The sequence below is a fragment of the Centroberyx affinis genome, unplaced genomic scaffold (genome assembly GCF_046629955.1).
Source record: "Centroberyx affinis isolate AG114_WGS23_722 - 3 ecotype Tasmania unplaced genomic scaffold, CSIRO-AGI_Caff_v1 ptg003390l_1, whole genome shotgun sequence".
In the NCBI taxonomy this organism is placed as follows: domain Eukaryota; kingdom Metazoa; phylum Chordata; class Actinopteri; order Beryciformes; family Berycidae; genus Centroberyx; species Centroberyx affinis.
This window is the reverse complement of record NW_027281375.1, coordinates 200,194-410,239: the sequence shown is the minus strand read 5'-3', so window position 1 is coordinate 410,239 and position 210,046 is coordinate 200,194. Positions and strand designations below refer to the sequence as shown.

General features: G+C 43.7%; 8 protein-coding genes across 14 annotated transcripts; 4 read left to right on the top strand and 4 right to left on the bottom strand.

The window, feature by feature from the left end:
• The first annotated feature begins 1,810 nt into the window (after window positions 1-1,810).
• On the top strand, window positions 1,811-8,472 carry dcun1d4 (DCN1, defective in cullin neddylation 1, domain containing 4 (S. cerevisiae)). 4 transcript variants are annotated; one of them, XM_071539029.1, is made up of 11 exons: window positions 1,811-1,859; window positions 3,246-3,316; window positions 3,458-3,497; window positions 3,726-3,813; window positions 4,104-4,192; window positions 4,607-4,677; window positions 4,952-5,043; window positions 5,201-5,309; window positions 5,767-5,871; window positions 6,051-6,153; window positions 6,251-8,472. In XM_071539029.1, the coding sequence occupies exons 1-11, from the start codon at window positions 1,841-1,843 to the stop codon at window positions 6,304-6,306; spliced, it is 843 nt and encodes a 280-aa protein (XP_071395130.1). In that variant the 5' UTR covers window positions 1,811-1,840; the 3' UTR covers window positions 6,307-8,472. The 4 variants fall into 4 exon arrangements, with proteins under 4 accessions (XP_071395130.1, XP_071395129.1, XP_071395132.1 ...); XM_071539028.1 differs by having other exon boundaries at window positions 3,458-3,518; XM_071539032.1 differs by lacking the exon at window positions 1,811-1,859 and adding an exon at window positions 2,540-2,837.
• A 9,135-nt stretch (window positions 8,473-17,607) lies between these two features.
• On the bottom strand, window positions 17,608-22,272 carry sgcb (sarcoglycan, beta (dystrophin-associated glycoprotein)). Its single transcript, XM_071539070.1, has 6 exons — window positions 22,243-22,272; window positions 20,945-21,154; window positions 20,643-20,828; window positions 19,508-19,699; window positions 19,232-19,363; window positions 17,608-18,983 (listed from the first exon to the last, which is right to left on the bottom strand). Exons 1-6 carry the CDS (start codon window positions 22,255-22,257, stop codon window positions 18,783-18,785), a joined length of 936 nt encoding a protein of 311 aa, XP_071395171.1. The 5' UTR covers window positions 22,258-22,272; the 3' UTR covers window positions 17,608-18,782.
• A 1,358-nt stretch (window positions 22,273-23,630) lies between these two features.
• On the top strand, window positions 23,631-28,733 carry spata18 (spermatogenesis associated 18). Its single transcript, XM_071539076.1, has 12 exons — window positions 23,631-23,717; window positions 24,955-25,060; window positions 25,175-25,290; window positions 25,616-25,734; window positions 26,144-26,239; window positions 26,334-26,468; window positions 26,691-26,922; window positions 27,089-27,247; window positions 27,396-27,571; window positions 28,027-28,150; window positions 28,263-28,334; window positions 28,677-28,733. The coding sequence occupies exons 1-12, from the start codon at window positions 23,631-23,633 to the stop codon at window positions 28,731-28,733; spliced, it is 1,479 nt and encodes a 492-aa protein (XP_071395177.1).
• Window positions 28,734-42,009: 13,276 nt separating this feature from the next.
• On the bottom strand, window positions 42,010-52,021 carry usp46 (ubiquitin specific peptidase 46). 2 transcript variants are annotated; one of them, XM_071539033.1, is made up of 9 exons: window positions 51,732-52,021; window positions 49,353-49,433; window positions 48,553-48,766; window positions 47,740-47,978; window positions 46,652-46,728; window positions 46,450-46,533; window positions 46,105-46,302; window positions 45,544-45,622; window positions 42,010-45,434 (listed from the first exon to the last, which is right to left on the bottom strand). In XM_071539033.1, exons 1-9 carry the CDS (start codon window positions 51,765-51,767, stop codon window positions 45,333-45,335), a joined length of 1,110 nt encoding a protein of 369 aa, XP_071395134.1. In that variant the 5' UTR covers window positions 51,768-52,021; the 3' UTR covers window positions 42,010-45,332. The 2 variants fall into 2 exon arrangements, with proteins under 2 accessions (XP_071395134.1, XP_071395135.1); XM_071539034.1 differs by having other exon boundaries at window positions 48,553-48,730.
• Window positions 52,022-65,600: 13,579 nt separating this feature from the next.
• On the top strand, window positions 65,601-67,945 carry rasl11b (RAS-like, family 11, member B). Its single transcript, XM_071539061.1, has 4 exons — window positions 65,601-65,907; window positions 66,051-66,107; window positions 66,220-66,296; window positions 66,889-67,945. The coding sequence occupies exons 1-4, from the start codon at window positions 65,793-65,795 to the stop codon at window positions 67,384-67,386; spliced, it is 747 nt and encodes a 248-aa protein (XP_071395162.1). The 5' UTR covers window positions 65,601-65,792; the 3' UTR covers window positions 67,387-67,945.
• A 1,730-nt stretch (window positions 67,946-69,675) lies between these two features.
• Window positions 69,676-146,836, bottom strand: scfd2 (sec1 family domain containing 2). Its single transcript, XM_071539064.1, has 9 exons — window positions 145,944-146,836; window positions 145,506-145,674; window positions 137,534-137,661; window positions 131,699-131,874; window positions 109,997-110,291; window positions 81,379-81,524; window positions 75,805-75,939; window positions 71,695-71,814; window positions 69,676-70,043 (listed from the first exon to the last, which is right to left on the bottom strand). The coding sequence occupies exons 1-9, from the start codon at window positions 146,755-146,757 to the stop codon at window positions 69,951-69,953; spliced, it is 2,076 nt and encodes a 691-aa protein (XP_071395165.1). The 5' UTR covers window positions 146,758-146,836; the 3' UTR covers window positions 69,676-69,950.
• Window positions 146,837-148,959: 2,123 nt separating this feature from the next.
• fip1l1a (FIP1 like 1a (S. cerevisiae)) lies at window positions 148,960-171,149 on the top strand. The gene is made up of 9 exons (XM_071539023.1): window positions 148,960-149,004; window positions 149,225-149,328; window positions 149,643-149,701; window positions 149,944-150,048; window positions 150,190-150,326; window positions 152,875-153,015; window positions 153,103-153,229; window positions 157,305-157,359; window positions 171,020-171,149. Exons 1-9 carry the CDS (start codon window positions 148,960-148,962, stop codon window positions 171,147-171,149), a joined length of 903 nt encoding a protein of 300 aa, XP_071395124.1.
• A 349-nt stretch (window positions 171,150-171,498) lies between these two features.
• Window positions 171,499-206,727, bottom strand: lnx1 (ligand of numb-protein X 1). 3 transcript variants are annotated; one of them, XM_071539045.1, is made up of 12 exons: window positions 195,409-195,500; window positions 184,328-184,575; window positions 182,665-182,820; window positions 179,816-180,024; window positions 179,300-179,728; window positions 177,107-177,217; window positions 176,203-176,204; window positions 176,118-176,160; window positions 175,372-175,534; window positions 173,944-174,190; window positions 172,774-172,932; window positions 171,499-172,539 (listed from the first exon to the last, which is right to left on the bottom strand). In XM_071539045.1, exons 1-12 carry the CDS (start codon window positions 195,498-195,500, stop codon window positions 172,404-172,406), a joined length of 1,995 nt encoding a protein of 664 aa, XP_071395146.1. In that variant the 3' UTR covers window positions 171,499-172,403. The 3 variants fall into 3 exon arrangements, with proteins under 3 accessions (XP_071395146.1, XP_071395144.1, XP_071395145.1); XM_071539043.1 differs by lacking the exons at window positions 176,118-176,160; window positions 176,203-176,204; window positions 195,409-195,500 and adding exons at window positions 201,472-201,998; window positions 206,475-206,727 and having other exon boundaries at window positions 175,372-175,549; window positions 177,083-177,217; window positions 184,322-184,575; XM_071539044.1 differs by lacking the exons at window positions 176,118-176,160; window positions 176,203-176,204; window positions 195,409-195,500 and adding exons at window positions 201,472-201,998; window positions 206,475-206,727 and having other exon boundaries at window positions 175,372-175,549; window positions 177,083-177,217.
• Between the last annotated feature and the right edge of the window lie 3,319 nt (window positions 206,728-210,046).

Here is a 210,046-nt window from a genome sequence, read left to right as displayed (position 1 = left end):
TATGGGTAGACTTTAGTGTGGCTTCTTTCATGTCTTTCTTTTATATCCTTGTTTAGCAGAAACAACTTTGAGTGATAAGGAATCTAGATCTGGATCAATCATTATCATTTGCAATTATCCATGGGATATAATGATAAAACATGATCATAAATCCATAAATCAGTGAGTTGGTCCAAAGTCTCTTCCAAAGTCTTGCCATGATCTTAACATTAGGTCTACTGTAAAATAGAAGCAATCAATGTTTCATGTTGAAACGGTTTCAAAATAATCTTGTGTTTCTCATGCTGATAAGCAGGTGAATGGGTTGTTTTTTCATACATGAAATACACAATTTAGTGGACAGTACAATTATGAACAAACAAAATACGTTACATAAAGGTGAGATCCTACTTTGCAGCAGAGAAAAGAGTACTGAAATATTTTACTTACTGTAATTAAAGGTAGCCTCCTGCTTCTAGTCCAAGGTCTGACTGGGGCTGATTCCTTTTCAGCTCATATCAGATTACACTACAGTTGTGAGAAGTTGAGTCCTTAATGAATGGTTTAATAAGAATGTGATACTCAATTGATAGGGAAATCACTTTGTCCCTCTCCACAGGGAATCAGTATCCATGACAGCACAACTTCCCTGGTGCTTCGGTGTCTTGCTCAAGGACACTTCAGTAGGCTTGGCTGGAGGCTTGAACCCAAGCTCTCCATTTGAGGAGCAGTCTCCCTATTCACTATGCCACCCTGCCACCCTATTGATCGACTATAAATGGCAGATATCATATGTGGTAACTACTCTTAGGTCTAAAAAATACTCTAGTACAAATCCTGAAAATATACTCATGCACAAGTAAAATATACATACATACTTTGAAGTATGCATGCAACTTGAAGGTAGAAAGAATGGAGATTGGAAAGGGTGAGGGATTCAGGGGGCTCCATGCTTGCCTTTACCTACAGGGCCCCCAAATCACCAAGTCCGCTCCTAACTCTAAAAATCACTAACCAGAGTACATTAGGCTAGTGGTAGTTACTCGCTGTATAACTCTGCTTTGCTCACAGTGCCATGTAATTCACTTTACAGCAATTCAAAAACAACTAAGGGGGCCAACAACAGAAAATCACACCCTTCGCGGTCCAAACCAATCATACTTCACAACCAACGTAACTGCGTTTGAGTGAAAGCATCGGGGTCGTTCGTTTTCATCACATGCAGGATTTCCAATCATCTGACCAAGTTGACCAGAGCAGTGCTGTTCGTCGGTGTTGTTCCGGACTGCGTGAACTTCAAGAGTTGCACCGTAACCGATGCTCTGGGACGAAGCATCAGCAGACACCTCGGGTCTCTACCGTGGACCGTCAGAACGGTCTCTACCAAGTGCTGCCCAGGCGGAGGGCAGGCAAGGTAGGCGTTGACCGACAAAACTCCCACTGACCGACGCACCAATCTCAACCCGGTTGCCTTTACGAACGAACCCAAAGAGCGGGTTACAAGGGGAGGTTCGTTATTACTGAATTGACCAATAAAATTCCATCGTGGGCTGGTTTTCATTCTTGCACGAGGAAATTCTGGTGATTGACGTGTGCATATAGATTCACCAACCAATGAATGGCTGCGCTAGCACAGCCTGTTTGGGAACTCTGACCAGTCATATTTGTTCATGGGAGGGATGTATTTCTTTGTCTACCTCCTCGTGACATGACACCTCGATCAGCCAATCGACGGCGAACAAAGGCGCGGCCAACAGGCTCCTTTCTAATCTAAATCACCAGTGGGCGTGGTTTACGTTGACAAGTCCCGCCTATTGGCCGGTCTGCGGACTTCCCACAGACAGTTGTATGTTTCATAAAAATGCACTCTGATGCGGCAAGTAAGTAGTAACGTTACAGAGGCTTTTGTCGATCATTTAATACACATCGATGATACAGCGTTTGTCGGAGACAAGCAGCCAGATGCTTTGTGTTTCTACGCCCGCTTTTGGCCCGTGGTTCTGTACAAGCTGATAACGCATGAATTCCGTGCTATTGCTGGTCTCTTTGTATTTTCCAGTGCTGTCTTGGGGCGACAACAAAGGAGGAATAGTGTAATTTCAGTTGCTGTGGACATGCAGTGGGCTACTTTTGACACGGCAGTTGTCCTTAAGTCCGTTTTCGTGTAACGTTAGCATTGTTCAGTTGAATGCAGCCTACGTGAGTTAAAATTAACAAGATTTTCGGCCATAATTGATGCGTTGGAGTCTCTATATGGATTATTACTGAGGTTGCGCTATGCGTGTCAACTCAAACTTGGGAACAACATAATGCAATTGTAAATCGGTCATTTTTCCAGTCAACTGCGGACAATTACAGAGAATGAAAATTGTGACGCAGTTGTGTAAAACATCTTTCATTGCCTGCTGCAGTAGTGCTGTCGGGCTCTGCGGCACCTACATCAGCTGCTGCAAAAGATCTGCGCAATGCTTATGTGCTAGTAGACATTTAATGTTACATTTTTCGGAACAATGTAAAATGCATTCAATCAGTTGGGGTGAATGTTGGGGGGAGAGGGGTCTGAATGAAATAATTGTTTTTTAAGGCTTGGGAATTGTAGTTTGATTTCCCAAGCAGAGCCGAGGTTTCTATGGCCCCTTTTACGGAAATGGACTACAACGCCCATGTACCCAACTCTCTAGATACTTTGTAAACTCTGTGCAAGTTGTGCGTCTGCACTGCTATTTTAGGTATGCAGCTAGTGCTATCTACTCGGCACTGTTGATTTGTCTCGTTTTGGCCTCTGGACACATATCGAAAGCAACTGTACTGGATGACAGCTTTTGAACACAAATGACTAGATGACATTTGGCGACAAGGTAGCTTGCACGACAAAAAATACTTTAGTGTTTGCATGTATGTCGAGGAGAGCAGGCAGAGACTCCCTCATGCGTGCATGATCATTTTTCGTTTTATACTTTTTAAACCTGTAATCATAGGAATTGAGACGAGAAGAGAGTAATCTGAGCATTGTAAGATCTATGTTGATTATTGAAGAAAACAGCTCGAGTTCAGATTTATACGTTTAGTGCCATAATGATGTCACCGTCCAGTCATCACAACTGTTTTGATACAGTTAAAAATGAACTGGTCTCAATATGCAGGATAGTGTGAACTATGCTCATTTACTTGTAGCTTGCTCTTGAGTTTTATTAAGAGCTGAAGCTTATGTACACTGGTATGGTATTAATTTTCATAAAGTTGTCTTTTTTTTTTTGTGGGAATAGATTTTCAGCTGAATTCCCACTTGACTACACTGGCCAGCATCCACAAGATCTACCACACCCTGCACAGGCTGGTAAATACATATTGGCAACTTGTATATTTTAGCTGTGTGTGTGAGTGTGAGTGAGTGCAGTGCATGTGTGAGCGTGCACTGTGTACACGTGTGTCTGCCCACAAGTATGTGGCTAACATTTTTGTGTATCTCTCTTGACAGAACCTGACGGAAGACGTTGGACAGGATAGTCACCCCTCAGGTACTAACACAGCTGGTCCTTGTGTGCATTTGCTATAGCTTGCAACTTCAAACACTGTCACTACTACTGGGACATAGTCGTGTAAAAACTCCTACCATGTTGGGGTTTTGCTGCTCTGAGTTTTACTGCCAACATGTTAGAGAACATGCACATGTTGGAGTAAATATGCATTATCTATGAATTGCTTATAATATGCTCTTTCATTTTGTCTTCCCCTTCCATCCCCAGCTTGTTGCTCTAGAGCCATGCCTCCTAGGAAAAAGAGGAGACCCTCTGCTGGAGATGACATGTCAGCTAAGAAAAGTCGTCAGGACAGGTATGCCATCCCTATTGTTCATAACTCTCATTAAAATGTTACAAAAGATTCAAAGACTGCCTGTCTAATAGCATAATCTTCTCTAGTCATGTAGAAGCATTGAGTGTTGAGGAGGCCTATTATAGCACAATGTGTGTACATACCCTGCAGAGATTTGTTAGAATTTTTTTTTTTTAAAGCTTTTTTTTTAAATCACATTGTCTAGTTTTAATATTCTGAAGTTAGGGAAGTGTTATGCTTGCTGTAATACTGCTCAGCATGTGACTAAAATTGTCTTCTTTTATATGCAGTGTTTTCAGAAAACATGAGACATCACAAATCCGTGAGGAGGAGACATTTTCCAGTAAAAGATGCTTGGAGTGGTTCTATGAGTATGCAGGTGAGGTATTGGCGTATTTGTTAATATCAGCTATCAGCCGCTCCGTTCAGAACATCATGCATTCTTTCAAATCTTAAGTCGTCCACCACACTCAAGGAGAAGCCAGGCCAACCATAATTTATACCATTACTTTATTAGACAGGTTAAGATGGCGAACAACGCATTTCGCCAAAGCTTCATCAGGTTCGCATGTTTCTTGCCGCTACCAGCACCCTGGAGTGTTTAAGCCTATAGTGCTGTGCGCATACATTCTTTGTTTATTCTTTACAACTATGCTGTAGAAAGTGTATTGCTGTATCGTATGCACAGTGTCATATAAAACCACTGGTCAATACAATCGGTGTTTAGTCTCAGGTGTTTAGATTGATGCTGTACACGGTGGATAATGGCTTCATGCTTGTCTGTCTAAAACAGGCTGTGATGATGTGGTGGGTCCAGAGGGCATGGAGAAGTTCTGTGAGGACATTGGAGTGGAACCAGAGAATGTAAGGAGCTTATTTGCCTTTTTAGAGTTTCTCAATTTTTTGACTAGTTATACAGTTTTTGTTACAGCTGCATAGTTTAAATTTCTTTAGCCCTCTATTTTTTTTACATTGATTCGTTGACAAAACAAAGTATCAAACACGCATCTGGACATCTGTTCTCTGTTTGACGTCTAATGGACTTTGCCAGTTCACTTGTTGGATGAATAATGTAGATTGATAGCATCATCTCACACGAAAGGATATCTGTGGACATAAAGGGTGTTTTTGTGCCCAGGTGGTGATGCTGGTTCTGGCCTGGAAGCTGGATGCCCAGAGTATGGGGTATTTCACTCTGCAGGAGTGGCTGAGAGGCATGGGCTCGCTGCAGTAAGTCGGTGTCCTACCATTTGTTTTGTAGATGTTGTATTCAAGTTTGATTCTTGCCTTGCTGTTTTTCTCTGTCTCTCATGTCTTGTAATGGTGCTTCAGTGGTCACTAGAGTAGCTGGTGGAGTGTGGCTAAGGTGGTTTTCTGCTGTTGTCAGGTGTGACTCCACGGAGAGGCTGAGGAACTCCCTTGACTACCTGAGATCTGTCCTAAATGACACCACCAGTTTTAAGCTCATTTACAGATATGCCTTTGATTTTGCTCGGGTGAGTCCAGCAAAGCCTAAAATGCTCACATACTTCTTTGCTAGGTAGTACTTAAAACTTCCTTCAGGACCTATCCAAACCAGTGTTTGGAACACTCTTGATGTTTTAGTATGCCAAGATCATTTTCCAGTTTGACTTGCAGTGAGAAAGCTCTTATCAAACGTGTAGCTTGATCTGTTTACATATCCTGACATTTGGCTGAAGTAGACATGCTTTCAGGAAAGCAACTCACTCAGAGGTTATAGTGCATGAAAGCATACATAATAGTGAATGAAAACATGCAGTGACTGCGACAATAATGCCATATTTGATTAACACAATCATTAAGCAATGGGTTTGAGAATTTGATCTGTTTTGTGTATGGGGTGATGTTACTGGAGTGTCCCTCTGTTTGAACTATGGTTGATAGACATTACACCTTGACCTCATGAACCCCTGGGTGTTTTTGGTTGGACAGGAAAAGGATCAGAGGAGTTTGGACTTGAACACGGCCAAGTGTATGCTGGGACTTCTTCTTGGGAAGACGTGGCCTCTGTTTCCTGTGTTTAATCAGTTTCTAGAGGTAAGAGCCTTGTCCAGAAATTACTGCCATCCCCAGCAGCCATTACAATAGTGTAGATCAGACCATATCTCATAGGTATATCTAACACTGTTACAGCTCCAGTTTGACCTTGGATAGAGTTGCTGTAACTAAAAAGGTTGTTGTGCTGTGTTGACCCAAGGCATTTATGTGTTCTTCAGCAATCCAAGTACAAAGTCATCAACAAAGACCAATGGTGCAATGTTTTAGAGTTCAGCAGGACAATCAACCTGGACCTCAGTAACTATGATGAGGATGGTGCCTGTAAGTGAACACACTGTGAACGCCATACATATATTTGACAGTAGCATTTCAGGAGAGTGTTGTGCAAATAACCATTCTTATCTCCTTCTTTTGTCAGGGCCAGTTTTGTTGGATGAGTTTGTGGAATGGTACAAGGAAAGAGAGATGTCATAGCTGCAGAGCAAAAACAGAAGACTTGTAAAAAAAAAAGATGACTATGACAACAACGGCTTTGAGAATCAACAACTAATAAGTAAACAATACAAAAATGGTAAAGGTGAATGTCAGCAATGACAGTGGGTGCTTCCTGGTAACGGAGGGGTTTGGGCTGTGGGTGGGTGAGGGTCGGGGGGCCGTGTTTCAGCCTGGGTGCATGCTGCCCAGAGTGGTAAGGCTGAGGGCTGTCATTGTGGAGTCATGTTCCCTACCAATGTTGCATAGTGGGTAAGCTTGCAGCAAGCCCCAGTGGCATTGCTCTCCCTCACTGTGACATGTCATATTGCTGTCTGTGTTAGGATAACATGGTATCATAAATGGATGATGTAAGCAAAATGGTATTGTGTGGGAGAACCACTCCTCACCCCTTGTCTCCAGCACAGAGAAACCAACAGAAGTGACCATTCATGCATTTTGTCTGAGTCTTAAATAGGGTCACTTTGGCCTGGGCACATTTGAATATTGTATATCTGTGAATTGAACTTGAACTTGTGCTTGTCTGGACAGATGACAATAACCATCAGTGACAGATGACAGCGACCATAGTTTCTCCTATTTTGAGTTGGATTGGAATTCTTTAAGAAGCACACTGTGTCAAATGGTTGAATGCAGGCTTCTGATGCCTGGACAGTTTACTATTGATTTGTGCCAGTGAGTTTTTTTTTTTTCTCTTTCAGTTTTTCTCCCCTCTTACTCTGTTGCTCCAGCGTATGCTACAGTTTGCTAACCCCCTGCAAAGGCTTCAGACCTCATAACACTAAACAAATCAGCATTGCTGCTTACTAACTCTTATTACAGTACAGCGATCAGTCACTGGCGCTCTGATCAGCATTTATTGGTCTAAGGGCCAATTTATGTATCTATGCTGTGTTGGTAAGAGTATTTTTGTGCCTCAAAACATGGAAGTCACTTTGTGTGTCTCACACACATACCAACAAACCCACATGTATATACACACGCACGCACACACACACACACACACACACACACACACACACACACACACAAACACACCGAGTGGTCAGGGATTATTTCAGGATGAATTCAGACTGTTGGGGCTGTGTTTTGAGTTGAAATAGAGCTAGTTGGTGTCCATTTTGTCTTGATATGTGGCATCTGTTGTGTCTTCCTTAGTCCATTGATAGTTTCAGGTCTCCAATTACTAGTAGCATCTCTCCCCAACACTGACAGTGTTAATAGAACTACAGTGGAAGACCAGTGACCCTCTCAGGATGAGGTCCTTTAGGCTCAAGTAGAAAGGTAGGTTTGCTGAATGCGTTGCTTTGTATCACCCCTAGGGTCTAATCAAAACGATGGACACTGACAGTTTGGAACTGTGTAATGATGCTATGCTGTTCTTTTCGCCTAGTATAATGTTCTTGTAACACATGTATAAACTTTTGTCTCTGGCTGTGGTGTGATGCAGAATCGTCAGAAGATTTAATATTTGCATGCATGCTCCATCAGAGCCTTTTGTGAATGGATGAGTTTTTTGAAAATGTTTTTTTGTTTGTTTTGTTTTGTACAGGAATTTTGTGCAAGTGTTTTGTGCTTCATTTGATATTCACGATCATGTTATCTTAACTCTTATGAAAGTCATGATCGTGTCTGTTAAGACCTGGAACACACCTGTAACCTCACGGTGGAACAGGAGTTCCCTCCTGCATTTACCCCATATTACACATCCTCACACATGCTGTAAAGCTCTAGGAAGGGGCCTCTAGTGTACAGGGTCTAATTTTATTTATTGGAAGTGCTTAACCTTTGTTACAACTTTTCAACCACACACATAAAAAAATTGACATTGAAATTAGTTTTGAAAGTAATATCAAACATTACTATCAGCTTTCATGTCAGTGCATTCCATTGCAGTCTAAACTGTGTAAAAGCTTCTATTGCCATAATGTTGCAATGCATCGATCATCAGCATATAAAAATTTAAGATGGACCTAGTTGATAGATTGCTCACTAAATCCTTGTATAAGAGCTAATTCATTTAGTATCCTTCCATGATAATGCAGGAGGATGAACAACCTAGTCCTAACTGTATATATGTATGTAAACTATGTATGTACGTGTCTATATGTCTGTTTTCACTATAACCTATGTCTATATACAAAAATAAAGGGGTTTATTAACTTAATGTCTGATATTTGGCCTCTTCAATTAATACAGGTTATCCATAACTATGCAACACATGTTCCTTGCTATACCGTCACTGCCGTTGTCATGTTCAAATGTGATGATTATTAGATGAACATTATTTTTCGCATAGATGAACAGACTGGAGTTTAAGATCTTATAGTTAATTTATTAATGACACATGATTAAGAGAACATGATGGATTTTCTTTGCAAAATTGATTCGAGGTAGACACCAAATAGATGAGTTTAAAAACAATTTATAGAAATAAAAAATCAAGAGGTGAAACATATAAGGTACCATCTCACAATAATCCCTTGGATTTAAATTATTTAACATTTAGTTGCTGTTACAATTCAATTCAAGGTTAGAACTTACAAAAATATAACATATTTCACAACATTTGTCAGCGTGAGTGGATGAGTATCATTCAGTGACCAAATTAAGATCAACAAACAATGCTGATAATTTGTGCAAATTATTTTGTCAGTGTTAAGGATGCAACGGCTGCTTTTTTAAACATCACTAATCATGTTTGAGGAGTCAAAATGGAGTGTGAAGTTTTCTGAGCTGCTGGGGGAAGTCATATTGCTCTCCTTGTAGTCAAAGCTGACTTTTTGTGTGCTAGTGGGAGACACACTCTGATACCGCCTTGCTGTGTGATATGGAGTTGCACCCAGCAGTCCTACATGGGCTGCACCCCTTTCTCCCTCATCTCCCTGAGAGATGGAGGATGGTGAAGAAGGGGCAAATCCCTCCATGCCTCTCTCCCGTTGCTGATAGGAACTCATGCTTTTCCACTCTTGTCTCCCACTGCTCTGTGGAGACCTCCATGTGGGTGTCGCTGCCCCCTTCTCCTCTGGTGGTGGTGTTGCTGGGATAGGAGGTGGAGCCTCCTGGGGTGGCTGAATACCTCCAACTACATGCCTCCTGTGGTTGGGGAAACCCCCAGCTCTTCTCTCGTCTAATGAGGTAGAGGCGAGGTGTAGTTCTGGTAGAGACAGTTTGGCAAGGGGCTTGATGTCCTTTTCAGAGCTGTGATAGTTAAAACCCTGGTCATCTATCTCTATCTCTTGATGTCCTGTGTCCCACTTTTGTCTCTGTGATGACAAGGCTTTCAGAGCACTCAGGCCCTTCCTCTCCCTCCTGTCCTCTAATGTCCCGTCTGTGCTGCTAGATGAGTTGTCAAACTTGTTGTCAAGAGCTCCGCTAGGTGCAAGAGAAGCACTAACAGGAGTGAGAGACGAGTATTTAGGCAACTGTGTGATCTCTGCTTTCTCTCTCTCTGGTTTCATCTCATCTCCACTCTCACTGCTGGAGGAGTAGTAGTTAGGTGGGGGGCTTCCTGGCACTGCAGGTGGAGCTTCCTGGGGAGGCTGAATACCTACATCCAGACGTCTCCTCTGGCTAGCGATCGGGAGGTCAGACAATTGACGACTAACGCCAGTCCACCTTAACTCAGATGGCAGGTCCACATCTGGGATACGCCTGGTCTGCTCAATCCTTCTCCTTACAACATCATTAAAATTGCTATTGAGATCTCTCCGCGCAAGAGCAGCATTTATTCCTCCCACACTACGGGATGAATCTTCTTGTATGACGGTTAACTTTTCAGCCTTTTTCCTTTGTTTTGCATGGTCTGTGGTCTCATCCTCGCTACTGGATGAGGAAGAATCACCAGTTGGTGATGGTGCCTTGATATTCAGATACCTCTTAACACGAGGGACACCCAGACTCAAGTCAGGGAACTTTGTCTCATCCTCACTGTTGCTGCTGGAAGAGGATTCACTCAGTGATGGTGATAGTGCTTTGATATCCAGATCCGTCTTGGTGTAGGGGACATTGCTGAGATAACGACACGTTGACTCAGGCTCCATAGATGGCAGCTGAGACCTTTCCCTCCATCCTTTACCTGCATGGCCTGTTGACTTATCTCCGTTCTCACTGCTGGAGAAAGAATCACGTGGTTGTGGTGATGATGCCTTGATATTCAGATACCTCTTAATACGAGGGACACCCAGACTCAGGTCAGACAACTTTTTCTCATGTTCATGACGTGTGACTTGCCCCATATCAACACTGTCACTCTCCATTTCCACACTGTGGTGTACTGTCTCATTCTCACTGTTGCTGCTGGATGAAGATTCACTCAGTGATGGTGCTTTGATATCCAGATCCCTCTTGACATGGGGGACATTGCTAAGATAACGACACATTGACTCAGGCTCCATAGATGGTGGTATTTCCCTCCATCCTTTACCTGCATGGCCTGTTGACTCATCTTCGTTCTCACTGCTGGAGGAGGAATCACGCGGTTGTTGTAATGGTGGCGTAGGTGGAGCATTCTCAGTGATCTTGATATCCAGGTACCTCTTAATACGGGGAACACTGAGACCAGCCAACATAGCTTCTGGATCTGACTTCTCTTCGGTTGCGGGGAAGCTGTAGTTACTCAGTTTACTCAGCCTCTCCTTCACCTCTACCGAGCTGTCAGAATTAATATTGTCAGCATTCTTCAAACTGAGAGAAACGTTCCCTGGTTTATTCTCGGAGGTCAGACATGATTCCTTATATATGGTTCCTTGCATCCCAGCCCCTTTGTTTTGTCTCACTCTGCTGCTTTTACTTTCATCCCCACTTTCACTGCTGGAAGAGGAGGACTTAGGTGGAGGTGATGATGGCACCTTGGGTGGTGCATCTTCATGCAATGTGATGTTCAGACGCTTCTTGAAGCGGGACATACCGAGATTCATGCCTGCCCACCGTGACTCCAGCTCTGGGTTTACCTTTGGTGCTGGGCTGATGTTCTCAGCTGTGGTTTTGTCCTCCAACTCATCTGTAATATTTGCATACTTTTCTAATTTGATGTTGTGAGCTCTCTTAGGAGTGGGAGGAATGCTTATCAGTGTGGCTTTCGGACGCCTAATGGGCTCATTTTCTGTGGCCATTGATACAACAGGTACTTCCATTTCTAGTTTAGCTGTGTGGTTTCTGTTCTCATCCTCACTTTCACTACTAGAAGAGTGTGATTCAACTGATGGGTATGGAGGCACACGGCTGAGAACTAGATCTGGTTGTGGTGGTGGTGCTTTGATATCCAGACGCCTCTTGATGTGGGGGACACCCAGACTCAGGTCAGGCAACTTTGCCTCTGGCTCATTACTTGTGATCATACCCACGTCAGCTCTGTCTCTTTCTTGTTTCACCGTGTGGCTTGTCATCTTGTTTTCATTGTCACTACAGGAAGAGTAGGAATCATCTGGTTGTGATGGTGCTTTGATATCCAGACGCCTACTGATGTAGGGGACACCTAGACTCAGGTCGGGCTTTTTTGACTCTGGCTCATGATTTGTGATTCCACAATCATTTCTGTCTCTCTCCAGTTTCACCATGGGGTCTGTAGTCCCATCTTCACTCTCACTACTACTGGAGGACGACTCAGGTGGAGGTGAAGGTGCCTTGATATCCAGATGCCTCTTGATATGGAAAGCGCTAGTGAGACCCAGATCAGGCCTCTTGATGTGAGTGATATGGCTCAGACCCAGGTCAGGCAACCTTATCTCTGGCTCCTGATTCACAATTTGAGATTCTTTAAATGAGAGCCCTGCAATGTCCATTTCCCCTTGCTCCTGCTTCACAATGTGGTCTGTTGTTTCATCCGCACTCTCACTACTTGAAGATGAATGAAGTGGTGGTGATGGTGCTTTGATATCCAAACGCCTCTTGATGTGAGTGATATGGCTCAGATCCAGGTCAGGCCACTGTGTTTCTAGCTCACGGCTTGTGATCCCCACCTCCATTCTGTCTTTATTTTGGTCAGGCCACTTTGCTACAGGCTGTAGATCTGTCCATGGCATGGGGTTGACTTCCTCAGTTCTGTCCCTCTCTACTGTAACTATGCCGCTGGCTGGCTTATCAGACTTACTGACCTTCTCTTCCCTCTCCTTTTCCTCATCTGTTTCTTGTTGGACTGTGTACTCTGTGGGCTCGTCATCACTGACACTGGAATCGGAGGAATCAAAGTGCTGTGGTCCCACTGAAAGCCCTTGTGTGTCATGTCTGTAGTCACCCTGATTAAATCCCTCCCCCTGCCCCTGAGAAGATTTGAATGGGTCTACACCTTGAATCTGCTGTTCAAAAGTAACATCTTGTTTAAGGCAAGTGTTAGCAATCTTGGGTTTAGTATCATTAGTAAGCAGGTCATTTTGGGTCATTTCTACATCCTCATCTTCCCCTCTCTCTGGGTTCACTGTGTATTGTGTAGGCTCATCACCACTGACACATGAGCTGGAGCTGGAGCTATCAGACCTCTTCCTATTATCTGAAGGTAGAAATGCAATCTGATTTGAATCATCAAAAGAACCAAAGAGAACGCTGGACCTTGCCGAAGGACTTCCAACAGAATCACTGAACTCAAACTTTTCTCCATTCTCTTGCCACACATCAGGGTCTGTTAGGTTGGCGCTATTTATGTTTGGTGACCAATCTGAAAAGGGCTCACAGGAAAATCCAGGGATTTCACTTCTGCCATCTATAGAAATTTGTGGCACCTCTACTGGTGTGACTGTAGGCGATTTGGACCTCTGCTGAAGAGGGTCCTCCAACAGCTGAGGAGACTGAGATGTCCAGCGGTCTCTCTGGGTCATTTGCTCCTGTTTTTGCACCTTGTCAGATAGAGAAGTATCTGAGTGTGAAGACAAGCTTATCCTCTCATCCAGCTCACTCGGGTCTGGGATGTGTTCAAACTCCATGCTGTGGGTGGGGCCTGGATCGCTGACACCTGAAACGTCTCTGCGTCCACTCTGGTTATCCTCTGGTTCTAAGCTGCTGTCATTTCCTGAAGACCGGTGGTTAGCCTCAACTGTTTCACATTCTATCACTGCAGCTTCATTGATGTTTTCCTGATTGCCACTGGCCACAGTATCATAATATGGCACATTTCTGTTTTCCCTAAACTCTACAGTGTTAAATGTCACTCTCCTTTCCCTGTGATTCCCTATTTCCTCTGGCTCCTCACCACTAGAGTAGGCATCATTGTCATACGGTATTTGTCCTGCAGATGAGACAGAATGGGTTGGAGAGGAGCGTTTCTTGTTGCAGACCCTTCTCCAGAGAACATCAATAAAAGGTCTGACTAGGACTCCGAGGATAAAGGCTACCAGGAAAGTGATGAAAACAGACAGACACACAGCCAGAGTCAAGTCAGATTGCGTAGCATTCTGTTTCCTTCCTTGACCCATCATACGAGGGATGTCCTGAGGGATTATCAATTGGCTACTCTTGGGTAAAGTTCTGGGGCTTCTGGTTTTCCTCTTTGTTTCTCCTGTTTTCTTGATTTGCAGGTTAAAAACAGACACAATTTCTTGTTCTGATTCAGACACACACACATATAGTCCTGCATCTTTCTCTGTGATCTCACTGATCAGCAGGCCAGCCTGAGTCTGGCTCACAGACACTTGACCATTGGGCGTCCACCATGTTGAATCTACAACAAACACAACAACATTGAAGCGCAGTTAGAGTGGCCTACATTGATATTTAGTTTTTATATGTGTCATATTTTATGTTTTCTGCACATTAGCAACCTCTAGCATTAGCAGCCATTATTGTGGAGTGCTGGAAAAACGATATTACATATTGTCTGACTAGGTTACCTTGTTGTGTAGAGCAAGACAGCAGTATCTCAGAGCCGCTGTCGACTGTCACATCTTGGTGAAGCCCTGGCCTGTTCTGAGCATTAAAACAGATAAGGTCATCCTCCTCCAAATGTAGCAGGTCTCTGCCTGAGAGGGTGGAGGGGGAAGCACACTGCATGCTCCAGGCCTGCTGGCCTCTGTTGCTGTCATAGGCCATCCATCTTCTTAGACTGCTCATACTGCAGTCACACTGCCACCTGTTCCCACTCAGCCTAACATCCGCCCCAATGTTACGCAGGGAGAGGTAGATCAAGGGATGGACGCTGGTCAACAAGTTGAAGCTCAAATCAAGGACCTTGGAGGAGGACACAATATGGACATTGGTGTTAAAATATGTAATTCCAACATACGACTTTATGTCAATACATAAATTAAACTACATTCTCTTTTGTTTGGGAAATACTTTTCTGCAAATGACCAATGAGCAAAGCATTTTTGTACAAAGTTACTGAGTTTGTTGAAATACTAAGTTTAGTGTCATTGTTTTCTATGGGTTAACCAATGAAGTGACAAAACTGACAGATAGCGGAAATATAATAAACTGCTTATGATACATCAAATCCTAAAGAACAAATTGGTATAATCTTGATCCCAAGATATTAGCATTGTTACCCTGAGCTGGGATAAACCCCTGAGCGTCTGTGAATGGAGGCTGGTGATGCGGTTATGTTGTAGGTGAAGCTCTTTCAGCTGCCCAAGATGGCTCAGGTCTTCTGGTCGCAGAGTTGAGATCCTGTTGAAGGAGAGCTGCAGAACCTGTAAAGACTCACTACCTCCTAGCCCTGGTTGACAGAAAACAAGAGCTTTGATGAGAACTCGACAGTAAAGATGACGGGGTGGCTCCTGTAAAGGGAGCAAGGGATGTAAGTTGCAGGTTTGTGACGATGATGACAGAGGTCTCCTACCCACCTTTGTCCTGTCCTGCCTGACATTCCTCACTGAGTTTTACAAGATGAAATGGCTGTGCATTTCCGAATGTGTAGCTATAAAGCCACACACTACTGTAATAATTGTTTCCAAGATCTTGACAATGTAATAAGTCTGCAATGGATGCTGAACATCACGGAGTAGTGATTTCAATGCTGAGATTAAACAAAGTAAACTACAGGCCCCTCTCCCCTTTATAGATAATATAGATTGGGTTTATTTATTAAATATATATATATATATTTTCCAAATCAATGAACATTCCATCCCTGGAATATTAATCCACATTTTGCCTAGGTTATTTTCAATATAATAATAACTTTATTTGCCTACTGTATTACTAATTAAGGACTAAGAATTTTTCCACGCTCAGCCTCTCCTGCTGTCTGCTCCTTTTCACTAGCCTGAGACAATCTCACTAAGACTGCTGGGCTGAAGTAAGGCACTGTGGGTCTGTGCTTCATTAGAGAGGCGCTGAGGGCTCTGTGAGCTGAATACCAAACAGGAAAGAAGTCTATGACTGTCAACAGAACTCTTGCTAAGCAAATGGGCTGTCCACACATGCCTCTAAAAGAACCGGGCACATACATCTCTTTGAAACACCCATATGTTCAATCCATTACAGGGAATTCTATTAACTAAGACGATGCAGGAGGAAAAACTCCTTAAAAGTACAATCATTGCATGTCTACGCCTTCTTATGGCCCATTGGAATGTCAATAAAAACTCTCTGTGACTGGCTGAAGGTTGTACGGTAATTTGTTGAATGCATTGTGTCATTATCTGGGGAGGTTTAATCATTTCCAAATAGTGCAAAGTACCAAAGATAAAGCATATTAATTGCTGAGCATGTTTGTTTATTTGTTGAGTTGGAGATGGAAGTACTGAAATACACACAGCCCACAGACTTATTCTGCTATCATAGAAGAATTAGTACGTTTCAAGCCATATTTATCTCTTTTTAGAGGGTAGGCTTAGAGGGAGGAGTAATGTGCTGACTTCTGGGAGTCAGCATTTGGGAAACACCCATGAAGCCCATGAAGTGGACCTATACTTGTTCAGGACGGACTGTTGGAGATACAAACAACTGCTCTGGAAGGGTTTGAGTGTGAGCTGACAGCTAATGTGAATGTGTGAGGATGCTACAGTACTGCAGTGTGCTCTTGTGCAGGGATAACAGTAGCACTTGATCTATATTGTGTATATGTGGCAACAAAATTACAAAATTCACCACGTCGAGTCCACCGGCCAATGAGAAGACTGTTTGACTGTGCTGTACATGTGTATGTGCTGAGACAGTGTTTTATCTGCGGGTGTGTGACCAACTCACCCTCTGGGAGTTGAACTAGCTGATTCCTCTCAACAGATAGCAGCTGCAGGGCGGGGGCCCAAGATACACATCCATGTCTGCTCCATGGTCTCGAGCGATGTGGATGTTTACCTCCGACATATTGGTTTCCCATGGTTCTCTCTATGCAGAGAGACAAGTGTGTGATACTGTTGTTTCCCAGCCATAGGCTCCTGAGGTTGTGATGTGGCCGGTGGAGCGTCATAGAGTTTAGGAGGTTATGAGACAAGTCCAGCTCAGTGGCAGTGGCTTGGATGCGTTGCGGCGCCAAGGAAAGGCCAGAGGAGGAACAGTTCAACAGGGGAGCTCTCTGACAGAGGCAGGGTGCAGGACAGCCAGGCAGGGGAGGGGAGCACTGGAGCCCATGGGAGACAAGGAGCAGCACAGCGGCCAAGAATGGCCCCTGTGTCACTGCCATCACAACCTGCCCAGTGAGCACAGATACATCATGAATGAGAGTTAAGAGCTCTGAGGAACAAGCCACAGTTAAGATACATGTTTCCCATTGAGATACGGTACATGCAAGACAGACTTTGAACACTCTACACTGAAACTACCAAACTGAACTGACAAAACACATCACTCTTAACTACACGACACTCTATTTAAAGTCAAAACTAAACTATCACAATAGTACAAAGAATTCATTTACTAAAAACCTCAAACTTACCCGTGTGTCCCTTTAATCGAGCTGAAAGGAAAACTTGTGACTCGCTCTTCTCAAACCCTGGTACACTCACAGTGAATCAACTTTGACTTTGTCTCCTTCTTCTGATCAAAGTCTGGAGTGAGTGCATGGAGTTATGTCCAGTCACACATGCACATACCCAAAGATGTCATTAAATGTTATGGTGATTCCTTCAATCATTCACATGGCTAGTTAATGTCTTACTGTTATTGTTTTGCTCATACTTGCTAGATAACTGGAATCCTGGAAAAGATTATGAGAAAGAGAACCATGCCCCAGCTGCACTTTATATTAGATGATAAAACAGCAGATAAGAAGCATGCTATTCAATATATTTAGGATTTAAAATTGCTGTGTAAACACTAGACCGTTATGGATACCTATGATCTAACCCTAAGTCTCATATAGTAGTAGTCTAACTTTTGACCATAACACAGACATTCAAACATATATTTCTTTATTGAAACAAACATAGCAATGAAATCCCAGACAGGTTTTTAAATAAGGCCCATTGCCATTTTTTCTTTTAGAGAATAAAATTTCTGCTTAGTTGATCAAACAGCTTAGTCTGTTCCTTCACAACAGGCATCAAGTCTGTAATGCTTTGAGAATGATTCCTTCATTTCAGGACACTGTTTGCAACCTTTCAACGTAAGTACCTGATGTTATGAAACAGACAACACAATCCAAGGCAAAATAAGTCAAATTTCAAACTTCTATACTATATTGCACAAAACTCATACCACTCAATAATATAGGCTTCGAACCAGGTTAACGATATGATTGAAACTGACACATTACCTTCATGAACGTCAACATTTAAAAAGAGAATTGCATTAATCTGTAGTGTAACTTAGTGCAAGCACCCTCATTCTGATTTTCAAATAATGTTATAATTCAATGTAAAAAAAAAAGTATTTTTTTGCAACAAAATTTGAATATTTCAATATCATCCCTTGTAAATCCATTGGCACGTGCATGATGGAAAGTCCAAGATACGTGGAAACTTAGAGATCTACTCTAGACATGCCATTCGTAATACCGATTGGCTTAAAATATTTGCTTTCAATTACAATTTGTCCCAAATTCTGTGCATTTCAGCAACTATTATTAAATAATAATCATTATAGTGCCTCACACTTGTATCAGTGCCTGATAATGGAGAAAAATATCAAACACAGCTGCCAGAAACAACGAACAACAGTAAATAAAATTCTAGACCACTTCCCCTACAGGGTTTATGTATTAATAATACTGGACGGTAAGGCAAAAAAGTAACTACTGTAGCTAGTAATCTCTACCAATAGGCGGTGTAAAGCACAGTAAAATAAGAAATATAGGAGTGTAAAGTGCTGCTATGGTGATATCATGTATTTGAGATGCAGTCAGCAAAACCTATTGAACACTGAAAATACTTAAGCACTTTATAAATCTTTGGCCAAGTGGAAATGATTCATAACACAATCCTTGTTTGGCAAACAACTGACAAAAAAAAAAGAAATTTGATTTGCAAGGGTTATTGCAGAGGCATCGTTATGTGTGAGTCATGAAGGACGTCCGATGGTTTTAATTTGCAAGTGGTTCGTCTGACTTCAGTGGAGGCTGATTTAACAGCCGATCCCATTCCAGTCTCTCAGTGAGCTGCTCCACATGGGTTGTCTGACGTCTGGCAGCCCATGTTGGGATACTTCACCTGGACGCGGAACAGAGTGCCGTCTGCACACATGCACAGCTTGTACCTCTCCAGACCCTCGTCGAAATACACGTCGCCTGAGGAGTTGGGGATGCGTGTGGCATTGAACATGACCGACCCATTGAGGACAATGCTGTTCTCCTGCAGAGAAAAAAACACTTAATCCATCAATCCTGCCATGTTTGTCATCTTCATCGGCTTTATGTTGTAATCAGTTTTCACAGCCATAATTTGATAAGACAACAACTGTGGTGTCCCAATTTTGTACCAAAGTGACAAGACATGTCACTTATTCATTTAGTTCCCCAAATAGCCCATCCCACTGTGAACCCAGTACCATACATCAAATCATACAGTCAACTGGGCATGTTGCTACATCCAATACTTACAGCCCTAAGCTCAATGTCTCCACCCATTTTGAACTCCACAGTCCGGCCCATGATATTGACCCCCTCGTTGCCGCGAATGATGGCCTTGCTGTCCCCTTTAATGGTCAGGTCCGATGAGGCATTACTGGTGATCTGAAAACGGACAGAAATATTAGATTTTCCAACTCCCTGAATAGCATATATGCCAGTTTAGTGCATGGGTTGTATAACACAGACAATTCATGAGTGGCTTTTGTTTTGCCACGGTCATAATACAGTTATGAGCAAGACACATACCCTTTCTGTGGAAGCCTTTTTAACGCTGAGCACTTTGACTCCTTTGGGCAAATGGAACTCGTGATTTTCGAAGTCTGTGCTGAAGAACGTGGTCTGCGTGCGCGGGTCGGTGAAGGATATGCCGACATCACTGACGATCGAGGTTTTGTCCTTCTCTACACTCAGCTTGGTGGTGCCTTGCTGGAACACGACCTGGAACAAGTTGAGTTGAGAAGTTTGGCTGTTATCTTTGATTCCAACTTTTCTTTTGATAGCCAAGTGTCATTCAGTCATGCTTCCTCCAACTTAGGGCCATTGCCAAAATGAAGTCCTTTTTACCCACTGCTGATCTCGAAAAAGTCAATTTATGCTTTTATTCCATCTCATTTGGACTACTGTAATTCTCTGTATTCAGGGCTGAGCCAGAAGACAATCTCCCGCCTCCAGTTAATTCAAAACGCTGCTGCTAGGCTCTTGACTAATTCCAGAAGACAGGAACATATTTCACCCATCCTCTCTTCTCCTGTGAGTTTTAGAATTGATTTTAAGGTTTTACTGATAACATTTAAGGCTTTAAAGGGTGAGGCTCCTAGCTACATTTTAGATATGCTGGTCCCTTATGAGTCACAACAAAGCCTGAGATATTCAGGCAAGAGTGTCCTGGTCGTTCCTACTACTCTTCTCATTACCAAAGGTGACCGGGCCTTTTCCGTCCGGGCCCCTCAGCTGTGGAACTCAAAATCAGTTTTGTCCTTTAAATCACTTCTCAAAACTCACTTTTATGAGAAGGCCTTCTCATAGTTTTACTTATTTACTCTTTAATCTACTTCCTTTTATCTATGTTTTATCTTTGCTTTATCTTTTATCTTTGTTTTTATGATTTTATTTGTTTTATGGTTTTATTGGTTTTAACTATTATTTGTATCTTTTATGTGACATATTTTTGCTTTGCTTTTTCCTTGTTGTGTTTTATATGTAAAGCACTGTGTAACTTTGTTTAGAAAAGTGCTATATAAATAAAGTTATTATTATTATTATTATTAAGTTCTGATCAGTGTGTGTTATCCAATCAACGTGTCATTTTTGATAGATAGGTTTCCAGGTTTTGAGTTTGCCTGGTAAGTGTTTACTGTAAGTGTGTTCTGCTGTTTCTCACTGGGTTGTTGTTGCCGGTGATGATCAGGTCCTGGTCCTTCCGGCCTCCCACTGTGCTCTTATGCAGCGGGTGAACGATGCCCATGTCCGCCTTCTGCTTGAAGCGCAGCAGCCCGGTCTCATGGAACTCTATACTGTCGCAGCCATTCGGCCCGATTCGGATCACCGTCCATATCACCAGAGTGATCTGAGAGATGGCAAAGCTGTTACTGACTTTTAGAGACAAATCCGATTCGCGATTCATAAAACAATACAATGTGATCATCCCTTATGGACAAGTGCATTCAGGCTTGTAGTACTCACAATGAGGTTAATGAGGGCGAGGAGGAAGAGGACGACGATGATACACACAGCCATGTTTCCCTTGCGTCCTCTCAGCCCTGTCTTGTGAAGGCGTTCTTCTTCTATGGGTACATAACCTGCTTTGAAGTTGCTGTTGTGTTCCTTGTTGATGCTGCGCCTTTCTATAGCCTTCTCCCGCATGGACTTCTTCACCGGCCCATTGGAACTCTCCTACAAGGCAAAACAATCTCTCAAGTACACCCAACAAGACCAGTGTTAGGGCCTACTCACTGGTGTGTTACAGTAATATCACTGCTTTCCCCAGTAACAAGTACATACAACTTCAATTTCAGTCATTACCACTATTGAATTTCAGTCATTATCATTATTGACATTATCTTTACCAAAAAAAAATAGCTAATTTCTTATGTAATCACCCATATATCAGACTGAAGTTGAATTTTCCAAAATCTATATTCCACCACTATACCCAGATTCATTTTCCTCAAAATTAGACGTTGTCTTTTCACACTAAGCTCGCTCAGATAAGAAATAGCAGTGAAGTTTACTTTCTCTGGATGGTAGTATCCCCACCGCTATGATGTTATTGAACACAAGGATGACAGGAGCATTGAACATTAATGCTGTTTGGTTTCTCTGATCATTCACATGAGAGGGAACTGAGTTATTTTGATTTTTGAAGGTAAGAGAGAGGGGATACAACCGCCAAGTTTGGAGCGTAACGGAAAAGTAAAGTATGGCTGTGGTGTAACGAATCACTGCTCCCGGTAAGTAATAAGTCATACATTTTGAAGTGATTAATGCGTAATAATTACTTTTGAGGAACGAGCCCACCACTTTACCAATCATATCTCCAAATAGTTTTCAACATAACATCCAGGCTCGTTTGTAGTTATATCCAACGTCTCTTGCGCCTCCGCGGAGGAATATGCACCCAGTTAAATGCCCGCGTCTGCCTGTCTGTGGCCATAACTAAAAATAAATGGCACTCATTTCAGAAGCAAAATAAAAAATATCCAACTCGACTACGGCTCTATTTTACCGTTTATATACTATTTGTACCAAATGATTGTGTTGTCAGATAGCCAACTCGCTGAAATTACTGTATCTTTTCCATGAAATTGGAGCAAGCGAAGGCCAGCATCGCATTTATTACCCTACGGCCAACAACAGAGCCCAATACTTTCCTTTTTGTTATTACAAGTCAGTCTGGGGAATACAGCAAGCCCTCTTATGAGACACTCGAGAACAAAAGCAGTAAAATGTAAGAATAACAACAAATATTGTGCATAACGGACCTGCTCCGACGCCATGTTGACCCTCCCTCTCCTGCTTGCGTTTCACTGCCTGGGGGAATGACAGCGGGAGAAACCACTTCACACTGCCGCAGAGGAAAGAGCTTATGTGATGAGCTAGAGAGTGGACGATACTTTATTGTGGAAACAAATACAAGAAATATTGAGAAGAATTGTCCTGTGGGACTTTTTCTTCACACTAAGCCTGTTCAAACAAGCTGCACTCACACGAAAATACATGGTGGTCCATTCCAAATTCAGCCAGCCAATGGCAGAAAGATCCCAAAATAGAAAAACATGCATGTCCATTCATATTTTCCATAGATAAACTTTCAGGCGGGGCGTATAAAGCGTGCTTTATCCATATGCTTGATTCCTGGTTGTTTGTCAATACAGCCATAATTGATTTTGGTTAAAAAAATAGACTGGCAATGCATTCACAGTATTAGCACAAGCCTATAAGAGCAGAAATTTGATAGGTCATTGTTAATTCCCTCTGAAGTTTAATTTGGGATTTTATTTAAACACTCTGGCAGTACACACCGGCGCGTGAACATGCACATGCGCACACGCACAAGCGCGCACAAACAAACACGTAAAAAAACAACAACAACATAGGTCTGTGGCTACTGCAGATCTACACAATGTGTGGATTGGAATTTAGGAAATTATTTTAATAGTCCTATAATCGCCTATTCCTGTGTTTGTCTGTGGTTCTCAGTAGTGATTTTATAGTGAGCTATTCATGGTATTTTCTTTTTAAATCTCTGGTATCATTTCCCATTATAGTTCTATAGGAATTTATAGTTTTGCTGTGATATTTGTATAGGCACATCCTTCCAAATTTTCTTATAGGATTACTGTTTAGTCTTTTTGGTTGGGAATTCTTTTTAAAAAAAAGAGTTGCTGTTTTTTGTAATTTGCTTATCACTATTCAGACTTATTATTTGACCATATAGTAGGCTACTAGTAGGCTCTAGTCTGATAGGATTTACTGCTTTACTGCCAACAGCTACTCGGCTGGAAACGACATGAACCTAGTTGCTGGCCCACTCAGGTTGACGCTGCGGGCCCGGTGTCGTTTGACGGTATGACATTACAATCGCATTTACATCATAGCTGTGGGAGCCTGCAGAAGACGGACTGACTGAATTGTGTTCCTAGTTTATCCATCACGGATTATTTGAAGCAGTGTGATTTGGTTGTCACTCAGCTCGCCTCCTAACTTGGTTGCCACAACTAAGGCGGTGCTTGGCATCTGCGTCGAAGGTGGAGGAAGACGTCAAGGACAGGAATTTTTACTGCACGCTCTCCTACCAGATTAAAACCCCCACAGTTGTACTGGAGCATTTTAACCCTCCGAGGGTTAGCTTAGTTAGACGGGGAAGGACATGGCCGACACTTTAAGGAGACTGGTGAATACATCGTCCTTCAGCGTTTTACAGGACAAACTTGAGAGCTGGCACAAAGACTATCATGTAAGTTCATCAATAAATAATCACTGACCTAAATCTGACCAAACCACTTAACGCTAATTATCGGCCTTGACCAACATATTTTTTTCCATGAAAATTAGTGTCTGAAATAGTAGCCTAAATTGTATTTGCATCTACACTGGAAATCTGAGTATCAGTCAGATACCTCCCTAAAATTAGAAATTATTTTGTTTACTCTAACTGACTCGAGAAAATGTGTCACTGCCTCTCCTAAAAGTGGGTATTTTGACTCGTTATTATTTGAATTATGGCTACAAGCAACTGCGGTGGTTTGGAAATGCCTGAAATAATGGAAATACAATTTAAAAAATGACAGCAAAGGAATGCACTTGTTTAGATTTCATTGATTTCCCGGCTGAGTTTGGTTGCTATGGACGCCGGTCGCCATGGCTACGGTAAGACTATTCCAAAGATTCAGCACTGAACTATCAAGATAGTTCACATCCTCTTCCAGCGTATGGAAACTCTTGTCCGCTACACCGGAACAAGTCTGTCTAAGTAGAATAATGCTAGCAGGTTAGCTAGCAAACACATACAGCAGACAATTTATGCAAGAATCTTCATGAATACTCATGATTGACATCAGACATCACTATACTACGCATGCACGAAACAAGTGCCCATTTGTTTTTACTAATTCCCATACATGTGTACGTCTCACGACGCTATTAAACATTACGCTGTGTCGCTAAATTGTAGTCTCTCGCGAAAAAAACCCCCAGGTAGGATTTGAGGTAGGATTTAATGGAAGACGAAAGTAAGCAGAAGGGAAACCTCTTGCTTCGCTCGGACACTCTCTGACTCTTCTACTCTGCCGCCACCTGTCTGCTAAAACTGATTCTTGTCAAGAACACACGATTTTGAAGATTTTGATAGAAAACATGCACTTTGGACCGTCCTTAACCCTTCCTTAAACTGGGCTACCACAACAGCCTCAAAATGTCTTAAATCAAATAAACTGTCAACAAATATCAACAAAGACAGTACTAGGGTAAAAGAGTTTGAAACAGAGTGCACCACATGGTGATTGGGGGTGTTAATGTTAATGCCTGTAATTAGCATGACTTGCACACACACACACACACACACACACACACACACACACACACACACACACACACACACACACATGCACACACACACACATGCACACATACACACACACACACACACACTAATTTTGCTTGTTCATTATTGCTTTTGATGCTCTCCCTCCCAGGTGATGTCCTGTGACCAGAATCTGAATAGATGTTGTGAGTTGATTGAGCTCACTGCCAAGATCCAGGGCCAACTGTTCACCATCCTCAACCTCACGGCTGCTGAAGGTATACTTTTACAATACAGCACTTTTTTTTTCTTTTACAAAGCTACTTACAAGCAAGCAGAATCATCACTCACAGGAACTATTCACTGCAAACTGTGTTTTAATATCTGGTCAGGTGGACACTATGCTGGAGTGGACACTCTCAAAACACGCCTGCTGCCATGGCTGGGAACCTGCTTCTCAATGTCAAGGCCCTCGGTCACTGATGACACCAGTCTGCAACTCATCCAGGTGACATCATCTGTTGTTAGGCTTATAGTTATTTTAAGGTTATTCTGTAGCAAGTGTTGTTAGACATGGATTAATAACATTACATGTTCCATGAATATATACAGTAAATATATGTAAGACTTGTCTTAGGCCTAATCCACACCCAAATAACCCCAAATGTTCATACTAAACAATTCAATTCAAGTTCTATTCTATTCTATTCTATTCTATTCTATTCTATTCTGTTCTGTTCTATTCTATTCTATTCTATTCTATCCCTCGTGGTCACATGGTGTCATAGCAATCTGACTGTGCTGAAAATGTGACTGAAACATTTTGTTACCAGGATTCGGTGGAAAAGGACAGGAAGATCAGGGAGCTTTCTGTCTCCCATGACAGTGACATGCAGAAGATGGAGACTCAGTTGTGCTCCACTCGCCTGCAGCTGGACTCCGTCAAAGCAGAGTGAGTCTGCTGCAGATGAGTCAACATGTCTAACACTCAGATAGACTAACAAAAACCCCAAACTGTTCAGTCAGGACAACTCACAAGTTCAGTTTGAACAATTTATGAAATTAGAATGACACGGCAATACACATTTTGGTAAAAAACTTGAAGAAAAAAACACGGCAAGTCATCTTTGAAGTATCAAAAGGCTAAATACTTTATTACACCATAGAAGCATTAAAAACACCAACATGTTTTGGCCATAGGGCCTTCTTCAGGGTGGTAAGCATTATTTCCCCATTTAAACCATTTCCTCTGTATCTATAATGCTTGAATAGATTTTTTCCATTCTGTTCATCAGCAGTCTCAGTTTGAAGTACTTCAAACATGCTATGAGAAGCTATTTTTTTTATCTTTGTCATAACAGATTGGTTGATGCTCAGATAGAACTGGATGACACAAAGAACAAGTCAGCAACCACCCTGCTGGCCACGGAAGATGAAATATTACAGCTAAAAGCAGAGTGAGTGATATAGTGAAATACTGCTATAATATATTCATTTTAAGTAGCAATATATATCCTCTTCTGTTAATAAGTGTGTGAGTGTGTGTTTCAGTTTGCGTGCCACACATGAGCAGGTGGAGATTTATAAGAGGAAGCTGGATACTCTTGACGACTACGAGCGGCAGATTCGCTTGCTGAGAGATGAAGTGTCCTTCCTGACCACAGAGAAGGCCATGCTGCAGGAGAGGTGAGCGTGTGCACCCTTACACACACACACACCACACACACACACACCACACACACACACACACACACACACATACTACAGAAAAGGTAAGCGTGCACACACCATACACACACACCTTCACATGTACATACACATACAAACGCATAAACACCACAATACAGAATGATGTCTCAGAATCGATGAATTCATGTGTTTTTTGTGATTTCCTTCCCCCTCCCTCAGATTGGTGAGAAGTCGTTCTCCGAGCCCCTTGCCCAGGCGCAGCCGCCCTTCCAGCCCCCTCAGGAGTGAATCCCCCACCAGAGCCCAGCTGACCAACTCCTCCCGCCACGCACGCCTTGTATCTCGCTTCAGTGACCTGTATGCTGTGGAGCGTCTGGAGGCCCAGAGCCTGCTGCGACGCTACATTGACGAGCTAGAGATGGTCCAGAAAATCATCTTCATCGCTGTCATGGTATGACTGTTGTTATTCTACTGCAAACTGTAGAGATGTACACATTATGGGATGATCGAAGTGTAACTATCTATTGCATTACATGGCTTAGCCTCAGCTTTCCTCCAAAACAATGAAGAGCGTTTGTCATGGCTCCACCGCTTGTAACAATGTTTTCATTCCTCAGGAAGCCTTTCAGGCAGCGAAGCTAGCTTACCGTCAGTTCAAGCTGCGCGTGAGGAAGACGTTGTCCCCATCCCACCTTGGACCTGAAAGTCTGGAGGAGGCGGCTGTGGACTACATCGTCAGAAACCTGGACCTCTATGACGTTCAGGCCAGCGTCAATGTAGGGCTCATATCCGTTCTGATGTGTCCTCTTTAGCAAATACAGGGACTTATTGAGTGTAGCAACATTTATGGCCAAATTTATGTAGCTTGACTTGTAGTGTTGAACAACGGAATACGTCTAACCATGCATTATGATATCTCCTCAGGATGTGATCAATGTCATGAATGTGAACCCGCGGATCTCATTCCCGCCGGAGGTGGACTTTGTCCTCATCAGCACCTTGATCAGGGAGACATGCAGGGTGGCCTTCGCTATGCAGACACTGGACCCCCCTCTTGACCTCGCCTTCGCCAGTGATGGAGAACTCTACAATGACAGCAAGTCAGTCCTGTGTACCTGTGTCCCAATCCTATATAAGGGTTGCCCAAAGTACGGCGCAGGGGCAAAATTTACCCTGTTTTGTCCCTCCTAAGAGGTTCCAGAGAGTAATGCTGTGATGTTCTATTTGGTCAATTTTGCAACTTTATTATATCTGAAGAGTGATTTTGAGATATTGCTTATCACAAGTCATATTGAAAAACATCATGATGACATAAGACCTAAGAAGATAATCCTTACGTGCTACATTTCCAAACAATCAACGTACAACAGCATGTTATGAACTGTGGCCTATCACTCAGGTTACATTTCAGAAAAAACATACTCCTGCTTTAGATATGCATTTACTATCCCTGCCACTGGATGTCACCCTCAACACATGGATAACACTCACACACTCACATACCCAAACACACTTTCTCTCCCTCATCATCTTCCCCTCCCTTCCTGTCTGGCAGGTATCGTCGTAGCTATGACTCTGAGTTCACTGCTCCTCTGGTGGTGCACCATGTGTGGCCCGCACTGGTAGAAGGAGACGGTGTGATAGTGAAGGGCGAGGCTGTGACCCGAAGAGGTGCTCTGGTACAGACAATCCCGCCTTTTCGTAAAATACGATCATTAATTTAAGTGTTGCTATAGAGAACAATGAATGTTAGATGGAGAGGTTCATGCGGTTATGTGTCTGTTTCCCCAGTGGAGGAGTAGAAGCCGGAGCAGGAGCACCAGCCCACTGCGTTCCCGCTCTGTCAGCCCGACTCGCACTCTTGTAAGTCTCTATGATTTTTGACATTCAAACCAACCACACAGCAAGATAGATGCCAATTGGGGTTTTGGTAGCAGAAGGGATTACATCCTTTTGTTGGGTTGAACATGGCTCAGCTGTACTACTCATGAAATACAGAGTTAAGAATAATATAATTTAGAGTTAAGAATCTTATCACTCTTTGCAACCAAATAACATGCATTCACGCCCCATGGCCCTAAGGGTAAGTACTACAAAACCTCAGCTTTATTTCATTGCAAGCGTGTTTACTTTTAATTTAGTTTCTGGAAATATTCCAACATTTTTTTCCTGTCTTCTGCTCTTTTCTCTGTGTCATGTTTTCAGGCATTTAACAGCACCAGAAGCCTGTCTCCCGGACGTCTCACAGCGAGCCGGTTGTAAACCCAGGCCACCCAGCTATGGCACAACAGGACAACGATCTACACCTCTATTTCATGTTAGCGAAACAAAGTCTTAATTTCATGTCTGATTTCATCTACTGGATTACATCTTTGCTTGTCTGTTCCCACTAAATAAAGCATTTAAGATCCCAGCAGCACCAAAGGCTGTTCAGAGTTTACATTGTGGCAGGGCAGTTTGATGGGATCCTGACAGTAGTAGAAGAGGTCAGTCCATCATGGATGAAGCATAGTAGTCTGGCAGCTAACTAAACAGTTCTCTTAGTTTACTATATTTAGTGTATATTTAGTTTTTAATACCTGATACATAAAGTATTTCAGTGATCAACAGAGATTTCAAGTAATTTGTCAGAGGAAAACTAGACCTGCACAGTAGCACTTTCTTAGTCTGATAGGTATCACTGTAGCTAATTATAGGAACCATATTGAGTCTTTATCCCCTATAGGTCTTCCTCTCTCTCTCTTTACATGTCACCAAAAGTAATGTCCACTTGTCCTTTGTCGACTTGCTGTAGAACATAATGGTGCTAATGATCAGCGACAACTTCAACTCCACAAATACTTGAGTGACTGATATTGGCCACAGCAATTTTTAATGTGATCGGTTGCTGTGATTTTTTTTATGTGATTTTATTTGGTGCTGTGGTTTTATATTTTGAGAATTGTTTTGAGATGCAAGTAAGACCCAGTGTGCTTTCAGAAATTATACTGTTAACATAGTAGCCAGTTTATTAAATGATTATGCCTTTTATGACTGAAGTTTGTGTTTAGTTAATTCATAGTTTTCCAAATAGTAGCGTAGGCTACATGATAGTGTACAAGAGTAGGATCAATAGCTACTTATTTTGCACCAAAGTCTGGATGCATTCAATATAATGCAATGTATGATGTTATGTTTTTCTAATGTAAAATTTTGTTTTCAATTACATGTACTGTAGCCTCACTGTAGCATCACAACTGAAATCATTATATACACTGCAGTACTTAATTTAGCCTTGACTGGCTTGAATTTACTAATTTAGTGAAGAAGATAAATCCATGTTGATTTAACTATGATTTGAACTGCATTTGTGTTACTGAGTGATGAATACATTTTTTGACTGTGCCTTTTATGCTGAGTTTTTTAAAGAATAAAAAATGGCAAATATTTATTTATTTTTGTTAAATGTTGCATTAAACACTGTTTAGAAAGACTGTTCTGCAGACCAAAAAAGTATGTTTTGAATTTGTTAATCAATTGAATCAGCCATGTTGTAGTCTAAACAACTACTCAAACATTTTGGCATTGCTTGGGACTCTGGCTCTGGGCTGACAGGGAAGTGCTTGCTTGGTAATGCATGCAGGGTTGCTATAAATTCCTAGCAAACCCTTTGTTCCACCATGAATGCTGCATTCTGTTTTAATCAATTTGTATTTTGTGCTGTCAAAGAACCCCACTGTAGTTATTCTTTCTGCAGAATGAATGTAAAGCCTCAGTAGCTCCTCCAAGTTAGACTTCCCTTCAATCACAGCAATACCATTATCATGTGATATAAATACCAAAGAGGATGTGTCAGTCAGTTTCCAGTGTTTACATTAGTATAGTTATGTGCCATAGGATTGAACGCACATTTTGAGGTTGAGTATTTTACCATGCTCTCTGCCCAATACCCAATGCCAGTCCCGCATTCATTTCTCTTTGTACTCTATTTGAACAATAGATGGCGCTGATGCTCCATCATAAAGGTGCACCCAAGCGGTGAAATTGCTGCAGTGGTTGCAGCAAAGTTTCCCTGCAACCAAAGTTTATGAACAAGCAAAGTTTGGAGTTGTCCTTGGATTCCCAAAGTCACTGCTGATCAGCATATTTTAGCTAATCTGTGTAAAAGTGTTAATTAGGACCTTGAAGTGACCTCATCAAGAGAAAAAGAGAAGAGAAATAGTTGGCAAAAGTTGAGCAAAAGAAGTGTGTGTGTGTGTGTGTGTGTGTGTGTGTGTGTGGGAGGGGGGTATATGAGTGTGTCTTTACATTTGAATGAACTTGCTTAAGAAAAGCCAGCAGCATCCCAGTGGTGATGCCTTCACACAGTGATCTAACATTCTCAGCCTAGTAATTGACACAGTCTAATTGGCCCTCCTCCTCTCCAGGCCATGCCCAGTCCTGCACCAGCTTCCTCACAGGCAAACCCATGACACTGTTGGCTCTTCAAGCCCTATCTAACATCCAAAATAAGGCGTTCGCTCTGCAGAGCAGAAACTGAGCTGTAACATGCCTCCCAACCTCCAGGGCCTATGGTTGATTAAAAACATTCTTAATGGGCGCGCTCACTGACCACTGCTCTAGTTTGTAGATGAGGTACAGTATTGTTCGTTTGTTAAGTGGCTGCTATCCTGGATTGTTGATTAGAACAAAAGAGTTCCTTTGTTTTGTTGATTGGATGAAATCTTGTTCGTCCAGTAGTGATTGCAATTCGTGGAACAGTATTTGTCTGTGTAGATACTGATTATAGATTACATGGTGGGTTTGGAGCCGCAGTGATTAGCATCCCACATCAGAGGATGTTGGTTGCACTATGATTTTGCGTCATGAGTATAACACAAATATCCTTGAACAAAAACCATTCACTGAAAGCTAAGAATAGCATATCCTACATAATATCAGCTTATGGTTTCAACCTCACAGAGTGGGCAAAATGTATGTTGTGGTTCCAATGTCATTCCAATGTAAACATGAATCCACTAATTTATATTTCACTGCTCTGGAGGCAATCATCTAAATTCAAGCATATCCATGCAAAAATACAATGTATCCTTAGTTAACCCTTGCATTAGTGAGCTAATGGATGCTGAGAGACTTGGGGAATATGTATGGAAAAAAAAAATGTGTCGACTATGCAGAAACCCATGTCATGGAAACTTCCGCCACGCCTCCTCATCGCATTCCCACATGAAGAGTGTCTTGTCTGATCCACAGCAGATCAGAAGGGTCCCGGCTCCGGGGACCAGGTCCGGTCCTACTACCATGATATAAATGGGAGTGAGGCTGTAGAGCCATGTCCCGGCCCAGTTGTCCCGGCCCAGTTGTCCCTCTGCGAGCCAGTGGAATGTTTACTCAGGTGTGCTGTGGTCAGCTGCGGTCACCGAGTGCGTAACCACAGACCCTGGAAGTCCTGGACGGATGGAGATGGGAAAGAAGTTCTAAATTGGTTCTGCTTGGTCTCTACTGGGGACAATAATGCCACAAAGCACCCCAAGCAAAGGAAAGCCATCAGGATACTATATGGCATTGCCACTCACCAAGGGCAAATCAATAGATGTAACTCCCAAAGTATCCCCAAAGTCTACTGTTTTTTAAGGGCCACATTCTTGTGGACTTTTTGAAAGTTGTGTTGGCTTTAGATGCTTCCGTTTTTTTGGGAAGACAAATTGTGGGGGATGTGTCCGAGTATTTGTTTTAGTGCAACTGTGCATGATCACAGGCACACAGATACACAGAAACACATTTTATTTTTTGTTGTCTCTTCTTTCTCTCACGCATACAGAGAGCGTGAGTGAGAGAGAGAGAGAGAGAGAGAGAGAGAGAGGGAGAGAGAGAGAGAGAGAGAAGCGAGAAAGTGTGAGAGAGAGTGCATTTAGCTTCTATATCTGGATTTAGCTACATTCTGGTAGCAAAAACGATGAAACTACTCTTTCCCCTGTGGCCTGGGTGACAACAGCTCAGCAGGGGCTAGAAGTGAGATATTAATCCATGGCTCAAATTGGAGAGACAGTTGTAGTTGGAGCTCACCCCACACAGACTCTGATCCACAAGTCCAACTAAACTTTCCAGTTTCCAGTCTCAGAACCCTGATTTAACACTGTTGGGCCATGCGATGTTTCCTCTCAAACGCTTGGAGGCTTTCTTAATGCGCTCAGTTCTGGACAGCCTTGAGTTTCTGGAACTTGAGCGTGAGCACCCACCCTGATCCCAGAGCCAGACCAGAGGGGGGACATTAACAGGGTTGTATATCACAGCACATGATGACATGGTTATGGGTGATGACCAGACTGCAGTGCATAAATCAAAGACAATATAAAAATGGACAGAGGATAGAAGGAAGGAGCAACATAAAGAGAGGGGAGATACAAAAACACAGAAGGAGCAAGTGAAGAACAGTAGTCAGGGAAAAAACAGCTCATGCTTTTGCTAACAACCAGTAAACATAAATAATATATTTGTGTTGTTGGTATTTTATCAGTCTATCACCTTACTACGCAGAAACTCTGGTTAGAGTGCTCTGCTCTTCTCTCTGATGGAGTCACCCTTCAATGGAGGAGTCACTGAGCTGCTGTTGGTCTTCAGGCCCCTGTATCTCCAAGACAGGCAGGCTCTCTGCGGCCCCGAAGGCCGTTAAACACATCTGGAACGGAGCAGGACGCAGACTAACTGCTGCACAGGAGGACCACACAATTTATGACCGGAGGAACGAGGCAGAGCTAGAGAGAAAGACAGAAAAAACAGGACTGTGGCTTCATACATCAGCGCATTGTTGTGTTTAAATATTGTAAGTGCACCACATTGACAACTCAACCCCACCCTCCTCGTTCTCGTAATCATCCGTGATGGAACACCCAAGGGCCCTCCCTTGGCACTGCCTAGTCTGTGAGGTCATAGCGGGGGCTGGCCGGAGCCCTCAGCCCCATCGGCCCTATTGACGGCCTGATGGACCCAAACAGGCGTGACTGTACAACATCAGTCCCACTGAGGTCAGACATCAAGTGTCCATACTCTGCCAGAGATACCATGGCTAAACACTTCCTCTCTGTCCCTCCGATGACTATCACATCCTTTCTTCATCTTTGGACACTCTATTTCCCAATACAGACATTTGTCCAAGCTGTTTCCCCTTCCTGTTCTCTCATCGATCATACATCTGGACTCTCACAAGCAATGGTCGATTAACAATGTTTGGAAGTCAAATGATTTTCTGAGCTCTCTTCAAAAAAATTAAATGTCTTATTCACAAAGGTTGATGCCTGTGTTGATGAAATTCAGATGTCATGGTACGCTGTCATCAGCAGAGTAACGCATCACTGCTTAGTAGCATCTGGGCAGCTGTCAAATGTCTCAGTTTTCATGAATTTGAAACAATCGGTTTTGGATGAATTCAGAGGTGAAGAAAACGGAGAGCTCTGTGGCCCTACTAGCTTGTTCAAACAGTAAGATTTTCATCATGAAAATCAGTACAGCCGGTCTCCAGCGAGCTGTCTGGACCTGGTCCTGCTAATCGTTCGTCCTGCCTCTCATGATCTTGAAAGAGCAACAACACACAAGGGGGGCCCAGGGTGAGGTGATTTGGCTCATGTTTTTCCACAAAATAGTTTTTAACACATCGTTAAAGCCTCAGAGGCTGTCATGACCTTTTCTCTTTCTTGAGGGAGGGGGAGATCAACTGAATGTCGATGGATTTTGAATTTTTTGCTCTGTCTGGCAATGGAAAACCCTTATACATCACTGACGGGAAAGCAGCTCATACCTCACAGCTGCTAAGTGGAGATGTCAACCTTATGAATGAAGACGCAGGCGTGGTTTACTTTCACCTCGCTCAACAATCCGACTTCCTGTCACATTATTACATTTGCTTAGTCTGCAGGTACACCGGAGAACTTAAACTGCCTCTTATAACTGGCTGTGTCCATCACCAGAGCAATGAGCTCTGTTGTGCTTTAGACCAGGGAGTCCTGCCTGGACGCTGGAATGCTCTATATAAAAACACATCTGGGCGATTTGTTTAATGAGAATAGCAGCCATCCATTACATTACAGACCAGCGCTGGCAGGGCAGACTGCTGCTGATGCAGGTGTGAGTTTCGCAAGGTTACGGCTCCACAGGGACTTGTTACACTAAGCATGATTTGATACTCTCACGGAAACAGGCGATCAAACCCGGCGCCAATCTCGTGTCCGACTGGCCTCAATGCTGAACACGCCCACCCTGTAGAGGGATGGAGGAAAAAGAGAATTAAAGAGAGAGAGAAACAAAGAAAGAAAGAAACAAAGAAAGAAAGAAAGGCTCGGCTGGACGTAATCAAATGTTTGACAGTCGGAGGCACACTGGCCTCACAGGGGGCAAGTATTACAGGCCATGTCATATTAAATATATAGAAACTTTTTCATGGCTGTGGCTTGACCTCCTAGGGCCCGGAGTCTTCAAAGCTGCACTGAGCAGCTGCTAAATGTCTTACACCAACTCAAACATACGACTCTGTCTCTTGATCTGTGTCTGTCTGTCTCTCTCTTTCGTCTATTTCTGTCTCTCACATGCAGACTTGAGGTGAGACAGTCATTGGAGGAAAGTGGAAAGAAATTAAAAACCTTTTTTCCCACAGTCACAGTTTTTCAAAGGAGAGAAGACATGAAGGAGCTGTTCCAGAAGGGAGAGCACATGGCGAACATTACTATGAGACTTTCAATATGACATTTTTCTATTGACCTTATTTGATATTCAACTTCTGTATTATTTTGATGACACAAAAGTAACACTCTGGCCTCAGGAGCAAATTTGGAAGTTTGTGTTTGATTCTGGATGATGAATTTAGAAAGGGAACTGGCCAAGGAGCTTGGAGTTTGTGGGGGTGGGGTTGAGTTTTACACTTCTGCACTAGTCTGTAGGACTCGCAGGTCTTGCTTGTCTCATGAATGACTAAATGTAACCACTAGATGGCAGTTTGACCCAACAAATCAGCTTATTTTACTCCAGTGTTTTGTACACACAATGTAATTCTGTGCATACAGTGCGCACCGCCTGATGAATGGCCTTGTCCACTCAGTTATGGTGAACCTCTCAGTTGAACTTGAACTTGCTAATGGCAGGACTGGGACAAGAGTGTTCCAGCTGATCTCCGATGATGTATGAATGTCTGTCTGCCTGGGGCCCCTGAACCAACACAGGGCAGTGTGGGGACATTCTGGACTTGTGTCCTACCAGCTGCCCCCCCACCCTCCCCCCGTCCTTTGCCCTGCCGTCCATCCCCAGAAGGGACAGGAAGATAAATATTTCTTCTGGGAAGGAGAGATGAAACATAGGGGAGGTGGAGGGGTGGGGAGTATGAATGGCAGGAGGGTTGAGGCTGCTTCTACTGACCCAGGCAAATGTCATGGTCACTAGTCATGACTCTGACCAACGGGCTGAGCTGATTTGGTGGTGTGGAAAAAGTCATAGCGAGTCGGGGAAAACAGAGCCCTGGTCTTTCTTGGGTGGAAACTTTCCAGGAGGCGATCTAAGGAAGGGTATATGTCAAGAGGCTACAGGGCATTCACTCTTCCTGTGTATAAGGAAGTGAATGAAGATGAGGCCTATAAAAGATTATTTGATTTCTGTATATTGTCGTCAGGTTACTGAATCTAAAATGCCAGAGCTTAAGATGTAGGAGAGTGTTACAGTGGACGATTGGGATAGAGACAATCTTTATTTGCTTAGCTGCAGCCCCTAATCCACTGTCTGTGTACTGATGTGTCTCCAAGACAAATCTGTCTCCAAGACTTGGTGGTCTTAGTACTCAGCTGTAAAACATGTTTCCAGACGTGACAATATGTGACTGTTTTGTGCATGTGTGGAGTGCTACTATTTGTTTGTTCAAGTGTCTGAACTTGAACTTTTTTTTAAACTCTGTGTTTATGTATGTGTGTGTCTGTGTGTGTTTTTAACTCTGTGTGCACACGCATGTCATATGTGTGTGTGTATGTATGTTGTGTGCGTGTGTTTGTGCATACACATGTATAACGTTAATGCTCATATTAATCATTTTCAATGTTTCTTGGTTTAATATGGTTTCCAGTCTTATTGTGCAATTAATTTCTTACTTATTCTTTTATTGATTCCCATTTACTCTTGACACCAATCTATTTCTTGATGATGAAAGATGAAACTGACCCCATGGTCTGTTATTACAGTGTGAATTTTCAGACATGGGGCTGTATTTACAGTATTTAGCCCAATTGTCCTTAATCACCATTTTTACACTTAGATGCTTGTATCACTTTTAGAATTGCATCTCTATTAGTATATTCATCAAATCAATACTACAGTGTGTTCTTGTTCTCTGTGGAGTCTCTACCTTCTTTTTTCTGTGGCATTGGATCAGCGATGCACAGTGTTGCTGGAACACAGTTTCTAGCTCCACCAGGACATCATGAAACTGGCTGTCCATCAGATGGCAGTCAATCCTAGAAAATAGGCTTCAGCAATGCTTCCACATATTACACATTAAATATTTTGAATTCAAGCAAATGATCAATGCCAAAAACATTTACTTTTACCTCATACAGATGATGAATTTATATCTTTATTTTTTTATTTTTTTATTTTAAACCACACACACATAACAAAAAAAAAACAGAGACAGAGAAAAACAAAAAAGGGGAAAAGGGGGGGGGGGGGGGGGGGTATCAAGAAGGGGCACTACCCTGGGGATCCCACACAAGGTCAGTTGTCAGCGCCACCGTCCCTAAAATACCCCAGGGCAGAGAGTGCAGAGCAAACCTGGTTACAACCGACAGTTTAACTTATATTACCGACTGACAACAGTCGCACATAAATATCAATTCCATGTGTATCTAAATGGGATGTGGTGTGTTCAAGAATGACCTAATTGAAGTCCAAAGACCTTCAAGTCCACTGTCCAACTTTTGTAGGGTATGGCCGCTTGTTCCATTGAGACCAAGTCCAGATATTCCTTGAGCCAGTTCTCCAAACTGAAACAGCTGGGTTTCCTCACTTTCCAGTGGATTCACCGAGAGACATGCTAGTCTAATCAGCCGTTGTATCATTTGAGAATTGATTCCAACTACCTTACTGCCCAGTAAACACACTGTAGGGCATATTGGAATATTTACACATAAAATAGAATTTAAGAAATTTATAACATCAACCCAAAATCTTTTTATTGCTGGGCAGTGCCACAACTGATGCATTAGTGTACCTGTCCTACCACAGCCATGCCAACATAAATCCAGAACATTTTGATGTATTTTCTTTAATCTTTGTGGCGTTATATATGACCTAAATAAAAATTTTAACTGGATAACTTTGTACCTCACACAATCTGATAAATAATTTGAACGTTGCAAAATCTTTTCCCATTGATCTGTGGTGAGAGATACCTCTAGATCTTTCTCCCACTGTGAATTAATGGTTGTACAACAGTCATAAGTGGTGTGGGATAATAACCGTTCCTTTACCATTGACTGCCTCCATCAATTCCTTATCAACAGAACCTTTATGATTTAGGATAATGCCCTTAGTCATGTAATTCTTTAATATGATTTTAAGCTGTATATATTGAAAAAAATTTGAGTTGTTTAATTTGTGTTGCCTTTTCAGTACATTGAAATCTACAATATTTCCATCAACTATCAATTGGCTCAGAGTATTAATATTATTTTGCTGCCATACTTTGTTAACAATAGGTTTCTCTCCAGCAGTAAATAAGGGGTTCATCCAAATTGGACATGGGGGGAGGGATAGGCCAGAAATACTAAGACGTCTGTGAAGTTCTTTAGTTTACTCACATGAATGGAGGATCAAGGGATTATCAATAATTGTATTACATTTCGGGTAATACCAGAGGGAGGCTAGAGAGATATGCTTATTACTTTCAGCTATGATTTTTTTGTACTAACCACCTCCAACTACCTTCTTCACAATGTCTTGTGTATGCCCATGATAGTGCGTATCTGCCATCATCGGATAGATAATATGAATAAACATCAGGTATACCTAAGCCACCCATATTTCTAGGGATGGTACGTTTTTTCAGTCTTATTCTAGGTTTTCTATCTTTCCACACAAACTTAGTAAATAATTTATTTATTTCCTAAAACTAGAGCATTGGACAATAGAGACAAGTACTGGAAAAGAGACAATGGTGAATGACTGAGTCACTGTGTGTAGGTAAGGAGGATGCCCATATTAATCAGAGGCTTATGTGAATGCCCTGGTTAAGACTGCACAATAGTTATGCACTCTATGCACTGCCTCATAGCACTGCCTTGTAGCACTGCCTCGTAGCACCTATGTCCTGTTGGACCAGAACTTAGCTTTATAGCACTTACTCTCGTTGCTCTCTCCTAACTAGAACCTTGCTTGTGTCGTATGAAAATCTCATGTGTAGGTCGCTTTGGATAAAAACGTCTGCCAAATGTGAAATTGTAATTGTAGTCCTGCAATTCACCATTTAAATTGTTGTAAAGATGTAGTTTTGCCATCATATATGTACATGCTGTACATTGCAGTTTTCTGGTCTCAAACTATACTTTCAGAAAGCTAAGGACTGTCATTGCTTGTCACATATTTCAGCTTGGCATCCTCATATTGATGTCCTTAAATTGTGCTATCGTAGTATGTGGTACAGGCTCTGCATACATCATGTCAGCGTGCCATTTTGAGTCGCACTGTGTGAAATATTGTAGCAGGTTATGAGAGGTAACTAAGGGCCTGTGGTCAGGAGAAGAGTTCCTAGTGACAACAGGAAAGCTGGTGGTCTGCTTGGACTAACTGGAAGTTACTAACCCTCTGTCTCTCCTCTCTCTGGGGGCTTGGCACAGGAATTTACATCTAACCTCTATTTTTAGAGCTCTATTCCAAGACTTAGTAAGAAACAGTGGGTTTGTTTTGGCCTCTTCCGACATGACTGTCACCAAAATAGCCCTGACTAAGGTCTCAAGATTGTGTTGCATGGTTAAATATAACATGATGAGAAAGGATTAGCATTTCATGCAGGCTCACCATTTCTTTGGAACAAAAGTGCAAATAAGGACGGATACTGCAATTTTCTTGAAAATGGGGAACAAACATTTTCTTTCTTGCCAGTCCATCACACCGGACTGTTCATAATTCTTGAGAAAGCTTTGTGATTCATCATGAATAGAGAATCCATCCAAGACGTTTTAGCACCAGAGGGTGACATTAATTAACACTGGTGTTTACCGGAAGCCCTTCTCCATAGTAAACTGTGTTATGAAACTCATTTATTAGAGTAATGTTTTTGCCCCTATTCACTTGGACTGCTATTGCTGACAAAGGCTACAGCATCTGCCTCCAGTATAAAAAAAAACCAAGCAAAAAAAAAAAAACACTGAGGCAAAGGCTTTTTGGATTAACTAAAATGGCTTCCGGTCCATGATGAATTAAATAAGCTTCTTAAAAACCTGAACTATCTGAGTGATATTTGGTCTGGAACACATTCTCCTGAATAGAAAGAAAAAGAAACAGAAACACTTCTTATCCTCTGAGAAAGTAATAAAGAAGTTGCACTGTTTAGAAAGTCTGATGGTTACTTTGTTTTTGAAAAACATTCTTGTATAAAAATAGGACTGACATTTTACATAATGATGCTTTGTGTCATTATTACTCAGAAAGAGGAAAGTCTTTTCTGCATTTAGTGACATTTATTGTATCTTTTGTTTCTGGGAAGAAGCTGAAGGTCTTCCAGGATGGGCTGATTACCACAGAACTGTAACTTTTTGGTTCAAATTGCGTCTGTATGTGCCCATGTGTGGGTTTATCCTTTTATACAACCCTCTGTGGGAGGTGGAGTGTTTCTGAGAAGAGTCCGGGGTCTTTTCATAGAATCATAATGAGGAGTCAGCATCATGTCCAGGACCACCTGCTGTTTTCAGTGTGGCTTCATGTTTTAATTCCAACAGCGTTGTATCAGAGGACACAAAACACTAGCCTCAGTCACCCCTTGTCTTGTTGAATCTCAGGTCATACTAAAGATCTGTGACAGCACCGGCAAAGCATACCGGGAGAACCACAATCCACACGGCAGAGATCTGATTGTATAATGAGGGTGATGGAGACGTGGCTGTGCATGTTAATGGCCCGCGGAAACCTGACCCAATGAGGGTAGTTAATGTAATTTATCATTTAATCTGAGGTGCAGTAATTCCCAGTCTACCTACGGCCACTGACAACTCATTGTTAATGCCGGTGAGCTAATTATGCAGATAATTGTTATAATTATGTGTAATTATAATAATTTCTGAATCAGGGGTGTCGTTTGAAGCTCAATGTAGTAGAAATGCTGCAGGAGAACATACTACACGTTCTGTGACTCACATCTCAAATCAGATGTAGTATGAAATCAACCCATTTCACCCATTAGATCAGTGAATGCTATGAATTCTTGCATACATCCTTCAAGACACAATGAAAGATACAATTAGATAGATACAAGATACAATGTACACAATATGTTACTATGACTTTGAGATACTGTTCAATTACAGTATAAAGTTGTGATTCTGAATTATTACTCATATCATTAGTTCACATGTTAAATTATGTAGTCTGGTAGTGGATTCTACAGAGAAAGGTTGGTGACCCCAGCTCTACATGCTGCAACGCTCCCCTGCGCTGCATTGCTGCATGCAGTCTGTAGAGAAGTATTAGTGGTGATAGTAGTGAGAGAGTGAGAGCAGGTAGAGCCAAAGGAGGAAGGAGGAGAGAGGAAATAGGCAGAGGTATCAACACAGAGGGGGAAAAAAAAGAGTGTGGCAGACTCTTGGCAGTTACAGTATTTTCCTCCTGGGGATTAGCTGAGGTTTAAGGGTGACTGGGAGGACAAGAAGTCCAGAGCAGTAAAGATGGACACGTTGTCTAATTTATAGTGAAAATCAAAACAAACAGCCAATGGACTAACACATCATCTGCACCGACTTGGACGCTATTCCAAAATGTAGGCAGGAAGAGGAGAGGTGAGCGGTGGGAGGCAAAACAAATTGTCTGATAATGTCGGTGTTACTCATCTTTAATGTTTTCCGTTCCTCATTGCCCTCTTTCTGAGACGACTGTAAGGCCTTAGAGATGTTTAGAGAACAGCTTTGTTTTTCCTCACAGGTTGTTATCGCCCCATGACAGCATGTTCTCCTAGGTGAGGATACCTAATAAAAAATGAAGTGAGAGAGGAGGCTATTGTCTCAAGACATAGGAAATAAGTCTGGAAGCAACAGTTGGGAGAGAAGAGCAACAATTGTGTTTGGCATTTATGCTTCCATTCTCGTGATTCATGTGAATAACAGAGAATGTGAATAACAGGATGTGAATAGAGATGCATGAACAGAGAACAAGGAGGACGAACAGAGATGCAAGAAAAGAGTTTCTGTAAACAAGAGACAGACATTCAATGGAAACTAGGAAGACAAAGACAGATGTGAAAAATACTGTGAAATTCAACAATGACTGACAAAAAACAAAATCCAGCAACATAGTTGATAAAGTCATTTTATTGAACAGAAGAAAAACTCAAAATTACTGTGTTAGACTGTGGTTCTTCATGTTAAAGCATATAAGCTCATCACTAGTAAAGTGCACTTTCAGTTTACACAACGCAGCGAAATGGAGAGTTCCTGTGATCTCCCTTTCTCTCCCACCACCTCCGTCAGATTGAACCTGGTACAGTGCTTCGCCACACAAGACACCTGAGGTCTCCTAGGTAGAACACTATCACAGTAAGATATATAAGACCACGTCAGAAGTGCAATGACTGAGCATCTCAGTGAGGGCATGTGCATAAGTGTTAATGGAAGATCAGCACATAAAGAGAGTCTCTCTTTCCACCCAGGTCTAAAATGTCTCAGACTATTCTGGCTACTGTTTTCTACCATGGCTCAGTTCGACCTGACATGAATAGCATCCCAATATGACAGATTGTGACTTCTGGACAATTCTGTGATTGATTATGTAATTAACTGATTGTAAAACAGCACAGTATTTCTTACAGGGTTTCGTTGATGGTCAAGATTAAGCTAAAATCTTTGCCATGAGCGTCTTCGTCTTTACATTTTAAGCTCTTAGCTTTAAAAAAATATTTTTCCTATTTTCAGGAGTGCTTTCTACATAATATATATGTACACTTGTATCTTTACAAAGAAAATAATGTTCTGTTAAAGACTGTTCCAGTTTTGCAAGGTCATTAGCGACTCCAGTTTGGCACATTACCCAGATACATAAACTAGACAGAAGAGACAGCAGAAAGTTCACTCAACATCCAGAGGTTACTGCTCACTTTTTTCCTCCAAGTCTGTCTCTCATATACACACAGACACTACGCTAGCAAATCAATCCTATCTCTACCCCTTATTTATAATGAGATGCATTTGAAATGGTAATTTCCTCTGATGCGCAACAAACCGGAATGTCATTCACATGAAAACCAGCTGTTTGATGTCGCTCTGCTCCACAGTACACAGCGACAAACCCTGGGGACTCAAATCATCTAGTTGGGAGTACACAACATCACAACGGGATATTGTGATACTTTAACATGGAAACTGGACTTTTACTACGGGAATTAGGATTCCAATGTACTACATATGGGACACACAATTCATGTCATCCGAGTCAGTTGTCAAATGGAGACAAACAAACCAAGAGAAAAACGACTGACACATATAAACACATCTAACTTGTAGGAATGAAAAATATCAATTATCAAAAAGGGACACCACTGTGTAGATTTAAGAAAAAGATGGGCGATGGAACGTTGTAAGCAACATCCAACCAGCTGATGTTGTGAGCTGATACTGTATTGCATGTGGTGAAGCGGGACCGTTTACTTTGATCTCATGAGCACAAACACAGCACCGGGAGGAGACCAGCTGCTAAGAAAACACATGTAACACATCTACCACTAACACCGATATATATACTAGTTTCACTGGGAAATTCCACATTGGATAACTTCACGTCCTATTGCACCATCTTCACTTCATCATGTCAATCAAAAGCTTAGGCAGTTTTGGGTTTTGTTTCTCTTACTCCATGTCAATCGGTCAATTCTTTTCACAACACGCACGATCGCGCACGTGCACACAAACATACACACTATGACGCCGTATTAGGGCCATTAGGTGAATTTTGTTTTTTATTGCAGTCGGGGGCAGGGGGATAATATTTCAAGGAAAAACTCAAAATTTCTGAGATTAAAATGAGAAATTTGCGAGAAAAAAAAACGTTTCAAGGTAGGATCAACCAAGTGAACACTTCAGTCGTCCCAATACCACCATGCCACAGACACAGCTGAACATGAATGCCACATGTCAGTGAGGAGGTGCAGCAAACATGGCATCAAGTTTACTGATCTAAATAGTGAAATTAATGAACTTGGTAGGTTATGATTCAGACATTTCTGATTTTTTTTCTTGTAAATTTCTAATGCCAGAAATTGTCAGTTTTGTTCTTGGAATATTACCCGCTGCTCCCGGCTGCGGTAAAAAGAGTATTCCCCTACAATGGCCCTAATATGGCGTTGTATATACACACAAAATCAAACTGATAAAACCAAACCTTTTTTTGCAGCCCTAGACAAATCTGTCCTATAAACCTGTGTATTACATACACCTTGCCCTTCACATTGAGAGAGCTTAGACACAAGACAGGAGTCTTAACATACAAAGCTTCCAACAGAGCCATACTACACACATACCTCCCTTAACCAGCAGTCAACATTACGAATACCAAACAGTAATAAATAAGTTCAATAAATAGGGATTTTATATTATAATAAAAGGTCTATAAGGATTTAACTGGTCTGACTGGTGATCCATACCGGATGTGACAGAGAAAGTCAGCTTCTATTAAAAACAGCAGGATTTCCTTACTTGTCTAGTGTAAGAGCATGTGGTTCAGATGGATAAAGTGTTAAGTACATAAGGAGACCTAAGAGTACTGGATCACATCTGCTTAGACCAGAAGAAGTTGTCAGAGCAGACAGACAGCAACACAGAGTGATTCTCTATGGGGTTTAAGACAATCTCTATACCGTCATCAAGCAACTTCACTCGTAGTCCAAGATCAGATAGCTTTAAGCTTGTGAGACATCTCAAATTAATGCTCAGATATTGCTTCAAAGCCATTGGAAATGCATGAAACCTTTCTATGCGTATTATACAGTGTTTGTCTCCAACATCATTCGCTTCAACCTCATGCATCCACCAGGGATTAAGACATAAACATATCAACGGGCTAGACAGTGTTAGGAAAAAAAGTCATGGGATAGCCCTAATGAAAGGAATTGTGAGTGTGACACATTGTAGAAGAAGACCGTATATACATATAAATGACACAATACCATTTGTGACAACAGTCTGTATGTGTACCAGTCCCTTCATCCCAGTGTGTTCCTGGTATCCCAGAACAGACCGATCTCCTCTGCAGACTTTCCCCACCAGCCTGTGTCAGGGGGGCTTGTTGCGGACGTAGACTCCTTTTTGTTTCTTTCTCATTGCTGTTGTGTGAGCATTTGTTGCTTTTGTTCTAAAGTGCAGTCCAGATGCAGGTGACTGAAGGGCAAGAAGCAAATTACACACTTCCCTGCAGGCCGAGGGAGGGCCGGGGAGGAAAAGGATCATGGGGGGTGATGAAGTGCAGGTAAACCCAGGGGGCTGGCTGTGGGACAGAGGATGGTATTGGCACGTGTCTCAGAGAGGTCCCGACTTTGGGAGGAGGGCAGCAGGATGGGTTGGGATGGGATGGTGGTGGCGAGAGTCCGGGTCAGTTAGGCTAAAGGTAAAAAGGTCTCATCCTGTTCTGTCCTCTCCCGCATCACTGATCCAGGTCCAGTCACTCCCTGGACTGGTAGAAGAGGATGTATCCAGACTCAGAGTTCTTTGAGATGTCTGAGGTAAGACCATAAAACTCCTCAATGGCCTGGGCATCAATTTTCTGCACAAAGAGGAACAGAGAGACACTACTTAGCAATTAAACAGACAACAGCAGATGTACAAACAGATGAGTCAAGGAACATGAACCAGACCATTACAGTGTGACGCACCTCCACAATGTCATCATCAAACAGCAGCCAGAAGCCGTGACTCTTCACTATGGTGATGTAATGTCCTCTGTTCGGGCCACTGAGGAAACAGAGACAAGCAGTGAATCTCTAGTATACTGATGTTACAACTCACACATTATACCGCTACTTTGTTGCTTCCCTGCTGTACTATTTCAACCCAAAGAGTAATATTTGGTAAAGAAACAACAAATTTTGTGAGGAATGGTCCAACAACCAGATGTGTGGTTGGGTTTTGTGTTACAAAATGCTAATATAGTTCATGTATAAAATTTAAGAGATTTCTTTTCTGCAGTATCATTCATGCAGCAAAGATACAGGATGGGAGGGTGGGGGTCTGTGATAGTTACCATTCTATGCAGAATGACTTCTGTTTTGACATGCTTATAATATGCAGTAACTGTTTACAACAAAGAATTCATCAGATATCGCAGAATTCTTCCATATTTTTATTTTTGTGACACAACAGAAAACATGTTTTAGCATCTAATCATGTTTGGTCTTTTATTTTGGACTGGTAATCAAAACTAAAAGGTACTCTACCTGCCACAGTGAACGACCACAGCCACTAGATCATACATGCGATCCAGGTTGACTGCATCCCCGGACGTGTTGAACAGACGGAGCTCTAAGGGGAAGACCACGCGATACGACAGCTTGGTGTAGCGGTGCAGCTGCTCCATGTACTTAAACCTCTTCAGATGCAGGGCCAGGATCATAGGCAGCTTCTTCACACGCATCCTGCTGACACACACATTCTCAGGAAATGGTGCCTACAAGTAGTTTTTGCACAATGCCACATCACACTGGTATTAAAGCATTGTGCGAGTAGGGAGGTGATTGCTTCTACAATCTGTATATTATTCAGTAGCTCCGTGTTGTACTGACCGTTTCTGTGCTTCCTGCTTGCTGCAGCATGTTTCACAGTAGTATTTGTATTCACTGCACAAAGTCTCTGTGTTACTGAAGTCCCTGGAGAGGACAGCAAGCCGACAGGAGTATTGGTTAGCTTATCTCACTCAGGCCAGGGGGAATAGAGCCTGCTGTCAGACTGCAAGGTGTGGCTGGTTGTATAATGAGTCAATACTACCTGAGACAGTGCGTTATTGATGTATTCTGCTCCACATCCACTGAAAGATCCAGAAAATCCTCATCTTTGCTGCTTACCTGTCAAAGAGAATGTGCAACATCAAGGTAAGTAAGCTGTCATTTTCTTTGACTGTGTCAGTGAGGATAAGCCTGCTGTGGTGTGACAGAGCACCCACCCACGCCTATACACACACACACACACACACACACACACAGAGAAGACATGGTGAGTCTTTGATGTGCTGATGATGCTGGGTGGCTTTGTCTCTACACAGCACAGCGCCTTGGTGTTTTGCAGGGGTTGTTCAGGGCTACCCTTCCCTTGGCTCTCCCTTTCCTCACCCTCGCCATTTTGAGGACAAAGCCTCTGGTGTCACTGAGGTAAAGTGGGTGGCTACAGCCCACCAGGCCTGCTCATGGCATCTCTCAGCATCAACCTCTCTGCAAAAGGGCTAATCCCTTTTCCAGACTTATTGCCACACAGGGACCAGAGGAGGCCTTAGAGAAAGGAGGAACCCAAAAGATCATTTGTTGAACTGTACTTGCAGAAGTAAAATAGTACAGAAAGAAGTACAACTTTTTTACTTTGCTAGTTCATTTCAATGAAAATAATCAAATAACAGTGTATCTGCAAGTTTCATGGCTTTTTAAAAGAATGATACTGATTTTCGGACCATTTTAAAAAACATAATAAAGAAACAAAGCTGCCAAAAACAGACTATTTCTGACTGAAAATAGCTAATGAAAGTTCTGAAACTAAAAATGTTAGGTATAAGAAAAAGGACAACAGGAAATGAATTGGTAAAGAAGTCCAACTTCAGATATAATGCATATTGTATGAATAACACTGTTCTGTATTCATCTGAAAGTGAACATGTAGTGCAAAGAAATGTCTCATTGCATGGTGCAAAAATAAGACGTCAAATAACTGTACAAGATATTTTAATATTTTTTCAGACCTTAAATTGAGAATTTAAGACTTTTCCAGACTTTTTAAGGACCCACGGAGACCCTGAATGAGAGAACTGAACATAAAATTCACTACACCGCCAAGAGTACTCAACAGACCAATAAAGGAGAGCCACACACCGTCTCACAGTTGAGGCAGCGTGTCTCATTGGTCAGTGTGCCTTGGAAGATGTCATGAACCCAGGTGGGCTCCGTCTTGTTCTCCGTCTCGCTCTCCGTGGTGACGGCAGTGCCGTTGTTCTTGAGGCGTCCATTCTGCTTCTCCTGCTTCTTCTCCTCCTGCAGGATGTCGGCCACCGTGTTCAGCAGGTAGTTGAGGAATTCGTGGGCATCCTGCTGCATGTAGTTGTCAAACAGGTCTGGAGGGGGATGCAGAGATCACAGTGGTAAAGCTTAGGTAAAGGGAGATAACACTAGGGGAATTGTTAGTCAGGTAAATCAAATATATAAAACCAGTGGCCTACGCCGATAGTGCCAGCGTCCATACACACTCCTATTTAGACAGTAATGTATGTAAAAAGTGAAACTTGAGGAGGGGAGAGTGAGGGAGGGAGGGAAAGCGGGGAAGAGAGCAAGAGCGGAGGCAGCTGACCAGAGCCCGGTCCAAACAGAGATTGTATTGTTCATTCACATAAAGAGCTTCCTCAAGTTGGACAACAGAGAACAATCTGCCTCTCTTTCAGTTCCACGCTCTGAATGACCTTACCACCAACATGCACCTGCCCTTCACCTCAAACATTCACCAGACTACATTAAGGCCGACATTGCTACCACTACACAATACAAAACCACACGATTGAATCTCTGATGATTTATAACAATGATTTTATCACTGGAAAACATATCCTGTCTCAGTCCATGGTGCTGAGCCAGTATAAGCAGGCTAAAACTACTGTAAGGCTTTCAGCAGGCAGAAGGGGCATGGGCGCTCACCATTCTCCTTCCGTAGACGGGAGATGAACTTCTTGGGCGGGATGACGCCCACCTTCTTCTTCTGTGTGGCGATGCTGTGGAAGAGGTCAGCCAGACATGTGAGCAGGTTCTCCTTCTTCTTCTGCTGGGCCTTGTAGGCCAGCACGTTCTCCCGGAAAGGCCGGCAGAAGTACAGGGCCTGGAGCACCGAGTTACAGTAACAAGTGTTTCCAAACTGAGGGGGATCAGGAAGGAACAGGGACGCACAAACAAAGAGGAGGACAAAAGCGTGTTATCATCTCAGCTGGGAAACAGACTGTAACTCTGTAAACATGTAACAAGGACTCGTGGTGTTCGCCTAAACAAAGACTGTGAGGGATTTCTGAACAAGGCGAGACACTCAGGAGCTTCACAGCTAAATAGAGAGATCTAGTCACCTATCAAAATCTATCAGGTAGATGGATGAACATTAACTCTAACATTTTATCAGCATTCTCAATCTGATTAATTATCTGTCTCCAACAAAGGTTTCCACAGACACACACATGCACACCACGCTTGTTTTCATCCATTTGGCAGAGACTGCAACCGGGGGCGAGACTTGAGAGTAAATTCCATATTCATGAAACAGAACCTAAGTGGATTGGCTGTCAGTCCCACAAACAACAAAACCTGTTACCTTCAACAATACCAGCTGTCCGGTAGAGGACATGACTCACTCTTCCCTGTGGGCCCCAGTCTAGCGGTTTGTTTTGAAAAAAGACACCAGTGTTTATGCTCCTGACCTTTGTTAATGTAAGAGGGGATTTAGTGACACTTACATTGACCAATCCAAAGTAGTGTTCATTGATTGGGAATTGCTCCGGACCGATGTCTTTCTCCAGAGCAGAGGCATTGGTGCCCTGAAAAGACCAGAGACAAAACATGAAACACTTTGCTTTGTCAAAACATGATGCACATTAACAACACCAGTATTTAGTTGTTATCATGATGATCCAGAGTCGCCCATATACTGTTGACTCATTCATTCTTATGGAGAATGAGTTACAATGCTGAGATGAAAGCCTAATCTGTTTTGTTTACTCTATGTACATATAACCAAATTAATATGGAAATATTGTGCAGTCAACAAGCACCAACAGGCTGCTGAAGCTTTAAAGCCACACTTAAGAGATTAACCGAGTTTATAGGCCTTTCTCAGACAGTACAATTGATAACATTAGTCCTATTTCAGCAAATTACTGAAAAGACATTCCTGTCTGTCACATTTTCAAGGTCTCAGTTTCCCATAGAATGATTTACTGTAGCTCATTTCTTGATTCCTTTGGATAATCCTCCCTGTCAACTTGGAAACAGGAGATCGCCTAAATAGCACACAGCAATGTTTAAAGTCAGGAGTATTTTACAGCTGCGACTGCCGAGGAAGACCACTTATCTCCTGACAGAGCCTTTTCACTTTTCAGAGCTCAAAGATTTTCCAAATGAACCATGGCTTTGTTGAGAGAACACAGAAGACACTTTAGTAGGGGGATGGACTTGACTTTCAATGACTGTCATTTCTCTCAGTCAAAGCAGACTGTGAATACCTCTTTGTCCGATTTCCGCTTTGAGTCTGAGAAAACTGCTACACATATGCAGGCACAAGTTCATGTGCAAACACACATACACACACACATCAATTCTTTCTTCGTAGGAGATGGATTGTTTCATAATGCAAACACTGGCCAAAAGCCTTTTATCTCACTAAATCATAGCTCATCAAAATCCTCAGTGACACTGTACCATTACAGCGGATTTGAAAATACAAAAAAATCTACTCAAAACAATAGTGCCAAAAGGCAGAAACATCAATGCTCCACTTAATGGCCGAACTGTCAAATGAAACCATGGCCTCTTTCAAATGTTTTATATTAGAGCAACCCATTACCTTATTATAAACAGTGGGCATCATTTCTAAAGCCTATGACATTAGTTTTAGCTTTTGACATAAAACTAGAGAAAATCAATGTAATCCACTGCTTTTAACATGAGGTCAATTTTGCTAAATCACAATTTTGGCTTGGATTTGGCTGTAAGCACAATATTTATGCATAAGAACTTTTTCTAGATGACACACAATGTATGAAGGCATTGCTTTCTTCACTTGCCCCCGAAGACACATAAGCTTATTGTCTGGCTCAAGGACACTCCGGCAGAGATGGACACTGTCTCTCACAGGGGGATTGAAGCCGTTTCCTGTCCTGTCAGATACAGGACAGTCTAACTGCCATGCCATCCTGCCACTGAATCCCAATCAAATGCTTGTCCATACTATTAACGTCAACAGAGCCTCACCTTGGGCTAGTCCAGCCCAACTTGTCCCTGTCATCACCCCCACATGGCTTTAGCAGTGTTGTCTGGGAAATAACTATCTCAAGGACTGGATGTCACCTTGTCTGTTTTGCTGAAGCTTGGACTCAATATCAGTGTAAATGTCTTCATCAATGCCTTTGTAAAGGTCATCACATCTATAACTTGTTATGCAAGGGGACAGTGTAATACATCAGGGTTAGTGTGACTCTATCAGTTGTGCAGGCCTGGGTCAGTAAAGGGAGAATGGTATAACAGCCACACATCATGTCAGAGGATGTTGGATGGTCTATAGTATTAACCAGAGCCATTTAAGTCTGTTCTTAACCACTCTTAACTGTCCCTGAGAGCATGTAAACACAGATTAGTCCAGTTCCTGCTCAATGCAATGAGGATGTAACATCCCTCATCGGATTATGCAATCAAAACAAGCTGTCAAAGGCAATCGTTGGTTTAATTCACCTGTCAATCATCGGTGACTGCCAACTTACACAACTTGCACGCTGTGTCGTCGCCAGCAACAGACAGCAGACAACAGTAACGCAGCAACAGCAAGCAGCAATGTGTCAAGGTCTACGACAAGTATCACGGTTTCAGACGCAGGCCTCATGCTCACTGGCCTGCCGGAGCACCGAGCCTGCTGGACAGACAAACCCCAAAACAGTGACCCCGTCCTGCTTTACCTTGCATCCTTTATACAGAGCTTCACCCAGACAGACTGTGCAGGAGGAGGAGGAAGAGGAGGAGGAGGAGGGGGGGGCGACTCAACCATGAACATCATTACATACAAGGTCCATCACAGTGGCTGCAGGCAATCGATAGTAAAAATGGCTAGCCAGCAAGCTACTTACCATATTACAAATGGAGGCGATATTTCTGACAGTCATTTAGTTTACAGTGTCCCCCTCACCGCCATCTTTATAAAATAAACATGATTTCAGAGCAAGGCAGTGTTGAGAGATGAAGTTAATTCGCAGCCGCGGCTAGAGGCCAGACTGCAACCCCAAGCGTCAAAAAGCAGGCAATGTCTCGACAGGAGAGACCAAGCACCATGCAGCCAGCACGGAGGCAGAATCAAACGGCACTCAGCATCGGGACGACTTCATTCTCGCAGACATACACAATACTCTACAACTGGAAACAAAATATGCATGAGTGGATAGTGGACACACGAAGTTGCAGCAGGTTGTTAGCAACGATTACAAAACAAGCGTGCTACGTGAGGAAGCGTAGTAGCCCGCCCACCTGAGCGAAACAGCACAGCTGATTGGCTGAGCGTTCCTCCCTTTGATTGACTGAATCGAAAGGCCATACGTAGACTTGAACGGTAAAGCTTAGCTGAGGTGCAGCCAATCATCATCAAGTATCTGAAGCAATGGTTTTAGGGAGTTGTAGTTTCATTTTAGGGTTGAATTTAAAGAGATATTGTATGTGCAAGGTTCATCAAGGATAAGAGTTGAACTTATACCAAGATCCTAGGTTTATTTTCTGTGATAGCTCTCATGTGGCTCAGTTGACTTTGGATAAAATTGGTATTCTCTATAGTCTAATAATTTGTAAACCATAATAAATGGCACAGTCCTGGCTGCTCAAAAAAAGCTTATCGCTTGCTAAAAATGTTTTTTCAAAAGGTTGCAATACTTGAACAGAGCAGCCTTGCTCCAACTGATGCAGACATTACAGTGACTTTAACAACAAAAACCCGCAGCTGCTTTGTTTATGGTCAACAACAGAGAAAACACCCTTCCAGTGCCACCTGTGCTCAGGATGAACTAATGTCAGCAACAGGCTGTTCCTTTGTCTAGTGTGACTACAACACAGCTTGAAGCTTATATATTCAAATGTCTTGAAATATTATTTAGAAATTGCAGTATCCCCTCCTTATCTAACTCCATTGAAACTGAGCTATTGTTTCCTTTACTCAGAGCTGAGGTGCTGCACCCACTGTATGCACCCATCTCACCTGACTGGTGGTTATAACAACAAAGTAAACAGAGGCAGGGGCAGATTAAATTACTGTTTCTGTAGTTTGTTTAGATAGGAGTGTGCAGAAAAATACGTCAACACTAAAATAGTAACTTCTCAGCTGTTACAATTAAGTGAATACATTATTGTGAGATAAAGTGAATTTAATAAGCACAGTTTGGTGCTCATACACAAAAAATGTATGTTGTATGTTTAAATTCTGTCAGAATATGTTGTTGAAAGATCATGACAGAAACAAATAGGCCTACAATGAAAATAATATTCATAGAGAGTAGTTTAAATGTGAGGGAGATTGTTTTAAGGGCAGGGTCAAACAAGATTGACCAGATGGCTGCTGTTTCAGGTGGAGATAAGATCTGAAGCCGACTTTGAAGCCTCAGCGAAGAAGAAGAGATCGCCCATTTTCCCCGTCCTGGCACTGTCACTACAAACAGGCACAGCAGAGCTGAACTCTGAAAGGTAAGGGGGGGGGGGGGGGGGGGGCAGTTAGCCTGCACTCTAAACACCAATTAGACGGCCATAACGAAGAGGGAGGGGAATGAAAGGTAAGGCTGCTCTCTTAGGCTCTGCAGGAGTCCCGGGACCCCAGGACGCACTCATTCAGCACTGGCTCTGTTTGTGCTTTCATAACACTCCCCTAGCAATTATCTCCTTAGCATTTACATCTGAACAAAAGGAAAGGAAAAGAACAAATAAGAATGCATAACATACTTCAAAAGAAATGGGAAAGAGAGAGAGAGAGAGAGAAACAGAGAAGAAAAAACAGCATCAGAGTTGCCAGTTTGTGCTGTAGAGGGTGGGAGAGATGAAGATTAAATAGAGTCGTCAAGCCTCATTGTTGACCTGGGTTCTGGAATGTTCTGTGGGTTTATTTGGGGAATTTGTTGATTGATTGTTGATCATATATACCGTGGTTTATTTATGAATACCTGTGACTGACAGGGACACAATTACATGCCGTGGTAGCTTGTGTGCTCCTGTGGTCTGATAGTTCTAGACAAAATGTTATCAGGCATACTTTCTATTTCATTTGAGCCAGTGTTAATAGGATTGAGGGGCGCTGTGGATGTGGCTGCCTTCTTCCTCACTTTTACTGCAGTCATTACTGCTGTTGTCCAGACATTTATCCATGCATATCCAAATAAATGTGCTCATTGTACAAACTGCATTTCATACGCTTTCATTTGACAGTCACAAACGCAGGATAGGCGTTGAAAACAGCTCCAATTTTGGACATGTTTTTATGCTCTTTTCCCAGCTTCTCCTTGTTATTGAGACGCTCAGAGATAAAAATCGCCGTTTGTTTTATCTTCCTTTTCAGGCTGTGCAGGATATGTGTTGACATGAAGCCTGTGTGTCAGATGAACAGCGAAGGTGGGCAAATCCAATCTCTGCCTTTGTGTTTGTTTGGGGCTTTAATCTCCCTCAGATGTGGTGGCCTTCTCATGTTTGGATGGGTTTGACAGGACTATTGTACCCTCAACACGTTTTTTGGCCAGCAAACAGGTGTACCTCCGGGGACGGCCTGCCTCTGCTGAGATCAGAAGTGGAGCGAGGCACAATGTTTGGATTTACATGTGTGTGCACGTGTGCACACACACACACATACACACACACACACCCTATTCCTGAGCCCACGGAGGGTTTCCAGTCAATGAGGCCTGCAGTACAACCAAAGGCACTGATGACCTTCCTGTTGTTCAGCTGCTACAAAGAGAGGGAAATTATGCATTATTTCCGTCATGCTGAGAAAATAATCCTTCAATTTAGAATCTGTGACCCACTGCAGCCTGTTTATACTTGGCACAGGCTTCTGAAACACAAGGCAGAGAGACTGTGTTGAAATAGTTCCATAGGACTTTGCTTGCAACAGAGAAGCTATTCTTTTTCACTGTATCAAAGTGGGTCTGCTTGCCTGGCACTATAGGTGTATGTTAATAGCTGTAGGCATATAAATACACACGTAACAGCAAATAAAATGTTTCGATTCATGACCCAAAACTAAGCACTTCCATAACCCTTCTGAAATGCTTTAATCTTTAAAGATAAACACTTGAGTATGCTTATTTGCTGTGACAAAATGTATTAGAGTAAGGTTGTTAAATTGTTATTTGAAGTTCTTAATTTATAGAACAAATGCAGCATTTCAGCTTTTTTTTTTTTTTACTATGCTTTCTATCCTTTTGTCTATAACTGTGCTAATTTTCAATGCTGTGTAATACAAACTCTAAATGTTTTTATTTCAAAACAAGTAAATTAATTAACTTCCCGCCTTTGTGCATAACTCAATTTTATGTTTTGGTCTGAGTAAAGAAAAATACTGATCCACCACTCCACATTGTCATAATGTATTATCCACAGCATTCATATGTTAAGTACAAATACACTTGCTGGTCCATTTGGTGTTCCACTGAAAGACGCTGGTGTTTATATTGGTGATCTGACTGTAAGGTTGCCAATGTCTCTGTGTGTGTGATGCTATGATCAGTTGTTGTTAGCAACAGAATTAAGCAGGTTAGTGTGTTTCCTCATCTACAGAGGCGGGGAGATAGAGGGAGAGGTAGGTGTGGTGTGTGTGCCTGATTTGGTCTCATGTGATTTGGATCATATGTCCCGTTCCAATAGAATGGGGAAGCCTTTTTTTTTTTTTTTATAAGTTATTGTCTAGTTAAGTTTCTTTTCACAAAGTTGTCTTTGTGGATGGAAAGACAGTCGATATATTGAGTGAGTTGAAATGTTTACAAAGTCTTGGGTAGAAACATATACTGCTGGTAAAATCCCATTACATAACAAAAATGTAGATGTGGCCTTTACAGTAAATTTTTTAATGTACAAAAAGTTCACTCTCCTTTAAAGGCCCTCAGAAAAGGCTGTTCTTCAGAGTAATAACCACATACCTAAAGCACATGGATGCTCAGCATCATTAAAGTTTATTGGCCTACCAGTGTCTTCATCTAGTGTCATGATTAACTTGTCCAATCAAACGAGACCTCCTATTAGACATTAGTATCTTGGTCAAGTTACATTCCTCTTCCGCACTCATGGGGTTCATAGAACACTGAAACCCAATGAAAAACTACTGTCTTTGTTATATTATGACCATCAGCCACAGAAAGGTGAGGAGAACTTGGCCTGAGCAGAGAGGACAGCGGAGCGGGGAGAGGTGGTTGTGAGTTATTAGCTGAAAACATAAGCTTTGGCACGCTTATTGCCTTTGGTACACTCTGTTCCAAGCAGGCTCATCTGGAATCTAGTTTACCATGTACCTTTCAATCGCTTCTATAAACAGAGGAGGGCATGTTGGGTAGTAAAACCCCCTGCACTGTCTGGATGTGCACAGGCTCACTGCTCTGTTGACACAGTGTTAACTCTCTTAGCATATCGCATGTCTGTCTGAGACAATATCTTTTTTCCGTGTCATCAGTGGCTTAACAGCGAACATAGAGAAATAGTATGAGCCACACATTGCATAATAATGCGGCAGTCCAAGAATATTCATGCAGGCACACATACAAACACACAAAGGAAAGCAGAGGAGGAAAGACCCTTTTCACAACTGCCTCCACGGATGCCCAAGTCAGACTCAGCTACCCCACAATGCACCTGTACTGCTACACAGTCACATTCAGTCAGTGAGATACCATTTACGCTACCATAGCAACGACAGAACAATAGCTGCACTGTGCTCACTACACACCGAGCAGGGAGCAGAAGAGTTCACTGTGACCATCTAATACAAGGATCCCTAGAGACTGTGTGTGTGTACAGTATGTGTTTGAGTAAGTGCAAATTACCATGTGGGTGCCTCAGTGGCTTAATGCAATCAAATTGATATACAGCACCAAATTGCATAGGGTCAGAAGTGATGTTTATGTAACATCTACTCAACCGTTATGATTTAAACAGGCGAGTTTATGACGAGAGGTCAGAGTGATACTGGGTAATAGTGCCGAGCAAGGCTATATAAAGCGTTGGCCTAGATTTTATGAACTTGCCGCTTCACAGAAGGACAGTGATATTCAAAGACTTCTTCAGCTGCTGCCGATCAGGTCATGAGTCACTCTGTGTGCCTGTGTCAAACACTGTTATGGATGAATTTATGTGACTGTGTGTCATAGTTGTAAAATGAAACGAGAATGGACAGTGACTCCTGATTTACAATTAAGACAATCCCATGAAACTTGGACAAAATAGTACCTTCTCATGTCATAGAAGTATTATTACCATGCTTATTATATGTGGGTCTCTATTCATATAGTATGAGTTAACTGACTATTGTAAGTAAATTCTAAAAAGGGTAGTGTGTAGGAAATCTGCATGTAGGAACCCCCACACCCCACCCCCACACCCCCCTCCCTCCACACACACACACACACACACACACACACACACACACACACACACATACACACGCTCATATTCTATGTCTCGTGCATATTTTCTAATTTCTTCAGGAATTCCAAATTCCTGGGCTGCCCTTCAACTCTGGAGGCTCAGGAGTATCTTGTCCTGATTATGGTCAATAACAATAGATCTGCTTGTATAACTGAATGTCTAGAGTGAGCTGAGATCCCTGCAGAACGCACCGGAGCTTGACCCACTTTCCAGTCCTGTGAACCGCATTAATTCACTCTGCCAGGTGCTCGGGAGACTGGAGGTGTATTAAGTGAATATAGACCTTATCTGTCTTTATGTAGCACAGGCTTGTGGATGGAGATTGGGGGAGAAGTGGCTAAACAACCTTGAGACAGGGTTTGTTGCACCGGCTATGTCTCGACAGACACACACTTATACACATACACATACAGCAATAATACAGTACTAAAACACATACGTACCAGGGTTGGGGCCATTCATGAATTGAATTGAGAATGCATGGTAAATTCCAATTCAGTTCCTGGTATTGGAATTGGAACTGCACCCAGCTCTAATGAAACAGAATTTGAATTGAATTGGAATGACAGGAAATAGAATTGAATTCCATGAAATTCCACTTCTAAGAGAGTTTGTCTTGACTTGCTAAACATTATAAATCAAACATTATGAATCAAATAAAAGACAGTAAAACAAATCAAATACATTTAATTGTGTATGCATGTATGTATGTATTAAAATTACATGTTATGCATCAAATGAAAGTTGAAATTGAAATGACGAAATGAAGAATTTCATTGAATTAAATTCAACTTCCTGAAATCAATTCCAATTCCTTACAGTTTCTGTAAGTTTTTTTTTCAAATTCCAATTCCTCAGTTAAATTGGAATTGATAAGTAGGCTACATTCATGAATTGACCCCAACCCTGATACATACATTGTATTGAAAGCATTCCTGCAGACACTGTACTGCACCATGTGAATTACATGCATGAATTCTATAATTGAGTAGGTTTTACCACCCATGCCACTAAAACACGTGATGCTGCAGTCTACTACTACTTCCTTCAAGATGTCTGACGCACATGTTTTCTCTTTTCACTAGTCCTTAGTGCCAATCCTCTGCTAGAGTACAGTGTGTATCCTTAGAGAACACTGACGCGGATCCTGCATTATTGCCCAGAGCGGTTTGGCCAGGCTGTTTTCCTCTTCTCACTCTGTGGTGTCCTAATGGCCCCACTACACCGCGCCTCCTCTCTGCAGCAGACATAATTGGTGTTGCTGAGAATGTGTTTCTGAGAGCCGGGACGGGAGGAAAGAGTGTGTACTTACTGGTGTGCCGCCTATGGTGGGCTAAAGAGGCCGGAGGGAGGCAGAGGCATGAAGAGGAAATGGAATAATCAACAACACAACACATACACACACTAAACAAAAGATGCTGACTGCTTAACACACATTGTAACATAACAAAACTTAAATATCAAGGACATGTTGAAAAACATTGATAATTGTTGAACAACACCCACAAACTCAGGATGAACGTCATGTGATTCTGTGCAAAGCATTGCCTTTTGACATCTCCTTATTCTGTGCTCAGCAACACCTTTTGGCAAGATAAGTAGCAAATTACGCAAGTGAATTGTGAAATTTTGAAATGAGCCACAGCCGCACTTTAAGATTTTCATTTGCTGCCTCCTACTTGCAGTACACTTTGCACTTCCGCTGACACACGCGTAGATAGAAACAGCCAACCTCTGTTTCTCATGCGCTCTCTCTTCCTCTCATGCGCACTCACAAAGGAGAGAAGCTGTCAGAGAGGATGACCTTGAGAATCTAGACAGAGACTCATCTCAGATTGCCTCTGAATCAGCCACTCATTCAGTGGAAAATGTTTTAGTTCTTTGTGTATATAATGCCTGTGTGCATGCTGTATAATCACTGTACGCCTAAGCATGAGTGTTTGAGTGGGAGTGTATGTGTATGTAAATGAGTGTGTAGCACTCAGTCATCAGTGTATATTCCCATAAACAACATGTTGGAGGATTTCTTTCTATCCACCCACTTTTCCACAGAATGTCTGTATGTGGAGAGGCTGAAGTGGCTGAGATAATTTTGCTAAAATGATCTCACACTTGGCAGCAGAATGGTGTTGTTTAATATAGGGACAGTTCTCATCGTAACTTCATCTTGTCATACCTAAACAGTTATAAATGGGATAAGGAAAGGAGAATGAATATTTTGTAAACTACCTCTTCATGAGGTCCTATTGAATACCATTACCTGCATTACGGAGCATTCATATGCATAAAATACAACCAATTGAGTCATGAAAAGGTACGGGTCAATTATGGGTCATCAGACGACAGATTGGCCTTTAGTATCAGTGATTCAGTGTGAATCTCAGGAACACGGTGCAGATACTCTCTCTCCTCAATAAGGGCAGCGCCTCTCAGCACGGGCAATTACTTCCCTGCTCTCCACAGTGATTGCTGTAATTTGGAGGCTCCTCTGAGTCAGACCGCTCACCCGAGGAGGAGAGAAGAGAAGCAATTCATCAAAGGACTGACGAGCCCCAAGCATCTGAAAATGAGCCATGCATCCTGCTTTGTCTAATATGCATGATAGAATACAGAACATTTTGTAAGCTAGACAAATGAAAACGTACCAAAAGAGCAAGCAGTTATTGTTATTTCGCGGCAGAGCTGCTCACTGTAGAAAGGGTTCCCTCATTGGTCTGTTCAGTTATCTTTGGGATGATCTAGCCTCCATGTATCATTTTCCAACTCCGTTTAGCTTAAAAAGTGTCAGATCATAGAACCCCAAAACACCTGTATGTTGTGTCTGTAAACATGCTCCTCTCATCTCTCTGTCTACAGTATGTTGATGGAAGGGCTTTCATGTGATGTCTGGAGGCACTCAGATACACACACACACACACACACTCACACACACACACCGCTAATATCTTCAGCGTTCTAATGTTTTTGCCACAGACACGCTGAATGTATTTGTGTATTTGTTTAGGTGCGTATGTGCTGGCATATTTATGCAGGTGCCTAATCCACATGAATTCAGGTCCATTCTTCCTGTGACAGGTACTGACAGGACTAAGCCTGTCTGTCAGTTTGCACACAAAGCGTTATTTAGTTTTTGAGACAATGGACAGACAGAAAAGCTGGCTCAGGATGGCAAAGGTAACTGCTTAGGATAATGTGAGCAAAGTGACAAAATAATCAGGTAACTTGTGAGTGAGCCATTTGAAGGTTATCTATATACTGTAATTCAGGAGACCTTATGGTACTCATCATGAGGCTCTGGTTGCTTGTGTGCTGAGGAGTTGTCACTGCATTGTGAGGAAGATTGTCGACAGGGGCGAGTTGTGATGACAGTCACACCAGGGCTGCAAGAGCCACACACCAGAATCACCTGAGTAGCTGTGATTCAAATCTGAACACCCAATCACACCCAACTCTCTTTCGCCTTTACCTGGATATAAAGACTAAAATTCCACTCTATACCTGACACATTCAGTATTACTGTGTTTAAGGATGAAACTCGGGGCGTCCTGGTGGCTCGGTGGGCTATAGGATGCGTGCCATGTGGATGTCCTGGGTTCGGGTCCAACTCCGGACCTTTGTTGCATATTATCCCCCTCTCTCTCCCAACTGTCTAATAAAGGCGAAAATGCCAAAAAAAGAAATCTTAAAAAACAAAAACAAAGGATGAAACTCATTGTACTCTTGGCACTGGTGTTACATAACATAATGTGAAGCAGGACTCAGCCTTGGCCTCCAAAGGCCTGATTCAAGAGTTTCCCTCTTCTATTGGCCGATCAGTAACCACTGCCGCTATATTGAGTACAGGCTTGGCCCAGAACCAGCCCCTAAGGAAACTGTCTGTCTATATTAAACAACAGAGGTCCTAGTATGAAACTCGCTGTGCCTCCAGCAGCAGCTCCAGCTCCAGCTCCGCTCTGGCTGGGCAGTAAAGCCGGCTAGACAGACAGGGCCCCAGGGAAGGGCTGAATTACCAGCTAAACGAGGCCCGCCGACAGAAGCCCGAACCCATAAATCTCAAGCGCTGAACCCCATGTCCTAACATGATCTGTGCGGAGCAGTGTGTCCAAGTGTGTGTGCCTCTGTCGGACTCCCTCACACTCCCAGTGGTGTTATCTCCTTACGACCAAGCTCCCTCGATGTTTGATATCAAAGCTAGATTCTTGTTGAATGCACGTGTTTGTGTGAATGTGCATGTGTTCATCGCTACGGCTGTCTGACCAGTCATGCAGGACCGTATAAGGATCCGTAAAAACCAAGGCTGGAGCTGAAATTGTTTGTTTTAAAGATATTTGGCAATCCAGCTATCCACCTCTCACTCTTACATCACAGCAATTATGTGAACATCTTACTAAGTATTCTTTGATTCTTTTCTTACGAAAATCTGCAGATGCAAAGAGACACTGATTCCTGGAGCCATTGAAACTATATGTTTGTGTACTATCACTCACAAGTTTTGCACGTGAGCAGAAAAAACAACTTCTCAATCAGTGAAAACAGGATAATCCTGGTGTTTAAAGTCTTACTCTAAATACACATATGGTCACACGCACACCATGCAAAAACACCCCTACCTTCTGTTATTACTGCAACGCCCTGTGCTTTTTTTCTGTCTGCCTCTCCTACATGCACCACATACACCCACATGCATTCATGCACCGATGTACACATGTACACACACACACAAACTGTTTATGGATTGACACACGTGTGTCAGTCCTCAAACATCCCAGAAGTGAGAGTGGAAACCAATTATCCAATCTTACGCTAGAGATCAGCTATGGAATGTAAACAGGAGAACAGGAGCATGAATGAGCGATGGAGAATCATGATATAAATATTTTCCATCACGTTTCTGAAGAAGTCAGTGATGGCTAACTTCACAGTGTAAAAGCTGTGGGCTGGCATTCCTGAGAGGGGGGGTGCACTATTGTCATTCAGACCCAGTGCCACAGCACATAGCACAACCCCCCCCCACCCCCACCAAAGACCACCATTGCAACCCCCCTGCTACTGTTGACATGCAGAGGTATGCAAATGGCCGAACATGTTAGAATGTTTACATTTCAATAAGAAAAAACAACCTCTCTTCCTTTGTGTGGGTCAAGAGCTGCTTGTGCCAGCAGGCCAACAGAATTTCCATTGGTCATTGGAAATGCAAATGCACTTGGAGATATAAACAAATAAGTGAATAGATACATCTCTGCTTTTCAGAGTTATCCCTCTTTTTTCCATTCACACAGAAATCCTGCAAGAAAAAGCTTATGTGAACAACATCCAGGTATTACCTTCCATGACTAACTATTCTGAATACCCATATCATAAATATGACCCTGCCTCTATTTTAAAACTCTTGTTTGTTGTAAACTCAACTTTTGTAGAGCATTCTCATAGCTTTGAATTAACTGACAGAGATAAGTAAAATAAAAGGCTCATAATAATCACCACTGCAAACAATGAAAGCCAATGAGAATGATAAACATCTATCATGGTGCTGATAAACATATGACCAAAGCTCAAGAGGTACGCCCCGAGGGAAGCTTGAAACTACCCCAGTTTCTCTCTTATCCCAAATAACTGTCCTTTGTGGGCTCAGGCCCCGGGGGCGAGTGATGTCCATATGCCTCTCCTCAGCTGCACTGTAAAAGGCGGGGCACTTCCATTGCCCACCTCGGGAAATCAGTCTACACTTCAGTGTCAACAAGGACATCCTTCTGAGAAACCCCCCCAGAATCCCCCCGCCCCTCGTCCCCTCAGCCAACCCCCAATTAACTTGACATTCCGCTGTTCTCGCTGAATACCCAGAATTCTCCCCCACAATTGTCCACACCCCCAACTAAAGATTACCCCCTGTTTTACCCTCTCTAACCATCTATTGTCACCCTTGTGTAAGTGACACTCTGATCCCCAGCTCAGCCTCTGTTGTCAGCCTTCTATGTTGATTCTTCAGCTATAATTGTCTGCCTTCACTCAAAGGTATTTTAATTTGCCTCCAACCCTCCCTCAGGGAAAGTGAAGGCCGCATTGCCTCGATGCATGACTGCAGAGACAGTGGTTGACAGAGTTCATTCATTCCAAGGACTTCAGCAGAGTTAAGCTACAGCGCTCTAATACAAAGCTTTTAGCGCAGTTAAGATAATGCACTGCGGTGTGAAATTAACGTTGTATCTCAGATATAAAACCCGTGAAGTGAAAATAAGTGAACCTGCCTATCATGATCAATTTACACTCCATATGTGGACGATCTGACACTCTAACCTGTGGTGTGACTGACTCAGCATTTCAGACATTTGGATCTATTATATAGCTAATGAGTGAACACGTCTAACCCTCCATTAGGCTAATAAGCTACTGGCGCTAACACAACACCTCATACACCACCACAGGCGTCCTCCCATCATTATCTGTCATCATTAGCCATCTCGCCCGGTTGCTGGTGGAGGGATGAGCTGTGAGGCCTTGTCACTTTCTATGTTACAAATACAGCGCAGGCTTAGATTATGAAACACCTCACTAACACCATTCATTGAAAAGGAAAAGGTCTTGAAATATGCATGCCCTAATTTGTACTCAAGAACTCAGCTGCGGGTCACCCACAGTGAATCCTATTTAAATGTTACCATGATGAAGATGAACGTTTCTTTACTGTCTATTACCTAGGAAGCAGGCATATAAATCCCTCACTCATACCAGGGTACAACATGCTGCTGGGGTGGAGTTACTGTGCTTGGCTGTGATGTGGTGAGGCAGCTGTGTGTGTACGTGTGTGTGTGTGTGTGTGTCGGTGTGTGTGGCAGTGGGTGGGGGCACACACCTCGCAGCGATGTCTGCTCACGAATCCTAGGCATTAATTTCATATTTCAGCGCAGCCGCCTGTCATCAGCGCTCTTATCAAAAATACATACCAGACCGTAATCACACAAGGACTCGCTGCCAAAATACCTCAGGAGGCAGACACATGAGCGCAGATGAAAGATGGGAGAGAGGGAGAGGGAGAGCGAGGCCCGTGGGGGATGGGACAGGGAGAGCAAAAGAAAGTGGGACAAAGAAATGATACAGGTTAAATCAGAGAAGAGCAGTTGCTGAACCTATTTGGCACATGGAAGATCAACAAATATTTTAATCCTCTGCAGTCCTCTTCTTCCAACTGTACAGGAACTTGCACAGCGTTGAGACAGAACAGACGTCCACACACGCTTATGACAGGTGCTCCTTGACATTTACAACAGGGGAAACTGGTTTACTGCTATGTTGCCATTTAGGTGTCACTGACTGCTCAAATATTGTGCCAGTCCATTTATTTCAAAGGGTTAGATGAGGTCTCTGGTCAGAATAAGGTGGGTGTCAATAATTTGGTGTGTTGAGGACTGGAGCTCTCACATAGTATGGATGCTTGCAGGAGTCCTGGTGAGCTGTATATGTGTGTGTGTGTGTGTGTATGTGTTTGGGAGGGGGGGCTGGATTGGTCCAACATCAGGGAGCATTAACCCCCTGTGTGGAAGATTCACAACTTTAGGGGCATGCCTCAACAGCTCCCCAGCTGTAACCCAACACTAGGCCCAGACTACATGAGCAGGATCTGGCTGCATCCTGTCCACAAAAAAAAAAACAGTCAGTATGCCTATGGTGCATGCACAACTACACAAGCAGAACATGCAGTATGAACACAAACACCAAAAAGTTGTTGACTGAATTTTGAGGATGACCAACATGGACCTCATTTATGACTTATGATCCATAGGTAGGCAGGCTATTAGTGGTTTATTTAAGGGGAAATAGTTTGATAGAAACATTGGTTTTGTCTGTGCTATCTCTAAGGAAAAAATGTGCCTAATTAAATATTCCTATAAAATTCCTATAGGGATTTATATTGTTTACTCATATGTAGTGACCTTATCTTACATATTTCATGGCATTTTTTTTTTAATCTCCTGTGGTATCACTATAATATTCCAATAGGGGATAAGAATATAGTTTTGCTGTGATATTTGTGTTGTATCCTTCAACATTATTCTTATCATAACCTTGGGTCAATCCACTGTATAGCAGGAATTTATTTTTTTCCCCCCTTCTTCTTCTAAAAGAAAGGGTGTTTTGTCAGTTCATCCAGCCTGAGGACCCACCTGTTGCAGGAGTATTTCTTACTTGTGTTGAGCTTGCCTTATCCACGTGTAGGGGGGCCAGGAGCCGAGGGGACACAGCAGCAGCCAATCAGATGTGAACAGCGCTGCAGCGCTATAAAAGCCCCAGTGCGCTCCTCCTCAGCAGCATTCACAGTCTGCCGCTGCCAGCTCCCACTCCTGTCTACACCGTCTTTTTTTTTACCTCCATCAAACCACTTCGGGAGTGATACAGGAATAACTTTGCTTCATCGAAGGCTTTATCCGAGAACTCTACCAGATCTGGACAAGACTTTTAGACTTTACGCAAGGGCTATAAGAAAATAGTTTTTTCCTCCTGTCCTTGTTTTTGACGGAAATTGAAAACCGGGAAAAATGCGTCTGATCCAAAACATGACAACCATCGCGGAGTACCCAACACCCGAGTACTCGGTGCCCAACCGGGTTATCAAAATAGCTGTGATTGGAGGCAGCGGAGTCGGGAAAACAGGTAAGATGATGAACAAAATCACTGCGTCTTAAACGCAGCGTATCCGTAGCACTGTGGGGCTGTATAGGACATTCGCGCAGTTGGAGAGTCTTTTATATGCTTTATTTTCTCTAATATTCTGTTACCGCTTTTCTTTATTTCAGCGCTGGTGGTGCGATTCCTAACGAGACGCTTCATCGGAGACTATGAGAGGAATGCTGGTGAGCAATTAGAGCAATATAATCCTTGGGGATAAAGTAAATGTCTTTGTTTTCCAAGATGGTGAAACATGGACCTCGGTGTTTAAATCATTTTGCTTTGCCCTGTCTACAGGTAATCTGTATTCAAGAGAAGTCCAGGTGGATGGAGAGCAAGTGGCCATCCAAGTTCAGGATACTCCCGGTGTGGAGGTAAGCTCTCGCCAAACCCCGGTCTTTTTCCCAGGCTGTTAGAGCATATTATCGATAATGTTAATAGAAAGCTGTTTGAGAGCAGTTTACAATCTAATACAAAGAGAGAATTGCCAGTTCAGGCACAGCATAAGGATACATATGGTATCTGGGCAGAGGTCCACTCTGCCTGTTAGACTCATCCAAGCTTCCTTTGGTTGGGCACCGGTCCAAAGCTGAAGAGATTTTTTTCTCTCTAAAGTAGAGTCCTTCAGTCTGGCTGTCTAATTTCCCATTTAGACTAATGGATGTCTGAGGCCAGAGTAAATGATACCCCAATCCAGACTCCTCAATCACCCACACCTCACTGTTCTCACTCACTCAGCAGTGGAGGAGTAACCCTATAGCTCTCGTCTGCCTCAGAGAGCATTCCATCCATTACAAAAGACCAATTGCATAATGTTAGGAAATGTTTAATCTGGTTCGAATTCAGTTCACTGAGTATGGTTTTTAGATTAGGGCAGAATTTGTGGGTTATAATTGTTAAAATGTATATTTCTAAGGAAGTCTACTGGACTGTGCTTTAATCAATCTCCCTCTTTCTTCCCCCAAGATGACAGATAATGGCGTCAGTCTCCCTGACCATGTGACCTGCTCCATCCAGTGGGCTGATGCCGTGGTGCTGGTCTACTCTGTGACAGACCGCCGCAGCTTCGACCTGATCGACCAGTTGCACCAGCTGATCGTTCGCACCGGTGGTGCCAATATGCCCCCCGTCATCCTGCTGGCCAACAAGGCGGACCTGCTGCACCTGAGGCGTGTGGACTCCCAGCAGGGCCCCTTGCTGGCGGGAACACTGGGCTGCTTGTTCTACGAGGTGTCCGCCAGTGAGGACTACAACCAGGTGCACGGGGCTTTCCACAGGCTGTGCTGCCAGCTCGCCAAGCAGCAGCCCCCTGCCTCCATCCCCTCCCACAACCCAGCTGGCGCCGCCACAGAGAAGAGGCGCTCACCGCTCATCCCCAGGCCCAAGTCTCCCAACATGCAAGACCTGAAGAGGCGCTTCAAGCAAGCGCTGTCGGCCAAGGTCAGGACTGTCACCTCCGTGTGAGGAGGGCAGGTCGATTGAAAGTGGTCCAGAGTGGACACAGAACAAAGGAAAGCGTTGGAGGCGGAAAAGAAAAGAGGACAGAGAAGATTCACGCTTCTCCATTGGAGTCCCCTTCCACTGTGGCTGCAGAGGGCAGGTGGTAGATTCCATATAGTGTGACACATGGGGGGCAGATGAACCTTGACAGAGGTAATGATCTCTAACGGGGCTGTCCTGAGACACTCTGACAGGTACTTTGTGAGGAGCAGCAGTATTGAGGTGCTCATCATCTGTTCAGGAGTGGATAGACACACAGAGGCAGCTCTGAGGCTGAATGAAGCCCAGACACGCTGCATATAAACTGAGAACTGTTTATTTTTAGCCGTTGCCTATTGTGACAGTTTCTATGTTTATTCAGACTGCCACTACACAGCAGCGCTAAATGCTGGTATTGTCTGACATACCAGCCACTTGAGCCAGGACCCTGTGCAGCAGTATGCGTGTTCAGTGTCTCATCTGTCAATATCTGCAGTGCATTCCTTGTACAGCATCCAAAACCATCATTGTGCATGACAGAGTGATGAGTGGGGGGGGGGGGGGGGCTTCTAGCGGGGCAGCAGACACAGTATGTAGCGTGTGGTGGTTTTTACTGATGCACTTTAAAAGGAATTGTCCAAAGGGCCCATTGTTATTTATTTGTTGTGAATTCACTTTTTGTTCAAAATAAAAAAATAATTATTGAATTTTATGTCTCTGGTATTTTGACTATTTTGCTAAGTTTTCCATATGTGTGCACTTGACTGCAGATATAGAGCTACCATCACATATAAACCAAAGGTGAATGTTGTGGATTGACGACACACTGCCAAGTCATGGATCTATATAAGACCTGTATAAATATTTTCTATCTGCAATACAGTATATTACAAACACAGCACATTCTATAACTCCCAGTTTTTTGGAAACACTCAAGCAATTACACAACAGTCTGTATGATGACCATGGCTCCAGAAGACTGATAAATATCACTACTACTGTGGAGGAGATGACGCAAACAGCAAAAGCTAGTCTGACCCATGTATATATCAATTCTAATTAAATGCTGTGGAAATAGCGAAGCAGCAACGAATGGTAAGATACTGATGAATAACTGTACAGTCCCTTCTCAGGACTTGTGATCCCTCCATGTCCAAACTAAAGATAAGAACCTGGGGCATAATAATTGGATTTTATCAAGTAAATAATCCATTTGCTCAACATATGTGCCATGCAATAATGGAAATTGACCTTCAGATCTAGTGTTAATTAAAGAAAACAAATGCATAATGTAAGAACATTTTTGAGGAATATTTTAAACCAACAAGTTGATGAAAAAGTCTTAGTTGACTAAACTGCTACAAACCCTTTGCTGACTAAGAGGGGACAGCGCTAGAAGAGTCCATGTAGTTTTCTCTCTCAGATCTGACCCCTCTATGATCGGGGAACCTTATGAGAATAGCGAGCTCCAAGTGGATAAGGAACATCCAATGATATTAAACACTTTTCCAACAAAACTTTAATTTGTGTGTGTTATTGTGTGGGCTCTGCCATAGTAGAAAGACATCGCTGTTTATTTACAATCCATAATTTCATTAGTGAATTCTGGATATCCTGTTCCAATCTGTCTGGCAGGCTAGCTAGCCACAAACCACAGGATCCTTTCACTGCTAGTCTTATGTACTCCTCTCTACTCCTCCCCCTCTCTCTCACTCTCTCAGGCAGCTGAATTGGATCACACATGAAGTTGAAAAGGGGTGAGAGGGCGAACTGCAACGCTGAGCCTCGGCTACCTCTTGTTATTCAGAACAGATTCAGGTATGTGGGTGTAAGTGCTGAGCTCCAGCCAAGCTGCTCCAAGCTGGAGAGGAGCAGAGCATGTGGAGTGTGGAGTGTGGGGGGCCTGGAGGTTGCGGCTGAGCTCAAGGTGTGACTGAATTACTGGCCTCAGCAGACTGCGTGAAATGACTTGTTAATTATTCTGCTCTCATTTGTCTCCATATGATGTGGTAAGGTGTGAATGGACCCTAGCAGAGAGTGTGTATTCTCTACACTCCAAGTGCGCTCGAGACTGCGCTTCAACAACAGCAGGCCTTCCTCTCTTCACACCTTCACTTGTAATGAGTTCACACATATGACAGACCATTAGCACATCCCAGCCAAAACAGCCTAACAACTCAGTCTGACATTTCTGCTCAGAAAAAAACATACTGGCTCACATGAATGTGTCTGAAAAGTTTATTTTTTGTATTAACATTTGATGTAAACAGCACCTAAAACATTTTCTTGACTGTTTCCAAGGAAAATATCCCTTTTATACATTTACTTTACACTTTAGTTTAGAGGAAAACAATCAATCAATCCCACAAAACAAAAAACAAAGTACACACATAGGAATGCTTCTAAAGCGTTAAGTGTATCTTAATTTGTAAATGATTTCCCGAACCTCCCACCACCAGAGCATGTCATTACCCACACCCTAAGAGGTTATGAGATGTGTGATGAGCGTGTGCGCTCGCACGTGTGCATGTGCGTTTCCAGTGTTGCGCTCACACACCGATATCAGGCACCAGTCGTTGGGTGGTGAAGAGCAGCTCGGGAATATCTGTTGGTCTCAGCAATCTGGTGGAGAGAACCAGAACCTGGGGCAGAGCAAAACAGCATCATAACAGTTAAATTAGGTCATTCTGTGCAAGGCAACACTGATAAACGAAGCACACATAAATGTCAGGGTGAGTAATGGAAATTAAGAGTGGACAAAATGTGCCTGAATCAGATGCTAATAAACAACAGTAATCTGCCTTCATTTGAATGAGGACTACAGTAATCTAATAATGCTGTACAATAGAGAAGTTCTCTGTTCCTCTGTAGCAGTGTTTCCTTAATGCTGGGTCAGGCCATCGACCTGTTTGTAGTGGTAAGGCAAGTATGGTTCAGTGAAACTTGGTCCAAGTGCAAGACTAAAATGTAGCAATTTTCGTTCAGACTGTCAAAGTTTATGAACATCTGCTTTACAGGTCAGAGCAGATAGCCTCAGCCACCAACACATACACACACACGCATACAGATAGGCGAGTATGTAGGCCGTGTGTACTTGTGAGTAGTGTGTCTGTGTGTGTGTGTGTGGGCTGAGGTCAGAGTGTGTGTGCCGAGGTCAGTTTGTGTGTGGGCCGGCAGGATATTACACAAGCTTGTCTTTATTCTTGTTTTTCTGATTACAGATGGTAGGCTTTGATCCCGGCCAGGCCTTTCATTGCCTCTGGCTTCCATCTCTATGCCTTTTTATTAACACAGCCTCAGATTATACAGTACCCAGTCTGATCTCTCTCTTCCCCCTTCTCGCACTCCCTCTCTCTTTCTCTCTCTCTCGCACACACAGCACATACACATTCATCTGCATGTTTTGCATCTGACTGTGGACTGCATATGTAATCAGCACTCACACCACAGAAAACACAGGCAGACAGACACAACAGCACATGTATGCAATTACTGTGTAAACGTGTGGCAGAGATCAGATGACGCTCTCACCTCTACACCTGATCTGCGCCAACTCAGTATGTAGGTCAGTGTATACGTTTGATCAGTCAGTTGTTACGTTCTCTGCCAGGCTATAAGGGACCCAGGGCCCAGTTTGACATTTTCCCCATGGTGGACGGCTAAGTCCAAGAAAGAGCCGAGGGTTGTATTTTAATAGACCATAGAAACACCTAGCCTCTCCTCTCCTTTGATCCATTAACATCTGATTCTTAATGGATAGAGAGAGTTTTTACAGTTATGCACTGTCAGGGAAAAATGAATGTTTTTTTTTTTTATATTTTCACTGTTTTTGTACTGTACTGCATTGTAATTTTAACCTGAAGAAGGCCTTTGTACCGAAACATTCCGAATAAAATCAATATAATTACAAGTGAAGTAGACAGTGTGCCGGTGCTTAATAGATCATCATAGTCATAATTCCTTGTGATTCTCAATTATGATGATGACTATCTATTGTCTATGATTATCTATTGGCTCCCTGACACATTTAGCAATAATCCTTGTGTTTAGGATTTGCAGGTTTTTTTTAATGTATATTTTGTATTGGAGGAATGAGAGGCATGTGTGAGGGTGGCTGAAGTGGAGCTGAACATGATAGAAAACATAGAAAACCTGGACAAAGTTGAATCAGGCTTCAAACTCTTGATGAGGGAATGCAACTGCAAGTAGGGAATGCAACCATGATTGTGCAAATACTTACATACTCCATTCCCCTGGTAGGTTTTAGCTGCTTCGTGACTATCAACTACTCACCTGGGTTCCTGGTTTGTGGGCGGAGACGATCTCTTTGACGAGTCGCAGCTCTGAGGGCGTGACCCCGCCGACCAGGAAGAGGAAGAGCAGAGGGTTGTCGCTGGGGTGCGGGCGACTCACCTGGAATTAAGATGGGGCACTGTGATTGGTTAATGTATTTTTAGGCCGTCTGAATCAGATTCCTGTTATAGAATGGTACATGGGAAACAACTGCGCTTCATCTTTCCCCCTTTATGTGATCATCTGTCGCTCTCTCTGTGTCTCTTGTTGTTGAATCACCGCCCAGCTGGACACCTGCGATACTGCAGTGATACTGATGAGAGTCGACTCTACCACAACACAGGTCGCTTCCACTGAAAACAAAACTCCCAGGAGGATGTCTTCTCACTCTGGCGTTATGATAGCCGACACGTGGACATGTACATATGCACGCGTGTATGCGCACACTCACACAAAAACACACACATACACACACTCACACAAACATGCATCCCACATCACCTGCATAGGAGGCACTCACAGACACAGACACAGACACAGACACAAACGCGCGCCGTTAATGCAAAAACCACTACGTGATCATTACTATGACATTCACAGATGTATTCTAACATGAGGATGAGCAGGAGGTCTGGTGTGCCTGCTGTGTGTGATTGGCTGTTGGGGAGTAATGGCTGTGTGCTATTGGCTGGGCAGCAGCGGTCAGCACACATCTGCAGGCTGTGAATGCTAACCAAGCAATCAGAGCTGCAGGGGGCGGAACTGAAACAGGGTGGCTGAACACGTGAAGTGGCAGCAGGCAGAGGTGGCGTGTGTCAGGCATGACTCAACGTGTGGTTCTCTGAAAGTGAGTGTTCCTCACTGTATACTGCTCGATATTTTTTGTGTATGCCGGTTTGTTTCTGTGTAGAGTTTACATGTACATACGAATACGTTTAGTAAATGTATGAGAGTGCATTAATCGAGTGAGTGGATTTGTGGTTGGGAACATGATGGGGTAAAATGGGTAGGTCTGTTCATCCCTTGTCTACATGCTATGTGTGTCTCTGTGGGTGTGTGCGTCTGAGTGCAGGGCCCACCTGCTGCACTCACACCCCAAGACTAAGTGGCACCTCACGGCATCGCAGACACAGCATCGCCATGTGCAAGCAGCTTCCTGCCTGCAAACACGCAGCATCCCTCAGTGTCTGAATCATGTGCATTGCCATGGGATAGCCAGGGAGGGAGGGGTCAGTGGGAGAGATGTAGTGAGGAGATGTGGAATAAAACATCAAGAGAAGAGAGGAGAACATTATTTGATTTCCTGACGGCACAGAGGACAAGCACAGACTTAGCGACACCACCCACTCATTTCCTCTGCGTATGTTCTAAAAAAGCAAGGCGCTGGCAGAGAGTTGCCTTTGTCAGACTGCAGCTGAATGAGGTTTTGAAGGAGCCGGGGGAGCCTGTACAACGGGAGGTCTGTCTCAACAAAGACTGAACATGGGACACCAGGCACACACACACACACACACAAACACACAATTTGGTTACAGACAGTTCAAGTTGACCAAGGAACAGCGGTAGAGGCTCTTGGTGGGTCTTAACCCAGACTGTAGGCTACAGAAAGTTTTATGATACAAACTCTGGGGTACACTGGAGGTTCTGTGGTTAAAAATAGAACTTTTACTGGGGTGTTTTTATTGCATATAGGGTGTGCACTACGCTACTATAGAAATATCCAGTGTCAGGTTTATAGTAAAGGCCTAGCCTGTCTGAGTTGGTGGTTTGTGGGCCAAGATTCTTAATTTGTGTAAAACCAGGCCATGGTTACACAACCAGTGTAATTCTTCCTCCAGGGTAATCATCACTTTAAGCAGACCCAGATGTGGGATAATCAGACCGCTGATAGTGATCTGCTCTGTGGTGGATATACATTACCCACAAGCCCAGAACTCCATTTCTGTCGGACAAAAATGTCTGGCCAAAATCGCAATATCCCTCAGCTTCAAGTCCCTCTCTCTCCAGTTACAGAAACTCACTGGATACAAAAGATACTTCATAAAAATTTTCTATGCACTAAGTTAAGTCGATACAAGACAAATTCATAGTGAAAAATAATAATATGTTATGAATAGTGTAATAGTTAAATATTATTTCTGAGGTCATAAGAAGATTAAATGAATTTGGCAACAAGTACTAATGTTTGCTCCTCTCATCTCTATCTATCTATCTATCTATCTATCTATCTATCTATCTATCTATCTATCTATCTATCTATCTATCTGTTTTGACCTGTCCATCTCCATATGCATGACTGTATGCATAAAAACTATGAGAGTGAAGTTGCTCATGTTGTGAAGACTGATGCCTTCATTCATCCAGGGAAAATTGCTGCTCATGTTCAGCAACACCCTGCTTCACATTCATACAGTAACACACACTCACAACTCCTAGGGTCACAATGCCGCCTCTCTAACCTTTAGGCCATCGCTGCCCACACAGCTTCATCTTAACTAATAATCCTTTGAGATGATAAATTATAAAAGGTCATCCCTGTGCAAAGGGTGCATTTATCTATTTTAGAAATCAGTAATTTCTCTCTGACAATATACTCCCTGATGTAAGCTCTCCACGACATGAAAGCCTATTTTGTTTATGAAGATGTTTAATCTGTTGTCTATCAGCTCCTGGCTGCAGAATCAGTACTTGTGCTGCCTGATGACTTTCCAATTAAGTGTGCGCTGATGCTCACAGTACAGACTGACTGGAATGTTAAGACTGTTGCTCATTTGTTGATCATAATAAGCAGGGATGTTCATCAGAATCAAACATCTCTGTCTCTGAGGGAGGAACTCTGGCTGGAGAAGAGAAAATAGAACTTAACCATTGCTGCCTTTGATGTTTGTAAAATATTCCTGACAGCCGCATGACAGGACTTCCAATTTTCCAATTAGCCTACTTATGGTAAACCTAGAATATGTGCAGATGTGGGAAGCATACTCAGCAAATTGCCAAATCAGGTCAGGTTCAAGATTTGGAAGCAGGCACTTCATTTCCCACAGTGGGTAGTTGGCAAAAGTGAGGTTAGGTGGATGTGACAGAGCAGACGATATCACTTGGGTGGGTGTGTGTGTGTGTGTGTGTGTGTGTGTGTGTGTGTAATGTGTATGTGTGTGTATCAGTGTTGTAGCTAGAGACCAGCATCACTTGATCTCAGTCTTGGACCTAATTTGTCTTGGTCTCAGGCACTGGTCTCAAATTTCTCTAATTTGTATTTAGTGAAATTAAGTTGATAATAAATAAACAACACTCATTTTATATGCAGACAGTAGACCATTACAGATTTCCTTTTTCCCCCAATGAGTGCATTATTTATAGAACAAAACAACAAAACCCCCATCAGCTCCTCATCAGTTGTGTTCTGACTGCCGCTGCTGCCTTCAGTGAGAACTGTGTGCGAAGCTGATCAGCAACATGTTGGCTGCATCGGCAATCATCCAATTCAGATATTTAAACCACAGAGAGTTTATTCATGGCGTGAAGAAAAAACACACGGCCGTGTGCTGGTTATGCAAGCAATCCCAGAAACTGCCAGGACATAATCTAGTTTCTCCCGGCACATTGAAAGGGACCACAAATATGGTTAACAAATGTCTAACGTTAGCTGCTTGGCCATAAATTTCTCTCTGAGGAACAAACATCAAACATCATCCATCATGACAAGCATATGCACACACACACACACACACACACACACACACACACACACACACACACACACACACACACACAAACACTAGCCATATTTATGGCTACATTGCATTTTAGACACTTCTATTATCAGCTGCCCTCTTTTATATGGTAAATAGATGATGTAAGTAATTAGAAAAACTCAATGAGCAAAAATTATTTCCCTTTAGTCACTGTGGATGTTCTATACTAAGGCCTCATGTTGAGTTGAAAATAGATGAATGTTATTGTATTTAATTACTGATATAGCTACATCAAAAGGTCTGCATAATGTTACTTGTCTTAAACTTAGTCTCAACCACTTTTGCTCTCGGTCTTGTCTTGGTCTCGACTAAGATGGTCTTGACAACACTGGTGTGTACGTGAGCAGGGTCTGACCTTCATGAACATGCTGAAGCCAGTCTTCAGCAGGTCTGTGAGGCCTCCAGACATGTGCTCTATGTCGGGACATTCAAGTCTGTCGGGGTGGAAGACTTCCTCCAGGATCTGCCGCAGGAAAGGACGGTATGTCGCCTGGAAAACACAAAAACACAACACCGAACAACACACACACAAACAGGACAGGTAAGACACAACATGCCAGCAAGGCCACCATTGTTTTATTTATATACCAACGTGTAGGGATGCATAATGTGTGAAAATGATATGGTGAATGAGGGAATCAGTAGAGTTTGTGAGTACCCTCCATTAAGCCTCTCCATGTGTTTGTGAATGGCTGCTGGTGTGGGAGACAGAAGAGTTATAAATGGACCGCTGATACATTCCTGTCAAAAAACACTCTACACTGCTGAACATGGCTGAAAATAGCACTTCGGCCTATTTTATACAAGTGTTTTGTTTACTGCCAAAAGGGGAAAACCGCTCAATTCAGGAATCAACATATGCCGGTTTTATGGTCTTGGGTAGTCCTATCAGTATTTGTGAACACATCTTTCCCTCAAATAATTAGCTAGAAATAATTCTAGCTAATGTCACAGTCATCTTTTCCTTGTTGAATTTAATTCTGGCAATGGCACTGTACAGAGAGAAAATTCAGTGATATTCTAACTTGTTTTTGGGCTAGTTGAAGTGGTTGAGTGTTTGTGTTTGATGCGCTGATGAGAAACTTATTTTTCCTATGACTAATTCATGGTGCACAGTATTGCAAGGTCCATTCAGGACTGTGTGATGAACATGAACACATTGTCACCATGATATGACCTGACCTGCCTCTCCAAAACACTCAAACGCTCCAAGATGACTTCTCCATAGGAACGAGCTGCCTCGCTTTCACAAGCACAACATTTCATTAGTTTTTACAGTGAAAAGCTTGGCCTGCCTCGTCAGAGCAGGTTAAGACGTTTCAATGAGATGTCCTTGAAGGAAATCAAACTCCAGAATCTCAACTAAAGCCTCACAAATATCTTGATATTCTTAAAGGGTATTTCATGAAAAACATAGCTCTATAACAGTAACAGGGAGGCAGCTTTTTCTGCCCAGCTACCCAGTACACAGCGTACCATTTATAGACCTCAACGCAACCAGATCAAGAATTCAAGGCAGATTTTTTCACAGGAGTGAAGTTTGATGTCTGAGAGAATAATAAAGACCCAGATAAGACTTGGCAGAACTTTATGTGAATACCTTGAACTCTCAAAATAGAGAGGCTGAATATTTTCCAATACTTGAATGCTGGATATTTTCTTTAATGAATTTAACCTCCGCACTCACGCACACACACCAACATCCCCTTCACATAAAATACAAAGACGAAAGAGAAAGTCAATTCAAATCAAGTCAAGTCAAACTTTATTTATGAAACATAAATGAAAAAAAAAAAGTGAAACGTCACATACACACACCTCTCTTTTGAATATTGCCAAAGTAACATCCACATACTCAAAAACCCCACCTACCCAACCTATTTTCAAGTGTGAAACACACCTACACTAACACACACACACACACACACACACACACACACACATGCCCACCCACACACTTCAACTAAAAGCCTCATCGACACTGTATGACATGAACATTGACGAACATTGACTGTCTTGGCTTCTCCTGTTCTCTCCTCCTGTACGAAGGGAGAATAGACTGTTGGTCATGAGTTACTTAGGTATTTAACACATTATGCACCATTTGTGTGTGTGCGTGACACACACACACCAGAGACTCCCACATACCACTGTCCAAATGATCACGCATCCAGGTATTCCTGCCTACAGGCATCCATCCTCTCACCCCTGACATGATCAGTGAGGACCATCCCGATCTGGAGGGCCCCTCAGCCTCCTACCCCTCTAGTCTCCCACCCCTCTAGTCTCCCACCCCTCTGGTCTCCCACCCCTCTAGTCTCCCACCCCTCTAGTCTCCCACCCCTCTAGTCTTCCACCCCTCTAGTCTCCGAGCAGCAGCCAAATTAGGCCCGGGGGAAGCCTGCCTCCCATGTTATATAAGTGATGAATTATATAAACTAACATTCAGCACAGCCACCATGCCTCTGCAGCATGGGTCAGCTCGCACAAACTAAGCTGGGAGTAAACACTTTAATGATTCACCTCCGGCTAAAAACACGCACACACACACACGCACACACACACACACACACACACACACATACACACACACACACAGAGCAGTCCTACTCACAAGCACGCACACTCCATTTTCATCTGTTTTAAATGCACTCAAAGCTAAAAGCAACCTTATTAAATCAACACCACAAACACCCACATCAGCGTCAGAATTAGTCATATGATTATGCCGGCACGCTTCCATATTCCTCTGCATACACAAACATGTGCACACACACGCTCATACACAGGTATCAATTTCCCCCCGGGTTTTTCAATCAAGAGACGCTAAGCTCAATAGATACCAGGGGATTCCTGCAGTCGCCTTGTCTCTCTTCTGGGGAAGACTCAAGTCTGTCAGCGTGATTTCATTGATCTGCCCATTCCAGGAAATGCAGCAGCCCTCAGTTAATTCACAGCATGAAATGTGCTCATGAAATGTCCATGCAGATACAAGCAGTATTCATATGATACTGAAGGCATACAAGCGCTGCTGTCTGTTCTTCTGATTAATTCTGATCACAGTAAATTATAAATGATATCCCCTGGAGCCAAAAAACACATGATATATTCTGATTTGATATTCTGATTTCATAATATACTGCTAACTGCCCACACTTGATGATAATGGTACACAGTGCTCAGTGGTACTCATACAAACATGCAGGGATGAAAACATATGGTCATGCTTTGTCTCCCTCACTCTCTGTTACTCACACAGGCATGGATGTGTGCACACACACACACACACACACACACACACACACACACACACACAACCATGCACCAAGGCACAGAGTGTCACACAGCGTGACACTGTGTTCTGCTGAAGGAGACAATTCTGAGCTTAAAGTCACGCAATGTTCTCCTCTCTCTCTAACACACACACATACACACACACACACACACACACACACACTTCCAAGGACCTGGGCCTCCCAATGCATAGTCAGGCATGGCCTATCTGTTTAGTATCCAGTGTTGTGTGTTAGTGTGTGTGTCAGAGAGAGAGAGAGAGAGAAACTGTTATTGTTAAGTTGCTGTTATTACCACTCTCTTTCTGTATTATCCCCTCTGTATGCTTTGGCAACACAAATGTGTTTACATTTCACTCCAATAAAGCAAGCTGAAATTGAAATTGAGAGAGAGAGAGAGAGAGAGAGAGAGAGAAAGAGAGAAAGAGAGAGAGAATGTTGTGACTGTTGATGCTTAAGACAAACTCGTTGTGCGTATGAATCTGTGTCAGTCTGGGTCAACATGCCTTTTGTATTGGATGTGCTTGTGTGTGTGTGTGTGTAACCAAGCAGTGTGCCAAAGTGCTGGAAAACCAGAGACTGGCAATGCTTATAGTGTTTGACAGGGTCTTGTTTCATGCTGTGTGAGAGAAAACACCAGCATCTTAAATGACTAGGAGTAAAAAAACACCCAAGTCAAAACCTCTCGCTTATTCACTTCGGCTGAACCTGAGGAGGTCTTCAGGGAAAGCTTCAATGAACGGAAGACACCTTGACCCCACAGATATCAGCTTCATTTGTGAAAGTGACGCATGCTGAGAAAGGCTGAGGGCGAAGTGTTTCTCTCAAGAACAGACAGTAGCTGGCAGATATCATGCTGTTCTCCTTTTACATGAAACCATATTCATAACTCAACAGGAACAGAGACAGAAAGTTCTGTCCTGACTGAAATGCAATGCTACACACACGCACACGCACACACACACACACACACACACACACACAGTCACGGTCACAGACATACACACATTCTGACAAGTAAAGGGCAATACCTGGTACTTTGCCATTCAATTAATATTCAACTCAACATTTTCAAGCTTGTTTGCTTGATATCATGTAGGTAAATCTAATGCGAACATGCAAACACATGACATGGTAAAAGCAGGCAGATTGAGCTAAGAATCTTCTTAGACACTTAGCACTTAAGCTCTAACCTCAACTTGCTTAGTCCACTCACATTTCCTGGCCTTGTTTATGCGACCCCAGTTCATAGAGTATTTGTTTTTTTGGTGAACATGTACTTAATCTGCATTTATGATGAATCTCACAGCTGCACAGAGTTAAGAATTATATTGCTGAATGCGAAGTGGCTGAATGTGATCACTCAATAGTATTTTACCGTTCCGGCTACACTTCATGTCTTGATTATTTAACATGTATGAAGTGGAATCGGTAAAGAGAGGCTCACTGAAGGGGATTTGTTCACTTTTTCTGCTGCTGCTGCAACAACTTAATACATTTTCAAATAAGTTTTCTCTTTCTCTGGGTCAATACTTGATCTCTTATTGACGACGGGGCCTTGCACCTCATGACGATGAATGAATAACTGAATTATATAAGAACTGGAGAAAAAAAAAACATTCAACATTCATTTTGTTCCCTCTCAAGTCCTGCTGCTCAAAAATATCACATCACATCTATGCATGTGTCCTTGGCTGATTGTTTTTTTTTTTGTTGACATGAGAAGTGTCATCGATGATCTCTGACCGGGCGCCTCTAGACTGTTTACACTCACTAAACTTTCTCTTCCTGCCACTGCATTATCTTCATCCTCTCATCAGCCATCCAATCAGCCTGAAGGACAGCGTCGGCGAAGCTGTTCCACCACTGATGAATGTGCCGGAGAGAAGCTGAGAGCCTTTCATGAGGACAAAGTAATCAAATGCACAGAAAGGACCGCCCGCGTTACATAAGCTCAGAGGCTTGGGAATGTTATGAGGTGGCTCTGACGGTGATGCGGACGGCTCCTTGCCTGCACTGTATGACTGTGTGACACAACGGCAATGGAGGACAAAAGGAGTGTGGGATCAAGGTTGCCTGCTCTGAGCCTCTCCCTGTGTTAGCACCGCATGAGCAGCATGATAAAATGTTATGCTTTTCTCATGGGAAATACTGACATTAGGGCTGAATGATACTGACAAAAAAATCTAATTGTGATTATTTGTGTGAAAGAATATTGCAATTGCGATTTAAACTACAATTCACATCATCAGGTATATATATATGTCAGTGTGCAGGATTTACTGAGTTTGAATATGATGAAAGGTTTTCACCAATATTGTACTTTATTCATGAACCAAAGATTACCTGCAGCTCTAAAACACCAATTTGGACGCCCCTCTCTCTTAAGCAATTAATTGCAGCCTCTGCAATGTGGAAATTGCATAAATTCATATTGCGATTTAGACCTTTCTTCAATTAATTGTTCAGCTCTAACTGACATGTTGTGGTGATCACAGCCAATGTGTGTGTCTCTGCTAACAGGATTGAGGAGATCAAACAGCGGACATTGTGGACTTGCCAGAGGAAAAGTGTGTCTTGGTGATGACAGCCTGTGTGTGTGTGTGTTTGTGTGTGTGTGTGTGTGTGTGTTAGACCTGGTGAACTCCATCACTGGCGGTGTAGACGGAGCGCAGTTGCTTGAGGTGCTCTCTGGCGTGGCTCAAGCCTCGGAGGGTCTCGAACACCTCCTCCACAGCAGAGTGGGCTCGCTCAGTGCTCAGCTCCTCAGGGCTTGTACAACCTAACACACACACACACGCACACACACAGGGACAAGGATTACACTCAGTACATACACAGCACAGGAGGTCATACTGACCTCCTGTGCTGTGCTCATACTATCGTAGAGCGGCAGAACAGTGAAGAGAGCAGAGCAGAGAGGTCTTATGTGTCTTCACTATTGATAACTAAAGAAATGCCAAATAAATGCCAAATACAAAAAAAGGTTATATAACAATATGCTGTATGTATAATGTCAAGTGTGTTGTAGTGGAGAACCTGTAAGAGCAATTGCAGGCACTTGTGAAAAGGCATTGCTACAATTATGCTTCTCTTTGTGTGCAGCAAATCAAAAACACCCATTGACGAAAATATGACCTGAGATGATAGCTAACACATGCAAAAAAATATTCATGTCTGCAAAAAAAAAGGGCTGTAAGACAAAACATGTGTTGTTGTTTGCAACTACTTTTCTCAGCTGGGTGTATATTTGACCCAATTATCGCTGGTAGAGGCATGGGAGGAAGAGGACAAGAGCTCCTTTATTCGAGGAGAAAGCGCTGCTGTCTAATCAAAAGCTAATGTTCCCTCCTTTCTTAAGAAGTGCCTAGGGTGGCAAAGACTTGCTGTGAAATAAACCCAAAATGACGCAGCATGAGAGAGAGAGAGAGGGAGAGAGAGAGAGAGAGAGAGAGAGAGAGAGAGAGAGAGAGAGAGAGAGAGAGAGAGAGAGAGAGAGAGAGAGAGAGAGAGAAGCAGGGATAGAGGATGTTAGCCGGGCCCAGCTTACAGTACTGCTGGTGAAGTAGGTCGGTTGGCACCTGCATCTCCCTCCCGCTCCGCTGAGGAATGCAGTTGCCATTGGTTAATGAGAAGGTCAGCAGTATTAAAGAACATATAAAAGCAAACCTGAAAACCATATCAGCACAGCTGTCTCTGAGAGGCCAACACCTGGCAATGGGAACACTGATGACTCCACCATCAACGCTGCCAAAAAAGCAGACTTGCATAACAGGGCACTTTTTTTTACATAAGGAGCAAGTACTGTATATATGTATTGCAAAGGAATAGCTCCATATTCCTGGCCAATGACTGACTAGGTCTTTAAGCCGCCACTTCCTCCCAATGAGGAACCTGATAAGCAGATTAAGCTACAGGAGCCACTTGCTGTCTGCTCCCTCGCATCGTTCTGTTGTCCCATGCTGTGATATAACTGCTGTATAATACTACTACCATACACTGGCTATGGCCACAGCTACAGAACAAACTAATACATATACAGCTCACACAGAATACTGTATGTCCTCCTCTTAGTAAAAGGCAATTAGAAATGCCAGGGACCTAATCTTCAACTAGATTGATTAGACTAGATTGACCACATTATGCATGACTTCTGCTACCATGGGTAAGAACATGATAGCTCCCATATAGCCACTTTGGGGAGAAAGCAAAGACAGAGACATATGCCTATGTGTGTGTTCAAGATAAAACCTAATATTCACAAGAGATGTAATAAAAATCTCCCTTCATGCACACTGAGAGCAAACACAGATTTTGCCCATAACATAAATTAATGGATTGTTAAGGGGAGACATGTTACTCCTAACTTGGAAATTGAACTGCATTTATATTTATTTATTCTACTTGGCACTTTGCCGATGAATACTTCAGCGTCAACCCAGTGAGATAACATACACATTTGTCAGGCCTTAATCTCTGTTATATGATGTTTTTTTCTTAGTTCCTTTTCTCTCCCCTATAGACAATATCAAATTTAGCCTGGCGGGTATTTGTCTTCAGGAATGTAAGCCTAAGTGTCTGGCCCAGTGGTCTGCTCTCCTGTACTTCCCCGGCTCAGAGGTAAACTCTTAACAAAAACAGCAGGGCTATTTGATGGAGTTGAGCGTGAAGACTCAGTCGGATGTGGGCCTTATCTTTCCAGACAATGAGGCCCGCAGAGGAGAGAGGCATCCTAAAAAACAAACTAAAACTAGTTTGTCCCTAAGCATTTGTGCTGTCAGAGAAGCCTACAGTCTATAAATGGGAAAAACAAACAAGCAAATATGCAGTACGACTAGATACAGGACAGTTGAAACACACTCTACTCTGTATGATGCATGTGCATGTGACTATGAAGACAGGAGTGTGTATGGTGGTGGTGTACCATGAGGAGAATCAAGGCTGGGGCTAGGTAGGAAGAGAGACGTAATGCTGTTTGAGTGTGTGTGTAGCGTGAGAGAGCTGGTTGACTTGTTGCCAAAGCATACAGTGCAGGCCTTAAGGCTCGGTCTGGGGCAGTGGCAGGCAGCTGGTTGCAGGCCCTGAGGCGATCTGTGGTTTAGATGTTGATCGTGGTATCACAGAGCCGGAGCAGGAGCGGGACCAGGTGCCGGTCTGGGAACATCCAGCCTGGTGAGGCGGAACACCTCAGTCTGGGCTCTGTCTCACGCGACACAACGACACTACAGAGCATGCAGAGTGCACACACTGATGTCTTTCACATAGATATGTTGGCTGTATTCACGTGTGTTCAAAAATATGTACATACTGAACTCTCTTGCAATAATGCACATGACTAAGTGTCTTCCTGTATATCTACCTGTCTTCATATGATTGTATCTACTGTCAAGTAGATGATGCACATAATGGGAAGTGACTAATGTGTACATGCTGTTCTAACAGCTCTGCCTGTGTGAGCACAAATGTCTTTTGCTGCTGCGAAAAACATGATTAATAAAAGGCTGACTTCCCGAAACGACTCTCTTTAACAGCTGCCAGCTCACTTATAAAATTAAAGGGTAATATGTGGGCCTGACTCAGTCAACAGCACTACAGATTGAATCCCGTCACCCTTCGCGACAGAAAGGGAGAGAGAGAGAGAAAGAGAGAGAGAGAGAGAGAGAGCGAGAGAGAAAGAGAGAGCGAGAGAGAGAGAGAGAGAGAGAGAGAGAGAGAGAGAGAGAAAGAGACGGCGATCAATGAGAGGCCAGGCAGGAAACGGTTGATTGAGAGATTTCTTAACGATGTCTAACGGAGCCGGAGGTGAGCATTAGCTACCTGGGAAGTCCTGGTAGAGAGGGGTGTGCACGTAATCTGTGACGTTAAAAGGTGGAACTAACCAACCAGAGAACCAACAAGGAATGTATCACTAATGAGTGGAGCTGGACAAGGATTAAAAAAAAAAGACCTGCAGAGGGAGAAGTGATGAAATCAAAGACAAGTTGAAGACTTAATGCTGTCAGTCAAGACCTGTACAAGGACGATCAAAGACGAAACTCACAGCAAGCTTCATAATTATAAGAATATCCAGCCAATGACATTGTGACAGTTACAACCAACAGTATATGTGTCCACCTTTGTATTAACATTACTGTAGGGCTAAAATGATTTTCGAATCATTGGTTAGTATTGTTCTAGGCGATTTGTCATTACAGCCTGCACTACTACAAAGTACAGTACTATCTTTTTATTCTGTCTGTCTTTTAATGTAGCCGATTGGGGTCATACTGCATAAGAACCCTGGATGCCATCCACTATCATAATGAAAAATATATTGCCTCTAGCATGTAGCATTACATGACAACTGAACAACTATTTGTTTTTTTGAAAACAGAACAAGAAAGCCTGAAAACACAGGGAAACAATGTGTCTTAGCTTCCTTCTCTCTGCTACAGCAGTCAAAATCAAAAGAAATGTGGAAGCAACAATAAGCATTCCTGTCCATTACCACCACCACAATGCTCTGCTTACAGGAAATATTATGGTCTCTTCTAAGGAACACAAGGAACATTAAATTGGAGAAACACAGTCCGTTTCCTCAACAACCCCGAAAAACACTGCAACAGCTACTTAGACCTCACCCCGCAATCAAGATGAATTGCTTCGTGCTTATCACTGGAATGTAGACAAGGAGACTGCTTATAAATATCCAGGCTTACTTTGTAACCTGATCAAAAATTCTATTTTGGTGCGAGAAAGAGGAATGGGGGGTGCATGATTTGGAGAGGGATAGAGGGAGGGAGGGAGAGAGAGAGAGAGAGAGAGAGAGAGAGAGAGAGAGAGAGAGAGAGAGAGGGAGAGAGAGAGAGAGAGAGAGAGAGAGAGAGAGAAGCATTGATCTTTACAGAGGGGGAATAATCAGAGTTTAAATTAGCCCTGGTAATCCTGTGTGGAATGCTGGGTGGGAACTCTCTCTGCTACTGTATCCCATTCCTGTCCTCTGAAAATCGACCTCTTCCTCCTCTCCTCACTCTTCTGAGCAGAGATGCTTGTCATGTCCTTGCAACCTAGCATCATGCCAATCGTCTCCATGACAACGATGTGATCTGCAGGTCAGGAGGACAAGTTCCCATTCGCTCTAAAAATGAGAAATGTGTCTTCTGGAAGGTGCATAAATGTACAGGATCATAAGAAGCTAAAATGCATATAATGTTGTAACAATTCTACTTAGTCTTAGTCTTAAGAGCAAAACCTGTGAAATGGAAAACATTAAAAACAATCCATTGTAAGTCATACATAAGCCTGACATGGATTTTGATAAGAATAAATCATAGATTAGAATGAAGATTAGAAGTTTTTTCACTGGTGGCAACAGATAATTCGGTGGCACCAACATTTTGGTCACTGCTTCACATACAGTAATTATTATCTCCTCTATAGATATATTGTCTGTGAAATTAATATTGGGAAAAGAATGTTTTACTGCGCTGTATCAATTAGAGAAATGTAAAGAAACATAATGAAGTAGGCTATATCAGGCAGCTCCATTCACATCCTCCTTACAGCAGATTTTGATTTGCTATTCATCAGTGCTGAAGAGTTTAAAGCTATCAAATAATGTGAATCAAGTGAATTCTCATTTGTTTTTGACAGTTGCTCTGCCTTATGACAGACCTGAAGGTCAACCAGACCACATGACAGTAGCTAATGTAGGCCAAATTGTTGCAATAATGTGATTAATAGGGAAGCAACGTAGCTTAACTGGTCTCACTCTGATGCTGTGCTAAGTGTGAGTAGTACTAAGTATGTGCTAAGTATGAGTTCAGTACTATGCAAACTATGAAAATGAAATTATTAAGCATATACCATTTTGTGAGGCAAGTTTATATAAATAACTTGGCACATGATGAGTGTCTGAGAACAATAGCCCGTACACACATTGTCTATGCTATTGTTTCTGTTGGTCATTGTTGAGATGTGGCAGGGTTGAATGAACAATTGTCCCATTAATAAGAACCTAATGACTTCCCTAAGACAAAAAGTTGGGCCTGTAGTTGGCTGGATTCCGGTGTTAAGCCTTAATCCTCCCTGGAGTGGCCCACTTGACAGAGAACACAAGACCTGTTAATCTGGGCTGGATCACAGGCTCTCTGGGATGTGCAGAACAATGCTTCTCCTACTGACTTCCCCACACACACACATGCGCACACACACACAAAACCTCAGCCCCACTAACAGTCATTTTAAATTCAAACCTCCCTCAGTGTTACGTAACCTCCCTGTGCCCCCTGGAACACATCAACACTTAGTGTGGGGCCGAGTGTGGATGTAGGAGTGGGTTTCGTCTGAGAATGGAGACAAGAGGAAATGTAAAGCAAGAAGAACACACACACACACACACACGCTACAGACACAGAGTGCCAGTAGCCTGAGCGTCAGTCTGAGCCTGTGTGTCATTCGGCTGTGGATGAGATCAAATCACATGCTGGATGTGGGCGTTGTCTCAAGTAGACCACAGATAGAAAGAGAGAATGCTTTTCATGGTTAGAGCAAGCCACTGGCAGCATGACTCTGGAGAGCAGAGATAACAGAACTAAATCTGCATGTTAAACATTGTCTCATTCTGTCACATTCTATCTCCCTATCCCGACAGCTGAGTGGTTGTGTTAGTGGATGAGCATGTAGGCCACAGACTGGCCTGGCAACAAGTCCGTCAGATGTTCTGCTGTCAGGCATGAGGAGATCAAACAGCAGGCGTGTAGGATTCACCCACTGAGGGGGAAACACCTTGCAGCCACCAAAGGGAGAACGTATGAGTAACAAGGGTGAGGGTACGAGCGAATGTAGCTATAAAGAGATCAGAGAGAAAGGGGGTTGTACATGTGTGTGTGTGTGTGTGTGTGTGTATGCAGAAAAAAAAGAAAAAGAGAGATAAATGTGGAGACAGTGGTTTAAATCACAGGGTAATGATCTGCTCAATTAGAGAGCGACAGCCATAATTTCCCTGTCTGAGTTAAGGTCTTTGGAGTAGATTAGGCTGTAGAGCAAGTTAATCTAACAGCCTCTGCCACTTCACACACACACACACACACACACACACACACACGCACGCACACACACACACACGCACACACACACACACACACACACACACACACACACACACACACACACACACACACACACACACACACACACCCACACACACACACACACACACTTTGTGCGCACACACACCAAATCCAAAACTTTGGATATGAGGGACACCTGGGCAGATGTAGGTGAAGTACACAAGTCTTTCAGAAGATTTCACATTTCACTTAAGACTAGAGATTCTTAAAAAAGTTGTGTGAATGAGGCAAACTAACCTTCAACTACTTTACCATGGCGACAGTGCTTTCACACAGCGCCTGACAAGGATGCTATTTCTATTCAAATAAAAAAAATGTTAGTCACAAAGGAGTCAATATTTTCCCTCTCTTTCATTTCAAATACTTTGATTCTATCAGACACACAAACAGCAGTTTATTCATGACAGCAGTAATTACTGCATAGAGACAAGAACTTCTCTTTTCGATCGCGAGTGAAACCTGTCTCCTTATGCTAACCAGGGTTCACTCTTTGATATCGTTCCTCATGATTAGTGTTTCACCTCGCTGTCGTCTACCATTAGCTGGACTACCAGACTCACTGAATTTCACTTTGATCTCTCATAATTACAGTGCTGTGTGTTTGTGAGTATGTGTATATGTGGGTGATTGTGTAAAAGCCCCGTGTGTGAATGAGAGTGTGTATCATAATCTCGGTGGTTACAGTGTTTCAAGATACATCAGCAAAAACTGGCAAGGCGCAGAGAATGCCATTGACTCCAGACAAAGACAAAATTACAACTCTGCACGCAATGCAACACGAGTCCTCTCCCTCACATGGGACAAAGAGGTGGGGGCTGGGGGGTGAAGGGGGGTGGGGGTGAGGGCAAGGAAAAGTGGAGTGTGTGTGTACGAGTGTGCATTACGTTGCCGGGATGTTAAAACAAACCCCCCTCTTCCACAGCAGTCCCACTGTACACTGTGTGGTTGGCTGGATATACAGTATGTCAGCTCTCCTGTCTCATAAATTTCCCAGCAGTTACATAATCACATCCCAATGGAACTCTAAAAAAATAGATGCTTGGGCACGTTTAGGACAGTATATTCTTACGTGGATCAACTGAATGCACATATACAAGGCGTGTATATGAAAGTAGCGTAGGAAGCGTTCACTGATATGTGTGTAAACTGACAGAATATGATGGTGTTGATGCTGACAGTCAACATGCAGATTCCTGTGCTAGATGCCTTTAGTAAAACTATATATGTGCTCTTGGGTACTGTGGGTATGAGAATTCACAAAGTGTGTCACAAGATGCTTGTCTTTTCTATGGCTGAGAACCTCGTTGACATGGCAACCCAATACCCTCACAAAGGCTGAGAAGGCCACTAGCACTGAATGAACAGATAAAGCTTATACAATATCAGGGTCTCTGCATGTGTGTGTATTCATATGTGTGTGTGTGCATGTGCATACACACCCATGCATGGTGTGCCATGTCGCGTCTGCCATGTTTTGAATTTCCAAAAGTGTCTCTTCCTGCTTTGTGAATGTGAGAGTCCTTTAATTAATAGTGCAGATTCAGAGGGACTTGAGTAAAATTTAGAGGCCAAAGTTATTTTATCTTTCAACAGGCCGGCCATGGAAATGTTATGTAAGGGAGAAAAAAGGTAATAGTCCTTTATACAATAATTCAGACGGAAGTATGAAAGAATCCATTGGAGCCACTGAATGCAACCTTGTCTGTGTAGAATTCAAGAGTTCAGATTGAACAAATGAAAACTAATTTTAAGTAAGGTCAGACATTTACAATTTTATTTTTAACAATTTAGCTGATGCCATTATCCAAACAACCTACAATGAGTTAACAGTAGAATAAGCTTCAATTCCTGGATTACCAACAATACAAGCAACCACTGGTAAGAGCCACAGAGCCCTATCAACACTCATGTGACACTAGAATGATCATGTAAGAGAAAACTGCAAAAAAATGAAATAAAAAGACCAACAGAAAGAGGTAAAAAGGATTTTTTTAACATAGCATTTGAATCTACCTATAACCTCAACATACGCATCCTTTTGTTTATGCATACTGTGAAGATGCATGAACAAAATGACCTGGCATTCAGCAAAAACGTCTATCTCCTTTCAGCATGTAGGTCACTAAACCCAGCTGAACCTGGAGGGTTACGTTGCTATGCAATTGTGTGCGTATGTGTGTAAAAGAATGTCATTAGCGCTGCGATCACTGAATGTGTGTATGTGCCTGCCCAGGACTGAGAAAGAGTGTTTTTTAATAGGGCAAAGCATGCTGTGGATGTGTGCACATGCGCAATGAAAGTGTGTGCACATTGGAACACGAGTGAATGTGTGTGTCTGTGTGTGTCCTGACCAGTAGGGGACAGTTTTCATCACTCCTCAATTCAAGACCATTCCTGAGGCCCGGCGTCACCGGTTGCGGACATCAGGCCATTCCACAGGGAAAAGCAGTCACAGTGTTTCCATTCCTAATCTCCCAGCAGGAGTTGGCATCATTTGAGCACCTCTTACCACTAGCAAAGCCCTTGACTGTGGGACTCTGTGAGACGAGACAACTCGTCTATACAGGTTACAGTGTACAGACATACCATGGGACAATCATGCTGTGTTAACCAGCTCCTTTTCTATTCAAAGGCCATCCAGTACTTTTGGCAAACTTGTAGGAGAAAGACTCCATTAGCAAAAGTAGGGTTATTCTGCCCCCTAAAGGACAATAGTGACAGTGTGCAAAGTTAACTAAAGTGCAGCATAGGTGGGAGTTCGTTTTCCATTAACAGAATACAGTTGAATGGATAATGCCTAGTATAGCTGGAGGACTGTTGACCTATACAGTAAATCCTCTGACAGTCTCAAACAGTGTAAATGTTTATGACAGTGTGTCCGTAATGGCCAAACTTTTATAAGGGTAGTGGGTATTCCTCTGAGAGCATTAAACATTTTTTTTTCCACTGAGAACAAGAGCCCCCTGCTGGTTAAAGGTAGCAAGTGACACTGTTTCAAAGGCCTTGTCTGATCTGCCCAAACTGTTCGATATCCACACAAACTAATGTGGGAGCTGACATGCCCAGCCAAGTCAATCCCTCATGCGTTTGTAGAGTGGCTTCTCATGGGATAGAGAGTTGAAATCAGATTAATTAAATACATACTGACACAACCACAGAAAAATCTCATCAATATTAAGATGAAACGATCTTAAACAAACTTCAGCAGTCTTGAACATTCTAATGCCACCTATGACATCATGGGATCAAATGCTGCTTTGAGAGAAAAGGTGCAGAACCTATTTTCATGATTGATATGAATTATTAAATCAAATCTTTTTCTTTTCTTGAAGACTTGTAAACAATAATAAGAACCAAATATTCATGAATCACTATTATTTTTTTTCTTCATAACTCCTAGTCCCAAGCATAACCACATGTATGTTTTTTTAAACCATGTCTTTACTTTTTATGTATTTTTCTTTTTCTTCCAATCTTTTTTATTTTCTTCTCTTTAACATGATGTTCATCTGCATACACATCTAAAAATGAACATTCCTTACATGTATTCCTTACCAGATGTAATAAATGATGTTACTTAAATACTACTACTACTACTAATCATCACCATCATTATCATAAAAAAGTGCAGAAACACCTGCATCATGATGGTGCAGTTATGTTTTGTGTTCTGTGCTATACTGGAGTGAAATTGTGACTTGAAGTTTTCTATGGGCCCCGTCAGCTCACCGATATTTCATTTTGAGAGTCTGACATGGGGTTAAAAATGTATTTTGAATACCTGGTTTACAATGTTAGTTGTTGTAAGCCTATAATATCAAAGTCAACATGGCAAAAACCAGTTGAGTATCTAAACAGTTTCTAAACCAATTTGACTTCAATGGCACAATGTCTATGGGGTCAAATAGCCTATAGGAATCGGAGGTCAAAAACGAGGTTAAATATGAGTAAACAAGGACTTCCTCCCTGCGGGTAAAATCTGCACCTGGGCTTCTCATTACTGCTGCACTCTGAGCTGCTCGGCACCACAGAGCACATGTGGCCCAGAGGAAACAAGCGTATCTAGCACTGCTAGCCTCTGACTCTCTCTCTCGATCAAACTCAAACACACACACACACGCACGCCCGCGCGCCCGCCCACCCACCCGCCCGCACGCACGCACGCACGCACGCACGCACGCACGCACGCACACACGCACAAAGAATTCTGGGAAAACGTACTGGCCAATAGGGGTTGGATGGATCATCTCCCCAGTTTTCATGAGTAAGTGCACCGGCATTGCCTCCTCTAAAATACAGAGGGTGTTAACAAAAATCAACACACAGCTGCATGTGCTCACACACACACACACACACACACACACACACACACACACACACACACACACACACACACACACACACACACACACACACACACACACACACACACACACACACCACACACACACACACACACACACACACACACACACACACACACACACACACACACACACACACACACACACACACACACACACACACACACACACACACTCAGCTAAGAGAGAGCTGGCTGCACGGTGTGTTCCTGATGCTCACAGCGCTGTCGCACTGCTGCTAGAAGCTGAGAAATACAACGTCCGCTCCACCTATCCACAGGGAGGGACCAGGACTCTGCTTATTTATGATACACTGACACTTTGATCCTCTTCGATTTCACAGCTCAAACAGCTTGTTTTCTCCCCCCCTCCTCTCGCTCTGTCACATTCATCTCTTACTATCAGCGCCAATACAAATTGCCTGCCTCTCTGTGCCAGTATGTGCTCTGGCTTTCATTTCTTGCCTTATGTTCATCCCACGTTTTTATGTGCAAGACTGATGCATCTGTCAGGTTAAAATAACCCATGTTATCAACATTATAAAAGCAAAAGACAAATGTTACGCTTATAGCGTGCAAGAGAGCAAACAGGCCAGCACTCTCTCCCGCTCTCTATCTCTCTTCCTTCACTTGTTTCTCGTTTTCTCCATTCCTGTCCCTGAGGTCTTCACCTGGGGCCCTGGGCCCTGCAAGGCCTGTGGAGCGCAGCCATACACTGTGGGGAGCAAGACATTAATCATGGGGAGAAAAGGAGGAGGAAGGCAGGAGGAGGAAAGGGCGGCAGGGTTGTTCTGCTCTCCCACCATGTTTTCTCCAATCCCTCCCTCCCTCTCAGGAGTCTAAATCTCTCACAGTCTGAAGAGTCATCACCCTCAAGCCCCTCCAAGCCACCCATGTCCCGTAGAAGTAATGGAAGGGCCAGACGCACGTAAACACACACGTACATAAACACACACAAGTAAACAAAGACAAACACACAAACAACTCCCACATATATTAAGCAAAAGTAGGTAGAACATATCCAAACCCAGCTGAAAACATCTTTCAACAAACTTGCACTGAGTGCAGGGAAGTGTGTGAAGCAGAGAAAGCATTTCTCCACGCTGCCTATGAAGCAGCATGTTGCTGCAGGAGGAGGGGTCCAGGGGGGCTGCTCTTATTTTGACAGTCCCCCTGTCCTGGAGAAAATGGCCTCTGTTCTGTTTGTTTTCCAAGGAGAAACATCTGTGGTGCTCCTGAGAGCAACACACTGGGCTAGAGTTACACGCTGCACTAATGCATGAGAACGCATAAACACATGTGCATGTGAAGACGCGCACACAGGTTGTACATACACAAATAGAAGGAAAATGTTAAACTGAAGATAATGTATCTATACTGTATCGTACAGCTGTTATTATTCCGCAGCAGTGTAAGTCCACATGTTTTAGTGTCAGATAGTGCAGAAATACCACAGAACTTCAAAGGCACCCTTAGGAATGTCGCCTAAAGCCTGGGTTGTTGGGGCCCTCTGACTGCTGTGAATGTATCTCTCAGTGTAAGTGAAGGCTGAGGGTGAGGTAAGGTTGTCTGAAGCCTATAGCAACAGTTGGACGGACAACTTCATTGTCTGCCGGAGTTTCTGCTGTATTACTACCTATTGAACCAAGAAATCCACGGCTCAAAAGCAACTCTTGAGAAAATATTGTGTAAGCGCTAACATATTGCACTTGGCAAGAGCATCTGGCCTTTGTCACAGGCTTCTTTTTTCAATTAGAAAAAAAAAAAAAAAAGTCTGTCCTCAGGCCATTTCCAGTATGAGAAGTGGTGCAGTTGCTACCGATCCTGGTATTCTGAAGACAAGGGAAAAATCACACTTTTTTACTTGGAAACACACAGATAAATGTGTTCAGAGAAATAGCTTCATCACAGAGAAGGGATCTGATTTTATTTAGAGCCTGTTCCTTTTGGTTTCTACACAATCTTGAGAATCTCTTCTAATGCAGTTCTCAACATGATCACTAGGGTGCACTGTTACACTGCCGACCAGCCAGCTCCGGACCCCCTGGCCTCTCTCTCACACACACACACACACACACACACACACACACACACACACACACACACACACACACACACACACACACACACACACACACACACACACACACACACACACACACACACACACACACACACACACACACGCACACACAGACCCCACTCCAAAACACTGTTGCCACGACTGAGCTGTTTTCTCTCTCTCTCTCCTGTGGGAGATCCGCGTCATTTTTTTTACTGTGTCCAACTTACAACTGGGGGGTTGTGGCCCAGATGTGAGAGCCCAATACTAAACCTGCTGAAACAGACTCACTTTCTCTCCCCCTCCACTCCTTATGCATTTTCCTTTCTATTTTTACTCTATACTTCTCTTCATTGTTAGGTATTCCTCGTGTAGAGAGAGAGAAAAAAAAAACGGTTAAGTACCAACACACACACACAAAAGAAAATGTTGTGTTTTGAAGCTCTTCACATATTGGATGGGCCCCAACAACTTTGACAGTGCTTAGGATAGAAAGCTTTCTGTGGAGCTAAAGTATGTTTCATATTTATGCAGTTTAAAAACTAAACCATATGTACGCACATAGTAAGCACATCAGTATAAATTACTGTAATATAGGTTGAAATGGATGAAACACGCAACAAATAGACAGATATATTTGATTAAAATAAGGAGGATTTTGGCTATTGCACCTTTGTGGTTAACACAGTTGCTGCTCTAATCAACCGAACAAGCTGATAAGGCTCATATCATTTCACAGGCAGTGGGGAGGCTTTGTTCTACTTTACAAATGCCAATAGCCAGACAAAATTCCAGTTAAATTTAAAGTATAGTGACACTACATCAAAATGTGTACTGTGATGGCTTCAACTCCCTGAATTTTCTCTTTTACTGTACCTGCCCTTTGCACATTTTCTTTCAAAATCAATAGAGGAACAATTTACACTGGTCCAATGCCTGGGTCAGACATGTAGGATCATTAAAATGGGTCATTTTTCAAACCACGGGTGGGAGGTGCTGCAGCTCACACAGAACTTGTGACCTGTAAACTGGCGAGGCTGCTTGACCTGCTTTGCAATAGCACATAATAGCAGATTGTCACACTGGACACAGATACACATTTGAGGGAGACACTAAAACATAACTACAGCACCCCACCCTATGAAAAAAAAGAAAAGGTAAATATGAATTCTTGGAAAAATAACCTGTTGGATAGTTGTATGAAAATCCAAATGCCACGTTTTTATACTGGCTCATAATTTGACACCAAATATTTCTTACGTAGGCTAACTGTACAGACAATAATCTGTTTTATATTATGTTTCTATTGAACAACTAAAACTGAATAAATTCAAGTATAAGGACTTCATGTGTCCATTTCTATAAAATATTGCATATATTTAATATACTTAGTAGTTACAAGATGAGGTGTATTGCTGTGTATAACTGAGAGACAACTGACAGGTCAGTTAGACTGGAAGCAGCTTCAGAAACAAAGAAATAGAGGAAGAAGTATTTTGTCCTTCATGGGATGGAGAGTGGGGAAGAAGAATGCTCTCCTGGCTCCACCAGATTGCCACAAAAATGACGACTCAGGGATGAGACGCTCCCTCTGCCAGATGCAGACGAATAATAAAAAACTCATGAAGAAGAGAAACAGAAATCGCTCTAAAAATTACATTTAGTGAGTTACTTACTGCAATGTAATGTATTCATCTTCCCATTATGTCCATTTTTTAATTTGCAGTTTGCTTGACATACATTAAATCTATCATTTTAAACATTTTGTCATGTAAATTAGGTGACAACATATAAAGAATTTGGACAGTGAATGGTGATTTTTTGTATATCCAAACACATAGCACATACAGTATATACCATAATATGCCAAACACACTGCAATGGAAGAGATACACTGTTTGAATTACAAAACATAATTCAAACATTGTGAATTACAATTTCGAAAGATATCAAAAGTGCTATACGTGCATGTCAGTTGTTGTGTCAGTTGTTGTCAGTGGGTGAAAGTGCTTGGTAGCCTGATGGCAAATGTTCATACCCACCCACCAGGAAGCATGATAATGTGCATCGCAGCCCTGAGAGTCGCCCGGCTGCTCCAAACCACAGCACCATGCTAATGAAGAGCTGGAGGAGAAGCAAAGCCCCAGGCCAACCTCATTACTGGGGTCATCATTAATGAAATACGGAGCAAGGGTGTTGTAAGACATGCTGGAATATCATTTCTTCTTCCAAGGCTGCTTGATCACCCAATGAAACTGACACACTGAGGACCAGCCATACAACAAATGTGGGTGGAACCCCTTGTGGTTTGTGCAAGAAATATGGAATGAACACTGGACAGTAATATCTACAATTTGAGCACAGACGCCCATGATTACATAAATAAATGGCTGCTGTATCTATGGGATAAAAATGCAGTTGATCTTTATACTGAGCTTCAATCTTTAATATAAAATGAAAGGTTAGACTCTTTAATAATTAAGCCATATAAGTCTCTCAATAAGAACTAAATGCCTAAAATGGAAATTTTACTGTACTTGTATACATACTCTGAACTCCTTCCCAGATAATGCATAATTTATTAAAATTTGTTTTACAAGCATACTGCCTGAAGTGCTAAACACACTCTCAGAGGGAAATCTCTAAATATCAACTTATGAATTGAGATGAGGACGGAGGTTTGTGAACTACTGCGGTGAGAGAAGTTCAGAGAGATAACAGGACAAAAAACAAGCGATAAGTAAGAGTGACAAAGATTAAAGAATGAGAGAGGATTTAGATGCTTTTCACCTGGACCCTCAACACAACCTTTGGGCCTGTGTTCATATAGTTTGTAAGAAAAGGAGGACCTCTCTCGGTCCACAGGTCAGCTACTGGATCACATAAATTTCAACAAGAGAAAAACAGGTCTCAGATCAGCCCTCATAGTCTTATACTTTAAGCATATGGGCCTTGAACACCACACACTAGCTTATATTTTCGCAGAACCCTTTAGCACTTCACAGCCCATTTTGTGCCCCTGACCTATTTCAAAAAGCTCCATTTGAGCGTGCAGAGGGCGTTCTGTAAATGTACACCTCCTGAATGAATAAGCACTTCCTGTTTCAGCTGGGTTTGGGGGTTCAAGCAGGGGGGCTTAGAATCTGAAATGTCCCATTCCTGCTTGCTCTTTCTCTCTCAACTCGAACAAAACTACTCCGAAAACAAAGAACAGGATTTTGATTTCAGTTCACTTGCAAAGCCTTAAACAATCCAGCTAAACGTCTCACATGCTTATTAAATTATTGAAGGCTCTATTGCACATAGGCTTTATTGGAGCGTATATCAAATTAATGGTCAATTGTACATCTGCAACAGAAACACTCTGTTTCCATTAAATCACGTAAAGTAAACAGAGAGATTTGTTTTCAGAGGAAAAAAAACGTCCTGGAGATGATGAGGGGGAGAAAGAAGAGAAAAAGAAGGAAAGACAAAGAAAGCGAGAGGAGGAGAGGATTGTTTATTTACTGTGTGCAAGAAAAAGTGCTTCCAAAACGTTCACTAGCGCCACTAGTGAGGACAGACAAGCTCCCACAATCACAGATACATGTATGCTTACACACACACACACACACACGCACTCGCGTGCACACACACACATATAAACACATCCATTAGACAGGAGGAGGACAGATAGAGAGGAGGGTGGCGTAACTGATGAAAAGACATGATTAACCTTTGATCTCTCTATACTGTGTGTGTGTGTGTGTGTGTGTGCACGCATGCTCACGTCTGGGAGAGTACGAGTAAGAGTGAGTGTGTGTGAAGAGTGAGTGTGCGTGTGTGTGTGCTGAATGATAGCTGTGATATGTGGCTGGCTGCTCTCTTGGGAGACAGAGATAGATAATGTTGAGGCTGTTCAGATCCTCTGATAATGGCTGCAGGGATGGAGCGAGGAGGTGGTGGTGGTGTGTGTGTATGTGTGTGTGTGTGTGAGATTGGGGGGGGGGGGGGGGTTGTAGGGGTGGTTGGATAGCCTCTCCCCTCTGGTGGTCCCTGGGTGCTGCTGGTCTGAATTACGCGGGACAGTTGAGGGGACCAAGGGGTGGACAGGAGAATGTTTGTTTGTGTCTGTGTGATCTCTGAAACCACACTGACCTGGGACAAAGCTTGGGAACACAGTCGCCTTGTATGTGTTTGTGTGTGTGTGTGTGAGAGAGAGAGAGAGAGAGAGAGAGATGGGGGATAAAGATAGAGAGCGATGGAATAAGAGAAGAGAGAGAAAATATGAGCATATGTGGGAAAGCATAAAAGAAAGATTAGATCATTCTTTGTGTGTGTGACGATGAATGTGTATTTGTGTGAGCAAGTTCATGCATGAGTGTTTATTGATTCTACACAGCCATTACTGCGATGTCAGACAGAGTGAATGCACATGTGATTATGAGAGAGACTTGTGGGTTTCATTTGATACCTGAAAGCCAAATAAACAATTCAGACCTGCCAGATCTGAGCTCGGAGCAAGCAATAAACTCTACTGATATCTGAGATGCCCGCTCTGTTTACCGGCTCATCAGTCAACACACCACAAGCACATATACACACATTATACGCACACAATATCTTTCCTATAGAACAATATCTCATAAAATTAGATTCCTATGGCATATAGATATTCAAAATATGAACCGTGGTGGCATAAAACAGAGAAGGACAAATGCTGTGTGAAATCCAGTACGAAATGACTTGTTTTCAGCCATGAAGACAGTCTTCAATGGTCATAAGTCTCTGTGCAGGGTAGAGAGGGGTGGGACCAAACAGAAAGCAGAGATTGAAGCCACATGTTGAGGCAAAGCGAAGATCACGCACACACACAGTGATTGATTGATTAATCCAGAGCGTTTCGTTTTTTTTTTCTCTCTCTCCCTAAAAGCACCAAGTTCCACAGCAAAGCCAGAGCAGATGACAATGTATTGCTCATACTGTATACTGCAGCACAGTTAAGGGATAATGTACTTCATTCTTTCCTCTTTGTATCTCAGACGCACACGCACGCACGCACACGCACACACACACACACACACACACACATGCACACACAATCTTTACCATGACTCACTTTCATCCAGTCATTCAGACACACTTTAATCTGCTGTGGGATGACTCACATCTTCTCCACAAGGGAGAGTGATGAGGTGTTGCTCACAACGGCAGACTGCAGCTACAGAGAACAGAGAAAAAGGGACAAAGCCTACATCACTAACTATACTCCCAGTTCTACAAGTACATTGTAGCACCAAGCGGAAAGCTCAGTAGCAGAAAGAGAATCTCACTGTCTCACCAGCAGCTAGCAGGATGGAGGGGTTGTATCGTTGTTATGTAGTCTGTTAGCGAGGAGGGGGGTGAGGCTGGGGAGGGATGAGAAGAAGTCCTATGTGAGGTGAAAGGGCTTCACCCTTCTGACGATGCTGTGAGGGGCATCATGGGAACCAAACATGCATAGAGGCATGAAAAAACACAAAGGCACACACTAAGAACACAAAATCTGTGGAAAAAATACTGTGGTAACCCTAAGTAGAGTATGTCTAGCATGCATACACAGTCTGTGTGCTCGGTGAATCAGTGAATCGGAGGAGGGAGCGAAGCATCTGTAGGACTGTAAGAGGAGGTAGTCATTGCCAGATAGAGGGAAGGGGAGATAAGGTGGTGAGTCCCACAGACACAGAGGAAGCCCCCTATCACAGGAAGCTCTTCTTGGTAATGTCAGATCCTCCTAATCGCCACTCTACTTCCTGTTTCAGTCCCCTGAGCTGGACGACATCACACAAGCACGGATGCATGCACAAACGCACACACACACATACACACACATACAGAAAGATGCCCACAAGCAAACACAATCATACGCGCATATACTGTATACTTACCCATCCAGGCAGGCATCCTACACAAACATCACATTCTGGTGGGGTTGAGGTCCACATCAAAGTGGATTACAGGGTGGATGAGGCCAGTGCTACGGTGACCGCTAGCAGACATACCACTTATTATTTCTGACCTCAATATGTTGACCCCACCCATGGGTTAAGGAAATACAAGATGAAACTTTACAAGGCACTTCTCATTCTCATTTCTCTCTATCTCTGTTTGTCTTTCACTCACACACAAAACAATCACACACACACACACACACACACACAAATCGTGCATAATCTGTTAAATATCTATGTAACTCATGACCACACAGTCTATTGTCGTACCCCTTCACACAGGAGGTAGGGATATGAAGACAGATTCGTCAGAGTTCATTTCATACAGTGTCTATGACGCTTTTAATAATTGAAATGTGTGTGTGTGTGTGTGCGCACATGCATGCGTGCCATGTTCCATGCCTGAGGGCTGAGAGGGTACCGTAATAAACTACAATAATCTCTGCTGTAGAGATGTATTCGCTTATAGAAAGGGGTTAGAATAACACAACACGCCTCGACTTATAAACACGCACACTCTTCGCACACATCGGCCCTATAGAAACACACAAACTTTCTAATCCTGTCATTCAAAATACACAACGGGCTAATCCACTCCCACACAACACTGCGGCAGAGCAACAGAGGGCTGTCACGGATGGGTCAAGCCGCTTCAGGAACAGCAGAACAGTATATCACCACCGAAAACATTTGGACTACAAGGCTTGCTAGTTTTAGAATTATTCAGATCAAGTTCAAGTGCTGCCGCCGATCGAAAGTGGGGAGCAAGACAGTAAGCGTGGGACAAAGTGTGAGGCAACTGTTGAAGTTTAGTGTGTGTTCAGCCTCTTGACTGGAGCAGTGATGCAAGGAGGCCTACCAGAGAGCCCCACCTGAGAGACAGATGTTTTGTGTGTGTGCATGCTTGTGTGTGTGTGTGCTTGTGTGTGTGTGTGTGCAGACAGTGTGGAGGCTAGACCAGCCGGCTTAATGCTATAAAATGCACATTAGTGTGTCTACTAGCACTTCAGCATGCAATAACATTCTGTGAACACTTACATATTCTGGTTACATGACTATTTAAAAGACTCCATTCATAATTCAACAGGTTGTGTTGTGTCTCATCCTTATTTCTCAATGTGATTTTTATATAATCCTTTTCCAACATTTGGATCAGCCATCAGAGGACTAGTGTCACTTTGTCAACACTCGGTGATGAGTGAGTGTTTCATCAAAGGCGAGCGGTTGACGCTCTGACGTTGTGTACCACTGAGCAGTGATGAGATGTGTTACTCAGGCACTATGAACACTTCCAGCGGCAATATGTGAGGAGAGAGTCCAAGAGGGGCGGGAGGTATGGAGGACAGAACAGGAAAAGCAGAAAATTAAAACCATATATCCCACCAGGCAATAACACATCCCCTCCAGTGGATATTCTTAGGATTTGCTATCACTACAGTATGGAGGGGGAAATTAAAACAGAGCCAGAATTAGTGAGTGTTTTCATGTAGTTTGTGTGTTCTGGGTCAGGGAGGGTAGAGGAGGACCTAGTGTACAGGGAGCTGTATACAAGGGGGGGTGGGGGTGGTGGGGGTTGTACTCTGCCCTTAGGGCTAGGGGCGCCAGTTATAGGGGAGGTGTGTGTGTGTATGTGTATGTGTGTGTTCTAATGTGTTTATTTTCCGGGGGCTGAGTTTACACTGGCCTCACTGCAGCAATCCTTGTTGCAGACACTCATTATCACCATGCATGCATGCATAGACACACACACACACACTCTATGTGGATGGCAGAGATAAGGACAGTGACAGTCCTCTCTAAATTGGGTCACAGCCTATAAAGCATAGCAGCAGAGAAAACGTTACTAGCACCAATTCATCCACACCTCCATCTCTCCCCCCATCTCTGTTCAGACAGAGAGAGCCATCCACCTGGACAGAAACCGGGCCGAGCCGGAACGTGATAGAGCTGAGCTCATCGACACAGTGCAGACGGCAAGCAGCTGTCAGCATCAAAGGACAGGGCTAGCCTTGTGTGTATATATGAGAGGGAGAGGGAGAGAGAGAGAGAGAGATGGACAGACAGCCGGAGAGGACCAAGATGCAGACAAGACTGAGAGAAGATAAGATGGAATGACGGAGAGGCAGAGAGAAAATGTGATGGGGAGGGGGAGGGGATTTTTTTGATAGCACGATCTAAATGATAGTGACCATCTTACGCAACAGTCTATACTTTATCAAACCCCCTGAGGTTACTCAACACAGCAGGACATGAATGGAGAAGACTCTGGCTACGTCTCCGCACTCTGCTTACAGTCTTCTTCAAGGCTGTTTACATGAACCTTTGATAGCCTGGGATTGAGTCTCCCTCTTGCTATGAATAAACAAACAGCAACAGCTGAGCAATAGTGGGTTACTTCTAATACAGGGGAAAGAAATTATCCCAATAGCAAGTCTGAGTTTGCGCAGACAGTGAAAACCAAAAGTCAAGGGAGTATGATGTTTACATGCCACAGTAACCCGCTTAATATCAGAGTAAGCCAGGTATCTTAACTGGATTTCTCATAATCAGAGTGTGAGTTTCTAACTGGATTATGACATTTATATGTGTCGACCTAAAACCAGGTTACATGAGCATCCAGGTTAGGAACAGGATTCTCGGTGCATGTAAATGTTCCCACTGAAGCCACAGCTGAGGCGATGTTTCGACATTGAACACCGCAGACAAGGCACGTAGACCATTAAGTGCTTAAGTAAGAAGATAGAATAAGTACTGGGCAGGAGGGACAGAGTGTGAACATTCCTCCTCTCACAGCCCCCCCCAGTTTGTGTGTCTGTGTCTGGTCAGTCTTGAGGTCAGCTGAGAGGGAGGAGCTAGGAGATAAGCCAGGAGATAAGTCTGTCTCTGACTGTCCACCGCAATGCTGAAGACACAGACAGACAGAGCAGAAAGTGGACCAGACACCAGGTCGCATGTAAAGAAAAACTCATTCTTCTTCTCTTCATTCCTCACTATCTCCTTCTATCTATTGGCCTGGGCCTGAGGCTCTCCACAGGGACATGAGGATAACAGAGACCATTACCTCCTCATGACTTATGAGCACCTAAAGACGCTCAGAGTGGAGTATAACATCTACTAAAAAAGGGGGGTATGATAGGGTATCATGGAGGACAAAAGAGTAGAAATCTAAGGGGGGGAAAAGGGGGAGGAAAGAAAAATGTGTATTTTCTTCGCCTCTCTGCTGGATGACGGGGGTGGAAGAGGAGAGGAGCAGTAAAAGAGGAGGAGGTGGAGGTAGGGGAGTAGGGGGGGCGTTCCCGCTGGCTCAGGCCTTGATTAACACCAGGCCTCCTGACAGGAAATGACCCGGCCAGCTCAGAGCGCCGGGAGAGCTTCCATCTGGTGTCGAGGCCGCGGAGGAACGCTCCGCCCAGGAGAACTCAGAACCGGAGCAGGAGAACCTTTAGAGCTGAATGAGCATGTTTCATCTCCAGGACCGCTAGATTAGTCCCTCTGTCTGCCTCCCTACAGCCCGCTAACACAGGAACCACCGCTCTGTCGCAGTTGTTGCTTGATAAGATAAAAGCCAAATGCAGCATTGAGCTACATTCTTTCACTCTAGGCCTCAGAATTGATAACCGACAAGTGAATTGATACGTCAAAACCACATCACAGCACAAGAGACGATCAATAAGCGACACCGCAAAGGTTAGAGTCGGACGTCCAGAGAAGAGAATGAGGCGAAAGTAGGTTAGAGAGTTCTTCAGATTAAAAAAAACAGGAGGAAGTTGCATGGGGGTTGGAGAGACAGAGAGGGTGAAGGGACAGTTTGGGGAGGAAAGCGGGTACATAAGGACAGGTCATCTTTCACTGCTGACTGGAATCCTAAACATAAACAAGTCCTTCCGCACCCACAGATAAAACGCAGATATACCGATATAACCAAGTGGCTCTGTTAAACACACACACACACACACACACACACACACACACACACACACAGACACACACACACACACACAGACACACACACACGCACACACACGCTACACTCTACTACACTTACACACTTACAGATGAATAGTTCTCCAGCAAAGAGATTTGTTACTATTGGCCATCTGGCTATAGAAAACACACATACAGCGACAAACACACACACATACTTTACATACACACAAACTCACAAAGACATTTGTTTCTATTGGCACTCTTGTTTCTATTGGGGCTCTCTTTAAATCCTTTTCTCTGTCTCTCTGCAGTATAAATGCTGCGTAGCGCCAACTGTAGAGCAGAGTTATGAATGTAGCGCAGAGAGCGGGACCTCCTCCCACATGAGCCGAGGGGTGTCCAGGGCAGAAGAGGAGTGAGGCAAGGGGGTAGAGTGGGTTGTCTGGACCCCTCCACTGACCCTCTGTCGGAGGGTGACAGGCTGACCCCGGCCTGCACTGATGCGTGTGCAGGGGCCAGGGGCCACTGTCTCAGTAAGAGTCCCACTGGAGCCTGCCTGTATGTGTGTGTATGTATTTCTGGTTTTGCTTTTGTGAGCCCGTGTGTGTGTGTGTAGGATTGTGATAGTGTCCTTTTTCATCCTTCGAGCCCAATTCCCATTGGAGTTATAAGTACTTACGAGCCTTTTATGATGTGCATTTCCTGTCATAAATAAGCAGCAGAGGAATTCTCCGCTGAGCGTTAACACACTCCATAAAGAAAACAGAGGTGTAAACTACACATTGGGCCAGCTCTGTGAAATCCACCCGGCAGCAGGGTTACTCCTGACTGCGCCAGATCGACAGTTGAGGGTTTACTCCTGCGTGACCCACTGTTTATTGCATACAGTGCATGACACAAGAGTCAGAAATGAATGGGGGCTCAGGGCAAAAATGGCTGTGAGATTAAAAATGGGGGGCAAAAAAAATCCCTCCGATAATTAGGGGTACCTGGTTTTGAATTGTACGCTGATTACATTTTTTTCAATGAGTTGTCACAGATTCACGTGTGAATGTGACTACTGTCCCCAATGGGCCACTGTAGGTGATTTGTTGCAGGCCTGGCGAGAAAAATAGAGAGAAATAGAGCAGTTTTCGAGCATACAGCCTGAAGCAGTAGAATAATGTCTCTGATTCTTACTTTGTTTATCCATCCACCCATCCATTTTTTAGCCGCTTAACCGGGTCAGGGTCGCCGTGGCAAAAGGGCAAACAGAGCAGCCCAGATGTCCTTTTCTACTATTACTACTACTAAACTGACTGTTTATTTGCCAATACGGAATGAAAATGTATTATTTCATTGTTCAATAAAAGTCCCCCCAAAAGGACCATAATTCAGCCCTCCTTAAAAAAAACATAATTGCTGCTTTGATTTTGTTCCCTCTTCAGTAGTCAGACGCTGATCAGAATGATCCAACAGCCATCTGATAGACAGAAATTAATTTTGTGTAACAATATACTCACCCACTTCTGCTTTACAACATTAGAGGAATAGTAGGCTTTTGAGGCTGCTGCAATTCTAATAAGTAATAAATGCAAGGTAGATGCGGGATAGAAACTTTTACAGTGTGCTATCCATAGGTCAAAGGTTCAACCTGTTTTTACAGCGGACTAGAGGAAGACAGTAGCTACTGGGCAAATTTCTGAGGTCTGCCCTTGTGTCCTAGTCACTACAACCCAGTGGAGAAGAAAGTGGGGATGTGGGAAGGATACAAGGAAACAAGGAGGCGAGTAAAGTAGACTGAGACTCAACCACTGTGTCGACTGCTGACTTGGGAGGAGACGGGGTGGGGTGTGTGTGTGTGTGTGTGGGGGGGGGGGGGCTGTGTGCGACTCTGTGTGTGGCCTTGCCTGTTAACCAGTCCTGTCTAGCCCTGCAGTGAGGAGCTGATGAGTTTCTGCTAATTAAAGCCTGAGCTCTATGTCATCATGTTATCTGATGAACTGAAATACAGAGAGAGCAACGCCACCAGCTCCTCTGTTCACCTCTCAGCGGGGTCTAAGGTCTTCAGAGCGTGCATGTGTGTGTGTGTGTGTGTGTATATGTGTGTGTCACAGAGGAGGAAGTAAAGAAACACTACCAATTAAAAATAATTGAGACTAATTTCATAAACACAGTGCAACAAGGGAAATATTCTTAATCAGGCACGATCATTAGCTCAACTTATGCTTCACTTCCTTCTGCAACCAGCTCGCTGCTTTAGGGCCTGAGAGAGGGGGAAGGAGGGTGAAAAGGAGGGAGGTAAAGAGAGAGAGAGTCAGAGAGAGATGTGGAAATGGAAAAGGAAATGGAGAATGAAAAACAAAGCGCAGAAATGTTAAAAAAGTAGGCAGCCTGAGAGTTGGTGGCCAGAGTATGTGTGATCCCTTTCATGTGCCACGACTGGCCCATGTTGCTGTGCCAACCCAAACAGCCGCGTTGGGGAGGTCCGACTCTCCCACTGCTCCCCTCTTCCCTGCCCCGCACACACCCCACCGACAGGATGAATAACAAACCCAATGTGTGTCTGAGAGAGAGAGAGAGAGAGAGGAACATGACATGAAACGATTGCAAGTCCAGTTAAATTCTCGTCTTGCTCTAAAAGTTATTTTGCAACCATCTTCCCTTTGCCTGTCACGGCTTCCAGTAAATCATTATCATCACCATCTGGGGACTGGGATTTCACACACACGCACACACACACACGCACACACAAACACACACACATACTCTCTCACTGAAAAAAAAAGGACAAACTATGGACAAACTATGATCCCTAGCTACCTCCCAGGGTGAGGACAGAGGAGTTAGGAACATTTGGGTTGGTCTGCTCTCTGTCTCGGGTCCAACCTGCCCCAGTGATGAGAGGAGAGAAGAAGAAAATGAGAGAGGAGAGGTAGGAGGTTTGACTCTGCACCAAAGAAAACCCAGGTCCACCGGGGCCGACAGGAAACATGAAAATCCATAAAGCAGTCTGAGGAACGCCATGGAGGGAGTGCTTATGTGGAGCCGTTTGTCTGCCTGCGTATTGCCTTTGTTCCCTCAACAGGTTGAACTGATGAGAATCCTGTGTAATATAACCATAGGAAGCTGGCATCCCACAATGTTAACTCCACAGTCACACGTTAAAGTATGGCTCATTGAACTAAACTTGCCTACTTTGTTCCCTTTCCAGCCCGAGGAGACCCCAAACAGTCTCTCTCTTTCTCTTTATCTCTCTCACCAACATCAGTGTAGTTTTTGCCACAACTGAACAGGGGATTAACAGTAACTGCCTGGAGCTATTTACAACCTGCACACATCACACACACCGCCTGTGTATACCACAGACTGTCTGGCAGCAGCCAATCACACTCTAGGTTTCAGAAGAACAATGAGTTCCCTATCCAATCACGGCGTCCGTCTTCTCTCCGCAGCGTTGGCCGCGACCAATCCCACTCTTTCCACATGTGGTGTTGGCTGTGCAGCATTTGGTTTAAGAGCTCATTTCCTAGCCTGCAATAAGCAGAGCCATTTTCTTGGACAAACACTGTTTCTCCCTTTAATCAAACCCATACCATAGAGACAATAATACACAGACATATAGTATGGAATCACCACTCAGTCATGTTCGCTTCACACACACTCACACAAATGCAAACACACAGACATGCAGACACCAAACACTTATCTTTGACTTGAACCCAGACACTTGACACTTAATAAAATGGACATTTTGACCAGACTGTCTTGGCAGTTCTCTCTCCTCTCGTCCTGTTAAGACAATTCACTGTTGATGAAGAGGTGGATATTTAACTGATTACGCAACAAAAGATGTCTTACCGCTTACTGTATGTTGCTGGAAAACAGCCTCTTCACCACACTCTCTACCTGAGACACACACCAGCTGTTTGTGTTGTTAAGAACAACGTGTGTGTGTGTGTGCATGTGCGTGTGTATGAGAAGACTTTAGCTGTAACATCATGCTTTTCCGGAGATGCTCTTTAATTTAGTTCCCAGAAGGAGGTAGTTAGGAGGGTCGGGGTGTGAGTTGGACTGCTGGCCTCGCATTACCCTGCTCTCTCCTGCTTGTTGTTCTGCACTCACTGCTTCTTTTATTTCATCTATTTGTTTCTGGGTGGATGCTTTCTTGCACGTGTGTATTTGTGTTTCTGTGTGTGCACTGTTTGTGTATGTGCTGTGTGTGTGTGTGTATGTGTGTGTGTGTGTGTATGCGTCTGTGTAGCTGCACACTGTGTGTTAGCTAAGCTCTGGCTGCTTACCGTAGCCAAGGGGAACAGAAAAGAAGAATTTGTAACAACATTGTTCTCATGGCGACCAGGTTTCACTCAACGTCTGGTTTCCATTTGAGTCCTTTAATTGAGGGAGAATGTCACAATCGATGTTTTGCTCTGGATGCAGACAAAGACGGCCTCCCGCCTCATGTTACCCCCGCCAAGCAATTCATCGGCTGCCATAAAAACTCTACTTCTCTTACTTCTCACACAGACACACTTGCATGAGCATGCGCGCACACACACACACACACACACACACACACACAAAATTAAGATAAATGTGCACACACTTTTGCATTCCTGCAAATGGGCACACATGAAGCTACATGCACACGTGCATGTGAACACACACGCACACACACATTGTTTTTCTTTCTAAGACACACCTGGCGCACCATGACAGGGTAATTTCCAATGAAGTGTTTATAACAGAGAGTCAGGTTTTTAACATGAGCCACATCTCTGGGCTTGTGCCTGCCAAGAGGCCCCTCGCCTCCAAGCTCCATACTTTGCCAAGTAGAACAGGAAGAGAGAGAGACATAATAAGAAAAAAAGAGAGGGAGAGAGAGAGAGAGGGAGAGAGAGAAAGAGAAAGAGAGAGAGAGAAAGAGAGTGAGAGTGAAAGAGACCAAGGGGGGATCAACAATCTTTATTAACTGCTTTACATAGAGTGAAAGAGGGCGAGACTAACCAACCCTATATATACTATATATGAGTCTACGTGTGATATGAGATGAAAACCCTAACATTGTGCGGTGTATTATTTCAGGGTGTGTGCTAAGGTAAGGAGCAGGCTGAAACTAAAAGTAGCTCTAATTATGAACTGTGTGGCTGGGGAGGAGACTGTGCATGTACAGGCTCAAGGCTAAAGACGCTATTACTATGGGAGGTACAGTGGGCTGTGGTCTGGAGGTAGACTGTTAATTCATCATCAAGTGGCCTTGAGCCACTCTGACCAGCTCAGCTAAACCAGCAAAGACTAGAACCACACAGAGAGACCAGGGAAACCAGTACACAGACACCGGTGACTGGTAGAAAGCCGGCAAGGCTAAACGGGCCATGAACAAAAGGTATTGCTATTTGTGTTGACGCTATACAGGTAAATATCATCATTGGAGGGAAGCGAAGGGGCTGCAGAGGTTAGTGCAGGGCATGGTGTTCTAATTTATCTCTCTCTCTCTCACTCTCTTTCTCTCTCACACTCATACACACACACACAAAGTTCAGACATTCCCACAGTCGACTGTTTGTGTAGCTACTTACCACGTGACCTGACGGTGTGTGTGTGTGTGTGTGTGTGTGTGTGAGAGAGAGAGAGAGAGAGAGAGGGTGTGATACAAGGAGAGCAGGAGAGGGATGGGGTGTGAGATCTCTGACAAAATCCTCCCATTAACAGGACAGGAGGCTGAGAGAGGAGATAAACAACCAGCCCTTCCCACTCTCTAACTCATTCTCTCCTCTTAGAGCATCAGTGACCCTGAGGAACTAAGCACATTACTGAAGGTAATCATGATTTAGTCTCTCTCACCGGTCAGTTTCTGGAGCAGGGGGCTGAGCTCCGTCTCTCGGGTGATGACCAGGGTGAGCACCCCTATCAGCTCCCTCTCCAGCTTCTCCAGCTCCTCCTCCTCATCATCCTGGTCTGCGGGCTGCGCCTCCTCAGCCAGGGAGTACAGGTAGACCAGGAGGAGGATCAGCTCGTCGGGACCACACTCCTCCTCCCCCGACCTGGACCCCGAGCCTGTATCATCCTTGCCTCCACGAGGCTTCATCAAGGGCAGCAGCTGCCTCAGCACAGCAGGGAAATCAGAGTCTCCAAGAGCCTGTGACGCACACACACACACACACACACACACACACACACAAAACAAGTGGTTAGTCGCAAGACAGCAATTACAGTACTTTGCAGAAACAGAACATTTGTGCAACAAGTTACGTTTACTGTCCCATGACACAAAATGACCACAGCATATCTGCTAGGGCTTGATGAGGTTGTTGATAAATACTAATCACTCAACAGTTACTACTAGCATTTTCAACTGGTCAGTGATGCTATGAGCGAGCAACCAGTGTTGCAAGACATTTGTTTCTCAAGCCAAATAAGCAAATGACAAAGCAGTACAATTGTTACAGTAATTTGCATCATGATATATTACCTCTTCACTAGACATTTCTTTTGGGTCTCTGCTGTTACTCATTTCTATTGTGAAAATGTGATTTTATTATTCATGTCAATTACAGGCCATCGTAAGCTGTGCCAGAAACTGGTCGATGTTGTTGCATTTCCTTGGTAGCCAATAGAAGTCCATAAAAGTCACAGATTTCTTAAGGCCCCTTCAAACCAAAATTAAAATATTCTTGGTAATACACTACCTCAGTAATACTGTAGGTGTTTAAATTACAAGTGCAGTGTGAGTGAGCTCATCGTTCCATTCGCTAATTTTTACAACTCCAAAAGTGGGTGAGGTAACATTCATTTTTGTTTCATTCTTTGGTTGGATTTGCATGTTTGTTACATGGGTACTGAACTGTTTTCTCTCTCTCTCTCTCTGCCTCTGTCTCTCTCTCACACACACACACACACAGGCAGCATTTTGGGCAGTGTTTAGGCGCAGTGACCTGTTTATGTGAGCCTGTCTGAGTGGGTCTGAATGGTCCCTCATGATGGTTGTGCTCTAGTCCAAAGGATGTAGATCACAGGACCTTTTACAGAGCACTGGCCACTCTCAACCAGGGTGAGCTCATAGACCTATAAAACAAGGGTGTGGAGCTAATCTGTTCTCTGCTGTACTGCTGGGCTGATGAACAGCAGGCGAGACAAATGAAAAATGGGGGATTGAAAGGCGGAAAAAGAGAGACAATGGGGTCATGGAGTGGAGAGAGAGAAAGTGAGAGTTAGAAAGTGGGAAAGAGGAGGCAAGAAATGTACTGAACTATTAGTTGAAAAGAGGGAGCCTCAGACGATAGAAAAGGGGGAATGGTTGTTGACAGAGAGATGGCATGTTTGTGTCAGATCAGGCTACAGATGCGTCTGTGGATAGATTTCACTTTAATGAGGGATTTCTCTGTTAGGAGCTTTGTGTTCCTCTCTCTCTGCTCGGAGACTGAGGGCTTGTGGACCCTGTGGTGGGCCCACTGGGGGGATCTGGTGTCTGACCCAGAAGAACCCTTCACCGAGCCAAAGACGCAATACAATCAGACCTCTGGATCAGACCTTGAGATAGAGGGCCAAAGCCACAGAACTGACTGAGCGTCCCTCACAGAGTAGCGGCTGTGGAGAAGTCTATCTGGGAAATGTCCCTCACGGAGTGTGTACATGCCAAAAGTTCAACTTCAGTGACTCTGTTGATGTTAATGATTTCCTGGATCAAAAATACAATGTACAGCTGAAGACAGATATCATTGCAGTGAAAGATGTTGCTATGGCATCAACAGTGAAAGATGTTGCTATGGCATCAACAGACACCGTTGAATGTGACATCTGCGTCAGACGTTGCATCAGTCACATCCGCCCAATATGCAAGGTATCAGGGGTGTCTCTGTGTCGTTCCAGGCTGAATGAGCTCTTGGTCGTCACTTGGTGTTCACTCCAACAAGACCTCCTCCCTGCCTCAGCCCCAGCCAACCGCTCGCCCCTAGGGACCGTTCAAACACACACACACAATCTCACCACACATTTTTCTTCTTAAACATTGTGAAATCAAATACCTCTCCAAGCTGCACACATTCTGTCTGCCAAACAATGTTTTGGGATATTTCCCTTGCTCTGTTTGCCGGTGGAACTGAGTGAGGAGAAAAAGACAAAAGAAGCAAGGGTTTCATGGTGAAGCGAACAGCGTAAGCACTTTCTCTTTCATCTCTCACTTCACAAAGGAGCAACCACGGATCTCCTGCATTTCTGTCCATGCATGTCCAGGAGCACATTCATACGATCCTCCAGGCTCTCAGCAAAGCGTGCCCACTGTCAACAAAATAAATAGCAGCCTTCTAATGGCTTTGCATTTTAGTTTTGACCAGAGCAGAGACGTACCTGCCACCATGTAATTTTGGCGTAGGAAGCTCTTAGTATGGGTCAGTGGAGAGAAGGGAGAAGAGCGGAGAGAGGAGCTGTGAGGGACTCTGGGCCCCACATCATTTGTCAAGAATACTCAAACTTGACCCAGTGTTACCTCCTGGGCCTCTAGGCACCCCAACAAAATATTTTCCCTCTGACTGATGCCCCCTTGTAGGCACCCCACGTTCTTCTATTGCGCTATAACAACCTGTAGCTTTCACAACTGGGTGACAGGGTTGCCGGCTGGTTAGTGTGGCTGCCTAGTACTGGAATCGTTATTGGTTCAATCTGAGGTACCAATACTATCCAGTACTGCTGAAGTGCCCCTAAGCAAGGGCTACTACCCTCCATGTATATGTGTGCTGGCCATCTCCATGTACAGATATTGGAAACTAGATAATATAAGTTAACAATATCTGTCCTTGTGAAAATAAATCATACAGATACCTATACTACTCTCTATTGAAGAATCTTCACCTTTCTTGTGCAGCAAAACTAGTTTTTATGTACCTGATTATTCATGTAAACAATACTAGCTGTCTGCAAGATAGCAAACTGATGCATTCATTTGAATTCATTCATTCAAGAAATACATTTTTTGAGTTCAACATTCAATATGAGCATGACAAATTAAAATCTATGCAATTCAAACACAATTTCTGCTGTCACTCATCTCTTTCCACATCCGTCTCTTATCTCCAAAGTTCCTCTTTGTCCTTTTGATTCATGGTCCCTTGTCTCTGTATATCTGCACCCTATACCTCACCTAATCCTGTGTGTGTATGCGTGTATGTCATGTGCACATATGTACTGTACAGTATATGTATGTGTTCATGTGTGAGAGGGAGCATGTGACTGGGTCCCTTCAGGAGATCTATAAAAGCTGCTGTCAGCTGCATGCCATGGCGCCAGAGCAGGAAATGGAGGTCTTTGGTACAGAACTGAGTGAAGCTGAGCGGGAAGACTGACTCTTTCCAGCACTGCAGCTAAACTCTACAATGCCTGGCTCAAAGCCCTGGCACTAGGCTCACTGGAGAGGTAGTGTGCTGCACACCTCTAGGAACAGAACACAGCAGAACACAGAATGCTTACTGTAGCACTCTGGATCGTACTATCTGAACATTACAGTGGCTTCTGAACTGCAACATTCAAACATTCAGCATTCATCTAATGCTAAGTGCAGTGACAATCTGAACCTCATGAACTCAACTCAATCAATTAAGACCTCCGTGATTCTATAAACCCCCTTCCGCTTTCCGTCAAACTTTGTCCTTAGCATAACCTGTAAAAGTCCTCTGAATGACAGCTTCTAAAAGTATGCTGCTAAATTCATGTGGAGTTTAAGGTCCACTCTTTAAAAACAGGCTAGATTTAGGGAAAGTGCCCATGGCCTGTACTACACTATAACTGCAGAAATAACAGGAAGCCTACGTTATTATTACACACCATTACTGAATCCACTGGTCCCGTTGCCATGCGCTAATGTGACCATTACACACAATTATAGAATAACGATGGCATTACTCTGTCAAAACAATGCTAATGTTGGGGCATGCAATTACTGAAATAAAGTCATTACTTTAAATTACTACGACTGAGTTTCTTATCATGACACAATGTTTTCCAAAGAAAGACTGACTTTAGATAAAAAATAGAACAGAAAACTTCTTTGTTCTATGAATAGGCTTAGCAGATTGGCTGATACTAAACTAGCCACTGGATTGCTGATGGAGGACTGGGGCATCACTGACGTCCTGGTTAGGCCTCTGCACCAATCATAATGTCTCTTGCATTAAGCTCTGGTTTGAATCTGTATGCCATTGATTGACAGATTACTGTTTGGCAATCCTAACCATCCTGGGGTCCATAAAGCCTCGATCTCGCCCAATCACGGAGCCGGGCCAAACTCCGCCCCTGCCCGGCACAGCCTGAACAGGAAACCAGCTCCAGATGCAACCCCTGGAGGAAGGTGAGTGTTTCAGATGCAGCACAGCGCGCTAACCAGAACCAGGCCTCGTTTTGCCTCGCTCCCTGCCTGCACAATGAACCTTTTTCTAGGCCTGAGGGCAGGGGGGGAGGGGTGGGGGATGGAGGTGGGGGGCCTTATGAGAGCAAGAACAAAGTTGGCTACAGGTCAGTTGTTCTGGTCAAGGAAAGATGCCCTGGCCAGGAGTCACCTTACATTGATGTCACAGTTTACCATTACCATAGCAACCAGAATAATAAACTAATTTGCATGCCTTTGGAAAGGCACACATGCGTCCTATTTGCAAACACATAATCACATCCAATTTGCATTCACAAATAACAACAACACGCAAAGCTGGAAGGAATATAAGCAAGCCTCTAAAAAACAAGAGGCATAAATCTTGAGGTGAGGAGACAGCAACTAAACTTTGACTCTAAATTATGTACAGCAAGCACACTCTTTATTGATTTGTAGCGGAAGAGCTGGAATACATAAACAAGAACGGCTTCTCTCTGAGAAAGACTGGCAGGCTTTCGAACATGTAAACAAGGGGAAAAACCCAGACCAAACTCACAAAGGCCTTGACATTTTGTAGACGATTGTGCCTTATCTGAGCCTGCCAGCACACTCACACTTGTGCAGTATCTAGGTAGGGACACATGCTCATTGTAACCTGCGGTGATGACACTGATGAATCCTAGAATAGGTACACCGGAATATTTCTGTTTATCAAAAGACGGAAATTTGCCTTAAGTCCAGTCGGAACGGAAAAATAAAGTTTATCTCTGGCTCTCTTTTTACAGCCATTATTCTGTCTTGTGTGAAAGGTGTGGACAACTCACCAAGTCTTTAAAAAGGAGAGCGGAAACATGACTCTAAACACAAGGAAGAGCAAGTCTGCACAGCTGAACTGTCTGCACACAGGATCATATATACTGAACAGCGGAATATAACCAATCAATGTAATCACTCACTCACTTTGTTCAAAACGACCTTACAACATGTCATTCCCATTTAAAAATAATATAAATATTAATGTTTAAGAAATTAACATTGGATAAAAGTGAGAAAACCATTGATAGTGACAGTTGTTTTTCTCTCTCTCTCTCTCTCTCTCTCTCTCCCTGTGTGTGTGTGTGTGTGTTTATATATCTGCTGTAATGTGTGACACTGGTTTCACCTCCAGACTCATTATCATCCACAAGATGATCCTGCTGACTAAACAAAACACTGAGAAAAAAGGGATTTGCATTACAATGAGTCTATTCATACTTACATACTAAATTACAGAATGTACTGAAGGTGCAATATCATTCAATCTCTCCAGTCAGATGTCAGATGTTTGATGCTCATAAATAAGACCTTAGTGAAGTGGGCTTCTGGTATGCCAATAAACCTTCTTGGGAGTCTGTTTTTAAAAATCCCCTTCTCTACATCAGCCCTCTCAGCCAGACCATTAAACTGCGGCTTGTCCATCAGTCATAACTCCTGCATGTATCAGTTCAGAAAATAAAACAAAAAAAACAATAGACAAGCACAGACTTACACATAAAGGGTTAGGATTATGGTTAGCTGAGGAGCAAATTTAGAAAAAAGAACAAAGAGGAAAAGGGACATAGAGAAACAGAAATGGCGAAAGATAAGACTACTTGATGGGACAGATTGTTGGACTTAGAACAAGTGAGCGATGGGATGATAGGCAGCACTGTGGATGGAAAAGCTCTTAAAGGTAAGGTGACCCCTGGCCTGGCTCCATCAGCCTGATGCCCGTTATGTTTATAGAAACACAGACATAAATCTCCTGAGATAAATGAGGCCTGCATTACCACACATAGCCTAAGCGTGTGAGGCCGGCCTGTTTTGTTTCTGGTCATGGACCCACACACTGGGCTGGTGGGACAGAAACCAATGGAGTCGTGGACCCAGAGACACACAGCTGCAGGTCAGCTCACTGGAGGAGGGATGGACAGCTGCCTCACTGTCAACACAGGGTTGTGGCAAAATCTTTCTATACCTATTACATCAGCCCCTCTTCCTTTCACCTTTTATCTCTTTTAGTCAACTCTCACATAGTAGTCTCTACTCTCTCTGCAACATTCTCTCTCTGTGTGTGTGTGTGTGTGTGTGTCAAAGGTTGGCCTGGCTCAGGGCTGGAGGGCTGTAATTTAGAGGAGACTGTATACACAGGACCCAAACACAGACACAAACACACAACACACACACAGTCCCCACGCTCCACCCTGTCACCGCCAGTCAGCCACACGCTGGTCACTGTGGCTGGACTCTGTCCGCCAGGCACACGACACCCCGCCTGCTTATCACACACAGCTTCAAATGTATCACTGAAAACCACAGCTCCTTCGGTATGCTGCTAGTTGGCAAAAAAAGCAAGACAGAAACTGTACAAGTACGCTTAATATGAACATGTGTATTAAAGCCGTACAACTCCAAGTGTTTGGAAACATGGGGGAATTAGTGAGGCTGTTTTTTGCCACATAGGCTGCAACAGATTATGGCGTAATTCACCAGATGAGAGTTGCTTTGCAGCCACAAACCCCTGGGCCATGTAAAACCTCCCGCACTTTTCTCACACTGAGAGAAACTGAATCATGCTCATTCATGAGTTAACACACGCACACACACACACACACACACACACACACACACACACACACACACACAACCCTCTAATACTGCCAAGGACAGTACATTACATCCACTACTAATTGACTCTGGAGGTTCCAGCAGGGAGAAAACTTCCTGAGGTAAACAGACAGTTTCTAGACAGAGCGGAGTGAAACAACCACAGTTTATTTTATGATATTCACAGCAAAACAAGTGACTTCAACATTCCATATTCGTTCAGTTTCATTTTTCATCGCAGCCAATCAGAAACATGATACGGACACGGTACAAGATATTCATCACTCTTCTCCTCGCCTCATGTTTTTTTTTTTTTTTTTTAATGAGGAGATGTGTAGCGAGAAGGATTAAAGCAGCCCATCTGATTCCAGTTTCTGTCTCACACATGGGGAGGAGGGAGCGGAGGGAGGGTGAATGAGTGTAACCAGTACAAAGAAAAAGAGGGGGGCTATTTCAAAATAAGAGTTTGGATTGACTGGCAGGGTCAAGTACGATGAATACAAATTTGTAAATGTGTAATAGCAAATAATTACGATCCTATGCTTTTCTGAGAATAATTTAACTGAAGAATAATATATTTATAGGTATGTAGAATCAGAAAAAGAGGGAGGTAATATTTTTGCATGTGAGGGTTGTTGGCTCTTGTGGAGCTTGTGGACACTTGTAGACATTGGGGGGCACTGTTGTACCATGCTGAGCCCGGGACGCCTACGTCCTGGCCTCCACAGATTGAACCATGTCTGTCTCCCTCGTTCCCTCCAACACTCCGTCCCTCCATCCAAGAGAAGGCTTCAATACACAGGAAATGGCTTGGAGTTGAAGTGTTAGATATTTTTAAGCTATTAGCTGTATGTGTTAGGTGGATCGTGGCTGTGCGACAGTGAATTCTGCGGCGTTGACCTCAGCGTTATCCCTGCCATCATTACGAACCAGGCGGTCTGACAGAGGCTGTAGTGGATGCAGGACTTTGTGAGGGTGTGGTTTTCTCTAGTGAAGTTTGAATAAAACATGGAATTGATCATGAATAACCATAGAGCCGTGTCATTGGCTGGAGTACTCTGAAGTGAGTCATTACTCTGAGGTACAGCTGTTTTGCTCTCTGTCCCTCATGGGAGGAGGGTTGTGTTTGTGTGTGTGTGTGTGTGTTGAGAAGGTGGCCTGACACTCTGGTGCCGCACATGGGGAGAAGCAGTGCCTCTCCTCTAATCCCCACATTAATACCGAGGTCACAGAGGTAACTCAGTGTGTTTGTGTGTGTGTTTGTGTGTGTGTGATGTGTCTGTGTGTGTGTGTGGTATGTGTAACAGAAAAAGAGGCCCTACATGTGCACATCTGTTTCAAGGGAAGGGGGTGCTAAGCCTTACGGAGGGAGGCGAAGGAGGAGCATTTGGACGTGCATGTGTGTTTGTGTGTGTGTAAATATAGTCAAAATCATAGTCTCGACATTTCTGCCAACTTGTGTCTTTATCATAGACACTGATAAACACACCTACACACGGCTGCTCTTCTCCAAACATTTACAGTACACTCATTAGAGATACAGGAAACAACTACGTACATTTCCCTCCCTCTCCCTTGCTCTCTCTCTTTAAAACTCGCCCTCATACACACACCTGGGTGGACGTACACATGAATTACGCTCAAAATAAACTTGCAACTAAAGAAACCCTCAATCCCGTCAAGGGAAAAATACCTTGGCTAAGAGTACTTGAACATGTTAACTAAGACCTTTTTTTGCTACAAAACTGTGAAAGACAGACAATAACAAAAAGAGAGGGAGGAGAGAGGAGAGATAGAAATGTAGATAAAGAGAGTGAGACCTCCACTGAGAGATGATATCGCCTTGGTGACGGTGGTGTGAGTGTGTTGGGCCACATGATGCTCTCTGGTGACCGCACTTGTGATGTGACTCAGCCTAATTTTCTATTTACCAGTCAATTATGAATGATCATCACGATTACTCTCTGGGCATGGGGCTAACAAGAGAGGTCTCTATTTCAATAAGCAGACAAAGGGGATGGTGACCTGCGGGATCTACACACACACACACGCACACACGCACACATACACGCAGGCACACACAATGCAATAAAGGCATTAATCGGGTGGGACCGCATGATAAACAGTTACAGACATATTCTGCCAGTTATTCATCCTTTTTTACTGGAAACCCACGGTTCACACAAAAGAAAGAAAGAAAAAAGAGCAACGAAATAGAAGCCACAGTGAGGGGTAGCGGTGGAGGGGGTGGGAGGGGTATTTTCAAAATAAAAGTCCAGAGACAAAACAGGCAAAGAAAAAACATGAGGTTAGATTGAAAAAAACAAAAACAAACTATTTACATTTTCATTGTTCAAATGTTTCAGTACAACTATTCTTTATGACATTTTTTTGCCAAATCAATGGCACAACCCATACTTTTTCAACACCTATCCTTTTAATCTCTTGCCACATGTACTGACTTATGCTCACAGAGGTTGCCTTGCCGTAAGCATAAAGGTGTCATTTTAACACGGTGACTAGTCACTCGGTGCTACGTTCAGTGTATCAGAGCAGTGGGGCATGAAGAGAAAGCTCTTTCTGTGAGTAATCTAAGAGCTGAGAGAGAGTGGCATTCTGCACACACAGCAGTCCTCTGTCAGCGTACATGCAAGCGTGCCACCGTTAACACAGGTTGTATGGAACCACACTCGACCCCACCAAAACACTGCTGACCCTCGCCTGACTGACACACACGCAGGCAACAGAAGGTGAATGTGTTAAGCTTGTGTTTATGGGAGCGGTGCAGGGTTAGACACAACATGCAAGCAGCAGCTAGAGTGAGAAAGAGTGCAAACACACAGTGATCCCTCTACAAACACACTAACGCCCATTTCCCCCCCTAATTCCATCCGTAATAACACCGAGGATATTGGAGGTTTTAGAGGACTGTGTGCACCCCGATCAATATTTTACACAACACACACCCGAGCCCTTTCTTTTCAGCTTTCATTTGAACATTGACCCACATTGACTGCATGAAAAGGCCAAAGAAAAATACTCTGACCCGCAGACAAGGATGGGGCTGAAGGCAGGAGGTGTTGGAGTCAGGATGGAGACAGACAGGGTGATGAGTGCACGGCTGATTGCTCTTTATATGTGTGTGTGTGTTTGTGTATGTGTGTGAAAAGAAAACACAGTGCCGGGTCTGCTGACATTGGTTCTACACGCAGGCTGAAATAGAACAATACAAACAACAACAGCCAGGGTTTCTACTGCACAAACATTCCCAGAGTCTTTAGCCCGCAGCTCAGCTAAAAACACTGGCAGAGAGAGGGGGAGAGAGAAGCTCAAACCACTAATATACCTCTATTTTACTTGGTGTGGGACTCAATTCATCTTCTGTCTTCCTCTGTCTTCTCTCTATCCCTCTTTCTCAATGCCTTAACCAACTCCACAATGCTTCCCTGTCTCTCTCCCCCTCATCTTCCTGTCTGCGAAGGCATGAAATCTGGTCCGTCCAAATCACACTGACCCTTAGACTGTCCTGGCGTGATGAGAATTCCTCCATGGCTACCATAACTCTGAGAAATCATAACTTATATCTTCAATAAACTCAGAGCTGCAGTAACTCACAAGTACAATAACACAGCTCTAATCAAATAAGGCCCCACTGAGGTTTTGCAAGAAAGCCCATGTGTGTGATTGGGGGCTGAGATAGAGCTGGAGGAGCTGGAGGAGAGGAGGGGGGGAGGTGTGGTTGGATTGCTACACCATACTAAGGCCAGGCTAAACGGCACCCCCCACCCCCAAACGCCATTCCTCTACCTCATTCTATCCTGTGTCGGACCTTTACCATCTCTCCCCAGGGTCTAATGGATCACCTTCATTTCACAGAATTCTTGGGTCACAAACTGTGATCCCGTCACACGTCAAGCATCCTCCTCAGCAACTGAAGGCAACAGCTTGCCGGTGTTTCTCACACTTTCTGACTAGCCGCGTGCGTCATTTCTCTTAGGCTGCGCCCAATGTGACAGGACAAAAATTCTCTCGAGTTCTTTCTGGGTGTTCAGAGTTTAGGACAGCAGAGGTTTCAGAACGTCTGCAGCTGTTTCCTACATGGCTTTCTCCCCCTTTGCAGTTCATGTTCAAGGTGGGTCTCTCACTTTAACATGACAGCATCGTCGACAACTTCTTTCAAAAATCCCAGGCCTTTATTCCGAGTTAAGGATGACAGTCTGCCACAGAGGGTATAGCACCGTTTGACTGACCTCTCTGATAAGTAACGGTTGATGTCTGGCAGTAAATCTTCAGACAACCCCCTCCAGTTTCCCTTCCTACACCGTGAAAATGTCTTTCTTCCTCATCCTTTCTCATCATGTCTGCCTTCCTGGACAGATGGTAAACACATCACTAATGCCTTGTATCTGTCTGTCTTTCCTCTGATGCAGTGCAGAGCCAAGCTGCTAAACAAGGTCTAAACACATCACACTGGCAGAGAGGCACCTCTTCTCCAAACACCGCTAAGACCATCAGAGTTACAATGTCAGTGTGCAGCCACTCAGTGCTCTCAATGGTAGAATCGCCAAAGCCCACGCCTTTAGCTATCTATTAATTTTTCATCTTCAGCTCAGCCACAAGTTGTTTTGGCAGTAATATTCCCATAACCATACACTTTCTAATCTAATAGTTTCTGAAATCTATCTAGATTTGAGAGACAGTGAGAGAGATTCTGGGTTAAAAAAAAAAAAACGAATTGAAAGATTATTGATGGAGTGACATGAACAGTGTGATAAAGATACACCTGTGGATAGAAATGTAACAAAAGTTGAAATAAGTAATGGCAAATTTTGTATATTGAAACATTTTATGAAAAACATAATGAAAAACAGTGAATTTGAATGGTTATGAATGTAATTATATGGGTTAGGGTTAGGGTTAGGGTTTGGGTTAGGGTTAGGGTCTATAAACATTTTACATGTTTATAGACTTTTACATAAAAAAACTATGTGGAAAGAACTATCAGACACCTACAGTTTATAAGAGTTGATATTCTATGCAAAAAGTCTATATTTTAGTTAAAACATTCAAACAAACATATTCAAATACTTCAAGTATGATTACAAAATGAATAAAAACTAGATGTCTGGTCAAGTAGCTTAGGGAATCTGCATTCATTATCATCAGTTACCTGATTTCATGCTGCAAATATGTATAAAACATTTTTATTTTCTGTATATGATATAGAATTTGAATTCTGAACAAATGGTTCTTGCTGAAGTTTTGTCCATACAAAGAAATGAAAAAGACACAACAAACTATGAGTAGAGTCAGCCAACTTCAAGAATTTAATGCAAACTTGCAGAAATAAAATTTGGATTCTGCAGTTTAACATCTGTATTATTATGTTTTGTACAGGATGTGGAGTGGTGGTTAGTTAAAGAACCCACTAAAAGGTAGTGTTCTGCACATTGTAGTACGTGGACATCTGAACTTCTGACCCCCTCAGTCAGAGCTATATGTTAAACCTATCATTTGAATAACTACAGCATTTTATCTACAATGAAATACTAATAACCACAATAAACAAGTGCAAAGCAGTTGAAAGCTCATGACAATTCAAACACAAACATGGCCACCCAAACTGAACACACACACACTCATCAGATGTAAATTTATGCCTCTCAGATTCACTCACAAACACACAAAGCAGCACGTCATGTATACGGCCGTAAACCTTGTCTCTGTCAATATCTATCCTCCCTCCTGCCATGATGAGAGGGGATAAGAGGAGAGGAGCAGACATCTCTGCTGTTGGCCTACGATGTTTAGACAAACAGCGCTCATAACACAGAGACATCACAACTGCAGACATGAAAGGGGGAGCGCTCAGCATCTTAAATAACTCACAACAGAGGGGAGAGGGAGAGGGGTGGAGAGGGAGGAGAGTTGGAGGGCGGGAGTTGGGGGGGTGAGGGGGCACATGGCAGGCGTATGAGAAACCCGTCTGCTCCTCCTCCAGCCCCTCCATCCCTCCTCCCACTCATAATTAGCGGTTCGGCGTCAGTGCTCGTTTTCTCCTTTTCCCCATTTCCATGAAAACAACAGTGGGACAAACAGGCGCACATGTGTCTCCCAGTATCCCTCGCTTAGAACAATAGCAGAAGAGAACTGGGGCATATGAGTTCACTCCAGATGAAAGCTGGAGGGGGAAAACACAGGAATTAGTGAGGTTTTCCCTCACATGTTTTCAAATCAAGTTTTCCAATTGGATAAAAAGTAGTGTAGCTTTGGCTGGAACATCTTAGTTTTGGCTTAAGCTGGTATCCGCCATGGCAGGCAGTGGAAAAATTTCATCAAAACTGTAGGCCTATCAAAATGTCTTATACTCTCGTACAACCACCTCACAGTACAACAATGTTCTAGTTATTTCGACATATTCTATTTATAGTACGTGTAGCTAATTGAAAATAACTGTTTCTGTGTGCTATCTCTGTACCAGGGGGCTATTGTCATGATTGTCCAAACATGTCCAGTATTTTGGCGATTGTTCTGAGGCATTTTTGAACAAATCCATTTACAAACATTTTATTGATACATATGTATTGCTGAAGGCCTCTCTGGTTTCATTTTGAGTCAGTCTCTCAAAGGATGTTCCAGCATGTGGTTATGGTCCTCCTTCACGCTGCTGTGCCAGATTCACCCCTCTGCTCCAGATATAGACCAGAGATATAATGAGACACATTTCTACAAATCAGCACATGAGACCAATCACACTAATGACAAAAGAAAGAAAGCGTATGGGAAGGAGAAAGAGAAGCAGAGTTAGCGGAGGAAAAGCTGCAAGAAAAAAAGAAAGACATTCGAAACCAAGAGAGAAAATAATAGATATACGGAATGAGGGCGCGATAGAAGAATATTTAAGCACTTCCAGACCCCAGCAGAGAGCCTAGAGCATCTCCCTCCTCTTTGTGCCCAGCTGTCAGTCAAGTTATGGGGGGAGCGGAGTGGTCCGTTCCCTAAAAATCCTTCCACAGATGAGTTTCATTTCTAGCTCATACAAGATGATTCCAAGAACAACAAAAGTCAACCTTGCCAAACAAAAAAAAAAAAGAAAAGAGAAGCTGAATGCATTTTTTCATCCACATAGTTCCTAACAAATGCAAATACCAGCCCCAGTTAAAAGCTGAGCAGAAAACCAGATACAGCTAATGTTGTCAAAACCCATAAACATTTAAACATTTACAGTTAGGCAGGACTGGGATCTGTATGCTGTGGTTGCTCAAATCAAACACAGTGCCCTCTGCCAACCGACTGGCTCCCATGTCACTAAGATGCTGCTGGAGTTGTCTTGCATTGCTCTACCATGAACTTTCCAAACATTCAATCACATAAAGCCTTCTTTTAGAGTCAAAGGTCTCCCTTAACATCACACAGGTCAAAGAATAAGTTTGGGTTATTATGGCTAACATGACATACCCATTTGACACACTAGTTCCCAAACACTGTCAGAGGTGGCACACTTACTTAGCTGGTGGAAAACATGACACTGACCCTGTTGCAGGTATAGATATCAAACAAATGGCTTTGATTGTGATGACTTCACCTGATCATACACACGCCACTCGGGTCTGGCCCATCGGGCTACGTGGGTTACACATGGAGCAGTGCCCCAGGGAGCTATGGGTAATTAATGACAGAGAGAGGGTGGCAAGAGTCTGTCTCTGATTGACCCAGTCTGACCCTGACTGCTTAGTTACCATAGTGACGGGCGAGTCCCGTTCCCTCCGGCTGACTGGTCGAATCCCTGGAGCGACAAGGTGGTCTGCAGGGTGGGCATGAGTGAGCAGAGAGGTGGGGGGTTGTGTGTTTGCTGTGGATTGTGGATTGGGGTTTCAGATGGGTATAATTACAGGCTGTTGCAGAGAGGGCTCCTTGTCCCCCTTTGCTCCACGACCTAAGGGGATCACTCCTACTTCCCCCTTACCTCCCTCTGTCCCATTCATCTCTGTCTACGGGACAGCAGGTCCTTGCCCACCCTTGGCAGTAGGGGGCACTGCCAATCTACTGTGTGCCCAGATGTGTAGGCCCGCAGGAAACTGCCCACATCAATTCTGAGGGTTCACTGTCCAGCCGCTCACAAGGCTGAGCATTCATCATCAGTCTAGCGAGCACACAAAAACCGGACTGTCATGTTTCCATCTGTAACGCATGAGACTACTGGGGCTAGCTCTCCATGAGCCTGGAATAGTTGAGTTTCTCATCCATTACTGGTCACCCCCGACTGATCTACCCTTCACCCTTGACTGTTCAATCACAATGAAAACTTCAATCGACTCCCATGCTCTGAGGAAGACACAAAGAATCCTGGAATGTTTCTCTGTCTCCCCTTTAGCACAGACATGCATACCGACAGACACAAAGACACACACACATGTCCTGTGGCCTGTGACCTCCTCTGGCCTGTGCTCAGCAGGTAGTGACAAATGACCTGATAGCTAATCTGTCCTGAGGTGGAGCTTTTCTACAGGGAACAGAGAGCCTGTGTGTGACACAACAGGAAGCTGAGACACTGTTACCAGCATAAGCCCATTAAAGGGTGCTAGTGCATGCACGTGCACCCTTTAATGGATATGGGATAGACACACACGCACACACACACACATACACACCTGCAGGCGCATGGATCTCAACCATCACAGAAAACAAAAACTGCAGTATAAACAGTGAGCAGTGACTGGCTATTAAAACAGAACTGATGGAAGGGGTTGTGTGTAGATGCCATGGTGAGAGTCAACTGGAGGAGTAGAAAGATGTGAAGCTGGTTCGGTGGCCTGCTCTGTCTGGGACACTGGGTCACTGTTAGGTCTCCTACACCCCCCCTCCACCACCCCTAACGGTCAGCTTTTTCTAGGACCTTCCTTGTTATAATCCAAGGGTGAATGCTGGGCACTGTGGGGGATTTTCCCCAGTCTGTGGTGTCCTGCTGGAGCACGCTCAAAATGAAGTCTGACGCCAGGAGGCCAGCTCAGCAGACCACACTGACCTGATTCACCAGGGATAGAGTGTTATAGGGAGCTCCAAGAGCCCCTCTGATCATGTTCCCTACACCACCTCACCCAAACACTGGAAGATGACCGTGCAGCTCGGCACAACATAGTGCTGAAGTACCAAAAGTGTGTTTAAGTGGAGAGAGCAGTATGGATGTTAGCTTTCTGCACCTGGGAAGGATCAGACATTGTATTCCAAGTGTGAGAAAAACAAGCTTCTTTCTGTCGTGGCTGTGAAAAATATTCAGCCACTGCACAACACTCAAAAACACACATTCGTGCAGAAAAAAATCCAGGCCACATGAAAAATCCTCCTGACATGAAGGCTTTTGACTCCGCAGTGAAACAGCCACAGTAAACAATAGAGACCAGTACAAAAATGTGCCACAGATGCACTGACGTGGTGAACAAAACTCTGACTCGATACAGGACCATGGCAAAAGAAAAAGACCTCTTAAATTAAGAGAAAATGTTGAGAGTATTAAACCCTTATGAGCCCATCTTACTCCCTCAGCCTTAACATTCAGAGTAGCTCTATAACTCTATAGCCATTAACACCAAAGCAATTCCTATAAAGTTTCAGTTCAGTGGTCTGAGATATAGATTGAGTGGAAAGATGCTTAGCAGAACATTTAAAATGCAGCACATGCAAATTACTATTGAGCTGAGAAGTGGAGCCATTGAGCCAATGCAGTTTAATATGAAACAACTTCATCGGCTCTTCTTGTGTTCCTCTATTTTGCAGGGGAGACAGATTGAGCATCATCATAGCCAGCGGGATGGCAAGTCGATTAAGGATGAGTAAAGCTGGAAGCACAGCGAGCCAAGCACCTATCTGTCTGAGAGAAGAGAGGTAATGATAACAGGAAGTGAGATGAGTTGGTGTTGCCCTCTGGCCTACCAGCCCATCACCTCTGTTAAAAAGGTCCCTCACTATAAACAGGCCTCTCTCTGCCTATTAAACAGATAGTACATTAGGCCCGGGCTGCGCAGACCAATGTAAACACAGCCGTCTCAGGGTGCTGAGGGGGGAGGAGAGAGGAGGAGAGCGGGAGACGGGGGCTATTCCTGGGTCTTCCTGGGAGTGAACTCCATCACGGCTCTCCTATCCCGCTGTAATCCTTCCCAACTAAACACAGGAAGGAAGAGATAGGTAAATAACTCACTCTTTTGATAAACTTTTTTCATCTCAGCATTTTCCTCTACTGTTAGATGGCTTGTTATTCTTCAAAATATAGTGGAGTGGACATTAGTGGAGCAGAGGAGTATATGTTTTGTACATGCATGTGTGTGTTATTGTGTGGCATGTGTTTAGAGAACATCATGACATGGATACAGGGTAAACACAACATGTTTATAGGGGATGGCAGGATAAAGTCTAGTTTGGGAAAAGGGGTGGACAGAGGAGGATATGAGAGAGACGGAGAGACCTCTTTGTCAAGAGACAGGGAGGAGGTGATTCTGAGTGGGCCCTCTGTGTTTTCACCAGGCTTATCATTCCCAGTGTTTCCACTGTTGCTTTAGGGTGGAGGAGGCTACAGAGAAGATACACAGGAGCTGGATGAGGGGAGAACGTGGTATGGGAAGTGGATGGATGGGGAGACGGTCAGTCCAGGTCAGTCCAGTTGTAAGGCTATTAAACGGTGGGGAGTTGGAGGGGTCAGCGCTGGACATCTCAGGCCAGCGCCTTGCAGTCATTCACACTCCTTTGTTACAATCTCCAGCAAAACACAGCAAAACCCCCTGTGGGGGCAGGAGGGGGGTAGCAGAGACAGAGAATAGGGGGAATGTCTGGGCTGTGGGGACAGGCTCCATACCCTGGGGAAAGGCCAATTACAGGCTTAGAGCCCCCTGTCTGTCTGTGGCATGCAGCTCAGATAAGATGAAAGTTACATGGGACCAATATCAACATTTTTCCCTCTGTCGCCATACGAAATGATAAAATCCAGATGTTACATATATAACTGCTAGTTAAGTATTCTGAGGGTCGGCTTGCCTTCATATGGCTTTACATAACAGAGAAATGACACGGGTTTTGTTGTCAGGCTACCGACATTCTGCAGACCTGTGAGTTTGAGGCTCTACAGGTCTGTGTCTGTCCAGGAGGGGTCAAGGGGTAGAGGCGAAGGGTCATGAGTCTCTAGGGCAGCACACAGACACTGTACTGGGGTGCTGACCTGGAGTATCTGGGTCAACAGGCTCCAGCCTGGTGTACGTTAACGCTACACACAACACACATATACTTATACAAGCACATCAAATAGAGCATAGTCAGGTAAATATACAGCAATATATTCAGTCTGAGAGAGACACAGCTTGAAGAATTAAATATAACACAACAGCATGTACGGTCGGTTTGTAGCGTTACCTGTAGGACTATTGTAGATGTGGGGTTGGAAGGTAATACTGGTTCTGAGACTGAGGTTCATACCTGGGTCTTTCCAGGATCACTGCCAGCAGGTGTTGCAATTTTCAAAATGGCTCTTATTTGGATATTTATGTTAAGATATAAGGGGATTAATCCTGTAATTACAATATTAATTGATATTAATTGCTATTTTTTTGGGAGGCAGGCTGAACAACAAGGCCAGATGATGAATTTTCAGTGTATTTACATTTTTCCAGCTGTGGGGCGCCACCGCAACTAAATGAATGTAAGGGACACCGGGTTAGGGTTCATAGCTCCATTTTAACAAATATTTTAGTCTAAAACACAAACATGCAGCATACACAGAAAGAAAATCTGAGTCAGGCAGGCGGTTTGTGTGACCCATGGGAGTAGGGGACATATTGCACAGCCTAGTGTAGACTTGCGTCTGAGCAGCGTCTGACCAGTAATAACTCGGAGCTGGAATGTTTGCAGAGGCAGGCCCTGGTAATCCCAGCAGAGTAAAGCAACAGGCCGGGGTGAGAGGGGTTAGCTCCCCTCCGCTGCGCTGCTGTCACTACCATATTCAATGATGTGACAGACCGCCTTCTAATCAACAGCAGACTGCATGGTATACATAAAGACAATACAACTCTAGCCTTAAAAAAATAGATCCTTACAGAAAAATCTAGCCTCGACCTCAGTCTGTCTAAAATGCGGAGTAACTCCTCCAGCATCAAGTCTGCTCTCTATGGGAGGGATGTCGTACATGTTTAGTTTAGTTTGGTAGAGGCTCTGGCTGGGCCGTTGATGGGAAGGTAGTGTAGTGTGCCTGTGATGTTCTGGGAAGTGGTGAAAGAGAGTCTGTTGAGTTTCTCCTTGGCCACACCACCCCTGTCCAGCACTGAAGACATCTAGCACACACATTCTGTAACTGCGGGCTGGACCCGACCCAAGCCTGCTCAATCTGACCCATTCAGACCAAGCCCCAGTCATATGCCAGACAGCCAGGGTCCGGAGCATAGTTTACAGCAGGGGGGTAGATGCAGGCAGGGTGGCAGTGCCAGCCAAGTGGATATCTAGCCATCTCATGCAAATATAAGGCTATACTGAGGGGTAATAAGTCCACTGGCCTCCATCAAGGCAATATAAACAGCACCTATCACACTAACCACATTTATATCACAGTCTAACTAATGTGTCAGCTTCCATAACCACATCTGTCTCCCTAACTTGCAACCTGTCAGCTCCTTTAACCACACAGGAATATTGTTTTACAATCAAAGTTTACCATTAAAAATTACTAGTGGCACAGTATCCTCGGGAGAGCTTTTATTGTGAAAGAGCATACGCTATACAGTACTATCTGACAAGCAAAACACTACCTTGCTGCTCAGGGAAAGTTGTCTAGTTCACCAAGTAACTATTCCATGGCTTTTTATGTAGTCGAGGGATTTGCATAAGGAAAGGTATAAACTAGGGTAGGCCCTGAACTCACTGGCCCTTTGCTTCCACACAGTCACTGCCCACTCCAAGGCCCCAGGACACCACAGTGGAATTGGCCCGAGTGAACTCACACTGTCCACCAGCATGGTGTGGCCGGCTCTGCCCAGTCATACCCACAGCAGCCCTCACACACTCAGGCAGAGTAAACACAGTCCAACCGCCAGGCAGAGCTAAAAGGCATTTCATCCCAGCATTTTCTAATGCAATTAACTTCTCTATGTCCATCTTGAGCCAAAGCAAAAACCTCACATGGGAATTAAATAAACACAGGGGGCATAGAGGACACACAAGTCATTTCACTTAATACCTCAATAAAACTCAAGCTCGTTTTGATTGCAAACACCAACTCTCACATGAGGCTCAAGGCTTGATTGTGAGATTTGATTTCTGAAGAATGTATTTTTGAACACAGGCCAAGTGCTATATATACTATGCTGTGGCTAAATACAACAAAAACAACAGTCTGTTCTTAACATAGTCACCATCAACTTGATGGTATCCAATCCCACCTGAGGACACAGCCCCCACAAGAGCCTGGCAGTTATGAGACTGAAACAGAGAAGAGCTGGGGTCTCAAGTATCCAGGTATAGTAAACAACCATGGGGATGGGAGTGGATCAAAGTGGAGTCATGGAGGAACATGGATACTGGAACTATAAGCCCTAGAATCATCTTCCTTTCTTTAATAAACCAGCGACGGCCCCAGCTGAGGACCAAGGTTTACAAGGTTGTTTTCAAATTCCAATTTGGCATGGGGCACTGGGGCGAGCTTGTTTTGTTTTTCCGTGATTTACTTTAATAAGTTCCTAAATACTCTGCTGTCCCGCTGCTTGCTTTACAGCTTCAGGAGTATAAAGAGACTCCATGAAAATAGCAAGGTAAGAGAAGGAGGAAATGGTTTTAGTATTAGTTAGCTTAAGACAGACTATAGCATGGCGCCTTTCAGCTCTGTGCTCCGAGTGGGTGAGAGAGAGTTTCCAAAATATCTGCAGATCGCTGCTAAAGACCTGAAGTGTGAGGAGAACAAGTGATGACTGAAGCTGGTCTGGTTTTTGACTTACTTTTAAACTCTATCTCTCTCTCATCCCGTCTCTCCCTCTCTCTCTGTCATGCTTGCCCTCTGACCCTGCCACTGCCTGACACACGTGTACATCCGCCTCTGTTCGCCCCCATAAACCAGACCCCTTCCTCCTCTGAACTCGAAAGCCTCTAAACAGCATACTGGAAATCTGCCTCTTTTTTTGCAATGTTTACTGGATCCAAATGTTTTCCCTACAAACACAACTGACCTTGTTTATGAACTAGAGGAGTCTGTGTTTTTTCCTCTCTGTCTAAAACTCTGTTTCCTCTCTGTCTTCTCATAAAATTCTATTGGTGTGAAATAATTTAGGGGTTTCACTCAAAGGCAGCATTCATGCATTTAATAACATTCCATGTTATTAAAAAAACACAGTTGATTGCATCATCTAAAATGTTAATATTTCGTAAGTAAAGGGTTAAAAAACGTGAATACCTTCACTTTCAGGCCAGCATTCATTCTGTCATTGCAGGTATCACATTCTCTAAATGGTGGATATCCCATTTTGGATGGAGCCTTTTCAAGGAGTTTTCATCGCCTGTAACACATATGGATAAGTGGTTTGCGTAAGACGTGTGCGTACCTGCAGCAGCAGCCTCTCGAAGGCCAGACAGGCGTCCCAGCGGGGCAGGCCGGGGTGGCGGAGGGTCTGGGCTGTGGCCAGGCCCAGCTGGAGAACCCCGCAGTGACTCTCTAGCGCCCCCCAACTGCTCCGGAACAGCTGCGTGTACGAGCACAGCTGCTCGGGGGTCACACGGCCTGGGAGCAGGGAAGAAGATACAGTTATCAGCTGGGGCGAAATCTGGAGCCGTCACAAATTCATTAATCACTGCTGGTTAAAGCACAGCGCTTATACATTCCACAACTGTATTCTGACTGTCCGCCTAATAGTGTTTTGTAGCGAAGTCTACTGCCACTCATTACTAACCAATAAAAATCTACAAGGATGGAACACACACACACACTCACACTCACACACACACACACACACACACATACACACAGATACACACAGTTATTCATCCTGATGGGAAGAGCACAGTGTGGAAACAGAATAAATAGACAACCTATTCCCAAGCATAACAGCCTCTTTAATAACTATCATACACTCAGTGTAGGGCAGAGGGGAGTGAGTGATACCATAGCAGACCATAATATTATCTTAATGAGCAAACTCCACAGGCTGGAAGAAAGCAGAGAGCCATGCAGAAGTTTGTGTAAGAGAGAGAGTATCTGGGACTGAGAGTGCCAGTCAGGAAGGAATACTCTCTATACGTGCAATCTTCAGATGGAGTGTTACTGTCAAAGTTTTTAGCCAAATGTTTATATGAGTCACTGAATGTGTGACTGAATGCCACTGAGAGTGTCTGAGAGTGTGTGCGTGTGTGTGTATTTGAGCATGCATGTGCGTGTAGCAGCGTGGCAGCACCAGTGATAAGAGTCCCTGAGAGCCTGTCTTGAGTGTGACTAATACGTGTGAATCAGAGGTTTTCTCTGATTATTTACAGAGGCAGCAGAGAGAAGCAGGGCTGCTCACACTCTGTTAAAGACCCTCTGCTCCCCCTGCCCCCCCCCAGGAAGATTCACAGAGACACAGGAAGAGCGGGGTAAGGGGGTGTGCAGGGTGGCCTGGAGGTACGAGGGGCTGTGTCAACCCGAGGGCTGGGGGAGAGAGGGGCACACATTAACTCCCCATAAAGCCTACTTCTTCATGTTGATGTTCTGAACCAGCACCAGATGTGGGAGTATTTCCTGTTGGACTACATGGCCAATGTTTTCTTTAGCGGGGCCAAACAGATGACTAGAGGAGAAACAGACAGGCAGAAGAAACTCCAGAATACTAAATACAATATGGTGTCATGGCACATACAGACGTAAAGACAACACCTTTTTAACAACTTTGTTAAATCTGGATTGTAAAATGTGCGGATGTGAAATGTTTTCAGGGAGAATATTGGAAGGAATCAACCTGGGAACGTTAACCCAGTAAGGAAGAAGCAACTGATAAGTAAACTTGACAGCACAAAGGACTTTTGCAAGTCCGCCTGTTGGGGAAAGATGCTTTTCAAACCAAACTAAAAGAGTCTGTGTGCTGTGTGGCACTCGTGGGCAAAATGTGTCTACAAAAGCGAATCAAGTTTCTTGCTGAAATTAAAGCATTATTGAGGAATAAACCTCTGTCCAGAAATATTCTAGATGCTGAAAAGCCCTATTGTGAACATATCCAGCCGTAAAAAGCCTGGCAGCATAACCAAGGTTCACTAAGCTTGATGTGCCAAACATAATTCAGCCCAGAACCAGGAAATACGTCCAAAGCAAGGGCCAAACATAATTTTACCCTAGAATAGGCAACCAAGAATGGTTCACTGTTGGCCAAACATAATCAGACCTTAAAGTTAGGGTAGAGCACATGAGACAGAGAGAGAAAATGCAAGATATAGGGAAAAAGAGAAAAAAGGACTAAGAAAAGAAAGCTACACAACAGCCTGTTTTCCATTACACAATCAAACAATCCTGGCAAAGCCTTAGTCCTTATCTATGGCACTAAACTTCCCCCAAAACAATTCTGCGATTCCTTAGGCATCTTGTTGCCAGATGCAAAGAGAATCTGAGAGAGATGATCTGTCTAATTGAGCTATCATTTCAAACTAGGGTGTTTCTACAGTACAATCATTACTGGAAAGGCTCAAATTTTCCATTTCTAATAACTAGATCTGAGAAGACACAAGTCCCTCAACTTGACTCAACTTGACTTTTCCATGTCAGCTTTATGATTTCATATGAACAACTCATTTAATCCTCCTGGGCAAATAATATGTTGCAAGCCTATTTGTAAAACATTTTTTTAGCACATTTCAACTTCAATTTCATTTGTGTTTGAAAATGTAGAGGATATTATTGAAATATTTTAATTTGTTGATGTTATGTTTGAACAACCAGTACACCAAATTTCCAAAAGCCCACAGCTGCTGTTACGTCACTGTGTCAAGAATAACATAACGTCTATTATGTTCTTCTGCCAATTTAGATCAGGTCTGCATGAAATATGGATTGAATTCAATTAAATGTAATTTGACATATGAACTAGGTATGTCCGTCTTTGGTTTATTACTCTGTCACTATCAAACAGGAGGAGGAGGAGAAACTCTGTTACTTTTTCAAAGGGCTAGACTTTGGAAACAGTTGTCACAGTAAAAGAAAACAATATAGAGGTGAGATGGTAAAGGAACTTGAACATTTTGAATGTTTTAATGTTCTTCTGGGTACATTTATTGCAGAAACAGCCATAAAACAAATCACACTTTCAGTCTCACGCTATAAACATTTTGAGCTGCTGCCCATTTTGGCCTGATGTGGAGAAGTGGCAACTGAGGCTCAGCCATGATGAAAGTCCTGAACAATGCAACAAGGGCAGGGGCCAGGCATGATTTAGTCCTGTTACTGGACAGGGAAGATGACTTGCAATCTAGGTGCATGGGGTGACTCAGAGGCTAAGTGATGTCTGATGTCAGCATGGAGCTGAGTGCTGGCCTGCCTCAGCAGCTGGATGGCCTCATAAGTAATTCTACATGTATGGGGGACACAGGAAGGCGCAGAGACTTTTATTTATGCACTCTAAGTAGAGGAAAGTCCTGGAACCTTTATTTATGGACGCATCACAGGGGCCTCTTCCAGGACTCTACTGTAAAAGAGAGGAGAGCGAACAGGAGGACACAACAGTGCAGCACACAGCTACACTGACACACTGTCCAGCCTCTGTTTTGTGTCTTTGTCACAAAGAAAATGAGAAAGAGAGAGTGTGCTGATGTTTCCTCTTTGAGATTGTGTCATTTATTACCTGTGTCATTTATTACCTGTGCTTCCTCTTCAGTTTATAATGCGTGTATTTTGAATGGTTTGTCTGGCATAACCGAGACACTTCTGGCTAGGAGAGCACGAAAGAGCTGTTATTTGATTTGTGTGTGTGTGTATGTGTGTCTACAAATCTGTGTGTGTACAAACATGTGTGTATATGCATGATGATTAGGGAATCATACTGTATCATACCGTATGCTAATATCATATTCCGTTCCAGTGAATATTGTGGTTTGATACTGAAATAAATTGCAATATATCATGATTTATGTTTCCATTTTCATTTCATTTGCTTGCAGTACAAAGCTGAGATAATTCTACTAAATTATACTTATGGATAGAAAAAACAAAACAAAAACAATTACTAGATTAAATTCAAGGGGTTTCAAGCACATTTTTAGGACATTTTTTGTTTTAAAAAATATGTGGGTGGAACTGAAATGGAGATAAAAAAAATATCAATCAGAGTATTGTGATAATATACTATTTCATTTCCCCCCCCACCTCTTGAAATGATGAATCCAATCGAGTGCCTGCTGGAGTCCCATTTCTCTGTTTTGTTAAAAGCCCAGAAAGCACCAAGGGAATGAAGGCCATAAGCAACAGAGCCAGTGCAGACCCTGTCAACACATCTCACTTCCACTGCAGTATGGACGCACATAACACATACACATACTGTATATCCTTGTGAAACACACACAGACACATACACCTTCATACGCACACACACACACGGACAGATGGGCAGATAAACACACGTTTACTGGTGCTGAAACCAAAGCTGTCCAAATAATTCCCTGCTAAGAGTTAAAACACCCCCAAAAAAACACTGGTCTCTCTCCCTCTCTCCCTCTCTCTCTCTCTCTCTCTCTCACACACATACACACGCAGGGAATTTCATCATCCTATTGTGCTATGGGAAACCTGATGGGTCATACTCAGGCTCTGAGAAATGGATTATTTTCTTTCTCTCTCTCTGGATGATCTTATCCTCTTGAGATGAAAGGCAGCCAGTTGGATCAGACTATATGTGAAAGTGTAAGCCCTGCAATATATTGACACCGTTTTTTTCCCTTGTGATCTGCATAACCCTATGAGAGTGATAATGTGCTGTGAGTGGAAAAGTCTACTTTACTTGCGTGTGATTGGGCGCTGAGAGGAGAGATAGGTATTAATTGTAAGCTCTTTGTGTTATAGGGTTTAGCTTCATATGATATTAGCGATGCATGATGGATGGGGAACTCGGCTGGTGGTGCTGGTGGGGAGGGTGGGAACTGTGCAGGGGGTGGGCTGGGCGCTCTGAGGGCTACCAGGGGGGTTTGGTCGTCTGCCAGCGGGGTATAAAGGTCCAGTGTGTGAGGCGTTTGGCAGTGCCCCCTCTCTCCCTCCTTTTCTCTTTCTCTCCCTCTCTCTCTCTCTCTCCTGCGGCAGGGACACTAAGTCAACAGGCTGTCAGTCAGCAGGCAGGAACAGCTTACTGCTATACCTACTTCACACTTTCTCCCTTTTACTCCCCCCCTCACCAATCTCTTTTGTTCTCTTACTCTGAATCCTTCTCCCAAAATCTCCTTCATACGCTCTCTCTCTCTTTCACCAGCTCTACCTCTTGTTGAGGTGGTGCATTTGTCTAAATAGATCCACAAAATAGCAGCCACCCAGGAATAGAAGGAGCGAAGCACTGCTCTTTGACACAGATGTGTGAAAGGAAACCACCATGGCAGCGTATGTGTGCGTACGCAGATGCCTGACAGAGTGTGTGTGCATGCGTGTTTGTGTGTGTTTGTGTGTGTGACCCCCACCAACATATTACAACCTGCTTGTTACGAGAGACAAGACCTTCCTTACCTCTAAGATTATAGGAGCTAAGGGACCACACGGCCCCGCCCTATGCACCTCCCCTCCTGCCAGATGCTAACCTGCATATTAGCTCAGTGTGTGTGTGTGTGTGTGTGTGTGTGTGTGTGTGTGTGTGTAGTATAAGCAACATATCAGTCATCCATAGACCTATATGAGTCAGAAGGTACTGTAAAGGTGAAGGTGTATGACTGTACTGTGTGCTTGTGCACGCAATGTCTTTATCTCTGCGTGCCAACACATATTTTTATCCTTCGCTTAAGCCCCCTTTGTTTCATTAACAAACAAAAAAAGTTTTCAATAGCAGTGTGCGTGTGTGTGTGTGTGTGTGTGTGTGTGTGTGAGAGTGTGTGTCAGAGAGCCAACATGTGGTTCACATTTCCTTTGTGGCCACATGGGCAAATACACAGCGAGGCACAGACGATGAATCTCAGTAGGAGGCGCTATGGTTCTTCACTACAACACTAGGGCAGCACCACACTATTCTCACACAATCCTGTCTAAATATAACTCTAAATAATATTCAGTTATGTTATATTGTTATGCATATTTACTTGACATGATTATTCATCAGCGTGTCTATTCTTCTTTCATATATTCAGTGTTTTGCAGGAATATGTGTTTTCTATGACAGTGGGAGGCAAGTCACATGCGTACATTGTGTATGTAAGAGGTTGGATAAAATGCAGGTACCATGGGCGGCTCTTACCCATGCTCATCTTGATTGGCAGGTTCTCCTTGCTGGCTGCTTCCACCAGTTGCCTACGAACCTCCATCACCCCCTCCTTCTGCTTACTGGTCAGCATGGCCTCCCACAGTGACCGGGCTGTGGACGACCTGGTAGGCAGAGTGATTGAGAAGGTCCGTCAGGACACAAGGGGAAAAAAACACTGTAGTATTCGTACTACAGTGACTTGAAGTACAAGCAAGCAAAGCGACTGTTGTCATTCTTGTTGTTAGTGTTTGTTCAGTGTGTGTGTGTGCCTCTGAGTCTAAACGCAAAAGGATAACATGGACGTGATTGAGTGCTCCTCTTGGGGGCAAGGGGCCTGCTGGGTAGGGAGGGTCGACTCCCCTATGGGACCTCTCACAGGAAAAAGCAGAAATTAGCGCGGGGGAACATCATGAACTTTCTCAATCTACCTTAAATGCCTGTGTTAACATTCCTCTGGACTGATCAGTGTTTTCCTTACATCAGCGGCACAGCAATAGAGTCTGGAGACCTAGGCAACAAAAGTCTCCTCTCGATAGCATCTCAGGGCCCAGAATAACAGTCTCAGTCCCTCTCCTCATTATCCACTAGGTTATGAAACACACTGATCCACATCTCTAATGGGAGACTGAGGACGAGGCATGTGTGTAAGACTATAACCATCTGCCATGAGCAGTGAAAACAGCTTAAAGTCTTTCCCCCAAAGAATCAAAGAGTGTCTCTGAGGCGGTTCATCATCGTTAGCCTCTCAGAGAGTGACACGCTGTCTTATAAAAAGGCCTCTGCATCTGAACTCAAACAACGATCATATTTCATATCTCCGTCTCCCTCTATCTCTCAGATATCTCGTCCTGTTAAAGGCACCGACGCTTTGATGTTTGGATAAAGCAGTATCAAAAGCCTGCGTCTCTGTCTGCGCATCGGACCGCCAGACAGACATGCAGACTGACAAACTCCTGATCTTCTCCATACTGTCAGGATAGAGGAGGATCCGGGGAGAGAAAGAGACAAAGAAAGAAAAGGGGCAAAAGACAGAGAGCAGGAGAAAGAGAGGGAAGGGAGGAGGGGGCTCGTTGACAAATCCACTCTGTTTTTCTTTTTTGTCTTTTTTTCCTTCTCTCGCCTTTTCTCTCTCTCCCTCTCTTTCTAACTGCTGCCATGTGTTTAATATCAGATGTAATCTGTTCCAGACCTTGGGCCTGGGCTAGATGGGGAGGAGAGGGGCTCACATTGGGACGCCCGCCATCCTCACACTAGAACCAGACACAAAGACCAGCAAACACGACTCAGCCCAGGACAATGGTCTAATCTAAGGACTGGTACATGAAACATTTTACCAGTCCTTAGATTTTAAAATTGAAAATTATAAAAAATGTTTACATTTATAAGCTACACTTCCAGAGAATTTGTTTATTTAATTTGTGTTTAAAATGTGAACGGGAACTACTGGATTGCAACAACTGGGCAAGATGTATCACAGCATAATTGGTGTCATTTATGGAAAACACTTCTCTTAATCTGTCAGGAAGATACCCGACATGGATTTTGCAATACGATAGAGCAGTGGGTCTGCAATGATTATGTGAGTTGTAAAGTCACACATAGTTGACATGGTTAAAATACCAATAGTGTGACTTGACCAGGCCATATGTGTGTATGAGCAACCCTGTCAGTGTGCATGGGCTCAAATGTCTACTGAGTGTGTGTGTATCTGTGTACGTGCATCTGTATGTGTATATGTTTGCACAAGCCCATAAGCCTGTACATCCGTGTGTATTCCAGGAAGATGGAGGGCCTTGGTAGAGTGCGGGTGAAATATGGTTCTAATTTGGCCCCTTGCCCGCCCGGCCCCCCCCTCTGGCCCTCTCCCCTGATGCTTTCCCTGGGCCATTTGGTCAGACGGAGGCGGGGGTTAGAGCTGGGCTGAGGGGTGAGGGGTGAGGTTTATACTGGCAGGGTGTGAGACAGGCTCCATAACCAGCCAGGAGCCTTGTTGAGTAACTACTCTACTATGAAGTGGGGGCTGGGACTATGGGGGCGCGTGTGTTTGGCCATCTGCAGGTTTGTGCGCGAGTGTGTGCAAACTCCAGTGTGGCTGCTCATCTAGAGACTGAAGGGGGCACTCTTGCACTTGACTTGTGTGGACCGTATAGTGAATGCCCTCTCTGGCTTGCTTGGACAGGCTGCGTGGGGATGTTTTTACGAGTGTGGGCGTGTGTGCTTATGTGCCCCGGCTAAATTCCGCCAGATGTGTAATGAGAGTTATACCATTAAAAGGTAGTTAAGCATCAAATGCTTCAACATGAAGAAAGATGTCCGCACTTGTGAAAGAATGAACACGTACGCACCTATTAAGACTGCTGAAATACCTCTGACTCCCATTCGTTAATGACTGTGGGGGTGGGAGTGAGGAGGGGGGTGTTATTCCTGGAAGTGTGTGATGCAGCAGAAAAGAATGGGTCTGATGGTTCTGACTCAGGATTCCTTCAACTTAAGCCCTCATCCTGTGGCACCCTCATCATTTTGGTCAAACTACACACACATACGGTAATTTATTTCAGTGCTTATTTCTTCACACTCAAAGGAGGTGGCATGCACTCCAGAATTCAATTCATGCCATGATTCAGAAGTGAGTCATACTGTAGATTACAGATCATAATTATTTGACAGCACTTCTTGGAGTTTGTCAGTACTTCTACAAGCTATGTTACTCTCCGGTGGACATGTGTTTGTTCCTGATGCGATCAAGAAGATAGTTTCATACTCAACAGACTCCAAGACCAGACTCTAATCTATTCCCCAATGCAGATGATTCAGATGATTCAGATGATCTTCTATTTCCTACAGCCCTACATGCCACAGACACACAACCTAATGAGATTGCTTGGAGTCAGCCACATTCCTCAGGGAGTGTGTTAGTTGTGGAGTGTGTTTAATGGGGGTGAAAAACACTGTTGGTTTCCTGTAAACATCCCAATGTACCACAGGACATGACATGAGAGGGAGAGAAAGGGCCGGACCGAAACCAGACCTGACCTTGGTGTGTCTGCATGTCCTGGCAAGAGGGACAAATGACCCGGCAGATTTACGGACAAAAAATGGAGGGAGATAACGCTGCAGGAAGGGAGGAGAGGAGATGAGATGTAGACGATGGTAAAATGTGGGAGAAGGTGGGATGAGGAGAGATCTGGATGTCTCTTGCTCTCCTCCTGTGTCCTGCCTGGTTTAACACTTCAAATGGAAGCTGGCAGCAGGAGCTCTTTGAAGGGGAGGTGCCAGAGGAAGGGAGGATGAAAAGTGCCATCTTTGGGGGTTTACTTTTTTATCATCTTATTATGAATAAATGCAGGGTTTTTTCCCAAATCATATGCAATCTTGTCCAAGTAGAAAGTGTGTTTTAAGAGAACATCAAATGGCAGAGTGGAATAAGATGCTTTTACGACAGCAGAAAATACAGAAAAGGTTATGCTATCTCAGTGTTGAAAAGGCATTGATGGAACAGGGAGAGCGAGCAATTCAGGTGTAAGTAATCAACTTGATGGATGTCTGGGATGTACTGTGCGTTTCACGTTGAAATGCCCTCTGTACTGGAAGAGGAAGGAGAATTAGTGAGTGGCAGAAACAGCCTATTGTGGATTAAGGTCATTACTGGCTACAGCATCAGAGATGATCCAGAGGACACAATGTTTCCTTCAGGGTGTCAATTTACTAAACACCAGGGTATGGAAAAATCTCTGCATCTTATATCATTTACCACCAAAACTCTGAAACGCGCTTATATTGACTATATTTCTGGGGACAAGTATGTTTGGTCAGAGAGATGAATAAGTGATGGCTTCCAAATTAATTTCTGTCTATTTTTGCTTGATCTTTGCTCTCTATTACAATAATAAAAACTACAAGATCAAATTTGGACTCACTTAGGCTAAGGCATGGCGAGTGCACATTCATGATTTCCTTCAAATGCAAAGTTTGATTCAAGTGGCTTCTCCTCATAAACACAGAATTCAGCATATATTTCTGAACTTTTATCTCCCTACATACCAAAATGCAGCCTTAGATCGGCAGACAAGACACTTTTGACTGTTCCAAAGTCTCGATTTATGGTGAGGTGAACGTGCCTTTGCTATTGAAACGCCAAAACTGTGGAACCAACTTAGCAAGCTCTGTATCCTCTTTTAAGACCAAATTCACTTTTTTAGGCTAGCATTTAATTAGTTTCTTGTCTGATGCTCTCTTAATTGTATTTATTGTTTGTATTTATTCATTGTTTAAATTGTTTAAATTGTTTTTATTCATTAATTGTATTTATTATACTTGTGACGTGCACTCATTTAAGACAGGGGCTATATAAATAAAGCTTATTATTATTATTATTATTATTATTATCATTATTATTATTATTATTATTATTAGCATGGCCTCTTCTTTTTCCACTGACTAACACCTATCATCAGCTGCGGGTCCCACCACGTCGGTATTGGAACATGGAAACCAGCTAGGAATTAAGTTTTCATCAAGATACAGGGTCAGAAAACCAGTGGTTGGCCAAAATCAATATCCTGCATACCACTGTTCAACACTGCTTGTGTCCCTGGCCAAATAAACTTTCTAATCCTCAAAACATACTCCATAAGCAGGCCTTTATGGGAAACCCACACTATAAGTAATGATGACCCAAGAGGAGTAGACGCATTGCTTATACGTAATTTGAAGGACTTAACTTCATCTTCAGTCAACTGTTTGTACCATTGTTCATAATAACATGAACCTCTGTACCCCAGCATTTGACAGTCTAAGTATAGTATGGCAAAACAATCTCTAAGTCTATAGGAAACCACCATAGAATGGCTGTGGCTAGTTTTCAAGCACCCTCTTTATTCTCGGTGGGGTAAAAACAGGGTTAGCTGTCCTTAGCCGTCTGTCATTTCCTCTATCCTCTCCAGACTCTATCTATCTCTGCTTTTCGTTTCCTTGTTACTTTTCCCATGCAGCCTGAACTGAAATAAGTGTGTGTGTTTTTTTTTTTTTTTTTTGATTCACGCTCACTTTTCCCAGCTGGTACAAAAATAGGTGTTTTCCCTGTTTCCTGGTGGTAGGCATGCAGGATCTACTGTGCAGATTTGAGGAGGTGGCAGACTCGCAGTGTTTTCTCATGGCAGGGTGCGGTCGGTTACTCTGCCTGGCTCGAGCTCGGCAGCTCCTGGGGCAGACCCAGAGCACCTTGGCCACCCGCGCTGGCTTCTGCCCACATGCACACACTCCCACCACAGGATCAGGGTCCATGGCAGCCAGATGACGGGGGTGCAGGGTTCAGTCTGAGACGGAGGGAAACTCAGTGGCCTCTGCCAATGGGGTTCGTATGTCCTACTCAGGATCAAAGAGCCGTGCAGCCAAGCACAGCAAATTGCACAGACTGGGCTGGAAGGTACCTGACCACAAACACATACACACATACGCAGGCACATAGCAGAACCCTTCCACTGACATTTTCACTCAACATCATTCTATATAAACTGTGCATCCAGGCACTATCTCATGGTTGAAAAAAAGACTGCCATAGTAGAGTGCGGTGTAACAGAAAACCTGCTATGCCTATGTGCGTACACACCATAGACTGTAGGTAGACACGTGTGCAGGCAGTACACTTTCTCTCTCTGGCATGATTAGAACCTTGGAGTGAAAGTCAGGGTTTGTGAAGAAGGAAAATTCACACCAGGTTATGAAAGACAATACTACAGTAATTGCAAAGTAAGTGTGGGGTCTAACTGGGAGAGCTAGAATCAACAACCACCCATGGAATGTTTTAGACATAGTAATCTGTAAAAATATCCTAGACTTACTGAGGGTAATACCATACAAAAGGTCCAAATTAGGCCCACACCTAATATTTAAAGGTTTGAGCCGGTCTACACAACAAAACCAATCAAAACACATGGTGGTCAGGGCTAAAAATAACTCAACAAATCATGGGTGTATAAACATCCAGCTTGGAAGGGAACTCATTATGCAGACAATCAAACCGCACAGAGCGACCAGGGTCTAGTACTTTGCACAATCAAATCATAGAAAATGGTCCGTTGTAGATTTATTGTAGAATTAGAATAAATTCATGCAGAAATGAAAACAATACATGGTCAAACACATGGACACGCAGAGCTCTGTTTTGAACATATTAGAGAGATTGACATAAAGACTGCCTGTAGAGAGCTGTGCACTTGAAGGCAGTAAAATAAAGCGGGAACTCGAGGTGCTTTTCCTGCTGCGTCTCAGCAGCACTTCAATCTCCCAAACATCTGTGATAAGAGTCAACTAGGCCATCTGCTCAGAGATAGCACAGGCAATAACACTCCTGCTGATCCTGCTGTCCCAGATCAGACACTTACCCCCCTACAAACACAGCCCCCACGGCATTACCTACTAGCTTCAACTACACACCTTAGTCAGTGTGTGTGTGTGTGTCCGGGCACCCACTAGAACATGTATACAACAGCTGAATCGATGATCTAAATGTTCTGAGATAAGGTGCTTGGCTGTGGCTCTGGGCATCTCTGGTGAAAAGATCATGAAGGATGATTGCAGAGAATGCTGCTGTTACATCAACCTCTAAACACCCTCCCCCCACCCCACCCCCTCTTCAGGGTGTGCTGCCCAACCTTTAACCTAACCTCTTATCCATCAGCATCTATTGACCCTTTAACATAGACACTTAGGCAATGCAGAAGGATGAGCTTGTTGCTGTGCCATTAGACATAAAATATGAAACGCTGCATCCACATGCAGAGATTACTCAGCTGTGTTTGTGTGAGAGTGATACTCAGAGCAACCGGAGTGAGTTGAGCAGTTTTTGTAGGTATTTGGTTGACATGCCCCAGACTGAGGCCTTCATCCGAGGGTCGGTACAACCTGCCCCTGCTGTGCTCACATTATCTGCTACAGTACACACTGTCTAAACAGCACCGGCCAGTAAGATCTAAGGCTGGTTCCATTACAACAGAACCTCCCACCTAGCTCAAAATGGACTGCTGCATTCACTGTGTGCGAGCCTGTTCATGAGCACATGACAGTTACGACATACTGCATGACGGCCTCGGCCAAAAACACTCTTCTCCTCAGTGAAAGTCTTTTCCTCCTGCAACCATAAGAAGAGGCAAAGCAAGAGCGGAACACATGATGTAGGACTAATCCCTGCCATGTACAACAGTCCCACCGCAGGCGCCTAACACGTGCATCCCCATCGTCAAGACTAGAGGCAAGCTTCACTGAACCCCTGGCACCTAATGCTAGTCATGTGGCACTCAACCCACTTAATGGGGGGTGGCAGTGGGTTGTGAGTGTGTGTGGGTGTGTGGCTAGGTGAGAAAGGTTGGGGGGGGGGGGGGGGGGGTACATCAACTGAGTATGTAAGTTGAGGTTGTGTCAGTGAAAAAGAAAAACAACTCTGTCTGCAAAACCAATGAGATTACCTTAAATTTTGCCCTTTCTTATACTGTATAAGAATAATGTACAGACAAAACTAAATTGCCAAAATGCCTGAAACATAAGTGTTTCACCTGAGATATTCTGTATACTATATAAGAATAGAGTCCCATCATCTCTGTCCTGTGGAAACTTTGTATCCCCAATTTTAAGTTTGATTATTTTGTTTCAGTTGACAGCTGATATTGTTCCCCAGCTGAAGAAAAAGGTTTGATGGACCCGAAAGATTAAAACTACCTTAAATAAATGTTTATCATGCATGGACAGCAGTGGGAAATTCAACTAGCTTTCCTTTTAGAAAGATTGACTCTTTGGAGATAGAGTATAGCTTTTGCAGGACGCTGTTAATAGTCATTTCAATCCAAGATCCAAATCTCCCTGTATGTTACAACTGTGTGTGTAGACAACTCCAATAATACACAACAAAATAGACAATGACTATCACTATAAATGTAATCTTTGAAAGTGTGGTCAGATGTGATGCACTCACTGGTTCTGTGCCAGGCAGCCAGGAGCCAGGGTGCTGTGGGAGTCGGGGGTGCGCTGCAGACTGGTGAGCTCCAGCATGTCCACCTGCACATCAGTCACGTGACCCGGTAAAGGTTTGAGCACCGTCAGAATCTTCTCCGCCAGGTTGTCGCCATGGTGACCAACAGCTCCTGTGGACCAGGGAACAGGATTAAAAAAAGGTCAAAGCAAATTTCTATTCAGTGTGCACTGTGCAGTAACAGTTGCTGGCGGAATATCAATATCTAGGCTTGCATTTTTATTCTATAGTACTCTGCACTGTAAACGTCTCAGAATGCTCATAGTCTTAGGTCTATAAATCCCTAGACAGGGTCATGTTTTGGTTTGTTTATGTGGAGCGTGACTTGTCTACTTGACACGATACTAGTCCAAAGAGGGAGGCTATAGCCTTGGACTTCACCTGTGAGATCCATTGTTCTGTCCACAAAGATAACTGATGCTTTATTGGGGGCTGTCTTCCTGCGGTTTTTCGCTTGAGGGTGATTGGCCAGCTCCCCTGCGATGATGCGGCTCATTGGACCCACAGCAAAGCTCTCTTCCCTAGTGCCAGTGGCCTCAAACATGGCATTAAGTGCTGAGGCCAAGGATTTGATTTCAATCTGTAGTTCAGAGGGAAGAGAGTGCACGTCTATGTCAACCAGGCTGCCGAACCTCTTCTTCTCTGGGCGCTTTGCATTTATTGACTCTAGGTCGGGTGAGAGCAGGGGGAAGAGATGTGCAAACGTGGGCGTCAGGAGCAGCTGCTGCGACACAGGAGCGAAGACCACCGGAGCATGCATGACTTCAGCCGTGTAGTTCATGTCTCCCATCCACTCGCAGAGCTTTTCTTCAAACTGCTCGAACACAGGGTTCCCCTCCAGTTCTGTCGTGACATTGTTGGCAACCAGGTGCACGGAGTGGGCGACGGTGGTGAAGACAACGCAGTACTGGAAGCGACTGAGGGATATGATGTCTTTAATAATGTCGATTGTTCTACCTTTCAGCAAAGTGCTCACCACGAACACAGCCTTTGGTTCATTCTCACCACATGCTTCGAAGCTGGAGAACTGTTTCAGATTACGGGCTCCAGCCTCAAATAACGTGGCTGCACCTCCGTTCCAGTGGAGGCTCTCTGCACACTTGTCATCCATAAACACAACCGCTTTCTTCACCTTCGACAGTACTTTGCCCCACATCTGGAGGGGGAAATGCGTAAAAGGCTCCGTCGTCAACATGATGCTAATTTAAACACAGCGGAATCAGAGACAGATCGGAGATGTCAGTTAAAAGTCATTCCCAAAACAACAACAAACACACGAGTCTCTTAGAGGTGACGTGGCAACTGCGCGTCGCGATAGATAAACGTCATCGTACACTTTCACTACACCGGCTTGCTGCTTGACAGCATCCTATGAGAACAGCACATGCCACATGAAGTGCCAGTGTTACAGAGATTAAAAATGCATTGTTGGGTTTAGTGTTATTATCATAGATGTAGTATTCACTGCAATTGCCACAACGATATTGTAAAGGATGACAGAGAAAATACAGACACAAGGTAGATTTAATGGTCAGGACAGGATTTGATAGTGATAATTAATGCAATTGGTCAATTCTGACCCACCGCGAGACGGTCACTGACCAATGACAAGGCTGAGCTAATCGGAAATGAGCTGTCCCTTTGTCCCTATAGAAACGTTTTGACAACTGTCAATTTTACCGACAGGACTGTAACGTACGCTGCATACTCATACTGCTATTTGACGTTGTTTTCCTCTAGCCTAATTTTACTCGACAGGTGCCGAGTTTTGGTGTGTTTAAAATTTCCAGCTAACGTTAGCCGGGTAACGGTCAAAAAAACACTGTTTGTTTAATTCGGGTTGAAATGTCTGCAGTTGATTCCGACAAAAATAAAGTTTCCGATGCTAGCAGCGGTGAGGATGAGGAAGAATGGTTGTATGGAGGTAAGTTGAAATAACGTTAGTTAGGCCAGCCGTTGTAAATTAATTAAACGTTTATCCTCTCCATTTCCAGGCTAAATGAGTAAAATTATGATCAGAGAAACCAGCTGACAGCTGTTGAGGCTGCCACACGTGGCCCAGTGAACGCACAACATTGAAGCCACAATAACCGAAATAATACATGCGGCTAATCACTTTTGAAAAAGTTTCACAAAAACATAGGAGATGCTTTTAGAGTTGACGTGTGTGTGTGTGTGTGTGTGTGATTGATTTATCACGTGAACCAGATACCACAGTGACAGATGACAGGGAGGAGAAAGCAGAGGATCAAGTGGCAGCCAGGTATGTCGGGAATTATACTGTGTGTCTTAGGTCTTCCCTCCCACTGCAGTCTATCTGTTAACATTTACAGTGATCCATCCTCCACATTGCCAGATTAGGCCATGATGACAACCCTTTCACTTTTAACATGAATACTTTAAAACAATTCCTGCATTTACCTCAGTTGTTTACAACCATCATTTGGCTTCCCACAACAGCCAGTAGGGCTGTTAGGTAACCCGGCCACAAATTATCATTATATTTTGCTCCTGTATCATTACCCTTATTTTTACCTCACTCACTGGATTCTCCATTAGCTGCCTCTCAAACCACACAAGTGTGACAGTGAGCAGTGAACTAATTCAGAATGAACTGTGCTGGCATGATCATCATTTCCCATGAGAACCAAGTGTGCTTCATTGAAGCATTCAGATCTAATGCACTTTTCACAGCACAATAATGTCAGTGATCGTTATAGCTGTCCAATATATGTGTGACGCCACTATGTGAGATGCCCGAAATGTGCAGCCAGTCATGTGGAACATTAAGAAGTATTTGGATGCTCATTAAATCGGTTGCCAGGCGAGCACTGTTTATTTGTGAGCTGGCAAAAGTCGATGTAAGCAATCATATGATTGGGGCACCAATGATATGTGGTCTGCATTCTGCAACCTCTTTATCTCAGAGTAAATGTAGCATAACTTGTCAATTACAGTAACTTATTGTAACCTACTCCAGAGCTCAGTAATAGTCATGTTTGTGTGTGTGTTTTTGTTCATCTGTCTTTATCCGAAGGAGCAAGCTAATCAAAGGATAACAGTCAATTCTGTTTGTTGTTGGTTGAATGAAAGGCCTGATGCTAAGAGTGGTTAGGATGACCCCCTTCGAGAATCCAACATCTGAACTGTTGTTGATCATTACTGTACATTAGATAAGGCAGAGTTAAAATGTTGTCATTATATATTAGCCCTTTCCAATAAAATGTAAACCATCTGCAGATGATAATGGCATACCTCCTTTCACATATCTTTACCATCTTTGCATATGTGCCATGCAGTAATTGGTTGTGACAGTGAATGCTATTTAATGTTTCTAAGTCGGAGTGTGAATATTATATAATAGTCACCTGATATCTTATTTTCCAGTAAAACTACAATGCCATGCCCTAAAGAGGCCCATGAGAATGGAGCGGACACTCAGGTACTATGCATCTATGACCGGATCTTGACAGGAGTAGAATGAGTGGAGCACTTGGCAAAAAACGTCTGTATTCACTGTACACTTTCTTCCCCAGTCCTCCTGACTGTTTGCTTGTATTCTTGTCACATAGCATCTGTCTCTGTGCTTTGACGTGCATATGGTAATTGCATATTATTGTTATTTTCATACTTTCCTTTTGTTTTTATGGTGTCATTCAAAGGCTGGCCAAGATGACCAAGACAATGACAGTGACAGTGATTATGATGACGATGTTTTTCGTGTAACCATCGGTGATATAAAGACTGAAGACTCATCTCAGTCCACGTGAGTGTGTTGCTGTCTACACTCCATCTCCTCTCTTGAAAACAATGTGGAATTTTTCAGCTTTTTAATGTTTGTGTTGCCCTTTGGGCATAATATCAACATGCACTCCTTTCTCAGAAGCCTCCTTTTGTCAAAATGTATGAGTCTCTGCAATGTTCATTTTGGTGATATGTTAGACTTTTCTTTGGGAGCATCATTTGGAATCACTGCCTAGGGCTTTCAATACACAACCCAGTCTGCAGTGTTTTCAGTGTCTTTGTTGCGATGATGGTGACAATGTGTTGATAATGTGAGTGACTCTTGTTTTCTAGCAGCTCTGGGCACACACCTGTGAATCTGAATATTAAAGCTGAAGGGAAGGTGCATGCAGTCGGTAAGTGGATGATACACACCTTCACCTTTAATTGACCTCTACACTGAGAAACAAAGTCTTCATTACTGCGTGTCAGCTCAGTTGAATGATGTCTTTCCTGGTGTGAAAAATGGATCCATGACCTTTATTACGAATGAATGAATAAATAAATAATGATTACATTCAAACCCTTGACAACTAGCAATGTCAAGAGTGTGAAGTGTCTGTTTCACACCGCTTGTATCCTATCAAATGTTTTACAGTTGGTACTAAATCTAAGGGAGTGGATGCATCGGGCAGTATCAAAGGGATCCCAGTACTGGACGTGGATGTTGAGTCCTTTGAGGAAAAGCCATGGGAGAAACCTGGTAAGCACCTGTAGTGGATTCCGTCTATGGTGTTAGTGTGTTTTTTTCCCTTTTGGGTACCTACTTGGCAATGGTTCAAAGTGTGCTGCTAAGTGATTATATGTCTGCCTGTTCATTACTACATTGTGTTTTTCCGTTCAGGTGCCGACATCTCAGATTATTTTAACTATGGTTTTAATGAGGAAACCTGGAAAGCCTACTGTGAGAAACAGTGGAGGCTCCGTGCAAATTTTGAAAGCATGACCCTGTCCTCCACTAAAATCATGGTAAGAAAGGACATTACGTGTGATTTAGTCAACAGACTAGAATGGATAATGTTCTTTTCGAGCAGAGCATAAACAAAAGAGGGAAAACAATGTAATCTGTGAACCTGAGTCGCCTTGCTTTATTTATTTATTTATTTATTTTTAACTATAAATGAATTATGAGTGGAGAGATTATGAAGCAGAGGATGCTGGCTTCTAAGAATCATTAGTGAGAATATGTTGTTATTCCACTCAGGTCCAGAGGGGGCGCACTGGGCATGGAGAAAAAGACTCCTGGTGTGGTTATCCCTCCTCAAGCAGCCCATACATATCAGCACCCAGGTTGGTAACACACTGTCACTGCCTACTGCCACTGTCCCAGCCCAGTCGTAGTCCAATTGTTCCAGCCAATGCCACTGCCCCACCCCATTCCCCATTCCCTGGTGTAGTTCAAAGCTGCGCCTCGAGGAGCCAACAGCTGGTTGTTTCTGTGTGTGACACAACAACTATCTGGATGTTGCCATCTGGTCCCTATGATCCCATGATAGGCTCAGCAAGTTGGGTTTGTATTGGCCAGGGAGCCCAGTGTTAAAACCAAAGTGTTGAGGTAAACACAGATTTACATCTGTTTAAGGCTGAATTGAAATCTCATGGAAGGTATGTAAACTATAGGGATGTGTCCAAATAATTGTTTATCTGATTCAGAACTTCACAATAAACTTTTATATTTGACAGTTTTCAGACTTTATCTTTGACTTTGACTTTATCATGTTTTTCACTTCTGTATACTCAATCTATTTTAATGGTCTATAACCAAAATTAGTAAATAGAATTAATTTGAAGCAATTTGCACATTCCAATAATGTGCTAATTTCCAATGCTTATAACACATGACAGACTGATAAATGCCTATACAAATAAAGAATAATTATTTGTTATCAGCAGCAACATAGTAATGGAAAAATGTAAATCTTGAGTTGTGCACATTTCTACTTCTGTACCTATCTAAACTTAAATGGGTTGTGCTGTCAAACTGCTCGTTTTCCTCTCCAGTGACGTTCTCACATGTACCTACTGTCCCCTTCACATTAATGGCCGCCGGTGAGGGGAAGCGTTGAGCAGCAGAGCTGGCTGAAGCCTGTGGGGGGCAGGGCTGTTAAGGTCTGAGGTAGACTGGGCCCATGGTGTTTTATAGCCCAATTACAGTCTCCCATCACTTATGGACACAGTCACAAGCAGCAGATGCTTGCCATGTTAGTAAATAGTACCTAATCCCAGCTTGCATTTTGTTCCTATTTATGGACCAGGTGCTCTGTGCCTATGAGTGCTTTTGCACGTGCAAAACCCACCCACAAACACACACACACACATACACACACGCTCCTAGCATCTTTTCCTCAACTCCCTCCCATTTAGCATAATGCTTGTTGAGCATGTCTGATGGAGGTCCACACTGCACGCTGAGGGGGATAGGGTTGACTGGCAGGGCCGCTTAATTAAAGATCTGTCTCTGGATGATGTCCCTCCTCGGCCTCTCCCTCAGCGAGGTTGCCCTTCAGGGGAGGTCACGTGAATCTGAGAGCTATGAGGCGGTCATGCATCTCCCGCCTCTTTCCCTGTGACAGGCCTGGACCAGAGGGGAAGCAGGAAGTCATAGCATGTCAAACACAAATACACACACTCTATTATCCAGCGGATGATGTGTTAAACGAGGCTTTGATACAGCAGCCCTCTCTTTCTCTGAGGATCCGTATTACTACTAGTGACTATTGAAAGCTAAGAGTGGAAACTTGATGCTTGGTTGAAGGAGCACTTACTGTATTGTTTGATCTTGTTGTGTTGTCTCCACTGGTGTTGCCTACATTGCTGTATAGCCAGCCTTGTGATGTAAGTGGGATTTAGTCACACAGGGCTTGGTTACATAAAAGTTTTCCCCCATATTTAAATCCATGTTTATATCCGGAACGTAGGCGAAGTTGCTAAATGTGTGTCAGCTTTCTACTCAGCTATGGTGTTATTATATTTTTATTTGATGTGTATTTAGAGGTGTATTTAAGTGAGTAGCAGAAGAGGCATTAGGGCGCACCATGCCAGTTGATGCAGTTGTCATTTTTTTTTTTTTTTTGTGGTGTATGTTTTTCTGTACTGTAGATTAAGTCCTAGTGACAGAAAGGGGTTAGTGTCCCATCTGGGTGTGTGTTGGGTGGGGGTGGGGTGTTAGGACTGTGAAGGGCTGTTTTGTGAAGTAGAGAAGATGACCCAGATAAGGAGGTTTAATGCGTTAATGGACCTGCAGGGGGTTGTAGGGACACTGGGAGTGAGATGAGGACAAGCTAGGGTTGTTTTTGAAAATGTTATATAATCAAAACCACATGTCTAATTTAAGGTGAGTAAGACTAAGAAAGGCTCACTTATCATCATGCTGTATCAAAGTTTTGCCCCCCACACTAACAGGGCAGTAAGAACGTAGACTAGTAGCTTTACATGTGAAATGTGAAACATGCAAAAACACTCAAACCTTGTATTCCTGTAAATCAAGGGCTATTTCTGGATGTGATGTACTGTGTTTGTTGACATACACACTGGTCATATATCTTTCTGGTCATATTATCTGGTCAACAGAAAGACAAGCGGTACCATTGACGTGATTGGAGGACATTGTGGATCCATCAGCAGGGTGGAAGGGCGCCGACGTCACAGTAATGAAGGAAATAATATACAGGTAGGTTGTTTGTGTGTGTGTGTGTGTGTGTGTGTGTATGTATTTGTGTGAAAGAGGAGGCTATTAACAGGTATACTTACATTACAGGTGCTTTCTGAGACTTCATCTGATGGTGCTAAAATTATTTCCTTCCCCCCATTCAACATTCCCCCGCCTCCTCTTCTGCCTCCTCCATCCAATATCAATTCTGCTCCTCCACTCATCCCTCCACCACGTAAGTCACCCCACCCCCGTGGAAATGTGACACACACACACACACATACACACACATTCATTCGCACGTCCATTCCCTGTTTCTCTTTTACACATACTTTTTGCTGTCTGGCTACCTGTTCAACAGCATTTAAGCAATGGTGAAAATGATAACAACATCTTTGTCGGTTACAAAGATGTTGGTCAAAACTCCAGTGACTGCGGGTTGATTCCCATTGTACCTGAACACTGGGTTTTATACACTGGGTTATAGGCTCATGAAAAATATCCCTAGTATTTATAGGCAAATATCCTTGTCTCTCACCCATTCTTATCTGATGCTCTAATCATGAACAGATGAGCCATCAGGTCTGCCAAGAGGCTCGGGAGTAGATTTAGGCTGAACCCGGAGAGTTTCAGGCTGAAAGGCCCCCATGAGGGACACATCACACCACCCAGCTGTATAAATGACTAATGTCAATCTGGGGGAGTGTGTGTTTGTGAAGCTGCACCATAAGTCATAATAAATAACCCAATGGAAATTGAAGAACAGAGGTGAACATAGATGAGTTCATGTGTGTGTGTGTGTGTGCATGCATTTGTAGACATATGGATGTATGTCTTCCTGCAGGCAGGTGTGCGTAATTCCATCCAGGTGTGAGTCTGTCAGTATTGTCTGTCTTTAGATTTCCTTCTAGTCTTTCAGTGATTCAGAGAAAACCAGGAAGCCCCCCTGGCCCAGGCACACAGCTGAGCGCATGCCATATCTTCATCTTCAAAGATTCCAAAATAGCAATACAGGCTTAGGCCCCCCTACTTACCCCTCACACACCCCCTCCTAAGTGCTGTGAGCCCCATACTGCCTTTCGAACCCGTGCCAGAGCTGCTAATACAACCAAAATATCAAACATCCTGCCGACTCCAGCTTTGAACAGTCAACCCCCGCTTTGAAGTGTATTTGCGTGGCTTTTTATCTAGGCCACTCCCCTTTCTTTAAGTTATAGGCTCTGCCTCCTTTTGTGATGCAAATGTGTAACATGATAAAAATAGCTCCTGGAAAAAGAAAAAAGTGCTGGGCCAGCAGATTGTGGCACAAGAAATGTGCTGAACAGACCGACCGTGGGGAATGGGGCAGAGGGAAAGAAGGGGCTTTGTTTCCTCTGATGCAGTGGGGTCACATTAGCTAGCTAGTTTGCCTGATGGGGGCAGAGTTTGGAGTGAGACTTTGTCATTGCAGCGCTGGACTTGTGTCATCTATCAGTGCAGCACAGCACACAGTCAAGGTGAGGCTGTCTGCTCCCCTGTGCTGCAGCTTATGCTGCCTACAGCCAGTTAGTAGGTCACTATGCTCAGCGTAGCAACAGCGTTTGTATGTGTTGAGAGTGTCTTTTCATTTGGCAATGATGCAATGATTAATCATAGTTGAGCAGGTGTGCGGGACTTTCAGAATAGATGGGGCCATTACAGTAGATGTACAGTACACAGCAGATGCCCTCAGATCAAGGCTATTGATGAGAACTGCATTGACCTCACCAGCTCTCATTATGGCAGAGATCATTTGAATCAAAAAAAGTGGAATGTCACCATTCATAAAATATGTTAAAATGCGTATTTAATGCATAGCAGCAGACAAAGAAACAAATGTTTTTCAGTCCTTGGCCTTTGTCAACATTTCCCAGGGAAAAATATTTTGTGAGCATGAACCGTTTTGATTCATTATCTCAAGAGTCTGCATCCAGTATGGATTCAAAAGTTTGGAATTGAGCAGGCCAGCTTTTTGTTCAGAGGTCATTTGACGAAAAGCTAATTACTTACTAAGCTCTTTCAGGGCAGCAGGGCAATGAGAGGGCATCAGTTCAAGAGGAATTGTGCACTACTGTCAATGCAGAGTGCTGCGTCTGGGGATGGGGGGCGGGGTCATCAGTCTTTCTCTAAGCAAAGTAAATCCAGCCCATAGTGAAGAACAGCAGTATGCGGTCAGATGTAAAGTATCAGCTCCATCTAAAACCCTGCAGCTAGTATAATGGCTCTGTGAAACGTTTGCATGAGAGAGAAAACCACGCAAGCACAATCGGCAGCAATTAGCCCTGAGCCATTAGCTCTCTCATATGCTGCCAAGCATGGAACTCCAGCCCTCATCAAACGGTCACTTGACATCACCACAGGTAGAAACAATTACACACTCACGCTAACATTCATGGCGTGTGGAGACGACTCTGAAGTGGGAGTTGGTAGAATGGTGTGTATTAAGTGTGTATACGTATGCATGTGTTAGTTTGTTTTTGTGTATGCACTACATAGCATTTCTTAAGCACTGTACTACTGTGCGAGGGAGATGTCCCAATTTTGAATCACTTTTAAATACATAGTATTTCACTCTGCTCTACAACTTCTTTGCATAGTCTCATGCAATGACTTCATCCATTCGTTGTAATGAAGCCAATAACTGGAGAATCCTTGTTTCACGTATTTGTGTGCATGCTACACACTCTTTCCTTAGTGAATCACATCATTGTCTTTGGGTTAGTAGACTTCAAAGGAAATGCCTGAAGCTAGACCTGCAAGTAGACATCATCTTGAAGGCTCTGTGTCCTCAACACTGCACCACAGGGTTTCCTCTCTCAGGCCGTTAGAAGTTAGTGTGTGTGTGTGTGCCTTCCCATGTTCTTCTGTGCTCTTCCCTTGAGTGTCCCAAGTGTCTGAGGTATCAAAGGCCTTGCTGGGTCAGTCTTCCATAGTGGGCAGTTCAGGCCCTCTCCTCTCTGTGGGACGGGCATGTGAAAGGGAAGGAAGATGTTCTACATTTCACTCTCAAAGCAGGGGAGCTCCATACTCTTTTTTCATATTCCAGCTTATACTTCCAACAGCTCTTATTTTTTTTCCTCCTGTTTCAACCTTTTTTGCGTTCTTCATGTTGTTGAAAACTGCTCTGAGCCGCTCGCACATCAGGGGTCTTTATGGAAAAACAGAAAGGGATGGCGTCCAGATGTGAATGTGTATTTGTGCCTCTTCAAAGGAGTGAGTGTGTGTGTGTGTGTGTGTGTGTGTGTGTGTAAGCGTACTTGCAGTGCGGAGTCTAAGTATGTGATTTAGAACTGATTGTGTTGCTTGGTCACGTAGGATTCTAGCATTATAACAAGTGGGGCCATTAACTGTGCACCCAAGCATTTGACTCACCCTGTTTTATTGATGGGAAAAGCCACCTAGGCCTTGCTACATTTTGTTGCTCTGACATTTTGAGGCTGTTCTAATTTCTCCATCTTGAAAGGAGTAATGCCATAAAGGAGTTCATGTTGGTAGTTGTAGTGATGTTGGTTGGTGTGATGTTTTGGCTTGTGTGCCTGTTTTTTGTGTTCCACATATTACTGCTGACTATTGATACATATTGATCTTCCCATGTTAAAATGCTTTCCTAATATTCCCATCAGTATCCCTCCACTTGATACATATTTCTGCTCTGTTGGATACTGAATGGTGTGTGAGTAGTAGATGATGTTGAGATGGTTGTTGGTTTTCTTCAGTCACCACTGGGTGATGTTTATGGCACAAGTTGATGGATAGATACCTGCTGTGCCTGAGTGTACTGACAAACTGTACCTGTTTGTGCTCACTTCAAAAGATATGTGTTCTAATGACTACATTAACATGTAGGCCATAGTAGGATCATCTGTCCAACCCAACTAAAAAGTAATTCTCATCTGTTAAAATGCTTGAGAGTACTTGGGAGCTGCTTTGTGCACACTCTATGGTGCTCTGTCAATATCTTTCTTTGATTGTCAGTTTGCAAGCTACTGTAAATAAATCTATGATAGCCAGCCACCTATGCACTGCATTTGCACATACATTGGAGTATAAGCGTTGAAGGCAAATCTAACACGGAGGACTCCAAGGATAATATTATTGGCTAATATTCTCATTTTGAAGAGCCTGGGAAAGGGTTACCCCAGCTCTTTCATCAGGTTTAAATTTTCTGATTGGGCTTACTCACATTATTTTTTATCTCATGAGTTTATATGAGATAATTTCATATGGAATAGTCCTAATCACTGGGAGGCACCTGACTTGATTGTAATGGCAGCCTCTCCTCTCCCATGCAGCTTTCCCTCACCCTCCAGGAGTCCGTCCTCCCCCCCTCATCCCTAACTTGGACAGGTGAGTCCCTAACTCTGTGTGTGTGTGTGTGTGTGTGTGTGTGTGTGTGTGTGTGTGTGTGTGTGTGTGTCCTCTGCAGTACCACAGAGCTCTTTCTGTCTGCGCAGGCTGCAGAATAGGAGCAGGAGAGACAGCAGGTGGGACAGAGACAGGGACAGGGGGAGAGAACACAGATCTTTGACCAGTGACGTTGGACCCTGTAGCAGCCACAGGCAAGAGACAAACTGAGCAAAAATGCAGGAGGAGAGAGAAAAAGGAGGAAAAACATAAGATAGGGATTAGTCTAAAGATCATTAAGGAAAGGTGCATTAGTGTCGAAAAATTGAAACAAAATGACTGCTGTTAGAACCAATAGCGGATGTAGGCGTTGGCTAATGTCTGAGACAGACCTGATGTTTCCTATCTGACATCAAGAGAGAACACATATTTGGTCCCATATTTAGGTTTTCTGACATCGATGCTTTTCACTCTGAGCTAGAGTGGTTTTAGCACTGTACACTGTGCTCTGTTAGTAATCTTGCAGCTGGACCAATGGCCAAATAAGGTAGAAAGCAAGACAGCAGCCCTGTTTGTGACTCCAATCTCCTGTTTATCAGTATCCAACGCATCCCCCACTCCCCTGTTCCGCTCCAAGTCACAACCTCTCTGCATACTCCCACATTTCAGCTCTAATTTACACCACTTAGATCACAAGTGGGCCACATTGTACCTCAGGCTCTCCTGCATTTTCTTACATAGGTCTAAATGCAGTTCCACTCCTATTTTGTTTGCTACTACGGCTTATTTCCCTTGGATGCTGCCTGTATCCAGCCTGTCTCAATCTATCTCTCAGTTTGTCTGTCTCTCTGGCTTCCTGTCCCTTCATCTTTTTCTCTTTTCTGAATCCTCCTCTTTCCCTTTCCCCTAATTTTCTGTGTCTACGTGTGCCTGAATTCACTCTGTACTCGCTCCTGAAGGATGGTTCCTCTCACATCTCAGTCCATCTGCCAAATCCTCACATCCTTCAAGGACTTTCCGTTCCTCTGAACTCTGCCAGCCATCTCCCTTACCATTTATGAATCATTTCCTTTTTAACATCTCTCTTACACACACATGTGCAGACTGTACACAGATAGTCCTGGCTTTAGTATTGCTGCTCAGCCTTTCCCTTGGGGATATTAGGAACAGCAGGTACTTCTGGCATGATCTGCATCCTGGCTGCCCATGCTGTTTGGTAGGCCAGGGGCCCATAGGGCTCCCAAGGTCCATATTTAGTATTAGACCACACTTGGTGGGTATCAGTCTTGCTCACTAAATCTGACACCTCTCTCATGTGAGGGCCAATGTAGCTTCCCTTTATTGATGCACTAGTGCTGTATCAGTGGCAAGGTTCTTCCTCACTCCTCACTCTAGGGGTGTCAAAGCCATATATCTGTTCGACCATTAAAAGCACTAGGGTTGCAGTTTAGATGAAGTTGTAATTAATCAGTGTTTATGATGATGAAATACATAGGCCACAGGGAGAGAGGTGTAGGCACTGAGTGGTGTAGAGTGCTCTGATGAACCATTAAGCATATAGTCATTATCCCCCCTGCTGGAGGGCCTAGCTGGCAGCCTTGCACTGGCTCTTCCACTCACTCATTCTGCCTCCATTCACAAACAAGCCTCTCTCCATCTCTATATCTGCATCATTCCAGAAAGAAAATGTGCGAGAGAGAGAGAGAGAGAGAGAGAGAGAGAGAGAGAGAGAGAGCTGGCTAGGCCAGTGCTGGAGTAGCAGGGGGAATGATGGACCTGCTTGCCAGAGGATTTATAGAGCAGTGTGTTTGGACTCACACCTGATGGGAAGCAGTTCCCTTGGATGGACCTCATACACGGCCAGTTCACCTTCAGCCCGCTCGGAAGTTTTCAATCGGAAGCGGGTGTGGGGCCAGGCCATGTGTATGGGTAGAAGATCCAGACAGTATCAGTAATACACCCCCCAACCCTGCCCCATCCCTCCATCCTTTTCTCCATCCTTTCCTCATGGGTTGGCGAGCGCACACTGCGCCTTGACAACCAGCCAGTCACTTCAAACACTGGGGAAACAGAGCCGTGCATTTGAAAAAGCGCTTTGATCATGAAGTTACCAGACCCGTTCAGTTACCTTCCCTTCTTTTTATTCATCCTTAACTTTGTTTGTTCACCCTCTTTCTTTTATCATTCGTTAAAATGAATGACCTCCTCCTGAATATATGCTGGTTTCCACAAGGAAAATTGACTGCTGTTAGGCCGTTTGTTGACATACAGGGGGTGGACAAAATAACAGAAACAACACGAATAAAAGGAATTTAACTTTGAAGTGACTAAATCAATTGCAAATGCAGCTACACAAGGAAGTCATTAAGTTGAATGACAATTGGCAGTATGTGTCAGCTTTAAAAGAGGTATTACAATCAGCATTTTTGCATGTATTTTGAGAGCAACATAATGCAACGGAGTTCCAAACAGGCCAAAGAGTTGGTAATGAATGCATGTTGATGCATCAGTTACAGAAACTGCAAAATGATTTAACGTGGCGAGGGCAATGGTCTCAGAGCATATGCCAAACACAGAAAAAACTGCACTGGCAAAAAGAAACAGTGGTCCCAAGTCAAACCTCACTGACAGGAATAGATAGACACTAAGAAGGAAAGTTGCTAAATAATAAAAAAATGATGGCTTCAAAATTGACTGCAAAATGAATCAACACCTCTGGGACACAGTTTCAACAAAAACTGTACATTGTGAGCTTCACAAATATTGTGTTTATTGCACTACTTCCATTCAGAACCCCCTTGTATCCAAGGCGTGTTTTCTCAGTTCAGTTGAAGGGTCCTCTATGGGTTGAGAAAACTCTGCAACACTTGGGTCTATGCAAGCCTTTCCAATCCCATTGGATAAACTCAAAAATACATGGTGGTCAAGCTAAAAACAAGGCTGTTCTTAGTTCTTGAAAAGTCAACAATCAGAGACACAAGGTTTCCACCCGACAGCGATGATAACCTGGTCTAAGGAGCACAAAAACTTGACCCCTGAGTGATTGGAATAAAGTAGTGTGGTCTGATGAGTCGCCTTTCTCCCCTTGTCTTCAACATCTGGACAGGTTTACGTTTGGAGAAAGCTGAAGCATGCTTTTAACTCACAATGTGTTAAAAAACTGTCAAACATGGCCATCTAAACAGCCATCTCATGGGAGTCATTAGGTGTGATGATTGCACCATAGGGTGTGCCTGGTCGTGTAAAATGACCTCTCGTTCCTTGGCCATTATACGACCATGTAGAGCAAACACTGTTCCCTCATGATGCTCTCCTATTCCAAGGTGATAATGCTCCCCTACACACTGCTAAACAAATCCAGGAATGTTTAATGAACACAAGAATGAAGTGTTGCCTTCCATGACCTCCCCAGTCACCATACCTAAACATCATTGAGCCTTTATGGGATCTTCTAGACTGTAGAGTGTGAAGTAGATTTCTACCTCCTCCATCCCACAAAGAACTGGAGGCTTTCCCTCTTGAAGAATGGTTCAGTATCCTATTACACACAGTTCATGACTCGTATGACAGCATGCCAAGGAGGACTGAAGGTCTGTGTTTGCCCCTGGTTTTTATATATGTATGTATGTTATGTAATCCAGGATTGTGATATGCCATCCAGGCATTGTAGGTTGAGCTGGATGTATTTGAAGCCTGGTAGACCGTTATCTGTCTGTAGATGTGCTATCTGTCTGTCCTCAAAAGTCCCAGGCCACTGCTTCTCATCACCCTCTGGGCCATTTTACTCTTCTGTATTATGAAATCTCTGGACTCTCTGGACTGATACATCCACATCTGAAAATGAATATCATCAAAAGAGTATGATTTAAAAACCATGAACTAATCAAGTGATGATATTGACAAGCACTTGTGTCACACACATGTACAGTATCCAGCCTACTTGTATGTTTGTAATATAGAATGTGTTGAATCACATGGAGTAAGTTTTCATGTCTGAGTTGACAGTATGGTCACATTTTCTTTTTGAATTTCTTTTCTCATTTTCAGCGGATTCTCTGGAAGTCCCCCAATTCCACCATACCCATTTTCTCCAGGTATATGTCTACTTCTGTATAAAAGACAATATCAGAAATACATAATGCATGAGGCAAAACTTTTGGGCTTCAGCTTGTGTACAAAGTATGCTATGCTGGATACGCTGTAGCCTTTACATACAGCCTAATCAACCAAAAATGAAATTGAGTGATGCATCTGAATATATTGTGCATGGTGCTGTGTTAATGGATTTCTCCAGAGGAATAGCCAACAGTCAGCCATTCAGAGAATTTCCTCATTCTTTGCTCCCTCCGACATTTTTCACAACTGTCTTGGGTTCTGGAAAACTGAGCCATTTCCTTCAGGACAAAGCAAATATGTGATTTGGCCCTGGACACCAGTGGGCTTCTATTAGATCCTTGCACATTTTCAGCTGTTTGTTTGAGAAAGTGTGCTGTCACTGCCTTTTATCACAGCTGAAGAAACTTTTGTTATGTATTTTCTTTTCTTTTCAATAGAAAATATTGTTAGTACCTGTCCTACATATTCTGTTTGAATTTTTCTTGTCTGTACGTCCTAAATATGCCATTTGAAAGAATGTTGTTGTTGATGAAGTATTGCCCTTGGAAGTTACATTACTCATTCATAGCAATGTTTTTTGGAAGGTTCCTTTAACAGAAAAATGACATAAAGGGGTCACAGGGGCTGTTCTTGATTGCAGTTACTTGATAAATACTTAATATATCCATTGTTTTATTATTATTATTTTTATATTTTCATTTATTGAGTAATAAAAATTGATAATGCAGTTGTCTGCTGCCGTTGTTTATGTCCTATCCAGTTATCTGCCTAGCTTGGCTTTGTCTTTCCTCTTAGGTGTACATCCTCTGATCCCAGGGAGCGTGACCTCCTGGGCGGGAGTGATTGACAGTGCCAAGGCCTGGGAATACTACATACGGCAGGATAGAGAGCGAGAGCGTGACAAGGGCAAAGACAGATCCAGAGAGCGTGGCCGTGAAAAAGACAGAGGCAGAGATAGAGAGAGGGAGCACAGTCCTTCTTCTCAGGCACACAACAGGTGGGTCTCAATGACCTAAAATAATAAATATTCATAAGCAGATATAATTGTCTGAACTGTTAATGTATGCTCTAGATAAGTAAATTTACTGTATGTGATTCTTAAGCCTGCTTCCCTTTTGTGTACCATGTTCATCAAGCACAAAACACCCTGCACCCTCTTCCTTCCCATGTACTTCACTCTTTCCTTTCTACCACTCTGGTGCCTCCACAGTGGGGCAATGCAGATGTGTGCTGAGCAGCTGTGGGCTTCTGGACTGGGCACTGTACAGATGTATTGGTTCTGATCCGTCTATTCTGGCCGCCTTCAACATATGTGCATGTGCAGACTCACACACACACAGACACACATGTGCAGCAGGCAAGATTTACTGTAGACGGGCTGATTGAAAAGCTGAGAGGAAAGAGAAACGGAGCGGAGAATGATGAGGGGAGGAGTGCAGACCAGACTAATGACTGCCAGGTGAGAGAGGAGAGGGAAGAGTTGGGGTGGGTGTTGGGTATAGAGGAGTGGCCTTGGCACCAGAGCTGGGTAGTACTTTAGAGGGATGTTGGAAGACTTGATAGTGGGTGGAAACTGATAGTAACTGTAGGAGCCTGCGTTATATTGACTGCCTCAAGGGGCAGAGTACACAGAGGGAAATGTTTTGTGGGCCTGTGAAGTCCTTTCTCCAAAATGTACATAAAATGACCTCAATTGTTTGCACGTGTAATAACATTGTGTGTATGTCACTTTTATTTATAGTAAAATGTAATTTAAGGATGTGCCAAGATTACCCTCTTGGTATTTAGACTATTTTCATTGGAGGGAGGAAAGGATTGTGATGTGAGACTGCAAGCGGTGTCTCACATGTAAATCTCCAGTTGATAGCAACAATAATAATACAATAATAATAATAACAATAACAACAACAATAACAATAATAACTGTTGTGTAGAAATGCAAATCTTTTGTGAAGGAACGTAAAACTAACGCAAGGGAACGCAAAACCATTTCAAGGCCAGGCGAAACTGTTGCAAGGGTATGAAAAAAATATTTAGGTTTTCTGGTGTAGTGAGATTGGCCAGGGTGATTGTTTGGGGAGAGATGGAAAGGTTGCAGTCTGGATGAGGGAACATGTATTTGCCAGCCAGTATCAGGCAGTAATTGAGTGTACGCTCTGCTGCGCGGAGCTTGGTCCCTGCCTCCCTGTGGCTTGCAGACGACGAGCACCAATCTGATCTCGGCTCCAGATTTCACACAGTGCCCTACTGCCCTACAGTCTGACAGCCAGCATGCTGCAGCATGTGCACTCAAACACTCATGCCTACACACACACACAAGCCAATTCCTGCCCTACATTTCCTCGGCACACTCACTGTTGACCAGTAGCCAGATGTCTCTTTAATTAATATCAACTGAGGCAGCTGCCAACTATAATACACACATACACATCCTTCCTCCTACTCACACACTCTTCAGCTGACCTAAGGCTCATATATGAGGGATAATGTGCCATTTTGCATTGATAGAACATTTTCAAGCAGACATTGTAAGTTGAATAAGAGTGCATTGCCAATATTGGCAGCTCCATAGCCCCATATATCCATGTAGTTGGTATCATTCACCTAAGTCTGCAAATCATACTGCAAACACATGTCAATGTAGACTCGGATAATGTAATTTTTCATTCTGGGTCTATGGTTGCAAAATTCCTGCATCAGCTAGTGTATGAGTTTTACTGTTAATCAACTCACTTGGACATAAGTGCAATAAAGGGAAAATGGCAAAGTGCACATATCACTGAAAATATTACATCCGAGTCCCCATGTATGTACTCTGTTCCTACATTATCATAATCTGTTCAGCTTTTCAACACTTAACATCCATCCACTCAGTCCTCCTACAGACATGCTTACTTAAAGTAGTGTGCTTTTGCCGGAGTGTATGTGTGCTTTAGAAGGCTGAGTGCAGGATTGTATACGGAGAGCCCAGAACTGTATTCTGGGTCAAATGAGGGAAGTGGGACGTGGTGACAGCTGGGAAGCTGTAGGCTAACCGCAGAAGAAGATAGGAAGTGTGGGACAGGCATGTGGGTGACAGGCACACAGGGAGTGTGAGAGAGAGTGGGCTATTCTCACCATGGATTTGTTATAATGTCACAGGCACAATGGACCACTCCTGTGGCCCAGAGTGCGCTGTTTGCCGCGCTCACACCTTCTGGGCTCCGTTGACGTGGATGCCCTACATTCTAGTCATGTGATCAGGCTTCGTACTGTGCATGTCACACGTGTGTTCTACAGGCTGCGTGTTTTCTGTTACATTGATTTATGGTTGTGCTCAAGACTATTTTTAGAATGGAAGAGAGTGGGAGGTATTGTGTTTGTGTGTGTGTGTGTGTGTGTGTGTGTGTGAGAGAAAGAGAGAACTTAGCATAGCCTGGCTGCTAGCCACCCTTATTGTTTATTGGTGACCAAGGTCAGTGTGTGTGCCATTCTGTGCATTTTGGCTGCTGTTGGAGGAGCTCTGCTCTGTAGCCCAGATGCCCTGTGCTGAGTGACTCACAGGCAGCGTGCGGCACGGCAGCCCTCTGGGCATCAGCTACTGGTTATCAGCTGTGGTTGTGACTGCATGCCTTGGATTTAACACCACCGCTAATAGATTCCATGAGGTTAACACTCACATTTTCACCCATACATTGATCTAGAGTGAGTAATATTGTTTTTGTCTTACCCTGCCTCCGCCTCCCTCTCCCTCTGCCTCTCCTGACGAGTGCAGGCTGGACAGCTGACTGGCCATTTGGTCAACACTTGTCCCCTGAATGTGATCTCATCTCTGGATGATGAATGTGGAGGACCATGTCTTCTTTCCAGCTGGCACTGCCTCAGACTCTCTCATCTCTTTCATGTGTGCATGTGTGCATATGTGCATACACGTACAGAACTTTTATTAGGGTTTGGAGTGTTAATGGCAACCAATATGTGCGATATCCACTTTCTCTCTTTGTCCATTTCTTGCACACGGCATCAGTTCACAGTGCCTGCAGGGTTCCAGACCATTTGGCACTGGTGCCACCCACATATTTAGTGGGTGGCACCGGTACATAATTTTGTGGCACCAATATTTTGGACTGCAGACTACTTCACACACTTTTTGGTGGCTGTTTTATTTTAGACATGACGCAGCAGAGAGCTACTTCATGCTGTGGGGGCTGAATAAAGAAGAAGGACATGTAATTGATGTAATTGATAGCCCATTTTGGCTAATAACAAAATGGGCTAGCCTTTATCTGAAATTACCAACATTCTCGGTATAGAAACATCAGTTGTAGAAAACACAAAACCTTGAATTTAGTGTCTTTCTTTTCTTATCGAAAATTATGAATCCAAATTTCGGAGAATGGGCTGGGTGTTTTTGTCAACTGAGGAGCGTTGAAAAATGTTGTAAAATGTAAAAACAATTCCTGAGGCTTCTATGCTGTAATTTTCTTATTCCAACACCGTGTCCCTACACTGGCAACCATTTGACTGTGCTCTTGGTTTTATGTGAGGTGGTTGTTGCTGTGTTAATGCTAATGACTCTAAGCAAGTACAAATGTGGGCCTTAGGTCTTAATCCCTGCTGTCTCCAAATATTGAACATATTCAGCTTTGTACTCTGAACAACTCTGCCCCTTAAGGCTCTCTCTCTTTTTTATATTGAGTGGGTGAGTGGTAATAAGCTCGCCAACAATGTTTGAGCTGAGTGTGTCTGCATTAGAGGTGCACCGATAGTATCTGCAGTATTGGGATCAGCATAGATCCAGCTCCCAAGTACTTGTACTCTGATCCGCAAATGAAGCTATTCTGATTCCAATACCTTAATTACACACGCTTTGGCGCAATAAAATACTTTTCCTGCAGGAAGAAAAATGTCCGCAGTGTAGTGATTCTTTAAGGCCAGTGAAGATGATTCTAAAATTGCAAACTGCAAGCTGTGCCAAGGTGTCTCTGGCATGAGAGAGAGAGAGAGAGAGAGATAGAGAGAGGATTTTCTGGGAGAACTATATTTTCATTCACTACAGATTCCCCCTTAAAGGCAGTCAGTAAGATTTCCACTTTAATCTAGCCCATCTTCTCAGAAGGTCAAAAGATGGTGGAGGGATGAACTTCCAATCTATTCATTCCCAATTTGGTTTGTTGTCCCCTGTATTCAGCTCAATGTAGTTTTTATGGGTCGTAATAAACTAATAAGGACGTGTTTTAATCACTTTTGTGGTTCAACTCTTGGAGATTACATTGGCCCTTGAGTGTGTATTGAACAGCACTCCCAGTGAACTGAAGCTACATCAAGCTCTACAGTGAAGTAATAAGGCCAGGTTGAAAATAACCAGAATTATCCTTTAACACTCAAGATGGCACTGAGCTAGTGGACACCAATTGCAGTGCTAGCGCTTTGTGTTTCTCTTTATTTTTATTACTTTCTTTAGTGCTTTAAGCACTTTTCTTACTTTACAACCAGACTTGGAAAGTATGTTGTCTTACACTCAGGAGTAGATGATCACCCTGTGGCCGGCAGCTGGCCCAGGTCCGAAAAAATCGGAAGGGAAAAGGGAAGAGAGCCGGGGTGAAGATGAGAGAGAGAGAGAAGAGAGATTTTAAACCCTACCTTCCACCAACTGTCATGGGGAAACTGAGATTGCTGGCAAACGAGATGGATGAGCTTTCCGCCTTGGTCAGGACCCACAGGGGAATATTGTGAACACAGCCTAATGTGCTTCACAAAGACATGGCTACATGGGAGTACTCCACAAGCTGGAAGGTTTCCTACTGGTACGAATGGACAGAGGGAAACAGAGTGATGAGAGGAAAGGAGGGGTTCTTGCCATTTTTGTTAACCCTAGATCACATCTAGTGTATCTAGCAGCTAATGTCTGTAGTCCGGGTATTGAACTGCTGGCTGTGGGCTTGTGGCCATATTACCTGCCGTGGGAGTTTTCATACACCGTTGTTTACATTGCACCCTCGGCCGATGCGTCCGCAGTGCTTGACATCATCCGTTCAGTTTGCACAGGATTACAGACACAGCATCCCAGCACCGTAAAAAGAACTAGACACTGGCCTTGCTGTATGTAAATGTTAAGGACTTGTATATAGAGGCTCTACAGGGCTGCTTTGATTGCACAGACTGGAACTTGCTTTGTGAGGCACACGGTCAGGACATTAAGGGGCTCTCCCACTGCATAATGGATTATGTCAGTTTCTATGAGGACACTACAATTACAACGGAAACAGTTTGCTGTTCTCCAAATAACAAACCCTGGATCACAAAACACATTAGGATCTGTCATTCCTCAATAGGAAGGGCTGGGGATAGGGAGGAAGTTAAGTCTGTCCAGAGGGAGCTGAAGAGGAGAATTAGCGATGGAAAGAATGCCTACTGGGAGAGGATTGAAAAACAACTACAGCAAAATGGTGTGAAGGGAGTGTGGAGTGGGATGACATGGATCACTAGCTATAGGCAGCCAGGCCAAATAGTGGAAGGGTACAAGGATAAAGCAAACGAGGAAGTGAAAGGTAATCCTGTTTTTCAACAGGTTTGACACAGGGACCCCAGGCCAGTACTACTGCTACTTCAATTTTTCCCCCCGATCTATTAAATGACATGAATTAAGTAACGAACTTGACAAAGTATGTGGCTAAGCAGAAAAATGGTCATAACTCATCGACTGTGTGTCCAATCTTGACAAAACTTGGTAAATATCTTCTGTAGAAGAAATTAACTTTGTTCATGGACTTTGTTTGCACACTTGCATTTTGAAACTTGTCACAAGGTGTGACTCAACACCAAGTACTTGAATATGACTGTAATTGGTCAAAAGCTGGCGGTATAATCGCCTTCCAAACTCAAAATTGAAAAAATAATCTTAAAAATTATTTTGTAATCTTAACAGTTTTGTTGAAAAGGCAGCAATTTTTGAGGACAGTGTCGGCTGAAGTGAGATAAATCTTTTGTACTCTGGTACCTCCCACCAAATCTGAAGTTGCCCCCTCTGTTTATAGCAAAAACAAACTATAATCCAATAGCATTGTCCTCCTACACTGTAAATTCCTGAAAAAACCCCAATATGATTTCTAAAGTCCTCATACCTTCATTAGTAAAGATATCAAAAACTGAGCTTACAGTAGATCAAAATGTCAAAAGTGTCAAAAGTGACATGGTTTGATCAATCTTTATTAAAGCATAATACTGTTAATAGTCTAAAGATGATAAAGATGATGCTTGTAAAGCCATGATGAAATTGATTTATGGGGAGTTCTATTAGCGTGCTATTGTTATTTGTGAAGCTTTTAATCACAGGCTGCAGTATTCACATAATATCACCTCAGCATAGCTGGCGGTATGAGTTTGCTAAAACAGCTTTTATTTTGAAAAATCCGGACCGGACTACACTTTCCAGACCACTGGTTGTTAACCATATAATGTGTTTGTTTCTGTTTCCTCTTTGTGCTTGGATCCCTACAATAAATTAATAAATAAATGCAATTGTTACTGTAATAATTTCATAACAGGCCAATAGTAGGTGAAATGAATGACTGTTAATTGAGTAGTACTTGGATCAGTACTTGTATCGGCTGATCTACTTAGTAATGTGCTTGGCACTTGTATTGGTTCTGAAAAATGAGTATTGGTGTGCCTCTAGTCTGCATTGTCATTGCACCATTCTCACCATATTTGTTGTTGAGGTGATGAAATCCGTGCTCTGTGTTAAAACCTTTAACTAGACCTATCAGTGTAGTCTGAGTTGACTGTTCCAAGAAGCTCTTAGCCCAGGAGGAGTCTTTAGATTAGGGATGGACAGCCATGTGCCATAGAAGGCAGGTCTTCATTCCAACCAAAGACACCAGTTATTTCACTGATTAGTTCCTCTCAGGTTGAGGATGTGCTAACCAGTAAAATTACCTGGTGTAGTTTTTGGATGGAATAAAAACCTGCATACTCTTGGCTCTCCATAGCACATGGTTGCCCATCCCTGCTTTAGATGCTGTCACCGTGCCCTTCTGTGTGGATGTGTGTTTTCATGTGTGTGCATGTGTGTATGTGCATGTGTGTATACAGAGGTCATTCGAGGGGAGAAAAGGTGTGAATTATGCCACTTTTCCACCACATGGTACCGGCTCAACTCGCCTCAACTCGACTCGACTCTATTCGCTTTTGGTAGTACCACTTGGTTTTCCACTGCAGATAGTACCCCCTCAATGTGCCCCCCCCGCCACACAACTGGTAGTCATGGCGACGCAGCATGAAACTGCTGTGACGTCATCTTCAACGCGACACACAGCAATAATGGAGGATATCGAAGGGATGGTGTTCTTGATTCTCGGTATGTGGCTGTTAGTCACAGCAAGGAGACATATTTTATTTCAGAAGAGGCTGAAGGCAGCAAGACAAAAGACTACTGTAAAAAAACAGGAGAGTTTGGGAAATCCTACATCAAAGCTCAGACGACGAGACGACTTTGGTTGCTCAAAGGCGACGCAAGAGGGTAAGCTAACCACGGTGTGGTTTTGCGGGTTGCCATTTAATAGTAGTTAATTAAATTCAAATTAAGTTAAGTTAAAAAATTGCGGCCGCTACAGTAGCTTGGCTATTTAAATATGGCGGGTTTGTGCAGGATGTCCCGTGTCGCGTAATGATGACGATTCTCTCTGACCAATCAGTAGTTTGCAGTGTTTTCATGTCACATTTTGGTATTGCCTCAGCTCGCTTGGAACCTCGAGGTGCTACCAAAAATCGAGTTGAGCAGGTACCATGCGGTGGAAAAGCGGCATTAATGACTGATCCTGTGAGAGAGTGTGTCCTCACGGGACTGCAGGTCCTACAGTAAATAATGGAGTTGTTTTGTTGAGCTCAGAGGATACTGCAGCGAACCTGCCTTGGCTTTAATGTAAAGGTCACATGAGGGCACTCCAGGAGTGGGCTCTTTGTTCCTCAAAGGCTGGAGGAGGGGTGGGGTGGGGGGTTGCTATTAAATCTCAGCCAGGCAAATGGCAGACAGATACCATGATCCACTGCCCTGAGTTCTGCCTTCCCCACTGGTGGAGAGGAAAGAAAGACCCAAAATGATCATGCCTTGGGGGGGTCATGAGGCCTTGTTCCCCTTGTACTAGTTTCCAGCGAAAACGCCCCGTTTCAAACTGTATGCAATTGCATGTATGGTTGTTTTCAGTGAGGAGGAGCGAACGAGGCACAGGGACACTACAGAGAGAGGGTACGACTGCCACAGAAGTGACAGATACAGCCGAGAGAAAAAAGAGCGATCCAGAGAGTGGAGGCGCAGAGACAAAGATGAAGAATGGCTCAAATCATCACGCAGGTGCAGCACACATGCACATACACTCACATGCTCCTAAACACAGGCGGTGTTCAAAATGGGGTACTACTTACACTATACACACTACATGCATATAACTCTATGGCACATGAAGTATGTTTAGTATGGTAGTATCCCAGTCCGAACACGACCACAGAGTGAAGGAAAGCGAGAAGGCAGAGAATTGTCATGTGATTGTGTCGCCCATGTCCTCAACAGCAGCAGCAGGAGGAGGCATGGTGGTGAGGAGGACAGCCACCATAGACAAAAACACAAGAGGGCCAAGAGAAGTGGGGAGGACAAGGAGACCAGCAACGAGCTCTCCACTGATGAAGAGAACCAATCATAACCCCAGTGACTTGCTGTCCCTATTGTTATCCAATCGGAGGTCTAAGTATTGCCCTGTGGCATTTTGTGTTGCACTTCAGAAAATAGACTGCTCCTCAACTGATTTACAGAATCTATTTATCTTAAATTTTATTAGAGAAACTGAAGTTTTTAAGTATACGTTGTATACAATGTGTATATGTTGTGTCACCTTTGAGAGTGGTCTGTTTGAGTTGAAGGAAAGCATTTCGATAAAGGAGCTGTGTGAATCTGAGTGATCTGTACTTTGTTCATTATTTATCTTACATGTGTGACTATCCCCCGGAGCACCCACACAGTCAGTTTTCTGACACAACTCTCTTTTTCGAATGACTTTATTGATTATTTAACCAAATGTACCATCAGATATACTACACAGGCCGAAGCGTGACAGACAGAACCGCGGTAGATGGGCCCCAGACGCATCCACTGAAACAAACACACAGAAACCAAGTCAGTTTTTTTTTCTTCTCAAAAGTAGGAAAATTAGTAAGGCCTCCACAATGTCACCTTATTAAATATTATTTTTAACATATTATGAACACATTGATTCTTTAATTTTTTTAATATATTTTTCTTGCCAGTGGTTTGATAATTTAGCAACAGCTTCTGAAAAAAAAAAAAAAAAAAAAAAAACTCAACACAGACAACTACTTGGCAATGTGTCCTCGGTCCAACAGATGAAGATGACAACCACTGTCAGTACAAACAGAATGGAGCCTATATTCAAAGGCCATCCAACAAACAAACAAAAAAGAAACGTATTACAAGTGCTTGGATCAGTATTTTTTTTAGACACCCAACATTTACAGTAAAGAAATGTGAGTCCAACTTAATGCATACCCTAATATATAACTACTGGAATTGGCAACTTCTTGTGTCCCCTCCCAACCCCCCCCCTACCCCACTCATTGGATGCTGTGTCAGAGAATGACCTGGTCTTCCAATCAGATAGCTCCCAACGTCCCAGTGGAAGGGGCTCAGGCCCAGATCCTCACAGTTCAGCATTCTGGGAAGGGCAAGTTAAACTCTGGTAAAAATCCAGTCTCATGGTTGGCCCTCTCTAAACTCCTGGCAAAGTCTCAGCTGTCCATCAGAAGTGAGATATCCACAGCTACATCATTAGTCTAAGCCCCTCCCACACAGCAAGCTCAGCGTGGTCAGCCAGTCCAAAGCTCTGCCTTCCACATTCCTTGGTCAGTGCCATTGAAGCAGCGCAGGTTGGCTTGGAGCGCTGCTACAGCAGGCTGCCCGGCCAGGAAACGATGGTCAGGGTGATTCTGCCCCTCAGCTCCTTTAGCAGGCGCACCAGCGCTGTATGGGTCATCCCCCATGTACTCTTCCCATTCACCTCAAGCAAGATGTCCCCACACCTACACAGAGACAGATGGTTGAGTAAAATGCATGCACAGTCTACACAGGATTAAGCGAGTTTACATAGGTGACATACCAATAAATTATGTGGTGGATATGAGCTAAGAAGGTGGGAAAATACTGCAATCTTGATGTAAATACATATGGCATTGAAGCTGGTTTAAACCATAATATCCTGTCTGTTCATAAGTAGTGATATGCAAGCACTGTTACAGTCAGTATAGGTTGAATACCGTATCCTGCCGTCATTGTAGGCCGGCGTCCCCTCGACGATGGAGCGGATAAAAAAGGATTGATTGCAGTTGACCTCCTCCTGACCTCCCACGATACTGAAGCCCAGGCTGCCTGAAGTGCTCCGCCGCAGGACGATGTCTTTGCAGCAGTAGAGGTGCCTGCGCAGGCCAAGAAGGAGATTAAAAACACTAATCTCTCAACTGCAACTTCAAAATATGTATCCACCTTACACTACAAAGCACGTGTGCAGGAGCTAGATTGCAGAGCACAATCCCTTTCAGAAGACAAAGGTTTGGCTGCTCTACAGTGAGAATGAGGATGTGACTTTTCCTCCCAGGTGATGCTGAGCAATAAGAATAGAGGGATTTCTGTATCGGCCCCATACAGACACCCCAGGGGTGAGTGAAAATTACATTCAAATCCTTTTAGGTGCGCTGCTGGTCTAGACTACATTCCCACGGTGACTCACTGCTTGGTTTTCACCCTCTAATCAATTCGCTGGTCAAGGGGAAATTTAGCTCATTTTTTTATTTTGCTTTATTTTATCCAAGTATTAACAGCATATATCCATCAAATAGAGGGACAGTGTTTATCTAACCTCAAACTGTAAGGTGTGAGGTAGTGATAGATAGCTCAGTTCTAATGCCACAATCCAACACCCCTCTCCCAAAGGGGAGAGAGAAAGATGGAGAGAAGATGATAGCAATAGAGCGAGATGGGAAGTTGTGTGATGATTTAAACCTATTAAAGTTGACTCACTCATAGTCTAAGCTGCTTAAAAGAGCAGGAGCAGAGGACAGAGTATGAGGAAAGTAAAGCTGGGAAGGAGGGAAAGAGTAGACTTCAATGAAAAGTAGTAGACTGACCACTCACATGAAGAACAGCCGAAAAGAAGAGAGAACAGAAAGTTCTTAATTCTCAGAAGCTCTATTATAATAGTTTTATAATACATGAGTTGAAAAGTTACTTTTGAATGGATAATTAGCATTCTCTCCTCTCTCCCCAGCTGGCTCTGTCAGAATTTCAGCTGCCGCCAGCTGGCAGAGGTCAGAGGGACTGGGTGGGGGAGTGGAATTTATACTGGGCTCAAAAAAAGAGGAAGGGAAGTAGCAGAGAAAGTTTTAAAAATGTATGTGGAGAGGATGGAGGGACACTGTGGGGAAGCTCACCTGGGTAGCTGCAGCCATGACACCCACAGCGGGGAGTAATCATCGTTGGGCAGTGGGCTCTTGGTGCTGTCTGTGGGCGAAGGTGCCAGACAGGGTGGCAAGGTGCACTCTGGCTGGCATTCTTCGGGAGGGCGCATTTCCAGGACCTTGAGCACAACGGGAGAGGAGGTGTTCTTCAAGTTGGCCACGGCTTCGCCTCGCGTCACCCCTGTCAGGTCCACCCCGTTCACGTTCAGCAGGATGTCACCTGCGGGTGAGGAAGTGGAAGCACAGCTCATCCTCTGCTCTGTGTTGCTGCCGTGATAATGGCTTTTAAAAAGACCTCATACGACGAGGACTCATCATCTGCCTACTGAATATTCAACAACCTCCCTGCTGGAGCACAAAGGGATGGAAACAAAGAGCCACCTGCACTTTATAAAGCCTCCCAGTGATGAAAGTGGTGCAAAGAAAAACAGACGGCACGCTCCAGCCTGCTAGCGAGGTAGGGCCAACTGAAAGGACATGTCTGCTCTGTGAGGATACTTTATGCAAATGCATACTCTATCACAACACACAAACTTGTTTAATAAACACACGAACAGGGACAGCTGCAGCTATATCCCATATGAATATACTGATACGCACCTTGAACCATGCACAGGACAAACACACTGAAATTACTTCTGTTTTATGAAGCCCTTATGTTCTCTCATAACATTTTCATTCCTCTCATAAACACAGACCCAGGCAGAGGGGATTGAGTGTTAAGACAGGCGGAACATGGCCATGTTCTAGGCTGAATACCTTGGGATCAGAAGTTGGTTCTAAAAATCTCTCTCTCTCTTTCTGTCTCTCTCTCTCTCTCTCCCTCTCTCTCTCTCTCTCTCTCTCTCACACTCACACACACACTACAGGGATATGAGGGCTGCTGCTATTGTATCCAGTCATTTGTGTGCCGCCCTATTTCAGAGCTGACTGACTTCATATAATGAAATAATTAAGTACTACGTGACTTTTCTGCTGGAACACAATGAGTCCTGAGTACTGCAATGCTGTTTGTTTGTGTTTTTGTGCAAGTGTGTTGGAGTCAATTTGTGGAGCACTGAACCATAGCGCCACCACTGAGTTTTCTGCTGGATAAATAACCTTAGTAATGAAACATGAGTCTTAAGTGTTCGTCAATCACCACATCTGTTTTACACCAGTGACTCATCACAAAAGCCAAACCCATGACAAAGTTTGTTTGCCACAGTTTTATAGAACAGTAGACCACAGACAAACAAAACAAATACTACATCTAAGTAAGTCAACATTTGCACAAAAGGGAGTAAACACTGCATTCCCTGAATACCAAATGAGTAATATTTTAGCTAGTATGAGATTGAGTGTGTGTGTGTGAGGGAAAGAGAGATTGAGAGCTTCATTGGTAGGTAGTATTCATTTTACCTTTGCGGATGGAGCCCTCCTGTCCCACCACTCCGTCGGGGTCCACATTTGTGACGTAGATGGGTAGGTCCCACCCTCGGCTGGACATGCCCCCTGCCACCGTCATGCCCAGGGAGTCGTACGGCTCCTTGGTCAGAGTAACCGTCTTCTCGTAGCATGCAGGCTTCTGACAAGAGTCCTTCACAGGGAGCAGGAGACAGAGAGAGAGTGGGTCAATTGAAAAGCAACCATGCTGTTTTTTATGTTGTATACGGTGGCATCTGCATATGAACTTCATATTTAAACCACCAGTACCCTATATAGTAGATAATGTCACTGTTTTGGAGCACCTTGCTGCATAAATTTACATATTAATGAGGAAAACATTTTCTTGGAAGTCCTATTGATGCTTTAAGATACAGAGTTCATATTAACCACCCATGTGTTATGTGAAGACAAGTATGTTGACATAAATATTTGCTAATTAATGCATTAATTAGCTTAATTAATGACCTCATTAGTATAACATGTTATGTTTAATATATCATGGTGATTATGGCGGGGCATTTGGCAGGCCCAAGTGCCTCTTCATTTAGTGTTCATGCTCAGTATGGAGGGACTGATTTATTTGCAGACATGATGTGTGATTCAGTTAGAGTGAAATAGGGAGCGTGTGGGATGATAGAGTGAGTGAGATTGTATCTAAGGGGTATGTGTTTGTGAGTCAGCTGGGAGAGAGTGGAGCGGTATGAATAACACATGGACACATTGGGGTTGATGGGATGTGGCCTGTGCTGCCTCTCTAATGTGCTGCATTCACACATTTCTGCTGCACTCACAGGAGGAGATGACCCCTAGTCACATGACCAAGCCCAAGACACAGCACTAACTACAACTGTCTGAGCCACTGTCCACTCACAGACACACACACACCGCATTCGTGCCAGTGCCTTTGTGAATGATTGAGACAAATCATATACATTTGTACACCTTTATGAATAGCAAAGAAAAATATACAGTAGAGTTTTGGTTTATCTCCCACAATAGAATGGGGACATCTGACAGCTATAGCGCATCTTTTCTGACTTGGTTTCCTTCCAGCAAAAAAGTAACTAAGCCATACAGAAGGTTAATTAGGGTCTATATATATAAAAATCGGTTTACATTAAGCCCAAAATGTGTACTGTTTTGAATGAAGGTACAATAGATTTTTGTTTTGCTGTGGGAGTTACAGAGGTTTTCATATTACTAATTTCCTTTGGCTGCTTTGAAGTCAGACGCGTTCCTCTTTAAACAATGTGTCTCTGACAATGAGCTCTTCAAATCGAAAGATGAGGGGGGGGAAACTAGAGAGCTGTGAAGCCGATCATTATTAGAACAAGAGAAATCACCAGCTCCTGTAATGAGCTGGGGAAAATCCTGTTTTCGGGAGGGATGGGGGAGTGTAAATCCTGAGGGGCGCGGGGATGTTTTCTTTAGGGATAATGGGCTCAGAAAGAGAGATGGCTGCTGTGGATGCAACAGCACTCCTAGAGGGGAAGACGGCCCGCTTCAGTGCGTGGATGACATGCTCGGCTTTCATGGAAGAATAAAAACCTCTATGGATCATTTCCACATGAAAGGGAATATGTAGAATGAGAAAAAAGAGATGGAAAAACAAAGCGCTTCTATTAGCATTGGTGCTACACTTGTCTCCTATGTGTGCATGTGTGTGTCTGCATGTGCTGCTCACCAGTAGTGTTTGTTCCATGTCCACAGGGGAATATGGCGGGGGACCATCCATGCCCCATGGAGCTTCTTGCAGGATGTCTGGGGTGGGCAGACAGATCTGACGAGACACTATGAAGTGGACCCGCTCCTCACTCGCCTAGAGGACAGAAAGTGAGGACAGAAAGTTCAGACATGAACTGTGAATGATATTACAAAAGATAAAGCATCTCATAAACATAAGGCAGCTACATTCCTTCAATTTTTTGTTAATTAGATAGTTACATGAAAAACTGTGTTCTGTTGTCTTTTGATTCTCCAGTTCTGTTCTGTATTTGCTTGTCATCTTTTTGGTTTGTTGTTAGTTTCTCTCCTCCTTGCTTTTGTTTTTTTCTGCTGTCAGAGTATTTTTTATCTCACCTACATGATTTTATAATATTTCTCTTGCTTCTGTTTTTTATTGGTGTATTTTATTACTGCTTGTGTCACTTTACCTCTGTGTTTTATCACTGTGAAAATAAACTGTGCTAAACTTAAATACATCATCTTTAAGCCAGATCTAATCAGAGACGCCAACAAATCCTTGTGGCTCGTCTCACGCGCATCGTTGAGGATGAGATGCGTCATCACCTCCTACCTACAATCTCCTGAAGAGAGCTCTAGACAGAATCACCCATGCAGAGTTAAGAGAGGCATGGACATGTGTCATCTACCCTGTAGATAACACAAGCTGGCACTTTACAGTGCAGTTTGCTCATAGCGACTCTCAAATTTGGTTTTATGCGAGTAGAATTAGTGTGTGTGTGTGATGTTCATAACCCCACACTGCCCCACCTGTACCTCTGCAGTCCTGTATTCATCTCCATTTTATTACTTTTCTACCCACTGGAAACCTCCAAACTCTAATTCTCCTCTCTCTGTGACTCAAACTCCTGTTATGTCATTTTTACTGAACTGGCGGTCCATCTACTCTCATTCACAAATTCACACGCAAGTGGTCCAATACACACACAGACTGACTGACTGCTTCCCTCTTCCTCCCCTGTTATTCCTTTGAGATTGCCCCTGGTCTCTGCGGCACAGAGCTGACTCCTGAATTACCCAGTCCGGCTCGTTATTGCCTTAATTGGACTAATTTAATCGCTTTCCCGCCAGTTCTTAATCTCTGACAGAAACCGCCTGCTCTGAGAGGCCATCTTGGCTCCACAGAGACCCAGCAGAGCCAGCCAGTCTCCTCAGACAGGAACTCGGAGCCCAGGAACCGTACACAGTCAACCACAAACACACCACAATTAACCATCATTAACCACAAACACACCGCCATTGACTAGCATCAACCAAGAACCAGAGCCAGCAGCATGGCCCAGTCCACCAGGGACTCACCACAATTAAATACTATTAACTGCAGTGAACACAGACACAGCAGCCAGCACAACACAATTAGCCTGAATCACCACAATTATCTCCAATAACTCAGGGACCCGGAGCTTGGAGAACAGTACACAGTTGTTGATGGCCTGTTTTAACGTTTTCCATGTGGACAAACATATTTGGCTGTCACCACAATGAACTTACTGTAAAATATAAGAACTTCTAACCCTAGCTTTAAAGAAAGACTTGGCTGTTGTTTCCAGCCAATTAGCTATATCCCACAAGTACACAGATGTGTCATGTTTATCCATTGTAATCCAATCTGATGAACCAACACATCCTCCTTCCTGACCTTAAGCCACTGTCCCCTGACCCCTTCTGACCTGTGGTGGAAAGTAGCTAAGTATTTGAGTACAATTTTGAGCTACTGAGTATTTCCATTTTGTGAGACTTCATACTTTTACTCTACTACATTTCAGAGGGAAATATTGTACTTTTTACTCCACTACATGTATCTGATGTAGTTACTAGTTATTTTGCAGAATAAGGTTTTACATGCAAAACATACTGTATATAAGCTCATAAAATATGATGCATGGAGTTTAAACTCCCCAACAGTGTATGGAGTAGTTAGATCTTATTTCTTACAGGTTAAGGCATCAATAATTTAACAATCTGAAATAATAAGAATAAGAATAAGTCAGAATATATATAATAATCAGAAGTACTTTTGATACTTAAGTACATTACTTCTACTAAAAGTACACTTTTGAATGCAGGACTTAGGAGTATGTTTCATGGTATTGCTACTTTAAATTTTACTTTACTTTTAAGGATTTGAGTACTTTTTCCACCACTGCTGCTGACTGACCTGGATGAGCAGGGCGGCGTGTTCCGGCGCCCCGTAGCGTAGATCGTGCCCGTTGATGGCCAGCACACGGTCACCAACACACAGCTGTCCATCGCGTGCTGCCAGGCCGCCCTCCAGCAGGTGAAAGATGTAGACGCCGTGCTCTTCCGGCCGCCTCACTAGCTTGATGCCCAGCTGCTCCTCTGGAGTGCTTTTATTCAGCACCACGTGGATGCTGTCATCCCTCAGGGGCTGGTGGGGCAGGCCGTGGGACGGGTAGCCTCCGGCAGCATCGTGGGCGTGCCCGTGGCCGTGAGGGTGGCTGTGGGGATGTGAGCGGTAGCGATGGCGCTGCTCTCTGAGCACAGTGAGCCGGAGCAGTTGGCACGGCTGTTTGAGGGTTGCCAAGGCGTAGCAGTGGGGCACGTTGCTGATGTCAATGCCGTTTACCTGGGAGAGCAACAGACGTGGAGAGGTTAAAGGGAGTTACAACCTCTCCTTACTGATGATGCATGATACCGATGGTTACTATGATACCTTCAGGATCATGTCCCCAGGCAGCAAGCGTCCATCACGGGCGATGACACCTTCTCTGTAGATGTCCTGGATGAGGATGCGTACCAAGGGGGTCTCATTTCCCCCAACAATGCTGATGGCCAAAGGTTCGGAGGGATCCACCCGTGTGATCTTAATACTGGTGAGCTCACCATCAGGGATCAGGTGATGGAGCTGGGGAAGAGCCAACACTGAGGGAGAAGATGGGGAGAAGAAAAGCTGAGTTTCTTTTCTGAATTCTACAGTATGACTAGAAAGAAAACCATTTTTGAGCAACAGCCAAATAAAACAGGAGAGGAAGCAGCAGAAAGGAATAGGGAGGGGGAGGGAGAGTGGGGGAATGGGAGAGAGGGTTGTGGAGGGAAAGAGAGAGATGGAGGAAGAACAGAGAAATTAAGAGGGAGAGAGAGTGGTAGACTGTGGTACAGAGGTTTGGTTGTGGATCCAGCTGTCTCTACTCCCCCAGGTTACTAAAACAAACTTGTACAAGCCAAGGGGGAAAATTCACTTGGCTGATTATTCTGCTCAATGTTTGTTTCATTACTCACATACATCTGTAGCAAGTATGCTTGGGAAAACCCACAATTTCAAATTTCCACAAGGTTATTGCTTGGGTGGGGATACAAGCACATTCAGTTACAGTACACACAGGCTTTGCACATATTCCAACCACTGCACTGCAAAATGTTCATCGAAACAAGTCATTATGGTCTAGTATCGAGTCTTAAAATCTTGTTTTCCTTAAAACAAGTGAAAGAAATCTGCCAGTGGGCTGAGGTCTTTTCACTTGTTTCCAGTGCAGTTTCACCTGTTTAAAGAATTATCTTGAATATATCTTGAAAGAAGGTGGATCACTCCATGAGTATCAAGACAATATAACTCTATTTGAAAAATCTGATTTGCATTGAAAACAAGTGAAACGATTTCACCTCATGGGTATTTTGTCACTTGTTTTACAAAAAATTAAACTTTTCAACTCATAAACAAATAATAAACTGAATGAATTTTTGCACTGTGTACAGATATACTGTAATAGTAGTACAAGGAAACAGATGTACAATTCTCACAAATCAACCAATATTCTGCCATAACAAGTACCATACACATGCACCTGTGCATACAAACCTTATCGCAAACCTTATCATTCCTCAAAAGGATGTATGCTAGTTTTATCTCATTTTGTTCCTGTGAGCTCCCCTCCCATGAGTTAACAGCAGAGTGACACATCCTGTCCTGGACCGGGCTATCTAGAGGAGGGTGGGAGTCGTCTCTGACTCGATTTCAGCCAACAGCCTTGGCCAGTAACTAGCTGAGAAAATGTATTCTCCGTCTTATTTCTTTCTACTTTCTCTATCTGCTAGTCTTGGTTCCAAGCAGTGTGTTTCTGCTCCTCTTTCCCTGCTCCTCAGTAGGCTGTCTCCCTCTATATTTCTAGCTCCATAGCCTCAGTCTCTCTTTCTACTCACGCTGCACTTTCTCCATTCCAAAGTCAATATTTTGTCTTTATCACAGCAGATTGCTTCAAGGGAGGAGAGCACACTGACACAGAGACCTGCAGCTATTATGTAACCCTTCTTTCTTTCCCTCACACACCCTTTCAACCTCTGTCTTTCGCCATCCCTTCATCTCTCCTTCTCTGACCCAACCACAGGGAGCTCTCTATCCCTTTATTTGTTTCCTTATCCCTCCACCATCTTTTTCCCATATCCACTTTTTGTTCTGTATGGATCTATCTCTAGTTCTCGCTCGCTCCAACCTCTTCTTCTATCTTTGTCTCTCCAGCGGCATCGCAATGAATATTTAATCTATTCTCTCAGCCTCCTCGGCGATGGCCTCAGAGAATAATCTGGTCCCTGATCATTCGTCATCCCTCATTCTTACACAATCCCACATTCCTCCTCCTCTTCCCATCACGGCTGTAGTTCTACATCAAGATAAAGCTGATTCTCCAAGGTTTTCTCTTATAGTCGAGACTACTTCCTCTTTCCCGTCCTACCGTCACCAGGGTCACACTGTAGATGTTGAATTAAATATCACCAGAGGACATTCTACAGTATTTTCTTTAATACATCACATCATATGGATTCGCCATGCCAACAACACTACTCTCTGTCTCAGGCTCTCCATCAAGGTCCTTTATCTGCTCCCTGGGGGCTTCTCCATCTAGCTGTCACATGATGCAACCCTGTTGACCCTGACTAGGTAGATTGGAGGAGGAAGGACAGGAGGAGGGGACGAAGGGTGAGGGAGGAAAAAGAGGGAGAAGGAGGAGGATGACAGGAGGAGGAGAGAAAAGAAGAGGAGGTGACGAGGATGGAGCAGGTCATGAGCCCCGTCTCCCTGTAGCCCATTGCTGCGCAGAGTGCCTCAGGCTACCACTCTCCCATCTGATCCCTCTCTAGTGAGCGACCAGTGGACTTATGCAATCTGCAGCTGAATTATTAAAGAAGCATATGCTACAGTTACGCTGTGGACTCCCATCCGAGTCACCCTCCTCACACAGCCAAGGGAACAAAATCACACACACACACACACACACACACACAAAATAAAAAAAATACAGTACACGTTGAGCAAAGCCGTGCGCTCTGTGGAACCATCTACAGGGAATCAAAAAGTGCAGACACAGCAGTGACGTCATACAATCGAGACACAATCCCACTGATAACAGCAATATACGTATTTCATGTTCATACATTTCATACACAACATGCACATTAAAGAAATACACAGACAGATGTATTGCGGTTGTAGCAAGATAACACAAACACACTGTTATCTTGGATTTGCCTGTTCTAAGCTGATATCCATACATAGGCCTTGATCCATACCTTCCTGTGGCACATTGGCATTTCTGGCATTGTCTCTCTCCTCGGTGGTCTCATTGCTCACTGCGTTGCCACTCTTGGTCCTCCGCAGGACACTGAATGCCCGGTTCAGCCTTCTGAAGGAGCGGCTCCTCACTGAGGAACGGTCAAAATTTCTGACTGGATAGAAGGGAGGGGAGAAACGGAGGCACTTTATAGATCAACTCTGCCTCAACATGCCCAGACATGTCTGAATCTGCCTCCTCTCAGCCAATCAAATGCCTGCTCATTGCTTACACAGCTACCAGAAACATGTGGTGACAGAGGTAACAGAGGAAGTCTACCCCCTGTCCAGTATTCGACTCTGATGAGCTTTATTTGTCGAGTTAGTTGAGATCAGCGCTCAAATAATGCATCTGTATGTGGATAGGATAGAAGAGCTGCTTGAAACTGTGCTGGCCTACTGATTAATAAACCCCAGAAATGTGAAATGGCAGTGAACATGTGCCTAGGACAGTTCGTAATAGGTTACGTAAACTGCAGCAGTGATGTAACACACCCATTGACTCTAGTGTGTGACTGTGTCTTAAACAGGAGTTCAGACCGTCCCAGAGAGAGCGTTGTCTGGTACTCTGCTTTTCTCAGTGGAGAAAAAGACAGACAGGCTACGGGACAGGAGGCTGCAGTGGAGAGGCAGCAGCCCCAGTCTGGCTGCACTGAGCATGGGGCAGCGAGCCTCTGCAGCGCCCCTCCCTCCCTCTGCGGGCCTGGGGAGATGCGAGGGCTCCTGACAGCCACATTATTCTTTAAAAGCGCCAGCCGCTTCTGGAGCTGACAGCTTGTTCAGCAGTAGTGGCGCTCGTGGTGGTGGTGGGCGCTCAGCCGGCCGGGCCTAAAGTGCTGGTGCAGCGTCATTCGGTGTCCCCACCGGCTGCATACTCACGTTATGAGGAGGGAGAGGGGTGGTGTGGAGAGGGGGGGGGGGGGGGAGGGAAGAGGCGGGGGGGGGGGGGGGGGGCAACACTCGTGACTGGCTCCTGGTTTCACAGGTGGGAGAAATAGAGGGAGAGGCGGTGATCGCGTCATTCAGCATTAATGGACTTGCTCTGGCTATATTTAATCTGCCCGTACCTACCTCTCCTTCCATTTCTCCTTGACTGTATAATGTACCTCGCCTCTCAATGACTCTCTCTCTCTCTCTCTCTCTCTCTCTCTCTCTCTCTTTCTCTACTGTTTTCCACAAAGAGAGATTTTATAGATTGTTGAAAAAACAAGGCAGTAGAGCTAATTGGCTGATAGGATTTCTATCAAAGACCATTAGGTACAACAAAGACTGTATTTGAGAGTGAATGAGTGCCTGGGTTATACCTTGTGAGTCTGCAGGTGTAAAAGTATGTTTGAACAGAGATCACTGGCATATGGTTGTGACTGAGAGACTATGTAACTGTGACTAGAAAGCTCTCTACTCTCTATTGATTTTCAATCTGTCATTCTGACAAACATCACACACACATACACACACACACACACACACACACGCTAGCTCCTTCCTCTCTCTCCTCCCCCCTCTCCTCTCTCTCTTCTCTCTCTCTCTCTATCAGATAAAGGTAACTTCATGCAGCACTGAACATAATCACACATACACATACACGCACAAACATCCGTTTGTTCGTTCACTCACACTCACTCTTCTTGGTGCTGCTGCGGGCTGCCAGGCTGGTGGTGCTGCCTGATTGGCTGTTGTCCTCCATGCTAGGGTCGAAGGCAGGGTTGACCAGGCCGGGCTCGTCCGATAGGAGGGCCACGGCGGCCGAGGCGGGGCCATCATTGGGCAGCGTGGCGACGGTGAGTTCTGACGTGCTGTCGGTGCAGTCGCCCTCCTGCGAACGCCGCTTCCTGTCCGCTGAGAGCCCATAGTGAGACGCCCCTTTACACCTGCACACACACATGAACAACAAGGGGTCCGAGGGTCAGTCCCAAACTCAGATCAGTCAGTGGGCAGGTCAGTATGACACAAGCAGGAGTGACAACTGTGTATTAAAAACTGGACATGTTGATGGGATGGTGACATTGATGATATGAATGCCATCTATTTCTTTCTGTTATGCTTTCCTAATGTCATCCGACCCAAATGTAAAGCATTTCAGCACTGAGGATTTCACTATCTGTTCTGTGGAGAGAAATCAGCCTACAAAAGCATGTTGAAATTTACTGGAAAGGTCAGAACCTCAAGACCTCTGATTAATGTAAGTGGACTTACAATTACAATTACAATTTCACATTTGGCAGACGCTTTTATCCAAAGCGACTTACACATGAGATTTGCATACAACACAAGCAAGTTTCTAGATAGGAGAGAACAACGAGAGTAAGTGCTATAGAGCTAAGTTCTGGTCCAACAGGACATAGGTGCTACGAGGGAGTGCTACAAGGCAGTGCTATGAGGTAATGCATAGAGTGCATCAAATTTTTTTTTTTTTTTTTTTTATGAAAGGAGGTATTCGCTAAAGAGCTGGGTCTTTAGCCTTTTCTTAAGGATAGAGAGGGATTCTGTGGATCGAATGGAGTTTGGCAACTCGTTCCACCACCGGGGAACCACAGAAGAGAAGAGTCTGGCTAGAGACTTAGGGCCTTGCTGAGGTGGCAGCACCAGGCGCCGCTCCATGGCAGAGCGTAGTGAGCGGGAGGGAGCCTGAATGAGGGAGTTCAGGTAGGTCGGAGCCGTTTTGGTTATTGTTTTGTAGGCGAGCATCAAGGACTTGAACTTGATGCGGGCAGCAACTGGGAGCCAGTGGAGGGATATGAATAGCGGAGTGACATGTGCTCTTTTGGGCTGGTTGAAGACCAGACGCGCCGCCGCGTTCTGGATCATCTGCAGAGGTTTGAAAGTACAGGCCGGGAGCCCTGCCAGTAAGGAGTTGCAGTAGTCAAGGCGTGATATTACAAGAGCCTGTACCTGACTTCAGCATCTCCTGCAGCCTCTTCTCCATGCTGACCTCTACCCTACACACACCGACTGCTTATCTGACCTCAACACTGCAAACAACACCTCCTCCTTCAATACCACACAGCCTAAACAATAGGCCACAACCACAAATGTTGCAGCAGAATATATGTCTTGACACCCTCACTCAATTCATACAGTGCCTCTCTGCACGTGCCACAAATGGCATATTTACTCTCATAAAGAAAAGCAAAAATGTATCACGCAGTAGTGTATGTCGGTGCCTCAGCTCCTCTTTGCTATTCCTTGCATACCTGCTTTGTGACAATACCTGTAATCACTTGTAGCATGGTTTTGTCGGTGGCTGTGGGCGAGCATTTCTGACAGGTGATTGAATACAAATGTAAGCAAAGACCCGTTACAGTGGAGAGAGAGTGGGTAACTGACACAACACCAGAATATAAAACATCAGAAAACGTCAGAATGTTATTTTCTCAAAACTAATCCAATTCCCAGGTTCCAAGTGTCTTCTCCCTGTCAACGCTCACTAAACCACAAAAACATCACGCTTAAAAAAAATAAGCATACAGTCACACACACACACACACACACACACGCACAGATGCATGCACACACCACATGCTGCACAACACAAAAGCTTCTCACACTGACGATACTGAATTGAGAATGTTTGTGTGCGAATTTAAGATATCCCTACAGAGTAATATTGTATTGTCTGAGAATTTTCCTCCATCTGCAAGCCATAAAGGCTTTGAGCTGACGCTTCATCAGAAGCAGGAATAACACTGGCCTGTCTCTCCGGGTGTCTCTGTGGAGCCATCAGCACAAACATTAACTGGGTTTTAATGAGCTGGATCAAACCCAGGCACAGCTTCAACAGTAGCTCAGAAATACAAGGAACGCTGGATGCATTCTCCTGTGGTGTAGTGTAGATGGGCTGTGTATCACTGGATTATGCAGAGAAAGACATCAGGCAATAGAGCCAAAATGGAGAAGTTAAGTAAAAGGCAGGTAAAATGATGGCCATCAGACATGATATCCCATTTGGAAAGTCACAAATAGAAGAAACAGGATTACATGCCATTTGAGCCCACAAACAGAATCCAACTCAGGAAGGCCATTGGCCCTCCAGGGGCACCACTTCACTAGAAGCACCATTTTGTCTCAATAACAGAGCTGTCTGAGTGGGTCATGCACTCTGTCCATATTTCAGAGGGAAAGACATTTCATCTTTAAGAGGGTTCTATATCTCACTTGTAGCTACAAGTCTGACTCTCTCAGTCAGATTCAGCATTACACCGAGCTGAAGTGCATATCGATCTCAACCCGTGGCCTGTGACTTAACAGTGCTATGCAGTGCATACGTGCCTCATGCATGTGTGTGTCTGTGTACCTGTGTTAGGGGTGTGCTACTGTGAGCTATTCTTGTTGATTCGGATTTAGTAAATTGAATGCTATCAAGCATGTCGATGCAGCAACATACCACTTAACTGAGAGAAGTGGTTGAATAGAGCAATATTTCAATCAACAGCAGAGCAGAGGCAGTGCTGCAATGGCGAGGGGCAGAAGCTTTCCTCATGTCACTCACTATCAATTAGAGGAATTAAAGCTGCATGCACATCAGCTATAAAACACTACTGGTAAACCGGCACATCATTGCCTTCATGTGGCTCCAAATGAATTAGTCATAAACATCAGGAACTCCCCTAACAAACACTTATGCAAGCATATACAGACACACACACACACACACACACGTACGTACACACGCGTGTACACACACCTTTGATAGGCTCTTATATGCTACTTTGGGCCAAGCTGACTATTGGGCCAAGCTGACTATATGGAATTTAAGCTTGAGACAACATTCCCCTATTTCACCATGGGTAGTGGAAAATGGAAAACCACATTGGGCAAATACTGTTGAATACAGCTCCATCTTACAGACCACCCCGCAAGCAATTTCTTCCAAATCCCAGCTAAATATCTGACCAAGTATTAATGAACACACACTATTCATTTGAGAAAGTTTCGGTAGCAACTGTCTGTATTTCTCTCTGTTTGTAGTTTTCAGTGTCTGACGATCTGTGCAAGAACAAGATTTCAAAGACATAAAAACAATAGAAAATTATCTTTATAACATTCACACCTTGGGTAATGACAGAAATGTGTTGTAGCTTTTGATATATCACAGAAACGTAGAGGCCATCGCAGTACAGAGTCTCTGAGACAGCAGCATGCAGCCATTGTTGTGTGTGTGCGAATGGTTTATTAAAGGCTTTGTCTCCCCTTAATTAAAATCCCTTTCCTCCTGGGGATAAGAGTGGCCTTAAACACTTAGCCATATCTCTACTGCTTAGAGTTTTAATGTCCATGCTGAAGAATTAAGGCCACAGTCTCTGCTGTCTGAGGTTAAGGGTAGGGAAGCATGACAGAAACCCCTTGTCTCACTCACCTGGGTGGTCCTGCAGCTCTGGACCCAAGGTAGAGGAGCCAATTAAATCTATGCAGTTGAGAGGTACTGTACATACAAAAACACATGCCCGCAAAAACACACACACACACACACACACACACACACACACACACACACTTTTCCCTCTCTCTCCTTGTCATTTTTTTCTTTTACAATTCTTGTATCATTTCCCCCCCCTCTGATCACCAATGCTCTTTGTGTGCCCCCTTTTTTCGTAAACAAACAAGCTCCTTTTCTGTGCTGTGGTGGAACTTGGCGTGCTTGCATGCGGCTCTCCTTTCCTTGCTGAGTGTAAATGCATGATTTGTTTTGGGGGATGATCGCTGAGCTTAGAGTACGCTCATTAGTACTGCAGCACCCTGGCCTCCGTCGGCACAGCCTCAATCAACGCATCATCTCTCTAAACCCTGGGATCTGTGGAGAGATAAGGAGCGAAGACACCAAAACATCCTCACCACTCATCCTCTCCTCCTCCCTTATCCTTCTCTATCTCCTCGTCTTTCTCCAGCAACAATAACAATTATACCCACCATGCTGTCGGTGAGGTGGTGGATGCGAGGAAGTGCCCCGGCTGCGACACAAACAGTCCTGTTCTTGTGATGTGAAATAAACACCAGCTCACAACTCATCAAAGCCTGTGAGATTCTCCAATCCTCTTTAGGGGTGAGTGGATTATCCTCCCTAACCCAAATACTCCCTCCGCTCCCTGACTGCCAGGGACAACCGCACTGTTGGACCACACTCCGCATACCGCACAAATTACCCCAGCAGTGGTGGCAATACCGGGTCAGACGGTCAGGTACGGACACGGGGCATATTTTCACATACTGCGGGTGTGCGCATTTGTTAAGTACAAGACATATGTTTGAATGTAATCATGTAAATAGACTGGAATGAAATCTAAAGAGTCGACCCACTCACTCATGCCTGTGTGGGTGCAGCAGGCCGACCTGGGTGTGACCCACACTGGGGATGATGTATGCTCCCACTGCATCTCTCGCTCTCTGTTAGCTATAACTGAGTTCCTTAAGATGCTGTTCTTCTTTCTCTTCTTCCCACAGCCTTATTAATCCAGAGCAGCATTAGGCATTGGTTCCCAAAGCTCTGAGTCTGGCAGCCAACTTTTTGATGCTCTTGAAAATATACCTTTGTCACCTGACATGTTAGAAGCTGAGAAAAAAGGGAAGACGTTCCTGTCGTACTCTGAGCCCTGAGGTAGCCTGCAGGTTTTTCTTGATGAAGAATGTGTGGGATGAAATGTGTATGTGTGTGTGTGTGTGTGTGTGTGTGTGTGTGTAGGTACAGTATATGACAAAGTGCGTTGTGTGAGAGAATTGCCTGTGTGAAAGAGAACGTGTGAGAAGGTTAGCACTGACAGTAGCTTTGCCTCACATTTATTCTTGGCGTACTAACGAATAAGGGAATTAACACACACAGGTGGTGCAACATTCAACAACTCCTCAGTACGTCTGAGCTGCCCATCCATTTAGAGGGGAGTGACATCCTCCAAAATGTACGCAAGAACTCTAAATCTCACTAATCATACGAAAAGGAGGAATGGAAAGCTTCCCCCCTGCAAGAATGAATCATTTCGCCTGGCTTTACTCAACATCTACTCTAAATTTCCCAAGGATTAAAGTCTTGAGAGGAAACTGTCTGTCCATACTAGCTTTTGGCTAAGACACATCAGAGAGTAACTCACCTTAAAACAGACAGAGGAGAGCAAAAAAACAAAACAAAAAAAAAATAAAAAAACAAACAAAAAAGCAGCCACACTATTCTTTGGAGACTGTCTGTGCATGCTGCCCTATTGCCTTCACTGCAGAGCACTGGGGAGCACCTGAGGCCAGCAGCTTCTCGCACGCACACACAGACACACACACACACACACACACACCTACACACACACACACACACACACACACACATAAGCATATGGTTATCGGCAAAACATCCCACCAAGGAACATGGTGCAGCAAGGGGAGGGAGAATGTTCATTAATTAAATCCATAGTGATAAACTCTTGAAAAAAAAGTGAACATTTATCCTTAATTAGATTAGTTTATCAATTACTCCTTTATTGAGTACTTTGCCTTATTTCGACCAAATAGCAAATACATCAAAGAGGGAGAGGGCGGGAATAGGTAGAGATAGAGATAAAGAGAGAGAGAGAGAGAGAGAGGAGAGACAGACAGAAAGACAGACAGAGTAATCCAGCTAATGATGAACTAGAGGAGTGTTAATCAGTGGATGCGCTGGTGTGTTGATTGGATCCGCCTGCTGTGAGGGGTAATCTCATCTGCTGCATGATAAGGGGGTGAGACCACAGCTGTAGGGGACAGTCTGTGCTCTGAGAAGAAATCTTGGCCAAGCTTGTTTGCAAGGATAGATCTAATAAGATTGGGTGGGGGTGGGGTGGGGTGGGGTGTGGGGTGTTCTGTAGGGTGTGACTCTCTTACAGCCTTTGAAGAGCTGCAATGCGTACCAAACGTGTATGTATACACACCAACCCGCACAGCAGATAAGTCCCCTCTTTGTAGTTGAACTTTCCATTGTACTCCTGTGTAGCGAGCAGTGGCTGGGCAGGTTTGGCATGGTTAATGCATCTTTGTTTACGAGCGGACAGACATGGCCTCCCAGCCAGCCCGGTGTCAGTGGAGTCAGCCTATCTGAAATAGCCCAAGCTCTGAGTCATGGTTTTTAGCCAATCAATACAGAGTACGATCATCAGTCGAGCCGTGACCTCATGATCAGGCTGGAAGGACATTTATGCAGCATTTATTGCCTTAGTGTCTGGTTTCAACCAAGAAGACAATCTCGTACTCGGCCTGTCATCAGAGGAGAAAAGCACAGCAAGTATTAGATCCAATTTATTCTCTCTTCTCCGGCTGGGGTGCAGACCTGGATCTGAGCTTGATAAGGAATCTACATGTCCACTTCAACATTCTGTGACAGTGGCTGGTTCTACGGTGCAATAGCGCTCAGACAGGTAACGGTGGAAATCCATGGGTTGGCTTGGCATATAGCTTGTACACTTCCATTCCTGCTGGCACTTCAGCCCTGTCACTCATGTTGGACTGTGTGTGTGTGTGTGTGTGTGTGTGTGTGTGTATGTGTGTACATGCATAATAAATGTGTTCACGTGTATATGCATATGTGTGACTACGTGTACATTTTCCTCACTAAAGTGCAGGCAACTCCTGTAATCCCCTCTATACTGTAGTGCATGATCATAGAGAATCCCCACCAGGCTGCTGTCCCACATTGCTCTTGGCACCTTTTACCCTATATTTCTCACTCTATGCCATGCTAGCCCTTGGCATTGTCCTGGTTTCTCTACCTCCACGTGCCATGGTGCGTCTGCCTGAACCACGGCCAGCTCTGGTAAGCCCTGGTCAGCTCAACCCAAAGGCCTGGCACACAGTAGGGCACTGTTCACGTGAGAGATTAACCCCAAACTGCTCTCCTCCCCTCTTTGCTGTCAGTAACGCTCTGCTGGCTCCCTGCTCTGCAGTCCGCTCATATGGAACCCCTCTTAGAGATAAGACTGCTACAGACAGCAGACTGTAGAAATTCTCCATGTTAAACATGTCAGGCCTCAAAGCCCCTCAACACCAGCCAGACTTAGAGCCAATTAGAGGCTAAGGTTATCAGATACTTCTTTTCACTATACATCCATCTTCACTGATATGACAAAAAAAGTAGGCCACTTCATGTAAATGATTCGGCACACACATAAAAACAGTGCACTGCATTGCGGAAACTTATACATTTGAGTTTAATACAAATTTATCAGAAAACATATATAGCATACCAAACACAATCCCATCTTTCAACTTTCCCTGCATGCTGACACTGTCACCTATTCACCTTGCAAGTATATTTCTGCTTGAATACTGATACATCTGAGGAAGGCTCAGTCAAAGTAAACACCTTGACCCACAACTCACTTCTGTCCATGAATAAATGAATACATACATAATTCATCTGTTCTTTTGTGTTTGTATATTTACACATGCATCATGCACTCTGAAATTGTGCATACTCAGATGTGTGTTTTGGTGTGTTGTTTTATGTATTTGTTTTGTGTGATGTGTAATGTGTAATATGTGATTTGTGCATGTGACTGTGTCTTGTGGATTTGTCTGTGAACAACTGCATGCGTGTCCTCTATATGTGTCCTTGACTCGTGTTTTCTTTCATTCTTTGATTGTGCGTGCAGTGCACTCTGCTAAACATTCTTGATGTTTAAAGAATTTGTCTACCCAGGCATACTGAATGTTCCCATGATGGATTTATTGAATGTGCTTCATGCATCCTATGCAAAGAAATACTTAAGCTGATTCAATGTTATTTCCTTTGAGAGAGCTGTGAAGTTGTGCAGGAGGGTAAGAAGTAGGCTGTTAGACTGATTCTTATCTCTCAGCCACTCTCCCCCCCGGCCTTCCCTTGTCTCTGGCCTGATAGATACACTGAGACAGGGGGAGCTGCCTGACTACAGAGCAGGGATTAATATTTAATCCAAACAAAAGTCTAATTAGTGAAGCCTGCCCCACACTTGGAGCAGCCACGGGGCCAGAGCGGGCATGGCATGGTGCATTGCCTTTGACTCAGGATGGACCTGGCATAAACAAATGAGTCCTATTGTTCAGATCCAGCGAGCGCGCTCTGGCCGGGTGGCTAATCCAGTTAGGATGCGTCCGTGCTGAAGACGTCCGGAGCAGTGGGAGTACGCACAGCTCGTGGTGAACTTTAGGGGAGATCAAACACCTTCTAGATGAGGGCTGAAAGGACAGAAGCTAAGCTAATCATAGTGTTTAAGACATCTCAGCCCAGGCCCAGAAATGAACATAGATTAATCATTAACGCTCTAAAGCACTGCACTGTGATTATCAAGGGAGGCCATGTGGGCTGGGGGAGGGAATAAGCAAGGCCTCATGATATGTGTGTGTGTGTGTGTGTGAGAGAACCATTATGTATAGGAGCTCTTGTTTGTGTGCCAGTGCTGCATTTGTATTGGCTGGTGCTGACAGAGGAAAACGGCAGTAACCATATTAAGGATTTCATTACAGAGCAACACTTACTCTCTCCCTGCACTGGATTTCCATCTATATCTTGTGTTTAGCCAATATAGTCAAGCGTGTGTGCACACGTTTGCGTGTGAGCAAGACAGATTACATTCACTCTCATTTTTCCCATGCAAAGTAAACTCACTGTAGCAATCGCTTCAGTTGAAACGCAGTGGATGACAGAAAGAGAGGGAGAAAGATGGAGAAAGAATGAGAGGAGGAAAAGAAGAGCGAGTTGAGATGGTGGTCACACAGGGGGAGCTGAAGGCTGCTCCTGTCAACAGTATGGATAAAGATGAATGGTGTGCCACTGCTCTCCAGCCAGGCAGAAAAACACCATGTCTGCATTTGTCTGCTCCTGGTTTCTCTCTCTATCGTGTCATAATCAGCAAAACCTCACTGTCACAACCACACTCACACTCACTCTCTCTCTCTTTCTCTCTCTCTCTCCACATCAGTCTCTCTCACTCAAAATCAATGAGTGGAGAGAGGAGGGAAATCTGCCCATCTTATTTACAAACAATCCCTCATAGAAATGACCCACATACTGAGCACGCTGGGCCGCATCACCATGGCAGCCGTATGTATGGACAGATGGAAGGCAGGCGCAGGAAGTGACCTTATCCCCTCCTGTCTCCTCTCATCTCCCCTTTCCTCTCTCCTCTCTACTGCCCTTGCCCTAACAGCTCATCCTTTGCATTTCTATTCTCACAATCTCTCCTCCTCTCCTGCTCCTCTTCCTCCTCTTTCTTTCTCCTCAACCATTTCCCTGTTCTGCCCTTCCTTCCACTGTTTTTCCACCTCTCTCTCTCCTCTCCAGGACCCATTGCTGTCCAACAGGGGATCTTGGTGTCTGCAGGAGCTAAAGCCCCACTCAATGGAGAGAGCACACAATGAAATGAGGGGATTTGTAAAGCGCTCCATTGTTCCATGTATTCATGCAGCATAATGGGACATTTCCGTCAGACTGGAGAGAGGAGCGGGAGCCCAGCTTGGAGATCTGAGACCCCAGGCTTCACATGGAGCTGCTGAATATAGCCAACATTAACTCCCACACAAAGAGAATACAGAGGACCGAAACAGAACAGAAAAACACTCTGGTCTACACTGTGCATGCTGAGAATGAGTGATAGTGTGTGCCAGAGAGAGACAGCATAGAAATAAGCTGTATTCAGGCAGAATATTGCTGTCCGTAACACTTCTACCAATTCTGCATACCCTGTTTAAAAAACCCCCAAAACACAGCAGCCTAAAATTCAACACAATTTCATTGCATAAAGTCTATGAAACACACAGTAACGGCATTCACAGTGAAACCATGAAGAAGTGAAAACATGAAAAACAATTTTGCCCAGTATTATAATCACACTTAGTATGAGTATCACGCCAGATGAGAGGTTTGTTGCCATGGTGTCAAAATTCTATAAGAAAACTGATATATTGTCTGTGATATATTGTTTGTAACATGAAATAATGGTTGAAATATTAGTTGAAAGGAATTGGTTGTGAATATGTGTGTGAATGTCTTTAGTTTCTGTATTATTTTTTGTTTCAACGGTGATGACATAATGACATAATGGCGATAATGATGATGACAATTACACGTGTGTATCACAGTAAGGTATGTGCTATACAGTTGGTGATCTGTGATGAAAGAGGAGCATAGACAGCCATGCATTTTTAATGCTGAGGTGAAACAGGCTATTCCACACAAACACCCTCAAACAGTTACAACCTTCCATATGCTCAACAGGACTCACGCACACACGGCGTTAAAAGCCTGCAACAGCAAACAAATGCGTGCTCACATGTCGTACAAATCAATATAGCAGTCAGAATGCACACACACACTCTCACACATCCTGCTGAAGAGAGAGAGATGCCATGCTGCAGTGCTGTTCTGTAGCATCCAAACACTCCTGGACAGCACAAAGCCCTACCTGCTGCCTCTACTGCATCCCGCTGCCACGGCAACGGATGACCATGGTTGCAGGAGCCATTTCTCTGGTCATTATCACACCAAAGAGACACACTCACACTCTTAATGCAGTAATCAAAATGTAAACATTCTAAGTTTGCACGCACACATATGCATGAAAGTACCGTGCACACACAGACACACACACACCAACAATTGCCTGCAACTAGTCAAACAGATACAGAGTAACAAACACACGGCTGCATGGTGTGGTGGTGGAGGGGAGAGATGGGGTGATGTGGATGAATGGATGCAGGAGGAGGCTGACTGTTGTACTCACAGCTCAGAATAGAGGATGTGCAGGTTGCCCACATTGTCTGTGTAGTTGGCCGGGCTGAGCCAAGGCAGGACCAGCAGCAACAGAGCCTTCATGGTCAACGCTCAGCTCTTCTCCTGTCTTTCTCTCTGTCTTCTCTCTCTCTTTTCCTCTGTCTCCTCTCTGCACTGGAGCTCCTCTTCTCTTCTCTCCCCCCTCCTCCCCCTCCTCCTCCTCCACCTCCAATTCTCCGAACCTGGCCGTGCTGACCCCCCTCCTCTCTTCCTTTCTTTCTTCAGAGGCGCTCTCAGGTCTAAATTACTCCTTCACTTCCTACCTTCTCTCTTTTTCACTCTCTCCCTCTCTTCCTCTCTCTCTACCTCTCTCTCTGTGTTTGGCAGTTTCCTCCACTCCCTCAGGCTGGCTGCCTGGTCATCTCAGCTGCAGAGGCAAGCGGGCCAGTTGCCAGAGGTTGAAGACGGAGCGGAGGAAGAAGAAGCAGCAGAAGCAGGTGCAGAGGAGAAGTCCCGTTGTGGCACAAGAGGAAGAGGAGGAGGTGGAAGAAGAGGAGGAAGGAGACCCATGCAAAGGTGGCACATTTGGAATACAATTTGAGATGTGCAGCCTCTTAATCTGCTCTGGGCACTGGCGAGTTGTAAGAGGATTTGCGCTCGTATGCGTGTGTGTGCATGTGTGTCTCCCTCGGTGTGTGTGTGTGTGTGTGTGCGTGTGTATGTCAGAGAGAACAGCGCAGGCTGTGACTTATACTGCAGTAGAAACCACTGAGGGGGGGAGATGGAGCAGACCAAACAAAGAGAGGAGGGGGGAGGTACCTGACGCTGTTCTGATTGGCTCTGCCCTGCCACCCTCTCACACACATACACACACACTCAGACATATGCACACACATAGAGCCTCTGCATTCACTTCCCCCTGCCTGCACATACGTTGGCCCATGAAGGGGAGGAGAGCAGGGAGGGAGAGAGTATGTTGACTCCAAACCATCCCCCCTCCCCTCCAAAGATGGACTGCTCCCCGTGCAGCAGATTGGTCTGATCGCTCAAAAGAATCTGCCTACATGTGTAAAAAAAAAAAAAAAAAGAAAGAAAAAAAACACACACACACACACACACAGGCAGAGAGCATGGCCAAAACACACTGGCAAATCAATATTATCTACAGGGAGAGAAGCTTGTTTTTCTGAATGGTGTGAGAGAGGGAGAGAGAGGCAGTGAAATAGGATGGAAGATTTGGAAAAAATATTCACATTCATTCATTCATTCATTCATTCATTCATTCATTCATTCATTCATTCATTTTCAGGAAATGTGAAAAGGGAGGGAGAGAATAAAAGGGGACAGACAATCGACAATAACAAAGCTTAAACCCTCCTCTGTCATCACTAACACCTCTGATTGGTTGGGCAGTGAGCCTGGGAGGCACTTGCAACTGGGAAGTGATTGGGGGAGAGGTCTGTGGGAATGGACTGGGTTGGGTGGTGGTGGCGGCGATTGGCACTGGGTTGAAAGTGTGATTAGAGCCTGGATACACAACCAGGATACACAAAAAATGCAAATGAGGCCGGCGGCAAGGCCGTTTTGAGGTGTGTACAAGATTAGATTAATAGATATTCCTGTCTTTTCATCCTGTCCTCCCTTTGCATCGCTTTCATCTCCTCTCCTCTCCCTCCTCTCTGCCATCCCTCTCTGTCTTTTTTTCTGTAGTAAACACAGTGCCAGAGGGAGAGATGGTGGCTAAAGAACTTTGAACATGAAACACTTTGAGCCTGCAGCACCCCAAATCTATTTTCATTCCATCCTGTCATATCTCTCCCTCAGTCCTTCTTCCAGTATAATTCATTTGCTATTTTTCTGTATTGATTCAGCAGCACACAACTTTCTCTCTCTCTTCTTTCCTATCCTTCATCTCCCTTGCTTTTTCTCTCCTCTTGCACTTGCCTCCTCTCCCCTTCCTGTCCTTTCCCCTCAGCTTTTCCTCTTCCGTTTACCTTTTTTCCACTCTTATCCTATTTTCTTAGTGCTGAGCTGTCTAGTACCCTGGAGAAAGACACTTAACTGGTGTAAATACCCTGTCTGAATGAATATTTCATGGATGGGGTAGTGTGGTTAAAGGCAGAATTTTTTTGTGTGCATGAGTGTGTGTGTGTGTGTGTGTGTGTGCGTGCATGTATGCATGCATGCGTGCATACTCAGGCATAAGCTGTGCTGCGGTATTTGAACAGTACGCACAGCAACAAGACCACAGGGCAGGCAGGAAATGGAAATGTAATTGGATTGTGACAGGATGCAGTTTGTGAACAGAAACCAGTCTGCCCCACAGGAGTCATTACATACACTACTACAGTAACACACACTAACACAACACACAAACACCAACATACATACACATATATATTCTCTCTTCCCACTCCTCTTCATTTCCTCCTCACGGCAGACTATTTCTCATTCTGCTGTTAAGGGTTGTTATGTTGCTTTATGTATAACGCTAACCCTAAAAAGTGACAAAAAACTGAGATTGATTTTCCAAGAGAGCAATTTTTGGCCTTTTTGGCAGTTTTGTCAGATAAGGAAAACCTGGTAAGACAGATATTGGCAAGGAGTATTGGGCAAGTGAACCAATGGACTTCTTATCTGTCTGTATCTGAATGTACTGTAATATCGATAATATAACTAGAGGTTGTTCTGGACATGATGCAATGGAAATGGCCAGACAGCACGGGGCATATCAGAAAATTGAGACTGTGACAAGGCATTAAGGTCAGGGTAGACCACCTGCCACTCCAGAGAGCAGGGCCAAGCCCCGGGCTTACACTAGGGTGGCCTGACCTCTCTCTCTGTCTGTCTGTCTGTCTGTCTGTCTGTCTCTCTCTCTCTCTCTCCCTCTCACACATGTACAGTATACATGCATGCATCCAGCAGTGGACCCCTGCAGTGCGGTCATGTATGCAAGCACAAAAACCATGCTAGACGAGCTAGTTCACATACAGTACCAGTTACAGGCACTAAAATGATAAAATAAAATGTAAAGACTGTGAGTACCAGGAATGCTCATTTCACAAACTTGCATGTGAGGGATTTGTACTTTTCAAATATTCACACAAGCTTTGAGAGAATTCTTCACTGGGCTTGGTTTGTGGTGTAATCTGAATTTGAGCAAATCCCCAGGCAAAATCCAACATTACATAGTCAGCACCCACCAACAAGTACACAAGTAGCCTACACTAAAACAAAAAACACCATGCTCAAGGCACAGCATCAGTAAAACATACAGGTAACTCTGGGTGAATTAATATGTCAGATACTCTAAATGTGAGACATGCAAAACATGCAATCCAGAGAAAAAAATGTTAAAGTAAAAAGTAGTAGTGACAGTACATACAGTATATACGTAAGAACATGCAACTGCCAATATATAGCAAACACCTGTGTAAGTAGGTGGGAAGTGCCCTTTCCTGGCATGGTTGAAATCCATGCAAGCCCAAGTAATCACATTGATCATTTGAGTGGTCATTTCCAGGATGACAATTTCCCCCATCCAAAGGGCAAGAAATGTCACTGAATGGTGTGATGAGTATGAAGCAGCTCTTACCAGATGGCACAGCGGTCATCAGAACTCCAGATCCACTGCCACAATCTGTGGTAGAGCCTGAGACAGTGTATTGTGCCAACATCACCAGCAAAATGCCAACAGAAAGAGATTTTCATGGAAGAATGGTATCGCATCCAAGCAACACAGTTCTTGACACTTTATCAATGCCAGGGCACAGTTAATCTGTTTGCCTCTGGTGGCCCAATGCCCTATAGACCTTATGCAAAAGGCCATTTTGAACTTACGTAACATCACACTTGGGGTGGAAAGCTCGACCTGGAAGAGCAAGTACAGCCCAGCTATGTCCTACTGTTGTGTACTAAGATGCACATCATGCAAATGTTGAGAATCGGTCACTTCACAGATTCCCCACTGGAAAACATATTTGAAATAAATGGATCTCAAGAATCCATAGCTTAAGTGATATACAATATTTTGACTCCCACACACTGATATTGGTTATATCAACCCATATCTGTATCCTCTTGTATTGATCTCTGCTCCTGATTATAACTGACTGTATTAACAGTTTATTTGGATGGTTATCCAGAGCAATCTTATTTTGTGTTAGTTGAGTAAAGAAATTTCATTTTTCTAGGTGTGTGAACCATACTCATAAAAATGTGATAATTGGCACTGGCCCTCTTGGAGAGAATAGCGCCAGCCACCAGTGGTTCTCACTTATGTGTTGAAGTAACGCTACTTTTCATATTTGCTAGTCTTCCGTATAGAGTTTCCCACCCCGAGTGTGATGTAAGATGGCTTAAAATGGCTGCTGTAGGAATAAGGTCAATTGTGACTCTTTATGTTGGTGTTTCCTTTATTTTGGCAGTTCAGCAACTTCAGTAAAGCATACACAAAAAGACAACTTTCCTCACAGGGATTCATTCTTAATTAAGTAAAACTAGTTCAGGCAGACACCTCCAGTGGTGCTGTGTTCTGGATCAGCTGACCAGTCGGCTGAGCTTGTGTATTGCCATCACCAATTGGGCGGTCTATTTAAGCTGTCAAGTTTACTTGCTCAGTCTCTGCTGCTGCTCGCCCTGCTGCATCTCACACCCCACCACCACCCCAGTATCCACCTGTGGGCTGCTTCTTTATGGTTCCCCATGGGGGAGTTTGCAATTGATCTCTCCTTGCAGTCGGTTTTGACTGGCTTTAAAATATGCTTTGCATGGAGTGACACAAGATAGAGCCTTGACACCAAAATAAAATCTATATTTGCATTTATTCTGAATAAAAACATTAATATTCAATGCATGAGTTGTGTGACTGAACTGGTATTTTTGTAAATGAGACAAAATGTAGCCAGAGGCAAACTGTAGACACCTGAGCAGAAATATGCTCAGTGACTTTAACAGACTATATACACACATGCCACACAAGCAGAACCAATACTGGACAAACACAAACAACATTCCTCAACACATACCATTCAAATGCATATAAACTGCATTGTATAAACATAGCCACAATCATTGGGCTGAAGTAATGGAAGTGAATGGAGGAGACAGGTTGAGGCGGGTGTTTCAGATCCTCACACACAATGCGTAGTCTCCTCTCTCTGGACACGGCCTCTTGCCTCTACAGATAACACCTTCTGACTATGGGAGAGTAGCTGAATCCACTGGGAGAGAACCTCAGCACTCCCCACCTCATTAAAACACACACTACATGAAAGAGAAGGTGAGGGAACAAGGGAGCAAAGCAGAGAGAAGGAGGGAAGGATGGAGAGGGAAAGAGGTGTGTGTAGGAGTAGAGTAGAACCAGAGGGAATGGGAGTGGGGGGAAAGAGAAAGGGGGGGGGGCAGAGAGAGGGGGGGGGGGTGCTTTTCAGAGTTTAGGGAATTTTCTGTTGAGTTTATTCAAAGTGTAGGGTGGATAGGAAACACTGTGTACTCTAGATATGCTGCCTGGGTGTGATGTGTGGCTCGATGCACTAATTATCCCAGAGGCCTTTGGGCTAAGAGAGTGTTAATGAGCATTAATGAAAACAGGCCCAGGCTGAGAGAAACCAAAGTACTGGCTTTTAATGATATATAAACAGATGAGTTGGGCCTAGTTTAGATGAAAGCCTGGTTTGAGGAAGAACACTCTCCCCTTTGGGACTGGAGCGGCGGGTTAATGACGGCAGGCGAAAGAGGGTGGGAAACTTAGAGTGTGTGTTTACGGCGGGTCACTGCAGTTTTACCAGGACAACATGAGTCAAGAGAAAAAAGCAGAGGGGGAAAATTAATCCAAACAAAGAAGTTACAGTACTTCATCAACCAACGACTTTTTGTTTGCTCGTTTAACGAGAGCACTGATTATATCTCAGTTTCATTAACTATAAATACACAGTTCAAGGCTTGCAAATGCTCCACGATGCAAACTGCTTTAACCATCTGAGTTGGTAAAGGACTTTTGGGGTAAACTAACTGGCTGTTCCAGATTTGTTTTGTTTATGTGTTTTGTTTGTCAGTGTGTCTCCCACCCTACCTGTTCTTGATGTGGGCTTCGAGCTCACCACGGGGCAACGTTTCATCACAGTGGTCAGAGAAGGGGCAAGCCACGGTCAGCTTGTCCAGCAGCCGGTGCACCAGCAGGCTGGGCTTCCTGCAGGTCTGCAGCATGAGGTGCGCGCGGCACACGGGGCAGAAGTCGCTCTCCAGCAGGAAGCTGGTCAGGCACTCCTGGCAGTAGGTATGTCCACAGGGCGTGTCCAGCGGCCGGATGAGCGGCTGCAGACAGATGTGGCAGATGAGGTCGTCGTCCACCTCCTCTTTGTAGTGGTACTCATGGTTCTCCTCCAGCAGGTGTCTCTGGCCACATGAACAGCACAGGTCAGGGGGCGGAGACACCGGCCCACACTCAGCTCGAGGAAGAGGTGGCGCCGATGCTGCGGCCATTGCCATGGCGACCTCAGGCTGCTCACTCTCTTCCTGGGTACTCATGTAGCGGGTGGGACTTGGGATGGCTTATTGGTCCTGGTGAGGATGCCACTAGTGGTAGAGATCTGCGGGGAACTATGTGAGGAAGAGAAATATAAGGGAGTAAGGGAGGGAGAGAACAGTCACGGTTATCATGTCAAGCAAACAGGATGTGAAAATATTCATAAGTTGTTTTGCTTGAGCAGAGTGGGATGGCTGGGATTCTCTTTTTCCCTCTCTCTATCACACAGACACACACACACACACACACACACACACACACACACACACACACACACATAAGAAAATGAACAATAAGACACAGGCATCAGCAGCACCGTGACGCTTGCAGCAGCACTAATGACTTTTTTCTCAATTGGTTTGATTTTCTCTGTTGGCACAGTGGACTCATATCGAACCACTGAGAAAGTCATTTTTTTCTCTTGATACAGAAACATCAATACTTCTCATCTCAGCAGCAAGTGCAGAGACAGATAGTCAGAGATAAGTCTCTGGTGCTCACTGTACTGCATGGCAAATATGCGTCACTTTTAATACGCCCTGAGAAGTAACATGATTTCAACACATCACTGCGGGAGGTTTATTAGTATAGAGGTTTATGTTGTGTTCGAGATTGTGACCATGCCATTGTACACGTCATGTCTAAAACAGGCAGCCTCCTCGAGCACGTGGGCATGAGCAGATGGGCTCAGTCAGAAACACGTCACCTTGGCAACAGCCATCTTGTTGGCGCCCCACTAGCTCAGTTTCTGGACCAACCATTGGGCCTTGGCTGTCTAACGAGACACTAAAAAAACTTGTCATGTTTGAATCCACCGAGTGTACAAATGTAACCTAAATACCAGTTAATTTCTTTAATGGACACAGTCCCATGTTCAAAATAAATTCAAATAATCACAAACAATGGACTTTGATGTGCATTCCAATATGCTAATGCACACAAATATGGCCTAACACATGTACAAAGCAGAACAATATATACAAATCCACTGAGGACAGCGCCTAGTTGTCAACATAAACAGGCTCTCTTCTTCCTTCTTACATAAGCAGTGAAAGATGGTGCATAGTGAGTTGTGACAGCCATAAAAGCTCTATCTCGTTGGTATGTCTGGGAGGGGAAAGCTAATAAGAAGAGGCTGAGCAGTCTTAACAAAGATGAACTTTCCCACTGAGGGCTGCGGTAACATGGCTGATTCATCCCACACTGTGGCACCTGCTGTGTCTGAGGCCTGCCCTGATCTTTGGAGCAGAGCACTTTCATCACTACACGGATAAATAGATAGATAGATAGATGGAGAGAGAGAGAGAGCGAGAGAAAGAGAGAGAAAGAGAGAGAGAGAGAGAGAAAAATACACCAGCCAGCAGGAGCTAAAAAAGAATGAAAAAAGATTGATTCAAAGTTAAAGACAATGAAAAATGAAGGCGGTTTGATATTCTCTCCAACCCCTGATCTGATCTTGACTAGAACAGAACAGGAAAAAAAAATCTCTTTAAATTTATTCTTGTCGCTCTCCTGGGAAAGCTGGTGTTAAGAAAGAAAAGATAAGTACATGCTAATAATGAGGGTGTAGGGAACAGGATGTACATTCCTATTTTATGTCTTGAACACAATAGATGACACCATCGGTGCTGAACGCCTTACAGACTGACTGGAACCTATTAGCCTTAATAGTGTCTGTTTGGAATGAGGATCGCACAATAACAATGCTTGCCCTCACACAAACACATGTACCTACCTGCAAAGACATGTACATATGCGCAGACACGGACAGACAGACAGATAGACGGATTCACACACACACACACACACACCTACACACCCACTCGTACAGACGTGCAGATGCAGAGGACACACCCGTACCTAGGGAGCATCTCTCAGAGCTCATTATCTCACTGCTAATCCCTGAAGTGACAAGATGGCATCACCACAGTCCTGTTGGACCGCTCCACTCCACTCTGGGGAGACAGTGACAGAGAGCCGACAGGCTAAAACGTGACCACTGCTAATGTTCTATTAATAACCACATCTGCAATCCAATAACCAAACGAGCATGATAAATGTGAGGCGTTCAGTCGGGCCGCAGCTTTCTAAAGTAATCACTCTGTCTGTCTGTTTGAGCATTTCCCTTTCACTTTTGAGTGAAAGCAAAAGCGGCATTTGAATTATAAATAAACCACCAAAGTTAATCTGTTTCCTTTTGACGCAGCCTTTGTGTTGGCCAAAGAATAATGTTTAGCTTTCTATTAACCCAAGTCCTTTACTGAATGTCCCAGATAGCCTTGCCTCAAAAGACTGTCCCTCTTGCCTTTTAATACATTAGGTAACTGTTTAGGGCCTGCAAAGTTGATCATGGAAAGGTTTAAAATATCCCATACCCTCTCTCTCATATATTGTACATTTGAAGTAAACAGGGCTGTTGATCCAATCTTGGGCTGCTCTCCTGTGATCCAAGATGACTTGATGAGTTAATAATGATATAAGGCTGTGCCAAGTCAGCTCCTTACCTAACGATCGTGTCTGAAAAACAACCCGGTGACAAGGTAACTGTGTTTGTGTCAGCATTTTTACTGTCCACAGTGAACTGGTGTGTTGCTATGTAAATGTCCACTCTTCATGGGGAGAAACAGAATCAAAAACACAGTAGTTTAACAAAGCCCATATAAATCAAACAAACACACCCTCAGAGCAAAGCCTGGGCCCAGCCCAATCAGACACAGATTGCTTGCATGTACATGTAGCACATTGGCTAAAATGTAACTGTCTTCTTTTACATACTTTACTATTTTGTTAATCATTTCAATTTTTTTGTGCCGCAAGGTATTTTACCGTACTGACATGTTTTGCCGCTAAATTAATGTCATAGTGTTATGAAAATTGTCATGAAAATGATTTAATAATGCCAAAGGAATATGCATGGTCTTTCATCTAAAACAAGTTGTAGGAGGTCTGGTGTCACACTGTCAAGGCCATGAACTCCTCTCTGGTTCATGTAAAAAAGAAAAAGAAACCACTCAGTCGAATGTGCTGCCACGCAAGGGTAAGGGAGTTTCAGCCCAGACACAGGAACATTTACTTTTACTTACATAATTACTTACTAACGTCAGCATCAAACATCTCAGAGTAGGAATGCTGATCTAGAAGCTGTCCATAAATATGACCATGATCAGATCATAAAAATTACAGTAAACAAGCCAAGGCTACCTGGTCAGTGAGACTACATTGGCGCTACTGTTCCGAGAAGCTCGATCAACGCGGGCCCACAGCCATGCCCCATCACACAGAGCATAAAGCAGCCTGCAGCAGGGCACAAGTCAAGGCTCAGACCCACACACTCTGACATAGTTTGAACAACAGCACTGTTCGAACATGTCTTTGAGACACACAGCATTCCAGAAAGCCATTTTTCAACTACGCTCACTTTGTGCAGAAACCTGTTTCAAACCCACACTCACATCATAAAACAAAAGGGTGGAGAAAACAGAAACAGGAGCGCGTTCCTTGAGATCTTGGCCTTGTCAAGTGATGTTTCGGTATTAACCAGGCAAAATACAAACTGAAACTAATAACTGAAACTTAGATAACAGAGTGGTTACGGGTTATCTTAAGATTAAGATAACGTGGAAAACTCAGAGCAATTTGTATACACACCCTGTAAACAATCTCCAGATACTCCTCACAAGAGTGTTACTCACACATGCCCTGCAGGGAAGTTCACACAGCGCGCCTCATGCCCACGATCCATATTGTGTGGTAGACACTTAAAACAGTGCTAAATCAAAAATCATCTAATATCAGTTATGTAACAACTACATAGCTATGGTACCATATGTGCTACAGGCATTTTTTACTCCAGTTCTTTTAGAAATCAAATTCTCAACTATTTAGAATTGGCCACACAGATAGCATTCTCTAAACCAGTAACATTATCTAAGATAATATTTTTCCATTTAGGATGAACATATGTTCATATGGGTGTGGAGTACAGTATAATCCTTGCCCTCTCAATACCCTCTGCATCCTGTGTGTGTGTGTGTGTGGGTCCCACTCAGAGTTCATTAGTGATCTCCAGTGAGTCTGAGCCAGACCTGACACCTCAGTCTGGGAGAACAGCTGCAGGTAGATGTGGAGCTGTGTGAAGTGTCTCTGATAGCAGAATGGCTGACTGGATCAGCACAGACTGTACTGAACACCAACTGAGACGCTGAGGTTACCAATCACACACATAGATAAAACTACAGCTATACACATACAAAGGTGTAGATCGTAAAGGCAATTATAGGCAGGCACTCACTCACTCACACACACACACACACACCCACCCACACACCCACACACACACACATTGAAAGCGCCCAAACATACTCACACAGAGATACAATGCAAATCAATTTAAATAGCACTGACAGGCAACACACATATGGGACAGAATTTTCTAACTAGTTAGCGAGTCAAAGTTTCACCCTCTGAGCATTTCAGATAAGTAACAAACACACCCAGAGAAGGCTTTGCTTTTCTGTTTTGAGAGTAAAGGGTATGGCCATGGTACTTACATGAATTCATGAGCGGCAGCCGCTTTCAGCAGTGCAGTTCACCTGGACAGGTAATGTCCTCGGACAGGGTGTAACATTAGACCCTCCACAGAGGAAGAGGGGGAGGAAAGGAGAGCTAAAGACTCGGTAAAGAGGACTTTGTCCCAGTCACAGAGCCTGTTGATTGGTTGTTGGTCTTCAGTGGAGAAATGTTATCCGCCTGTTTGTCTCGGGGGAATTCTGCAACCTGAAGCAGGGAAGACTGTTCCTGTGTCAACTCAGAGCCTGCTCACCTCTAACAGGCCAAGGTGATCAGGAAGTAGCAGGGCAGAGGGGCGGAGCCAGAGAAAAGGTAAATAAGGGAACTGCCCAAACCTGCTCTTTGAGTTCAGAGGAAGCTGGAATTACTTTTCTATAAAGGGAAAATGTCAGAGACAGTGGAGTAGGGAGAGGAAAGGAGAGACTAGTAGATTGCCAAAATCTATGTTGGAACACATTATTGAGACAGCTTGCTAAAGTGCACCAGCACCACTACCAAAACAAAAGCATATTTTGTAATAAAATATTGAGACATCTTATAAAAGTGTACCAGTGAACTACAAGTTCTGACAGGGCCCAGTGTACCATTACGAAAATGTAATAACCCACAAAAAATCCTCTACATTGTACACACCCACAGGATCGATTCCCTGGAAGCCATTTGCGTTACTTTCTGTAAATACAAGGACTGTGTTCCAGCATGTTCCCCAAACAAGAGGCCCATAATCTGAATAAATTGCAACATGTTTCAGGCTTAGATAATGCTACCATATAGTGTGTTTAAATGTGTGTACAATACAGACACTATTATACTTGTTGCTTGTAGAGCCTCCTTTGTTTTTGTTGTGGTTTTCCTGCTGTCTGACAATAGTGGCTTTTGTAAATCTGTGCGTGCGACTCTGGCTTTGTACTGAAACAGTTGTTATCCTCATTTTCAGATGTGGTTTCCGTCTTGGCTTTTCTTACCTCACGGTGCTCTTTAAACCCGGAGACTGTGAGCCACAGGTGCTCAAGAGAGGCACAGACATGAGTGGAGAGCAAATGATGTTTCTTCATGAGTCAGTCTGTGACGCACGAGTTGAATCATTACTTAGCTGATATGTAGAAAATATTCTCAAGGCACTTAGCTGAACCCATTTTGTTGCAGTCAGATCCATGTGATCATACAACACAGTCCCTTCTTTCTCTGTCATCATTTGTGATTCATGCTATAACTGAGAAGACATACAGAGTTTATTGCCATTATTCTTCCACAGAACATAAGTGACTCACTCAAATAGGGCAAAAGCAGCAAAACAATTTAGCTGATGAAAGCCTTGCTCTTCCATCAGAAATCCTTCATCAAAATAAAATGAAAGAAATCTTCACTGAAATGACCCTTGGTTCCTGCTAAATACACATTAGCCGCTTTTTCACGACAAAAGCGAGTGTCAATGGGCTTTCAGCGACTAAAAGGTAGAGAATCTTCAGTCTTGGCCCTTCAAGCGCCCTAATGCATGCCTCAGTTTGTATCTGTTATCAACTTACACATAATCACATAAAATCATAAAAGACACCTCTTGTCTCCATAATACGACAAGTTGTCATCACATTCCCTGGACACTATCCCTATTATGTAGACAATCTTCAATAATTTTATTTATTTATTTATTTGTGGCATTTTTGCCTTTATTAGTTACTTCCAGGTAGAGGGAGACAGGGAAGACTGAGAGAGAGAGGGACGCCATGCAACAAAGGTCATAGACTAGATTTGGTCCCAGGATGTTGTATTTACATGACCTTTACCTTTATTACCTTAGCCCACTGAGCCACACCCCAATAGTCTTCCTCAACCCATCCCGTAAAACATATTGAACGAGTCCAGAAACTAGAAAGGAGCTACAAGCCCAAGTTAGGAGTACAGCTGAAGCCTGTATTAAACCGTGCTGAGGCCTGGGGTTGCATGTGGGCTAACAATAAGCACTGGTTTGCGTCATTATGCTATGGAGAAGAGGCTATTCACACTCTAAGTTGCAGCTATCTACTGTAGAATGCTGACTCTAGGAATGACTGACTCAAATATCTCTCTTTATTTTAACAGTATATTGCCCTCAATTATGTCTGTCTTGTTCAACAAAGCCTAAAGATGCTCAAATGTTAAGTGTTTTATGTCAGAACCATGTCATTATAAGTTAAACCCTAAATAAGAGAATGAAATGCACTATCAGTATAGCTTTGTTGAGTGCTGATTTCCACATATCTTCAAAACAGCATGGATTAGCACACTAAGCTCTTAACTAGACTGATATGTTCACTTTCAACTCCATTTTCTTCAGGCTATTGTTGCAAATAGTCGGCTCTTACAGTTTGTTTGATGATATAATAGCAAAAAGAAGTATGCCTTTCCAATGGTTGCGCTAATTTGAGACTTTCTTCAGAAATTACAAAGGATGGAGCTTTTTCACTCTCAGTCATTGTTTCAATTATTAATCATTGAACCATCCACAGTCCAGCCATTCTCTACGGAAACAGATTAGTTCCATCATAAATTGTATTTGGATTCCATAAATCTAAATTTGTCATGCTCATATTGAACCGTTGAATTACAAAAAATGAATCTGTTGAATAAATAAATTCAACAATTGAATTTATAAGGCACAGTTTGACATGACACTGGCTTGAAATTCAATGTGATTATTATTGAATTATACTCATCACTATAATTTCAAATTGAATTTTCTTAAGTCAGATTCAGCTTCCTGAGCCTTCTCTCAGGATGCCAACCGTGGGCCCGCCGCCCACCGCCCGCCCCTCTCTTCACTTAGCCAAGCACAAGCAAAACAGTTGCAAATGCTGTCATATGTTTCATGCTAGTGAATGAATTGTGTTGGGAACATTATGTCTGCTTGATAAATCAAGCACATTTATGAGGGGGTGAAGTAACAAAAATGAAATGATAAAAATAGATGTGACGAAAATGCTTGCGAATTGAAAAATTGAGCAATAGATTGTTGAATGATTTGATAAATCCAAAGACGATTCCATTAAAATAGAGGTGATTTGATAAAAACAGAGCCATTTTTATAATTTATGACCACCTTCATTCAGCCTGTATCGTAACAAAATTGCTGGTTATCGTTTAAGGCGAGCCCTAAAAAGGGTGGACATAACAAAAACTAACTGATAAATCTAGAGGTGATGACAATTAATGTGATTAATTAAAAAATTACTGGTGATTTCAAATTTTCCTTTCATTCTTCACTCCCACTCAAAACTGCCATAACACATCAGAAACACATCAGAATCACATCAGAGATTCATGTATGAGGCTCTCAAGAAGCTGAATCTGAATTAAGAAAACCTAATTGGGAAAACAGAATTTGAAAGTATAGTTAAATATTAAACTCAATAATAATCACATTCCATGTCAGGCTATTGCATTCAATTTCTATATTATGCCTTACAAATTCAATGTTTGAATCGATTCATTCAAGCAATCATTTTTTTAATTCAACAGTTCAATATGACAAATTCAAATTAATGCAGTTACAATTTCTGCTGGCACTAATCTCATT

Coding starts and splice junctions, on each gene's coding strand:
- dcun1d4 (XM_071539028.1), top strand. Junction 3,814..4,103: donor AAGAAAAGTCGTCAGGACAG/GTATGCCATCCC, acceptor TTTTATATGCAG/TGTTTTCAGAAAACATGAGA. Junction 5,310..5,766: donor ATGCCTTTGATTTTGCTCGG/GTGAGTCCAGCA, acceptor TTGGTTGGACAG/GAAAAGGATCAGAGGAGTTT.
- sgcb (XM_071539070.1), bottom strand. Junction 20,829..20,944: donor TCGCCCTCATTAACCTCATT/GTGAGTACTACA, acceptor GCCATCTCTCAG/ATCACTCTGGTGATATGGAC. Junction 18,984..19,231: donor GAGACATTGAGCTTAGGGCT/GTAAGTATTGGA, acceptor TTTTCTCTGCAG/GAGAACAGCATTGTCCTCAA.
- spata18 (XM_071539076.1), top strand. CDS start 23,631: ATGGCCGACACTTTAAGGAGACTGGTGAATACATCGTCCTTCAGCGTT. Junction 26,923..27,088: donor TCATCTTCATCGCTGTCATG/GTATGACTGTTG, acceptor TTCATTCCTCAG/GAAGCCTTTCAGGCAGCGAA. Junction 27,572..28,026: donor GAACTCTACAATGACAGCAA/GTCAGTCCTGTG, acceptor CCTGTCTGGCAG/GTATCGTCGTAGCTATGACT.
- usp46 (XM_071539033.1), bottom strand. CDS start 51,767: ATGACTGTCAGAAATATCGCCTCCATTTGTAATATG. Junction 47,979..48,552: donor CCGTCTACGGAAGGAGAATG/GTGAGCGCCCAT, acceptor ATCCCCCTCCAG/ACCTGTTTGACAACTACATG. Junction 46,729..47,739: donor GCTGCCTCAACTGTGAGACG/GTGTGTGGCTCT, acceptor TCTCTTTGACAG/GTAAGCAGCAAAGATGAGGA.
- rasl11b (XM_071539061.1), top strand. CDS start 65,793: ATGCGTCTGATCCAAAACATGACAACCATCGCGGAGTACCCAACACCC. Junction 65,908..66,050: donor CAGCGGAGTCGGGAAAACAG/GTAAGATGATGA, acceptor TCTTTATTTCAG/CGCTGGTGGTGCGATTCCTA. Junction 66,297..66,888: donor AGGATACTCCCGGTGTGGAG/GTAAGCTCTCGC, acceptor TCTTCCCCCAAG/ATGACAGATAATGGCGTCAG.
- scfd2 (XM_071539064.1), bottom strand. CDS start 146,757: ATGTTGACGACGGAGCCTTTTACGCATTTCCCCCTCCAGATGTGGGGC. Junction 145,675..145,943: donor CAGAACAATGGATCTCACAG/GTGAAGTCCAAG, acceptor CCTGGTCCACAG/GAGCTGTTGGTCACCATGGC. Junction 131,875..137,533: donor GCCAATCAAGATGAGCATGG/GTAAGAGCCGCC, acceptor CCCTGCTCCCAG/GCCGTGTGACCCCCGAGCAG.
- fip1l1a (XM_071539023.1), top strand. CDS start 148,960: ATGCCATGCCCTAAAGAGGCCCATGAGAATGGAGCGGACACTCAG. Junction 149,702..149,943: donor AGGGAAGGTGCATGCAGTCG/GTAAGTGGATGA, acceptor AATGTTTTACAG/TTGGTACTAAATCTAAGGGA. Junction 150,049..150,189: donor AAAGCCATGGGAGAAACCTG/GTAAGCACCTGT, acceptor TTTTCCGTTCAG/GTGCCGACATCTCAGATTAT.
- lnx1 (XM_071539043.1), bottom strand. CDS start 201,926: ATGAGTACCCAGGAAGAGAGTGAGCAGCCTGAGGTCGCCATGGCAATG. Junction 184,576..201,471: donor GAAGCCCACATCAAGAACAG/GTAGGGTGGGAG, acceptor GTGTGTGTGCAG/GTGTAAAGGGGCGTCTCACT. Junction 172,933..173,943: donor TCATGGCTGCAGCTACCCAG/GTGAGCTTCCCC, acceptor TGGCCTGCGCAG/GCACCTCTACTGCTGCAAAG.